General features: G+C 45.0%; 3 protein-coding genes across 3 annotated transcripts in view; all 3 read right to left on the bottom strand.

The window, feature by feature from the left end:
- LOC141070536 (uncharacterized) overlaps positions 1-89,150 on the bottom strand; it is a 148,495-nt gene extending 59,345 nt beyond the window's left edge. Inside the window, 10 exon segments of the mRNA XM_073559548.1 lie at positions 172-269; positions 352-475; positions 558-731; positions 59,765-59,852; positions 60,216-61,131; positions 75,455-75,545; positions 88,097-88,194; positions 88,278-88,401; positions 88,484-88,663; positions 88,793-89,150. Of these exon segments, the coding sequence (XP_073415649.1) occupies positions 172-269; positions 352-475; positions 558-731; positions 59,765-59,852; positions 60,216-61,131; positions 75,455-75,545; positions 88,097-88,194; positions 88,278-88,401; positions 88,484-88,663; positions 88,793-88,975 (2,076 nt within the window). The 5' untranslated portion in view covers positions 88,976-89,150.
- Positions 89,151-102,956: 13,806 nt separating this feature from the next.
- On the bottom strand, positions 102,957-266,865 carry LOC141070528 (uncharacterized). The gene is given in 23 exon segments (XM_073559538.1): positions 102,957-104,374; positions 134,445-134,458; positions 148,524-149,249; positions 155,630-155,720; positions 170,709-170,806; positions 170,890-171,013; positions 171,096-171,275; positions 171,401-171,607; positions 179,633-179,708; positions 192,129-192,792; positions 195,308-195,398; positions 204,485-204,582; positions 204,666-204,789; positions 204,872-205,045; positions 205,711-205,716; positions 241,334-241,575; positions 241,820-242,111; positions 243,052-244,553; positions 257,382-257,460; positions 265,805-265,902; positions 265,986-266,109; positions 266,192-266,368; positions 266,498-266,865. Coding segments are annotated over 23 exon segments (5,709 nt in total). The 5' UTR covers positions 266,681-266,865; the 3' UTR covers positions 102,957-104,035.
- Positions 104,897-127,393, bottom strand: LOC141074153 (uncharacterized). Its single transcript, XM_073561685.1, has 7 exons — positions 127,007-127,393; positions 126,700-126,879; positions 126,494-126,617; positions 126,313-126,410; positions 113,272-113,362; positions 107,880-107,961; positions 104,897-105,012 (listed from the first exon to the last, which is right to left on the bottom strand). Exons 1-7 carry the CDS (start codon positions 127,082-127,084, stop codon positions 105,009-105,011), a joined length of 657 nt encoding a protein of 218 aa, XP_073417786.1. The 5' UTR covers positions 127,085-127,393; the 3' UTR covers positions 104,897-105,008.
- Positions 266,866-288,358: the final 21,493 nt, after the last annotated feature.

Raw genomic sequence — 288,358 nt, 5'->3', positions numbered from 1 at the left:
GGGAACGGGCCTCACTCCACACTATGAAGCTCAAATCAGGAAAGTGCCGGTGTCTCTAATGCATTGTCTATTCAGTGTATTATACTAGTGGATAAAACAAGACTGAGCACAAGACCTTCACAGCTTCTACACAGCATAGGGGAGATCTCATGACACCTTCTCTCCATCTACCTGATGATCCTGAGGAACACTGGGATCTTCTTGTTTACAGTCCTGTGGAAGAAGAGGACGGGGACATCTCTCTGGTGTTGTCCTCTCACTGGATAGATCTGGAGGAAACACATACAGGACTGAATTCATTCCTTACATACAGATAATTATAGGCCGTGTGTATTTAGTCCTGTCTATTACCTGGTGATGTGAGGGGCTGGGGAACCTCCATCATGACGTCCTTGTACAGATCTTTGTGTCCTTCTAAATACTCCCACTCCTCCATGGAGAAATAGACGGTGACATCCTGACACCTTATAGGAACCTGACACATACAATGATACCGTCATCCCCCGATCCCTCCATAGCGTTACTGTATAATGTCCCAGCATTCCCAGCAGTGTCACCTCTCCAGTCAGCAGCTCAATCATCTTGTAGGTGAGTTCTAGGATCTTCTGGTCATTGATGTCCTCATGTATCAGGGGGGGAGGTGGAGGCCCTGTGATTGGGCTCAGGGGTCTTCCCCATCCCTCAGACACAGGGGCCTGACAGCGCTCCCTAGAGGTCTTCTTCACTACTGTGTAATCCTGGTTATGGAGAGACACATTAATAAACCTCACTACAGACATTTCCAGAGTCCTCACCTCTCCAGTTCTGTCTGTTATTCCCATAGATAAGAATGATGTAATGTGACGTCATCAGAATCTCTCACCTCTCCAGTAAGCCGGAAGAGGATCTCTAGGGTGAGGTGTAATATCCTCTCCGCCATCTTGTCCCTGTCCCTATCCATCCTTGTAGGGTCGCTCAGGAGAATTCTCTTATATAGAAGATCTCCACTGAGAGGATCCGATATTGTAGGGACCTGAATGGGAGAAGATGACGATGTAACATCATAAAGATCCCATGTAAGAAATCTCCGGAGCTGTTACCGGCTTCACATGATCACTACATCCAGTCCTGGCCCCGTCCTGCCCCCGGTGTAACACACAGTCTCATTATAGTCACACACAGAGATTTATCACAGGCCCAGCACTGAGGAGGTTAATATCCCCTGCCCCCGCCCAGTAATGGGGAATCTCCAGCACCTACCTCCACCTGCAGAGCCGCACACCACATATATGGCTGTTCTGTGCGCACAGGACCTGTGGTGAGGTCACAGGAGGGGAGGAGTCAGGGGTCACATGATCAGGGGCCTCAGTGTATGCAGGACTCTGCTGTGCTGGTTGTCATGGTGCTGGATGAGGGGAAGTTTATGTGTGGGGTCAGGAGGGGTTTACAGTGTGGATGTAGCAAAGCGGTGTGTACGATGTGTTTGTAGCAGAGCGGTGTGTGTAAGATGACCCCACACATCTAGTTAAGTTCCTTAGGGGTCTAGTTTCCAAAATGGGGTCACTTGTGGGGGGTTTATACTGTTTAGGCACATCAGGGACTCTGCAAATGCAACATGACGCCCGCAGACCATTCCATCAAAGTCTGCATTAGAAGAAACATCACTTCTTCCCTTCTGAGCTCTGCCATGCGCCCAAACAGCAGTTTTCTCCCACATATGGGGTACCAGCATACTCAGGACAAATTGGACAACTTTTGGGGTCCAATTTCTCCTGTTACCATTGGGAAAATAAAAATTTTGGGGAAAAAAGATAATTTTTGCGGAAAAAATATGATTTTTTATTTTCACGGCTCTACGTTATAAACTTCTGTGAAGCACTTGGGGGTTCAAAGTGCTCACCACACATCTAGATAAGTTCCTTGGGGGGTCTAGTTTCCAAAATGGTGTCACTTGTGGGGGCTTCCACTGTTTAGGCACATCAGGGGCTCTCCAAACGCGACATGGCGTCCGATCTCAATTCCAGCCAATTCAGCATTGAAAAAGTCAAACGGCACTCCATCCCTTCTGAGCTTTAGAATGGTGTCACTTTTGGGGATTTTCTGTCATACTGACCCCTCAAACTCACTTCAAATGTGAGGTGGTCCCTAAAAAAATGATTTTGTTAATTTGGTTCGAAAAATGAGAAATCGCTTGTCAATGTCATGGTCCAGTCCGGAGTTTATCTTCTGCTGTCTTCACTTCGGACTGGTCATGCGGGGGTTAATCTCCTCAGCCTCGTTCTGGAGCTAGCTGGGCTATTTCAATCCCTCACAGCCTGCTGACCAGTGTTAGTGATAGCTCAAGCTTGCAGTTTAGAGCCGCTGACCCTTGTACCCTGGTGATCCTCCTGCCTTGGACTGATATTCACGTGTATGACCCGGACTGATTTCTGACCCCGTCTCTTGGTATTCCTTTCTGCTGTTACGTTCCCTCTCTGGCATCTGACTCCCTGGCTTGTACCCCGACCACGTATTTCGTCTCACGTTTTGGACCCTGTGCTCATGTTCTGGCTGTCACGCGGCGGCTGCCGCGCACTCCTCGCATTGCCTCCTCCCGACCGCAGCTTACCCGCTCGCCGGTGGCCTCCTCGCCTCGGCGCCGGCTGCCTCGGGCTTCTCCGCGGTCCCTCCCGGCTCCTCTCCTCCGTCCGGCGATCGCGTCCGTCCGGTCTTCTGGACCGCGCCGGGTGCGCGCTCCCGCCCCTCCTCCTCAGCGGGCGCGCGCACACACTATGCCCGGGCACACGCGCGCCTCCTCCTCCTCCTCCTGAGGACGCGCGCCTTCCTCTCCTGCACTAGGAGGTCACGACCCGGAAGGCCTACTGCTTCCCCTATATCAGGCCACCTCTTCCTGCTGGCGGTGCCTGATTATCACTGCGCTTCGTTAGTGATTCTGGCCCGCTCTCTTTGTACGCCCCTGCGTCCTGTTCGTCCGTTGCTCATCCGCCTCTTCCATTGTCCTCTCTCCTAGGCTCGGGAGGTTCGTGGTCGTGTCCCGTCCAGCTCTGTTCCCGCCAGTGTCCTTCTGTTCGTGCCTGCTGTTCCCGTCTGTCCTGTGTCTCCAAGCCGTGCCCGTCTGTCCTGTGTCTCCAAGCCGTGCCCGTCTGTCCTGTGTCTCCAAGCCGTGCCCGTCTGTCCTGTGTCTCCAAGCCGTGCCCGTCTGTCCTGTGTCTCCAAGCCGTGCCCGTCTGTCCTGTGTCTCCAAGCTGTGCCGCCTGTCTTGTGTCTCCAAGCCGGGCCCGCCAGTCCTGTGTCTCCAACTCGGGCCTACCTGTCTGTCTGTCGATACATCCCCTGGGTACCAGCTGCCGTGGTAATAGTTACCCGCGGGCTTGCCCCAAACACTCCCTGTATAGGGGTGGTCCACCTGGTCAGCTCGCCCCCGGGAGGTTCGTTGCCACGGTCTAGCGGGTCCACCCCAGGAGTACCTCACAGAATAATCAGGCCATGGATCCCACTGGTACCCCGACCCCGACCCAAAAGGAACTTTTGTTCCTTCGTGAGAATCAGGCGAGGATCATGTCGTTCCTCAAATCAATGGAGTCCCGACTTTCTTCTTTGCAAACCTCCGATCCTGGGATTGCCTCCCAAATCTCCGGCTTGCAGCAAGAACTTGCCCAGCAGCGCGACACCCAGGCCCACATTTTGAACTATATAGCCTCAGTAGATAACCGCTTACTAGCTCTACAGACGGCGGCCGCTGTCCTTGCGCCTGTGGCAGTTCCTCATTCCTCCCCCCGGTTGGCCAAGCCCCCACGCTATAGCGGAGATCCCAAACTCTGTCGGGGGTTCATTAACCAGTGCCAGTTGCATTTCGAGTTGGCACCCCTACAGTATCCTTCCGACCGGGCCAAGGTGGCCTTTATGATATCCCACTTAGAGGGTGAGGCACTGGCTTGGGTAAATCCCTTGTGGGAGCGTGATGACCCGATAGTCTCCCAGCTCGCGACCTTCTTGGAGACATTTCGTAAGGTCTTTGATGAGCCCGGCCGTCTGGTCTCCGCCACCGAGTCCTTATTTTGCCTTCGCCAGGGTACTCTCTCTGTGGGACAGTACGCCATCCAGTTCCGTACGTTGTCCTCTGAGCTTGGATGGAACAATGAGGCTCTAGTGGGGGCTTTTTGGCGTGGCTTGTCGGCCCGAATCAAAGACGAGTTGGCAGGCAGGGATACACCTACGTCTTTGGAGGATCTCATCTCGCTGGCAACGCGAATTGATCTGCGTTTCTGGGAGCGTTCCAGCGAGGTCGCCAGGGAGAGAAGGCCCACTCGTTTTTCTCCTCCGACACGCAGTCCTCCCCGCTCGCGGCCTTCCACCTCGGCGTCAGCCCCTGAACCCATGCAAGTGGACCGACTCAGGCCCGCGGAGCTACGCCGCCAGGAGAGACTCACTCATGGTGTCATGTCGGACGCTGTTCACACCACAGCATCCGGCAGGCAGAGGTAGTTCCACCTCCAGCCACTATAGCCTCAGTGGCGCCGGCCTGATCTTCAGGCTCTCGGGGGTTAATCCTACTGGAGACCAGGTTGGATGGTTAGTCACGCCCACGGTCTTTAAATAGTCATGCTGGCCTATGGGCGTCGCCGATTATAGCTTGTGTTTCATACCAAGTGGTTCCGGTCTGGAGTGGAGGTGTTCAAGAGAGAGAGATTCATATCTGGTGTCGTATGATCCGTCGTTATCCTTTCTCCTTCCCATATTTGTGTTTAGTTGTGCCCTGTTCACATTACTGTTTATTCCTGTGTGTGTGCGGCGCAGTGCAGTTTAAGTTCTCCCTGTCTGTCATTATTTGTGGGGGAGCTTTGGTGGTGACTTCTCACTGGGTGGAGGGTGAAGGGTTAAGTGCAGGGCTGAGCAGGAGATAAGGAAAGGTCGGAGGCTCAGGCATTTGCACCTTCAGCAAAAACCCTGGGTTGAGGGTCAGACAGGGTTTCCCCTAGTAAAGGGACACCACAGGGGCCCCGGGTATTTCAGCCTTAGTTGAACTAAGCCCCCGTGACATTATAATCGGCCGAACGGAATTATGATATCGGCAACAGGGAGTTGTTGGCCATCAAACTGGCTTTTGAGGAATGGCGACACTTCTTGGAGGGGGCGGCTCACCAGGTCACAGTTATCACCGACCATAAGAATCTGCTCTACCTGGAGTCGGCCAAGCGTCTGTCTCCTAGGCAGGCTCGCTGGGCATTGTTTTTTACTCGTTTCAATTTTCTTGTGACGTACAGTCCCGGGGCTAAAAACACCAAGGCGGATGCTTTGTCTAGGTGTTTTCTGGGGGGAGAACCTCGGGAAGAGCCGGTACCCATCCTCCAGAAAGGGGTAGTGGTCTCGGCTCTCACGACTGAGGTAGAGGCGGAGATTGCCGAGGCCCAAGAGGAGGTACCACCAGGACTTCCCGCCAACAAATCATTTGTACCCCTGCATCTTCGGCCTAAGGTGTTGAAGGAACACCACGATTCGGTACTGGCTGGTCACCCAGGGGTGAAGGGCACCTTAGAGCTGGTATCGCGTCGTTTCTGGTGGCCCAAAATCCGGCAGGACGTGGTCTCGTACGTGGCAGCTTGCATCACGTGCGCTAGGGCTAAGTCACCCCGAACCCGTCCTGCTGGCACGCTACAGCCTCTGGGGGTACCCAATAGGCCATGGACAGAAATCTCCATGGATTTTATCACTGACTTGCCAGCCTCGGCAGGGAACACGGTCATCCTGGTGGTGGTTGACCGTTTTTCAAAGATGGCGCATTTTGTGGCGTTGTCCTCTTTGCCCAATGCTAAGACGTTGGCTCAGGTATTTGTGAAGGAGGTGGTCAGACTCCACGGAGTACCATCTGACATAGTATCTGATAGGGGTACGCAATTTGTGGCGAGGTTTTGGAAAGCTTTTTGCTCAAGGTTGGGGATCAAGTTGTCACATTCATCGGCGTTTCATCCACAGTCTAATGGACAAACTGAGCGCATGAACCAAAATCTAGAACAGTATTTACGATGCTTTGTGTCCGACAACCAGGAGGAGTGGTCTACTTTCCTTCCTCTGGCCGAATTCGCATTAAATAATCACCGCCAAGAGTCATCAGGAGAGTCTCCATTCTTTTGTGTGTACGGTCAACATCCTCAGTTTTGTACCTTACGTCAGGGTGACTCCGGGGGTGTCCCGGAGGAGGATCAGCTAGGAGCCCAATTGTCATCAGTCTGGAGGCGGGTGAAACAGCGTTTGTTGAGCATGAGTGCCAGGTACAAACGGGTGGCTGACAGTAGACGCGTGCCAGGTCCGGACCTGTGTGTGGGTGAATGGGTGTGGTTAGCTACGAAGAACATAAAACTCAAAATCCCTTCTTTAAAACTGGGTCCAAGGTTTATTGGGCCTTTTAGGATTTCTGCCATTATTAACCCAGTGGCTTATCGGTTGGAACTTCCCGCAGTGTACAAGATACACAACGTGTTTCACAGGGCTTTATTGAAAAAGGTGGTAGGCTCTGTGGACACAACGCCGATGCCACCTCCAGTCATGGTGGATGGCGAGTTAGAGTTCGAGGTCGCCAAGGTAGTGGACTCTCGAGTAGTACGCCGTACTCTTCAGTATTTGGTGCACTGGCGGGGGTATGGTCCAGAGGAGAGGTCTTGGGTTCCAGCCTCAGACATACATGCGGATCGGCTGGTCAGTTCTTTTCACCGTCGTCATCCGGACAAGCCGGGTCCTATGAGTCTTGAGGGCCCTGGGGTCCCTCGTAGAAGACGGGGTACTGTCATGTCGGACGCTGTTCACACCACAGCATCCGGCAGGCAGAGGTAGTTCCACCTCCAGCCACTATAGCCTCAGTGGCGCCGGCCTGATCTTCAGGCTCTCGGGGGTTAATCCTGCTGGAGACCAGGTTGGATGGTTAGTCACGCCCACGGTCTTTAAATAGTCATGCTGGCCTATGGGCGTCGCCGATTATAGCTTGTGTTTCATACCAAGTGGTTCCGGTCTGGAGTGGAGGTGTTCAAGAGAGAGAGATTCATATCTGGTGTCGTATGATCCGTCGTTATCCTTTCTCCTTCCCATATTTGTGTTTAGTTGTGCCCTGTTCACATTACTGTTTATTCCTGTGTGTGTGCGGCGAAGTGCAGTTTAAGTTCTCCCTGTCTGTCATTATTTGTGTGGGAGCTTTGGTGGTGACTTCTCACTGGGTGGAGGGTGGAGGGTTAAGTGCAGGGCTGAGCAGGAGATAAGGAAAGGTCGGAGGCTCAGGCATTTGCACCTTCAGCAAAAACCCTGGGTTGAGGGTCAGACAGGGTTTCCCCTAGTAAAGGGACACCACAGGGGCCCCGGGTATTTCAGCCTTAGTTGAACTAAGCCCCCGTGACACATGGTCTTTGTCTCTATTGTGGCAGCGCCTCCCATCTCCTGCATTCCTGCCCTGTGAGGCCGGGAAACTCCTCCGCCGAGGACAGGTAAGAGAGGCCTCCCTAGGTGCCTTTGATACCTCTCTACCCTTGACCCTTCCTGTTTTGTTTATCCAGGGTTCCAAACATTTTTCGGAGATAGCCTATATTGACTCAGGGGCTGCTGGAAATTTTATCCAACTCGAGGCGGTGAAGAGATTGGGGATACCTGTCAGGTCCTTGGAGGTTCCCCGGCAGTTAGCCTCAGTCGACGGCGTTCCCTTGCGCGAGACTGTTACACTGGTCACTGAAGAGCTGGAATTACAGATCGGGGTCCTGCACCGTGAGAGGATAGCCTTCTTTGTGCTGCCGTCTCTATCCCACACCTTGCTCCTGGGTCTTCCGTGGTTGAGGATGCATGAACCTGTCCTGGATTGGCGGTCCGGAGACATTCTTCGCTGGGGCCGCTTCTGCCAGACTAGATGTCTTCGTCCAGTACAACCCCTCAAATGCTCGTCTCCTGTCTCGGGTCCTGCGGATTTGCCCTCGGCCTACTGGGCCTTTGCGGACGTCTTTGATAAGAAGGAGGCAGAGACTCTTCCACCGCACCGGCAATATGATTGCCCTATCGAGCTTGTTCCCGGCTCGACTCCACCCCGGGGGCGAATCTATCCGTTGAGTCCACTCGAGTCCCAGGCCATGACTGAATACGTACAGGAGAATTTGGCCCGAGGCTTTATCCGGAAGTCATCTTCTCCCGCTGGAGCTGGCTTCTTTTTTGTCAAGAAGAAGGACGGGTCTCTCCGCCCCTGTATTGACTATCGAGGACTTAACGAGATTACAATCAAGAACAGATATCCTCTACCTCTCATCCCCGAGTTGTTCGACCGGCTACGAGGGGCGCGAATCTTTTCTAAATTGGATCTCCGTGGAGCCTACAATCTCATCCGTATTCGCTCCGGAGATGAATGGAAGACCGCCTTCAACACCAGGGATGGACACTACGAGTATCTCGTCATGCCCTTCGGGTTGTGCAACGCTCCCGCAGTCTTTCAGGAATTTGTGAACGACATTTTCCGAGACCTTCTGTACTCCTGTGTGGTCGTGTATCTTGACGATATCCTTGCCTTCTCTCCCGATCTGTCCACCCACAGAAGAGATGTCCGCCGAGTACTGTTCCGATTGAGGGAGAATCGCCTGTACGCCAAATTGGAGAAATGCGCCTTTGAACAGTCTTCCCTTCCATTTCTAGGCTATATCATCTCCGACTCTGGCCTGCGTATGGATCCGGAGAAGGTGTCTGCCGTGCTTAACTGGCCACGTCCCCAAGGGGTGAAAGCCATTCAGCGATTTCTCGGCTTCGCAAATTACTATCGGCAGTTCATCCCTCATTTTTCCTCGTTGGCTGGCTCTATCTCGTCTTTGATCCATAAAGGAGCCAACCCGCACGTCTGGACCCCTGAAGCAGAGGAAGCCTTCCTGTCTCTGAAACAAGCATTTGCCACGGCTCCCGTACTCCATCGTCCTGAGGTCAACAAACCGTTCGTCCTCGAAGTGGATGCATCTGGAGCTGGAGCGGTTTTGTCTCAAAAGTCTCCCTCTGGTAGGCTCGTTACGTGCGGTTTCTTTTCCAAATCCTTCTCCACCCCAGAGCGGAATTATTCCATCGGAGACCGAGAACTGCTTGCCATCAAGTTAGCTCTAGAGGAGTGGAGATACTTATTGGAGGGCGCCGCACATCCCTTCACAATCTTCACAGACCATAAAAATCTAGCTTACCTTCGGTCTGCACAGAGACTCAACCCACGACAGGCCAGGTGGTCTCTGTTCTTCGGTCGATTCGATTTTGATCTGCATTTTCGTCCAGGTAACAAGAACCTCAAAGCTGACGCCTTCTCCAGGTCCTCTCTTTCCGCAGATGTCGAAGAGGAACCCGCGCATATCTTGGATCCATCCAGGCTCATCACGGTGGCACCGCTTTCTCTCCTCTCACCCCCACCTGGCAAGACTTTTGTGCCGGAGAAGGACAGAAGACGAATCCTACACTGGGGACATGCTTCCAAGCTGGCTGGCCATCTCGGGCTTAAAAAGACACTTCTCCTGGTGTCCCGCTGTCGAGGTAGCTATTTTGGGAGGGCTAAATTAACCCTTCACGGTTGATCCAGTGATTTCCAAATTATTCCAGTGTTGCTAGCAACTCAAATGACCACACGGAGACTGGGGTCTCTGTACGGGAGGATCGAGGCAGATCACTAAGCCCCTTTATTTTAGTCACATCTTTTATAATCTTTTGCTTAATTATGCAAGGTTCTCAAGTACCAATAGCATCATTTCACTTTATAAGCCAATAATATTGCAAGAAAACCGGAAACTACATATATGTCCGTATCCAAATAGAAAGTAGTATAATGGCATATTCAGAGCAATACACTCCCCCCCCCCGAGCCCCTTATCTTGCACCTGATGGAAACAGTCTGGTTTCATGACAGGCCATGCCAATTATAAAAATTTATCTTACAACAACAAAAACGGAGAAACGAAACCTTACATTGAATGGATAAAACGAAACTTCAACTCTGATTTTAGTATTAACCCTTAACATTCCCCCCTAGATAAAAAATTTTTTAACACATATGCAGCATCAGAGGTGCTATCCCAAGCTAACAGCTTGAGGGGTACTGGTCTTCACATGACTGATGCCGTGTTACCAGTCATGGCTGTCGCGGCGCACCCATCCCCCCTGTATACTGCAGTTCACGAATAACAATTTTTGATGACGGTGATGGGGAGCTTTTGTAGGTAGCCATGTGCTTGGCTTCAACATCTTCATCAAGTAGCCTTTTGAGATCGGTGCAGAGAAGAGCAGGGGCAACGACACCTTTGGTATCATCATTAGCTGTCTTAGTGCAGAATTTCCTAATACATACAGAAATACACCAAAGAACAAGTTTTAGTATCACATATACAACAAGGATACAGGCAGCAATGTGTAACAAGCTTTGTAAGATCCCAGCTATTCAGCCCCCAATTCCCCTAAATCAATTGGCTGAATTGAAAAAGGAGAAGGTGTCTGAACAACCAACTGTCCTTATTACGATCATTGTCTTTATCGTATTAATCTCTGAGTCATTGAATATCTTCTAACTTTAACTTTTAACTTCTACCAATAATAATATGAAAAATGCGGAAAACCAAAACATTATATCCCCTTTATTTGATATTGGCTTGTTGGGTGATGGGGGGGACTTCATAGGGACCGTCATACAAGGGTTCTAGTCCGTGCTTCCTGACATGCTTCTTCACGACTACCAAATCACCAGGCTTCAGGTTATGACAAGTGCCGGTTTCTGCTGAATCTGGAAAAGAAGAGAAAACTAGAACATAGGTGTTAGTAAGATTTTTACTAAGCTGAATAACACATTGAACAGCACGGTCAGTTTCTTCTGATAACTGCTAAGGCTGGAAATTTGCAACTGGGGGCCTAGTACCAAACAATATCTCATATGGGGACAGGCCATGTTTTGCAATAGGGGTAGTACGAATGTGGTATAGTACAATGGGTAGGAGCTCCGGCCATGGAGCCGTAGTCTCCTGCATCATTTTGGTCAATTGTCCCTTCAGTGTGCCACTCAACCTCTCAACTTTCCCACTGGATTGTGGGTGGTACGGAGTATGGAGGGCTACAGTGGATGCAAGCATTGTCAGAACTTCTTGGTACACATGAGAAGAAAAGGCCGGGCCTTGATCACTTTCAACAACTTCTGGAACCCCATATCTGCATATAACTTCCATCACCAGTTTCTTCGTTGTGGTCTTTGCAGTCATGTTGGTAACAGGGAATGCTTCCGGCCAACTGGAGAACCGGGGCCCAGTAGAATTTTTGCACCAGTGCGAGGGCCTGATTCTTTCCTCGATGTGTAGGTCCATGTGCCCATATGGCAATAGCAGGGTACATCCGCTTAGGGAGACACACAAGTTGGTCCTTTTTCCAGAGACCATTATCCATACGTGCCCCATCAGTCTTCCATTGCTTCACCTCTTCCTTTGGAGACATTCTCTGCGTTGTCATTAAGGGGTCTTGCAGGGTCCGACAGAAAACTTCAGTCTGTTGTAGATCATCAGGTTCTTGTAGGGTCAATGCTTCTTATAACTGTTTACGCTGAGAGTGTGTGGTCACCATAGTTGGTATGGTTGGTTCAACGGGTAAGAGAGCGGCGGCTTTTGCTTGCATATCCGCAAATGTGTTGCCAACAGTCTGTGGACTGTTCCTAGGACCGTGCGCCTTAACTTTGATAATAGCCACCTGAGTAGGTAATTTGATCGAGTCCATGAGGGTTTTAACAGCTTCAGCATTTTTCACTGGGGTTCCGGCAGTAGTAATAAACCCTCGATTGGCCCATAGAGCCCCAAAATCGTGAGCAATACCAAATGCATACCGTGAGTCCGCGTATATATTAGCCCGTCTGTTCTTGGCCAAAGTACATGCAGTAGACAGAGCCTGGAGTTCTGCTTCTTGTGCTGACTGTGAGGGCGGGAGCGCAGCTGCGTGCACTACAGTGTCCTCTGTGGTAACAGCATATCCCGTGTGGAATCTACCGAACTCGTCAGCATATCTTGAACCGTCCGTGTATAACACCAGATCAGGATTTGGGAGTGGGTTCTCACTGACATTTGGTGGAGTAGCTGTTTCTTCAGTCAAAAGTTGGGAACAATCATATTGGAGGTAATCCTCATCACTGCCATCTTTCCTTATAGTTCATTATACCGTCTTTCAAGGCGTTGTAAAGGGGTTGCATTATGTGGGATGCATCCGGTATCCACTGACAACAATAAGTGCATAGTCCAAGAAAACGCTGGAGTTCAGTTTCATCTTTTGGGAAAGGAAGGGAGCTGACAGCTATTTTTCTTTCTTCTGCGAGGTGTCTGACACCCTGACGGAGACAGTGACCCAAGAATATCACTTGACCAAGGCAGAACTGAAGTCTCGAGGCCGAAACCCGACAGTTCAGTGCTGCCAGATACTTAAGGAGGCTAACAGTGGCAGAAATGGCAAAAGACACCTGCTCATATTTTTTTTGCAGACTGGTTGGGACTGTTTTGGGCCCCTTGTGACATAGCAGGGACGACAGTTAATATGGACAGTTAAGTTAATACAAATAGAAACTGGCAGTCTGGGTATAACGGAATGCTAAAGAAGGCATTGGTAAGATCAATAACTGTAAACCAAGCAGCATCCTGGGGTATTTGGGTCAAAAAAGTATGAGGATTAGGCACCAGGTTTGAGAAACACTTTTACTGGTTCTACAGGCATTTTCCCTATATCATTTGGCCCTTTTGACAGGAGTTTAGATAGTATCTCTGAGAGGTATGGGGTGAGTCATTGATCCTCAGGCAATATTGGGGGTGGATCTGGGCCTATCAGGGCCATCATAACTGTAGGAAGGGCATGCAAAATACAGATTTTCTCACTGTCTTCATCTACATAGGGATTATATAACAAAAAAAAACCATCTGACCATCATCTTGGAATTGTATTCAGGAGCGGAACTGTGATAATAAATCTACCCCTAGTAAATTTACAGGACATGTAGGAGAGATTACAAACTGAGCAGTAAGGAGAATTAGCAGGGAGGGGCTGAGGAGCAAGATTCCCACTAACTGAAGTCGAGGAAGGGGGGCAGAGTTTGCTGTGTGGGCTGAAGGGCACACTGTGTGATCGCAGCTGCGGTGGGGGCTAGAGGCTGCTGTTTGCTCTTGTTTTTTTTGTTTTTTTTCTCTCTCCTGAACACAGCAGGTTAAAGTCTGAAAACTTTTTTTTTTTTTTTCCCTCTGGGGCTGGTAAATGGAAGGGGTGGCTACTCATAACCACTAGCAATAACGGGGACTAAGGCTAGCGGTGGATGATAATAGGTGCCGTTAGCAGAGGTGGGGGCTGCAACTCTCGGTCTCCTTGTACAATTGTCATCTAGCAGGGAGACAACTTCTTTCAAATCATCACTTTTAACTATTTCCCTGACACATTAATATCAAACTTAGTTCCTTCTTTAATCAATAACATTCTTATACCACAGTCACTTTCTTGAACCATAAATCATCCCGTCCCTGTCATAAGACAATTTTTTCTTCTTCAACATAGCAGTAACAAACAATCAGACTTCACTTGCTGTTCAATTTCCACATAACCTTCATTATACAATTCATGTGCCAAGCCACGGAATACCTCAGCGCCTTCAAGTAACCCATCATCAGTCAACCTTTTAACTCCTTCATCCCATAGCATAGGCTGCAACCTCCCGCCCTTAGGAAATCCCAGAATCGAAAATATTTTTCCTGCATTCCTGACACATTTCTTTCCTCGTCTTTGAATCATAAGACTAACAGTATCTGATCCTTCACACAATTCCAAACTTTTCATTTTCTTCCACAAAAACATAATTCTCTCCTTTAGAGCTAAATACCCTGACAAATTGTGCACAGTACTGGAGCAGCCGTCTCCATTTGTTCCACAGGGTCAACCCCCTCTGGGAAGCCCAAAATTCGCGGTACTAAGTGAAAGGAGGAGGGCGTCTCAGACTATCCCTCCGGACACCTCTGGTTTTATATATATATATGTATATATATATCTATATATATACCTGAGTTACGTATCCTACCCAGTCTTCGATCACTCACCACGCCTGACTCTAACAGTGAATTCAGGATTTCAGGATATTTTGACTATAAAGAGAGCAACAATCACTGGTCAATCCGGGGTGTCCGTCCCTTATGAGGTACGGTTCGAGCACTGGGCCCCCAACGGGACTACACCTCTATATGATTCCACCCATGAATCACCCCACCAGGGGACAAACTTCAGATCCTCTTTGCAGCAACAAGCACAGGAAAACCACACCAACGGTCAGTCTGAACAGTATAACTGCCAACTTACCGTGGTCGTGGGGGGTGATCAGTCCCAATTTTCCAGCACCCGTGTCCGATCCGAGGGTCCTTTGTCTTGTTGTCCTCTGGGGGCAGAGGCATCCCTGTTCGGGGGCCCCACGTTGGGCACCACTGTCGAGGTAGCTATTTTGGGAGGGCTAAATTAACCCTTCACGGTTGATCCAGTGATTTCCAAATTATTCCAGTGTTGCTAGCAACTCAAATGACCACACGGAGACTGGGGTCTCTGTACGGGAGGATCGAGGCAGATCACTAAGCCCCTTTATTTTAGTCACATCTTTTATAATCTTTTGCTTAATTATGCAAGGTTCTCAAGTACCAATAGCATCATTTCACTTTATAAGCCAATAATATTGCAAGAAAACCGGAAACTACATATATGTCCGTATCCAAATAGAAAGTAGTATAATGGCATATTCAGAGCAATACACTCCCCCCCCCCCAAGCCCCTTATCTTGCACCTGATGGAAACAGTCTGGTTTCATGACAGGCCATGCCAATTATAAAAATTTATCTTACAACAACAAAAACGGAGAAAAGAAACCTTACATTGAATGGATAAAACGAAACTTCAACTCTGATTTTAGTATTAACCCTTCACACCGCTACTACTGGTGGCCGACTCTTCCCCAGGATGTCCGGGATTTCGTCGCCTCCTGCCTCTCCTGTGCCAAGATCAAGGTGCCTAGGCAGCTGCCTTCTGGTCTTCTACACCCGCTTCCAGTACCCTCGTCTCCTTGGCAACACATTGCCATGGACTTTATTACGGATCTGCCCCAGTCTGCCAACTGTACTGTCGTCCTAGTGGTGGTAGATAGGTTTTCTAAGATGGCACACTTCATCCCTCTTCCCGGCTTGCCATCGGCCCCAGCCTTGGCGAAGATTTTCGTTCAGCACATCTTCCGTCTTCATGGACTGCCCCAACATATTGTTTCAGACAGAGGAGTCCAATTCACCTCTCGCTTCTGGAGAGCCCTATGCAGATCGATGGATGTCACTCTCGACTTCTCCTCATCTTAGCACCCACAGTCCAACGGTCAGGCAGAACGGACGAATCAGAGTTTGGTGAACTACCTCCGGCATTTTTCTAATGTCCACGAGAACGACTGGTCTGAATTACTCCCGTGGGCTGAGTTCGCCTATAATAACCACGTCAGTGAGTCTTCTGGCAAGTCCCCTTCTTTGTCGTCTACGGGCAACATCCTGGTGTACCTCTACCGGTTCCTCCTGCCTCGGGTGTACCAGCGGCTGATCTTCTGACTGGTGAATTCTCCAGGATCTGGCAGGATACCAAGGCCACTCTCGAGTTGGTTCGTAACAGGGTTAAGAGACACGCAGACAAAAGGCGCCTGGATGCCCCGCCATATCACCCAGGTGATAAAGTTTGGCTAGCCTCCAAGTTTATTCGCCTCAAAATCCCTTCCCATAAACTGGGCCCCCGCTATATTGGACCTTTTGAGGTCTTGTCCCGTATTAATAATGTCTCCTACAAACTACGGCTTCCCGCCTCTCTCCGCATCCCTAATGCTTTTCATGTGTCTTTGCTAAAGCCAGTCATCTTCAATCGTTTCCTTTCCACGGCCCCTCACTCGCCTCCGCCTGTCTCCGCAGACGATGTATTTGAGGTTAAAGATATTCTGGCCATGAGGAGGCAAAAGGGGAGAACCTTTTTTTTGGTTGATTGGAAGGGCTTTGGCCCCGAGGAGAGGTCCTGGGAGCCCCAGGAGAACATCCAGGCTCCTCGAATCTTGGCTAAATTTTTTTCTGGGCTGCGGAGGGGGGCGCGTAAGGAGGGGGGTACTGTCACGCGGCGGCTGCCGCGCACTCCTCCCATTGCCTCCTCCCGACCGCAGCTTACCCGCTCGCCGGTGGCCTCCTCGCCTCGGCGCCGGCTGCCTCGGGCTTCTCCGCGGTCCCTCCCAGCTCCTCTCCTCCGTCCGGCGATCGCGTCCGTCCGGTCTTCTGGACCGCGCCGGGTGCGCGCTCCTGCCCCTCCTCCTCGGCGGGCGCGCGCACACACTATGCCCGGGCACACGCGCGCCTCCTCCTCCTCCTCCTGAGGACGCGCGCCTTCCTCTCCTGCACTAGGAGTTCACGACCCGGAAGGCCTACTGCTTCCCCTATATCAGGCCGCATCTTCCTGCTGGCGGTGCCTGATTATCACTGCGCTTCGTTAGTGATTCTGGCCCGCTCTCTTTGTACGCCCCTGCGTCCTGTTCGTCCGTTGCTCATCCGCCTCTTCCATTGTCCTCTCTCCTAGGCTCGGGAGGTCCGTGGTCGTGTCCCGTCCAGCTCTGTTCCCGCCAGTGTCCTTCGGTTCGTGCCTGCTGTTCCCGCCTGTCCTGTGTCTCCAAGCCGTGCCCGTCTGTCCTGTGTCTCCAAGCCGTGCCCGTCTGTCCTGTGTCTCCAAGCCGTGCCCGTCTGTCCTGTGTCTCCAAGCCGTGCCCGTCTGTCCTGTGTCTCCAAGCCGTGCCGCCTGTCTTGTGTCTCCAAGCCGGGCCCGCCAGTCCTGTGTTTCCAACTCGGGCCTACCTGTCTGTCTGTCGATACATCCCCTGGGTACCAGCTGACGTGGTAATAGTTACCCGCGGGCTTGCCCCAAACACTCCCTGTATAGGGGGTGGTCCACCTGGTCAGCTCACTCCCGGGAGGTTCGTTGCCACGGTCTAGCGGGTCCACCCCAGGAGTACCTCACACTGGCTTTCTGACTCTCGGCTTTGTTATTTTGACTACGTGTATTGCTGCTCCTTCTGGTACGTCTGCTCCTGTTAGTTTCTGACTCGGTTCGTCTGACTATTCTCTCTCGTTACCTGTGGCACCTGTGCTGTTGCTCAGGGTTGCTGCTCTTAGTGTATAACCTCTCTTCCCTCACCAGCTCCCCCTGGTGGAGGTTTCACTACATTATCACTAACCTCACATTTAAACGGGATTTTGCTTTTTTTTTTTTCTCTGGCCATGGATCTGCTGCATAACTTGGCAGATCAAGTGTCCAGTTTGACACAGATGGCGCAGGACTTTTCTGTGAATCATCAGTCCCTTGTCATGTCTCAGACCCACTTACAGAAAGAACTGACTGAGACTATTAAGACCATACAGGGAAACACCTCTCATATTGTTTGTCCACCAGGTGACTCTGTAGATGTTATTTTGCACTCTCCTGAACCCTCAGTTAAACTTCCTGACACATTTTCTGGCGAAAAAGATAAATTTCATATATTCAAGGAGAGTTGTAAATTATGGTTTTCTCTTAGACCCCGATCGTCTGGGGATGAGACTCAGCGGGTGGGGATTGTTATCTCCTTAGTTAGGGAGGGTCCCCAATCCTGGGCTTTTTCATTGCCCCCTACTGCCCCTGAACGGATGTCGGTAGATAGGTTCTTTGAGGCCCTAGGACTTATCTATGACGAACCGGACCGTGTTAGGGTGGCAGAGGACACTATTTTGGGTCTGGGGCAAGGGAAGCACTCAGCCGAATGGTACAGCTCCAAATTCCGTCGATGGTCCACTGAGGTGTCCTGGGACGACTCTGCACTGAGATGTCTGTTCAGTAAGGGACTGTCGGATTGCTTGAAGGACGCTCTGGCTCTCCATCCACCTCCCAGTTCATTGGAGGAGGCTATGACTCAGGCTATCCGTATGGATCGGAGACTGCGGGAGAGAGGTGTTACTCAGCGAGGGGTTCCGTTTTTCCCTGCTAACCCTGATGTTTTGCTTCCATCTGAACCTATGGAGGTGGGAGCCACCAACCCCCAGGAGAAAGAGAGGAGACGGCGACGTGATGGAAAATTGTGTTTTTACTGCGGAGATCCCGGACATTGGAAAAAAGACTGCCCCTCCTGTCCTCCGACTAACAAGCGGCTGAGTCTGGGTGATAATCGTGGAGGTCACCCAGACTCTCAGGTACCTTTTTATTCCTTTACAAGAGTACTGCTAAAGGTGGAACTTGGTGTTGAGAACGGCTTTTTCCATACTTCGGCTTTTGTAGACTGTGGGTCATCTCTGAACCTGATTGACTCTAAGCTGGTTGCTCGCTGTAGATTAGGGACAGTTAGGTTGGAGACTCCCTTAAAAATTGTGGCTATTGATTCTACACCTCTCACTAAGGATGGTCTCCATTTCAGTTCTAAAGAATTTACCCTCAGGGTGGGGGCCCTACACCAGGAGCGCATGTCATGCTTTGTTTTGGATAACCTCCCTGCTGGCCTGGTGTTAGGGTTTCCCTGGTTGCAACGGCATAACCCAGTTATTGACTGGGGGTCCCGGGATATTGTTAAATGGGGACCTGGGTGTTCTGAAAATTGTCTTGCTACTGTATCTATGTCATCCGTCAACCTGGAGGGTATTCCGGAGTACCTAAAGGGTTTTAAGGATGTGTTCTCCGAAAAAGAGGCTGAGGTTCTACCACCACACCGCCCATTCGATTGTGCCGTGGATCTTGTTCCCGGTGCCAAATTGCCCAAAGCCTGGCTGTACAATCTCTCCGGCCCTGAGCGGGCTGCTATGAAGGAGTATATCTCTGAGAGCCTCCGTAAAGGGCATATACGGCCATCTGTCTCTCCCGTGGCAGCGGGGTTCTTTTTTGTAAAAAAGAAGGATGGTGGTTTACGCCCATGCCTCGATTTTCGAGAACTGAATAAAATAACCATAAGAAACGCTTATCCTCTCCCACTGATACCTGATTTGTATAATCAATTGTCGGGGGCCAGGTGGTTCTCTAAGTTGGACCTCAGGGGAGCATACAATCTCATCCGTATGCGGGGGGGATGAATGGAAAACTGCGTTTCTCACCTCTGAGGGTCTGTTTGAAAATTTGGTTATGCCCTTCGGTTTGACTACCGCACCAGCGGTATTCCAGAATTTCATTAACCATGTTTTTTCTGATTTTATTGGACGTTTTGTAGTTGTTTATCTTGACGATATACTTATATATTCTTCTGATAGACAAAGTCATATGGGTCATCTTCATGCGGTTCTCCAGAGGCTCAGGGAGAACTCACTCTTTGCCAAATTGGAGAAGTGTTCATTTTTTACTCAAGAAGTGTCCTTTCTAGGGGTCATCCTGTCCGCTGAGGGGTTTCGTATGGACCCTAGGAAGGTACAGGCCATTGTGGATTGGGTGCAACCCAGAGATCTCAAGGGTCTTCAGCGATTTCTGGGTTTCGCAAATTATTACAGAAAATTCATCAAGGGGTTCTCTCAAGTGGTCAAACCCCTCACTGATCTCACCCAAAAGGGAGCGGATCTTAAAAACTGGTCAGCTCCAGCTGTTGCGGCGTTTTCTTTGTTAAAAGAACGTTTCATGACTGCTCCGGTACTGGTGCAACCTGACTTGTCTAAACCATTCATCGTAGAAGTGGATGCCTCTGAGGTGGGAGTGGGGGCTGTGTTGTCCCAGGGGCCCACCACATTAACTATCTTAAGACCCTGTGCCTTCTTTTCGAAAAAATTTTCCTCTGCTGAAAGGAATTATGATGTGGGTAACCGAGAGTTGTTGGCCATTAAATTGGCTTTTGAAGAATGGAGGCATTTTTTGGAGGGGGCTGTCCATCGTATCACTGTCATTACAGATCACAAGAATCTGTCTTACATCGAATCCGCCAAATGTCTGACTCCGAGACAGGCAAGGTGGTCACTTTTTTTTCCCGATTTCAGTTTTCCATCACTTTCAGACCAGGTTCCAAGAATGTGAAGGCTGATGCCTTGTCTCGCAGCCTAGATCCGGTATCGCCTCCGGAGCCTCCTTCCTCCATTCTTCAGCGCGGGGTGGTGGTGGCCTTGGTGTCCCAGAGATTGGAGCAGGAGATTCGTGAGGCCCAATCTCTAGCTCCCCCATCCATACCTGAAAATAAGCTCTTTGTGCCTGTCCAGTATCGGTTAAGGGTGCTTCGGAGTTCCACGACTCGGCTCTGAGTGGGCATCCAGGAATCTCGGCCACTCGTAAAGCCATCACTAGGCTGTTCTGGTGGCCCTCGTTGACTTCTGACGTCACTAGTTTTGTGTCCTCCTGTGAAACTTGTGCCCGCGCTAAAGCCTCCCACAACCGGCCGGCGAATTGGTGCCACTGCCAATTCCGGATAGACAGTGGACTCACCTGTCCATGGATTTTATCACCGATCTCCCACCCTTTAATGGCAAAACCGTGATCTGGGTAGTTGTGGATAGGTTCAGTAAACAAGCACATTTTGTACCCTTAACGGGCCTTCCTAATGCTGAGACTCTATCTAAGCTATTCATTGAGCATGTGATTCGGTTGCATGGTGTGCCTGTCAGTGTGGTGTCTGATAGAGGGGTGCAATTCGTGTCAAAATTCTGGAGAGCTTTTTGTAAAAGGCTAGGCATCAGTCTGACCTTTTCATCGGCCTACCATCCTGAGACCAATGGTCAGACTGAAAGGACCAATCAGTCTTTAGAGCAGATCCTGCGGTGTCTTGTCACATCCAGACAGGATGATTGGTGCTCTATGATACCTATGGCGGAATTCGCCTTCAATAATCGTGTCAATCAGTCTACTGGTACTTCTCCTTTCTTCTGCAACTATGGGTTTCACCCTCATTTTGGTGAATTCTCCAGGCTAGATTCGGAGTGTCCAGGGGCTGATTCAGCCTTTTTGCGGTTGGAGGAGGTTTGGAGGGAAGTTCAGAGAAACATTGGGGAGGCTCAGGGCAAATATAAGTTTTTTGCAGATAAACGACGCTCGGTGGGGCCGACTTATCAGGTGGGGGATAAGGTATGGTTATCCACCAAAAACATAAGGCTGAGAATTCCCTCTGCTAAGTTGGGTCCCAAGTTTATTGGTCCGTATGAGATTTTAGAGGTGATTAATCCTGTGGTCTTTCACCTGCGGTTGCCTCCGTCATTACGGATTCCTAATGTGTTCCATAAAGCGCTTCTGAAGCCATCGGTGCCTTCCTCTGATGAGTCTCCCTCGCACCCGCCACCTGTTATGGTAGATGGGCAGACCGAGTACGAGGTGGAACAGGTGGTGGATTCTCGTATGCTCCGTCGTTCACTTCAGTACTTGGTCCATTGGAAAGGATACGGTCCTGAGGATCGGTCATGGGTGCCGGCGCGTTCGGTCCATGCGGATCGGTTGGTCCGGGCCTTTCACGCTCATCATCCAGGGAAGCCTGGGGGTCCAGTGGCCCCCCATTGAGAGGGGGGTACTGTCATGGTCCAGTCCGGAGTTTATCTTCTGCTGTCTTCACTCCGGACTGGTCATGCGGGGGTTAATCTCCTCAGCCTCGTTCTGGAGCTAGCTGGGCTATTTCAATCCCTCACAGCCTGCTGACCAGTGTTAGTGATAGCTCAAGCTTGCAGTTTAGAGCCGCTGACCCTTGTACCCTGGTGATCCTCCTGCCTTGGACTGATATTCACGTGTATGACCCGGACTGATTTCTGACCCCGTCTCTTGGTATTCCTTTCTGCTGTTACGTTCCCTCTCTGGCATCTGACTCCCTGGCTTGTACCCCGACCACGTATTTCGTCTCACGTTTTGGACCCTGTGCACATGTTCTGGCTTTCTGACTCTCGGCTTTGGTATTTTGACTACGTGTATTGCTGCTCCTTCTGGTACGTCTGCTCCTGTTAGTTTCTGACTCGGTTCGTCTGACTATTCTCTCTCGTTACCTGTGGCACCTGTGCTGTTGCTCAGGGTTGCTGCTCTTAGTGTATAACCTCTCTTCCCTCACCAGCTCCCCCTGGTGGAGGTTTCACTACAGTCAACTTTTTACCCTTATATCTTCCTAACAAAAAAAAATGATGTTTCAAAAAATGTGCTGATGTAAAGTAAACATATGTGAAATGTTATTTATTAACTATTTTGTGCGATATGACTCTGATTTAAGGGCATAAAAATTAAAAGTTTAAAAATTGCGAAATTTTCAAAGTTTTCGCCAAATTTCTACTTTTTTAACAAAAAACCCAAGTCATATCAAATAAATTTTACCAATATCATAAAGTACAATATGTCACAAGAAAATATTCTCAGAATCACCCAGATCCGTTGAAGCGTTCTAGAGTTATTACCTCATAAAGAGACACTGGTCAGAATTGAAAAAATTGGCTTGGTCATGAAGGCAAAAACAGGCTCCGACGCAAAAGGGTTAAAAGAGTGGCATGTTGTGGGAGGGATAGAAAAGGGACTGGGTCCTGTTTATGGTTGGGTTGTTGTTCTGTATTGTATTGTTATAAAAATAATTTTAGTAATAAAGAAATATTTGATTTAAAAAAAAAGATCACTAAATCAACATTAATACAGGATGAGAACCACCATCAAGACATCAGTACATATATAGATCACCAGATCAATATACGAATGCAGCTCCAGGTCCGTTGTCAGTACAGCACCGGAATCATGATCAGTACAGGAATATAGCACCAATCTTAGTACAGAAATCAATTACAAAGTCAGGTCAGCCTCTGGCATATACAATTGTGTGGCATGAACTTGCAACTCCCATTACGTCCTCAATAACGATAAGGCAATGATGGAAGTTGTCACATGATCAGGGGCATCAGTTTATGTGTGGGGTCATAAAATATTTCATGAGTTTTATTTTTTCTGTGGAAGCATGGTTGAAAAGCAATGTCTGACTTTAATTTGTTAATTTTCATAGATTTTTTATTTATTATTACTTTTGTCAGATTCAAGTTATTTCTGTGACCATTGTGGGTTTTCCTGTCATTAAACGAGGGGTACCAACAATTTTGACCTCGTGTGTAGGTCTCAAAACTATACAAACCCTTGGTCTATTTTTGTTACATCGATGATATCTTTCAAACCCTTGGTCTGTTTCTGTTGCATTGATGACATCTTAATTATCTGGGCTGAACAAGAATAAGAACTTATAAAATTCCATGATAAGTTCAATACATTTCATTCCACCATAAATTTAACCTTGGACCACTCAAAAATGGAAATCTACATTCTGGATACCACCATAAAAATTAACAATGGTGAAATGCAGACATTGGTGTATCGCAAACCTATTGACCGTCCCTCACACCTCCAATGTGATAGCTTCCACGCAAATTACATTAAAAAGTCCATTGTCCACAGCTAGGCCCTTAGATATAATAGTATCTGATACAGACCGACGGACAAGAATGAACACTTAACTCATCTTAAAAAGACAATTTTACACCAAAGATACCACCCCACCTCTAATGATAATCAAATCATTAGAGCCACAAGGATCCCTAGAAGTCAATTACTTCAATTTAGAGAAAAAGGAAAACAATCGTGTACCTCTTGTGGTGACCTACAACCTACAGCTTGAGGTACTGAGAAAAAACTGATACAAAACTTCCCCACATCCTACACAACGATGACCAGCTAAAGACAATATTCAAAGACCCTCCCTTGTTATGCTACAGGCAACCAATAAATTTAAGAAACATCATGATCTGAATTTAAATGCCCTTGGATGCACCAAGAGTAACTCAATGTGAAGAGTTGCAAAACCTGCACTCATGTAGACACCAAAGCAGGATACAGATTCCCATCACACAGCAAGACTATAAGATTCCCGGGGCATTCACATGTTCTTCCAATGTACTGTACTGAATTCTGTGCACTATACTGTATGTGCTATTGAGGGTCTCGATGTGGGAGAAACAGGATCAAAACTGGGAGTAAGGATGAGGTCTCCAGATAAAAAAAAACAATTACCGGTGCCCAAACCATTCTGTGGTCCAACACACAACATAAACAATATGAAAGTTGTCATATTAAAATGCAACTTTAACCCCTTTACCCCAAGGGTAGTTTGCACATTAATGACCAGGCCAATTCATACAATTCTGACCACCTTCACTATTCTGCCACCGATGTATGTGGGCGAGATGTGTCTGAGGGGTGTGAACACGGATCTCTGCACTGAGCACTTACTTTGGGGTTTCATCTAAATCTCTGAGTGACAGGATTCAGATGAAACCCCTGTGGGATCCGTTCACTATCATGAGGCAGCAGAGTTACTCTTGACTCCGTTTGGCCTCTGTTCAGCGGTGTCCTTCTTTTCAGAAGTGCACAAAACTGAAGCAGCATTCCCATGCAGTATCAGCTGGACCCTTCATGCAGGGATAGGGGGAGGATGACATGACACTGGAAGGAAGGAAGCGACCACATGGGGGAAGATGGGGGGTGGAGAGTGAAGAGGGGCCAAAAGGTGATCCAAGGGACAGGTAGTGGTCTAAAAGGTAGGGAGGAAATGACATAGGTTAGAGGGGGGATTCAGGGGAAAAAACATAAATAGGACTGACCGAGGATGAGTGGCCCTCTTTGACCTCAGACCACTGGACAGCAAAGTAAAGGAAACATGTCTGCAGCCTCAGGGAGTATAAAATTGGGGATATCAGGCCTCATTATGAGGGAGGTGAGCACATTTACCTTATACACCATGTACTGCTGCAGTATCTGATCCTGTATATATATATAGGATCATTATATGCTGGGAAATCTATGGGCTCCGCACTGTGTGACTGTGGCCTGGCTGCAGACATGGTGTACAAATATGATAATATATATAGACAATGTTGTTATATTATGTACTGCATGGCTGGTATGCCATGGATTACTGCCCTATTATTCATAGTAGATATACACTCACTGGCCACTTTATTAGGTACACCTGTCCAACTGTGTGTTAAGACTTAATTTCTAATCAGCCAATCACATGGCGGCAACTCAGTGCATTTAGGCATGTAGACATGGTCAAGACAATCTCCTGCAGTTCAAACCGAGCATCAGCATGGGGAAGAAAGGTGATTTGAGTGCCTTTGAACGTGGCATGATTGTTGGTGCCAGAAGGGCTGGTCTGAGAATTTCAGAAACTGCTGATCTACTGGGATTTTCACGCACAACCATCTCTAGGGTTTACAGAGAACGGTCCAAAAAAGAAAAAAAATCCAGTGAGCGGCAGTTCTGTGGCCGGAAATGCCATGTTGATGCCAGAGGTCAGAGGAGAATGGGCAGACTGGTTCGAGCTGATAGAAAGGCAACAGTGACTCAAATTGCCACCCGTTACAACCAAGGTAGGCAGAAGAGCATCTCTGAACGCACAGTGCGTCGAACTTTGAGGCAGATGGGCTACAGCAGCAGAAGACCACACTGGGTACCACTCCTCTCAGCTAAGAACAGGAAACTGAGGCTACAATTTGCCCAAGCTCATCGAAATTGGACAGTAGAAGATTGGAAAAACGTTGCCTGGTCTGATGAGTCTCGATTTCTGCTGCGACATTCGGATGGTAGGGTCAGAATTTGGCGTAAACAACATGAAAGCATGGATCCATCCTGCCTTGTATCAACGGTTCAGGCTGGTGGTGGTGGTGTCATGGTGTGGGGAATTTTTTCTGGGCACTCTTTGGGCCCCTTGGTACCAATTGAGCATCGTTGCAACGCCACAGCCTACCTGAGTATTGTTGCTGACCATGTCCATCCCTTTATGACCACAATGTACCCAACATCTGATGGCTACTTTCAGCAGGATAATGCGCCATGTCATAAAGCTCGAATCATCTCAGATTGGTTTCTTGAACATGACAATGAGTTTACTGTACTCAAATGGCCTCCTCAGTCACCAGATCTCAATCCAATAGAGCATCTTTGGGATGTGGTGGAACGGGAGATTCGCATCAGGGATGTGCAGCCGACAAATCTGCGCCAACTGTGTGATGCCATCATGTCAATATGGTCCAAAATCTCTGAGGAATGCTTCCAGCACCTTGTTGAATCTCTGCCACGAAGAATTGAGGCAGTTCTGAAGGCAAAAGGGGGTCCAACCCCTTACTAGCATGGTGTACCTAATAAAGTGGCCAGTGAGTGTATATATACTGCTCTATGGTGTATATATAGATACTGCAATGTGGTGCATGGTCTATATACATACAGCTCTGGCAAAAATTAAGAGACCACTGCACAGTTTTATAAAAAACAGCTTCTCTACATGTCTGACAGTCATTTCATTCTAGTGTCAGTTGAATTCCAACCAGTGGACACCTCATTCTACTTAATGTGCTTCTGATTAGGTGATCATCTGAACCAAATCTTATTTAACGAAGGAAAGTATAAAAAAAAACCTGCTCTGGTGTTCACAATCCTCTTACAATACGACAAGCTGGATGGCAAAACATCTGCTAGTAATATCCCAAAAGTAATAGGAATGAAAATATAACTTTTAACCATGCCAAAGGAGTTGAAAAGAAAAGTCTTGAGAAAGGAAAAGAAGCGCTCAATTCTGGCTTTACTAGCAGAAGGATACATTGAGCGTCACGTTGCCTCCTTCCTTAAAATTTCTTAGACGGCAGTCCATTACAACAAGGTCAAGCAGCAGGCATTAGGAACAACAAAGCTACAGACCGGCAGAGGGCGAAAACGACTTAACTGACCGGGATGACGGTCATCTTATTCGAATGTCACTCAGCAACCGCAGGATGACATCAAGTGACCTACAAAAGGAATGGCAAATGCAGGTGGGGTGAAGTGCACGGCAAGGATAGTTCGTAACAGGCTCCTAGAGGCAGGGCTCAAGTCATGTAAAGCTAGAAAAAAACCTTTAATCAATGAGAAGCAAAGGAGAGCCAGGCTGAAGTTTGCCAAAGACCATAAGGATTGGACCATAGAAGACTGGAGTAAGGTAATCTTCCCTGATGAGTTTAATTTTCAGCTTTGCCCAACACCTGGTCGTCTAGTGGTTAGGAGACCTGGAGAGGCGTACAAGTCACAGTGTCTTGCACCCACTGTGAAATTTGGTGGAGGCTCGGTGATGATCTGGGGATGCTTGAGCAAAGCTGAAATTGGGCAGGTTAATATTTGCGAAGGACGTATGGATCAAGCCACATACAAGGTTATCCTGGAAAAACAATTGATTGCTTCTGCTCAGGCAATGTTCCCCAACTCTGAGGACTGTTTTTTCCAGCAGGACAATGTGCCATGCCACACAGCTTGGTCAATCACTGTGTGGATGAAGGACCACCACATCAAATACCTGTCATGGCCAGCCCAATTTTCAAACCTGAACCCCATTGAAAACCTCTGAAATGTAATCAAGAGGATGAACGATAGTCACAAGCCATCAAACAAATAAGAACTGCTTACATTTTTGTACCAAGAGTGGAATAAGGTCACCCAAAAGCAATGATAAAGACTGGTGGAAAGCATGCCAAGACGCATGAAAGCTGTGATTAAAATCATGGTTATTCCACAAAATACTGATTTCTAAACTCTTCCAGAGTAAAAACATTAGTATTGTTGTTTCTAAACGAATATGAACTTGTTTTCTTAGCGTTATTTGAGGTCTGAATTTTTTTTTTATTTTTAACATTTCTCAATTACTTAAAATAAATACAAAATTTAGTGCTTGGAAATTCGGTGACATGTTGTCAGTAGTTTATAGAATAAAAGTGCAATTTACATTTTACTCAAAAATATACCTATAAGGAAAAAAATCAGACAAACTGAAAATTTTGCAGTGGTCTCTTAATATATATATAATTTTTTTCTCAGTTGTCATAATCTGAAAGCTGTAACTTTTTTATTTTTCTGGCAAACAAAACTGAGAGCTTATTTTCTGCCCAACAATTTGATTTTTTGGTGGTACATAACTTTTTTTTATCACTTTTTCTTACAATTTTTCAGACAAAGAATGGACAAAAACGCAAAATTCAGTTATTGTTTTTAATATATCTTTTTGGGTGGTTTACTGTTCAGTAAAAGAGCAATTCATTCTTTGAGTCAGTACGATTCTAGAGATACCAGATTTACATTTTTTTATGCTTTGTTACTTTTACACACTAACAACAATATTTTTCTTGGTGAACCAACCCCGCAAAACTCACAGCTGGGGGCTGCAGCCCTCAGCTGTCAGCTTCAGCAAGGTTGGTCCTCAAGAATAGAGGGGTTCCCACGCTGTTTTTTTAATTATTTAAATAAATAATTTTTAAAAACGGCGTGGGGTCCCCCCATTTTTGACAACCAACCTGACTAAAGCTCACAGATGTGGGCTTTTATTCTCAGGCTGGTAAGGGGCCAAGAGCCCCATGTTTTTTGGCCCCCCCAGCCTAAAAAAGGCAGCCCCCAGCTGCCCAGAAAAAGCACATCTACTCGATGTGCCTATTCTAGAGCTTTGCCCGGTACTTCCCACTTACCCTGTAGTGGTGGCAAGTGGGGTAATAAGGAGTTAATGTCACCCTGCTATTGTAAGGTGGCATTAAGATCGGATTAGTAATGGAGAGGTGTCAATAAGACACCTATCCATTACTAATACTAGAGTTATTCAAGGGTTAAACAAACACACGCAATAAGAAACGCACCAAATTATAAAATAATAGTAGGTGCGTTCGCAGCCCGGGGTCCACCGTGCAGAGGTGGTACACTGCTGCTAAGTAATGGCGGAAGAATAGAGCGGCGTAAAAACAGTCACACGTGGGTTACGTCACCTAATGTGAACAGGTGCGAACTCTGTTAATGCACAGTCGCACAACCGCTGAACGTAAATGCCGGAGCCTGTTTAGCTCACAGAGCCCGGCCAAAAGAGCGAACAGTGTACGGCCACAGAACTCTACCCAAAGTACACGGGGTTAGAGTCCCTCTAGGCACACTGAACGCGCGGCGTCGCTGCCGTGAGCGCCGCTACAGACACTGGCTATAAAGTGGAGCACGTGCACTGAGGCGTGCCGATTCCCTGGTGAGGACTGTTGCCTGACTCAACCTCTGTCCTATCTACACCTAAGCCTGGGTGCTAGCAGGCTAGGCTGCACAACACATGTGTACCAAGCGTAGGGGTTTCTTAATGAGTCATTCACCAGAGACATTCATACGTGCGTACATCACTCACTCCACATAGTCTGTAAATACAGTCTATCCTAGCACATGGCCGCGAGCGTCCGGGACCTTCCTGGCTTCTCGGATGGGCCAATCCGAACACGAGCAGGACCTGAGCACGTGACCTTCGACCTCCAATGGGAGATCACTCCACAGGCATGCTCAGTGGCCTGACATGGGGACTTAGTCCCTGGGGAATCTCGCTGCTGAGCAGCATGTATTGCCATAGATGTGCCAGAGGTGGCAGCAGCAAGCATACCCACGGAGCTGGTCTGGGCAGAGCACCTGGACTGAAGAGTTTGCTGAGCAACCTCCTCTGTGGCTGGAGAGGAATGGGAGACTGCTGGAAGTAAGGCTCGGGATTCTCGCTGTGCAGCGACAGAAATCCGACGCCTAACATTGGCCTCCCCCTCTCTGAGCCTCACTCCACTCAAATTCCGCAATGAGAAGAGGGGCGTGGATGTTCTCCTCTGGGCCATGACCCTTCCAATCCACCAAGTAAAACTTTTTGCCCCGCATCATCTTGCATCCCACGATGGCATTGACCTCAAACTCGTCTGACGACAGGTCTGATGTCCCGGCAGATGGCTCAGAAAACCGGGACATGTGCATCGGCTTAAGGAGAGAAACATGAAATGTGGTGGAAGAGCCAGGCGGTAGACCACAGGGTTGATCTGCTCGAGGACCTTGAAAGGGCCAATATAGCGCGGTGCAAACTTAACGGATTCCACCCGCAGCCTGATGTTTCGAGCGGAGAGCCACACTAAGTCGCCAGGAGCGAAGGTCAGAGCCGGGCGCCGGCGAGTGTCAGCGGAGGACCTCGTTCTCTCCTTGGAGGCCCGGATAGCATCCTGTGTACGATCCCAAATGTCACGTCCCTCCACCGCCCAGTCTGCCACCCTAGAGTCGGTGGACGACACGGGCATGGGCACGGGGACGCGCAGATGCTGGCCGTAATTTAAGAGGAATGGGGTCTGACCGGTGGAGTCGGCCACAGCGTTGTTCAAGGCGAACTCCGCCCACGGCAGCAAGGGTGCCCAATCATCCTGCCTGGCCGAGACAAAATTTCGCAGATATGTCACCAGGGTCTGGTTGGCTCTCTCAACCAACCCATTCGTCTCGGGATGATAGGCCGAGGAGAGATTTAGCTCTATGCTGAGCAGAGAAAGAGCTCTCTCCAGAACCGAGAAGCAAACTGAGGACCCCGGTCGCTGACAATCTTATCCGGCATGCCGTGCAGGCGGAAAACATGTTTAATAAACAACGCTGCCAGGCCCCGTGCCGAAGGTAGCCGAGAGAGTGGTACCAGATGCACCATCTTGGAGAAAAGATCGGTGACCACCCAAATGACAGTGCTGCCACTGGACTTGGGCAGACCCACCACAAAGTCCATACCGACCATCTCCCAGGGCCTGTTAGCAACCGGCAAAGGGTAGAGTAACCCAGCGGGCCGCTGCCGAGAGGGCCGATTCTGGGCGCAAGAGACGCACGCCCGTATATAGCCCCTGACGTTATGGGCCATATGCGGCCACCAGTATGTCCTCGCCAGAAGCTCAGAGGTCCGTTTGGTCCCAAAATGTCCACCCAGCCTGGACGAGTGAGCCCAAGAGAGGACCTCCGGTCGCAGATGGGCAGGGACAAAAGTCTTGCCCGGAGGTACAGACTCGAGGACGACCGGAGCCACGGTCCTCAGGCTCTCAGACGGGACTATCAGCCGAGGCTCCTCCTCCTCCGATGACACCACGGAGCGGGAGAGAGCATTGGCCAAGATGTTCTTCTCCCCGGAGAGAAAATGCAGGGTGAAGTAGAAACGGGAGAAGAACAAGGACCATCTGGCCTGGTGAGAATTCAGCCGCTGGGCTGTTTGTAAATAGACCAAATTCTTATGGTCGGTGAACACCTGGAAAGGGTGGCGAGCCCCCACCAGGAGGTGTCTCCACTCTGAAAAGGCCAACTTCATTGTAAGCAACTCCCGGTCCCCGATGGAATAATTCCTCTCCGCCGGTGTGAAGGTCTTGGAGAAGAAGAAGCATGAGTGCTTCCGACCTTGCGAGTCCTTCTGGAACAGGACCGCTCCAGCACCGACGGAAGAGGCATCCACCTCCAGAATGAAGGGTTTATCCACATCGGGGCGATGTAGAATGGGAGCGCTAGTGAAATGGGATTTAATAGAGGAGAAGGCCTTGGAGACAGGTTCTGACCACAAATTGGGGTTTGCACCCTTCTTGGTGAGGGCTACCAAGGGCGCTACCAAAGTTGAGAAGTGGGGAATGAATTGGCGATAGTAATTTATGGACCCCATAAAGCGCTGCACCGCTTTGAGAGAATGGGGTTCTGCCAATCCATCACCGCCTGTAGTTTGGCAGGATCCATGGCCACACCCTGGGCTGAGATGATATAGCCCAAGAAAGGCAAGGACTCCTGCTCAAACACACACTTCTCCAACTTGGCATAGAGGGAGTTTGCCCGCAGGAGGTCGAAAACTTTGCAAACATCTCTCCGGTGGGAGTCAATATCTGGAGAGTAGATGAGAATAATATCCAGATAGACTACTACCGAGGTGGTAAGCATATCCCGGAAGATATCGTTCTCAAAGTCTTGGAAGACGGCTGGGGCATTACAGAGCCCGAAGGGCATCACCAGATATTCATAGTGCCCGTCTCTGGTGTTAAATGCCGTCTTCCATTCGTCCCCATCACAGATGCGAATCAGGTTGTAATCCCCCCGCAGATCAAGTTTGGTAAACACTCTCGCTCCCCGTAGCCTATCAAACAGCTCCGATATCAGGGGTAGAGGATACTTATTCTTAACGGTGATGGCGTTAAGACCCCTGTAATCCATGCAAGGACGTAGTTCCCCACTCTTCTTCTGGACGAAGAAGAATCCCACCCCTGCTGGTGACACTGACTTCCTAATGAATCCTCTTCCCAGATTCTCCCTGATGTATTGAGACATGGCCTCTGTCTCCGGGAGAGATAGGGGATAGACTCGACCCCGAGGAGGCTCAGCACCAGGCAAGAGGTCAATAGGACAGTCATAGGGGCGATGCGGTGGAAGTGTCTCCGCCGCCTTTTTGGAGAACACGTCCGCATACTGTCGATAGTGTTTGGGAAGCGAGGAAAGATCTGCGGAGACCTCGGCGGAGGCAACCTGGATGCATTCCCTCAGACATTTACCCTCACATGACTTACTCGAACCTAGAATTCTCCCCGAGGACCACTCTATATGTGGAGAAGGATACCGCAACCAGGGGACCCCTAGAAGGGCCTGGTTGATACCCTTGGGCATGACGAGGAGGGATATCGTCTCCTGATGAGATGGAGACACCGAGAGTAACAGTGGAGCAGTTTGGTGGGTAATCTGTGAGGGCAGAGCCACACCATTCACTACTCTGACGGTGACTGGTGTAGACATCATAACCAGGGGTATAGCGTGCCGTTGAGCGAAGGCAGATGACATAAAATTGCCCTCCGCTCCGGAATCCACGCAAACCTCCACCACCAGAGTGGAAGAACCAAACCTAAGTGTCCCCATAAAGGACAACTAGGAGGAAAACGCCATGGATTCTAGTGAGCCGCCTCCTACGGCCACTAGGGGCGAGCGTCTTCCCAGCCGCTGTGGGCACTCGTTGGCAAAGTGACCGGTCTGCCGGCAACCATGACAGATCACAGGGGCTCGAGCGGGCCGGGGCCTGGATCCCTCGCGGGAAGCCCCCTCACGCCCAGACGCCCGATTGGGAGATTCCAGAGGTTTAGCAAAACTGGGTGCCAACCTAAACCTCTGCCTACACTGGGTCCGCTCCAACCTTCGCTCGGCAAAGCGAAGGTCTATACGGGTGGAGACGGTGATAAGCTCCTCCAGTGTAGCAGGAATCTCCCTGGTGGCCAGAGCGTCCTTCACATGGCCAGCCAAACCTCTCCAGAATGCCAGAATGAGGACCTTATCTGGCCACTCTAACTCCGAGGCCAGCGTCTGGAGCTGGATGGCAAAATGGCTGACCATGGACAAACCCAGTGACAATGCCAGCAGCCGGAGCGCGGTGTCATGGGTGACACGCTCCCAGGAAGACATGCTTCAAAGTGTCCAGGAACCGAGAGGCACTCTGCACCACATGATCACCACGCTCCCACAGCGGTGTGGCCCACTCCAAAGCCCTGCCCGACAAGAGGGAAATAATAAATCCCACTTTGGCCCGCTCAGAGGGGAATTGTGCTGCCAGCAGCTCCAGCTGTATCGAGCACTGGCTCACGAAACCCCTACAAGAGGCACTATCACCCGAGAACTTCTCGGGCAGTGGAAGGCGGGACAAAGTCGGGGCTGGGATGGCAGTGGTCACACGGGAGACAGCCTCTGTGGCTGCCTGAACATCGACCGAAGTAACATCCGCAGCTGAGGCTGGACGCTCGAGAGCCGCCAACCTGACCTGCAGCTGCCAGATGTACTGCAGCAGTCGCTGTTCGTCCGCCATTACTAGCCAGACCCTGGAGCTAGGATAATGTTAGGGCTTGCGGAACGCACCAAATTATAAAATAATAGTAGGTGCGTTCGAGCCTGGGGTCCACCGTTCAGAGGTGGTACACTGCTGCTATGTAATGGCGGAAGAATAGAGCGGCGTAAAAACAGTCACACGTGGGTTACGTCACCTAATGTGAACAGGTGCAAACTCTGTTAATGCACAGAGTCGCACAACCGCTGAGCGTAAATGCCGGAGCCTGTTTAGCTCACAGAGCCCGGCCAAAAGAGTGCACAGTGTATGGCCACAGAACTCTACCCCAAGGACACAGGGTTAGAGTCCCTCTAGGCCCACTGAGCATGCGGCGTCGCTGCCGCGAGCGCCGCTATAGACGCTGGCTATGAAGTGGAGCACGTGCACTGAGGCGTGCCGAGTCCCTGGTGAGGACTGTTGCCTGACTCAACCTCTGTCCTACCTACACCTAAGCCTGGGCGCTAGCAGGCTAGGCTGCACAACACATGCGTACCAAGGGTAGGGGTTTCTTAATGGGTCATTCACCAGAGACATTCATACATGAATACATCACTCACTACACATAGTCTGTAAATACAGTCTATCCTAGCGCATGGCCAAGTGGCCATGCAAACCTTTTATAGCCGCGAGCGTCCGGGACCTTCCTGGCTTCTCGGATGGGCCAATCCAAACACGAGCAGGACCTGAGCACGTGTCCTTCCATCTCCAATGGGAGATCACTCCACGGGCATGCTCAGTGGCCTGACATGGGGACTTAGTCCCTGGAGAATCTCGCTGCTGAGCAGCATGTATTGCCATAGATGTGCCAGAGGTGGCAACAGCAAGCAAACCCACGGAGCTGGTCTGGGCAGAGCGCCTGGACTGACGAGTTTGCTGAGCAACCTCCTCTGCTGCTGGAGAGGAATGGGAGACCGCTGGAAGTAATGCTCGGGATTCTTGCTGTGCAGCGACAGAAATCTGACACCTAACAGAAAGTATTTTAATGAAAGAATACACCACACAAAATGTTTAAATCTTTATTATACTCCTAATTCCATATCAACGCCATTGCTCTCCTGTAAAAAATTATAAAATTAATTAAACTTATTAACCCCCCCTGAGATGGATTTACGCCGTGGGACTTGACTGAGCACTGGACAGGTATGGGATATTGTTGGTTTATTATTTTATAATTTTTTACAGGAGAACAATGGCATCGATATGGAATTAGGAGTATAATAAAGATTTAAACACTGTGTGTGGTGTATTCTTTCATTAAAATACTTTCTTGTGTGTGTGTTTATTTAACCCTTGAATAACTTCAGGATTAGTAATGGATAGGTGTCTTATTGACAACTCTCCATTACTAATCCGGACTTAAAGCCACCTTACAATAGAAAGGTGACATTAACCCCTTATTACCCCACTTGCCACTGCTACAGGGCAAGTGGGAAGAACCTGACAAAGCTCCAGAATAGGTGCATCTAATAGATGCGCCTTTTCTGGCTAGCTGCAGGCTGCTGTTTTTAGGCTGTGGGGGGCCAAGATCAATGGCCCCTTACCAGCCTGAGAATATCAACCCCCAGCTGTGAGCTTTAGTCTGGTTGGTTGTCAAAAATGGGGGGGAACCCACACCGTTTTTTTAAATTATTTATTTAAATAATTTAAAAAAACAGCATGGTGACCCCTCTATTCTTGAGAACCAACCCTGCTGAAGCTGACAGCTGAGAGCTGCAGCCCCCAGCTGTGAGTTTTCCCAGGTTGGTTTACAAACAGAGGGGGAGCCCACGTCGGGTTTTCATTCATTCATTCTCTCCTGCTCGCGCTGTTGCCGGCAGAGCAGGAGAGAAGAATGACAGCGGCGTTCAGCACCAGCCGCCGGGGAACAGCTGCTTACAGTAGCTCTTCTTTCCCGGTGTCCATCCGTGCACACGGAGGACAGTATACACATTTTGTGGACCGTGCACTCCCACAAACACTGACATGTCTCTGTGTTTTGCACACGGATACACGGTCCGTGAAAACACGCTGACATATGCATAGACCCATTCATTTGAATGGGTCTACATGTGTCAGTGTCTCCAGTACGTGTGGAAACTGTCACTACACGTACCGGAGCCACTGACATGTGGTAAATCACAAATGAGAACCACCTGTGATTAATTGTCGATGCCCATGTGACATGAATTAGCCAATAAATTATGAATTCAATGTTTCAAAAAGCCACATGGTGAAGACAAAGGAGCTATCTGAGGATATCAGAACCGCTATTATTAGCAAACACAAGATGGTATGAGGCCATCTCCAAAGACCTTGGTATCCAAGTTTCAAAAGTGAGCAATGTTATTAGGAAGTTTGCCAAGCTTGGAATGATCAAGAACCTCCCTGGATGTGGTGGAAAGAGAAAAAATGACAAGAGATGTCTTCGAAGGTTGGTGCGAATGGTGGAAAAAACACCACTTCAAACACCCAATGACCTGAAAACCAACCAAGAACAGTCTGGGGTTAGGGTTTCAACAAGTACCATATGTCGCACACTAAACCAAGCAGAGCTTTATGGGCGAAGGCCAAGGAAGAAACCATTGATAAAGAAAAGACATTAAAAGGAACAAATGATTTTTGACCAAGAGTACATTGACAAACCAAAAAGTACACATCCAAAAGAAAAAATGGACTGTTTTAAAATGGACATCAATGAGTCCTGACCTCTATCCCATTGAAAATCCTTGGGGTGAACTAAAATCTGCCTTTAGAATGCTACAAATATTCAGCTTGAACAAACTACAAAGGAAGAGTGGGAGAAAATACTATCTGAGAAGTGCAAGAAGCTTATACATGGCTACAAGAAACGTTTGGAGGCTGTCATTGATTCCAAAGGGAGTGCAACCAAGTATCAATCAGGGGTGCTTTTATTGCTGCACATGATGTTTATTCTGCTTCTTCTTTGAAATTGCAACATGTAAGTTGAAAAACAATGTTTTATTGTTGTATTACTTTGGACCACAAATTACATAATCATGAGGCTAAGCAGATAATGGTAAGCATGACTCATGTGAATGGGAAATGATTACTACAATATCAAGGCAAATTGCCACCTACCCCTTAATTATGTGTATCTTAAACGGACAATTGCAGGACAAACTGCACGAAGCAAGCTTCAGAAAAGACTGAAAGCTGTCAAAAAGTCCTACAAAAATACTCTTTATTTAATGCAAACAATTAAAATTAGCTCACTGTAGAAATGGGGGCAAAAATATTGTACCCAGCAAGTGGTTACACAGTTTAAGGCATATAGGCCAGACCCTCCACAACAGCATATGTTAACAAATAGCCAGAAGAGCTTGGCATAGGTAAATACTCAAAATAAAATAACATAAGGTGCCACTCCACATGCGGCACATGGGTGTTTCAATATGAGTATGCTAGTAGTAATAATAATTAGTAATTAAAGAGCCAGTGCCCATATACCATGATACGAGGATTACTTAGCATAAGATTGAACTCTCATAAACCTCCCATGCCCTACTCGCCGCCAATAATCAGTAACATATCAAATGAGATATAATTCAAATACATAGGGCGCCAATACTGATATAATACACAATTAGTTAAATAAATGCTACAGTAACCAAAGGACCTGCTCAATGCCGCAGCACACAATTACATGTGACACCGTGGAGTATCTGTAGTATCTAAAACATATGCTCACTGAGGCATCAAAGCGATTACAAGTATGGATGAAACGCCATACACCAAACCCAACATTACCTAAATATCAGAAGATATTGAAGAGTACCGGACCATCAGCCTTCCCCGGAGCGCGGGGCTCCTTCCTCAGGGGGCGTGAAGAGGGAGTAAATTCGTCGTGTCTAAATACCATCATGACCGGAAATGTCCATATACTGCCGCACCGCCCACTCTGGGTGAGAGCGCCACACCTCCTCCAGACCCTGGCACAGGAGACATGCAGGGCCCCACGTGACCAGATGTCAGACGGCAGGAGGAGGGATGCCAAACCCAGCAGGAAAGCTGCGCCTGCGCAATATAGCACTAGTCACGCACAGACTTAATAACTATGGGAAAAAGTAAGGGCAAAAATAAGGGCAGTTAATAGCCCACAGTCCGAGAAGGGTCAAGAGACTAGAGCACATTAATAGGGCCAAACAGACCATATAGTCAGCTCGAACAATTACACAGCAACATTTGTGATCAACCATTGATTATACCGCAAATGTGGAACCATATCCGTATATAGTAAAAACATACAGAGTGCAATATAATGTATTTAAACTCACATAATTGAGACCCTATATAAATGAATAATATATAATATATACAATCTTAATATGACAAATGAAAGTTTACGTATACAAAATCATACATAATACAATAGAAGTATCCACAGATATGCACTGTGCAAACAATGCTAAATGCAAAAAAGACTTTCTTTACAGTAGGCAGTACTTGATGTGGAAAATCTTGCTACAAGGCAGGAAATATTATGGACAGCTTGCGTAATCCAAAGCACTCTTCACTCGTGTTCCAAATCTTGGTATCAAACTTCGTCAATGCAAAACGTGACAATCTGCCAAACTAGAAACAAATTATGATTAAAATGTAATAAAAGAAATGTGTAATCACACCGATGTGCACAATACGTCAACAGATAGAGATCAGAGAAAGGGAACAAAAGACATGTTCTCATTGAGGCCGTCCGGATGAATCGTCCTAAGTGTCCAAATCCATCTAGTTTCGAGCTGGGCCAGGCGTCGGGACAACTCACCCCCCCTAATGTTGATGTTAAGGGTATCAATACCCCACACCCTAAGTAGCGAGCCATTACATTGGTGAAATTCTCTAAAATGACGCGGCAGGGTTTTAAGGGTGGAAGTGTCCGTGCATGTAGAGGCCGCCTGAATCCCCAACACATGCTCTCTGATACGGACTTTTAATTGTCTCGTGGTTAAACCCACATATACTAGGCCGCACAGACATGTGGTGTAATATATTACGTATCTCGAGATACATGGGATTCGCTGTCTAATTGGGTATGATTTAGACCCATCGGAATTAGTAAAGGCAGTACTTCGTTCAATGTTGGGACAGGCGACACATCTGCCGCACGGCACACAACCACCGCTGCCGGAAATCTCATCAAGAAAGGTAGTTGGAGATTGACAAACGTAATGGCTTTGGGTAAGTTGGTCACGCAGATTCCTGGCCCGCCTGAATGTGATGGATGGACTATCCGGAAGAAATTTTTGAATAACAGGATCGACCTTCAGTATAGGCCATGCCCTCTTAATAGCTGATCGCATTTTTCCATGCTGTAAGTGGTAAGACGTAATAAATCTTACCACATTACCAGTATTGGGTTTCCGGTTAAGATTTTTACACAGAAGATTATCCTGAGTAGAATACTCGGCCCATTGATATGCTTTTTTTATTGATCTCCTGTTATAACCTCGGGCCAAAAAACGTAGTTTCAGCTCTTCCGCCCGCGTCCTAAAGTCCTCATCCGAGGAACAAATATGTCGCAGGAGGAGGAACTGACCCACCGGAATTGCCCTAATCATATGGCGAAGATGGCATAAGGAGGCATGGAGTAGCGGATTAAGGGTCAAAGTCATCCCCACGTTCCCAGTAGATGACGAGCAGTTCATTAATAAGTGGGAGGAGGTGTGTAGTGTGTGTTCGTCTGTTTTCTTGCAACTTCTTGTGAATCTGAATACCACCAACATTGCTGAGTTGGATAAATCAATAGATATTGCCCAAGCAGAGATACGGAAGGACTGTCCTGCTGACAAGATACGGGTATTTGAGACCGAATTAGATAAAACAATTGACCTTTTGGTCAAGAAAGTTCAGGATAATCAGGTGACTAAGTATAAGAGAGATCTACGTGATTACCAGACCAAGAGGGTGTATCTCTGGAGAGCTAAAAATAACATCAATTTACAAAGAGCATCTTCCAGTGTTTCTGTTTCCTCCCTAAGTGGGCAGTCTGACATTTCCTCCGCTTCAGTTACTTCCCATGGAACTAATAGATTGCGAGATCATTCCTTTCATCCCTATAGAAGACATCGGTTTGATTCACCTGTAAACAACCGTAGAGATAATAAGGTGATCAACTTAAGCAATCACGTACTCACAGAGGTGGATTTGTCTCTGTTGGGGAGGAGTCTGTCCTTTTCTCCCACACCAGGGTTTGATACTTTTACGGCTGTTAAGGATTTGCATATTTTTGCCCGATCATTATTGTTCAAGAGGTATTTCTACAATGATGAATTTGTACATCTTTTCCCCACAGAAGAGGAACAAGAGGCAGTGAGAATTTTGGAGGAGCTGGCACTGGAGCATAACAACGAAGGAGGTAAGATCCCTCCGTCCATACGTCCGCGTTCGGTTAAGTTTCCCCCGTTTACCACGTGTCCCAGTATCGATTTGTTTGTCCGGGTGTTGACGGAGGAATTCTTGAAGATTCCGAGATTTGGAGGAGGTGACAATTTATCTAAAGAGGAGAGAAGTCGGCTAAGATTTCTCCAAGAATTACCTGACGTGGTGCTGAACCCGGCAGACAAGGGTGGCAATATCGTCATCTGGCCCAAGGTAATGTACGAGAGGGAGGGTTTCCGACAACTTGACAACTCTATTTGTTATAGGAAGCTTACTTATAATCCCCTCTCGGCCTTTAATTCTAAGTTGGAAACCATTCTGAAAAGGGCCTTAGATGGCGGTATTGTCACCAAGGAGCTGGCTTCGGCGCTAACTGTGAGGGAGCCTACTATACCTACATTGTACCTCCTGCCCAAAGTTCATAAGGACATCACGTCACCACCTGGCAGACCCATCATGTCTGGGAGGGGGAACTTTCTCGAACGCGTTAATAAATGGATTGATCATTATTTACAACCACTAGTGACCAGCCTTCCCTCCTACCTCAAAGATACCGGGGACCTGCTGCAGAAGGTCGACGGACTGTGTTTAGAGAATGATACTCTATTAGCTTTAGTTGATGTTGAGTCCCTCTACACAAGTATACGACATCATGATGGGATTAGAGCCGTACAGTTTTTTCTTGATACATCTTCCTTACCCATGGGGTTGAGGGACCTCATCCTGGAACTTTTGGAGTTCACTCTCACTCATAACTTTTTTGTTATTAAAGGTTCCTTCTACCTGCAGCTCCAGGGGACTGCGATGGGGGCGGACTTTGTGCCCGCCTATGCAAATCTATTTTTGGGGCTGTGGGAGAGGGATCTTTTCTTGTCTGACCAACAGGGGTCGATTGATCGCGTCCTGTTTTGGACGCGTTATATCGACGATATCTTCTTTGTCTGGCAGGACACCTCCGCCGACCTTATGCAGTTTGTCTCCTTTGAACAATAATGATCGTAATATATATCTCACCCTGATGTGGGATCAGGATAGGATAGACTTCTTGGATGTGACAATTAGAAGGAATGGGGCTGGCTTAGTCCAGACGGACATCTTTCACAAGACAGCTATGAATACGCTACTCCATGCCTCCTCATGCCATCCTCGCCATATGATTAGGGCAATTCCGGTGGGTCAGTTCCTCCGCCTGCGACGTATTTGTTCCACGGATGAGGACTTTAGGATGCGGGCGGAAGAGCTGAAACTACGTTTTTTGGCCCGAGGTTATAGCAGTGTGGGGTACAGCACGCAAGCATCCCATAAGCAAAGCATCACAGAAGATAAGCATCCAGCAAAACGGCAGTTATACATGGCATGAAATTAACATTCATCTTCTCTCTTCACACAGGTAATCAACTGAGCCACCCTGCATGTATTTACTCCATTCACTGCCAGCAAGCAGCCTGAATGATACAACTTCCCACCTCTGCTGCCTCTATTCTCTGCTGTAATATATCCAAATGGTAATCAACTGAGCCACCCTGCATGTATTTACTCCATTCACTGCCAGCAAGCAGCCTGAATGATACAACTTCCCACCTCTGCTGCCTCTATTCTCTGCTGTAATATATCCAAATGGTAATCAACTGAGCCACCCTGCATGTATTTACTCCATTCACTGCCAGCAAGCAGCCTGAATGATACAACTTCCCACCTCTGCTGCCTCTATTCTCTGCTGTAATATATCCAAATGGTAATCAACTGAGCCACCCTGCATGTATTTACTCCATTCACTGCCAGCAAGCAGCCTGAATGATACAACTTCCCACCTCTGCTGCCTCTATTCTCTGCTGTAATATATCCAAATGGTAATCAACTGAGCCACCCTGCATGTATTTACTCCATTCACTGCCAGCAAGCAGCCTGAATGATACAACTTCCCACCTCTGCTGCCTCTATTCTCTGCTGTAATATATCCAAATGGTAATCAACTGAGCCACCCTGCATGTATTTACTCCATTCACTGCCAGCAAGCAGCCTGAATGATACAACTTCCCACCTCTGCTGCCTCTATTCTCTGCTGTAATATATCCAAATGGTAATCAACTGAGCCACCCTGCATGTATTTACTCCATTCACTGCCAGCAAGCAGCCTGAATGATACAACTTCCCACCTCTGCTGCCTCTATTCTCTGCTGTAATATATCCAAATGGTAATCAACTGAGCCACCCTGCATGTATTTACTCCATTCACTGCCAGCAAGCAGCCTGAATGATACAACTTCCCACCTCTGCTGCCTCTATTCTCTGCTGTAATATATCCAAATGGTAATCAACTGAGCCACCCTGCATGTATTTACTCCATTCACTGCCAGCAAGCAGCCTGAATGATACAACTTCCCACCTCTGCTGCCTCTATTCTCTGCTGTAATATATCCAAATGGTAATCAACTGAGCCACCCTGCATGTATTTACTCCATTCACTGCCAGCAAGCAGCCTGAATGATACAACTTCCCACCTCTGCTGCCTCTATTCTCTGCTGTAATATATCCAAATGGTAATCAACTGAGCCACCCTGCATGTATTTACTCCATTCACTGCCAGCAAGCAGCCTGAATGATACAACTTCCCACCTCTGCTGCCTCTATTCTCTGCTGTAATATATCCAAATGGTAATCAACTGAGCCACCCTGCATGTATTTACTTCATTCACTGCCAGCAAGCAGCCTGAATGATACAACTTCCCACATCTGCTGCCTCTATTCTCTGCTGTAATATATCCAAATGGTACAACTCCATACTTCTGCTGCTTTACCATTTTGCTGCATATTTAAATGTGCTTGCTAAAGCTTTGGTATAATTCATTTGTTGCACTGTATGTAATACTTACTGCTTTAGATCTGTGACTGGGGCCTTTCTAGATCTTATCAGGTGGAAGGTGCTATAGCATTTTGCCACATCTTGGTCTAGTGCCTTTAATCATCTAACCATCCCCTGGTGTGCTGGCCCCAGCTGCCAAATTATACCCAACCATCTCCCACAATCCCTCTCTCCTGACCCTGTAGTGTGGCCTATATATGTAGTAGTTGCTAAGGGGAAGCACGCAGTGTGGGGTACAGCACGCAAGCATCCCATAAGCAAAGCATCACAGAAGATAAGCATCCAGCAAAACGGCAGTTATACATGGCAGTTAGTCAGGGCAGGAGTCAGGTAACCCACACTTTGCCTTCCCCTTTAACCATGTGCTTTATTTTTATCCTCCTGTCTTCCCTTGCCATCCACATTCACCAACCCATCCCCCCTCCATCACGACTCATACACATCAGCCCCTCTATACTTCCTTCTCCCATGTACAGCTCCCACACACTCCTCACCTTCCTGAGAAACCTCAGCCCATCTTACCCAAACACATCGCAGAAAAAAACTACTTACAATTCCAACAACTATTGGCTCTTTATCTTCCTTCTCCTACTGATTTCAGGGGACATCTCCCCCAACCCTGGTCCACCATCCCCCAACCTCAACCCCTACCCGACCTCATATCGAAACCACAATAATCTGATTAACATTACTTGCACTCCCTCATCTCAATCTTTTAATTGTGCCCTCTGGAATCCACGGTCTGCTTGTAACAAGCTTCCTTTCCTACACAACTACTTTCTGAACAACTCTCTTAATCTGTTGGCCCTCACTGAAACCTGGATTCAGGATTCTGACACTGTCTCTCCTGCTGCCATTTCCTACGGTGGCTTACAATTCTCTCACTCCCCGAGACCCACAAACAGACCTGGTGGTGGAGTTGGCATACTCCTGTCCCCACAATGCACTTTCCAGGTCATCCCCCCAGTCCCATCACTCTTATTCCCTTCTTTTGAGGTCCACACCATCAGGCTTTTCCGTCCCCTCTCCCTCAGGGTAGCGGTCATATACCGGCCCCCAGGCTCACCCACCCACTTCCTTGACCACTTTTCAGCCTGGCTGCCACACTTCATGTCCTCAGAACTACCAACCCTCATCCTGGGAGACTTCAACATCCCCATTAACAGCCCTACTTCCACATCTGCATCCCAGCTTCTATCACTAACCACCTCTCTAGGCCTCTCACAGCTTTCAACCTCTGAGACACATAAGGACAGTAACACCCTTGATCTGGTCTTCTGCCGGCTCTGTTCAATCTCCCACCTAAACAACTCACCGCTTCCACACTCTGACCACAACATTCTCTCCTTCATGCTCACAAATCCTCGCCCACCCCAGCTCATTCCTACCTACCACACAGTCAGAAATCTACAAGCTATTAACCCTCAGACACTTTCAGATTCCCTACACTCATCTCTGTCCCCAATCTCCTCTCTTTCCTGTCCTAATCTGGCTGTTCATCACTACAATGACACTCTTAGAAGCACCCTTGACCAAGTAGCTCCCCTCACCCTCAGAACCTCCAAACACAGAGTAAAACAGCCCTGGCTCACATCGCAAACTCAACTTCTCCAGCGATGCTCCAGGAGTGCTGAACGCCTATGGAGAAAAACCCGCACACCAGAAGACTTCATCCACTTCAAATTTATGTTAAAAACCTATAACGCTGCCCTTCACCTTGCCAAACAGACCTACTTCACCACCCTGATCTCCTCACTAGCCAACAACCCCAAGAAACTTTTTGACACTTTTCACTCCCTCCTCAGGCCAAAAGCACAAGCCCCTATCACAGACATTTGTGCTGATGACCTGGCCTCCCACTTTACAGAAAAAACAGATAATATCCGTCAAGAAATCTGCTCCCAACCACCAAGTGCTGTGACTCCCATCCCTTCCTACATCTCCCCTGGCTCACTCTCCACATTTGATCCCATCACAGAAGAAGAAGTCTCCAGACTCCTCTCTTCTTCTCGTCCGACTACATGCACTACCGACCCCATTCCCTCACATCTCCTCCAGTCTCTCTCTCAAGTCGTCACAACCCACCTAACTACAATCTTTAATCTCTCCCTCTCCTCGGGCATTTTCCCATCCTCCTTCAAACACGCCATCGTTACTCCATTACTAAAGAAACCTGCTCTCAACCCATCCTGCACAAACAACTACAGACCAGTCTCCAATCTCCCCTTCATCTCTAAACTTTTGGAACGCCTAGTTTACTCCCGCCTTACCCGTTACCTCTCCATTCACTCCCTTCTAGACCCTTCACAGTCCAGCTTCCGCCCCCTACATTCGACTGAAACTGCACTCATCAAAGTGACCAATGACCTTCTGACAGCAAAACGTAACGGTGACCACTCTCTGCTCATTCTTCTTGACCTATCTGCAGCTTTCGATACTGTTGACCACCATCTCCTACTCTCTAGGCTCCAGTCACTAGGCATTAAGGACACTGCACTCTCCTGGTTCTCTTCCTATCTCTCTGACCGCTCCTTCAGTGTTTTGTTCTCTGGCTCCACGTCATCTCCTCTTCCTCTTGCTGTCGGGGTACCTCAGGGCTCAGTCCTTGGCCCCCTTCTTTTCTCTCTCTACACGGCCCCAATTGGACAGACCATCAGCAGATTTGGCTTTCAGTACCATCTTTATGCTGATGACACACAACTATACACGTCTTCCCCCGACCTTACCCCCGCTGTACTACAGAACGCCAGTGACTGTCTGTCCGCAGTCTCCAATATCATGTCCGCTCTCTATCTGAAACTCAACCTCTCCAAAACTGAACTTCTTCTGCTCCCGCCGTCTACTAACCTCCCTAAATCTGACATTTCCCTCTCCGTGGGTGGTACCACAATAACACCCCGGCAGCAGGTGCGCTGTCTGGGTGTTATGTTTGACACCAATCTCTCCTTCACATCCCATATACAATCCCTTGCCCGCTCTTGCCGCTTACACCTAAAGAACATCTCTAGAATCCGCCCTTTTCTCACTATGGAAACAACAAAAACCCTCACTGTTGCATTGATCCACTCTCGCCTGGATTACTGCAACGCTCTATTAACTGGCCTCCCCGTCACTCGACTATCCCCTCTCCAGTCCATACTTAATGCAGCGGCCAGGATCGTCCATCTGGGTAATCGGTACTCGGACGCGTCCGCTCTTCGCCAGTCCTTACATTGGCTGACCATTCATTATAGGATCCAATTCAAAGTACTTGTTCTCACCCACAAAGCTCTCCACAGTGCGGCACCCCCTTACATCTCTTCTCTCATTTCTGTCTATCGGCTTAGCCGATCGCTGCGCTCTGCAAACGACTTTCGACTAACCTCTGCACTAATCCGTACCTCCCACTCCCGACTCCAAGACTTCTCCCGTGCTGCTCCTATCCTCTGGAATGCTCTACCCCAAGAAATCAGGACTATCCACAATTTGCATAGTTTTAGGCGCTCCCTCAAAACACACCTGTTCAGAGCGGCCTATCACATTCACTAATCAAAGTCATTCTCTGTGTAAGTGTGCGTGTGTAGCCCATTCACTATCTCCATCCATCCTTCACTCCCGCAAGATGGCTGGACCTTCATTGTAAATACACCATTGTAAATACACACCTGTACTCTGTATCTCCCCCACCTCATTGTAGATTGTAAGCTCTCACGAGCAGGGTCGTCTTATTTTGCTTTAATTATTGTATTGTTAGCGTTGTTACTTATGACTTGCGTTTTGAAACTGTTAAACTGTAAAGCGCTGCGGAATATGTTGGCGCTATATAAATAAAGATTATTATTATTATTATTATAGCAGGAGATCAATAAAAAAAAATATCATGGGGCCAAGTGTTACGGGAGTATTCTCCAGAGCAAGGAGGGACAACAGGCCTGGGAACGATCCAACAGATTTATTGACCAGAAAACAGGAACAACACGAAGGTAATTTGCAGAGTCCCAAAATAAGTCCACAGGAAACTGATTCGGGGGCACCTCCCGACAATCCTTGTGCCAGATCACAAAACCATAGTCCTTTAAGAGTCCCAGAAATCCACCACGATCACACAGAGGCCGAGGCTTCCTCAGACAGCCTCGTCCTTCTCTTTTAGCATCCAACTCACATCTGATCTTAAAACAAGAATGTATTGTTAGGGCTCCTGGGATCAGCCCATCTGAAGGGGGGTAGGGGTCACACCTACTATTCAATGGTTTGGTCCATCAGAAGATTCTAGAAATGTAAGGGCTCCACTGAGTCTACAGGGTGTGTATTGTAGGTTATCTTCTGCTTAGGAAAACAATAGCCAAAGTTCCACTAGTTGTTGACACAAGCCTAAATTAGATTATGGTCCAGGTACATCACAAGACATTGCAAAGTATTGGGGGAAGGAGACATGGTTAATTTACAGCAAATGAACCAGAGAAAAGTTAAATGACATATTATACAAAATACAGGACAGGGCAAAACTACAAATCATGACAATCCCTTCCCCTCCCAATTTGTGTACGTACTAGGGACCTCTACAGGTCACTGGTTAAGTACACACAGGCATGGCTGACAGGACTCAGGGCTCCTCTTGCCTGGACAGTCCATCTGCATTTTGGTGTTGGCTGCCTCTTCTATACTGTATGGTAAAGTTATAGGGCTGCAGTGCCAGGCTCCATCGTAGTAAGCGTCCATTGTCCCCAGAGACTCGGTTCAGCCAGGTGAGGGGATTGTGATCAGTAACCACAGTGAATTCTCGTCCATACAGATACGGCCTTAGTTTCCTAAGGGCCCACACTACAGCCAGACATTCTTTTTCAACAGTTGCATAGGCCACTTCTCGGTCCAGCAGTTTCCGGCTGAGGTAGGCAATGGGGTGCTCGTCCCCAGCTGCATTCACCTGGCTGAGTACAGCTCCCAGTCCATAAGCAGAGGCGTCCGTCTGCACAATGAATCTCCTCTTGTAGTCTTGAGCAGCCAGAACAGGGTCACAGACGAGAGCATCCTTCAGCTGGTTAAAAGCCTCATCACAGGCTGGAGTCCAGATCACCAGCCGGGGCATCGTTTTCTTGGTCAGGTCGGTAAGAGGCTTGGCCACAGTGCTGAAATGAGAAACAAATTTTCGGTAATAACTGGCAGTGCCCAAAAAAGCCATAACTTGTTTCTTAGTTTGGGGTACAGGCCAGTCTCTAATAGCCTGGATTTTGGCAGGTTCGGGACAGAGCTTCCCTCCTCCTACTCTATGCCCTAGGTACTGGACTTCACCCATCCCCAATTGGCATTTATCTGGTCGAATGGTTAGGCCTGCTGCAAGAAGCAGGTCAAGAATAACGGCTACTTGGTTCAGATGTTCCTCCCACGTCTGGCTGAAGATGGCGATATCATCCAAGTAGGCACAAGCAAAGTCACCACATCCCCGGAGGATCTGGTCCACCATTCTCTGGAAGGTGGCCGGGGCATTCTTCATTCCAAAGGGCATATTTAGGAATTCATACAGACCAAAGGGGGTTATAAAAGCGGACCGTTCTCTCCCCTCCTCCGTCAGAGGGATTTGCCAGTATCCCTTACTGAGATCAAAGATAGTGACATATCGGGATCCAGCCAGTCGGTCTAGAAGTTCGTCAATACGAGGCATTGGGTAAGGATCACTGATGGTATGGTCGTTTAGTCGTCGATAGTCCACATAAAATCGAGTACTCCCATCCTTCTTGGGTACTAACACCACAGGAGAGGCCCAAGGGCTATGGGAGGCCTGGATTACCCCAAGCTGTAACATCTCCTCCAGTTCGTGCTGCATGGTGTTTCGAACTGATTCAGGTACCCGGTAAGGAGCCTGTTGTATGGGACGGATGCCCTGAGTGTCCACATGATGTTGGGTGATGGTGGTTCGACCTGGTTGGGATGAGAAAGCAGCACGTCTCTGTTGAAGCACTCCCAGCATCTGGTTTTTCTGTAAGGAATCCAGGTGATCTCCCAGAGGAACCTGTTCCACAGTGGATGGGGCTCTCGCTGCTTCCACGAGATCAGGTAGGGAGTCCTCATCCTCTTGACCATCCTCTGAAGCTAGCCGACAGCTTGCTATCATTGGAAGGGTCCGGTCATGGTACTCCTTAATCATATTCACATGGACAGTCTTTTGTCTTAGCCCCTGATCATCTAAAGCAAGAAGGTAATTGGTGTCATTCAGTTTTCTGAGAACCCGGAAGGGACCCTCCCATGTTGTCTGCAGTTTATTCTGCCGATGGGGAACAATCATTAAGACCTGTTGTCCTTCTACAAACTCCCGGTAGCGTGCTTTACGGTCATACCATGTCTTCTGTCTGGTTTGAGCCATCCGCACATGACTCTGGGCAAAACTAGCAAGTTGGGCCAGGGTTTCTCGCAGCTTTAGGACATAAGGGACAACAGGGGCCCCTGTATCTTCAACTTGCCCCTCCCAGTATTCCTTGAGCAGGGTTAAGGGTCCTCGGACCTTTCTTCCATAGAGTAGTTCAAAGGGGGAGAACCCAGTGGACTCCTGGGGAACTTCCCGATAGGCAAACAAGAGATGGGGTAGGTACTTCTCCCAGTTAGAATCTCTGTCAGTGAAGGCCCTCAGCATATTCTTCAGAGTGCCATTGAATCGTTTACAAAGTCCATTTGTTTGGGGATGATACGGGGTCGTGCGGATCGCTCATACTCCACAGGTGCGCCACAGATACTGGACCAGCTCTGACATGAACTGGGAGCCTTGGTCCGACAAGATCTCACTGGGAAATCCTACTCTGGTGAAAATGGTAACCAGGGCCTCGGCCATCTTGGCTGCAGAAATACTTGACAAGGCCACCGCTTCTGGATATCGGGTGGCATAGTCCACAACAGTGAGAATGTACTGCTTTCCAGATTTACTTGGTTTAGCCAGAGGTCCAATGATATCAACAGCTACTCTTTGAAAGGGTTCTTCTATTATAGGGAGCGGTTGCAGGGGTGACTTTGGGTGATCTCCGGGTCGCCCTCTACGCTGACATATGTCGCAAGTTCGGCAGAAATGCGCCACTGCTTGGGAAATCCCAGGCCAATAGAAAGATTGAGTCAATCGCCTCTCGGTGCGGGTTTTGCCTTGATGGCCAGCAGTAGGAATATCATGAGCAAGGTGTAATAGGGGAATTCTGTATTTCTGAGGAACAATCAGCTGTTTGCTATAAGTCCAGGGCTTATCTAGGGAGTCAGCATTGGTAACCCGATACAGAAGTCCATTTTCTCTGATAATTCTTTCTCCATTCTCCCCTAGCTGCCCTATTTCAGCTCGAGCTCTAAAACTAGCTAGGGTGGGGTCAGTCTCCACTTCTTGTCTAAACTGAACTTTATCCCAGGTAACATTCATATTATCCCCACAAGAAGAATCACTCACCGGCTGTGACGGCGGTTCTGGTGGCCTCATTTCCATGGATGGGTTGTACACGTCCACGTTTGCTGCTCTCTTGGCTTGACTTCGGGTTACCGCACCGACAAAGTGGCAATGAAGATTCCCCACATCATTTCCTAGAAGAACGTCTGCAGGGAGGCCGCTCATCACACCGACCATGCATTGTTTGGCCCCAAAGCCATAATCCAGGGTCACACTCGCTCTTGGAATATATCTCTGGGTACCTCCAGCCAATTCAATGGCAATTCCTGGTCCCTTTTGAATTGCTTATGGTTGAATGACTCGGGGATCGGCTATGGTGAGAAAAGCCCCAGTGTCACGGAAGCCAACAACTTTTTGACCATCCAGCACGACCTCCTGTAGATGTTTGTGCTGAAGATCAGAAGAACAGGTGGCTGGGGCTCGCACCCCGTAGACTCCTGGTAGGGAAGCCAGGATATCAGAGTCACTTGGCAAGTCATCAGGCACTGAATCCATCTCTTCTCCAGGTGAGGGGGTCTGTAGATAATGAACAGGCAAAGGCGGTCTGGGATTCTTCCTCCATGTCGTAGTCCCAAAGGTGGAGCAGGAGTAATGCGAGGCACAGTCACACGAAGGTCACCATGAGTTGATGGTCTAGTGGGATGGTGAATATTGGAGGCAGAAGGACCAGGGGCCGCCAGCGTTGGGGGGCTGGTAGTGTTTTTCTCCCTGAGTAGTAATTTTTTCCACTGAGGCTTGATGGTGAGAGCCTCATCAGCTAGAGCTGCAGCTTCCTCCACTGTTGCTGGTCTCCTTTCACGCACCCATTCCCGTATCTCAGCGGGGCACTTAAAATAAAACTGCTCTTTTAGGGTGACCTGCAGGAACGTTTCCCAGGTTATGGCCTCCTCTGCCTCCAGCCAGCGATGACATATATGTTTGAGTTTGTGAGCATACATCTTGAAGGACACTTCCTCATCACAGGCTAAAGTACGGAACTGAGTCCTGTAAGTGTCTGGGGTCACAGCATAATGTTCTAGAATAGTCTGTTTAATCTCCGCATACTCACAGTTCAACCGAGGGTCCATAGCTCTATAGGCTGCGGCAGCTCCACCCTCTAAGAGCCCCACAAGATGTCGGACGCGCTCCCTTTCCGGGACTTCCATTAATCGACACTGATGCTCAAAGTCCTGGAAGAAGCCCTCAATGTCACCGGAAGCCTCATTAAACGGCTTGAAGTCTTTGTGGGACACTCTGGGGAGTTCCCTCATGGGGGATGCTGTGGGTACAGTCTGTCTGGAGCTTCTCGCTGCCTCCAAAGCGATCTCCCTCTCCAGCATTGCCTTCTGCCCCTCCAGCAATGCCCTCTCCTCCATCCTGCGCTGCCTCTCCTCGGCTCTGCGCATGACCTCCATCTTATATTCTATGGAGACCTCTTCTCCCAGCAAGGCCATCTCCTCCTCGTACCACACAACCCACTGACTTTTTTGGGTATTTACCTCCGGCTGCCGTCTTTCCTCTCTTTGCTGTGAGGATCCTTCCTCAGCATCATCTTGCAGGCGAACTGCTTCCAAAGTCTCAATCAGCTGCTCCTTGGAGAGTCCCTTGTAGCTGACTCCCAGTTCACGGGCCTTTGTTTGTAGGTTCACCGCAGTCCAGTTCTTGTACTCTGCGGTGCTGGTTCCCGATGTTGATGGGCCGTTCTCCTCCATTCCTTCTGCTCCGATCCCACCGCTGCCAACCAGTTTGTGACGGGAGTATTCTCCAGAGCAAGGAGGGACAACAGGCCTGGGAACGATCCAACAGATTTATTGACCAGAAAACAGGAACAACACGAAGGTAATTTGCAGAGTCCCAAAATAAGTCCACAGGAAACTGATTCGGGGGCACCTCCCGACAATTCTTGTGCCAGATCACAAAACCATAGTCCTTTAAGAGTCCCAGAAATCCACCACGATCACACAGAGGCCGAGGCTTCCTCAGACAGCCTCGTCCTTCTCTTTTAGCATCCAACTCACATCTGATCTTAAAACAAGAATGTATTGTCAGGGCTCCTGGGATCAGCCCATCTGAAGGGGGGTAGGGGTCACACCTACTATTCAATGGTTTGGTCCATCAGAAGATTCTAGAACTGTAAGGGCTCCACTGAGTCTACAGGGTGTGTATTGTAGGTTATCTTCTGCTTAGGAAAACAATAGCCAAAGTTCCACTAGTTGTTGACACAAGCCTAAATTAGATTATGGTCCAGGTACATCACAAGACATTGCAAAGTATTGGGGGAAGGAGACATGGTTAATTTACAGCAAATGAACCAGAGAAAAGTTAAATGACATATTATACAAAATACAGGACAGGGCAAAACTACAAATCATGACACCAAGTATTCTACTCGGGATAATCTTCTGTAAAAAAATCTTAACCGGAAACCCAATACTGGTAATGTGGTAAGATTTATTACGTCTTACCACTTACAGCATGGAAAAATGCGATCAGCTATTAAGAGGGCATGGCCTATACTGAAGGTCGATCCTGTTATTCAAAACTTTCTTCCGGATAGTCCATCCATCACATTCAGGCGGGCCAGGAATCTGCATGACCAATTTACCCAAAGCCATTATGTTTGTCAATCTCCAACTACCTTTCTTGATGAGATTTCCGGCAGGGATGGTTGTGTGCCGTGCGGCAGATGTGTCGCCTGCCCCAACATGGAACGAAGTATTACCTTTACTAATTCCGATGGGTCTAAATCATACCGAATTAGACAGCGAATCACATGTATCTCGAGATACGTAATATATTACACCACATGTCCGTGCGGCCTAATATATGTGGGTTTAACCACGAGACAATTAAAAGTCCGTATCAGAGAGCACGTGTTGGGGATTCAGGCGGCCTCTGCATGCATGGACACTTCCACCCTTAAAACCCTGCCGCATCATTTTAGAGAATTTCACCAATGTAATGGCTCGCTACTTAGGGTGCGGGGTATTGATATCCTTAACATCAACATTAGGGGGGGTGAGTTGTCCAGACGCCTGGCCCAGCTCGAAACTAGATGGATTTGGACACTTAGGACGATTCATCCGGTCGGCCTCAATGAGAACAGGTCTTTTGTTCCCTTTCTCTGATCTCTATCTGTTGACGTATTGTGCGCATCGGTGTGATTACACATTTCTTTTATTACATTTTAATCATAATTTGTTTTTAGTTTGGCAGATTGTCACTTTTTGCGCAGACGAAGTTTGATACCAAGATTTGGAACAGTGAAGAGTGCTTTGGAGTACGCAAGCTGTCCATAATATTTCCTGCCTTGTAGCAAGATTTTCCACATCAAGTACTGCCTACTGTAAAGAAAGTCTTTTTGCATTTAGCATTGTTTGCACAGTGCATATCTGTGGATACTTCTATTGTATTATGCATGATTTTTTATACGTAAACTTTCATTTGTCATATTAAGATTGTATATATTATATATTATTCATTTATATAGGGCCTCAATTATGAGTTTAAATACATTATATTGCACTCTGTATGTCTTTACTATATACGGATATGGTTCCACATTTGCGGTATAATCAATGGTTGATCACAAATGTGGCTGTGTAATTGTTCGAGCTGACTATATGGTCTGTTTGGCCCTATTAATATGTTTTATAGTCTTGAGTGCTCTAGTCTCTTGACCCTTCTCGGTCTGTGGGTTATTAACTGCCCTTATTTTTGTCCATAGTTATTATGTCTGCGTGACTAGTGCTATATTGCTCAGGCGCCGCTTTCCTCCTCCTGCTGGGTTTGGCGTCCTTCCTCCTGCCATCTGGTCACGTGGGGCCCTGCGTGTCTCTTGTGCCAGCGTCTGGAGGTGTGGCGCTCTCACCCAGAGCGGGCGGTGCGGCGGTATATGGACATTTCCGGTCATGATGGTATTTAGACACGGCAAAGTTACTCCCTCTTCACGCCCCCTGAGGAAGGAGCCCACCCGCTCCGAAACGCGTGTCGGGGAAGGCTGATGGTCCGGTCCTCTTCAATATCTTCTGATATTTAGGTAATGCTGAGTTTGGTGTATGGCGTTTCATCCATACTTGTAATCGCTTTGATGCCTCAGTGAGCATGTGTTTTAGATACTACAGATACTCCACGGTGTCTCATGTAATTGTGTGCTGCGGCATTGGTGCTTTGGTTACTGTAGTATTTAACTAATTGTGTATTATATCAGTATTGGCGCCCTATGTATTTGAATTATATCTCATTTGATATGTTACTGATTATTGGCGGCGAGTAGGGCATGGGAGGTTTATGAGTTCAATCTTATGCTAAGTAATCTTCGTATCATGGTATATGGGCACTGGCTCTTTAATTACTAATTATTATTACTGCTAGCATACTCATATTGAAACACCCATGTGCCGCATGTGGAGTGGCACCTTATGTTATTTTATTTTGAGTATTTACCTATGCCAAACTCTTGTGGCTATTTGTTAACATATGCTGTTGTGGAGGGTCTGGCCTATATGCCTTAAACTGTGTAACCTCTTGCTGTGTACAATATTTTTGCCCCCATTTCTACAGTGAGCTAATTTTAATTGTTTGCATTAAATAAAGAGTATTTTTATAGGACTTTTTGACTGCTTTCAGTCTTTTCATAATCATGAGGCTATACAGTAACTTTAGTACATTTATTTCTGAAGAAGTTGTACAGTCTATGAAAAAAATGAAGGAGTGCCAATAATGGTGACCAGGACTCCATATGATTCATACATAGGTGTATAATGTAGCGCCAGCGCCCGTTCCCGCTTCCCCACAGGTGTCCCACAAGAATCCCCGCATCCAATCCGCTTTCTGCTACCTGGCCTCCATCCCTGGGTCCAAGGGCTTTCCTCCTGCTGCTGCTTCCTGGCGCGCGGTCGGCAGGCCTCTGGGCATGGCTCTGAGAGCGCGCATTTTTTAAAATGTTGTCAGAACCAATGACTGAATAGTTGATACTATTTCTGGCACCTCTGCCCTAGAGGCGGTGCCTGAGCAACAAGTGTTTCCTGTTACTGTATCAGTTTCCCCATGCTGTCGTACCAGCGTTCTGTCTGTGTACCGCCAGTATTCTGCTAATCCAATTTGTCTCCTCAGAGTGCCTGCCATGCTTTTCTACATCACCTAGGACGCCAGAGCTTCCTGCACCAGTTCCTACCCGCTCCTGCTCGTTACCTGTTTCTGCCGCTTGCCATCTGCCGAGTTCACCGCTACCTGCAAAACCTGCCAGTATGCCTGTTCCGCTGGGTCAGCTTCCACATGTCCAGTACCTAACTGGAGGTAGCACCTGTGTCCCTCATGCATTCCAATCTGACCCTGTCCGAGGAGTCTTAGTACGGGTGTCTGGGTTCGCATAGTCATGCCCCCTTCGGAGCCCCCCGGTCAGTGGTCCCGTGGTTCCACAAAACTGCACTAAACAAATGTGCACTGCAACATCTGTGCCTCCGTTTACATTTGTTACAGAATGCTCAGGCCATGGAACCCGCTGAATCCCAAGCACTTCCAGCTGCAGAGTTATGTCAAGAGTTTACCGCCTGAGACACAAGCAGAAGATCTCGACCTATCTGCGCAACTTATCTACACGTGTGGACTCAGTGATATCCATGGCTTCTTCTGTTTCTGCCCAGGCTGTGACGACTTCTGCTGCAGGTTTCCAGGTTCCTAGTTATGCGGCAGGTAAAGGACCTCGTCTGGCGGCTCCCACCCGGATCGATGGCGATCCCGCCCAGTGTCATTAATCAGTGCACACTGCACTTTGAACTCCTAGGCCATATGTTTGCATCTGATCGGGCCAAGGTAGCCTTCATTATGTCGCACCTTCCTGGAGAGGGTCTCACCTGGCTGAATCCGTTATGGGGAAAAGGGGACCCTTTGGTTAATGACCTCCAATATTTCCTTGGGGCTTTCCGCAGGACCTTTGACGAGCCGGACCAATCCTCTTCAACAGCTTCCTCCCGTCTTCGCCTACGCCAGGAGGGTCTCACAGTGGCTCAGTATGCTGTTTCTTTCTGCATCCTTTCCTCTGAGTTATCCTGTAATGATGAGGCCTTGGTGGCCGCCTTCTGGGAGGGTCTGTCTGGGAGAATAAAAGACGAGCTGGCGGGTGGGGACATTCCCACAACTCTGAATGACCTGATATCCCTGGCGACCCGGATTGACCTTTGGTTTCAAGAGCGCACCAAGGAGTCCAAACGAGAGAGAAGACCTTAATGCCTGGCTCTCAGATTCCAGAAACCGATTACTTCTCAGAGTTCAGTCTCTCCTCCGGAAGCTATGCAAGTAGACCGAGTGAACTTGGCTAAACAGCGCCAGGAGGAGCGCCACGCAGAGGGGAGGTGTTTCTACTGCGGTAGTTCTGAACTTCTGATCCGCTCCTGTCCTGAGAGGTCAGGAAAATCCAGAGCCTATGGTAGGCAGGAGAGGCTTCCCTGGGTGAGGATCATCCCTCTCCTTTGCTGCAGACGACTGTGTCTTTGTCCTTCGGCACTGTCAGTTTTTCTGAGTCTGGCTACCTGGATTCCGGGCGCCGCGAGGAACTTCATCCAGCAAGCTGTAGTGGACCGTTATTAAATTCCAGTCCAGCTTCTTCCGAACCCGGTGCTGGTGACTTCCGTTTCTTTCCAGCCTGAGCCAGTGAAACTTCAGGTAGGTCTGACGCAATCAGAGAGAATTTGTTTTTATGTTTTGCCTGGTGTTACGGGCTGGCGGAACGCACCAAATAATAAAGATGGAATAATATATGAGGTGCGTTCGCAGCCCGGGGCCCACCGTGCAGAGATGACTAACTGCAGCTAAAAAAAGAGAAGGCACTCACCCAGTGCTAGCAGGGACGAACTCCGTTACTTCACTTAGTTCGCGCCAGCCGGCGAACAACCGCAACCTGTTAGCGTCACAGGTCACGGTAATGTGAACCACCGCTTGGAGCGGGTGCAATGTCCGCTCTGACAGACGCCACTAACCAGGAGTTCGTGAATGACATTTTTAGGGATCTCTGCTATTCATGTGTTGTTGTCTACCTGGATGACATTTTGATTTACTCCGCAGACTTAGCTACTCATCAGAGGAATGTCCGCCAGGTCTTGCAGAGTTTCAGGGAGAATAGACAGTATGCCAAGTTTGAGAAGTGTGTCTTCGAGCAACCCTCTCTGCCTTTTCTTGGCTATATTGTCTGGTCCAAAGGTCTAAAGATGGATCCAGAGAAGTTAGCTGCCATTCTCAAATGGGTTTAAGGTGATACAACGGTTCCTGGGGTTCGCTATTACCGTCAATTCATTCTTCATTCACTGAAGAAAGCTTTCTCTTCTGCGCCCATTCTCCATCGACCAATTACGGATAAACAATTCTTTCTTGAGGTGGATGCTTCCTCCACAGGCACTGGGGCGATTCTCTCTCAAAAGTCTTCCACCGGTCGTATGGTCTCTTGTGGTTTCTTCTCAAAGATCTTTTCCGATTCTGAAAGGAACTATTCCATTGGGGGTTAGAAATTGTTGACAATCAAGTTGGCTCTGCAAGAATGGTGACATCTCCTTGAGGGAGCACTCCACCAGGTCGTCATATTCACCGACCATAAGAACCTTGCCTACCAGTCTGCACAGAGGCTGAATCCACGCCAGGCCAGGTAGTCCCTGTTCTTTGCTAGATTCAACTTTGTTCTCCACTTCTGCTCTGCTAGCAAGAACATCAAGGCTGACGCACTCTCTAGGGTCTTCCTGCCCCCCGACCTGGAGGAGGAACCTCAACACATCATCGAACCGTCCAGGTTGGTGTGAGTTGCCTCTATCAATCTTTCTCAGGTTCCCCCCGGAAAGACTTTGGTTTCCAGTTCGAACAGGAGACGAGATATTCGGTGAGGTCATTCTTCGACGTTGGGTGGTCATGCTGGACATAGGAAAACGGTGCAACTTTTTTCCACTACTATTGGTGGTCTACCATGGGAAAAGACATCCGGGAGTATGTCTTGGCTTGTCCCTCCTGTGCTCAAAACAAGACCACAAATTGTCTTCCGTTGGGGCATCTTCTGCCACTTCCTGTTCCTTCTGTCCCCTGGCAGCACATTGCTATGGACTTGATTACAGATCTCCCAGTCTCCTCTGGCTGTTCTGTTATCTGGGTTGTGATGGATTGCTTTCGAAAATGGCTCACTTTGTTCCTCTGTCTGGTCTGCTACTGAATCTGCTCCTGAGCTTTCCGACTATTTCATTCAGCATATTTTCTGCCTTCGTGGGTTTCCTCTCCACATTGTGTCTGACAGAGGTGTCCAAGTTCACTTCAAAGTTTTGGAGGGCGATCTGTAAACTAATGAAAGTAGAGCTGGATTTTTCTTCTGCTTATCATCCTCAGTCCAACAGTCACATGGAGAGGACCAATCAGATCGTGTCCGGGTTCCTGCATCATTTCATCAACGTGCATCAAGACTTGGTCAAGTTACTACCGTGGGCAGAGTTCTCCTACAATAATCATGTGAGTCCTCTGCTAATTCTCCCTTCCAGATTGTGTTTGGACTCCAACCCGGAATCCCCCTTCCTATCACTGGGTTCTCTGGCATTCATGCAGCTGACACCTTTTTGGAGGAAATCTCTAAAGTGTGGAAAGATGCCAAGACTGCTGTAGAGAGAGCCTCACAGCGTATGAAGAAACATGCTGACAAGAGGCCTGGATGCTCCGATCTTTTGGCCTGCGGATAAAGTGTGACTCTCCTCCAAGGACATTCATCTGAAGGTGTCATCCTACAAACTGGGTCCTCGCTTCATTGGTCCTTTTGAGGTCTTGAAACAAATTACTGCAGTCTCGCATAAATTAAAATTGCCTGTTTCTTTGCATGTGCCTAATTCTTTTCATGTTTTCCCTTAAACCAGTAATCTTGAGCTCTTTCTTAGGACCCGGGCACCACTCCTGATCCCGTCAGCGAGGAGGATGTCTTTGAGGTAGAAAAGGGGAAAGACCTTTTTCTTAGTGGATTGCAAGGGCTTCGGCCCTGAGAGGTTTTGGGACCCAAAGAGAATATCCAGGCCTCTCTCCTACTGGATATTTTTCACAGGCTTTAAAAAGAGGGGGCGTATAGGGGGGTACTATAGCGACAGTGTTTGGTCCCACTTCCCTGCAGGTGTCCCGCCAGAATTCCCGCTCCCGATCCGCTTCTTGTTCTGTCCCTGGGTCTACGGGCTTCCCTCCTCCTGCTTCTTGGCAGGCCTCCGGGCATGGCTTTGAGAGCGCGCGCACGCCGGGTATCTTAAAGAGACAGCGCGCCTTTTTCATAATATGGTCAGAACCAATGACTTAATATTTGGAAGTATTTATGGCACCTCTGCCCTAGAGGAGGTGCCTGAGCAACAAGTGTTTTCTGTTGTCTCAGGTTCCACATGCTGTCGTGCCATTGTTCCACCTGTGTACCGCCAGTATCCTGTCAATATCCTGCTAATCCTGTTTGTCTCCTCAGAGTGCCTGCCACGCTTCTCTACATCACCTTGGATGACACCAGAGCTTCCTGCACCAGTTCCTACCCGCTCCTGCTTGTTACCTGTTTCTGCCGCTTGCCGTCTGCCGAGTTCACCGCTACCTGCAATACCTGCCCGTCCGTCTGTTCCGCTGGGTCAGCTTCCATGTGTCTGGGGTTTAACTGGAGGTAGAACCTGCATCCCTCGGGCATTCTAATCTCACCCTGTTCGAGGGGTCTTACTACGGGTGTCTGGGGCTCGCATAGTCACACCCCCTTCGGAACCCCCCGGTCCATGGTCCCACAAAATTGCAATAAACGAATGTACACTGCAACATCTATGCCTCCGTTTCCATTCGTTACATATTATATGAATACTAATTGCGTTTCACTAACAATCATTGGTAATTGTACTCATTTTCTAGTAATCATTTAATGCTCCAAATTGTTTTCCCTCTTTCTTATAGATGTGTGATTTTTGTATAACTTTTTTTCTTAAATGTTTTAAATAAAATAAAAAAAAGAAAGTTGCTACTTTCTTGTGTGTGTCCTTAGATGACCAACTAGAGTTGCTTTCACTGTAAAAAGTTTCCCACATTCTGAACATGAAAATGGCTTCTCCCCTGTGTGAATTCTCTGATGTGCAACAAGAGTTGATTTCTTTGTAAAACATCTTCCACATTCTGAACATGAAAATGGCTTCTCCCCTGTGTGAGTTCTCTGATGTTCAATGACATGTGATTTCTCATTAAAACATTTCCCACATTCTGAACATGAATATGGCTTCTCTTGTGTGTGAGTTCTCTGATGTCTAACAAGATGTGCTTTCACTGTGAAACATTTCCCACATTCCTTACATAAAAATAATTTCTCCCCTGTGTGAGTTCTCTTATGTCTAACAAGATGTGCTTGCTCTATAAAACATTTCCCACACTCTGAACATGAATATGGCTTCTCTCCAGTGTGAGTTCTCTGATGTATAACAAGATGTGATTTCCGTACAAAATATTTCCCACATTCTGAACATGAAAGTGACTTCTCCCCTGTGTGAATTCTCTGATGTGTAGCGAGATTAATTTTTCTATTAAAACATTTCCCACATTCTGAACATAAAAATGGCTTCTCTCCTGTGTGAATTCTCTGATGTGTAATGAGATTCATTTTCCTATTAAAACATTTCCCACATTCTGAGCATGAAAATGGTTTCTTCTCTTTAAGAGCTATTTCATGTTCATTAGTCCTCCTATGACTTTTGTTTTGCATATTGGTCATTGATGAAGCAGTAGACATGACCTGTTGAAAATGATCAGATGAAAGACTTTTTCTCAGAAGGGATTGAGGTGTATTGGGGATAATAGCATGTTCTTCATATGTAGCTGGTGAAAGACCATGATCATCTGTTGCGAAATCTGAAAGTATCAGATGTCCCACCGAGCTCCTGGAACAGTCATCTGTCAAGAATAAAAATTATTTTATTATTTTCCAATACTACTACTACTACAACAAAATCATATCAATATTATACATTTTTCTACATTTTTCATGCAAATTGTAATACAAATAATTTACTATTTAACCAAGAAAGTAGAACAGAATGCAATGACTATTGGATTAATAGTTTAAGCCTCCAGGTTCTGCCATTCCCATTTTTCACTTGTCTGTAGGATTCATGTTCTCCATAGGTTCATGTTTCTCTTCGCCTGTCACCAATCATTACCAGTTATATCAGGGGTGAGAATCTTTTTTATGCCAATTCCATTTAGATATTTATACCATCATTTGGGGACAGTGCAAGACTATCAACTTGAAAATTACCCTGCTTTATTTGGTTAAACATTTAATTAACTCACCCCTTATGTAATGGCTGGAGCTGCTTCTCTTTGGTGAGGCGAGTGATGTTAGGTGATATTAGTGATATTACTACTCGTAACTGCTTTTCCAGGTTTGCGTCGGTCAGACTTATAATGAATGAGTGTGGGGGGAGAGGGCACAGTACAGGGACTAAGGCTTCTTGCACAACCTCCCTTAGGCCACATGATCACAATTTTGTGAATTGCCCGTTTGCTCCCTGATTTTTTCATCGGACAGCACGTGGACTCATAGAATTTCATACATCCATTCACATATCCGTGAAGATCATAGATCTGAGAATGAGATTTGAGCAACCCAAAGCATATCTAGTTCTGATTCGTTTTGGAAGACATACTCAATTGGTCTGTGTGCTGTCCAAGAAAAAAATCCTGGCAGCACACCGACACTTCACATAGAAACAGGAATGTAGCCTTATTATGTACTAGCTATTGAACCCATCCTGGTATGTGCTGCCCCCCTCCCTTCCTGGTATGCATGGTACCCCTCGTCCCTATCCTGGTATGTATGGTACCCCTCATCCCTATCCTGCTATGCATGGCCCCCTCATCCCTACAATGGTATGCATGGCTCCCTCATCCCTATTATGGTATGTATGGTCCCCTCAACCCCCCCAATCCTGGTATGCATGGCACCCCATTCCTCATCCTGGTATGCATGGTCCCCTCAACTCCCAATCATGGTATGCATGGTATCCCATCATCCCTATCCTGGTATGTATGGTCTCCTCACCCCCCAGTCCTGGTATGCATGTCCCTCTCACCCCTCAATCCTGGCATGCATGGCCCCTTCACTCCCCAATCCTGGTATGCATGGTCCACTCACCCCCAAATCCTGGAATGCATGGTCCACTCACCTCCAAATCCTGGTATGCATGGTCCCCTCACCTCCCTATCCTGGTATGCATGGCCCTATCACCCCCTATCCTGGAATGCATGGTCCCCTAACCCCCCTATCCTGTATGCATGGTCCTCTCACACCCCCTATCCTGGTATGCATGGTCCCTCACCCCCAATCCTGATATGCATGGTCCCCTCACCCCCCAATCCTGATATGCATGGTCCCCTCACCCCCTATCCTGGTATGCATGCTACCTCTCATCCCCCTATCCGGATATGTATGGTCCCGTTGTGAATTCACTTTCTGGCCTGCCTCTGGCTGCTAGTGAAGGTAGTGGAGCTGGTTGTATTGACAGAGGAGTCGCGAGTTCTCTTTCCGGGCCCCCTCTAGTGGTTACAGGAGGTAATGGAGCTGATCTAATTGACAGAGGCCTGCCACCTGATAATGAGGACGACGATTGGACATCTGGAGTCTCTGACTGGATTTAAGACAGCCGACTCTCTATCCCTGCTGGTGATTTTTCCTGCCTCCTGAGGTCTTAGTTTCCAGTTCAGTCCCTGCATGCTCAAGCTAAGTGTTCTTTGCTATTGTTCACATTTGATTTGGTTTTGTCTATTCAGTTTTGTGTGGTCAGCCAGCCCCGTCTGGGGCTGTGCTGAATTTCCATCCTTATGTTACTGTTTGTGTCAGTTTGTTTTTTGTCCCTTATTATATTGGCCTCTTTTTGCTCTGCTTTCAGAATATGCCAGAGTGCTGATATAGTGGTAGAAGTCTAGTGACTTAAGAGTTTTTGCTATCAGAAGTGTTGGACATTTTTGCAGGGATTTTTTTGCGTGATTGCAGACAGTGTCTTTCCTTTCCTGTCCTTTCTAGTTAGTGTGGGCCTCATCGTTTGCTCAGCCTATTTTCCTACCTGTGTTTGTGTTTTCATCTTGTCTCACCAACAATATATGCTTGGGGGCTGTCTATTCCTTTGGGGTCTGCTCTGGGGCAGTTTAGATTTCCCCTTTTCTTGCTTTAGGCTTATTTAGTTCTCCGGCTCTGTCGAGGCGTCTAGAATCATCGTAGGCACGCTCCACGGCTACTGCTAGTTGTGTGGATAGGATCTGAGGTCTGCAATCCGCTTAGTTACCAACCTCTCTGGTTTTCCGTAGCTTAGCTTGGTCTTGTTTTCCTCCTCGGTGACCCAATCATAACAGTCCCCTCAGCACTATTAAACTACACACATACCAAAAAAAAACAAAAAAAATTATACTCCCCTTTCTTCCCTGTGCTCCAGCGCTGTCCCGTTCTGCCGGAGGCCGGGGGAGGAGTGTGGCGCCGGAGTATGCGCATGCCCATAACGCGCTGTCCGGCGCCATATTGCTGAAGACACACTGCAAATGTATCTTCAGTAAAATGTCGCCGGATAGCGCTATGAGCATGTGCGATTCTGATGCGCACCCCTGTCCCGGTCTCCGGCGAGAAGAGAAGCGCCGCAGCAACGCTCCTCCCGGTCAGGTAAGTATGTAAGTATGGCGCCGGAGATTGCGGTATGCATTCTGTGTCTACCCGTACCGCGATCTCCGGTGTAATTCTGTTATTTGTAAAATAATCTCCCTAAGGCCACCTTCTCACATTCATATGTCCATGTACTTCCAGAATAAGGTCTCTTTCAGACGTCAGTGTGTCTGGTACGTGTGGCGACAGTTTTCACACGTACCGGAGAAACTGACACACGTAGACCCATTCAAATAAATGGGTCTGTGCACATGTCAGTGTGTTTCCACAGACCAAAATATGCTAATATGCTAACATGTCCATTTTTTACCAGCAGCACGGGCCGCAAAACGTCCCACACAAGTGCACACAGATGACACACAGGGATGTCATCCGTGTGTCGGTGCCTGAGAAGCAGCGGTACAGTTAGCACTGTTCCCCGTCGCCTGGTTGCAGAAGACCGATCACAACATTCTCGCGTGCTCTACCAGCGATCAGCACAAGCAGGGGAGAATGATGAGAGTTAAGCCAGGGTCACACTTGCAAGTGCAATGCGAGAAACTTGCGCGAGTCTCTCGCATCAATACCCGGCACTTCCGCTGGCACTCAGGACCAGAGTGTGCACGGCATGTCTTTCTATGCAGCTGAACGATCCGGTCCGAACCGCCTGCAGCAGTGCCGGGTATTGATGTGAGAGACTTGCGTGAGTTTCTCGCATTGCACTCGCAAGTGTGACCCCGGCCTTATATTCAACTGATAACAGCGACAGCAGGCGGTGGATGATAGGACTATTACTCCTATTATCCTACACCTGCTGCGGCTAATAACAATGAGAGCAGGCGGCAGCGGATGGGAGTATTCATCAGCTCTTGCTTGCGCTATAAATAAATTTAAAAAATGGCATGTGTCCCCCGGTATTTTTGATAACCAGCCAGGTAACACTGACAGCTGGGGGCTGCAACACTCACCTGTCAGTGTTAACAAGGCTGATTATCAAGAAAAGAGGGGTCGCCACTCTGATTTTTTTCAATTATATAAATAAATCATTTAAATAAACAGCATTATGTCCCCCCCAATTTTGACAACCAGCCTTGATAAAGCAGACAGCTGGGGGCTGGTACTCTCAGGCTGGAAAGGGGCTATGGATAATAGCAGCCCGCAGCCACCCAGAAAAGGCACATCTATTAGATCTGCCAATTGGCGCTTTGCCTGGCTCTTCCCACTTGCCCTGTAGCGATGGCAAGTGGGGTTCATATTTGTGGGGTTGATGTCACCTTTGTATTGTCTGTGACATCAAGCCCACGGCATAGTAATGGAGAAGCATCTATAAGACAGACACCTATCCATTACGAATCCTATAGTTGTGTGGTAAATAAAGACACAGACAGAATAAAGACTTTTATTAAAAATAAAACAAAACAAACTTTTCCATTTTTATCTAAAAATAACAAACACAGTTATACTCACCTTACTCCCATTCCATTGAATCCCTAATCTCCTGTAATAAACCAAAAATTAAAAACAACAAAATCCCTCACCTGCCGGTCGTTCTGTCCCACGCCATAATCCATGTCTGGAGATTAATAGTTTTCAACCTGGACCGTGCCATCATTCTCCACAGTTCGCATTGATCGCCGGCAGAGCAGCGAAGAATGATGCGAAGTGGTCTTCAGCACCCCGAGCCGGGAAATAGCGCTAACTGTACCGCTGCTTTTCAGTCGCCTATACATGTGGTACTGATGTGGCACACAGGTGGCATACAGTTGCCAAACGTGTGCTGCAAGTATTGCACACACGGACACTGATATCTCCAGTATTGTTTTTTCCGGTACCGGAAATATCAGGATGTGTGAAACCGGCCTAAGGTTGTCTTTAGGGTGCCTTTAGCATTGAACTTTCCTCTATCAGAAACCCTCAGGGCTTAGTCATCGCTTTTATGTTTATACATTATCCATTGGTAAGGTGGGGTGTTTCCCCAGCACTGGTCACATTGTGTGTTCTGATTTCTCATGAACTAGCACAGAACAAGCTCAGCTCCTTCCTTCTCAACTTTCTGAGGCTGTTTACCATAACCTCACCCACACACTGCCTGATGGTCGACAAGCAAAAACTTGCAAACAATGGACAGCACACAGAATATATTTCTCACACCCATCTGTTGAATAAGTGCTGCAGTTGACTTGTACTTTAAAATTATACCATTAACTTTCCATGAAGAATGTCAAAAGAATAAAAAATTCAACAGAATTGTTAGATTTTGCTCATACAATCGCAAAATGACATAAAATGTTACCAAAAAGTTGTTTGCAACCAGAAATAGCAGAACTGAAAACTACAGCTTCTCACGCAAAATATAAGCCATGATACAGTGCCTTGCGAAAGAATTCGGCCCCCTGGAACTTTTCAACCTTTTCCCACATATCATGCTTCAAACATAAAGATACCAAATGTAAATTTTTGGTGAAGAATCAACAAGTGGAACACAATTGTGAAGTTGAACGAAATTTATTGGTTATTTTAAATTTTTGTGGAAATGCAAAAACTGAAAAGTGGGGCGTGCAATATTATTCGGCCCCTTTACTTTCATTGCAGCAAACTCACTCCAGAAGTTCAATGTGGATCTCTGAATAATCCAATGTTGTCCTAAATGACTAATGATGATAAATATAATCCACCTGTGTGTAATCAAGTCTCCGTATAAATGCACCTGCTCTGTGATAGTCTCAGGCTTCTGTTTGAAGCACAGAGAGCATGAAGACCAAGGAACACAACAGGCAGGTCCGTGACACTGTTGTGGAAAAGATTCAAGCCAGATTTGGATACAAAATGATTTCCCAAACTTTAAACATCCCAAGGAGCACTGTGCAAGCGATCATATTAATAATCTTTATTTTTTATTTTTATATTCCGCAGCGCTTTACAGTTTGCACACATTTTCATCACTGTCCCCGATGGGGCTCACAATCTATATTCCCTATAAGTATGTCTTTGGAGTGTGGGAGGAAACCGGAGTGCCCGGAGGAAACCCACGCAAACACGGGGAGAACATACAAACTCCTTGCAGATGTTGTCCTTGGTGGGATTCGCTAACCACTGAGCCACCGTGCTGCCCGTGATCATATTGAAAAGGAAGGAGTATCATACCACTGCAAGTCTACTAAGACCCGGCCGTCCCTCTAAACTTTCATCTCAAACAAGGAGAAGACTGATCGTAGATGCAGCCAAGAGGCCCATGATCACTCTGGATGAACTGCAGAGATCTACAGCTTAGGTGGGACAGTCTGTCCATAGGACAACAATCAGTCATACACTGCACAAATCTGGCCTTTATGGAAGAGTGGCAAGAAGAAAGTCATTTCTCAAAGATATCCATAAAAAGTGTAATTTAAAGTTTGCAACAAGCCACCTGGGAGACACACCAAACATGTGGAAGAAGGTGCTCTGGTCAGATGAATCCAAAAATCGAACTTTTTGTCAACAATGCCAAACAATATGTTTGGTGCAAATTCAACTCAGCTCATCACCCTGAACATAACATCCCCACTGTCAAACATGGTGGTGGCAGCATCATGGTTTGGGCCGGCTTTACTTCAGCAGGGACTGGGAAGTTGGTTAAAATTGATGGGAAGATGGATGGAGCCAAATACAGGACCATTCTTGAAGAAAACCTGTTGTGAGTCTGCAAAAGACCTGAGACTGGGATGGAGACTTGTCTTCCAACAAGACAACGATCCCAAACATAAAGCAAAATCTACAATGGAATGGTTCACAAATAAACGTATCCAGGTGTTAGAATGGACAAGTCAAAGTCCAGATCTGAATCCAATCGAGAATCTGTGGAAGAGCTGAAAACTGCTGTTCACAAACGATCTCCATCAAACTACACTTAATTAACGGCGCTGTGGGAAAAGTATAGAGCGCCCCCCAGAGTCGGATTTTCTCTGGGGTCTCGGCATGATTCAGGTCCCTTTGACTGACCCCGCTTTTGCGACCGCCGTTATTAACCGTATAAACGGCGACCGCAAAAAAAAGCAGCGATTTTGTATTTAATTTCTCTCTCCTCTGATGTGATCGCATGTCAGAGGATAGAGAAATAGGGTCCCCGATCCCCCCCGGGTACCTCCTGGTGGTCATCGGGCCCTCCTGCATCCTCTGGTGGGCGCTGCCATCTTTGTCCGGGAAGAAAATGGCGGGCGCATGCGTCATGCGCCCGCCGAATCTGCCGGCTGGCAGATTCCATTCATTAATTCAATGTACATTTTGATCACTGTGATAAACCCTATCACAGTGATCAAAATAAAAAAACAGTAAATAACCCCCCCCCCTTTATCACCCCCTTAGTTAGGGAAATATAATGATATATTTTCATTTTTCCATTAGTGTTAGGGTTGGAATTAGGGTTAGAGATAGAATTAGGGTTAGGGATAGTTAGAGTTAGGAATAGAATTAGAGTTAGGGATAGAATTTGGGTTAGGGTTGGAAATTGGGTTAAGGTTGGAATTTGGGTTAGGGTTTGGATTAGGGTTAGGGGTGTGTTGGGGTTAGGGTTGGAGCTAGAATTGAGGGGTTTCCACTATTTAAGCACATCAGGGGGTCTCCAAATGGGACATGGCGCCACCATTGATTCTAGCCAATTTTGCGTTCAAAAAGTCAAACAGTGCTCCCTCCCTTCCGAGTCCAGACGTGTGCCCAAACAGTGGTTTACCCCAACATATGGGGCATCAGCGTACTCAGGACAAATTGCACACCAACTTTGGAGGTCTAATTTCTCCTGTTACCCTTCGGAAAATAAAAAAAATGGGGGCTAAAAAAATCACTTTTGTGGAAAGAAAAGATTTTTTATTTTCACGCCTCTGCGTTTATTAACTTCTGTGAAGCACTTGGGGGTTCAAACTGCTCACCACACATCTAGATAAGCTCCTTCAGGGATCTAGTTTCCAACACTAGTTCACTTGTGGGGGGTTTCTACTGTTTAGGCACATCAGGGGCTCTGCAAACATGACATGACGCCCGCAGAACATTCCATCAAAGTCTGCATTCCAAAATAGCGCTCTTTCCCTTCCGAGTTCTCCTATGACTCCAAACCGTGGTACCCCCTACATATGAGGTATCAATGTACTCAGGACAAATTGCACAACAATGTTTGTGGTCCAATTTCTCCTGCTAGCCATGTGAAAATAAAAAATAGTGGGCTAAAAAAATCATTTTTGAGAAAAAAAATGATTTTGTATTTTCACTGCTCTGCGTTATAAACTTCTGTGAAGCACTTGGGGGTTCAAAGTGCTCACTACACATCTAGATAAGTTCCTTAAGGGGTCGAGTTTCCAAAATTGTGTCACTTGTGGGGGGTTTTCACTGTTTAGGCACATCAGGGGCTCTCCAAATGCGACATGGCGTCCAATCTCAATTACAGCCAATTCTACATTGAAAAAGTCAAACAGTGCTCCTTTCCTTCTGAGCTCTGCCGTGTGCCCAAACAGTGGTTTACCCCCACATATGGGGTATGTGCGTACTCAGGACAAAATGCACAACAACTTTGGGGGTCTAATTTCTCCTGTTATGTTTGTAAAAATAAAAATTTGGGGGCAAAAAAACATTTTTGTGGAAAGAAAAATGATTTATTTTTACAGCTCTACGTTATAAACTTTTGTGAAGCACTTGGAAGTTCAAAGTGCTCACCTCACATCTAGATAAGTTCCTTAAGGGGTCTAGTTTCCAAAATGGTGCCACTTGTTGGGGGTTTCCACTGTTTAGGCACATCAGGGGCTCTGCAAACGTAACATGGTGATCTCAATTCCAGCCAATTCTGTGTTGAAAAAGTCAAGCGGCATTTCTTCCCTTGCGAGCTCTGCCGTGCGCATAAAAAAAGTTGTTTGACCCCACATATGGGGTATCGGCATATTCAAGAGAAATTGCACAACAAATTTTGTGGTTTATTTTCACTTTTTACACTTGTGAAAATAAAAAAAATTGGTTCTGAAATAAAGGGACTCTCCAAATGCAACATGGCGTCCAATCTCAATTCCAGCCAATTTTGACTTTCGAGCCCTGCCATGCGCCTAAAGAGTGGTCTTCCTTCACACATGGGGTATCGGTGTACTCAGGAGAAATTGCACAACAAATATTGTGGTTCGTTTTCTCCTGATACCCTTGACAAAATAAAAAAAAATAGTGTCAGAAGTAAAATTTTTGTAAAAAGTTAAATGTTAATTTTTTCCTTCCATATTGCTTCAGTTCCTGTGAAGCACATAAAGGGTTAATAAACTTCTCGAATGTGGTTTTGAGCACCTTGAGGGGTGCAGTTTTTAGAATGGTGTCACTTTTGGTATTTTCTGTCATATTGACCTCTCAAAGTGACTTCAAATATGATGTGGTCCCTAAAAAAATGGTTTTGTAAATTTTGTTGTAAAAATGAGAAATCGCTGGTCAACTTTTAACCCTTATAAGTTCCTAATATAAAAAAAAAATTTTGGTTCCAAAATTGGGCTGATGTAAAGCAGACATGTGGGAAATGTTATTTATTAAGTATTTTTGTGACATATCTCTCTGATTTAAGGGCATAAAATTAAAAGCTTGAAAATTGCAAAATTTTAAAAATTTTCACCGTATTTCCGTTTTTTTCCATAAATAAACACAAGCCATATCGAAGAAATTTTACCACTATCATGAAGTACAATATGTTACGAAAAAACAATCTTAGACTCACTGGACCCATTAATGTGCTCCAGAGCTATAACCTCATAAAGTGACAGTGGTCAGAATTGTAAAAATTGGCCCGGTCATTAACATGCAAATTGGCTCCGTCACTAAGGGATTAAGGACCGAAAATGGGCACATCCTTAAAACCATATAACGCATGACCATAAAAATCTACACTTTCACATACCTGGGGCCTTTTAGGCCTGTGTGCAAATAAAATGGAATAACTCAAACAAAAATAATTTTCAAAGCTTATTTGAAAATTGCAAAGTAACGATGCATTCCCACTAGCGCTGGTGTCTGCCAGAAGGAGATCTGTAATGGATCTGACCTCCTGGTGACCCCAGCTAAGGCTAGCGGAATCCCGGCATTCCAGCAGCCTTAACTGGAGTTACCAAGAGATCAGATCCATTACGGATCACCTCCTGGCAGACCCCAGAGCCAGTGGGAACACAGCCTAAGATGTGAATAATTCAAAACATTACTATGTGCAAAAAAAAACCAAAAGAGTAACTGAACGGGCTTAAAACGCCCAATATACGCATTCGATATAACTCTTTATAATAATGTTTTTTTTGTCTAAAAGTTTTTTGTATAAAAGTTGCAGTAAACATGCTGCAGGAATATCTTTTTTCAAAGGTTCCTTTTCTACTTTACTAATGACCGCAACAACTTTCACACGTTATCTGTTTGGAAGAATGCTCCTTGCAGACATTTTGTCCACAAGTAGTACAGACACATTCGGATTTCCTGTCCTTCTTTGCTGGACAAATATAACATCGCTTTCTTTTTTTATCTCTTGGCTCTGGATGTTCCTGAAAACGTATACCACATCGGATCATATCTTCTGCTGTTTGCCTTTGTAAGCATTTTGTTCTGCTTCTCTCCATCATGTTAGGCATTAAAAGTTCATAGCAAAGTTCTGTCAAGTATAGACGTCTCTTGTCCTTTCTGTTGGCATGGAATTCTGGATGAGTTTCACTATAAACAATATAGGTATTGAGGGCTGACACATCTAGCATATTATAAAAAAGTACAGGCCAACGTTTTGCCTGCCTCTTGCATGTATACTCTCCAATCATTTCGTCCATCTTGTCCACTCCTCCTTTGGTTTTATTATAATGCAAGATGATTTCGGGTTTCTGTTTCCTGTTATTGGTGTCTATACTTCCATCACGGTGCATTGTACTCAGTAATATCACAGATTTTTCTTTCTTAGCTTTATAAGACACCATTGTCACTTGATTGCAGAAACCAAATACACTATCATAAAGTTGTCGATGTTGATTGTGCTTCATGATTGGAGGAATTTCTCTGCGGTTTTGCTTCATTGTACCAACAAGTGTAAGTTGTTTCTGAAGCAAAAAATTGCCCAGTTCAAGATTGGTGAAGTAGTTGTCCATTGTTATATTTTTTCCAGAATAGAAAATTGGTTTCGCAAGTGTTTTTACTACGTCAGAACATAGGTCTTTCTGGACTGGAGCGTCAACATCTTTGCCACAGTAAATCAGACCATTCATTCCATAATAGCTTGTAGAATCAGACATCCAGAAAATTTTAATACCATATTTAGCAGGTTTGCTGGGCATATACTGAATGAAATTGCAACGTCCCCTAAATGCAAGAAGTTGCTCATCCACTGTCACATTGTCACTAGAATGGTAATGCTTAGTACAGTTCTTGATAAAAAGATTCCAGATGTAGCTAATGGGGGCTAATTTATCTGTTTCCAACCTGACAGGATGAGTTCTCTTGTCATCAAAACCAATCAATCAAATTTATTATCGCCAAGTACATATTACATATATACAAGGAATTCTTTGTGGCAAAGAGGCAACATAATATATAACAACAGATACAACAAGTAACATCTAACAAGACAGATACAGTATATAGTCTACACATGACGATTTAATTGTTGAACAGAGAGTGGATAGAAGCTGTTCATATGGCGGTTGGTACTGCATTTGGGGACTCTGAAGCGACGTCCTGAAGGGAGTAGTTGGAATGAGGAGTGTCCCGGGTGAGAGGGATCGGATGAAATTTTCAATGCGTGGGATCGAATACTCTTATCATAAAGATCCTGGATTTTAGGAAGGGGGGAGCCTATAATTCTCTCTGCTGTTCTGAAAGTCCTTTGTAAGCGGAGTTTGTCATGCGCAGTGGCTCCCCCATACCAGACTATCAGAGAGGAACAAATCACAGATCTGATGACAGCATTAAAGAATAAGATCAGCAGATTCTTAGACAAACCATATCTTTTCAGCTGACGCAGGAAGAACATCCTCTGTTGTGCTTTTCTTATAACAGCATCCACGTTTTTCCCCCATTTAAGATCATGAGAGATGATAACACCAAGGAATTTGGTCTCTGTGACCCTAAGAACCACTTCGTCATGGATGTAGATTGGAAGTATCTCATGTTGATCTTTCCTAAAATCCACAACCATCTCAGCAGTTTTTTTAGTGTTGAGTACAAGATTATTGGCTTTACACCAGTCACATATTCTTTCCACCTCACTCCGATACAAGTCTTCAGCATTTCCCCTGATGAGACCAATCAGTGTCATATCATCGGCAAATTTCAAGATTTTTACTGAGTCTGCTGAAGAGATGCAATCATTCGTATAGAGAGAAAACAGTAACGGGGACAAAACACACCCCTGAGGTGCCCCGATGTTTGTGACCAAGGTGTCCGAAGTGAATGGTCCAACTTTTACACTCTGTATCCTGGCTGTCAGGAAGTTATAAATCCACAAGCATAAGTTGAGAGGGACTCCAAGAGCTACCATTTTCTTATGAAGTAAATTCGGATCAATGGTATTGAACGCTGAGCTAAAGTCCATGAAAAGAATCCAGACATATGAGTGCCGCTCATCTGTATGATCCAAAATGATCCAAAACGAAGGCTTCTCCGAATATCCTCAAATCTATTGACTGACATTGTAGCTTTGTAATGTGGATCTGAAAAAGGGTTCATAAAGAGTTCTCTGATAGGAACATCGTATGATTTTGTACTCCCTGCCAGAAGAGTAAGGCCAATATAAGCATACAGTTCCTCTTCTGTTATATTTTTCCATGTTTCTTTTCTTCCTGAAGCGATACGTTTTCCTTCTAAGTTAGTACACAAAACTACCTCATCTACAATATCATCTGAAAAAAATTTACAGAACATATCTCTTTTGGACAAGAATTGTGGAATTCCTACAGTTCCTTGAGCAACTCTTACAATATTATGTGATGGGGTTCGTCCAAGAACCTCAGCAGTACTGTTCCAAAAAACATTAGTTTTGGATGTTCTATTTGTATGTTCTGCTGGATCCATTACTTCTTCATCATCTGAAGAATCACTGGACGATGAAGTAGAGACATTAGCTGGTGGCATGTACTCTTCATCAGACAAAGAAAGTTCACTGTCTTCATCACTATCAAAAATGATTGCTTCGATTTCTTGGTCAATTAAACCCCTGGATGTAGACTGTGCCATTGTAACCTTAGAAGTCAGTAAACTAAAATGAAAAAAAAAAAAAGATTACAATCAGGGTTGTACACTCTTTGTTAGTGTGTGTGCTAAGAGTAAAGTGCAGACCCCTCCTCTCACCTTCAGCAGGTCACCACTTTCTTTTAGGTGCAGTAGAAGCTTTTGGATTTTTGGAACTCAGAAAGTTTCTTTTTCAAGAAACAAGAAAGCTGACTCAGTTTTTGTTTATTTTTTTAACAAGTTAAAATACAATTTTTGCTACAATATGTTGGATCCGTTTTTGGTCCCTCCGTCTGTTTTTGTTTTAAAATCTGTGTGTCATCCAGTTTTTTGTTTGTCAAAGCCTCTCATATCAACTTCTCAGTGAAGAATGGACAGCACCGAGATGACAACACGGATGACATCTGAGTGTTACCAGTGTTTCTCACAGACACATTCACTTGAACGGGAAAGTTTCCCCTACAAATGTAATGAAAAACAGAAGTCTCCAGTTTTTCGCTGACAGCCTCGGGCCGTGTTCACACTTTTGTTTGTGAGTTTTCTTTTTTCTGTTCCAAACAGGATTTATGTTCAAACCTGATGTGTTGTACAAGCAATGCAATCAGAAGCAGAGTTGTCCCATTTCTTGCGGAATCTGTCTGGGCTCCGATATTTTTTAAGAATGGAAAGTTCTGCATCATGAGATCGTTTTTACCGTTCCAACAACAACTGCGTCAGTTATATACTGGAATATTATTTTTGTAAAGAAGAATGCTACTGCAGCGGGTATCACATAAGTACGTAACCCAACTTTCCACACAGACTTTTCTTACCTCTGCTGCTAGCATTCACTCGATTTCTCCCGTGTATCCCCCCTACTCTGGAACGCTCTACCACAACATATCAGACTCTCGCCTACCATGGAAACCTTCACAAGGAACCTGGAGACCTACCTCTTCCGACAAGCCTACAACCTGCAGTAACCACCGATCCACCTAACCGCTGCACGACCAGCTCTATCCTCGCCTACTGTATCCTCAACCATCCCTATAATAATAATTAATAATAATAATGCTGCAGTTTTCAGGCTGAGAAATGTATCGTGTACATAGCAGTGCAGCCTATGGCTCACTAGTAATGTTTCTGCCTTCCATATTGGGGTCCTGAGTTCAAATTCCCAACACTGACAAGTGTCAAAAATAAATTTAGAGACATCCACTGAGCAGTGTCCGGGGTTAGACAAGACTATGAACACAGAAGAATCCCTCCTAAAGCAGAGAGACAACTATATAAAATAATGTTAAAAGTTTTTTTTTTGTTTGTTTTGTTTTAGCAAGAAATCCATATGTGTAAAAGTCAAATAAAAAACATCCATCCAGGGACTGAGTAGAACCTGTGACTTCTCTGCATTTAGTGGTCACTACTCACCTGTGCAGTTCTCTGTAGGAATCTCCTCTTTACACCGCTCATCACCCCTCACATATGTCTCTGTAGTATTAATAAGGGGCAGATCTTTACCCTGGAAGATTGTAAAAGTCACAGATGGAGAAGTTGTATAAATCAATTTGAAAAACAGAAATAGTAAATGAATATGGCAACCAAAAAATACACCATATTTGGCATTCATGGGCCCTAGGCAATTTAAATGGTCACGCCATGCTCCCTACTGGTAAGACAGACTAAGGGTATGTGCACAAGATGTCATTTTCACGTGGATTCTGTCTGGAAGTCATCCGAAAAACGGATTTGCAAACGGGTAAAATACATTGTGTGCATGTACCCTAAGGGTGCATATTCCCTTTATTAGGTAGTAAAGGCCACCCATACACATTAAAGTAATGTCTTCCTAACATGCTGATACCAAGGGATTTCGCTGACAGTTTAAAGTGTATCGAGGCCTGACTGATGATATCAGTGCAGATAATAATGTCTGATTGCAGACTGCAGATCCTTTTGTTCTCCAAGAGATAAACCATCAGCAGACAAATCTAGTAGCAGTTCTCTCATTGAAAACAAAAAAGAGCTCAGTTTGCCAGCTGACAACTATCTTAAGTGTATGAGGTCTTTAGTCAAACAGTTGTTCAGCTGATTTATTTGGCCTCATTCAGAGAGTCATCTTTATAGTCTTTGTGTTGTACATGTGTGCAATGAACAGCACACTTGTGAGCGGGTTGCGGGATGCAGGGACAGACGGGAGACAGATCAAAGGTTAACGTATTTACTTTAACAGGAATATACTCCACACACGTGGTTGAGCAGTTATGCAGGGTTATTAAAGTAATGTGGAAAACAACAGGAGAATAAAGTCAGCGAAGACTTGTTCCGGTGGAGTACTAGGGTGAGCGAGGGTCCGGTGGAGTCTTGACGCAACAGTTCATCTCCAATACCCTACACAGGGTTCTTAATCCGGGGATTGTGGTCGCGGTCAAAGTGCGAGCCACAGCACAGTTCAAGCCCACTGTGGCTCAGAAGATATGGACAGGCGAGTCAGGGCACAGTTCACGGTCACGTACCCGGTCTCTCTGAAGCGGTATGAGCGCGGCACAAGCAGGCCCAGAGTGTTCGGCACCCTGGTTTGCGAGAGCCAACGGTCACACTTCAAGTCTCTGTCTACAATCTCTGCGGTTGGCAGCGGGGAATCTCAGGTGTGGACCTGCGCTGCTACGGCCCTGCAGAGACGGAACATTCAATTCTCCCTCCTGCATGCTTTTTCCCACCAAGTCTGCACCGCTCTCCCTGAGCTAGCCACGCCCCCCGCTATTGAGTGCAAAGGTCGGTCCGGTTTCTTAAGCTTCCCCCGGACAACAGAGGAGACAGCCTCGACAGTTCTGGACCCGGCGCAAGAAAGGTACCCTGTTATGAGTTCATTTTCTCCTTCACCTCTGATGTCTGATGAAATCCCTCTGCTGGTGAAAGGAGGTAGTGAAATTGATCTGGATGGGAAGAACCTGTCATCTGAACAGGTGGAGTGTGATTGGACATCTGGAATTTCTGAGTGGATAAAAGGCAGCCGACGCCCTGCTGGGTTGCTGGTGATCCTTTCTGCTCTGAGCTCTGGCATCCAGTTTAGTTCCTGTCTACTAAAAGCTAAGTTTTTGCTCTGCTATTTTTCCATGAGATTTTGTCTGTTTACTTAGTGTTTGTGTTCAGCCTGCCCTGGTTGGGACGGGCTGAACTCCATTTTTGTCTCTGATCAGTTGATCTCTTTGCTCTGTCTTCAGAATATACCTGAGTGCTGATATAGAGATTTTGAAGTCTAGTGACTTCAGGGCCTTTTCTATCAGACGTGTTGGACATTATTTTTGGCAGGGTTTTTTGCGTGATTGCAGCCAGCATCTTTTCTGTCCTTTCCTATCTAGCTAGTTGGGCCCCATCATTTGCTCAGCCTGTCTTTCTGTCTGCGTTTGTGTTTTCATCTGTTTTTCAACGACAATACATGTTGGGGGCTGTCTATTGCTTTGGGGTCTGCTCTGGGGCAGTTTAGATTTCCCCTTTCTTTCTTTAGGCTTATGTAGCTCTCCGGCTGTGACGAGGGGTCTAGGGCACCATAGGAACCCCCCACGGCTACTGTTAGTTGTGGTGAATAGGATCAGGGGTCTGCAATCCGCTAGCTACCAACCTCTCCGGTTTTCTGGACTTAGCTTGTGTTTTTGTTTTTTCCTCCTCCGGTGACTCATTCATAACAGTACCCCCAGTCTGGTCCTTCTGCTTACACTCTGACCCTATAATGATCTTGTATAAATAAATTAAAGATTACTAAATTGGAGTAGTGGGTTTTCACAGATGGAATATAGAGGACAAAATTGCACTTTATGCTAACGATACTTTATTATTTTTGGCCGAAGCCTCCAAAACATTACCTGTAGCTATGGAGACAGTTGAGAAATTTGGGAAATATTCGGGTTTGGTGATTAAGTGGACTAAATCAGTATTGCTTCCACTGGATAACTAGAATATTAATGCACCACACTATACTGATTCGGGCTTACAAGTGGCCACTGAATTTAAATATCTAGGCATTAATGTAACATCTAAAATAGCCGACTATGAGAAATTTAACCTTAACCCAATATTGGCGAGATTCAAATGCAAACTGGACACATGGTCTAAACTACCACTGTCAGTTGTGGGTCGCAGCAACTTGGTTAAGATGATCTGGATGCCACAATTGCTATATGTATTACATAATGCTCCAATTTGGCTGCCCAAGAGGTATTTCTTTAAAATTACTGGGATGTTCAGAGACTTAATGTGATGGTCACGTGAGACTGGACACACCGCCTCCAGCAGGGTGAATTTAAATAATAAGGGGAAACACCAGGGAAAGCGATACAATGGAGGGCCCTGCGATAGGGAACGGGGATGTGGAGACCTCCTGCACTCCCCTGAGCCAGTCTCTACACTCCTAACAGTCCACCTGTCGCCGAGCTTGAACCTAAGAACCCTAGTTCGCCCTGCACCTAGCCCTCTCTAGTGAAATGGACGGTTCAGAAACTAATCCCACCACTGCACTGAAACACACATAAGGGAAGTTAGAAACAGGGATAACACCACTTAGCTTTGCTCTGTTGCTCTTGCTCCCAGCAACAGAGTCCACCACCAGAATGCAGCTTTCCTCCAGAATCGCTGCTACTTCACCAAGCTTTGTAAGAGCTGCAAGGAACTCTCTCTAGCTCCTTCCACACCAGGACTCTGACTGAGCTGCCAGGAACTCTCTCTAGCTCCTCCACCAAGGATGGTTGAAATGACGAATATCACCAACAATGATTGCAACCACCTGACACTCTTTTATAGGTAAGAGCCAGCAATCACACCTGCTTCATAATCACGTGCACTAAACTAAAGTAACCAGAGTGCAATGACCCTAACGGCTACTGGGGGCAAAACTAGAACTGAAACCACCACAGTGCAATGACCCTAATGGCCACCGGGGGCAAAACTATCTTTAAGCACACAGCTTAAGAAAAAAAAGGTTACTAGTGCATTTATCTGTCATAATCCAACCTGGATCATGACACTTAATCTGGGGTAGACAATCTCCAAGGATCAAACTGGAAACTCTGCAATGAGATAATACAATGGGTTGCCTTGCAGTCCCAAATCCGTGGATTATATGGCAGCTCAGCTCCAGCACATTAATGGGTGGGATGACTTCAACGCTTACTACTCCAGTTACATTTTAAAATCACTCAGACTCTATGAAGCATTCGAGGCACAAAAATTTAAGTTATGCTCTTGTAGAACCCCAACTACGCTGTATAAGGTATAAAAGGAATTTCACAATTTACATCATTGTGGGAAACGCCATGGCTCCCTAATCAATATAATTTTGGATGGGTTTAAAAATTGAGTATAAAATGAGTAGAAAGATTTACACATGTTTTAAAGGGAAATACACTCAAGGAGTTCTCACAAATACAGAATGAATATGGACTACCCAACACGGAATTTTATAAGTATCTTCAGTTAGGACATGCATGTCAGGCAGAGGGTCCTGTCCTAAACAACGGAGTGATCAAAGAGGATGTAATACAGAGAATAGCCAGCTCACATAACTCTGAAGGAATAATCTCATTACTTTATAGAAATCTGCTGGACCTGGTATTAGCAAAACACCCCATACGGTCAAAAGAAAAATGGGAGGGCATGATAGGCTCTATTGAAGAGGGGCTGTGGTCTGAAACACTGGAAAGCATTCCACAGTTGTCCATGAGTGAATCCCATAGATTTTTCTACTCACAGGTATTGCACCAGTCATATAGGACACCCAATTTCTCCACGATATAGGGTTTCCACCTGACCCCCTATGTGCTAGATGTAAAACATCCCGGGATAACATACTTCATATGCTGTGGACATGCTCCAATTTGGATACTTTTTGGAGGGATTTCTCCAAATGACATACTCACCTCTTGTCGCTGACCGCTGCTCCTCAGCATCGCCGACCCATTGCAGTGACTGTTCAGGCAGAGGGAGCGCACTAATCACGTCATCGCGCCCTCTGACCTGAACGTCACAGCCAGAGGACCAGGGACACTGAGAGCAGCGATGGAACGGGGACAGGTGAATATGGCATGGCTCAACCTCCCCCAGTGCTACTCACACTCCTGGAGTCTGCATATCAGGCTCTGCTACATCACAGTCCCAGCATCTCTCTTCCTGTCTTCTTCCTGTGCGGTCACATGGTACCGCTCATTAAAGTCATGAATATGCTCTCCACCCCTATGGGATTGGAGACGTGTCCATATTCGTGACTTTAATGAGCGGTACCATGTGACTGCACAGGAAGAAGACAGGAAGGGAGATGCTGGGACTGAGATTTAGCAGAGCCGGATATGCAGATGCTAGGAGGGTATAATGTCTCCTGCTCACCCGCTCCCCCTCCCCCGCTGGCTTTCTGGCGTATGACTTGTGTATAGGTCGAGAGGGTCTTTTTCAGCCCAAGAAAGGGGCTGAAAAACTCGGCTTATACACAAGTATATACGGTGTGTCCTTAATAACAATAAGGCAATGATGGGAGCTGTAGTTGCTCTGTCTCCGACATTAAATTCATAATCCCTGATTATCTGCTTGTTAATGTTTAGAGTGTTTTCTGGCTCCATCTAGTGACCAGAGTCATAACCGCAGTGTTATTGTGTGTTTTACTTTCACTTTCTATTTCCCTCCGTTTACAATGCATTCTGGTAAGGGTGCAATGCACCCTATTAGCCTTTTGCAAAGGATTATGGTTAGTTCAGCCCCCATTTTCCCTCCAGTCCACCATTTTCCTTCTGCCTGCTTTCAGAAAGCATCTCATTTTCTCCCCTTGTGATAGCATCGCTGGTATGTATTTAAGCTTCCCACATCTAATTCCGGTCTCATATTAGCCTGCTTAGTTAGTTCTCCCCTGGATAGCTATTAATGCAGATGATGTATTATGTATATATGAATCCCTGATGAACCCAGTATTGATTGTATGCATATATGTTTTTGTTTGTAGTTTCACCGCGCCAATATATCATCACGTTCAATAAAGCACAGATTCAACCTACAGTCTACTTATTGGACCCCGGTATAGCGGTTTAGCTGCCTGTATAAGCTGCAATGTCGTCTGCCTCATTCAGTGAGGACAGAACAGTGAAACAGCGGCTATCCAGCTAGTGGGAATTCAGAGAGAAGAGTTTTCCATCCTGCAGGGGCCAGTAAAACAGCGGCCATCCAGCTAGTGGGAATTCAGAGAAAAGACAGTCTTCCATCCTGCAGGAACTAGTGAAACTGCAGAAATCCATCTATCGAGATTTAAGTCACCAGCTACACAGAGACGTAATACAGCTACAGCAATCTCTGCACAGTCAAGCATTCCTCCAAGACACCATGTCCCACAAATCACACGGCACAAAATCTGTTACTTCTGTCTCCTCAAAGACTATATCCATCAGCAGCGTGGTCGAAATTGCATGCGCAAATGCTTACGCCGCCAAAATGCGAGCAAGTTATGCTGAAGAAGAGATGCAACTTAAATTAGAGAAAGCACACCTAGATGGCCAAGAGCGAAGGTTATGCTTAGAAAGAGAAGAGCAAGAGAGAAAGACACAGTTGGAGAAGGCACGCGTGGATGCCGCCTTAGAGAGCCTAGCAGTAAAAAGAGAAGCTGCCTCAGCACTAGCCGAAGCAGAATCACTAGAAGCCGCACACAACCCTGAGCTGCATAGCCGAAGCAGTACGTCAAGTCTGAAGTTGCCACTGCAAGTTTCGCCACAACGCACATCTCAGTATGTTAATGAACTTCCTGATCCAAACTATAACCAAGAACACGACACATCCAGTGAAGCAAGCGAGAGTCATCATGAGGCTCAGCTCCAGGAAAATGTGGAGCAAAACAAATCTCCTAATGACTACCTTGCCCCTCACCAGGTAACCAACGTGAATCACCTTGCTGACACACCGCACGTCAGACCGAAGAAATATGACACCGGCTGGCGCCACCCTGAGGATACTAACAGGTATGAACGCACCTCACATCACTATCAGGGTGACCCATTACCAGTATACTCTGCTGACAACCGGTTCACAACAGAATTTGCTAAGTTCTTCACATGACATGATCTGGTTTCCAAGGGACTCATGAAATTCACTGACCACGCTGAAGGTTACAAAGCCTGGAAAGCTTCCTTCCAAAATGTCACTAGAGACTTGGGGCTACAACACAGGGAAGAGATAGACCTCTTAGTCAAATACCTGGGAGAAGAGTCAGTCAGAGATGCAGTAAGGATCAGAGACATTAATATAAACCACCCTCAAATCGGCCTTAAAGAGATCTGGAAGAGGCTAGATGAGTGTTACGGGTCAGCAGAGGTAATAGAGAGAACCTTGTTCAAAAGAATCAGTGACTTTCCTAAAATATCTAACAAGGATCTCCAGAAACTTAGAGAACTAGGTGACCTGCTAAAGGAAGTCCTAGTTGCCAAATGTGAAGGTGACCTACAAGGACTTGCATTCCTTGACACAGCCAAAGGTGTTAACCCTATAGTCCAAAAGTTGCCCTACAATCTTCAGGAGAGGTGGCTCACACGTGGTTCCACGTACAAATACAAACACAGTGTTCCATTCCCTCCCTTCTCCGTTTTTGTAGATTTTATACACGAACAAGCAAAAATCAGAAATGATCCCAGCTTTGACTTTGGAATGTCATATGCCACAGAGTCACCAGCTACAAGTCCACGCAGAGCATCTGTGGCAGTGCACAAGACTTGCGTTTCTTCTCCAAGCTCCAGTTACTGGTCTGCTGGCCGCTCTCAATCAGAGACAAAGGTACAGGACCCTGACAAGCAGTGCCTGTTCCATCAGAAGCCTCATCCTCTCCTGAAATGCAGAGCCTTCAGGGGAAAATCTATGCCAGATTGCAGAAGCTTCCTGAAAGAGAACGGTATCTGCTACAAGTGCTGCTCATCCACAACTTACCTCGCCAAGGATTGTAAGGTCATTGTAAAATGCACAGAATGTGGCACCACAGATCATAACACTGCCCTACACCCTGGCCCAGCTCCATGGGGTGCGCAAAACATGCGAGCTGACAGTGAGCATGGCGGGGAGGAAAGGAGCACTGATGCAGCTACGCCAGAGATCACTTCACAATGTACTGAAGTCTGTAAAGGGACAATAGACAGTAGATCCGGTTCAAAAATATGCCTCGTCCGAGTGTACCCAAAGGGTCATAGAGACAAAACTGTTAGACTGTATGCTATCTTGGATGATCAAAGTAATCGATCCTTGGCTAGATCAACATTCTTTGACCTATTCAACATCAAAGGGCCAATCACCCCTTACTCATTAAAGACATGTGCAGGTACTATGACAACAGCTGGCAGGAAAGCCACTGACTACCAAATTGAGTCCTTAGACGGACAATTCTGCCTACCACTACCTACAATCATCAAGTGTAACCAGATCCCACACAATAGATATGAAATACCTACGCCAAATGTGACAATCCATCACGCTCACTTAAAATGCATAGCACACCTTATACTGAAACGCGACCATCAGGCACAGATAATACTACTGTTGGGAAGAGATATCCTACAGGTCCATAAAGTGAGATGTCATATCAATGGACTCCACAATGCTCCCTATGCCGAAAGGCTACACCTAGGATGGGTCATAATAGGAAATGTATGCTTGGGACACATGCATGCCCCATCTTCTGTGACAAGCATGTTAACAAATACATTGGAGAAAGGATGCCCATCTCTGTTTCAACCTTGCAACAACGAGTTCCATGTCAAGGAACTACCATATAGCATCCAACTACCCAATCATTTAATAGACTTTACTCATGACAGCAGTATCGTGTCAGGAGGCTATGAGGATCAGTTGGGGAGCACAGTCTTCCAGAGAACTAAGCAAGACAACCAAGTAGCAATGTCGGTAGAGGACAAGTTGTTCTTAGAGGTAATGGACAAGGGACTTGTAAAAGATGAGACCAACACCTGGGTTGCACCTCTTCCCTTCAGAACCCACAGAGCACATCTACCGAACAACAGAAATCAAGCATTAAAACGTTTCTCCTCTCTCAAATATAATCTGCAAAAGAAACCAGAGATGAAAGATCACTTTTTCTCCTTCATGTTAAAGATGTTTGAGAACTGCCATGCAGAACTAGCACCCACTCTCAAAGACTCTGAAGAATGCTGGTTCCTACCCATGTTTGGAGTATACCACCCTAAGAAACCGGGCCAGATTAGAGTGGTGTTTGACTCCAGTGCTAAGTTTGATGATGTCTCCCTGAATGATGTTCTACTAACAGGACCAGACCTCAATAACAAACTGCTGGGAGTACTTACGTGCTTCCATAAGGATTCCATTGCCTTCATCACTGACATCCAGCAAATGTTCCATTGTTTCCTTGTGAGAGAGAGAGACAGGAACTTCCTAAGATTCTTTTGGTACAGAGGCAAAGATCCTACTAAAGAGGTCACAGAGTATCGCATGAGAGTGCACATCTTTGGCAATAGTCATTCACCTGCAGTCGCCATTTATGGACTCAAAAGGGCAGCTCAAGAAGGAGAAACAGAAAACGGATCAGATGTCAGACAATTCTTACAAAAAGACTTTTATGTTGATGACTGTCTGAAAGCCATGCCTTCAAATGAGACTGCCATCAGTTTTCTCAGGAGAGCCCAAGAGATGCTTGCTTGCTCTAACCTCAGGCTTCACAAAATAGCCTCAAACAGCCAAGAACTCATGGAAGCATTCCCTTCAGAAGACTTGTGTAATAGTCTCAGAGACTTGGACCTGGGGTCAGACCCCACACCAATGCAACGCAGCCTCGGGCTTCTCTGGAATCTACAGTCAGACACTTTCACGTTTCAGGTCAGCCAGGAAGGAAAGCCTTTCACACGCAGAGGTGTCCTGTCTACCATCAACAGCCTGTACAATCCCTTGGGTTTTGCAGCTCCTGTTACTATTCAAGGCAAAGCCATACTAAGAGACTTAACTAAGGAAACATCTGACTGGGATGCACCTCTGCCACCTGATAAGAGAATCCAGTGGGAAGTATGGAAGAACTCTTTAGCAGCCCTCGCCAACCTGAATGTTCCAAGACCATACACCCCTGTGCCGTCTACAGAAATACAAAGCCAAAGATTGTATGTATTTGCAGATGCTTCTGTCAAAGCAATTGCTGCTGTTGCCTATCTCAAAACTGTAGACTCCAAATGTCAGAGCCACATTGGATTCGTTATGGGGAAGGCCAAACTTGCTCCCCAGCCAGAGGACACTATACCCAGGTTAGAGCTTTGTGCTGCAGTCTTAGCCGTCGAGTTGGCAGAGTTCATCGCATTCGAGATGGACATCGACCTGACACAGGCCAAGTTCTACTCAGACAGCAAAGTAGTCCTGGAATACATCTACAATGAAACTAGGCAATTCTACTTTTATGTCAACAACAGAGTGCTATGAATTAGGAGATCAGTTCATCCAAAAAGTGGCATTACATTCCCACCGACCAAAATCCTGCAGATCATGCAACTAGAGCAGTTGACGCAAGTCGACTAGGAAGCATAACATTGCTCTCAGGACTAAAACTATTGTACACTGAGGAACGTTTTCCGGACACCTTTGAACTAGTGAGAGAGGACTCAGATGCTGAAATCCGCCTTCAGGTGCCTACACTTCATACATTGACTCCAGCTACAATCCTCACCCAGAAAACAGGATTATCCAGTGCCCCTCCAGGAGGATTCGACATTAAGGACCTCCACAAGTGCCAATGGAGACAGGTACAAAGTCTTGCAAACACATTCTGGGACAATATTTGTCTACCCTGCAGCCACGGACGAAGTGGCAATCTACCAGGCCTAATCAGAGGATTGGTGACCTCGTCGTTGTGAAAGTCTGCCAAGTCCACCGAAACCACTTAGTCTAGTGACCGCAACAGGATGGCCAAAGGGAATGAACTTAAGACATTCTCCAGACCAGTAACTGAGCTGGTCCTATTGTTGTCTTCGGAGAAAAAGAATAGTGACATCCGTTTGATGCCAGACGGGGAGTGTTCTGTCTCTGACATTTAATTCATAATCCCTGATTATCTGCTTGTTAATGTTTATACTGTTTTCTGGCTCCATCTAGTGACCAGAGTCATAACCGCAGTGTTATTGTGTGTTTTACTTTCACTTTCTATTTCTCTCCATTTACAGTGCATTCGGGTAAGGTTGCAATGCACCCTGGTAGTCTTTTGCAAAGGATTATGGTTAGTTCAGCCCCCATTTTCCCTTCAGTCCACCATTTTCCTTCTGCCTGCATTCAGGAAGCATCTCATTTCTCTTCTCCCCTTGTGATAGCATCGCTGGTATGTATTTATGCTTCCCACATCTAATTCCTGTCTCATATTAGCCTGCTTAGTTAGTTCTCCCCTGGTTAGCTATTAGTGCAGATGATGTATATGTATATATGAATCCCTGATGAACCCAGTATTGATTGTATGCATATATGTTTTTGTTTGTAGTTTCACTGCGCCAATATAACATCACGTTCAATAAAGCACAGATTCAACCTACAGTCTCCTTATTGGACCACGGTATAGCGGTTTAGCTGACTGTATAAGCTGCAATGACGTCTGTCTCATTCAGTGAGGACAGAACAGTAGTTATCATCTAACATCAGGCTGTGAAGCACTGCTAGTAAGTTTTTTATTCATGAAATTTGTGTATGTGCACGTAATGTAGTGTGAGTGTATTAATACACAATTAGTATTAATACACTCATACACTTCTGCCTTCTCCAGTGTCAAAGAACATTTTTTTCTGCTTCTCAGTGACGTCACCGCAATTGCGAATAGCCGGCTCACTCTATACTCTATGTGTGAGCCTGAAGTATCTTTTACAATGAAAGCCTCTGGAGCTTTGTTTTAACGCTTCATAGGTTTCCATTGAAAAAGTCACTTCTGAGTCATGCAGTGCACAGTGTGATCCAGACAGTGTGCACAACAGTGGTGTCACTAAGAAGCAGCGAAGAACGGTACTGGACTCCAGAGAGATCAGCAGTAAGTGAGTGTATTAATATACTCACGCTACGTTACATGCATATACACACATACATTTCATGAATAAAATACATAGTGGGAGTGGTTCTATTTGGGGAATATCTAATGTTTTTTAAGCCTTTTAATCCTGAGCAGATCGTTGCTAGTCTTGGTCCTGATACCTCATCGATTTCTCAAAAGAAGTTTTAAAAGGGCACAGGTCAGGTGCATTTATACAGGCCGATAATCGACAACTAAATAAGAGTATTTAATTTTTAAAAAGCTTGAAACCATCAGATGCACAAGCAAAATGTCCAATGGCTGAAATGGTTTTCCACCTTGTTTATATATCATTGTTCTGTAGAAATTAGCGACCACCACACTGTCCTGCCTTATGGAAAACACCTACCACACCTTCCTCACTTATGGACTATGGTCTCCACACTATCCATGCCTCATGCTGCCCCCTTTTCAAAGTGTCCCCCTCACTCTGCCGCCTGACTATTCGTCCCTTGTAGGTACATTTACCATAAGATAAACAGCTGCCATGAAGAGATGAATTTGGTCGGCCGCAATACTTATGCAATCTCTTGTGTACAGACCTCCATCTACAGATATGAGATACCAGGATGTGGCAAGAAAATATTCCCACATTATTACCCCACCTTCACCGGCCTGAAGTGTTGATGTTGGATGTTTTTCCTTGATCACCACATTCTCAGTATAGCTTTGATACCATTGTAAGGAGAATCTCCACAAAGTTGGTAGATTTTGAAATACTGGTCCTGGCTAACGTAGCATCGATAACCAAGTTTAAACTTGCTCAGATCACTCACTCTTCCAATTTTAATTTGGATTCTGGGTGATAACTCATCACTTCATTTTATACTATACTCCAGGGGAACAGGTCTCACTCCACACTATGAAGCTCAAATCAGGAAAGTGCCGGTGTGTCTAATACATTGTCCGTTCAGTGTATTATACTGGTGGATAAAACCAGACTGAACACAAGACCTTCACAGCTTCTACACAGCATAGGGGAGATCTCATGACACCTTCTCTCCATCTACCTGATGATCCTGAGGAACATCGGGATCTTCTTGTTTACAGTCCTGTGGAAGAAGAGGACGGGGACATCTCTCTGGTGTTGTCCTCTCACTGGTTAGATCTGGAGGAAACACATACAGGGACTGAATTCATTCCTTACATACAGATAATAATAGGCCGTGTGTATTTAGTCCTGTCTATTACCTGGTGATGTGAGGGGCTGGGGAACCTCCATCATGACGTCCTTGTACAGATCTTTGTGTCCTTCTATATACTCCCACTCCTCCATGGAGAAATAGACGGTGACATCCTGACACCTTATAGGAACCTGACACATACAATGATACCGTCATCCCCCGATCCCTCCATAGCGTTACTGTATAATGTCCCAGCATTCCCAGCAGTGTCACCTCTCCAGTCAGCAGCTCAATCATCTTGTAGGTGAGTTCTAGGATCTTCTGGTCATTGATGTCCTCATGTATCAGGGGGTGAGGTGGAGGCCCCGTGATTGGGCTCAGGGGTCTTCCCCATCCCTCAGACACAGGGGCCTGACAGCGCCCCCTAGAGGTCTTCTTCACTACTGTGTAATCCTGGTTATGGAGAGACACATTAATAAACCTCACTACAGACATTTCCAGAGTCCTAACCTCTCCAGTTCTGTCCATCTGTTATTCCCATAGATAAGAATGATGTAATGTGACGTCATCAGAATCTCTCACCTCTCCAGTAAGCCGGAAGAGGATCTCTAGGGTGAGGTGTAATATCCTCTCCGCCATCTTGTCCCTGTCCCTCTCCATCCTTGTAGGGTCACTCAGGAGAATTCTCTTATATAGAAGATCTCCACTGAGAGGATCCGATATTGTAGGGACCTGAATGGGGAGAAGATGACGATGTAACATCATAAAGATCCCATGTAAGAAATCTCCGGAGCTGTTACCGGCTTCACACGATCACTACATCCAGTCATGGCCCCGTCCTGCCCCCGGTATAACACACAGTCCCATTATAGGCACACACAGAGATTTATCCCAGGCTCAGCACTGAGGGGGTTAATGCCCCCTGTGCCCAGTAATGGGGAATCTCCAGCACCTACCTCCACCTGCAGAGCCGCACACCACATATATGGCTGTTCTGTGCGCACAGGACCTGGGATGAGGTCACAGGAGGGGAGGAATCAGGGGTCACATGATCAGGGGCCTCAATTTTATGCAGGACTCTGCTGTGCTGGTTGTCATGGTGCTGGATGAGGGGGAAGTTTCTGTGTGGGGTCAGGAGGGGTTTACAGTGTGGATATAGCAGAGCCGTGTGTGTACGGAGCGGAGCCGTGTGTGTACGAGGTGTACGGAGCAGAGTCGTGTGTGTACGAGGTGTACGGAGCGGAGCCCAGTGTGTACAAGGTGTACGGAGCGGAGCCGTGTGTGTACGAGGTGTACAGAGCGGAGCCGTGTGTGTACGAGGTGTACGGAGCGGAGCCGTGTGTGTACGAGGTGTACGGAGCGGAGCCCAGTGTGTACGAGGTGTACGGCGCGGAGCCACGTGTGTACGAGGTGTACGGAGCGGAGCCGTGTGTGTACGAGGTGTACGGAGCGGAGCCGTGTGTGTACGAGGTGTACGGAGCGGTGCCGGGTGTGTACGAGGTGTACGGAGCGGTGCCATGTGTGTACGAGGTGTACGGAGCGGAGCCGTGTGTGTACGAGGTGTACGGAGCGGAGCCCTGTGTGTACGAGGTGTACGGAGCAGAGCCGTGTGTGTACGAGGTGTACAGAGCGGAGCCGTGTGTACGAGGTGTACGGAGCGGAGCCGTGTGTGTACGAGGTGTACGGAGCGGAGCTGTGTGTGTACGAGGTGTACGGAGCGGAGCCGTGTGTGTACGAGGTGTACAGAGCGGAGCCGTGTGTGTACGAGGTGTACGGAGCGGAGCCGTGTGTGTACGAGGTGTGCGAAGCCGTGTGTGTACGAGGTGTACGGAGCGGAGCCGTGTGTGTACGAGGTGTACGGAGCGGAGCCGTGTGTACGAGGTGTACGGAGCGGAGCCGTGTGTGTACGAGGTGTACGGAGCGGAGCCGTGTGTGTACGAGGTGTACGGAGCGGAGCCGTGTGTGTACGAGGTGTGCGGAGCCGTGTGTGTACGAGGTGTACGGAGCGGAGCCGTGTGTGTACGAGGTGTACGGAGCGGTGCCGGGTGTGTACGAGGTGTACGGAGCGGTGCCATGTGTGTACGAGGTGTGCGGAGCGGAGCCGTGTGTGTACGAGGTGTACGGAGCGGAGCCCTGTGTGTACGAGGTGTACGGAGCGGAGCCGTGTGTGTACGAGGTGTACGGAGCGGAGCTGTGTGTGTACGAGGTGTACGGAGCGGAGCCGTGTGTGTACGAGGTGTACGGAGCGGAGCCGTGTGTGTACGAGGTGTACGGAGCGGAGCCGTGTGTGTACGAGGTGTACGGAGCGGAGCCGTGTGTGTACGAGGTGTGCGGAGCCGTGTGTGTACGAGGTGTACGGAGCGGAGCCGTGTGTGTACGAGGTGTACGGAGCGGAGCCGTGTGTACGAGGTGTACGGAGCGGAGCCGTGTGTGTACGAGGTGTACGGAGCGGAGCCGTGTGTGTACGAGGTGTGCGGAGCCGTGTGTGTACGAGGTGTACGGAGCGGAGCCGTGTGTGTACGAGGTGTGCGGAGCTGTGTGTGTACGAGGTGTACGGAGCGGAGCCCTGTGTGTGTACGAGGTGTACGGAGCGGAGCCGTGTGTGTACGAGGTGTACGGAGCGGAGCCGTGTGTGTACGAGGTGTACGGAGCGGAGCCGTATGTGTATGAGGTGTACGGAGCGGAGCCATGTGTGTACGAGGTGTGCGGAGCCGTGTGTGTACGAGGTGTATGTATTAGAGCTGTGTGTGTGTGTATAATGTGTATATAGCAGGCTCATGTGTGTATGATTTGTTCGCTGCAGGACTGTATGTATATGATGTGCATGTAACAGCGCTGTGCATGTGTCATGATCCAGTCCAGATTTTGAGCCCTGTCTGCCCTTTCACAGTCTGATCATGGCAAGGGTTAACTCTCCCTGGCCTTGTTTTGGGTTCAGGTCTGCTAATTCTTCCTGCTGTTTCCTGCAGATGATGTCAGTTATATATTCTACCTACAGTGTGAGTATCTGACTCTGGTAGTACGCTGATTTGTCCTGCTGCGCTTTCTGACCTTGCCCGTGTCTGTTGCTCCCTCTCTGCCCGTCCCGTCTTAGTGTTTCCTGATTGCTTTTGGATTTCCCGGTGTTTGACTCTGACTTGACGTTGCCTCTGGTACTTCTGCCTTTTGTCTGGTATTGACCCTTTGGCTCTCCACTGACTCTGTGCTTGCTTTTTCCCTTTGTACTGCGTGACGGTCTAGGTTTTGACTCTGCTTGTTTAACTATTCTGCTGCCACCTGGTGGTAGCTTCGCTGCAGCACTGCGCGTCTGCTCTGTCTGACATGTTACCTTCCTTCCACTCTATTGCCATCTAGGGGAGGTGGTAGTTACCTGCATAGCTGCAGCGTGACGGTATGTAACAGATTAAAAGGAGGCACACTGTCCTTTTGAAAGAATTGCGTGCTTGAGGAAGGGACTCATGGTCCAGACTAATTAAAGTTGGAACCTCAGCACCACAAAGACAAAATGAAATGAGACTGTAGGTCTTGCTGAAGTGTAAACTAATTTTGATTGGGTAACGAGTCAAAAACAAATCTCGTCCAACGTTTCAACCTGGTACTGTCTTTGTCAAGGACATTTGTTGCGGGTACAGGAAATGTGGCAAGCAGAGTGTAAGCCGTGTATGTAGCAGAGCTGTGAGTGTATGATGTGATTGTAGCAGAGCTGTGTGTCTCCATGACTTATATCCCATAGTTATACATGGTGTATTTTAAGATTTATCTTATGTGATAGTGATTATTTTACATACAATATATTGCACATCTTTAAGGCTCCTGCAGACGAGCTTATAATTGCACGTGTTCTATCAGATTTTAAGGCCATGTTTACACGTTCAGTACCTGGTCAGTATTTTAACTCAGTATACGAGGGGCGATCCAAAAGTAATGATAATCAATAATAAACACAATGAATATAGTCAAAAAAAATTTTTATTTTTCTACATAGTCTCCTAACAAGTCTATACATTTAGTCCATCTCTTTTCTAAGCTTAGAATTCCCTTCTAAAAAAATTCTTGATCTTGACCCTCAAAAAACTCCCCAATGTCGCTATTGTCGTCAAATTTCTTGCCCCGGAGGTGTTCCTTGAGCCGAGGAAAGAGAAAGAAGTCACTGGGGGCTAGATCTGGCGAATAGGGGGGGTGTTCCACCAGTTCAAAGCCCGCTTCTTGAATGGTAGCCATGGCAACTGCAGCTTTGTGAGCCGGTGTGTTATCTTGGTGAAACAGCACTCCAGCCCGCAGTTTGCCGCGCCTTTTCTCCTTGATAGCCTCCCGCAATCTTCTTATTTGTTCTGCGTAGTAGGAGCCCGTATTAGTGGCTCCCTTCTCCAAATAGTCCACCATAATAATTCCTTCGACGTCCCAAAAAACGGACGCCATAACCTTCCCTGCTGAGCTTGACACTTTGAATTTCTTCGGCGTCGGTTCGTCGGCTCGTTTCCATGTCATCGATTGTTGTTTAGTTTCGGGATCAAAGTGGTGGATCCAGGTCTCATGCATGGTCAAAAAACGTGACAAAAAATTCTCCTTGTCTGCTTGGAACTTTTCGAGATTTGCTATTGAAATGTTAACTCGTTTCTTCTTTTGCTCGTCGGTTAACATTTTTGGCACCCAACGCGCGGAGTCCTTTCTCATATGCAATTCTTTTGCAAGGATTCTTTGAATACTGCCATATGAGATCCCTGTGACCTCAGCTACATGCCTGATAGTCACTCTTCGATCTGCCAACACAACTTCTTCAACTTTTTTCACGTTTTCTTCATTGAGGGATGTGGATGGGCGTCCTTCGAGATGTTCATCTTCTGTCGATGTTTTTCCCAGCTTAAATTCCTTGGCCCAGCGTGCAACTGTGGAATATGGAGGAGAAGAGTCCCCCAATGTTTCCACCAAGTCGCTATGTATGTCTTTGGTAGACATTTTTTTCAAGCAGAGGTATTTGATGACAGCTCTGAGCTCGTTTTTTTCCATTTTGATGTTCACTCCTTGGCAGTTCATATTCAAATGAATGTAGCTCCCGGGAATCGTGGCCTATTTAAGTGATTTTTTTTTCCTGGACTAGTGGAATAGAAATAACCGATTATCATTACTTTTGGATCGCCCCTCGTAGAGACACAGAGTCAATGGGTGCTCTCGTCCGCTGGCCCGGCTGTCTTTAGAAAGACTGCATGGATCAGGGCTCATACCACTGAACACCCGCTCTCTCTCCCCATGGCAGAACACTACTCAGACACCACAGGGTGAGGGTAAAAGTGTGGCAATAATTTATTGAACCACCGACACACAATAGCCTACAGAACAGTCCCAGCAAATACACAAGATGGTGTGAAATACAGAGTTTCACCCTTCCGCTGACCCACTGATATTTCAGCTGTTTCCAGGGCTGAGTACCCCCACCAGTGGCTCCCCGCTTTTGGAGGGCCCCCACAGTGAGGAGGTAACGACAATCTTAGGAAGATGACAGTCCATTCATGTATGAGGCCAGGTGACTTGACTGTCCAAACCTGGATTCTCTAAATATCTTTGAGGGTCCAGTGATGGTGAATAAAGCAGCTCTGTATTTCTTCAGTTGGAGCCATGATGCCATGACTATTGTAATGTAGGCTCTCTCTGAACACAGGCAGATCCTCCTTTTTATAGGTCACAACTTCTCATTCAGTCATTCCACTACAGGCTTCGGGGAAGGTGGAAGGAGGCCATCCCTCACTGCTGGACTGTTCAAACAACATGCATAGATTATCTTCATACTGCAGAGCACCAATGGGTCATCATATTAACAAACATTTAAACATTGTGTCTTTGTTTCCCAAAGATAGTAGAACAATACTAAGACTGCAATACAAGGACAGATTCCATTGCTAACCAGCAGCCAATCAACATCTGGTAGCCATTGTGCATTAATTCATTGAAAAAAAGGATCAACTGTCATTCTCACATGAACTCTAGCTCATGTCCCTGTGCCTACTGAAATAATATGTCTGGATGATTCAGATTAAATACAGTGTCACCACACTCAGTATTTGTAAGCCAAAACAATGAGTGGGTGAATAATGCAGAAGTGGTGACGTGTTTCTATTATACCTTTTCTCTGATTGTTCCACTATTGATACTGAAATACTGATGTAAAATACTGACCAAATACTGAACGAGTGAACACAGACTCATGTTATTCAATAGGGATGTGCAGGGTGACATAACTAGTCTAATGAGTTCTGGTGCAAAGTTTGGACCTGGGCCTTCCCCCCCACATGTTGATCAGTTGTATGGACCCCTGTAGCGTTTTAATTGATATGTCAAAAGAAAAAAGGGTTTGGTACCGTGTTATGTAGTTGAAAAAAGAATGCTTTCAGCGGGAAACACAAAATAATAATCTTTTAGTCATGATACCTTTTAATGGCTAACAAAAATAAAATAAATTATGTTACAAAGCAAGTTTTCAAGACTTCTTAAAGGTCTCGAAACTATACAAACCCTTGGTCTATTTTTGTTACATCGATGACATCTTCCAAACCCTTGGTCTGTTTCTGTTGCATTGATGACATCTTAATAATTTGGGCTGAACAAGAATAAGAACTTATAAAATTCCATGACAAATTCAATACATTTTATTCCACCATAAATTTAACCTTGGACCACTCAAAAATGGAAATCTACTTTCTGGATACCACCATAAAAAATAACAATGGTGAAATGCAGACATTGGTGTATCGGAAGCCAATTGACTGTCCCTCATGTGACAGCTTCCACCCAAAACACATTAAAAAGTCCATCGTCCACAGCCAGGCCCCTAGATATAATCGTATCTTATCCAGACCGACGGACAAGATTGAACACTTAACTGATCTTAAATAGATTTTTTTAAACCAAAGATACCACCCCACCTCCATTGATGATCAGATCATTAGAGCCACAAGGATCCCTAGAAGTCAATTACTTGAATATAGAGAAAAAGGAAAACAATCGTGTACCTCTTGTGGTCACCTACAACCTACAGCTTGAGGTACTGAGAAAAAACTGATACAAAATTTCCCCACATCCTACACAACGATGACCAGCTAAAGACAACATTCAAAGACCCTCCCTTGTTATGCTACAGGCAACCTCCAAATTTAAGAAACATCATGATCTGAATTTAAATGCCCTTGGATGCACCAAGAGTAACTCAATGTGAAGAGTTGCAAAACCTGCACTCATGTAGACACCAAAGCAGGATACAGATTCCCAACACACAGCAAGACTATAAGATTCCCGGGGCATTCACATGATCTTCCAATGTGCTTCCTGAATTCTGTGCACTATATGTGCTATTGAGGGTCTCAATGTGGGAGAAACAGGATAAAAACAGAGTAAGGATGAGGTCTACAGATAAAAAAACATTTACCATTGCCCAAACATTTCTGTGGTCCAGGGCACAACATAAACAATATGAAAGTTGTCATATTAAAATGCAACTTTAACCCCTTTACCCCAAGGGTGGTTTGCACATTAATGACCAGGCCAATTTTTACAATTCTGACCACTTTCACTATTCTGCAACCGATGTACATGGGTGAAATGTGTCTGAGGGATGTGAACATGGATCTCTGTATAAGCAATAGCAGATGGCGTTACTCGCCAACTTATGCCCCGATTCCTGATGAGCTGCACGTGATTAGTCTGGAAGGATGATGCATGAAGTTAGAGGTAACAAGAGAATTCTTTCTCCAGTCCTGAAGCATGTGTTGTCCATGTCCAAGATGGCACTGACCACAAGAAGGACGTTAAATAAAGATAGGAGTTGCAGAAAGAAAGGTATTATGGGTAAAGCACAGTAATAATACATGGCAGCAAAGTGCAAATACAATAGATGATAGAATTAAACCATATACATTAGATAATGTCCTGTAATGGCTGAAAGTCTTGGCAAAAGAATAGTTAACAGCAAAGTCACTTTATGAGGTAACAACTCTGGAATGCTTCAATGGATCCTAGTGATTCTGAGAATGTTTTTTTTTGTGCCATATTGTACTTCATGTTAGTGGTAACATTTCTTTGATGTGACTTGCGTTTATTTGTGAAAAAAATGGAAATTTGGCAAAAATTTTCAAAATTTTGCAATTTTTCAACTTTGAATTTTCATGCCCTTAAATCACAGAGATATGTCACACAAAATACTTAATAAGTAACATTTCCCACATGTCTACTTTACATCAGTACAAATTTGGAATCAAAATTTTTTTTGTTAGAAAGTTATAAGGGTTAAAAGTTGACCAGCGATTTCTCATTTTTACAACACCATTTTTTTAGGGACCACATCACATTTGAAGTCACTTTGAGGAGTCTATATGACAGAAAATACCCAAAAGTGACACCATTCTAAAAACTGCACCCATCAAGGTGCTCAAAACCAGTTTATTAATCCTTTACGTGCTTCACAGGAACTGAAGCAATGTGGAAAGAAAAAATTAACATTTAACTTTTTTTGCAAAAAATTTACTTCAGAATCAATTTTTTTATTTTCACAAGTGTTAAAAGAGATGAGCCGCAAAATGTGTTGTGCAATTTCTCCTGAATACGCCGATACCCCATATGTGGGGTCAAACAACTTTTTTATGCGCATGGCAGAGCTCGCAAGGGAAGAAACGCTGCTTGACTTTTTCAACGCAGAATTGGCTGAAATTGAGATCACCATGTTGCGTTTGGAGAGCCCCTGATGTGCCTAAACAGTGGAAATCCCCAACAAGTGGCACCATTTCGGAAACTAGACACCTTAAGGAACTTATCTAGATGTGTGGTGAGCACTTTGAACCTCCAAGTGCTTCACAGAAGTTTATAACATAGAGCCGTGAAAATAAAAATCATGTTTTTCCACGAAAATGATCGTTTTGCCCCAAAATGTTTATTTTTACAAGGGTAACAGGAGAAATTAGACCCCCACACAGTGATCAAAATGTACATTGAATGAATGGAATCTGCCGGGCGGCAGATTCGGCGGGCGCACTGCACATGCGCCCACCATTTTCTTCCCGGACCAAGATGGCAGCACCCACCGGAGGAGGCAGGAGGGCCTGAGGACCACCGGGAGGGATCGGGGACCCTATTTCTCTCTCCTCTGATGTGCGATCACATCAGAGGAGAGAGAAACTGAATGCAAAATTGCGGTTTTTTTGGGGGGGGTCACGTTATACGGCGATCGCAAAAGCGGGGTCGGTAAAAACCATCCCGAATCATGTTCTCTGGCAGCCGAGACCCTGGAGAAAATCCGACTCAGGGGCGCTATACACTTTTTCCACAGCGCCGTTAATTAACAGCGCTGTGGTTTAAGTACCCTTAACTACCGCCATTAAAAGACGTATTGGCGGTCATTAAGGGGTTAAAGAAAAGGAGCAAAACTTAGGATTTCATTTAACCCAAAAGGTTGAATAGAATTTATTTTGGAGATACATCTCGCTTCTAGTTGGGCCAAATTTTTTTGCCAGTTTCCGCCCCTCTGGGCTATATAGACCTTGTCAATACCCATCACTTTAAGAAGTTTCACGTTGCAATCGTGATTTAGCCTAAAGTGTCTTGGTATTAGTTTTAAGGTAGAAACATCAACAATGTCCCTGGAGTTTACAATATCCCTGTAATGTTCTCTTACGCGTATCTTCAATGGTCTGGACGTAAGGCCTACATATATCTTTTTGCAAGGACATACCAATACTATTACATGTAATGTGTTGCATGATGGTAAATGTTTGATTCCCATCACTAGATTGAAATGTAGAAGCCCGGCACATGTTGGGGCAAACTATACAGTCATTACAGGGAAAAAAAAAACATTTTGGACATTTTCATCCAAAAGCTCTATCTATAGTTGGTCCTGCGTAATAACTGTGAACAAGTAGATCTCTCAAGTTACGTGACCTTTTATATATAATTGAAGGCTGGTCATTCAAATACTTGGATAATGTTTGGTCCATTTTCAGCATTGGCCGGTATTTTTCAAGCACTTGTTCAATGTCAGACCACTTTTCACTGTACGTTGAAATAAATCTCACCTTATAATCCGTAAGAGGTTTCACTTTTAGTTGTAATATGTCTTTCCTTTTTGCCCTAGTTGCTTTTTTCAAGCCTTTTTTATACTGCATTTGGAGTAACCTCTGTTCTCAAATCTTGTAGAAAGGGCTTTGGCCTGATCATTAAAAAATTGATCATTAGAGCATATCCTTTTAATTCTTAAAAATTGACCAGTCGGTATGCCGCTTATCAATGGTTGAGGATGTGAGGATGATGCATGTAACAATGCATTAACAGCTGTATCTTTGCGAAATACATTGGTTTCATTGGTCATTAGCTCCTTTAGTGATCAATACATCCAAGAAATCGAGGCTGCTCTGGCTATACTTGCATATAAGTCTGACGTTTATCCTATTTTTATTTAGGATCTCAAGGAAAGCTAGAAGGTCCTCTTCTGTACCCTGCCAAATCATAAAAATATAATCAATGAAGCGTACCCAGAACAGGACCTTCTCTATGAATGCAATTGGTTGGGTGAAAAAAATGGTCCTCTCCCACAAACCTAAAAATTATTTGCATATGAGGGGGCAATAGCTGCCCCCATAGCTGTTCCTTGATTTTGCAAATATATTGTTTCTTTAAACATAAAAAAATTATGTGTTAGAACAGATTCAAGAAGAGTAGCCAAAAAAATTGATGAATTCCAAACTGTGATCTGTCATAGTTAAAAATGTCTTGGCTGCATGAATTCCATCATTGTGCTGAATAGAGGTATATAGTGACTCAACGTCCAAAGTGACGAACCACGTCACTCTCCATTGGTATACCCTCAATTTTGGATAAAAAAATCTGTGTCTTTTATGTGAGATGGTAGTGTGTAGACCAAAGGTTTTAAGTAAAAGTCAAGGTACTTACACACTGTTTCACATAAACTTCCGTTGCCTGAGGCTATAGGTCGTCCTGGTGGATTGGTCATATTTTTGTGAATCTTGGGGATGAAGTATATACAGGCCATCTTCGGGTATGGTGGTACTAGGTTGTCTCTAAGCTGTTTGGTGATGATTCCATTCATAAATACTTCTTCAAGAATTACCTGTGTTACCCAGAAAATTAGAAGTAGGGTTAAATGTGAGTCCTCTGTAACAAACAGGGTCCCTCAACTGTCTTAGTGCCTCCCTCTCATATTGCTTTGTTGGCCACACCACCACATTTCCCCCTTTATCTGCCGGCTTGATTATAAACTCCCTTAGATCTTTCAATTCCTTTAGTGACTTCCTTTGGCAAGGTGTAAGGTCATTCTTCACTTTCTATGAAATCGGATAGAAGTTCAATGGAGGAAGTTTTTTGGGGGGAAGTGGTATAAATTTACTGATACTCACTGGTGACTCTTGTTCATTGCTTAGATCCTCCAAAGCAGAAATAGCTTCCAATTCTCTCTCAGTCCATTCTTCTCCAAGACTCGGTTTTTCATGAATTTTTTTTTTCAGGAACCAGTTTTTGTGCTAATAAATTTAAATCTTTCTTGACTGAAGAAAAGTCAAATGAAAGAGTTGGTGAGAAATTGAGACCTAGACTTAATACCGCTATCTGTGACTCAGTTAATGTAATGTCAGATAAATTGACAACCTGTAATTTGGATGTAGATGGATTGTCCATCCATTTTTCCTTCCTTCTGTAGTTATTTCCTCTTCTTTTATTAGTGTTACGACTTAAGGTGTAGAAACGTCTACCAATCCCCATATCATTATCATCATCTCTACATGATAGAAATGAGAAAGAGGAAGTTCTCGTTACATCATGGTTACTTGTTGTGGCTGATTGCCATTTGTAAACTGTACCACTCTTGAAATCTTGAAGATCTCTGGAATTTTTTTGTTTTAGTGTCCTTAACCTCTTTTTCCCAAATCTGGAATTGATTGTCTATATCTTTGTTCAAAGCTTCCATTTCAATAGATGTGAGGATTTCCGTCAATTTTGTTCTGGTGTTTTCAATTTCTAAATCAGATTTATCCAGATTCTTTTTGTTGTTACCAATCAAAAGTTTCATAAGAGATTTAGAACATAGATTACATGCCTCTTCCCATTTGGTCTTAAAAAAAGTGTCTTCAGCTACAAAGGAAGGCATAATTCTGACCCGTAGGCCTCTAGGGATCAAACTCTTAGCCAAATACCTTTCTAATGATGCCTTTTTCCACCATGTTCTTGTCCTTTTCTTTAATAAATATTTTATAGAATTTTTTAAATCCATTTTTTGCCCATTCTCCGTTGAACCATTTTGTCGTGTATCACCAATAAAGAGAGTATCTATACAGGATAGCCAGTTCAAATCACTGGCTTTTATGTCCATACTGGCCATAATCTAACTGTAAACAAAGTACAGAAAAATTAAAATTAAACACTTTTTAGTTCTAGATTCAATGGCACTTACAATATCAAACCAATACCTACAAAACAATGGAAGCGTATGGCAAAATATATAGAAAAAACATACACAATTTTTATTGAACATATACAGTACATTACATATTAAAAAATGGGGTTACAGGTACAAAAATGGGCTGAAAATACAGAATATTATACAAACACTAAATATTGGTATGGTGTAAACCACATTTAATGTAAAAAGCCAACTTATATGATATTACCAAAATGGTAATATGTTCAATAAAAATTGTATATGTTTTTTCTATATATTTTGGCATACGCTTCCGTTGTTTTGTAGGTATTGGTGTCTATTCTGGTAGTATCCATCTTTTGAGGGGTGCGCAGAATCGTGGTCGACCACAATTGTGCGCTAAAAAGATGCCTAAAATGATGGGAAACCACTGGAACAGAGACCAGACAGAGTCCAAAGTGACTCTACCTGCCTCATTTTAGTGAGTGGTTCTGTTGGGGGTTTTCTGAACCGTGGTTTAAGGATTTACCCTAGAGGCCACGACATGAGCACTCAGTGGAGAGCAGAGGAGAAATATGAACTGAGTCTTATTCCAGTTTTTGAGAGGTAGGGTAAACAAATTTACAGCAGCACAACAATAATTCTTATTTTTATGGAGTTTTTTGTGCGGTGAAAGTTACAAGTCGGATTTATTCTTTGATGAAAAAAACTATACATCTGGTATCGCTGTAAAGTTTTGCTTTGCATATATACAGCTTGTCATGATCCAGTCCAAGGTTTGTTTTCTGCTATCCTCTCCCTGGACTGGTCATGCGGGGGTTAATCCCCTCTGCCTCGTTTTGGATCTGTTTTTGCTAGTTCAGTTTGCTGCGGCCTGCAGGTGACGTCAGTGATAGTTCATGCTTCCAGGTTAGAGCAACTGGCCCATATACCCTAGTGATCCTTTCTGACTCTGACCTCCCGTATTAGTGTCTGTCCTGTTCCCTATCTCTGACTTTGTGTACGTTTGGTGGTTTCCCTACAGTGTATAACTCTGCTTGAACTCTGAACCCCACTTCATGTTTTTCTGTCTCTGATACCACGTTACCGACCGGCTTATGACTCACTGGCTTGTAGCCTGACTTCCCTTTCCGTCTCACGTCTTGGATACCGCGTTCCCGTCTGGCTCTGACTTCTGGCTTGTCCCTGAATACATGCATTGCTGTGACCTCTGGTACTTTGTCTTCCTGTTTGTTGTTGACCCGGCCTGTCTGACTACTCTGCCGCCTCCTAGTGGTAGCCTGCACGTGTGCACTGTGGTGCTACACAGTGAGTGCAACCCTTTTTCCCTTACCAGTGCGCCCTCACTGACTCTCATCCCCTGTTAGGATCACTAGGGTATACGGGTCAGCTGCTCTAGCCTGGAAGCATGAACTATCTCTGACATCGCCTGCAGGCCGCAGCTAACTGAAATAGCAAAACAGATCCAAAACGAGGCAGAGAGGATTAACCCCCGCATGACCAGTCCAGGGAGAGGAAAACAAACCTCGGACTGGATCATGACAGTACCCCCCTCTCAATGAGGGGGCCACAGGACCCCCAGGTTTCCCTGGATAACGAGCATGAAAGGTCCAGACCAACTGATCCACATGGACCGAACGCGCCGACACCGATGACTGGTCCTCAGGACCGTAACCCTTCCAATGGACCAGATATTGGAGTGACCATATATATGGTTTATTTATTGCTATATAGTGAATTTGACTTTTTTGGCAAACAAAGCTGTATGAGGGCTTATTTTCTGCATAGCAATTAGATTTTTTGGTACCATTTTGGGGTATATAACATTATCACTTTTTCTTACAATTTTTCAGACGGAGAATGGACAAAAACAAAAAATTCAGCTATTGGTTTTATTTTTTTGTGATTTAACATGTAGTAAAAGTGATAAGGACAATTATTTTAATTCTTTGGGTCAGTACGATTATAGCTATTCCAGATTTATATACTGTACATTTTTTATGATTTGATACTTTTACACACTAAAAACAATATTTTACATTAATTTGTTTTTGTGTTGCATATTCTGAGAGTTGAGAAATATTACGTCTTGAGTTTTTGCAGGACAATTGGCGCTATTTTTTTTTTTTTTTTACATATGACATTTTTTGTCAATACGACAAAAAAATACATTTAAGTGCTTTTTATTACACTTTTTTACGTTGTTCGCCGTACGGTATAAATAAGGAGACCATTTTATTGTCCGGGTCATTCCGGATTTGGTGATACCAATTATGTGAATGTTTTTTAGTTGTAACACAAAGGCTGCATTTTTAGTGGCAAAATGGGTTTTCGTGATTTGTGTGCGTGTTTGTGTGTGTTTTTTCTTTCTACTTCTTTACATATTATATGTGTTTTAACCACCTTTTAAACACTTAGCTGCCGCTGTCCTGATTGACAGTGGCATTTGATGGGTTAATGAGAGGTCAGATATAGATGTTCATATACAGTTGTCACCCATGTGAGATATTCACCCACTGGAGGCGCTATTTACTTTCTTCTCACCGCTATATGGCTGCCATTTTAATATGTGTCAGCGGTTGTTAAATTGTTAACGGACGGGCTAGCTGTTAGTTGGCAATTATTCTGATCTATGGCAGCATCGCTCCAATGCTGATGTCACATCAAACAGAAGAGAGCAGCATTAGACAACTTGTGTATGTATATACAGCTTTTGCAAAAATTGAGAGACCACTTTCTTTGTCTGCTTTTTCTCTTTATAGGTATATTTTTGAATAAAATGTTTAGTCTATAAACTTCTGACAACATGTCTCCGAATTTCCAAGCAATAAATTTTTTTTTTTTTTTTCTGAAAAAGAAAAATGCTCAAAATTAGAAAAAAAATAAAAAACAAAACAGTGCTTTCAGACCTCAAATAATGTAAAGAAAACAAGTACATAATCATTTAGAAACAACAATACTAATGTTTTAACTCAGGAAGTGTTCTGAAAACAATATTTTGTGGAATAACCATGATTTTTAATCACAGCTTTCATGCGTCTTGGCATGCTTTCCACCAGTCTTTCACATTGCTTCTGGGGCAAAAATTTAAGCAGTTCTTCTTTGTTTGATGGCTTGTAACTATCCATCATCCTCTTGATTACATTCCAGAGGTTTTACATGGGGTTCAGGTCTGGAGAATGGGCTGCCCATGACAGGGTTTAGATGTGCCGGTCTCTTAATTTTTGCCAGAGCTGTATAGGATTCTTACATGGGTGTATAATATGAATACTAATTGCTTTTCAATAACAATCATTGGTAATTATATACATTTTTTAACAATCATATAATGCTCTTAATGGCTTCCCTTCCATCGTGTAGATGTGTGATTTTACAATAACTTGTATTTTTTCTTAAACGTCATCAATAGAAAATCACTACTTCCCTATGTGTGTCCTTAGATGACCAACAAGAGATGCTTTCACTGCAAAACTTTTCCCACATTCTGAACAAGAAAATGGCTTCTCTCCTGTGTGAATTCTCTGATGCAAAACAAGATGTGATTTCTTTGTAAAACATTTCCCACATTCTGAACATGAAAATGGCTTCTCCCCTGTGTGTATTCTCTGATGTTCAATGAGATGTGATTTCTCATTAAAACATTTCCCACATTCTGAGCATGAATATCGCTTCTCCCTAGTGTGAGTTCTCTGATGTCTAACAAGATGTGCTTTCTCTATAAAACATTTCCCACATTCTAAACATGAATATGGCTTCTGCCCAGTGTGAATTCTCTGATGTATAACAAGTTGTGATTTCCATATAAAACATTTCCCACATTCTGAACATGAAAGTGACTTCTCCCCTGTGTGAATTCTCTGATGTGTAGTGAGATTCATTTTCCTATTAAAACATTTCCCACATTCCTTACATAAAAATACATTCTCCACTGTGTGAGTTCTCTGATGTCTAACAAGATGTGTTTTCTCTATAAAACATTTCCCACATTCTAAACATGAATATGGCTTCTCCCCTGTGTGAATTCTCTGATGTATAACGAGCTGTGATTTCCACATAAAACATTTCCCACATTCTGAACATAAAAGTGACTTTTCCTTCGTGTGAATTCTCTGATGTGTAACAAGATTCATTTTCCTATTAAAACATTTCCCACATTCTGAGCATGAAAAGGGTTTTTCCTCTTTTAGAGCTATTTCATGTTCATTAGTGCTTTTATGACTTTTGTTTTGCATATCAGTCATTGATGAAGCAGAAGAAAGGACTTGTTGAAAATGAATGGATGAAAGACTTTTCCTGAGAAGGGATTGAGGTGTATCTGGGATAATGATACTATGATCATCTGTTGCAAAATCTGAAAGTAGCAGATGTCCCACTGAGCTCATGGTACAGTCATCTGTCAAGAATAAAAATGATTGTTATTTTCCAATAATACTACACTAAAATCATATCAATATTATATATTTTATAAAACAAAAAATTAATACAAATTTTAATATAAAAATTTTTTACTAATGCATAAGAGAGTGACTATTGGATTTTGACATTAGGTCTCCAGGTTGTGTTGTTTCAGTTTTTCACTTCTCTGTTCAATTCATCTTCTCCAAAAGTTCATGTTTCACTTTGTCTGTCATCAATCATTAACAGTTATATAAGCGGTGCAGAACGCTTTTTCTGCCAAGGCCACTTAGATATTTATACCATCATTTGGGGACCATGCAAAGCTATCAACTTGAAAATTACGCTGCTTTATTTGGTTAAACATTTAATTAACTCGCCCCTTATGTGATGGCTGGAGCTGCTTCTCTTTGGTGAGGCGAGTGATGTTAGGTGGTATTAGTGATATTGCTACTCGCAACTGCTTTTCCAGGTTTACATCGGTCTGGAGCACAGACTTATAACGAATTAATGTGGGGGGAGAGGACGCAAGACAGGGACTAAGGCTATTTACACAACCTCCCTTAGAAAATTCACAAGGAAGTGAGAATGTGTCCTATTTGCTACCACATTTTTTTTTTAATCGGATGTCACATGGACTCATAGAATTTCATAGATCCATTCAGACAGAGAGACAGACACGGCGAGAGAGACAGACACACACACAGATTTAAGGCATTTTTATTACGGTGCTTACTGCAAAGTCAAAAATTTACATACACTAAGATTAATATGCCTTTTAAGAATTCTGGACTGCCCATATGATGATGTCATGTGTTTGGAAGCTTCAGTTTTTTTTGCCAACATTTGAGTTAATTAGAAACACACCTGTGGATGTATTTTAATGCACACCTGAAACACATTGCTTCTTTGTGTAACATCATGGGAAAGTCTACAAAAAATCATCCAAAATATCAGTAAGAGAATTGTGGACTTGCACAACTCTGGCTCATCCTTGAGTATGATTTCAAGATACCTGAAGATACCTTGTTCATCTGTACGAACAATTATACACAAGTACAAACAAGATGGGAATGTCCAACCATCATACCGCTCAGGAAGGAGACAGGTTCTGTATTCCAGAGATGAACGTGCTTTGTTTCGACATGTGCATATCAATCCAAGGACAAAAGCACAAGACCTTGTGAAGATGATGGCGGAAGCTGGTAAGATTGTGTCACTATCCACAGTGAAACGAGTACTGTATCACATGGGCTGAAAGACCACTCTACCAGGAAGAGATTTCTCCAAAAGGAACAAAAAAAAGCGAGAATGTTTGCAAAAGCACATAGGAACAAAGACCCTAATTTTTGCAGACATGTCCTGTAGTCTGATTAAGGTAAAACTGAACTTTTGGGCATAATGACCATCGTTACATTTGAAGGAAAAAGGGAGAAGTTTGGAAGCCTAAGAACACCATCCCAACTGGCAAACATGGGGGTGGTAGCATCATGTTCTGGTGCTGTTTTGCTGCAGGAGGGACTGGTGCACTTCACAAAATAGATGGCATCATGAGAAAAGAAGATGTGGCAATACTGAAGCAACAACTGAAGACATCAGCAGGGAAGTTAAAGCTTGGGTGGAAATGGGTCTTCCAAATGGACAATGACCCAAAGTATACTACCAAAATGGTAACAAAGCGGCTTAATGATAACAAAGTCAATGTTTTGGAGTGGCCATCACAAAGCCCTGATCTCAATCCTAGGGAAAATATATGGGCAAAGCTGAAAAGGCAGGTGCGAGCAACGCAACCTACAAACCTGGATCAGTTACACAGGTTTTGTCAGGAGGAATGGGCCAAAATTCCAACCAACTATTGAGAAGCTTGTGCAAGGATATCCCAAATATTTGACCAAAGTCATTCAGTTTAAAGGCAATGTTAGCAAATACTAATGAAATGAATGTAAACTTTTGGCTTTGCAGTAAGTAATAAAAATGCCAGATTAATGGTGTCACGCACCGGAAACAAGTTAATGCTTCAAGGACTTATCATATCATGATGTTTTAATTTTGTTTGCACGACTTTTATACTTCCGTAGTTAATAAAGTTGAACTTATCTGTTTTTAGCATAGGATTTTTCTCTCTATAAGAAACAATCATGGCTGTTTTTTCATCGCTTTTATGTTCATACATTATCCCTTGGGAAGGGGGGGATGTTTCCCCATCACTGGTCACATGGTGTGTTTTGATTTCTCATGAACTAGCACAGAACAAGCTCAGCTCCTCCCTTCTCAAATTTCTATGGCCATTGACCATAACCTCACCCACACACTGCCAGACAAATGCCTGATGATCCATGAGGAAACACTTGCATACAATGGGCTGCAAACAGAAATTCATTCCAAAAGTGATCTATTGCACAAGTGATGCAATTGACAAACTTTAAAATTATACCATTATTAACTCTCCATGAGGAACGTAAAAAAATATATATATATACACAACAGAATTGCCAGATTTTGCTCATACAGTTTCAAGGTGAAATAAAAAGTTACCTAAAAGTTGTTTACACCCAGAAATGGCAGCACTGAAAATTACAGCTTATCCTGCTGAAGTAACATAGCAACATAGTACTTAAGATTGAAAGGAGACTTTAAGTCCATCAAGTTCAACCCATAGTCTAACATGATGATCCAGAAGAAGGCAAAAAAAAAAACCCCATGTGGCAAACACTAAACTCCACACTGGGGAAAAAAATTCCTTCCCGACTCCACATATTGCATTTAAATTTCAAGAAAGGCATCCAGTCTCTTCTTAAATTTTAGTAGGGAATCACTCATTACAACATCATATGGCAGAGAGTTCCATAGTCTCACTGCTCTTACAGTAAAGAATCCGCATCTGTGAGTATGCTTAAACCTTCTTTCCTCCAGACGTAGAGGATGCCCCCTTGTATCCGTCTCAGGTCTAAGAGTAAAAAGATCATTAGAAAGGTCTTTGTATTGTCCCCGCATATATTTATACATTATAATAAGATCACCCCTAAGCCTTCGTTTTTCCAAACTAACCCCAAGTGTAATAACCTATCTTGGTATTGCAGACCCCCCAGTGCTCTAATAACCTTGGTCGCTCTTCTCTGCACCCGCTCCAGTTCAGCTATGTCTTTCTTATACACCGGAGACCAGAACTGTACACAGTATTCTAAGTGTGGTCGCACTAGTGACTTATATAGAGGTAAAATCTATGCCTCTTTTAATGCATCCCATTATTTTATTTGCCTTTGCAGCAGCTGCCTGACACTGGCCACTAAATGTGAGTTTGTCGTCCACCCACACACCCAGGTCTTTTTCAGTGACAGTTTTGCCCAGTGTTTTACAATTAAGGACATAATTATACATCTTGCTTGTTCTGCCCAAGTGCATGACATTATATTTATCCCCATTAAAGCTCATTTGCCATTTATCAGCCCAAGCTTCTAGTTTACATAAATCCTCCTGTAATATAAAATTGTCCTCCTCTGTATTGATTACCCTGCAGAGTTTTGTGTCATCTGAAAATATTGAAATTCTACTCTTTATGCCCCCTACAAGGTCATTAATAAATATGTTAAAAAGAAGCGGGCCCAATACTGACCCCTGTGGTACTCCACTGCTAACCGTGACCCAGTCCGAGTGTGCTCCATTAATAACCACCCTTTGTTTCCTATCCCTGAGCCAGCTCTTAACCCACTTAAACATATTTTCCCCTATCCCCATTGTTCTCATTTTATGTATCAACCTTTTGTGTCGCACCGTATCAAAAGCTTTTGAAAAGTCCACATACACCATGTCCACTGTTCCCTTGGTCCAGTCTGGAACTTACCTCTTCATAAAAGCTTATCATATTAGTCTGACAGGACCGGTCCTTCGTAAACCCATGTTGATATTGGGTCATGAGGTTATTCTTCTTCAGATACTCCAATATAGCATCTCTTAGAAAACTGTCGAGGATTTTACCCACAGAAGGGGTTAAGCTTACTGGACTATAATTTCCAAGTTCAGTTTTTGTTCCCTTTTTGAATATTGGAACCACATTTGCTATACACCAGTCCTGTGGTACAGACCCTGTTATTATGGAATCTTTAAAGATGAAAAATAATGGTCTGCCAATGACTGTACTTAATTCCTGCAGTACTCGGGGGTGTATCCTATCCGGGCCCGGGGATTTGTCAACTTTAATGATTTTTAGACGTCGATGTACTTCCTGCTGGGTTAAGCAGGTGACATTTAATGGACAATTTTTATTTTCACTGATCATGTTGTCTGTCATTGGATTTTCTTGTGTAAATACTGTTGAAAAAAGTCATTTAGCATATTGGCTTTTTCCTCATCCACCATTTCACCCAGACTATTTTTAAGGGGTCCAACACTATCATTTTTTAGTTTCTATTACCCAAGTGACCCCCAACCCTTATATTTGATATGCAGTCTGGCCTGTTGGTTAATAATAGGTCGAGCAGTGCCCCCCCTCTTGTTGGGTCCTGAACCAGTTGTGAAAGGTAATTGTCTCTCATAGTTGTCAAAAACCTATTACCTTTGCTGGAACTGCAGGTTTCGGTTCCCCAATGTATTTCAGGGTAGTTGAAGTCCCCCTTAATAATGACTTCTCCTTGAGTCGCAGCTTCATCTATTTGCTTTATGAGGATATTCTCCGTTGCTTCCACTCTTTTTGGAGACTTATAACAAACCCCTATCAATAATTTATTTTTTCCCCCTCCCCTTATCTCCACCCACAGGGACTCTACATTTTCATTAGATTCATATATATTATCACGCAGGATGGGTTTTAAGGATGAGTTTACATATGAACACACACCTCCCCCTCGCTTATTTGTACGGTCATTTCTGAACAGACTATAGCCCTGTAAAATAACCGCCCAGTCATGGCTCTCGTCCAGCCATGTCTCAGATATCCCCACCATGTCATAATTATGTTCCAACAAAATTAATTCTAATTCCTCCATTTTGTTGGTGAGGCTTCTCGCATTAGTATATATGCACTTTATGTATCTCTCTGTACCTCTATTCCTCCCTAAAATCTTAACTGTTCTAACCCCACGCCACCCCCAATTTCTTTATTTGTGCCCAGGTCACTATCTTATCCTATAAAATGAATACCCTCCCCCCAGTCCCTAGTTTAAACACTCCTCCAGCCTTCTAGCCATTTTCTCCCCCAGCACAGCTGCACCCTCCCCATTGAGGTGCAGCCGGTCCCTAGCGTAGAACCTGTAGCCAACTGAGAAGTCGGCCCAGTTCTCCAGGAACCCAAACCCCTCCTTCCTACACCAATTCCTGAGCCACTTATTAACCTCCCTAATCTCCCGTTGCCTCTCTGGCATGGCACGTGGTACAGGAAGTATTTCCGAAAATACCACCTTGGAGGTCCTTGCTTTAAGCTTGCAGCCTAATTCCCTGAAATCATCTTTAGGGACCTTCCACCTACCTCTTACTATTTCTTTTGTCCATTCTGCCTCTAAAAGTTGTAATACAATGTGATATGTACCAGAAATGGCACCACTGAAAACTACAGCTTGTTACACAAATTATAAGCCATCATACATCTCCGCTGATGGAAAATTGTACAAAAGTAGCAAAACACAAATAAAAATATATAAATTTAGCATTGAAGTAAAAGTGCCAACCCATGGAATAAGGCTATGTGCACACGTTGCGGTTTTTGCTGCGGTTTTGACCGCAGCAGAACTGCAGCAGTTCTGCAGACAGTGTACAGTAGCATGTAAATCTAGGTGATTTACATTCTGCTGTGCACATGCTGCGGATTTTTAACTGCGGAAAAGCTGCGGTTTTGAATCCGCAGAAAGAATTGACATGTCAGTTCTTTTCTGCCGATTCTGCTGCGGTTTACCATCTACTCCATTGTAGAGGTGATAAACCGCAGGGAAAACCGCAGGCCAATAGGCAGGTAAACCGCAGGTCATTTTACCTGCGGTTCCGCAGACCAATCCGCAGCGTGTGCACTTAGCCTAAAGGCAATGCCTTATACAGTGGGGCAAAAAAGTATTTAGTCAGTCAGCAATAGCGCAAGTTCCACCACTTAAAAAGATGAGAGGCGTCTGTAATTTACATCATAGGTAGACCTCAACTATGGGAGACAAACTGAGAAAAAAAAATCCAGAAAATCACATTGTCTGTTTTTTTTTCATTTTATTTGCATATTATGGTGGAAAATAAGTATTTGGTCAGAAACAAAATTTCATCTCAATACTTTGTGATATATCCTTTGTTGGCAATGACAGAGGTCAAACGTTTTCTGTAAGTCTTCACAAGGTTGCCACACACTGCTGTTGGTATGTTGGCCCATTCCTCCATGCAGATCTCCTCTAGAGCAGTGATGTTTTTGGCTTTTCGCTTGGCAACACGGACTTTCAACTCCCTCCAAAGGTTTTCTATAGGGTTGAGATCTGGAGACTGGCTAGGCCACTCCAGGACCTTGAAATGCTTCTTACGAAGCCACTCCTTCGTTGCCCTGGCGGTGTGCTTTGGATCATTGTCATGTTGAAAGACCCAGCCACGTTTCATCTTCAATGCCCTTGCTGATGGAAGGAGGTTTGCACTCAAAATCTCACGATACATGGCCCCATTCATTCTTTCATGTACCCGGATCAGTCGTCCTGGCCCCTTTGCAGAGAAACAGCCCCAAAGCATGATGTTTCCACCACCATGCTTTACAGTAGGTATGGTGTTTGATGGGTGCAACTCAGTATTCTTTTTCCTCCAAACACGACAAGTTGTGTTTCTACCAAACAGTTCCAGTTTGGTTTCATCAGACCATAGGACATTCTCCCAAAACTCCTCTGGATCATCCAAATGCTCTCTAGCAAACTTCAGACGGGCCCGGACATGTACAGGCTTAAGCAGTGGGACACGTCTGGCACTGCAGGATCTGAGTCCATGGTGGCGTAGTGTGTTACTTATGGTAGGCCTTGTTACATTGGTCCCAGCTCTCTGCAGTTCATTCACTAGGTCCCCCCGCGTGGTTCTGGGATTTTTGCTCACCGTTCTTGTGATCATTCTGACCCCACGGGGTGGGATTTTGCGTGGAGCACCAGATCGAGGGAGATTATCAGTGGTCTTGTATGTCTTCCATTTTCTAATTATTGCTCCCACAGTTGATTTCTTCACTCCAAGCTGGTTGGCTATTGCAGATTCAGTCTTCCCAGCCTGGTGCAGGGCTACAATTTTGTTTCTGGTGTCCTTTGACAGGTCTTTGGTCTTCACCATAGTGGAGTTTGGAGTCAGACTGTTTGAGGGTGTGCACAGGTGTCTTTTTATACTGATAACAAGTTTAAGCAGGTGCCATTACTACAGGTAATGAGTGGAGGAAAGAGGAGACTCTTAAAGAAGAAGTTACAGGTCTGTGAGAGCCAGAAATCTTGATTGCTTGTTTCTGACCAAATACTTATTTTCCACCATAATATGCAAATAAAATGAAAAAAAAACAGACAATGTGATTTTCTGGATTTTTTTTTCTCAGTTTGTCTCCCATAGTTGAGGTCTACCTATGATGTAAATTACAGACGCCTCTCATCTTTTTAAGTGGTGGAACTTGCACTATTGCTGACTGACTAAATACTTTTTTGCCCCACTGTATGTGCAGACCGTTAATAGCAGAAAATTGTAAGTGTCAAAAACAAACAGATTTGCTGTTTTTTTTTCCTATTTCTCCCCACAAAAAGTTAAAAATAGTTGATTAGTAAGTTATAAACATAAAACAGGATTCATGTTCAAAATGAGAACTGCAGTTGTAGAAATCGTCTAAACTACAGCAGTATGACTGCATATCCCAAAGAGACTATCACCAGCAGGAAATACAAGCAGGGGGAAGTTATATAAAGACGCATCCAAAAAGTGATAGGACAGACAAGTCAGAAAATAAAAACACCTGTTACCCTAAAAAGACTACAACAAGAATAAAAGAAACTAAAACACCCAGAGAACAGGTATGTCTGCTGTGACTCGGTGAACAGAGAAGTCGAACACAAGAACACTAGCTCAGGGGTTCGAACCCAGAAGCATGACAACAGGACTCTGAATACAGAAGACTCCTTTCTAAAGAAAGACAATTATATTAACTAGTGCAAAAAGGCTTTTTTCTGTTTCAGCTATAAATCCTTAGGTTTAAAATCCACATTAAAAAAACTTCATAACTAACCCTGAAAAATTCTACACATAATTAGACCATCCAGCGACTTCTCTGCATTTAGTGATCACTACTCACCTGTGTGGTTATCTGTAGGAATCTCCTCTTTACACCGCTCATCACCCCTCATATATGTCTCTGTAGTATTAATATGGGGCAGATCTTCACCCTGAAACAAAGATTGTAAAAGTCACAGATGGAGAAGTTGTGTAAATTGAATTAAATAAAGAAACAAATAGTAAATGAAGATGGCAACTAAAAATGACACCATAGTTGGCGATCCTAGTGCCTTTGGCAATTTAAATGGTCATGCACCCAACTGGTCAGTCAGAATAAGGGTATGTGCACACACTGTATTTTTAAGGGGAATTCTGTCTGGAACCCATCTGCAAAACGGGTCTGCAGACGGCTAAAAGACATCGTAAGCACATAGCCTAAGGGTGCACATACCCTTTATTAGTTAGTAAAGTCCCCTATACACATTAAAGTAATGTCAACCTAACCTGTTGATACCAAGGGGTTTCGTCAACAGTTTAATGTGCACTCTGACTGATTACGTCAGTGGAGACGATGTCTGATTACAGACTACAGATCCTGTTAATATATCTGGCCTCATTCAGACAGTTGTATTTTTAGTCTTTGTATTATTCAGTTGGGCGGTGAACAGCATACTGACCCTATGATCTTGTAACAATACATTAAAGATTACTAAATCAACATTAATACAGGATGAGAACCAACATCAGGGCATGAATTCATCACCAGAACCACCAGCAGAATATAAATACAGCACCAGGAAAGTAATCAGTACATGAGTACAGTGTCAGAACAACAATCAGTACATGTATAGGTCACCAGATCCATCATCAGTGCATGTATAGATTACCAGAGTGAGGCTAGTTTCACACTAGCATTTATTCTACGCAGCGCACGGCGCCGCAAGCCCCGCTCCCTGCCGGTTCCCTGCCCGCCCCATCCGGTCATCGCCGCCTACTATCGCACATGGACGCTTGTGATCTGCGCACCCTATCTTTAGCATAGGGTGCACAGATCGTGCGCTAGTAGGATTTTGGCGTGCGCTGCGCACTTTTGAAGGTGCGCACGTGCGCGCCGAAAGCAGCATGTTGCATTTCGGCGCGCACGGCGCACCTTCAAAAGTGCGCAGAGCACGCCAAAATCCTACTAGCGCACGGCCAACGCACGATCTGTGCACCCTATGCTAAAGATAGGGTGCGCAGATCGCAAGCGTCCATGTGCGATAGTAGGCGGCGATGACCGGATGGGGCTGGCAGGGAGCCGGCAGGGGGCGGGGCTTGCGGCGCCGTGCGCTGCGTCAAATAAACGCTAGTGTGAAACTAGCCTAATATATTAATGCATCTCCACTTCCATTGTCAGAACATAAATACAGCACCGGAATCATGATCAGTACAGGAATATAGCACCAATCTTAGTACAGCAATCAAGTTCAATGTCAGCTTAGCCTCCAGCATATACAATTGTGTAGCATGAACTTGCAACTCCCATTATGTCCTTAACAATGATAAGGCGATGAAGGGAGATGTAATTACCATCCAACATCAGACTATGAAGCCCTCCTGCTAAGTTTCTCATTCATGAAATGTGTGTATATGTGAATGTAATGTAGTGTGAGTGTATTAATATACTCACATACTGCTGCTTTCTCCGGTGTCTAATGACGTTATTCTCTGCTTCTCATTGACCAAAATTACGATTACTATATATTTTACGTGTTAGCCTAAAGCATCTTTTCCAGTGAAAGCCTATGGAGTTTTGTTTTGATGCTCCAAAGGTTTCCGCTGAAAAAGGTCACTTCCGGGTCATGCAGAGCACAGGGTGACTCGGACAGTCTGCAGAGCAGTGACATCACTGGGAATCAGAGAAGAACGGCAGGTGGTGAGTATATTAATACCCTGCAATTATTGCACTTAATAGCCCTCTGTGTCTGTACTGTACATATACTGGCTGGCAAACAGTTCATGAAGCATTATGTGCATATCCTATTTAATATACTATGGCTCTATTGTACAGTATAAGCACATTTTACCAGTCACCTTTCGTGTCTCCCCCATTTCCTCATAGATTGTAAGCTTGCGAGCAGGGCCCTCATTCCTTTTGATATCTGAATTATGCTTATTTTGCACGGTCTTTTTTGTCTGTATAAGTCTCTCCTAAAATTGTAAAGTGCTGCGGAATATGTTAATAATAATAGTAATAATAATTTTATTTCTATGGCGCTAACATTTTCTGCAGCAATTACATTTTAGAGAGGACTTGTACAGACAATAAAAGACATTACAGTATAACAATAATAACATAAATCCACAGATACCAATAGGAATGAGACCCTGCTCGCAAGCTTACAATCTATGAGGAAATAGGGGAGACATGAAAGGTGGGTGGTAACAATTGCATTCAATGTTCTGACCAGCCATAGTGTAAGAAATCAGGTGTTCACGTAATGCTTTATGAACCGGTTATCAGCCAGAATATGTAAAAGTACAGACACAGAGCGCTATTATATGCATACAGTGTATGAGAACATGATACGAGGAACCTGGTTATGAAGAATATTTTGAATGTGCCACACAGGGATAGTTAAATACATGTGTTGAGGCGATAGGCCAGTCTGAAGAAATGCATTTTTAGGGCATGCTTAAAACTGTGGGTATTGGGGATTAATCAAATTATCCTGGGTAGTGCATTCCAAAGAAGTCAAGTGAAAAGTCTTGGAGACTGGAGTGGGAAGTTCTGATTATTGAGGTTGTTAATCTGAGGTCATTTGCACAATGTGTGGCACAGGTAGGGTGGTAAACTGAGAAAAGGGAGGAGATGTAGGGTGGTGCTGAACCGTGGAGCGCTTTGTGGGTGAGTGTGATAAGTTTATATTGAATTCTGGAGTGGATGGGTAATCAGTGCAAGGACTGGCACAAGGTAGAGGCATCGGATTAACGGTTGGTGAGGAATATGATCCGGGATGCAGCATTCAAGACAGATTGGAGAGGGGAGATTTTGGTAAGAGGGAGACCAATTAGTAGAGAGTTACAGTGCCTACAAGTAGTATTCAACCCCCTGCAGATTTAGCAGGTTTGATAAGATGCAAATAAGTTAGAGCCTTCAAACTTCACACAAGAGCAGGATTTATTAACAGATGCATAAATCTTACAAACCAAAAAGTTATGTTGCTCAGTTAAATTTTAATAAATTTTAAACATAAAAGTGTGGGTCAATTATTATTCAACCTCTAGGTTTAATATTTTGTGGAATAACCCTTGTTTGCAATTACAGCTAATAATCGTCTTTTATAAGACCTGATCAGGCCGGCACAGGTCTCTGGAGTTATCTTGGCCCACTCCTCCATGCAGATCTTCTCCAAGTTATCTAGGTTCTTTGGGTGTCTCATGTGGACTTTAATCTTGAGCTCCTTCCACAAGTTTTCAATTGGGTTAAGGTCAGGAGACTGACTAGGCCATTCCAACACCTTGATTTTTTCCCTCTTGAACCAGGCCTTGGTTTTCTTGGCTGTGTGCTTTGGGTCGTTGTCTTGTTGGAAGATGAAATGACGACCCATCTTAAGATCCTTGATGGAGGAGCGGAGGTTCTTGGCCAAAATCTCCAGGTAGGCCGTGCTATCCATCTTCCCATGGATGCGGACCAGATGGCCAGGCCCCTTGGCTGAGAAACAGCCCCACAGCATGATGCTGCCACCACCATGCTTGACTGTAGGGATGGTATTCTTGGGGTCGTATGCAGTGCCATCCAGTCTCCAAACGTCACGTGTGTGGTTGGCACCAAAGATATCGATCTTGGTCTCATCAGACCAGAGAACCTTGAACCAGTCTGTCTCAGAGTCCTCCAAGTGATCATGAGCAAACTGTAGACGAGCCTTGACATGACGCTTTGAAAGTAAAGGTACCTTACGGGCTCGTCTGGAACGGAGACCATTGCGGTGGAGTACGTTACTTATGGTATTGACTGAAACCAATGTCCCCACTGCCATGAGATCTTCCCGGAGCTCCTTCCTTGTTGTCCTTGGGTTAGCCTTGACTCTTCGGACAAGCCTGGCCTCGGCACGGGAGGAAACTTTCAAAGGCTGTCCAGGCCGTGGAAGGCTAACAGTAGTTCCATAAGCCTTCCACTTCCGGATGATGCTCCCAACAGTGGAGACAGGTAGGCCCAACTCCTTGGAAAGCGTTTTGTACCCCTTGCCAGCCTTGTGACCCTCCACAATCTTGTCTCTGATGGCCTTGGAATGCTCCTTTGTCTTTCCCATGTTGACCAAGTATGAGTGCTGTTCACAAATTTGGCGAGGGTCTTAAATAGTCAGAAAAGGCTGGAAAAAGAGATAATTAATCCAAACATATGAAGCTCATTGTTCTTTGTGCCTGAAATACTTCTTAATACTTTAGGGGAACCAAACAGAATTCTGGTGGTTTGAGGGGTTGAATAATAAATGACCCTCTGAATAAACTTTTCACAATTTAAAAAAAAATTAAACAAAGAAATAACATTCTTTTTTGCTGCAGTGCATTTCACACTTCCAGGCTGATCTACAGTCCAAATGTCACAATGCCAAGTTAATTCCGAATGTGTAAACCTGCTAAATCTGCAGGGGGTTGAATACTACTTGTAGGCACTGTACAATAATACAGACGAGAATGAATAAGAACAACAGTGAGAGTTTTTGCAGTCAAAATTAAGGAAAGGTCGAATTCTAGAAATGTTTTTGACGTACAGACAACAAGATCGAGCCGGTGATTGGATGTCGGGGGAGAATGAAAGCTCTGAATCAAGTATGACCCTAAGACAGGGGAAGTGTTGCTGGGGAGTAATGGTAGAACCACACACGGAAATGGCAATGTCGGGCATAGGTAGGTTAGTAGAGGGAGGAAACATGAGGAGTTCAGTTTTTGTCAGGTTCAGTTTCGGATAGAGGGAGTACGTTTAGACAATCGCTGGTGTTTTCTAAAAAGGCAGGCGTGATATCAGGAGAAGTGTATAACTGGGTGTCATCAGCATAGAGGTAGTACTGGAAAACAAATCTACTTCTTGTTTGACCAATAGGGGCAGTGTACAAAGAGAAGAGGAGGGGGCCTAGAACCGATCCTTGAGGAACCCCAACAGTAAGGGAAAGATGAGAGGAGGAGGAACCAGCAAAAGATACAGCGAAGGAGCGGTCAGAGAGATAGGAGGAGAACCAGGAGAGAAAAATGTCCTTGAGGCCAATGGAGCAGAGCATAGTGAGGAGGAGCTGATGATCCAGTGTTGAATGCTGCAGAGAGATCCAGGAGAATTAGCATGGAGTAGTGACCATTAGTTGTAGCTGTTAGTAGATCATTAGAGACTTTAATGAGGGCAATTTCAGTGTAAAGAGCGGAAACCGGATTGATGATGCTTGACAGTGGGGATGGTGTTCTTTGGGTCATAGGCAGTATTTCTTTTCCTCCAAACACGGCTGGTTAAGTTATGCCAAATAGCTCAATTTTTGTGCAATCTGACCACAGCACCTTCTCCCAATCACTCACAGATCACTTCAGATGGGCCTGCACATGTGCCTTTTTGGGCAGGGGGACCTTGCGGGGGCTGCAGGATTTTAAATCTTTACCGCGTAATGCGTTACCAATGGTTTTCTTGGTGACTGTGGTCCCAGGTGCCTTGAGATCAATAACAAGTTCCCCCTGTCTAGTTTTAGGCTGATCTCTCACCTTCCTCATGATCAAGGAAACCCCACAGGGTGAGATTTTGCATGGTACCCCAGATCGATGTCGACTGACAGTCATTTTGTATTTCTTGAATTTTCTTACTTGTGCACTAACAGTTGTCTCCTTGTCACCCAGCATCTTACGTATGGTTTTGTAGCATTGTGCAGGTGTACGATCTTGTTCCTGATAAAGCTCTTTGGTCTTGCCCATGTTGTAGAGCAGTGCTTCCCAAACTCCAGTCTTCACGGACCCCAACAGGTCATGTTTACAGGATTTCCATAGTGTTACACATGTGAGAGAATTCCTGATGCCTTGATGATACTTCCATCACCTGTGAAATACTAAGGAAATCCTGAAAACATGACCTGTTGGGGTCCGCGAGGACTGGAGTTTGGGAACCACTTTTGTAGAGGATAGAGTCTGACTGATTAATTGAGTCTGTCGACAGGAGTCTTTTATAGGTGACTATGTAAGGCAGCTGTCTATAATGCAGGTAGCGAGTTGATTAGGAGCGTCACTGTCACGCCGCTCCGACATACTCACCCGGCCTCCGCTCCCACGCCGTCTCAGCATACTCACCCTGCTTCCTCCTGTGCTCTCCGCAACCTCTCGGTTCCGTCCTCGGTGTTTCCTGCAGTAGCATCGCAGCCCTGTCATCCGTGTTCCCTGCAGTATCCTCCGTCCTACTCCAGTGTTCCTGTTCCTTCCTGCTCCTGCTCTGTTCCAGCGTTCATGTTCCGTCCTACTCCAGTCCTGTTCCTGTGTTCCCATGCCGTCCTGCTCCAGTGTTCCTGTTCCCTCCTGCCTCTGCTCTGTTCCTGTGTTCCTGTTCCATCCTACTCCAGTCCTGCCTTAGGTGTTCCTGCGCCATCCAGCTGTCCACACTCCTACAGTCCTACTCCAGTCCTATCTCCTGTGTTCCGCTCCAACCATCTCTCCACATTCTAGCCTTACAGTCTACACTTCAGTCCCGCACTCCTACTCAAGTCCATCCTGAGTCTCCCCTCTCAGTACCGGCTACCGTGGTACTTGAACCCCTGGGCCTGCTCCTAACGGTCCCTGTTTTGGGGTCGGTTCCACCTGGCAGCTCGCCCGGGTCCCCACGGTGCCACGGTCCAGAGTGTCCACTCCTGGAGATTCCGGCTCCTGACCATCCACGCTAACAGTACGATCAGGCCATGGACTCCGCCGGTACTACTGCTGCTACCCAGAAGGAGTTGCTCTTCCTGCGGGAGAATCAGGGACGCATTATGTCGGTTATGAAGTCTATGGACACCTGTTTGTCGGCCCTGCAGATGGCCGATCCTGGAAATGCCACTCAACTGGCCAGTCCCCAACTGGGAGCTGGGTCAGCAACAAGAAACTCAAGCCCACATTTTGTCTTACATGGCCTCCTTTGACAGTCGCTTGTCGGCCCTCCAGGCTGCCGCCGCATCTACAGCTCTCCCGATGCCCCGCCTCGCCAAACCGCCTCGCTTCACCGGGGATCCCAAGCTCTGTAGGGGGTTCTTGAATCAGTGTTGCCTCCACTTTGAATGGTTGCCACAGCAATATCCCTTTGACCGGGCCAAGGTGGCCTTCATCATGTCCCATCTGGAGGGGGAGGCCCTGTCTTGGTTGAATCCCCTCTGGGAACGTGACGACCCTGTAGTCTTGAGTCTCCCGGTTTTCCTGGATACTTTTCGCAGCGTCTTCGATGAGCCGGGTCGGTTAGCCTCTCTCATTGAGTCACTCTTTAACTTACATCAGGGTTCTCTCAAGGTCGCACTATCTCCTCCGAGCTCGGCTGGAATAACGCGGCTTTGGTAGGGGCATTCTGGTGCGGTCTTTCAGGCAGAATAAAAGATGAACTCGCAGGTCGAGATACCTCGTCCACCTTAGAGGACCTTTTCTCGCTGGCTACCCGCATTGACCTACGCTTCCAAGAGCGCGCTCAGGAGTCAGCGAGAGACAGGAGGTCCACCAGGTCAGTTCCCCTTTTCACCCGTTCTGCTAGCACCCATTTTGCCGGGTCCTCTCCTCCCTCCTCGGTCGAATTCATGCAGACAGATCGCCTCAAGTTGGCCGAGTTGCATCAGAGAGAGAGAGGCGGGCACAAGGTCTGTGCCTCTATTGCGCTGATTCTTTACACTATATCCGCACCTGTCCTAAGAGACAGGGAAACTACTTCACCTAGGTCAGGTAAGAGAGGCCTCCCTAGGTAATGATGATCCCTCTCAACCTCTTACGATTTCTGTGCTTTTGGTTTCAGGGGAGAGACGTGGGTCCAAGGTGGCCTACGTGGATTCGGGCTCGGCAGGTAACTTCATTCGGCCTGAAGAGGTCGACAAATACCAAATTCCCGTGGTTACTCTATCTAACCCTATCCAGATTGCCGCAGTGGATGGCAAACCGCTACAGGTGATCGTCACCTTGGTCACTGAAGAAGTGGAGTTGCAAGTCGGATCCTTACATCGAGAGAAGATAGTCTTTTACGTTTTGCCTAAGCTTTCCCACACCATTCTACTCGGTCTTCCATGGTTAAGGACTCATCAGCCTGTTCTTGACTGGTCTTCCGGGGAGATTCTCCGCTGGGGGCACCCGTGTCAAGCTCGCTCTCTGACTCCTGTCCGCCTGGCGGTAGCTCCTCAGTCACCTCCAGACCTTCCGGGTCTTCCTCCAGCCTACAGTTCCTACGCCAATGTCTTTGATAAGAAGGAAGCGGAGGTCCTTCCTCCACACCGGCCGTTTGACTGCCCAATTGAACTTGTTCCCGGTTCAACCCCCCCCCCCCCCCCAAGGGGCAGAATCTACCCTCTGTCTCCTGCAGAGACCACCGCCATGTCCGAGTACGTCCGAGAGAACCTCGCCAAAGGCTTTATATGGAAATCCTCTTCGCCCGCGGGAGCTGGGTTTTTCTTCGTCAAAAAGAAGGATGGAACTCTACGGCCGTGCATTGACTATAGGGGCTTGAATGAAATTACCATCAAGAACAGGTACCCTCTTCCACTCATTCCGGAGCTGTTTGACCGTCTCAGAGGGGCTTGGGTCTTCTCCATGCTGGACCTCAGAGGAGCCTACAATCTGGACTGTATCCGAGCAGGTGACGAGTGGAAGACCGCTTTCAACACTTGAGACGGCCAAAACGAGTACCTGGTCATGCCCTTTGGTCTCTGCAATGCGGTGTTTCAAGAGTTTGTCTACGAGATCTTCCGGGATCTCTTGTACTCCTGTGTGGTCGTGTACTTGGATGACATCCTCGTCTTCTCGCCGGACCTCTCCTCCCACAGAAAGAGTGTCCGCTTGGTGTTACAGCGTCTTCGGGAGAATCGACTGTATGTGAAGATAGAGAAATGTCTTTTTGAACAGACCTATCTGCCATTTCTGGGATACATTATCTCTGACGCTGGACTAAGGATGGACCCCGAGAAGTTGTCTGCCATTCTCAAATGGCCTCATTCCGTTGGAGTAAGGGCGATACAACGATTTCTCGGATTCGCCAATTATTACCGGCAATTTATCTCCCATTTTTCCGCAATAACAAGACCTATTTCTTGCTTGACCCGTAAGGGGACTACTCCCAAGGATTGGACTCCTGAAGCGGAAGAGGCCTTTCTGACCCTAAAATGGGCTTTCTCCACGGCCCCGGTCCTGCATCACCCTGAGAGCAATCGACCTTTTGTACTCGAGGTGGACGCTTCCTCGACAGGTGCCGGAGCAGTATTGTCCCAAAGATTCGCCTACGGTTGCCTGCACCCTTGTGGCTTCTTCTCGAAGGCCTTTTCTTCATCCGAGTGTAACTACTCGATCGGCGACCGGGGACTCCTGGCCATCAAGTTGGCCTTGGAGGAATGGCGTCACCTCCTGGAGGGAGCTGTCCATCCCTTTGTCATCTTCTCAGATCACAAGAATCTGGCCTATCTCCAGTCTGTCCAGAGACTCAACCCTCGTCAGGCCAGATGGTCCTTATTTTTCGCCCGATTTGACTTTCCGTCCTGGCAACAAGAATACCAAAGCCGACGCCCTGTCCAGGGTCTTCCAGCCACACGAAACCACGGAGGAACCTTTGCATATCATTGATCTCACTAGGATCATCACAGTGGCTCCAGTGAACTGGCTTGCTCCTCCTCCATGCAAGACGCTTGTGCCTGAGAACTTCAAGCGAAAAGTCCTCCTATGGGGGCACTCCTCCAAACTGGCCGGCCATGCCGGAACTAAGAAGACCCTTGACCTTATCATGCGTCACTATTGGTGGCCCACGCTTCACCAAGATGTACTCGATTTTGTGGCTTCTTGTCCATAATGTGCAAAAAACAAAGTGCCACGAAGACCTCCGTCCGGCCTGTTGCTTCCGTTGCCCGTCCCTGCGGTTCCTTGGGAAAACATCGCCATGGATTTAATCACCGACCTACCCTGCTCTTCGGGCTGCACAGTCATTTTGGGGGTGGTGGATCGTTTTTCCAAGATGGCCCACTTCGTCCCTCTGCCCGGTCTTCCCTCGGCGCCGGAGCTGGCCAAAGTTTCATTCACCAAATCTTCAGACTCCATGGACTACCTCAACGCATTGTGTCTGACCAAGGGGTTCAGTTTATCTCCAAGTTCTGGTGATCACTTTGCAAGCTCATGAGTTTCCCTCGACTTCTCCTCGGCCTACCATCCACAGACAAGTAGAGCGTACCAACCAGACGTTAACTGGGTACCTACGTCATTTCTCCAACGCCCACCAGAATGATTGGGTTGACTTACTCCCCTGGGCAGAGTTCCCTTATAACAACCATGCTGGCGAGTCCTCGGCCAAGTCTCTGTTCTTCATTGTTTTTGGCAGACATCCTGGTGTTCCCCTTCTGGTAACCCCTGCCTCCGAGGTACCCACGGCCAACGCCTTGTCCTTTGAATTTTCCAAGATTTGGGCCGAGACCAACACGTCACTCAAGAGGTCCGCTGATCAGATGAAGAATTATGCCGACAAAAAGAGATTGGATCCTCCACCGTATCATGTCGGGGACAAAGTCTGGCTCTCCTCCAAATTCATCAGGTTGAAACTACCCTCCTACAAGTTGGGACCACGCTACATCGGTCCGTTTGAAATTCTTGGACGTATCAACGAGGTTGCCTACAAATTGAGGTTGTCTGCTTCGCTCCGGGTCCCGAACACCTTCCACGTCTCTCTCCTGAAGCCTGTGGTGCTGAATCGCTTCCATTCCTTGCCTGATCCGGGTCCTCAGCCAGTGGGTGCCGATGATGTCTTTGAGGTGCAGGACATTCTCGCTATGAAGAGGGTCAGAGGTAGGACATTCTTTCTTGTTGATTGGAAGGGCTTTGGTCCTGAGAGATCCTGGGAACCTCGGGAGAATATCAATGCTCCCCGTATCCTCAAGAGATTTCTTGCTAATCTCTGGGGAGGGCGGCTTAGGGGAGGGGGTACTGTCACGCCGCTCCGACATACTCACCCGGCCTCTGCTCCCACGCCGTCTCGGCATACTCACCCGGCCTCAGTTCTCACGTAGCAGCCCCTCGCCGCCCGACGGCCACGGCGGTCATCTCTGACAGGCTCCCTTTGGCTTCTTGTGCTCCGTCTGTGCCCTGACCCGGAAGCACCTTCGGACCAATGGCAGACCAGACAGGGCCAAATCAGGCCGCTTACCCCTGAGGGAGGCGCCTGATCGTTGTGTTACCTTGTACACTGGGCCCTGCTTCCTCCCGTGCTCTCTGCAACCTCTCGGTTCCATCCTCGGTGTTTCCTGCAGTAGCCTCGCAGCCCTGTCATCCGTGTTCCCTGCAGTATCCTCCGTCCTGCTCCAGTGTTCCTGTTCCTTCCTGCTCCTGCTCTGTTCCAGCGTTCCTGTTCCGTCCTACTCCAGTCCTGTTCCTGTGTTTCCGTGCTGTCCTGCTCCAGTGTTCCTGTTCCCTCCTGCCTCTGCTCTGTTCCTGTTCCATCCCACTCCAGTCCTGCCTTCGGTGTTCCTGTGCCATCCAGCTGTCCACACTCCTACAGTCCTACTCTGGTCCTATCTCCTGTGTTCCGCTCCAACCATCTCTCCACATTCCAGCATTACAGTCTACACTTCAGTCCCGCACTCCTACTCCAGTCCATCCTGAGCCGCCCCTCTCGGTACCAGCTACCATGGTACTTGAACCCCTGGGCCTGCTCCTAACGGTCCCTGTATAGGGGTCGGTTCCACCTGGCAGCTCGTCCGGGGACCCTCCGAGCCACGGTCCAGAGGGTCCACTCCTGGAGATTCCGGCTCCTGACCATCCACGCTAACAGTCTAACTGGTCTGTAGGAGCCAGAACGCTTAATGGTTGGTTGGGGATCAAATACTTATTTCTCACTTCAAAATGGAAATAAATTTATACAATGTGACTTTCTGGATTTTATTTTTGATATTCTATCTCGCAATGTTAAAATTAACCTACCCTTAAAATCATAGACTGCTCAGGTCTTTGTCAGTGGGCAAACTTACAAAATCAGAAAGGGATCAAATAATTATTTCCTTCACTGTAATGTTTTTTAAGCCTTTTAATCCTGAGCAAATTGGTGCTGGTCAGGGTCCTGAGACCCCACCGATTTCCTGTTGAAAACGTATAAAGGCAGGGACAGTGACACCAGCATTGATTGGGTGCCGACTTCACGTGTCACAACACTGCATGAGAGCCCCGGAGAGAGCGAGTGCTGACACTGCAGGAACGGTGACATCATGTGACGGGAGTATAGTCTTTATTATGTAATGGAGGTGAAGCGAGGGGTATGAGAAGTTGTCCAAGTAGTGGACAACTTCTTTAAACATCATTGTTCCGAAGAAATTTGCAACCACCACACTGCCCTCCCTTATGGATTACACCTACCACACCTGCCTCATGCTTCCCCATCTTTAAAGTGCCCCCCTTACTATTTTACCCTTGTGGGTTCTTCTACTATAAGGAAAACAGCTGCCATGAAGTGATGAATTTGGTTATGCAATCTCTAGTGCCCAAACCTCCACATACAGATATCAGGATGTGCCAAGAAAATATTCCCACATTATTAATCCATCTCCACTAACCTTAAATGTTGCTGTTGAATGTTTATATATAATCACAAAATTCTAAGCCTTGATTCCATTGCAAGAAGAATAACCACAAGGTTGGTAGCTTTTTAAATACTGGTCCTGGCTAATGTAGCATCAATGCCCATGTTTGAAGTTGCTCAGATTACTCACTCTTCCAGTTTTAATAGAAATTCATCACTTCATTTTATACTCTACTCCAGGGTCACGGGTCTCTCTCCACACAATGACACTCAAATCAGGAAAGTGCCAGTGTCTCTAATACATTGTCCGTTCGGTGTATTATACTGGTGGATAAAACAAGACTGAGCACAAGACCTTCACAGCTTCTACACAGCATAGGGGAGATCTCATGACACCTTCTCTCCATCTACCTGATGATCCTGAGGAACATCGGGATCTTCTTGTTTACAGTCCTGTGGAAGAAGAGGACGGGGACATCTCTCTGGTGTTGTCCTCACACTGGATAGAACTGGAGGAAACACATACAGGGACTGAATTCATTCCTTACATACAGATAATTATAGGCCGTGTGTATTTAGTCCTGTCTATTACCTGGTGATGTGAGGGGCTGGGGAACCTCCACCATGACATCCTTGTACAGATCTTTGTGTCCTTCTAAATACTCCCACTCCTCCATGGAGAAATAGACGGTGACATCCTGACACCTTATAGGAACCTGACACATACAATGATACCGTCATCCCCCGATCCCTCCATAGCGTTACTGTATAATGTCCCAGCATTCCCAGCAGTGTCACCTCTCCAGTCAGCAGCTCAGTCATCTTGTAGGTGAGTTCTAGGATCTTCTGGTCATTGATGTCCTCATGTATCAGGGGGTGAGGTGGAGGCCCCGTGATTGGGCTCAGGGGTCTTCCCCATCCCTCAGACTCAGGGTCCTGACAGCGCTCACTAGAGGTCTTCTTCACTACTGTGTAATCCTGGTTATGGAGACACATTAATAAACCTCACTACAGACATTTCCAGAGTCCTCACCTCTCCAGTTCTGTCCATCTGTTATTCCCATAGATAAGAATGATGTAATGTGACGTCATCAGAATCTCTCACCTCTCCAGTAAGCCGGAAGAGGATCTCTAGGGTGAGGTGTAATATCCTCTCCGCCATCTTGTCCCTGTCCCTATCCATCCTTGTAGGGGTCGCTCAGGAGAATTCTCTTACATAGAAGATCTCCACTGAGAGGATCCGATATTGTAGGGACCTGAATGGGGAGAAGATGACGATGTAACATCATAAAGATCCCATGTAAGAAATCTCCGGAGCTGTTACCGGCTTCACATGATCACTACATCCAGTCATGGCCCCGTCCTGCCCCCGGTATAACACACAGTCCCATTATAGTCACATACAGGCTCAGCACTGAGGGGGTTAATGTCCCCTGCGCCCAGTAATGGGGAATCTCCAGCACCTACCTCCACCTGCAGAGCCGCACACCACATATATGGCTGCTCTGTGCGCACAGGACCTGTGGTGAGGTCACAGGAGGGGAGGAGTCAGGGGTCACATGATCAGGGGCCTCAGTGTATGCAAGATGCTGCTGTGCTGGTTGTCATGGAGCTGAATGAGGGGAAGTTTATGTGTGGGGTCAGGAGGGGTTTACAGTGTGTGTACGAGGTGTAAGGAGAGGAGCCCTGTGTGTACGAGGTGTACGGAGCGGAGCCGTGTGTGTACGAGGTGTAAGGAGAGGAGCCGCGTGTGTACGAGGTGTAAGGAGAGGAGCCGTGTGTGTACGAGGTGTAAGGAGAGGAGCCGTGTGTGTACGAGGTGTAAGGAGCGGAGCCGTGTGTGTACGAGGTGTACGGAGCAGAGCCGTGTGTATGAGGTGTACGGAGCGGAGCCGTGTGTGTACGAGGTGTACGGAGCGGAGCCGTGTGTGTACGAGGTGTACGGAGCGGAGCCGTGTGTGTACGAGGTGTATGGAGCAGAGCCGTGTGTGTACGAGGTGTAAGAAGAGGAGCCGTGTGTGTACGAGGTGTAAGGAGCGGAGCCGTGTGTGTACGAGGTGTAAGGAGCGGAGCCGTGTGTGTACGAGGTGTAAGGAGAGGAGCCGTGTGTGTACGAGGTGTAAGGAGAGGAGCCGTGTGTGTACGAGATGTGAGGAGCGGAGCCGTGTGTGTACGAGGTGTAAGGAGAGGAGCCGTGTGGGTACGAGGTGTAAGGAGCGGAGCCGTGTGTGTACGAGGTGTAAGGAGAGGAGCCGTGTGTGTACGAGGTGTACGGAGCGGAGCCGTGTGTGTACGAGGTGTAAGGAGAGGAGCCGCGTGTGTACGAGGTGTAAGGAGAGGAGCCGTGTGTGTACGAGGTGTAAGGAGAGGAGCCGTGTGTGTACGAGGTGTAAGGAGCGGAGCCGTGTGTGTACGAGGTGTACGGAGCAGAGCCGTGTGTATGAGGTGTACGGAGCGGAGCCGTGTGTGTACGAGGTGTACGGAGCAGAGCCGTGTGTGTACGAGGTGTACGGAGCGGAGCCGTGTGTGTACGAGGTGTACGGAGCAGAGCCGTGTGTGTACGAGATGTGAGGAGCGGAGCCGTGTGTGTACGAGGTGTAAGGAGAGGAGCCGTGTGTGTACGAGGTGTAAGGAGCGGAGCCGTGTGTGTACGAGGTGTAAGGAGAGGAGCCGTGTGTGTACGAGGTGTAAGGAGAGGAGCCGTGTGTGTACGAGGTGTAAGGAGAGGAGCCGTGTGTGTACGAGGTGTAAGGAGCGGAGCCGTGTGTGTACGAGGTGTAAGGAGAGGAGCCGTGTGTGTACGAGGTGTAAGGAGAGGAGCCGTGTGTGTACGAGGTGTAAGGAGCGGAGCCGTGTGTGTACGAGGTGTAAGGAGAGGAGCCGTGTGTGTACGAGGTGTAAGGAGAGGAGCCGTGTGTGTACGAGGTGTAAGGAGAGGAGCCGTGTGTGTACGAGGTGTACGGAGCAGAGCCGTGTGTATGAGGTGTACGGAGCGGAGCCGTGTGTGTATGAGGTGTACGGAGCGGAGCCGTGTGTGTACGAGGTGTAAGGAGCGGAGCCGTGTGTGTACGAGGTGTAAGGAGAGGAGCCGTGTGTGTACGAGGTGTAAGGAGAGGAGCCGTGTGTGTACGAGGTGTAAGGAGCGGAGCCGTGTGTGTACGAGGTGTACGGAGCAGAGCCGTGTGTATGAGGTGTACGGAGCGGAGCCGTGTGTGTATGAGGTGTACGGAGCGGAGCCGTGTGTGTACGAGGTGTACGGAGCGGAGCCGTGTGTGTACGAGGTGTACGGAGCGGAGCCGTGTGTGTACGAGGTGTACGGAGCAGAGCCGTGTGTGTACGAGATGTGAGGAGCAGACCCGCGTATGTATGACACGTACAGAGCGGAGCTGCATGTGTACAATGAGGAGCTGTGTGTGTATAATGTGTATATACAGGGCCGTGTCTGTATGAAGCAGAGATGTGTGTTTATGGGGTGTATGTTACAGAGCCGTATGTCTCTACACATATCATGTTATACACGGTGTAATATAAGCTTTATATTATCTGGTGGTTATTTCCGTACAATATATTGCACATCTTTAGGGCTTATGCAGCGTATAAATTGGAAGTGTTTCATGAGGTTTTAATCAAACAAATAAGGCAGCACTCTGCAGCACCATAGCATGCAAACATGAAATCTGAAAACTGAATTGCGTTACTGCACTAGAAATATAAAAAATTGAGAATGCTTAGTGCATAAATTGGCCAATTCATGTGTACCTGGCGGCCATGTTAAGGCGATTCTCGTTGCCACGACCTAATGCCAATCCTCTCTTAGCATCTCCTGATTAAGAAGTCCTAGTGACTTTGGAATGCGTTGAGAATAAACCATCATCTTTTATCTCCAATACACCTGGACATTCATTTTTACAGCAGCGGGGATGATATCCACAAAATTCCCAAATTGAATATCCTGAATCGGTCACTAGCGGCAGCTGGTATAATCTGATGAGTTTTTTATGCTAGAATTTTGTAAACATCAGGTGAGTGCAATTTTATTGTACATCTTGAAATCTCCATCGGATAAGACCCAATTGCGCTTTTCTTTCCTGCAGTGTCTTTGGCTAGTACTTCCTTACCAGTGCAAATTTTTCAATTCTGAAGTTTCACTTTGTAGTAACTCTGGAATGCATCAACATATCTGTCAGGACCCCGTGAGGGGGACGAGTAGGCGGTATCACGGGCACAGCAACCAACTTACCCTGGTCCGTGCACGTCCTGTGTCAAGCAGGGAACAACGGAGTAGCAGTGCACAGTGAAGCCTGAGCAGCTCAACCGCTGACTAACAGAACCTGCTGCACATGACCACAGGAGGCGGGGCCAACCACGGACACCCTTCTAGTAGGTGTAAGGAGCGCCAGAGGACGGGTTAGGAAGGGGACCAAAGCGAGGAATGCCGATAAGCACAAATACCACTTTGCCACAGACCTTTCTATCAAGACCTCTGCCACGACCAGGTGATTGTCTTGTTCCACTCTTAGCGCACACTCTTCCTCAGCTTTACACTCTTCAAGACCCCTAGCAAAGATGGGCATTTGCAGCTCCGCCTTGTTACCGCTCGGGCATGGCCGCTGTAAGTCTTCGACCACCAACTTCTCCTCTTGCAGAAGACCTCTTAATGCTTCTCTGAGCACTTCCACATCTTCCCTTAAGGCCTTATTCACACTTTGCCATGTTGATGGGTGACCTCCGAGCTCAGAAACTTCCTTCTCCAGCTCATCTAGTCTATACTCAGCCGCTCATCTCAAGGCCTTTTTTTGCTCGACATGCTCTTTTATTATCCCTTTAAGCATCTCAAAAGAATCACTGTTCTTTTTCCTGGACTCCAAAGCCGTGTTTTCCTCAGATTTCTGACTTTCAAATGCTTTAATTTGGCGTGTAAATCTGTTAACTTTTGCTTCTCACGAGACAACTCTTTAGCAAGGTCCTGAAACTCCTGTGCTTCCATCCCTCTGAGCTGAACCTTGACTGCCGAGAGCTCAGATCCAACCTGATCCAACTGCGTGGAGTTGGTGGCTTCCATACTCGCCACCTTTAAACTCTCATTCGCCAGCTGTTGACAAACCTCATTGCGCTCTTTCTTCAAGCTTTACACGTGCACTTCTACCTGCCGGAAACTGTCGATTCGCTCTTTCCACGTGCACATTTCCTTTGTCAGCTTGTTGATTTGATCCTCTAGTTGACACAGGTCGAATTAGACAGCTTCTCCAGCAGGCTCTCTATTTGGTCATGGAGTTGTTCTCGAACTGCTAATTTAGCTGTTGGAACCCGACCACCACCCTGGGTCAGTTTTATGTTTCCCAGGTCCTCGACTACCTCAGCGCTCGGTTTTGTCAGTTATAAAGTGACCTCTTTATCAAGGACATTAACCTTGGCAACTGTCCCTATCTCGTCTTTATCAATCTTCTCAAAGGGTGCAATTTTTTCAGCCCCTTTTTGCCCTTTACTTTTCCGGAGACAGGAATAAGACTTGCCATTTGTACCCGAGTCACTTAACTCGTTTCCGCCTGCGTCTCCGTCTGAATGGGAGTTACCACCACCCGATCGGTCATCCTGTAACCAGCAGTCCCCACTTCTAACGGAGTTTGACCCCATTTCTGGAGCTTCCTCATCTTCAACGATCACACTTTTGGTCACCTCTGCCAAGTCCCAGAGTTGGTCAGACCCACACTTCCGTCTGGTCATACTAAGTTGGGCCCATCCACCATTTGCCTTGGTCATGCCAAACTTAGGACTGTCAACTCTAGGGGGCTCATTCTCCATATTCTTACCTCCGATACACATTATCTCTACATACCCTTTTACCTTTTATCCACCAGTCCCACAGGGCTTCCAAGTCCCGCCCTATTACCATAGTATACAGTAGGTCCAGGACTACCATCACTTCGTGGTACGTGGAACCCTCAGTCGCGTCAGTGTAGAGGTAGGCTGTCACAGGTCCTTTATTGTCCCCACCGGAGCCATTCACACTCGACCCCATTCCAGGCATCACAGAACGTTCAGGAGGGGTCCTCAGCAGACACTCCACTCCCCGGGTCTATCAGTCCCATCACATTTTCCCCATCTAGCCAGAAGAGACACTGTTGTGACGCCTTATTGGCCGAGCAATCCACAGCATAGCATGGACCTGCATAGCATGAACTACGTTGTTCCCGGCTACAGTCCAGAGGCGCATTTGCCGCTGCCGCCTTTTTTGCCACCACCCCTATTTGGGTTATCGCCCCCTTTTGGGACTCCACCCCCTTTTGGGCAACTACTCCCTTTTGGGATACTGCCCCTTTTGTGACCCCGACCTTTTTGTGACAACGATCCCTGTTTGGGTTACTGCAACCTTTTAGGCCACCACCCCTTTTAGGGAAACCACCCCATCTCTGGGGTACACCCTGTGGACTCCCCCACAGCACTCTCAGGCCCCATTTCACACAGTACTCATGTCTCTCTGGGCCTGTACTGGCCCTTTAAGCGTTTTTACGACCTGGTCCACAATGTCCTTACGACACCCCACCAGCTCCTGCTGGTGCTGCCACAGCTCCTGCTGAAGCCACTGGCTTTCTTGGCACCTCCGACTGCCGATCACAAGCCCCTGCTGCTGCAGAACCTCTTGCTGCAACTGCAGCTCCTGTCCGCAAGGCTCTGCACTGCTATGTCAGGCTCCGTACGGCTCCGCAAGGCTCTGCACGGTCCTTGAGATGGCACTGTGGACATCCAGACACCACAGGAAACTTTGTAACCCCTCCGAGTTACAGCCAAATGCTTGTAATCACAGCCAAATGCTTGTAATCTTCGTGGCCCCGCCAAGCCACAGCAAACTTCGTAACCCTGCCGAGTTACCGCCAGAAGCTTGTAATCTTTGTGGCCCCGCCGAGCCACAGCAAGCTGACTTGAAAAAATTTTTGTGGACCTGCTGATCCACAGCAAACTCCACATGTGCTTCTTGGACCGTTGCCCACATTTTCCACCATATGTAAGACAGCGCTTACTGCGTGTGTTGGGGGGCACTCGCTTGGCAGCAGGATGAAGGGACACGGTAACGGTTTTCTCAAATAAACAAGCCCATGAGGTTTACTATGCAATCATAAACCGTACCACGAACAGTCCATTACATACATCACCGGAACATAACATTAAGTTTGCAGTCTCTAAACACGCTGGACCATACTCCGTCCAGTTCCCGTAGGTGATCGCACAGTTCATTAACTAACCCTTATCAGTGCACACAGTTCCCCCATTCTCTGGGTTACCTTCCAGGAGCTCCTGCTTTCCATGCTGACTCCTTGTCAGTCCTAGGTTTCCGTGGAAGCTGCCTAACTGGGATCATCATCCTGGAGAGTGCCTTGCTCACCAGGCCACCCGACAGTCCAGATCCCCAGCAGGTCGGTAGCTTCCTCAACGCAGTAGCCGTCACAGACTCTGCAGGTCCATGGCCTCACCCCATGCTTCCAGGACTCCGATCCACACAGACACAGGACCTTCCAACACAGACACCTTCAGGACCTTACACACTGACCATTCAGGTCCATACACTCGAGGCATGTGATCAGACCTGTCACATTATATAGCTGAAACCACCCCCATAGGTGGGTGGTGTATGTGTGGTTAGTCCCGCCAGCTCTCCGACTAACCCTATAAGCCCCCCTATTATGCTAAGTAAAACTCATGGAACTACAAGTCCCAGCACAAGGACCTCTGTGACACATACCGGCCATTTACAATCATGCCGGTCACTGTCTCACCACCACAATCACAGATAAGCCTGTGACTGCCACGCCGACCCATGGCCCCAACACGCCACCGTGCGCACTCTGAGGAACACACTCAGCACCCCCTAGCTGCAACAGGGGTCACTGCCTCACAATATATATATACCATATTTTTCTATAAGACGCACTGGACCACAAGACACAGCCCAAATTTTGGGGTGAAAAATAGCAGAAAAAAGATATCTATAAGATCGGGGTCCATCGTATTGTCTGAATTTAAGGTATCTTACCAGAAGGCCGGCGATGGTACAGCGGGGTCATTGGAGGCATGGTCCCTTCCTCAGGAAGCCGGCAGCAGAAGAAGTGAGGGGTGCGATGCTGTGAGTCCGGTGTCGGCAGTGAGGCAGAGCACTGGAACAGGGTCCCTTCCTTAGGATGCCGGCGACAGATATGTGTCCACGCCACGGCCCGGTGTCCATGCCATGGCCCGGTGTATCACCGGTTTCCCCGCGGCCATCTTCCTGAAGCCTTGGGCCCGGAGACTTCAGGAAAATGGCAGCCAGAGGCCGCACTTGCGCAGATTGAGATCTTGTCGGTCATTTTCCAGAAGCCGAGTGCCGCCGAGATCTCAATCTGCGCACGCGTGGCCTCCGGCGGCGATTTTCCTAAAGCCTCTGGTGGCCCATGGCTTGAGCTTAAGGAAGATGGCCCCAGGGAAAACGGTGATGCATTTGGCTCTGCTTGGCATGGACACCGGTCCGCAGCATGGACACATTTCTGCCGCCAGCATCCTGAGGAATGGACCCTGCTCAGGTGCACTCTGCACTGCCACACCTCTGCTACCGCTACACCACTGCCGCAACCCCCGGTAAGCCTGCATTCTCACTATAAGACGCACCCCCCATTTTCCGCCCAAATTTTTTGGGAAAGAAGTGCGTCTTATAGTATGAAAAATAAGTTATGTGTATTACGTCCCTATATATATATAACACCAAGAAGTGTACTTCCACTGCTGATAACAGAGAGCATACGATCAATGGTTTTATTAATTGTAGCAGCACATACTGTATGTAGTTTATGTTATGATATGTGAGAAATGTGGACTGCAGTACGTCGGTTGCACCATTAGAACACTGCGAAAACGCATATCAGAACATGTGTATGATGCACATCATAAAACTACTCGCAGCTTATCGGGTACCTCCCAACATTTGCTTAATCACCACAATGGTGATGTTAGCAACCTTAGGGTTAACGCTATTTAAAATGTACCTCCACCCAAAAGAGGAGGTGACAGATCACACAATCTAAAATATAAAGAGGCATCAACGATTCTTAAACTGAATACAAGCATACCAAATGGCATGAACATCAGAACAGATTTAATATATATGCATTACATATTTGACAAAAAAACTTACATTTTCTTTAACGAAAAATGATTTGTCTACATAATTTCCTCTAGTTTTTTACTATATAAAACAACACTCTATGTCAGGGAACCATGCCATACTATGACTATACTACGCAAAGTTCGAAACCCCAAGAGGATGGGTGAGTGTTACGGCTCAGCAGAGGTAATAGAAAGAGCCTTGTTCAAAAGACTCGATGACTTTCCTAAAATATCTAACAAATGTCTCCAGAAACTTAGAGAACTAAGCCACCTGCTAATGGAAGTCCATGTTGCCAAATACGAAGATGACCTACAGGGACTTGCATTCCGTGATAGAGCCAGAGGTGTTAACCCTATAGTCCAAAAGTTGCCCTACAATCTGCAGGAGAGGTGGCTCACACATGTTTCCACGTACAAATACAAATACAGTGTTCTATTCCTTCCCTTCTCCGTTTTTGTAGACTTTATACACCAACAAGCAAGAATTAGAAACGATCCCAGCTTTGACTTTGCAGTGTCACAGAGTCATATGCCACACTGTCACCTGCTGCAAATCCATGCAGAACTTCTGTGGCAGTACACAAGACTTATGTTTCTTCTCCAGGTTCTAATTACAGGTCTGCTGGCTGCTCCCAATCAGAGACAAAGGTACAGGACCCTGACAAGCAGTGCCCGCTCCATCAGATGCCTCATCCTCTTCTGAAATGCAGAGCCTTCAGAGGAAAATCTATGTCAGATCGCAGAAGCTTCCTGAAAGAAAACGGTATATGCTACAAGTGCTGCTCGATCACAACTCATCTCGCCAAGGATGGCAAGGTCAGTGTAAAATGCACAGAATGCAGCACCACAGCTCATATCACTGCTCTACACCCTGGCTCATCTCTATGGAGTACACAAAACACGCCAACTGACAGTGAGCATGGAGGGTAGGAAAGGAACACTACTTCAGCTACTCCAGAGATCACTTCACAATGTACTGAAGTCTGCAAAGGGACAATAGACAGTACTGTATGTCCTGTTCAAAAATATGCCTCATCAGAGTGTACCCAAAAGGCCATAGAGACAAAGCTGTAAGACTGTATGCTATCTTGGATGATCAAAGTGATCGATCTTTGGCTAGATCAACATTCTTTGACCTATTCAACATCAAAGGGTCAAGCACTCCCTACTCATTAAAGACGTGTGCAGGTACTGTGACAATAGCAGGCAGGAAAGCTACTGACTATCAAATCGAGTCCTTAGACGTACCACTCTGCCTACCACTACCTACGATCATCGAGTGTAACCAGATCCCAGACAACAGATCTGAAATCCCTACGCCAGATGTACCAATCCATCATGCTCACTTAAAACGCATAGCACACCTTATACCGGAACTCGGCCATCAGGCCCAGATAATCCTGCTGTTGGGGAGAGATATCTTACAGGTTCATAAAGTGAGATGTCATATCAATGGACTCCACAATGCTCGCTATGCCCAAAAGCTAGACATAGGATGGGTCATAATATTATTATTATTTATTTATATAGCACCATTAATTCCATGGTGCTGTACATGAAGTGGTTACATACAAATTTATAGATATTGTTTACAGTAAACAAATTTACAATGACAGACTGGTATAGAGGGGAGAGGACCCTGTCCTTGCGGACTTACATTCTACGGGATAATGGGGAAGAGACAGAAGGATGGGGGTGCAGCAGCTCTGGTGGTGAGGAGGCAGCCCAGGTGATGGTGAGGTGGCAGAATGGTTATTGCAGGCTGTAAGTTTTCCTGAAGAGATGGGATTTCAGGTTCCGTCTGAAGGATCTGAGGGTGGTGGATAATCGGACCTGCTGAGGCATGGAATTCCAGAGGATTTGGGATATTCGGGAGAAATCTTGGAGGCGGTTGTATGAGGAACGAATAAGTGTGGAGGAGAGTAGGAGGTCTTGGGAGGATCGAATATTACGTGAGGGAAGATATTGGGAGATTAGTTCAGAGATATAGGAGGGGACAGGTTGTGGATGGCTTTGTAGGTCAGTGTTATTAGTTTGAACTGGATTCGCTGGGGAATTTGAAGCCAGTGGAAGGATTTGCAGAGGGGGGAAACAGGGAAGTAGTGAGGAGATAGGTGGATTATTCGGGCAGCAAAGTTGAGGACAGATTGGAGTGGTGCAAGAGAGTTAGCAGGGAGGCCACAGAGGAGAGTGTTGCAGTAGTCAAGGCGGGAGATGATGAGGATGTGTACAAGAGTTTTAGCAGATTGAGGGCTGAGGAAGGGATGGAAAATAGGAAACGTATGCTTGAGACGCATGCATGACTCATCTTCTGTGACAAGCATGCTGACAACTACGCCCATGAGAAAAGACGCCCATCTCTGTTTCAACCTTGTAACAATGAGTTCCATGTCAAAGAACTACCACACAGCATCCAACTGCCCAATCATTTAATAGACTTTAATCATGACAGCAGTATAGTGTCGGGAAGCTATGAGGATAAGTTAGGGTGCACAGTCTTCCAGAAACCTGGCAATGTCAGTAGAGGACAAGTTGTTTTTAGAGATAATGGACAAAGAACTTGTTAAAGATGAGACCACCAGCTGGGTCGCTCCTCTTCCCTTCAGAACCCAAAGACCACATCTACCAAACAACAGAAATCAGGCATTAAAATGTTTCTCCTCTCTCAAACATAATCTGCAAAAGAAACCAGAGATGAAAGATGACTTTTTCTCCTTCATTTCAAAGATTTTTGAAAACTGTCATGCAGAGCTAGCTCCCGCTCTCAAAGACTCTGAAGAATGCTGGTTACTACCCATGTTTGGAGCATACCACCCTAAGAAACCAGGCCAGATTAGAGTGGTGTTTGATTCCAGTTCTAAGTTTGATTATGTCTCCCTGAATGATGTTCTACTGACAGGACCAGACCTCAATAACAAGCAGCTGGGAGTACTTTTGCACTTCCGTAAGGATTCCATTGCCTTCATCGCTGACATCCAGCAAATGTTCCATTGTTTTCTTGTGAGAGAGAAAGACAGGAACTTCCTGAGATTCTTCTGGTACAGAGATAATGATCCTACTAAAGACGTCACAGAGTATCACATGAGAGTGCACATCTTTGGCAACAGTCCTTCACCTGCAGTTGTCATTTATGGACTAAAAAGGTCGGCTCAAGAAGGAGAAACAGAATATTGATCAGATGTCAGACAATACATAGAAAAAGACTTTTATGTTGATGACGGTCTGAAAGCCATGCCTTCAAATGAGACTGCCATCAGTCTTCTCAGGAGAGCCCAGGAGAAGCTTGCCTGCTCGAACCTCAGGCTTCACAAAATAGCCTCAAACAGCCAAGAACTCATGGAAGCATTCCCTTCTCAGGACTTATGTAACGGTCTCAGAGACCTAGACTTGGGGTCAGACCCCGCACCAATGCAATGCAGCCTCGGGCTTCTCTGGAATCTACAGTCAGACACTTTCACTTTTCAGGTGAGCCAGGAAGAAAGGCCTTTCAAGAGTAGAGGTGTCCTGTCTACCATCAACAGTCTGTACGATCCTTTGGGTTTCGAAGCTCATGTTACTATACAAGGCAAGGCCCTACTAAGAGATTTAACTAGGGAAACATCTGACTGGGATGCACCTCTGCCACCTGATAAGAGGATCTAGTGGGAAGAATGGAAAAACTCGTTAGCAGCCCTCTCCAACCTAAACGTGCAAAGACAATACACCCCTGTGCTGTCTACAGAAAAACAAAGCCAAAGACTGTACGTATTTGCAGATGCTTCTGTCAAAGCAATTGCCGCTGTTGCCTATATCAAAACTGTAGACTCCAAATGTCAGAGCCACATCGGGTTCATTATGGGGAAGGCCAAACTCGCACCACAACCAGAGCACACTATACCCAAGTTAGAGCTTTGCGCCGCAGTCTTAGCAGTTGAGTTAGCGGATTTCATAGCATCCGAGATGGATATTGACCTTACACAGGCCAGGTTCTGACAGCAAAGTAGTTCTGGGACATATCCACAACGAAACCAGGCGATTCTACATTTATGTCAATAACAGAGTGCTACGAATTAGGAGATCAGTTCATCCAAAACATTGGCATTACATACCCACAGACCAGAATCCCGCAGCTCACGTAACTAGAGCAGTTGACGCAAGTCAACTAGGAAGCACAACATGGCCAAAACTATTGTATACTGAGGAACGTTTCCCAGACACCATTGAACTAGTAGGAGAGGACTCAGATGCTGAAATCCACCCTCAGGTGTCTACACTTCATACTATGACCTCTGCTATCCAGCTTGGATCTCACAGGTTCAACAAATTTTCAAGTTGAAAGTCACTTATTTGAGCCATTACCTGCCTGACTCATATAGCTTGTCGTTCAGGACCAGCAGAGCTTGTGACACAGAAAAATGTAAAGGACCAGGGAGGCTTACCCATGAAAGCCTAATCACTTTTATGGCAGAAGCTGCAGCTATAATAAATGCAAGACCCTTGATTCCAGTACCTAACGACCCCGTGGAACCCTTGATATTGACTCCAGCTACTCTCTGTCATGGTCTGAACAGGGTTCTTGCCCTGCACTCACAGGGTTAAGTGTTCGTGGTCTCTTTCTGGATCTGGGAGGGGTATTTATACTCGCTCTTTACCAGAGTTCTCTGTCAGCTACACTGTTGTTCTGGTGTGTCTGACCACTGGTGTGTGTGTATTCTGCATTGTTTGTTTGCTTCCCGTGTATGACCCGGTCTGTTCCCTCACTCTGTACTCCGTCTCTCGTTTTGGTACTAATGTCTTTTCTGGTTCTGACCTCCTGGCTTGGCTATTGTTACTCCGTTACAGTTTGTCCCTATTGTACCGTCTATTGCCCGTTCTGGTTTTCTGATCTATTGCTATGTCCTGACTATCCATTCTGTCTAACCCTTTGGTACTGTATGGCTATCTTGTGCTTTGACCCCAGCTTCATCTGGTTTCTGTCTCTGTCTATGCCCCTTGGTAACATTGTCCTGTAGTTACAGTCATATGTTAAAGTTTGGGCACCCCTATTAATGTTAACCTTTTTTCTTTATAACAATTTTGTTTTTTGCAACAGCTATTTCAGTTTCATATATCTAATAACTGATGGACTATTTCTGGATTCAAATGAGGTTTATTGTACTAACAGAAAATGTGCAATCTGCATTTAAACAAAATTTGACCGGTGCAAAAGTATGGGCACCTCAACATAAAAGTGACATTAATATTTTGTAGATCCTCCTTTTGCAAAAATAACAGCCTCTAGTCGCTTCCTGTAGCTACTAATGAGTTCCTGGATCCTGGATGAAGGTATTTGTGACCATTCCTGTTTACAAAACAATTCCAGTTCAGTTAAGTTTGATGGTCGCCGAGCATGGACAGCCCGCTTCAAATCATCCCACAGATGTTCAATGATATTCAGGTCTGGGGACTGGGATGGCCATTCCAGAACATTGTAATTGTTCCTCTGCATGAATGCCTGAGTAGATTTGGAGCGGTGTTTTGGATCATTGTCTTGCTGAAATATCCATCCCCTGCATAACTTCAACTTCGTCACTGATTCTTGCACATTATTGCCAAGAATCTGCTGATACTGAGTTGAATCCATGCGACCCTCAACTTTAACAAGATTCCCGGTGCCGGCATTGGCCACACATCCCCAAAGCATGATGGGACCTCCACCAAATTTTACTGTGGGTAGCAAGTGTTTTTCTTGGAATGCTGTGTTTTTTAGCCTCCATGCATAACGCCTTTTTGTATGACCAAACAACTCAATCTTTGTTTCATCAGTCCACAGGACCTTCTTCCAAAAGGTAACTGGATTGTCCAAATGTGCTTTTGCATACCTCAGGCGACTCGTGCTTGCAGAAACGGCTTCTTTCGCATCACTCTCCCATACAGCTTCTCCTTGTGCAAAGTGCGCTGTATTGTTGACCGATGCACAGTGACACCATCTGCAGCAAGATGATGCTGCAGGTCTTTGGAGGTGGTCCGTGGATTGTCCTTGACTGTTCTCACCATTTTTCTTCTCTGCCTTTCTGATATTTTTCTTGGCCTGCCACTTCTGGGCTTAACAAGAACTGTACCTGTGTTCTCCCATTTCCTTACTATGTGCCTCACAGTGGAAACTGACAGGTTAAATCTCTGAGACAACTTTTTGTATCCTTCCCCTGAAAAGCTATGTTGAATAATCTTTGTTTTCAGATCATTTGAGAGTTGTTTTGAGGAGCACATGATGCCACTCTTTATAGGAGAATCAAATAGGAGAACTACTTGCAAGTGGCCACCTTAAATACCTTTACTCATGATTTGATACACCTGGCTATGAAGTTCAAAGCTCAATGAGGTTACAAAACCAAATTGGTGCTTCAGGAAGTCAGTAAAAAGTAGTTAGGAGTGTTCAAATCAAGAAAATGATAAGGGTGCCCATACTTTTGCACCGGTCAAATTTTGTTTAAATGCAGATTGCACATTTTCTGTTAGTACAATAAACCTCATTTGAATCCAGAAATATAACTGAGTCCATCAGTTATTAGATATATGAAACTGAAATATCTGTTGCATAATCCAAAATTGTTATAAAGAAAAAAGGTTAACATTATTAGGGGTGCCCAAACTTTAACATATGACTGTACCTTTCTAGGAGTTTCCCTGCAGCTCCTAGCTCTGTGGAGCTTAGGCCACGCCCCCAGCAGTCACGTGCTTCAGGTCCTGATACTCTGAAGTACGCATCGTCACCGCTGCTGCCCTGCTCCACAGGTATCTTTGAGCACTGTTTTTGTACTCAGGATACACGCACTGGCTCAGTGAGCAAGTGCAGTGTGGGGTTCCTGACATTATAGCTGACCCTTTAATTTTTTTTTTCCTCTGAAGGAAAAAAAAAAAAAAGTGTGATATCCTCATGGATCCCACACAAGCTTTGGCTGATCAGGTCAAGCACCTGACCCAAATGTTTCACAAACTTAATGTGGAAAGCGCACGATGGCCCATACCCAGCAACAGTTGGTGTATACTGTGCAGGGGCTCCTAGTGCTGGGAAAAGAGATGTATCACTGGCATCCCCCGAATCTCCGGTCAAATTGCCAGACCTTTTCTCAGGGGATAAAAGTGAGTTCAGGTCGTTCAGAGAAGGATGCAAGCTTTTTTTTTCTCTGAGGCCCTGCTCCTCCGGGGATGAGTTCCAGAGGGTGGGGGTCGTCATTTCCCTACTTCGGGGGGCTCCACAGGCATGGGCTTTCTCTCTCTCTTCCTCTGCTTCTGAACGTATGTCGGTGAATTTGTTCTTTGAGGCTCTGGGGCACATTTATGATGAGCCTGATAGAGTGCGTCTGGCAGAGGATATGGTGATGATTGTGACACGGGAGGCACTCTGCTGAATGGTTCTGCTCTGAGTTCAGATGCTGGGCAGCGGAGGTCTCCTGGGATGATGCTCCCCTTCGGGGTTTGTTCTGTAGAGGCCTGTCCGAACGTTTGAAAGATGCCCTAGCCCTTCATCCTCCACCGGATTCTTTGGAGGACGCTATGATCCAGGCTGTCCGCATGGACCGTAGGCTGCAGGCAAGAGAGGTCATGCTGCAGGAGACCCCTTTATTCTCCAATCTGAGAGACCCTGCATCTAGTCCTGAGCCCATGGAGGTTGGTGCCACGTCATTGAAGGAAAAAGAGAGGAGACACCGTAGAAACAACCAATTGTGCTTTTACTGTGGATCCGCTGGACATTGGAGAAGGAACTGTCCTTCTTGCCCTTCTTCAGTGAAGCTGTCAGGACAATGACTGAGTCTGGGTAACAATCGAGGAGGTTGCCCTACAGAGAGGGATTTTGGAGGCCCAGGCTCGGTCTCCAGGGGGTTAATCCCCAAGTAAATTGTTTGTACTGGAACGTTTCCGTCTCGGACTTATGCAGGAATTTCACGATTCTATGTTGAGTGCTCATCCTGAGATTGCAGCTACCCGGGGGCCAAATGCAAGGGGTTTCTGGTGGCCCTCTATGGTAACAGATATTAAAACGTTTGTGACTACATGTGGGGTGTGTGCTCGTTCTGAAAGTTCTCAGGTCCGGCCGGCCGGGGAGTTGGTGCCTTTGCCAATTCCGGATAGACCATGGACACATTTGTCCATGGATTTTATCACAAATCTTCCTCCTTCCAGGGGCAACTCGGTGATATGGGTGGTGGTGGATAGGTTTTCAAAACAAGCCCACTTTGTACCTCTCCCCGCGTTGCCATCTGCCGAAACCCTGGCCCGCTTATTTATGCAGCATATAATTCGGTTGCATGGAGTGCCTATGAATGTGGTGTCAGACAGAGGGGTACAGTTTGTAGCCAGGTTCTGGAGGGCTTTTTGCAAAAAGCTGGGGATTTCGTAGTCCTTCTCCTCTGCCTACCACCCAGAGTCTAATGGACAGACGGAGCGCACGAACCAATCGTTGGAGCAGATTCTGAGATGCTTGGCCTCTTCCAGGCAGGAGGACTGGTGTGAGGTATTGCCCATGGCAGAGTTTGCATTCAGCGGTCGTGTGAGTCAATCTACTGGGAAGTCTCCCTTTCAGATCAACTATGGGTTTAACCCACATTTTGGAGAGTTATCCCGCATGGATTCAGGTTGTCCTGGAGCTGAGGGTGCGACACAACGTCTTAGAATTCTTTGGAGGGAGGTTCAGAGGAATATTTCCAAGGCCCAGGAAAACTATAAGCGGTTTGCTGACAGGAGGAGGGGGCCAGGTCCAGCATTTGCAGTAGGGGAGGTGTGGCTATCCATCCGCAATATCAAGCTTAAGATACCATCCATAAAGCTGGGCCCCAAGTTTATTGGCCCATACAAAGTTGTTGAGGTTGTTAACCCAGTAGCCTACCAACTGCAGCTGCCCACCTCCTTTAAAATTTCTGATGTCTTCCACAGGTCCCTGTTAAAGCCTGTGGGGACGGTGAGAGAGGATCCCTTATCAAATGCTCCAACAGTGCTGGTAGAGGGGCAGCTGGAGTATGAAGTAGGACACATTGTTGACTCCTGGTGGGTGCGCCTGAGACTCCAGTATCTGATACACCAGAAAGGGTACTCTCTGGAGGATCGGTCATGGGTTCCGGCCAGTTCGGTGCATGCCGATCGTCTGGTGCGGGTTTTCCACGAAAGATACCCAGACAAGCCTGGGGGTCCAGTGGCCCCCCCGTTAAGAGGGGGGTACTGTCATGGTTTGAACAGGGTTCTTGCCCTGCACTCACAGGGTAAGTGTTCGTGGCCTCTTTCTGGATCTGGGAGGGGTATTTATACTCGCTCTTTACCAGGGTTCTCTGTCAGCTATACTGTTGTTCTGGTGTGTCTGACCCCTGGTGTGTGTGTATTCTGCGTTGTTTGTTTGCTTCCCGTGTATGACCCGATCTGTTCCCTCACTCTGTACTCCGTCTCTCGTTTTGGTACTATTGTCTTTTCTGGTTCTGACCTCCTGGCTTGGCTATTGTTACTCCGTTACAGTTTGTCCCTATTGTACCGTCTATTGCCCGTTCTGGTTTTCTGATCTATTGCTACGTCCTGACTATCCATTCTGTCTAACCCTTTGGTACTGTATTGCTATCTTGTGCTTTGATCCCGGCTTCATCTGGTTTCTGTCTCTGTCTATGCCCCTTGGTAACATTGTCCTGTAGTTACCTTTCTAGGAGTTTCCCTGCAGCTCCTAGGTCTGTGGAGCTTAGGCCACGCCCCCAGCAGTCACGTGCTTCAGGTCCTGATACTCTGAAGCACGCATCATCACCGCTGCTGCCCTGTTCCACAGGTATCTTTGAGCACTGTTTTTGTACTCAGGACACACGCACTGGCTCAGTGAGCAAGTGCAGTGCGGGGTTCCTGACACTCTCCTTACCAAGAAAACGGGACTGTCCAGTGCCTCTCCAGGAGGATTCGATGGTAAGGACGTCTACAAGCGCCAATGGAGACAGGTACAAAGTCTTGCAAATACTTTCTGCAAAACAATATTTGTCTACCCTGCAGTCACAGATGAAGTGGCAATCTACTAGGCCTAATCTGAGGATAGGTGTTAGGCGTTGGGTTCCTGCAGCGGCTCAACAGGAATCCAGAGCTTCATATTCTGCGGTCTCTCATTGTCTGTCCACCGCAGAGGAGTTTGCTCAGCAGTCCCGGCGTTCCAGACACTCTGCCGAGACCTGCTCTGTGGGTCTGGCTGTTGCTGCCACCTTTGGGTCAGCAATAGCAATGAAGGCTGCTCAGCAGCAAATCGCTCCAGAGGCTAAGTCCCTCTGTCGCTCCACTGAGCATGCTCACGAGATGATCTCCCATTGGAGATCGGGAGTCACATGTCCAGGTCCTTCTCCAGATCTGATGGGTCCATCTTAGGAATCTGGAAGCTTCCGGAAGGTCCTGGCTATAAAAGGTTTGCATGGCTGCTTGGCCATGTGCTAGTATAGTCTCTAGTTGCTACTGTGTGAATGATGATGGATGCATGAACCTGCGAATGACTAATTAAGATCCCCTTCCTCTGATATTACGAGTGTGTATAGGGATTTAGCTTTAGAGTCTGCGCCAGCCAGTGGCAAGCTACTAGCCACATTTGCATCCTCCACAGTGCTAGCGTCTGACAGTGCGCCTGCTATCGGGCATTGTTGATTAGCGGCAGTGTCTATCGCCGCGCTGCAGTCTACAGCTCCTCTTGGCGTCCGCAGTTGCAACGCCGCACGCACGGTAGGTCTAGACGGACTCTGACCATCTGCCTAGGGCCCAGCTCCTGTGACTATATACCGTGCGTGCACTTCTATGAGACCTGTGAGTCCAACAGGCTCCACCTTTATGTTATTGCCTTAGGAGTCTCTGTGAAGCTAACAAGAGTACGCCCAGTGCACACCGGGTGACGTCTAACCCGCGTGCAATATACCGCCACATAGCGTGTCTGCCATTATCTAGCAGCGGTTTAACACCTACTGCACGGTGGACCCCGAGCGGCGAACGCACTTTATTATTTATTTATTTAGTGCCTTCTGCCGTTCCTAACAATAGGTGACCTCGTCCTTGTGAAAGACTGTCAAATTCACCGGAACCAGTGGCCACATGGTCTAATTACAGTTTAACCGCGCCAATATACTATCACGTTCAATAAAAGCACAGACTCAACCACAGTCTCCTTATTAGACCCCAGTATAGCGGTTTATCGGTCTGTATAGCTACATGAGGAAAGTCAAACAGCTGCACTCTCAATTCGTGTTGCTTGTGAATATTTAATAAGTAGAAATCTGACACCATACAAATTGATTTTTGATGCATAGGGCACAGAATCAAGAAGCGTAAGTGACGTTTTGACTTTTTGAAGAGTGACATCATCACAATTGCGCTGCAATACGCGCTCCTGGACACCACCTCCAACAGTGCACAACATTGCATATCTAAAGCACCTAGAGTGCACATCAGTTTTCTTTTGAGCCATACTGAATCTACAGTAGCGTTTGAAAAAGACTCTTCAAAGAGTCAAAATGTCACTTTCGCTTCTTGCCTTCTGCATCAAAAATCAATTTGTATGGTGTCACCTTTCTACTTATTAAATATTCACTAGCAACACGAATTGAGAGTGCAGCTGTTTGACTTTTCTTTTGTATTCCGGTTCAGGTTGCACCTCGTTATCCTCTTAAGCTGAGTGCGCCTCCTTATTCTTTCTGTATAGCTACATGAGCCTGCCTCATTTAGTGATGACAGAACAGCGTCAGTTTGTGCACTTCCCTGTGACACTGCACTTTTATTATATGGATATTTTTTAACGGTTTTTTTTTCTTAATAAAATTGCTGTTTTTAACTAAATTTTCCCCCGGACCTGTTGCTGGATATATCTTCCTTTTGAATTGTCTTCATCCTGATGCCAGCACAGGCTACATTTTCATGCACTGCTGATGGAACTGCATTCATCTAACTGGTGAGCTGGATAAAACCTTTTTCTATCTTTTGTCTGTCAGTATGATGAAGAAACTACATTTTGACATGTTTTTTATTATACTTTTCTCACCACACAGAATAAACAATGAGACAGTTTTATAGTTCTGGTCATTTCGAATCTGGTGATACCAATTATGTGAAGGTTTTTTGTTGTAACACAAAGGCTGCATTTTTAGTGGCAAAATGGGTTTTCGAAATTTGTGTGCACGTTTCTGTGTGTGTGTTTTATGTTTTACATCTTTACATATTATATGTGTTTAATCAATTTTTAAACACTTAGAAGCTGTGGTCATGATTGACAGCAGCATTTAACAGGTTAATCGGATGTCAGATGCAGATGTCATATACATCTGTCACCTGTGTGGGATTTTCATTAAATGGAAGCATTACTTATTTCTCAACGCCATTTTAATAGGACAAATAAGGACCCTAAATGGCCACTGTTTTAATTTGTATCACTGGTCGTTAAGTTGTTATCAGAGGAGCTAGCTGCTGGATGGCAACTGTTCTGATCTATAGCAGCATCTCTCCAATGCCGATGTCACATCAAACAGAAGAGATCGGTATCAAAGATCTCATTTATGGAAATGCTAAATATTTTATACATCTATTGTCACAAAGTGACTGTGGGATAATAGATGTGCACCTATATTGACCCTCAGGCTAGGGATCCCTGGCTATCCCTTTCTCAAGATTACCCCTGAAGGTGAAGATGCCTGGGCCTCGTTCCTTCCTATGCTCCTAAGTACGACTAGTCTGTGCAGTGTATGGGAAAATTTAAGACAAGACAGGGCAGAAGCGGAAAGACAATCACACAACAGTCTCAGAGGAATATATATTGTATAGCACGAGTAGCAACAAACTAATATAAAGACAACTCAGGGAAAGGGTGAACCAAACACCACTCATAACAACTTTAGAAATAACCACTAATAACCAGTATGTGTCCAACTCTCCAGACCAGGATAGAGAACTATTGCTGGCATTATCTGAATAGTGGAGCCAGCTTAAATAGGAAAAGATCAGATAAGAATGGTTGTCTCACAGTATGTGACCACAGGCAATCAACAAGCTCAGTCCAGAGAAGATTTAACACATTCTAACCTGCCTAGGAGCTGCAGCTCTAGAAGTCGATGCCTGACTCACTCTGTGCCGATCATAACTATTTATGGAGTCACAAAAAGGAGTGTCTAAATCTATGGAACCCACAGACCCTGACACCACCATGACAGTTGGATATGTTTGAGAAAGCCTCCTTGTGACATCTATATACAGTATATGATTCATACATAGCTGTATTATTGTATATGAATACAAATTGTTTTCAATAACAATCATTGGTAATTGTATACATTTTCTAATAATCTTAGAATGCTCCAAATAGTTATTGCTTTTTCTTGTAGATGTGTGAATTAAAATTTGCATTTGTTTCTTACATGTTTTCAATTAAATGATAAAAAAGAAAAATTGTTACTTTCCTGTGTGCATTCTTTGATGACTAACAAGACTTGCTTTCACTGTAAAGCGTTTCTCACATTCTGAACATGAAAATGGCTTCTCCCCTGTGTGACTTCTCTGATGTACAAGAAGAGTTGATTTCTTTGTAAAACATTTCCCACATTCAGAACATGAAAATGGCTTCTCCCCTGTGTGAATTCTGTGATGTTCAATAAGATGTGATTTGTCAGTAAAACATTTCCCACATTCTGAGCATGAATATGGCTTCTCCTGTGTGTGAATACTCTGATGTCTGACAAGATTTGATTTCCCTATAAAACATTTCCCACATTCTGAACATAAAAATTCCTTTTCCCCTGTATGAATTCTCTGATGTGTAAGGAGATTCAATTTCCTGTTAAAACATTTCCCACATTCTGAACATGAAAATGGCTTCTCCCCTGTGTGAATTCTCTGATGTCTAATGAGATTCAATTTCCTATTAAAACATTTCCCACATTCTGAACATGAAAATGGATTCTCTCCTGTGTGAATTTTCTGATGTCTTACGAGATTCAGTTTCCTATTAAAACATTTCCCACATTGTGAGCATAAAAATAGTTTCTCCTCTCTAAGAGCTAGTTCATGTTCATTGGTTCTTCTATGACTTTTGTTTTGCATATTGGTCATTGATGAAGCAGAAGAAATGATCTGTTGAAAATGGTCAGATGAAAGACTTTTTCTGAGAAGGGCTTGAGGTGTATCTGGGATTATGGCATGTTTTTCATATGTATCTGGTGTAACACTATGATCATCTGTTGCAAAATCTGAAAGTACCTCTGAGCTCCTGGTACACTCATCTGTCAAGAATAAAAATGACTTAATTATTTTCCAATAATGCTACAATGAAATCATATCAATATTATATAGTTTATACATTTTTTAATCAGCTCTTTTTTTATTAATAAGAGAAAATATATATCAATATTACAAGCCAGTCAATTAACAATAACATGTTTATAATTACATGATAGGCCAGATAGTATTGTTATCCATTAAATGTAAGCACTATACTGTTAAATAAACATCTTTATCTCTCATTTATTAATCATTATAAAAATATAAACCAATATCTCTTTCCCCAGGTAACCAGAACAACCTACGTACATAATTACCACAATATACCACATATATACAGAATTGACTGAAATTCAAGAGTCAGCCCAGGACTTTATAACATAAAGCAACCACATTGACCATTACGCGGGAATACTGTAACATTCTAACCTCAAATCATTAACTGCCATAACCCATCAATGCACCATACGGTAGGCCTGGAACATTCAGCCATGGTCCCCCTAATTTTTTAAAATTTCTTTGTTGCTTTTCTCTTTCTATATAGCCCCTTTTACAAAAATTTGTTATCACTTATTCTGTTTATTAATTTGTTGATTGACAAAGGCTGAGCATCCAACCAATGTGATGCAATGAGTTTGCAAGCTTGGTATAGTATTCATCATAATCCAATAGTTAACGAGGATCGAAAATCCTTAGAATCTCCCAAATGCCTCAACACACATATCTTAGGGTCTGCCTGAAATTGCACCCTGAAATATCTGTATCTTTGTACCTGGGACAAGGTATTTATCCAGTACAAGCCGAAACACTTGCATTCCCAAAATATGTCCATTAAATGTGCATCCTCTGTCCCACATCCAGGGGATTTCGCATTCGAGTGAATTGGATTGTGACGTTAGGCCACTAGGTTGCGCGGTTTCAATTTTTCACTTCTCCCTTGAATTCATCTTCTCCAATGGTCCATGATTAACTTTGTCTGTCACCAATCATTACCAGTTACATCAGGGGTGAGGAACCTTTTTTCTGCCATGGCCATTTGGATATTTATGCCCTCATACGGGTGCCAGGCAAAACTATCAACTTGAAAATTACCCTGAAATATTTGGTCAAACATTTAATTAACTTACCTCTATGTTATGCCTGGAGCTTCTTGTCTTTTGGGAGGCAGGTGATGTTAGGTGGTATTAGTGATATTGATACTGTTTTCCAGGTCTTTTTTCGTCTTGAACACAGACTTATAATGAACATGTATAGGGGAGAGAGCACAGGACAGGGACTAAGGCTATTTGCACACATTCAGGATTTGAAGCAGAAAATTCTACTGCAAATCTTGATGTGATGCCAGGAAAAATGCTACATAAAATATGCATTTTTGCCATGTCTATTTACATGGTTTTTGCTCCATATTTTTCTCCAATCATTGGAATGGGAGCAGCAAAAATTGACATTATCCAGACCTGAATCTGCTGCAAAATGGGCAACATGTGCATTATAATTTAGAAATCTCATTCCCTTTGCTTTACTGTAAAATACTGCATATTTTCCTCAACAGTTCTGAGTGGAAAAATTGCACATAGCCTTTAAATCAATTTGGGGGAGTGGAGGAGGAGCAGCTCCATAAGAAGCATTTCAAGGTCCTGGAGTGGCCTAACCTGTCCCCAAACCTAAAGCCAATAGAATATCTTTAGAGGGAGCGGAAACTCAGTGTTACCCAGCGACAGACCCGAAACCTGAAAGATCTGGAGAAGATCTATACGGAGGAGTGGGCCAAAATCCCTGCTGCAGTGTGTGCAAACTTGGTAAAAAATTTCAGGAAATGTCTGACCTCTGAAGTGTACCTACGATAAAAATTACAGACCTCTTCCGACAATTCGGAAGACTTTATGGAACCATCTCTCTGACTTCTTCCATTTGAATGAGGGCTCAGTTTCCTCCCCTTCGGTTCTTTGGGAGGCCCATAAGCCTGTCATGAGGGGCTATTGTATTAAAGAGGGCTCTAGATTAAAAAAATGCTAAAGCAGAATCAGATAAAATAACTTCTCAGTTATCAAGTGAGGAGTGGAAGCTGGTAGTCTCGCCTTCAGTGAGGACCTTAAATAAGGTTGTGACACTTAGAAATAAATTGAAAGATCTGACAACACGGAGGGTTGAAAAACTCCTTCTTTATACTAAACAAAAGTACTACAAGAAAGGAAATAAAGCTCATACACTTTTGGCCAGATTGTTGAAGGACAGAGCCTTGAACTCCCATCCCCAGGCTCCGAGAGGTAATGATGGCACAATACATTACGACCCCACTGAAATCTCGGACATGTTCTATAATTTTTTATAACAAATTATATAACTTACAAGACGCTATCCCTTTAGACAAGGCCAATAGAATAGTGATTCTGCGCCAATTTTTGTCAAGCTTGAACCTTCCAATTCTCCCCCCTGAGGCCTTGTTGTTTCTTAACCAGAGTGTGATGCGGGAGGAGGTCCTGTAACCAGAGTGTGATGCGGGAGGAGGTCTTGTAACAAGAGTGTGATGTGGGAGGAGGTCGTGGACATTTTGAGGGACCTCCCCTTGGGTAAATCTCCGGCCCCAGATGGGCTGACTTATTTGTACTATAAAACTTTTGCAGAGGAGCTCTCTACACATATGGTCAATCTCTTTAATTCCTTTCTTGGGGGCTCCCCCATGCCAGACACACTGACGCATTCCTATCTGATCCTTATCCCATAATCGAGGAGGGATGCCCTGGATCGCTCAAACTATTGCCCGATAGCGTTGTTAATTTCCGATTTCAAAATATTCACTCGCTTACTAGCTAATAGATTGAACTGTTGGCTTCCCCAGCTTATAAACAAGGACCAGGTGGGTTTCGTCCCTATCCAACAGGGGGGAGACAATACTGGACGGGCAATAGACCTGATTGATGTTGCTAAGAAAAATAAACTACAGTCTCTTATACTAAGTTTAGATGCAGAAAAGGCTTTTGACCGCCTTAATTGGTCCTTTTTATTCGAAACTCTGAAGGCTTTGGGTTTTTAGGGCCTCTTTCTATTGGCTATTGGAGTATTATATAGCTCAATTAGGCTCCCTTTCTGCACTTCTCCCCCATTTAAGATATCAAATGGTACCCGTCAAGGCTGCCCCCTATCGTCCCTATTATATGTTGTATGCATAGAACCACTGGCAGCGATGATTAGGCAAAATCCAAGCATATCAGGTATAGCGGTGCGCATTGAAAAAAACCTTTAGTGTTTAACTAATTACTAGTATTCCCAATACCAACAAGTTTACTGGAAAAAAAAACTCGGAGACTTCTTAAAGTTGGTGCCTTCTTGGCTGAAAAATATATATTGCCATTAATCACAGTTTTAAGGTTATTGTCCAAATTGAGCATGGGGAGATATTTCTTGACAATAGATATAATTTTAGTATATTGAGGGCTATACAGTATTGTGTGGTAAAAAGAACTGAACCCTTAGAGACCTTGTAGTATTGTAAAGACTATTTCCTAACCTTTTTTCCTGTAAAATCCATTTTATCTTCGGTTTTGTATGTTTTATTGTCAGTCTGTAAAAGTGGCGTAGTATTCTGACAAACTTGATCCTAGCAGTGCCCTATGAGTCAGAGATGCGTCCAGGCGTCTTCCCACTGCTTTTTCCATACCTTTCCATCAATTTCAGCAATTTCCCTGTCCCCCCAAACATCCTGAAAAATGTCCAACTGACTTCCATTATGCTTGTTACCTGACTCGAGCATTACGAAAAGCTTGTTACAAGTAAAAAGCATCCAAGTATTTTAGAGCTCGCTCATCTCTACAGGGCACATTTGCACACTATTTTTGTGTATAAAGATGTAACCCCCAGACAGAGTGCACTTCAGAATGTGAACATAGACTTAGGCCTCAACATAATTTTTTTTTGTTTATGTGTTAAAAAAACAACTTCTATTACAATATGTTTGATCCATATTTGTTCCCTCCATCCGTTTTACATTCTGTGTGTCATCCAGTTTTTTTTGTTTGTCAAAGTCTCTAATGTCAGCTGCTCAGTGAAGAACGGACAGCACCGAGATGACAACACGGATGACATCTGAGTGCAAACATTTTTTTTTCACAGACAAATTCACTTGAAAGAGAAAGTAAAATGAAACAGACGTCTCCATTTTTCCAGTGACAGCCTCAGACTGTTCCCACTTTTGCTTGTGAATTTTCGTTTTTCTGTTCCAATAAGCAAACAGGATTCATGTTCAAAATTGATCTGTTGAGTGATCCCATTTATTATGGGGTCCATCTGGCTTCCCATATGCGTCCTTTTTAAGACAGGAAATCACAGTTCTGCATGAGTATTTTTCCTATTCTCACAACAATTGCGCCATTTATATATTTTGGAATATTATGCTTGAAAAAGAAAAATGCTACTGAGGTTTTCAGACTGAGAATTTTTTTTCCCTTTATTCTGCCTTCTGTGGCAACGTTTTGATCATACGAGATCTTTTTTAAAAATCCACAAACCTGTGAAGCGCTGTCTCTACCCTGTTTGTGATGTCTGAACATATTCCAAGAGGGACTCCTTGGATCTAACGTGCGCTTCTATTGTGGGTAAAGTTAACCCTGTGATACTATGAGGTGCTGTGGACTTACCGTATATACTCGAATATAAGCTGAGATTTTAAGCCCATTTTTTGGGGCTGAAAGTCCCCCTCTCGGCTTATATTCGAGTCATATACGCCAGGGGGTCAGAGGGGGAGGGGGAGCGGGGGTGTCAGGTCATTCTTACCCCTTCTGGCGTTTTCTCTGCAGCCCCCTTGCTTGTCCCACGGTCTCCCTTCCTTCCTTCAGCGGTCACCGCTGAATACCGGTACCGCTCATTAAACTCATGAATATGCGCATATTCATGAGTTTAATGAGCGGTACCACGTGACCGCTGAAGGCAGGAAGGAAGACAGTGGGAGAACGGAGCTGCAGAGACCGCATCAGGACGGGTTAAGTATAGGCTATATTCACCTGTCCCCGAGCCATCGCTGCTTGCTGCTGTCTGATGTGTCCTCTGTCAGTGACATTCAGACAGCAGAGGGCGCGGTGACGTGGTTAGTGAGCACCGTGCCCTCTGCTGCCTGAACGTCACTGACAGATGATGTGGCAGATAGCGGTGAGCAGCAGCGATGGACGCAGGACAGGTGAATGTCTCAGGTGCCGGGTCCTGAGCCAGCAGCGACACCGGCACCTGACACCCTGCGACGGAGAGGTGAGTATGTCATTTTTTAATTTTTATTTGCAGCAGCGGCAGCATATGGGGCCATAATCGATGGAGCATCTTATGGGGGCAGCATATGGGGGCATAATCTATGGAGCATCTTATGGGGGCAGCATATGGGGGCATGATATATGGAGCATCTTATGTGGGCATAATATATGGGGGTAGCATATGGGGGCATGATATATGGAGCATCTTATGGGGGCATAATCTATGGAGCAGCATATGGGGGCATAATATATGGAGCAGCATATGGGGGCATAATGTATGGAGCATCTTATGGGGCATAATAAATGGGGCAGCATATGGGGGCATAATCCATGGAGCAGCATATGTGGGCATAATCTATGGAGCATCTTATGGGGGCATAATCTATGGAGCATTTTATGGGGCCATAACCTTTATGGAGCAGCATATGGGTCATATTTTTCTAGGGAGCATCTTATGGGACCATTACTAACCTTTGTGCAGAGGTTTATTTTCTATGGAGCATCTTATGGGGCCCATCATGAACTGTATGGAGCATTATATGGGGCTCCTGATTCAATATGGCTATTCAAAAACATTTATCCTACTGATGTCTCAATTAATGTTACTTTTATTGGTATCTATTTTTATTTTTGAAATTTACCAGTAGCTGCTGCATTTTCCACCCTAGGCTTATACTCGAGTCAATAAGTTTTCCTATTTTTTTGTGGCAAAATTAGGGGGGTCGGCTTATACTCGGGTCGGCTTATACTCGAGTATATACAGTATTTTTCTTTTTGCTTAAGAAATGTATTTTGTCCATAAAAATTCAGCCTGTGGCTCACTAGTAATGTTTCCGCCTTCCATATCAGAGGACCTGAGTTTTAATCCCCAACACTGACAAGTGTCAAAAGTAAATTTAGTTACATCCTCTGAGCACAGTGTCTGGGGTTAAACAAGACTGTGAATACAGAAGACTCCATTCTAAAGCATAGTCAAACTAAATAAAATAGTGTCTAAAGGTTTTTTTTTCAGAGATAAATCCTTAGGTGTAAAAATACGCACAAAAAACTCCGTGTCACAGCTTCTAAAACAATTACCCATAATTATACCATCCAGTAACTAAGTAGAACCTGTGACTTCCCTGCATTTAGTGGCCATTACTCACCCGTGCAGTTATCTGTAGGAATCTCCTGTTTACACCGATCATCGCCCCTCATATATGTCTCTATAGTATTAATATAGGGCAGATCTTTAACCTGGAAAAAAAGATTGTAAGAGTTTAAGACAGATGGAGAAGTTGTATAAATTGATTTAAACAAACAAAACAGAAATAGTAAATTAACATGGCGACCAAAAATGAAACCGTATTAGGCTTTCATGGAGCCCTAGGCAATTTAAATGGTCACGCGACCTACTGTAAGTCAGACTAAGGGCTCATACTCATTTGCAAGAAAAATGGACGAGTGCAATCCGAGAAAAAAAATGGGTTACATCTCATCTGTAATTTTTTTCTCAGTTGAAATCGGACTGAGAAAAAAATCACAGCATACTGTATGAAGTATGCCCAACACCGTGCAGCCCTCCAAAGAAATGCCACCCCACACCATTACTGACTCACTGCCAAACCGATCATGCTGAAGGATGTTGCAGGCAGCAGATCGCTCTCCACAGCGTCTCCAGACTCTGTCACGTCTGTCACATGTGCTCAGTGTTAACCTGCTTTCATCTGTGAAGTGCACAGGGCGCCAGTGGTGAATTTGCCAATCCTGGTGTTCTGTGGCAAATGCCAAGCATCCTGCATGAAGTTGGGCTGTGAGTACAGTTCCCATCTATGGACGTCTGGCCCTCAGACCATCCTCATGGAGTTGGTTTCTAACCGTTTGTGTAGACACATGCACATTTGTGGCCTGCTGGAGGTCATTTTGAAGGGCTCTGGCAGTGCTCCTCCTGTTCCTCCTTGCACAAAGGCGGAGGTAGCAGTCCTGCTGCTGGGTTGTTGTTCTCCTATGGCCCCCTCCGTATCTCCTGGTGTACTGGCCTGTCTCATGGTAGCGCCTCCAGCCTCTGGACACTACGCTGACAGACACAGCAAACATTCTTGACACAGCTCGCATTGATGTGCCATCCTGGATGAGCTGCACTACCTGAGCCACTTGTGTGGGTTGTAGAGTCTGTCTCATGCTATCACGAGTGTGAAAGCACAACCAACATTCAAAAGTGACCAAAACATCAGCCAGAAAGCATTGGTACTGAGATGTGGTCTGTGGTCCCCACCTGCAGAACCACTCCTTTATTGAGGGTGTCTTGATAATTGCCAATAATTTCCATCTGTTGTCTATTCCATTTGCACAACAGCATGTGAAATTGATTGTCAACTGATTGACAACTGAAGCAACACTGATGTTGCTTCCTAAGTAGACAGTTTGATTTCACAGAAGGTTGATTTACTTAGAGTTATATTCTGTTGTATAAGTGTTCCCTTTATTTTTTTGAGCAGTGTATATGTCAGCAGTTGTTTCCTAATTATGCTGAAAGTGCCCCGGATGTGCAGCTGGGAATGAGTAAGTATTAGTTTTTTTGTTTCCTATATGTTGAAGATGTTTTTAAAAAAGCCTTGTTTTAGTGTAGGTTTTGATTTAACACAGAAAACTTTAAAGTGCTATTACTTTTAACTGTACTAGAAAAAGTTTTTTCTTTAAACTTCCAAAAACATCCTTGTATCATGTGTTGGGTCGTATTTAGTAGTCTGTTTGCTTAACTGCCCATTATGCCCTTTCCTTTTTTAATACCTTGCTGTGTGACTGTTCAATGCAAGCTATTGGTACCATTGTTACCATCCACCTTTAGTGCCTGCCCTATTTTATCATTCAGTCTTAGCTTGCTGGCAGGACACTCTGTCCTCCTGTTTTTTTTTCTAAAAAGATTTTAGTATTGTCATTCTGTGATGTATTTTATTGTCTAAGTGTTCTCTATAATGTCATTTGGTGCGTAATTTGTATGCTCATTTTTTTTGTTGTTTGTGTTTTTGGTATTAGTATTTTGAATATGTCCCTACCTCATTTTCTTTTCTTTTAGTGAATGATGTGCAACGCAGATGGAGAAGCTGTCATGATCAGTACAGGAGGGAGCAGCAGCAATGCCAGAAAAGTGGTGCAGGAGGTGGTAAAAAAGGCCATATATATACACATGAGCTGGCTGAATTTTTTGGCACCAGTCATGGATTTAAGACCATAAGAACATTGTGTTTTGTCAAACTTTATTTTGGTTAAACCAGTTTAGCCAAACAAAACATTTTGTAATATGTGTCTGCTTTATAGAACGGAATCTAACTTAGCGGAAGGTGACCCAGCCTCTGAGGCTGAGCCTGGCCAGTCCCAAACCGAAGCACACATAACAGCAGAGGAGGATGCTCCTGGCCCATATGCGCAAGAGGAGCCTATTCCTGCAGCACAAGGTGAAGTTCCGAACGATCAGGAGAAGCAGCAGCCCAACCCTCACCCTTGATATCTCCCCCATGTGACAGCAATTCTGCGGCGAGTAAGAAGGAGAGAGCAGCAAAGTGTAGCTATCCGACGTCAGGTTGACAGTCTCGTTACGGACTACATTTCCCGCACAATATCTAACGATGGTGAGGAAGCATTTTGCTGAAGTTTGGCGCAGCACCTACGGCAAATTCTTCCACAATTATGGCTGCCCACTAAAGCTACCATATTGCACCTTATTAATGCTGTCATCCCGTCAAATACCCCACAACACATCTGTCACGTGGAGCCGTCCTGTGTGACGCGACCAGCAGGCCGGTAACTAGAACAACAGGACGCGGCACGTGATATTGTCCTGTGTGACACGGCTCGCAGGCCAGTGCTAAAACGACAAGACAAGGGGTAGGGAAACAGTTACAATGGTGGGCCCTGCGATAGGGAAAGGGGACGTGGAGACCTCCTGCACTCCCCTAAGTCAGTGTCTCTAACGCTCCTAGCATTCCCTATGCCGGTTCCGCACCAGGCGCCGATCACGAACCTGTCGCCCTAGCACACCCTACACCTATCCCTTGCTAGGGAGCTGGGTGGCGCAGGCACTGGCCCCACCGCTGCACTAATACACACTAAGGAAAAACACAAACAGGGAACACCCTTAGCTTTACTCTGGTGCACTTGCTCCTGGCAACAGAGTCCACCGCCAGCATGCAGCTCTCCTCAGAATCGCTGCCACCAAGCTCTGTCAGGAGCTAAGGAAATTGCCTATGACTCCTTTCACACCAGGCTCTGTCAGAGCTGCCCTCCAGCTCCTTCCTCCACCACGGATGGTTGAAATGAACACTATCACCAACCCTGATTGCAACACCTGTGACTCTTTTATAGCAGAGCCAGCAATCACACCTGCATTCTAATCATGTGCACTTAACTAAGAAACCAGAGTGCAGTGACGCTCACCACCACCAGGGGGAAACTTAGAACAGACGACACCACAGTGCAATAAACCTAATGGCCACCGGGGGAAAAAACCCACCTAAGCACTGCTTAGGAAAAAAAAAGGTTACCTTGTGCTTTATATCTGTCATGATCCAGCATGGATCATGACAACATCTTTGCCAATATAGAAAGAAGTCAAACAAACTATTACACAAATATCAGTCAGCACTGTTTTCACACCAGCTCCATTATCACTAGCCTCCGTACATCCTCCTTCATCCACTGAGCAACATACTCAGACAGTCCACAGTGAAACCATTGGTCAACATATTGACAGAAGTTAGCTCACAAACCTTGACCATCCACAATCCTCTGAACATCATCGAGGCCATGACCAGCAACCATCCATGCATTCACATACTAACCCACAAATGCACCTGGACCGCCCGCTAGCGCAGTGGGGCATACTCGGTACCGGTAGGCTTCTTAAAGGGACAGTGTCACAGCGGCGGTGACCCGGTCCGTGGCCCTAAAATGGGTGTATTTACAGGGGATGAAATAAAGAGTTTTTGTATTAAGTGTTCGTGATGCCACCTGTGGTATCTGATCAATAGTGACCAGGGCTGCAGTGATGGTGATGCAGCAGAGTTGGTAGAGCTCCCCACAGGTAGAGCTATGTCCTAGGGCAGATGAAGGATGTTGAGGGATAGATGATGATGTAGTGTGGATCAAAGGATGTAGCAGTGCTGAGAAGGGGACGCAGGAAGAATTCAAGGGACACATCAGAGTGCAGTTTCCTTTACCTTTTATGGAGCTTTGTAGGTACAGTCCAGGGTTCAAGTTGCAATTGGTACAGAAGTTGGTCGGCCTGGAAGCAATTTGGGAATCTCTCTATACAGATGGGTTGTGAGGTCTCCTTTCTAGCGCTATTCTGAAGTACTTGTGGTTGTGAACTCAAGTTCCTATTTCTGTCCGTTACTTAGAACTCCACTCGCATGACAGGCAGCTGTAGCCTCGTTCTCTGGCTCAGACATTGCTGCTGTGTCTTCAAGCCTCAGTTTGGAACAGAGGGTCTGCAGCCTCTATTCCTCCAGTTTTTGCTGTGGGACCCTTTGCATCCACACAGCCTTGGATTCCGGCGCCCGGTTTCTGGCGCTTAAGCTTGGAGATGAGCTCTGCTATAGCTCCAATCTCCAGCTTCTCTCTCCCACTTCCTCTCTCTTCCCTGTCCACACTTCAACTCCTAACTTCCTTCCTCCTCCTGACCAGAGAGTAGCTCCACAGAAGTCGGGTTTAGAGCTACCTCTGCTGGCCTGGAGTAGGTACTACCATGGGCCCCAAACAAGCTTTTCACATGTTTATGGCCATGGTGAAGGTTGGCATCAAGGAGCACAACAGTAAGGGCCTTTTGGCCATCGCAGACCAAGAGCATCCTGGCATTCTGAAACTGCTCCTGGTTGGGCATATGGACCACCGGAAGCGTATAGCCACAGTCAGGAAGCCATCAACCCACCTCATATCCACACCCCGGCACACAATATCCCTTTGCCTCCAATCACACAACAACCCTCCCAAACCAAAACAACCCACACACCACCCTCCCCCTCCACATCCCAACGTTTTTTTATAAGTTTCTGACATTTAGGATATTAATGTTAGACCAAGACAAATACATTTCTGTTGTGCTGAAAAAAAGGCTGTTTTGTTATTTATTACGTATTCCCAAAAGTAAACGCTTACTTTTGTTAGCAACAGAACATGTGAGTTTCGCTTTAATAAATCATAATGTGTGCATTCCTTACATTCATCTAACAACAAAATAAAACATATCAAGATAAATTAGATTATTAAAATAACAATTAACACCAAGAATGTTTTACCCATCAGATGGTACAATTTTCTTGCCAGGGTATGGATCCCTCAGGCGTCAGAAAGCAATCCGCAAGAAGTTCACGAACCCTGAGGCCTGCAAGATCCCTGCGTCTGGGCAAAGCCTGTGCAATTGGACCAGGATTGTTAGCCAATCCTCCCTCAGCATCCACTGACACAGGCGAATCGTGGATACGCGTAAAATTGTGTAATATTACACAGACCTTAATGAAACAGATAACATTTTGTTCTCTAAACTGGAGGCCACTAAGCAGAACCCTCACTTTGGCAGTCAAAATGCCAAAGGCATATTCTACCAGACGCCTTGCCCGAGTAAGCCTGTAATTAAAGATTCAACGACGTCGGTCAAGACTACGCTGAGGATAAGGCCTCATGATGTATTATGTCAACTGAAATACTTCATCCGCTACAATCACGAAAGGCACTGGCTGGCCAGCTGAATCTGGAAGATTCCGTGGGGTTGGCACACCCAGTTGTTTGTCCTGAAGCCTCCGAACCATTAAGGAAGAGTTGAAGATCTTGGAATCTCCAGTTCTTCCATAGGCCCCAATATCTACAATTATAAAATTGTAGTTGCTGTCAACTAAGGCCAAGAGCAATACTGAAAAAAAAAAGTTTATAATTGCAGTATTGGGACCCTGAGTTCGGCGACGTCTTGACATGGATGTGTTTACCATCTAAAGCCCCCAGACAATTTGGGAAATTACATGTCTGGTAGATCCCATTTGCAATGCACTCCCAGTGTTCCGGGGTTGGCTCCGGCATAACTTTTTCCTTCAGACACTCCCAGATTTGGCCACAGGTATGCTTAACTACATTTGATATGGTAGTAAGTCCAAGGAGAAATTCCAAATGGAGGGAAGCATATGACTGTCCCGTGGCAAAAAACCTACAAAGAAATAGAAATTTTTTAGTAAGGTTACTTACAGATTGGTTGAAAGTAATGGCAATCATTTAGATGTAGGTGTTGTTAATATTTTAAAGGTTATAGAGCTTAATATTCCATGCAAATATAGGCTTAGTGAAAAATAACATCAAAAACATTTTAAATCGTTCATAATAGGCAAAATTACAATTTACTAAACATACCTCAGGGTAAGCAGAAGCCGTTCTTCAGCAGAAATACATTTGCGGAAACGTGAGGTCTGAAACGTTATGCCTGGACGAAGCTCCGCAAGTAATATGTCATAGGTCTCCAGTGACATTTAGGAGTAGGCCATAAATTTGTCAGGATGGCTTCTTAGATGTTCATAGAGCCTTGCGAAATGGCCTCTGGCAATGCACAGGGTGAGTAGTGGATGTACCCAAAGTCTTTGCTGCCTACTCGGAGCAAAAACAGGTGAATAGCCAACCCCATACTCCCGGGATAACACCCAGTTAAATAAAAGCTCCTCAGTAATATTCAAACTGAGATTCCTAGCAGCCATACTTCCTTTTGGGGGAAAAAAAAATCCTGAAGAAAATATGGATGTTCTCAGTATCACATATGTTGCTAAAGGGGTTTATATAGGGATTGCACAGTGCAATTCCTTACAAATCAAGGATAATTTTGCATCTGTAATTCCTGAGAAAAATGCATCACATACGGATTGCATACACATGACATACCAATGTTAGAAGGATGTTGTGATTAAAAAAAACACATGGCACTCGCAAGCGAATCGCATGGCACTCGCTTAGCACATGTCTGTTTTTTCGGTCCAGATTACGGACCTTTTTTTCTCACATATGAGAATGAGCCCTAAGGGTGTGTGCACACAACATCTTTTTCAGGTGGATTCTGCTTGGAACCCATCTTAAAAACAGGTTTTCAAATGGCTAAAAGACATTGTGTGCATATACCCTAAGGTAGCACAAACTCTTTATTAGGTAGTAAAGGCCCCCATACACATTAGAGTAATTTTGACCTAACCTGCTGATACCAGGGGGTTTGGCAGGCAGTTTGATGTGTATGGGTCGCTCTGAGTGATGACATCAGTGGAGATAATGATGTCTGATTGCAGACTGCAGATCCTTTTGTTCTCCAATAGATGAACTGCTGGCAGACATACAGTTGTGGCCAAAAGTATTGACACCCTTGCAATTTTGTCAGATAATACTCAGTTTCTTCCTGAAAATGATTGCAATCACAAATTCTTTGGTATTATTATCTTCATTTAATTTGTCTTAAATGAAAAAAAAACAAAAGAGAATGAAGCAAAAAGCAAAACATTGATCATTTCACACAAAACTCCAAAAATGGGCCATACAAAAGTATTGGCACCCTCAGCCTAATACTTGGTTGCACAACCTTTAGCCAAAATAACTGCGAGCAACCACTTCCGGTAACCATCAATGAGTTTCTTACAATGCTCTGCTGGAATTTTAGACCATTCTTCTTTGGCAAACAGCTCCAGGTCCCTGATATTAGAAAGGTGCCTTATCCAAACTGCCATTTTTAGATCTCTCCACAGGTGTTCTATGGGATTCAGGTCTGGACTCATTGCTGGCCACCTTAGAAGTCTCCAGTGCTTTCTCTCAAACAATTTTCTAGTGCTTTTTGAAGTGTGTTTTGGGTCATTGTCCTGCTGGAAGACCCATGACCTCTGAGGGAGACCCAGCTTTCTCAAACTGGGCCCTACATTATGCTGCAAAATTTGTTGGTAGTCTTCAGACTTCATAATGCCATGCACACGGTCAAGCAGTCCAGTGCCAGAGGCAGCAAAGCAACCCCAAAACATCAGGGAACCTCCGCCATGTTTGACTGTAGGGACCGTGTTTTTTTCTTTGAATGCCTCTTCTTTTCTCCTGTAAACTCTATGTTGATGCCTTTGCCCAAAAAGCTCTACTTTTGTCTCATCTGACCAGAGAACATTCTTCCAAAACGTTTTAGGCTTTTTCAGGTAAGTTTTGGCAAACTCCAGCCTGGCTTTTTTATGTCTCAGGGTAAGAAGTGGGGTCTTCCTGGGTCTCCTACCATACAGTCCTTTTTCATTCAGACGCCGACGGATAGTACGGGTTGACACTGTTGTACCCTCAAACTGCAGGGCAGCTTGAACTTGTTTGGATGTTAGTCGAGGTTCTTTATCCAACATCCGCACTATCTTGCGTTGAAATCTCTTGTCAATTTTTCTTTTCTGTCCACATCTAGGGAGGTTAGCCACAGTGCCATGGGCTTTAAACTTCTTGATGACCCTGCGCACGGTAGACACAGGAACATTCAGGTCTTTGGAGATGGACTTATAGCCTTGAGATTGCTCATGCTTCCTCACAATTTGGTTTCTCAAGTCCTCAGACAGTTCTTTGGTCTTCTTTCTTTTCTCCATGCTCAATGTGGTACATACAAGGACACAGAACAGAGGTTGAGTCAACTTTAATCCATGTCAACTGGCTGCAAGTGTGATTTAGTTATTGCCAACACCTGTTAGGTGCCACAGGTAAGTTACAGGTGCTGTTAATTACACAAATTAGAGAAGCATCGCATGATTTTTCGAACAGTGCCAATACTTTTGTCCACCCTCTTTTTTATGTTTGGTGTGGAATTATATCCAATTTGGCTGTAGGACAATTCTTTTTGTGTTTTTTCATTTAAGACAAATTAAATGAAGATAATAATACCAAAGAATTTGTGTTTGCAATAATTTTCAGGAAGAAACTGAGTATTATCTGACAAAATTGCAGGGGTGTCAATACTTTTGACCACAACTGTATCTAGCAGCAATTCTCTCATTGAAAACAAAAGAGAGCTCGACAGATGAAGGGACATAGGGCAAAAGTCAGGCAAGATTGCTGCCAGCTGACAGATACAGTACCGTAAAGGCCCCGTCACACTAAACGATGTCCCAGCGATCCCACCAATGGTCCAACATGATGGACGCTGGTTTCTAATGTAAACGTCGGGTATCCAGGAGCCGCACGACTCCTGGATACCCGCTGTATACCCTTGGAAACAGGCGTACACGCTGGTTTCCAAGGTAAACATCGGGTATCTAGGAGCCGGTTTCCAAGGGACCAGCAATCGCCGGTTTTCCAAGGTAAACAGTGGGTATCCAGGAGCCGCGGCTCCTGGATACCCGATGTTTACATTAGCAACCAGCCTCCAGCATCGCTGATCGCTGGTCTCTTGCTGCCACACGCAGCGAAGCGTGCTGGGCAGTGGGAGACCAGCGATTGAAAAACGGCCCAGGCCGCTCGAGCACGAGATCGCTTAGTGTGACGGGGCCTTTAGTGTATAAGGTCTTTAGTCAAACACTGTTCAGTTGAAATATCTGGCCTCATTCAGGCAGTTGTATTTTTAGTCTTTGTATTGTTTATGTGTGCAATAATGTGTGCATTAATCAAAATTAATACAGGATGAGAACCAACATCATGACATGCATTTATCACCAGAAGCGCCAGCGGGATATAAATACAGCACCAGAAAAGTCATCAGTACATGAACACAGCATCAGATCCATTATCAGTACATGTATAGATCAGCAGATCAATATATGAATGCATATACAGATCTATTGTAGCACTATTATCATCATCAGTACAGGAATATAGCACCAATCTTAGTACATCAATCAAATTCAATGACAGGTCAGCCTCCAGCATATACAATTGTGTAGCATGAACTTGCAACTCCCATTATGTGAAATTATCTCCCAATCACCTCATACCATGCACTGTCCTCCCTCCCCCACTACATCTAGCTCACTCTCTGATTTTGAACCAGTCACAGAAGAAGAAGTAAGCAGGCTCCTTGCATCTTCTCGCCCAACCACTTGCACCAGTGACCAATTTCCATCACATCTCCTCCAGTCCCTTTCCCCTGCTGTCACCACTCACCTAAGTAAAATATTTAACCTCTCTCTCTCTTCTGGTATCTTTCCCTCCTCATTTAAGCATGCCATCATACATCCACTACTTAAAAAACCATCTCTCGACCAAAACTGTGCCGCTAACTATAGACCTGTCTCTAATCTTCCCTTCATCTCTAAACTCCTGGAACGCCTGGTCTACTCCCGTCTGATCCGCTATCTCTCTGATAAAAATGGGAAAAGGGAAATGGATTTGTGCTCACCAAAAATAGTCCTGTAAGCCGGTCGTGCCTATGGATCAAATGGCTGACCACCATGTGTAGCAAATGTAAGAAGAGAAGGAAGATCCGGCACTGAAGACTTGATAAAATCCACTGGAATCTTTATTCACATATTTTCATAATAAAAACAGAAAGGGGAAGAAGACCCCCACGTCTTACGCGTTTCGAACCCCACAACAGGTTCTTCTTCAGAGGCATAAAACAAAATAAATTGCAAACTAGTTATAAACATTCTCAACCAACCGAGAGACTCCACACACGTGTATAATCAAGGAGGCAGGCAATTAAGCCCTCAGATTACCGGTGAAGTCACTCCCTTGCTTGAAAAGACACCTAAACACCAATAGACAAAACACATAAAATGTACAAAAAGATGGATTTTTGGTTCTTACCGTAAAATCTCTTTCTTGGAGCCTTCATTGGGGGACACAGATTACCATGGGTGTATGCTGCTGCTGCTAGGAGGCTGACACTATGCAAAACAAGAAAATTAGCTCCTCCCTGGCAGTATACACCCACCGACTGGCACCAAGCACCTCAGTTTGTGCTTAGTGTGTAGGAGGCGGACCGGGATCTCCCCAGATCCGCAGTTATCTTTTTTCCCTTAGGTTTTTCTACTTGAACGTATCTGTTTCCGCCTCATAGTGTCAGCCTCCTAGCAGCAGCAGCATACACCCATGGTAATCTGTGTCCCCCAATAAGGCGATAAAGAAATATGTATGCACTACGTACGTATAAATATGCAAATGCATAACAAATTATAAATATCATATTAATCTTATTCATAATACATAGAAATCCACAATCCTCAAAAGCGAAAGAGAGGAAAAAAAAACAAAAACCTCAGTGCTCAGTAAAAACACATGAGGTCATTCCTATAATTTAAACCTTGCGGGTAACGTCCATCAAGCACAAGTATCCAGAACGCTTCCCGACAATGTAGTAAATGTTCCCAGTCACCCCCTCTGAGGGGTTTCGCTACCCGTTCTATTCCCTTTACTTTGAGACTACATAAATTGCCCCCATGTATTTCTAGAAAATGTTTAGATAAGCCAGACACATTCTTGCGACTGGACATGGACTCTGGATTAGAGGCTGTAATGTGCTCACTTAATCTCCTCTTCAAGCTGCGTGTGGTACAACTAATATAATAAATACCGCACAATGTGCACTCTGCCATGTACACTAAATGAGTGGTATTGCAGTTCATATAGGTTTTAATTTTATAGGATTGCCGTGTGCTGTAATTAACAAATCTATCTGTGATATCCATATAACGGCACAAGCCGCACAATTTCTCGCCACACTTGTAATTACCCAAATAATTTAACCACGTGGGTTTAGTACGATCAGACAAATACAACGAAGGGGACAAAAATTGACTCAAATTTTTAGCCCTCTTTGGAACACACCTATATCCTCCAGCTAATATTTGCGATAAAACCGGATCTGGGTGCAGCAGGGGAAGATGTTTATGTAGAATTTTAATGACACCCTTGTAGTCTGAACTAAAAGCGGTTGAGAAAGTAGGGATATTTTTGTTTTGATTTATATGTGATGTATTACTTTGCAATAAACTATTCACAGAAATTACACACCACAAGTTAATAAAAACAATTAAAAACAAGAACACAAAGCCCAAAAGTTTTTATTAACTTGTGGTGTGTAATTTCTGTGATCAACTGAATAAAGAATTTCACAATTTGTACATATTGGTGATCCCTGGTGCATAGTATGTCTCTTTCTCTCGTTTTTACAAATATATTTTGACATACTCCAGGCTTGTATCCCATATGGATTTGATGGTGCCCTCCACCCCCTCTTTTCCCAAGACTATACACGTGCTGCGCCAATTCTTTGGAATGCACTTCCCAGGTCAAAACTTCCCCAATCCCTACAATTTTAAGCGTGCCCTGAAAACGCATTTATTCAGACTGGCCTATCGCCTCAACACATTAACCTCATTTATCCCTGTGTTGCACAGTCAAAAGTTTTACCATAACCTGGTTCCCCGCATTATGTTCCCACATGCTTTATGCATCCATTAGCCCTCTGTGTCTGTACTGTTACACACTTAACATTATGGCTGATCCAAACAATCAGGGCAATTGTTACCACCCACCTCTCATGTCTACCTTTTTTCCTTATCGATTGTAAGCTTGCGAGCAGGGCCCTCATTCCTCTTGGTATCTGTTATGATCTATGTGATTATTGTTATGCTGTATTGTCTGTACAAGTCCCCTCTGAAATGTAAAGTGTTGCGGAATATGTCGGCGCAATAAAATTTATTATTATTTATTATTATTATTATTATTATAATTATTAACAATGATAAGGTGATGACAGGAGTTGTAGCCACCATCCAACATCAGGCTGGGGAACACCCAGTAACCATACTACTTATTAGATAAAGGCATTAGCACTATTAAATATTTAAAGAGTAATTTAAAGAATCACTCCCACTAAGTTTTTTATTCATCAAATGTCTGTGTATGTGCATGTAATGTAGTGTGAATGTATTAAAATACTCACCTACTGCTACTTTCTCCAGTATCCAACAACGTTGTTCTCTGTTTCTCAGTGACGTCAACACAATGGCAACTAGCCTGGCTCACAATATACTCTATGTGTAAGCCTGAAGTCTCTTTTACAATGAAAGCTTATAAAGCTTTTTTCTGACGCTCCATAGGATTCCAATTAAAAAATCACTTCCGGTTCATGCCGAATACAGTGTGGCTAAGACAGTCTGCAGATTGGTGATGTCACTGGGAAGCAAAAAGGAAACGCACTGGATACTGGAGAGACCAGCAGTAGGAGAGAATATTAATACACTCGCATTATATTACATGCACATATATTTAATGGATAAGTGGGAGTACCTCTTTAACTTTTGAGGATAGCTAATATGATTTTTAAGCCTTTTAATCCTGAGAAGATTTGGTGTCTGTCTGGGTCTTGATCCCCCTTTGGTTTCTCAAAAGAAGTTTTAAAAGTGCCCAGGTCAGGAGACTATGACTCAGTACTGGATCTGCTGTGTCTACGCTCAAGAGAGACGAACCTCTAAGAATGGTTTTGAGCAATTGGTTGGGTTCTTAGAACTAGGTCCCCCAATGATCTGCTCTCAATTAAAGGGTCTAAAACATATATACAGTGAAGGAAATAATTATTGATCCCATGCTGATTTTGTAAGTTTGCCCACTAACAAAGACATGAACAGTCTATAATTTTAAGGGTAGGTTAATTTTAACATTGAGAGATAGAATATCAAAAATAATATCCAGAAAATCACAATTTTGAAACAAATTTTTTGGTCGGAAGTGTTAAAGGGTTCATAGTTGATCAGCAATTCCTCAATTTTCCAACTAAATTTACAAAAACATTTTTAAGGGACTACATCACATTTGATGTGACTTTGAGGGGTCTATATGACAGAAAATACCCAAAAGTGACATCACCTCCCAAAGTCCTCAAACCCACATTCAAGAAATGCATTAACCCTTCAGGTACTTCACAGGAACTAATGGTATGTCATTAGTGTTGAGCGCAAGTGCTCGCTACTCAAGTCTGCATCGGGGTGCTTGAGGGTTCTCAATCCCGATGAAAACTCGAGTAGCGAGCCCTTGCGCTCAAATCTAGTCATCATATCGTCATCAATTTTTTTCTTTTTACTTATGAAAAAACACTAAACCCAGCGCTAACCCTAACCCTAGTCCAACCCTAACCCTAGTCCAATTCTAACCCTAGCCCGATCCTAACCCTAGCCCAACTCTAACTCTAGTCCTACCTCAAACCTAGCCAAACCTTAACCTCTGACTAGTGGGATGACATATTACTTACTGGGTTTTGTTCACTGTGATGGGGTCTACAACATTGATCAAAATGAATCAATATGAAAAATCCCTGCTGTTGCTGGGTTCTGGATGGCAGATCTCGGCGGACGCAGTGCGCAAGCTGATTTTTTCAGGAAAAAATGTATGTCATGTCGGATGAGAAATGTTTTTAATAGCCGGCACACTTTGTTTTTTATCACATGATAGGCCCTGATTGTCTCCTCCAGGGTTGCAGCTACTACAGGTAGAGAGATTTTCAATCATGGGAGCACTATAACCTTATTTCAGATCAATGTTTTAAAATGGCAATGAGAGAATAAGGCTCCTTAGCGGCCGCTCTTTTAATGCGTATTGGCAGTCGTTAAGGGGTTAAAACAGGCTCCAAATCACCAGATGCACAAGCAAAACGTTAGTTGGGTGAAATGGTTTTTCAGCTTCCTTAAATAACATACTCCCAAGAAATTTGCAACTGCCATACTGTCCTCCCTTATGGATTACACCTAACATACTTTTTTAACTTATGAACTATGATCTCCACACTTTCCCTACCTCATACTGCTCCATCTTCAAACTGTACCCCTCACACTGCCCCCTGACTATTCGACCTTTGTGGGGTCTTCTACTATAAGGTAACCAGCTGCCATGAAAATATGAATTTGGTTGGCCACAATATTTATGTAATCCCTGGTGACTAAACCTCCATCTACAGATATCAGAGGTAACAAACAGTGCCAAGAAAATATTCCCGCATTATTAATCCACCACCACCAGCCTTAAATGCTGATGTTGGATGTTTTTCTATGATCACAACATTCTCAGTATAGCCTTGATACCATTGCAAGGAGAATCCCGACAAGGTTGTTAGTTTTTATAATACTGGGCTCGGCTAATGTAGCATCGATGCCCATGTTTGAAGTCACTCAGATCACTCACTCTTCCAATTTTAATGTGGATTCTGGCTGATAACTTGATAACAAGATCTTCACAGCCTTTTACAACCTTTCACACATCATAGGGGAGATCTCATGACAACTTCTCTCCATCTACCTGATGATCCTGAGGAACACTGAGATCTTCTTGTTTACAGTCCTGTGGAAGAAGAGGACGGGGACATCTCTCTGGTGTTGTCCTCTCACTGGTTAGATCTGGAGGAAACACATGAAGGGACTGAATTCATTCTTTACATACAGATAATTATAGGCCATGTGTATGTAGTCCTGTCTATTACCTGGTGATGTGAGGGGCTGGGGAACCTCCATCATGACGTCCTTGTACAGATCTTTGCGTCCTTCTAAACACTCCCACTCCTCCATGGAGAAATAGATGGTGACATCCTGACACCTTATAGGAACCTGACACATACAATGATACCGTCATCCCCCGATCCCTCCATAGCGTTACTGTATAATGTCCCAGCATTCCCAGCAGTGTCACCTCTCCAGTCAGCAGCTCAATCATCTTGTAGGTGAGTTCTAGGATCTTCTGGTCATTGATGTCCTCATGTATCAGGGGGTGAGGTGGAGGCCCCGTGATTGGGCTCAGGGGTCTTCCCCATCCCTCAGACACAGGGTCCTGACAGCACTCACTAGAGGTCTTCTTCACTACTGTGTAATCCTGGTTATGGAGAGACACATTAATAAACCTCACTACAGACATTTCCAGAGTCCTCACCTCTCCAGTTCTGTCCGTTATTCCCATAGAGAAGAATGATGTAATGTGACGTCATCAGAATCTCTCACCTCTCCTGTAAGCCGGAAGAGGATCTCTAGGGTGAGGTGTAATATCCTCTCCGCCATCTTGTCCCTGTCGCTACCCATCCTTGTAGGGTCACTCAGGAAAATTCTCTTATATAGAAAATCTCCACTGAGAGGATCCGATATTGTAGGGACCTGAATGGGGAGAAGATGACGATGTAACATCATAAAGATCCCGTGTAAGAAATCTCCGGAGCTGTTACCGGCTCCACATGATCACTACATCCAGTCATGGCCCCGTCCTGCCCCCGGTATAACACACAGTCCCATTATAGTCACACACAGAGATTTATCCCAGGCTCAGCACTGAGGGGGTTAATGTCCCCAGTAATGGGGAATCTCCAGCACCTACCTCCACCTGCAGAGCCGCACACCACATATATGGCTGTTCTGTGCGCACAGGACCTGGGATGAGGTCACAGGAGGGGAGGAGTCAGGGGTCACATGATCAGGAGCCTCAGTGTATGCAGGACTCTGCTGTGCTGGTTGTCGTGGTGCTGGATGAGGGGAAGTTTATGTGTGGGGTCAGTAGTGATGAGCGGGCACTAAAATGCTCGGGTACTTGTTACTAGGTCGAGCAAATCGTAATACTCGAGTGCTTGACACAAGTATAATGAAAGTCAATGGAAAAGTTGAGCATTTTTCCGTGGACACATCCTGTTTAGTTTATGAAGGAGGGACTCTGAAAGTCACAAAGTTTTTTTTTTCAGAGCCATCAGGCGGCCCTTAATAGTTGTAGAGGGCCAGCAGGTGGCCCTCACTATTGTCAGAAGGCAAACTGGCTGCCCTCATTCTAGTTTTTAGAGGGCCCGCAGCCAGCCCTGACTAAGCATTTTTGGAGGGTCAGCAGTCGATTATGCTTTGCATAGCCGTATATTGCTGCTGCAATATAATTTATCCATCTGAGGTGAGCAAATTTTCTTTTTTGTATTAATACTTTGAAGCTTGGAGGACCAGCAGGAAGCCCTCACAATTTATAGAGGGCAAGCAGCTGTCTTGTGGACAGATGAGACCAAGAGCTTTTTGGTAAAGCACATCATTCTACTGTTTACTGTAAATGGAATGAAGCCTACAAATAAAAGAACACAGTAGTTACAGTCAAATATGGTGGCAGTTCAAAGATATTTTGGCGTTATTTTGCTGCCTCTGGCACTGGGTGCCTTGACTGTGTGCAAGGCATCATGAAATGTGAAGATACCCAAAGGATTTTGGGTCGCAGTGTAGTGTCCAGTATCAGAAGGCTGGGCTTGCATCCTAAATGATGGGTCTTCCAGCAGGACAATGATCCCAAACATACTTCAAGAAGCACCCAGAAATTTATGGAAACAAAGCATAGGAGATTTCAGAAGTGGTAATTCCAGCTCCAGCAGCGTAAAGTCTCCCACGGCTACCTCTTGCATACAGATGCTACAGAGAAACTGCAAATGGATACATTAAGTCAGCTAATTTTGCCTGCTTTGATGAATTTTTGAGTATAGATCACCATAAAAGCATGAATCTGTCAATGAGTGCATGGAAAAAAGCAAACAAGTTATGGAATGTGGAAGAGATGTATTTGACCTGAACACTCATTTCCAGCAGATGTTACTTAGCACTTATCCCTACACTAAACGCAGCTAACAGCGGTATTATTAGGGAATAGAATAGATGTTAACTTGATATTTTTTAGGTTGCAGCAGCAACAATTATAATTAGGGATGAGCGAGTAGTGAAATACTCGGACTCGCTGTACTCGTTACGAGTACCTCCTAATACTCAGGTACACGTAATGAGTAGCGAGTCCAATGTAAATCTATGGGAAATGCGAGTAATGGGCAGAGAATGTGTGTGGGTGGAGACTATGTGTGTGCGGAGAATGTGTGCGGGGGTCTGTGGGGCTGTGCGTGTGTGTGCGGGCCTGTGCTGGGCTGTGCCGACCTCTACCGGGGCTGTGCCGGCCTCTGCCGGTGCTGTGCGGGGGCCTGTGCCAGGATGTGCCGGCCTGTGCGGGGCTTGTGCCGGCTGTGCGGGCTGTGTCGTCATCGTCCGATAGGACTACTTGTCCGCTACAGTGACAGCATTAGCAGATGATGGGAAAGTAGTATTCCCATCATCCGGCTAATGTGATGAATGTAAAAAAAAAAGACATACAGATCATACAACATATAACATACAGTACATACACACAACATACAACAGAACATAGAGTACATACTCACTGCTCACACCTAATTCCCCGAAGCCTTCGTCTCCTGCAAATATTAAAATAAACCAACCTATACTCACATTTATGCCTTAATCCATTAATAACGAGGGTCCCACGTCGATCTCCCGTGGAGAGCTGCCACATCAGCTGATGCGACCGCTCTCCAGGGGCTCCAGTGACGGAGATAACCCTCCGCGCTGCATCACCGCCACACAGCACAAAAGGCCCCGGAAGCAGAAGACAGAGGAGGAGGCACACGTCGCGTGTCTCCTCACAGTTCCAGATGAAGCACGCTAATTGTGATCCCGGACCCGAGGGCTCACCCGAGGGCTCATGGTTAGGCTGAGTTCACACGTGGCGTTTTTTTCGCGTTTCCGCGGCGGTTTTAACCGCGTGATTTTGCCACGAAAACGCGAAAAATAAGCATCCCATGCATTCCTATGGGATTCCACAATGCTGTGCTAATGCTACGGTTTTGACCGCGGCGGAATCTTCGCGGTAAAAACTGCAGCATGCTCATTAATTTGCGGAATCGCGGCGATCCCGCACCCATAGGAATGCATTGTTCCGCTTACTTCCCGCATGTGGCTGTGCACACCATGCGGAAAGTAAGCAGAACATTTGCGGATGGTACCCACGGTCCGGAGGAGAGGAGACTGTCCTCCAGGCTCTGGGTACCATATCCCTGTAAAAAATAGAATTAAAATAAAAAATATTGTTATTCTTACCTTCCGGCATCCCGCGCAGTATTCCCGCCTCTCTCCACGCTCCCGTTCCTAGTCATCCTTTGCGAAAATGCCCGCGATGGCGTCCGTTCTCGCGGGATCGCGAAGTCTCGCGGTCATTCGCGCGACGTCATCTCGAATTACCGCGAGACATCGTGATCCCGCGAGAACGGACGTCATCACGGGCATTTTCGCAAAGGATTACTGGGAACGGATGCGTGGGACGCCGGAAGGTGAGAATAACACTATTTTTTTATTTTTTTTTACATTCTATCTTTCACTACTGATGCTGCATAGGCGGCCTCAGTAGTAAAAAGTTGGTCACATTCATCAAACACTATGTTTGATGAGTGTGACCAACCTGTCAATCAGTTCTCCAAGCGATGCGATAGATCGCTTGGAGAACGCTAGCATTTTGCAAGCTAATTACGCTTGCAAAATGCTAGTTTTTCCGCGGGAAAATCGCGGGAATTTAAAATGCGATTTTCCCCCGGAATGGAATTCCGGAATTCTCGCGGTAATTTCCGCGAGAGTTCCGGTACGTGTGCACTTAGCCTTACTGGAGGGATGTAAGCCAAGTCCAGAGGAGATCATGCCTTGTGGCAGTCCCGGGCCGTTGGCGGTGAGTGTCAGGAGGAAGACCCACGTGGGCTGGCGCCATCTTAGTCCGGGGACACAGAGTGCAGGCTGAACTGAGCCACTCTGTAACACTCCCTGATCTGAGGATGATAAAACAAGCCAATGACTGTGAGGTGGAAGGAGAAGGGGACTGAAGGCATCAGGCTGAAGGAGGTGAGGGAGACTGCGAGGGTGAAGCTGACCTACATAAAGTGCCTCTTTTTCTTTTTTCTACCTTTTCCTACGAGACATTTGCTTGAGAGCAGCAGCACTACCAGAATCTCACTGCAGGGGGCATCGCTTATCATACTTAATATATCCTACATATAAGTCCTCTGATTTTGAACACAATCACCACCAACTCTAATTGCTTGAGCTTATTCTGAATTTGATCACTTTAACCCAGGAAATGATGTAACTGTTTTGTGAACAGCGACATTGCTGGTGTCATGATCTCAGTGCGGGTTTGACTCGCACACATGGGGTTAATGTTTGGAACCAGTGCTGATGACTGGCATTTCTGGGGTTAAAGGTTGTGATCCTGGTGCAGGTTTACCTGCACACCTGGGGCTATGATTGTGGCCTCTCCCTGGTTCTGGGGGAGGCTTCTTATAACCTCAGGACGCTCCCATCCCTGTCAGTTATACTTTCGCCCTTGGCATTGTGTGGTGACCCCTGAGTGTGTTAGTGCTGTGTTCTGGTTACTTGATTCTCTGTGTATGACTCGGTCTGTTCCCTGGATATCGCTTTGGATTCTGCCTGGTACCTTATATGTCTGTTTGGTTTTGATCTCTGCTTGGCCCTGACTATCCGCTCTGTCTCCTCCCTGGTACTGTACTGATATCTTGTGTATGACCTTTGGCTTTGTCTGACCTCCCATCTGTTTATCTCTCCTGTACCTCGCTGGTCTGTACTGTGCATAACCTCTGCTTTGCTTGGACTCTGAGTTCTCTTCCTTCTCTGTGTGCAGGACGCTAAGCCCCGCCCCCTTGCAGTCACATGACCATAGGTCCTATGCTGGCTTCCTAAACTTCAGCATCCACAGGTCCTGTGCATCGGTACTTTCTGGCTGTACCTGACCCCGGTACCCCTACATTGCGGGTGAGTCACTGCTCAGCGGAGGCTGCACGCCGGCGCTGACACTCAGGACACGCGCACTGGCTCAGTGAGCAAGTACAGTGCGGTGTTCCTGACAGCTGGCCTCTTTGCCTACTAATACTGGCACCCAGAATATTATGGATAAATTTGTGGGTAAAAATACTAAAAGTAACAACCATCTATACGAGATTGGTATGAGGAACTATCTATGATCTTTCGTATGGAAGAGCTGGCAGCTGAATGCTTTAACACACAAGATAAATTCAATGTGACTTGGTGTGAATGGATTGTATTCCGTAATTCCCCTAACTTCCAGAGGTTGTTCATTTGAAGCCACACAGGTTAAAGGGTGGTGTGGGATTTCCCCTTGCCCCGATCCCATCCCCACCCCCCCATCCACTCTCTCTTTTCGTCCCCCCTTTCTCTTCCCCCTTCCCTTATTCCTCCAATTTTCTCTTTTCTCCTTCTTTCGTCAATTCTAACTTTTCTTATACCAACCTTTTTTCTTCTTTTTCCTTCCTTTCTTATATATTGTTTCTATACTATCAAATATAGGTAAGATAGGTATTTCTGGACCCGCTCGTCTAGATTACACGAGAAGTTCAATACTTATTCTATTCTATAAGCTTACTAATAGCAAATATACTAGATATGCTTATCCATTTATGTGGTTCACAAAAACAAAAACAAATATATGGATACTAGTATTAATATTAATAGAAACACAGAAGGGTCATGTCAATATGAAAAAGAGGATCTTGAAGTGGTACGATGTAATGTAATGCTTCTTCTTTATACTTTTACTTGTTGTATATCATATTTCTTTAAATGTGAACATTTAATGTTTGGCTTGTCTATACCCTTAAAGGTACTTATAGTGCTAACGGTACTTATTGTATATGATTATTGTACCTTCTGTAATTTAAAATGCAAAACTCAATAAATAAGAGATTTAACAAAAAAAAAATACTAAAAGTGGCAGAGGTTCCACACTCAATCAGACTGGCGCCTCTCCAACAACAACAGCCACTGATACTAATGCCGAGGACTCACAATCCATAGCAAAAACCATCTTAGACTGATTAATGCCCAAAATGGATAATAGACTTGCAGCTTTTCAGTCTTCGTTGGACATGATTGTCTCACAAGTGAATGCTCGGGGATCACTTCTTGAAGAGGCTGAGCAGAGAATCTCAGACTTGGAGGATGTTACTAAGGATCTCAAGGAAAAGTTAGATAATAAGGAGAAAGATATCTCTGGTTTAATGGATAAGGTGGATGACCTTGAAAATAGGTCTTGGCGCAATAATTTAAGAATGGTGGGCCTTCTGGAGTCAATTCCTCCATCTGATTTGATAAAAATAACTTCGGAATGGCTACCGAAAATGTTAAACATACAACCAGCATCAGGAATAATAGCCATTGAACAAGCCCACAGACTGGGACCTCCCAGAGGAGGGAAAAAAGATAGACCAAGACCAGTCATCTTTAAACTCCTGGACTTCCAGGACAAAGTGCGCATACTGTCGGCATATTGAAGGAAACAACCCTTATCCTACAACAATAATAAAATTCTCCTCTTCCAGGACTATTTGGCTGCCTTGGCTGCCAAGAGCAAAGCTTTCAACCCTGCTTCCAAAATATAAGTGGACAAAACTAACCCCTTTGGGTTGCAATATCCTACGGTCCTGCGCTTTGGCTTGTCTGGAAATAATTGGGTCTTTGATGATCCGATGAAGGCCCTAGAGTTTCTCCAGGGAGAGTTTCAAAAGATGCGGTCGGAACATGGAGATATTTGAACTAATGGAGCCAATTCAGTTTAACCCAAATATGGGGATGTCGCTTGTTTATTACTCTTTTTTGTTTCTTTTTCTGGGCATGTTATCCTGCTTTTGAGCAATGCAGTTATAAATGAAAAGTTGAATTTGTTTGGGGTATTGAGGGGGTGGGTCTCTGCGTGCACATACATAATGCTCTAGGTTCAAGGGCTTCTGTGCCTACTCACTGGGATGGGCAGGAAACTCTTTCACATTTGATGAATTTTAGGCTTCTGTTTCATTGCACGGGAGTGGGTTAGATGGCTGACCAAATAAATTGATGATTTGCTCTCTTCACTGGTGTTCATGGAACGTTAATGGGTTAAATTCACCAATTAAGCGGAAAAAAAAATTGAATTATTTACATAGAGTGAATTTCCATCTTATCTTTTTGCTGGAGACGCACAGGATAAAAGGCAATCATCCCTCTTTTCTAAGTAAGAAGTATACATTGTGGGCTGAGGCATCATACTCAAAGAGACAGCTAGGAGTGGCCGTACTGATAAACAAAAATATTAATTATGTTATTCTAGATGTGATGGAAGATCCAATGGGGAGATTTCTCGTTGTCAGAGCTATTATAGAGGGCATGACATTTAGCTCTAGATTACCTCAGATAATCATAGGTGGTGACTTTAAAGAGACCCATGATGCTTCTCTAGATAGAGCTAACGCTCAGGCATCGCAACAATCACAGGGGGCTGTATACAATCTCTGTCAGACCATTTAGGACTAATAGACTTATGGAGACTACAACACCCGATAGAGAGAGACTTTTCGCATTACTCCCATGTGCATGATTCACATGCTAGGATTGACTATTGGTTATTACACTTGTCACTGCTGCCATCAGTAATGCAGACAGATATTTTAAATATTCATATCTCAGACCATGCTCCATTAACTTTTAGATCCAGTTTATCAAATCCAATAATTCGAGAGAGAAGGTGGCGGTTTCTCTCATATCTCTATCAGTCAGATGATTTTAAAAAGTACCTTCAGGTCTCTTGGGATGTTTATGAGTGACAACCAAAATCATTGCGGGGAAGCACATCTATTTTGGGCAGCCTCTAAGGCTGTATTGAGAGGACAGATTATTTCCTACGTCAGTCGAAAAAAGAAAAGACATAGAACGTGCGTTGGAATTACAAAAGAAGCTAACCCTAGCATATAAAGAATTCAAATCCAATAACACACTATCTACTAAACAAAAATTTCTAGAGGCCAAAGCGGATGCAGACGCTCTAGCACATGAAACAACCATGTACAATTTAGATTAGGCCTGTCTCACACTTCCGTTTTTGACCATCAGTCAAAATCCGCCGTGTTTGCAAAAAACGGATCCGCCATTTTTTTTGGCGGATCCGTTTTTTTCCCCATTGATTTGCATTACCGGCGGATCTTGACGGATGGCCATCCATTGGATCCGTTTTTTGCGGATCCGTCAATTTTTTTGCGTCCGCCGAGATGCCTGGACGGACCATGTAACGTTTTTTGTGCTGCAGGATCCGCATCTTTATAGTGCGCATGCCCGGAGGAATGAAGTCAGGCGGAAATTTAACCCTGAAATCATTTCTGGCGGACAGAAAAAAATTCTCTCTATCTCTCTCCTCTTTTCCCGGTCAGCGGTTCCTTTAAAATTCTTCATTCGGCGGATCCGCCAAAAAAACCGTCCGGTGCCATCCGTTCACCTCAGTTAACAACGGATCCGCTTTCCGCCATTTTGGCGGATTTTAACTGACACAAAAACACTGATGTGTGAACCAGGCCTTACCAGAAACATAAATACATTAAATGGGGCAAGAAACTGGGGAGGGTACTTGCATCCCTCACTAGGCCATATAGAACGGCTATGAAAATACACAAAATAAAACAACATAATGGTCCAATCCTAACAAAAAATGAGGAAATAGTGAATGAGTTTATGTCATTCTTTAGTGCATTGTATAAAGCAGAACCAAAGGGAGGAGATACACATATAAATTTTCTATAAACAATACAGCGCCTACACTTACTGAGGATCACAGAAAGGCCCTTAATTTACCCATTACTTCCACAGAGATTCTTCAGGTCATTAACACACTAACGTTGTCCATGAATCCTGGCCCGGTTGGGTTTGGCAACGAACACTATAAAATTCTGGGAAATGCTATAGCCCCCCACCTTTGTGAAGTTTACAATAACATAGTCAGGAGCGGATGTCTCCCAGATCGGTTCAATGAAACCGTCATCACTGTTATTCCCAAACCAGGCAAAGACCATATGCAAGTTGAGGGGTACAGACCAATTTCATTACTTAATTCTGATTTTAAATTATTTACAAAAATCTTGGCTGATAGAATCCAAAAAATAATCCCAGACATGACTACATCTCAGCAGAGAGGATTTATACACAGTAAATCCATCACATAATATCAGAACAGCAATATGGGCCATATCTTACAGTAGGGTACTGAGGTGCATGGGGACAGTTGTGGTCAGTCTGGATGCAGACAAGGCCTTTGATAGGGTGGCCTGGGATTATTTGTTCGAGGTATTGACATTTAGAAATTTCGGCTCAGGGTTTTGTGACGCTGATAGAGCAATTTATAGAGACCCGGCGTCCAGGATGTCCATAACGTTTTATCAATACCCTTTGAGATTCAGCGTGTTACACATCAGGGATGCTCACTTTCTCCCCTGCTGTTCAACCTGGTGCTCAACCCACTCCTAAGAACCCTCTTGGATATGACGGTGTTTGAAGGCTTACAGGTTGGGACCACACCAGTTAAAATTTTCAGCTTTTGCTGATGACATTCTATTGTTTATCGTCAACCCCGTCCAAGCAGTTCCAGCCATTATGGAGGTCCAGAGGGACTTTGGTAACTGTTCAGGCTTCAAAGTTAACTATAACAAATCTGAGGCCTTGGCACTCTTCAGATCGTGGAGGTTGCCTGACTCTTCATTTCCGTTTCACTGGAGCCAGGAATCTATTACAACTCCCTGCAGACCCATCGCTTCTATATAGGACCAATTACAGACCACTAAAATCATCACTGACCAATCTTTTAAATTCCTGGAAACATGTCACACTATTTTTCTTGGGTCGATGCCATCTTATCAAAATGGTAGCGTTTCCCAAACTAATGTATATTATTCAGACCCTTCCTCTATTAATATCCCAGGCAGAACTCAAACTACTAAATACAGTTTTTCGGAAATTTATATGAGGTGAAACAGGTATAGGGTTGTCAAAATTGCAAACATTGAGGACTGAGGGCAGGATTAACTTCCCAGATATAAACAGATATAATTTGGCAGCGAATCTTAGATACGTTATAGATTGGATACGGGGGTTTTCTCATTTCGCTAACGTAAGCCTGGAACAACAACTCTGCCCACATATCTCATTGACTGCTATGCTGCACCTAGGCACTGAGGAACTTCCTGTCGAAGTCCAGCAACACTCAACACTGTGGCAAACAATATTGACATGGAGACGGTGTAGAAAAGTTTGTAAGCTACCTTTCAAATTATCCCCATTTCAACCTTTTTTAAAAGGTACTCCACCTTGGTATTATAAAACCCTTGCAGACCAAGGTTGTACTCTAGTAATTGATCTGCTAGACATTGGTTTCTCCATACTTTCTTTTGATGCAGCATCCTAACACTTCCCATTATTTGTTAATAACCCCTTTCTCTTCCTCCAGTTGCGTAGTCTAGTCCAAAAATGTGTGCCGAGTGGGGTTGCAGGGGCTAAGGGGAACAAATTGAATGGTTTTCTTAGAAATGCGAGACTACAAGTAACTTCTACCAGTAGCATTTATTCTATCTTACGCAAAACTTGGTCGTTGGAGGGGAGGAATGTGGGACCAACGAGGTGGTCAAAGGATATTTTGGGTCTAGAGGTCAGTGAAATTTTGGATGCCATGGTAACACAAAGGAAATTTATATCATACAGTAGTTACACTGATATGGCACTATTGATTTTGCATAGAGCCTACATTACCCCATATGTCCAATCTAGAATGTCTCCCTCAATTTCCTATTCATGCTATAAATGCAAAACACGAAATACCAATTTATTCCATCACGTGGAGTTGCTAAAAAATACAGGGATTATAGGGAACCATACACACGAAACTACAGATGTGTGGGATCTCCTTCACACTTACACCACAGTGGGCTATTTTTAACATTCTAGATGACAATCAGAAAACATCACCTAAATATATTAAAGGGGTTGTCCACTACTTTAAATTAACCCCCCAATGTATCCCCCCGGGGCCCCTAATGAATTTTGTAAATACCTCATAATACCTATACTGCCTGTGAGCTGGCCGCTCACAGACAGCACGTGACCCTCGACTGCAGCCGGCTCTTCCGCTGACGTCCTGACAAAGGCTGGCAGCAGCCGGGGGTCCCTCTTCCTCCTTCCGTGCTGGCTGCCAGGCTGTGGGCGGGGTTATCCCCCCGTGTCACACCCGACATCCACCGCGCGCCCATTCATTGAGAAAGCGCGCAGTGGATGCTGGGTGTGACATGGGGGTAACCCCGCCCACAACCCAGCAGCCACCGCGGGGAACCAGCGCTGGGTCACGCCTCACTTGTGACATCAGTGCTGGGTCACGTGCTGCTTGTGAGCGGCCACAGATAGCGCCGTTCACAGGCAGTATAGGCAACATAAGGTATTTACAAAATTCATTAGAGGCCCCGGGGGATACATTGAGGGGTTCATTTAAAGTATTTTATTCACCAGCAAGCTAGACATATACTAGAAATTTAAAACTAATTTACTTTATTCAGAATTAAATTAAAAAGGACTTAGTCCATTCATAAAATATGCACATGTACAAAAACACAAACACTTACAAAAAAAACGCTAATTCAGATGCGGTAAGCCCAAACTTTAAAGACTTTCCGGTTTACTCTCAGTGTCGTAGTCCAAATTATGCACAGGCACTCCTTCAGAGTATCCACTTAGTATTAATTGTTTGGTAAAAGCACTCTCTTATAGTGCTGAAAATTGTCTATAACAGATCCATTGCTTTTGAATCGATGTACTAATACTGTGTCACATCCATCATTATCACTCACAATGATCTTAGACAAAGTTTTGCAATAACAGCCTATACAATACAAAATGGCATGGCATGCAGTCTGAAATTCTTTAACTTAGGTGTGAACCTATACATTGCTCTTATATCATGTAGTTCACCACTTCCGCAGACTTTTTAAATATATCAAATGTCATGGAGAGATCTCACCCAGATATTTTTCAGTAATGGGTTCCTCCATATGACGCTCCCTTCTCCCTACGCGTTTCACCGTCCAGATCATCAGGGGAGTCACTCGCTGTAAACCGGATAAGTATAGGCTATGGCAGGTTTCTTGACTACGGGTATCGATACAAATATATGGATTACAGAGGCCAAAGAGGTCTTCTCTGATAAAGTGTTTACACAAAAAAGATATACTCCGACATATAGTGCGGCTTTCAAAGAACTGGATAAAATCTATAGGGATCAGATAGCCTCATGGTGGGAGGTTCAGAGTCTAGATAATTATATACGATCGGGCATTGTACCTCGCCATCTGAGGATTACCCTCACCCCAGGTTTTAGATATAGGAGTGCATCCTTACTCACCAAGTGGGAAAAAGAGGCAACGGAGAGCTCGATCAGATTCATGAGACTCCTCTTAGAGGAAGAAAAAAGTAATCTTAATAAACTTACAGAATCTCTGAGAGAGCAGATTGAGATCACAAAAAAATACTCGAGTGAGTCTGATTTCTCGGTAAAAGAGGTCAATCTGCAAAACAGCCTAGAAAAATTTCAGTACCATCTGAAAGAGAAGAAACATAAGTTGTATAATAGAGATCTCCAAGAATTTAGAGATAACAAAGCCTACTCAGTACAAGTAGTCAGAAATAATAGACCAATAGAAACTGACATATCCTCATCAGAGGCAGAATTTTCTGACACTGAGAGTAGATCAAGGCATTTCAGAGGTAGAGGAAGAGGAGGACAAAGGGGTAATTTTAATAGAGGCTCCCACAAGAGGTCACCGAAGAGAGATTTTTTAGACCTAAGTTATCCACTAAGGAACCGCTTAAATCCACACAGCGGACCAGAGGGCCAGAGGTAATTAACTTGTCCCAACGCCCCCTTACTGAAACTGAGATATGTGTGCTTAGTAAAGGCCTTTCGTTTGTACCAACATCAGACATAGATATTTTTGAAACCGTGAAAGATCTACACTTGTTTGCCTGTAAACTAAAGTGGAAAAAGCATTTCTCTAAACAAGATCAGAGGTTTTCCCAAGAGTTGGGTATTTCTGAAGATTTATTACAGGATGTACGGTTTCTGTTTCATCTGGGGGATGCCAACCCAAATCTCAAAGGTGAGGGCCCATTTACAGATCTGAAGAAAAAAAGTACGGTTATGCCCCCTCCCACAGGTGATGTTAATTCAATTGATATCTTTGTTAATCTTGTTACAAATGATTTGATAAAATCAGGAGATCGTTTGAATTCAAGGTCCTATAATTTGGGGAAAGAGGAGATGGAAAGCCTCAAGAGACTTGAGAATGACAGTAGTGTCACCATTAAAAGCTCCGATAAAGGAGGGAACACTGTTGTCATGGATACATCTAGCTATAAGAACATGTGCCTTTCTATATTAGAGGACAGGTTGAGTTATGAGGTCTTACCATCAAACCCCATAGTGAGTCTATCTGATTCTCTTAGGATGCTAGTTAATGAAGGTTTTGACTCTGAAGTCATTGACAAAAAAGAAAAAGACTTCTTGATTCCCTTGCATCCTACTATGGCGACATTTTATTGTCTCCCAAAAATCCACAAAGGTCTAACCCCTTTAAAGGGTCGACCTATAGTGGCAGGTATTAACAGTGTGACTCAGAATCTAGGAATGTATATAGACCAGATATTAAGACCTTTTGTGACGAACTTGAGTTCATATATCAGAGATACAGGTGATCTTCTATGCAGACTAGATGGTATATGCCTAGAGGAAGACATGATTTTCAGGAGCATAGATGTGGAGGCTTTGTACTCCTCGATACCCCATGAAAAAGGCCTGATGGCCGTGGAATATTATCTAAAGTCTCGGGGACGCTTCTTTATGAAACATAACGATTTCGTTCTAAAGGCTTTGAAATTCTGCCTTACGAATAATGTCTTTCTCTTTGGGAAGAAGTACTTCCACCAGCTCAGGGGCACTGCAATGGGTTGCCCCTGTGCGCCCACTTATGCAAATTTGTTCCTGGGCTGGTGGGAGGAAAAAATTGTGTTCAATGACATTAATTCTCGACACGATAGCGTAGCCCTATGGCTACGCTATATTGATGATATTTTCGTGATTTGGAAGAATACAGAATCTGAGTTTGTTTCCTTTGTTAATGACCTTAATTGTAATAATTTAGGCCTGAGATTCACGTATGAGGTACATAGATCAGAAATGAGATTTTTAGATGTGTTTGTCAAAAAGGGAACTGATGGAACTTTAGAAACTAGCAATTATAGGAAACCAACAGCCACTAACTCACTTCTGAGATGGGAGAGTAGTCATCCTCTTCCACAAAAAAGAGGGATACCAAAGGGACAATATTTAAGGTTACGCCGTAACTGCTCAAACCCTCAGAAATTCAAAGAACAAGCTGATGATATGAGGGGGAGATTTCAGGAGAGAGGATATCCAGATCATGTTTTGAAGGCCGCCTATGAGGAATCCTTAAAGAGAGATCGAAAAGAACTACTAAGGAAGGTAGAAAGAAAAGAAGAGAAAGAGGTCACACGCTTTATTACTAAGTTCTCGAATGGGTCGGAAAAATTTAAAGAAATTTTAGAACGACACTGGCCAGTTCTTAAAATGGATACAGATATCGAGAAAACGTTAGGCCCTAAACCGCAAGTGACATATAAAAAGAATAAATCTTTAAAAGATAGACTTATGCATAGTCACTTTAGAGAGACTCCAGCACGTACCTGGTTAGAAAGGGAGGTAAAAGGGTGCTATAGGTGCGGTAACTGTATAGCATATCAGTCAGTGAAACAAGGGAAAACCTTTAGAAGTACGAACAACGAGAAAACATACACCATTAGACAATTTATTAATTGTCGTACAACTGGGGTGATTTATAAGGCAACCTGTATATGTGGGATGGAATATGTAGGGAAAACAAGAAGAGAGTTTAGGAGGAGAATACGCGAACATATTGGTGATGTGGTGAATCGAAGAGATACAGCTATAGCGAACCACATCAATAGGACACATCAAGGTGATTATAGCAAAATCCAATTTATGGGGATTGAGAAAGTCCCCTACCCCCATAGAGGAGGAGATTGGGATAGAGTGATCCTCCAGAAGGAATGTAAATGGATTTTTTGGTTGAAGACACTCCAACCAACAGGCCTGAACAACCAACTATCTTTTGCGGCTTTTTTATAGTCTATCCTCCCACTTATAAGAGGTTTTTTTCTTCTTTGATTGAGTATTGGGCCCAGAGGACACGCTCCATTGTGCCCCACGTAAAACCAGATCCCTGTATAGGGGTTAAAGGGTAGTGGGGTTACTCAGGAGGGTGACCAAAGGGGTTATACTCTCTCTATAGGATGTATGTTATCTCTCGATCCTTAAAGTGCGGAGTAAAGCTTTCAAAATAAAGTATAGTGAGGTAAAGAGAAGACAAGAAGCTTCTTCCTGAAGGTAGATGTATCAAATCCAAGTCAAGTACTGTACATTGCCCTAGGTGATCGATCGGGATTGTTGAAAAGAGAAATTCAAGGAGTATATAACAGAGTAGAGTACCTCGGATTTATCATATAAAGATCTCAAAATTGGATGGTGAACATGTGAAGTATGCCCAAAATGACTGTTATCTGTTAACACTAATATTTTACACAAGGGTAAGATTTATGCCCACATGTATTTTTGGGGAGTGTAAAGTGGGCACTTCTGTTACAACTAGTACTTATAAGTTAAAGTATATACATTCCATTTATCATTAAATGGCGGGGGACATCTGCCATACAATGTTAAAATATATAAATCATACAACTATGTGTGTACATAGATCGATACTGACCGTTTGGAAAATATCATAGCTTTCATATGATGCAATATCGATGGGCAAAGGCGAAATATGTTTTTTTTTTTGTTTTTTTTTGTTTAAATGACCCTTTCTATCATGTATGTCGTTCAATTGACGGACGCGAAGAAAGCGTCAGAAGAAGCGCGTGTTTAAGAGTATATAGATATACAAGTGCTCCCGTGTGATAACCCAGCGATGGAAGGGACTGTGTGCACTTGGAGGCTGGAGCCTGTAAAGAAGCGGCTGTGTATGGAGTGCGCAAGTGTGGTGTATCCCTGTGTAGTAACTCAGTGATGGGAGAGAATATGCGCTTTGATATAGTAAAGAGGGTTGGACTTGATATGGAAGAACGCGCAGGCGCGGTATGTCCACTGAAAAAAAAGGGTGACGTCAGCGCGTTACTAGGCAACCTGATAAACTAAATGAAGGATAAAGAGTGCGCACGATTATGTGCCTTGTGAGAAGGTCGATTTTTTGCAATCATATATTATTAATAGGACTGAGTACACCTGTGATAAGGGTTAATTGTAAACGAGTCAGTAAGTGGTATTAGAAGTGTATGAGCGATGTGCCTGTCACCATAGTAACACAAGAACAGGAAGTGGTCATTGGCATACATCCGCCCATTTCTATGAGGCGGGAACATACAAAGGAGCGCATGTTATAGAAAGCAAGTAAGTGAACAGCCCAGTGATGGCATTTTTTTCATGTAGGCATTGAGCTTTACCCAGAGACTCCCCTGATGATCTGGACGGTGAAACGCGTAGGGAGAAGGGAGCGTCATATGGAGGAACCCATTACTGAAAAATATCTGGGTGAGATCTCTCCATGACATTTGATATATTTAAAAAGTCTGCGGAAGTGGTGAACTACATGATATAAGAGCAATGTATAGGTTCACACCTAAGTTAAAGAATTTCAGACTGCATGCCATGCCATTTTGTATTGTATAGGCTGTTATTGCAAAAATTTGTCTAAGATCATTGTGAGTGATAATGATGGATGTGACACAGTATTAGTACATCGATTCAAAAGCAATGGATCTGTTATAGACAATTTTCAGCACTATAAGAGAGTGCTTTTACCAAACAATTAATACTAAGTGGATACTCTGAAGGAGTGCCTGTGCATAATTTGGACTATGACACTGAGAGTAAACCGGAAAGTCTTTAAAGTTTGGGCTTACCGCATCTGAATTAGCGTTTTTTTTGTAAGTGTTTGTGTTTTTGTACATGTGCATATTTTATGAATGGACTAAGTCCTTTTTAATTTAATTCTGAATAAAGTAAATTAGTTTTAAATTTCTAGTATATGTCTAGCTTGCTGGTGAATATATTATTTCTAGCTAGTAGATCACTCGCTGTAAACCGTTCATTTAAAGTAGCGAACAACCCCTTTAAAGCTACTTTGATGATTTTGGCCTCGGCTACTAGAAAAAGCATATTTCATCATTGGTTAAGCTCAAGCGTACCACCACAATCTCTACACAAAAGTCATGTTCTTTTTTTAAAATGGATTGGATTTATGCGCTGACTAACAAGGGGAAATTCTTGACCACTTGGTCTCTATTGTCCCATCACTTCCATCAGAAGTCAAAAATAAACTAAGATCGCAATTTGAAAACACTCAATAGTATCTTGAACAACGAATAAGTGGACGTACGCCAATTCCTTAATACAAGTTAGTAGAGAGCTGCACGCAGAGAAGGGTGGGGTAGGAGTGGGGGGGTGGGAGTGATACTTGGCATTATGAGATATCTCGTTTTACTATTGTTATTGCAATTTGAAATGTCATAAAAATCAAGTGTCATGTATGATTTTTGTTATGAAAACATTAATAAAAAGATTTGGCAAAAAAAAAATAAAAATTGTTTTGCCACATGTCAAGGCTGAGAAGGACACAGCTGAGAAGGAGCACAGTTTTTGCTAGCATAGTTTGAGGGCGCCATTTGGGGAGCCCCTAAGGTGCTAAAACAGCAGAAAAAATAAAAGAAACACTACAATAATAGAAAATATGTGTCCGCTTACTGTGGTTTAGGAACAGTGGGGCTCAGGAGGGTGGCTTTTGGATTTGGGAGCACAGATTCCACTTGATTTTACTTGAGGGGGTGGGAGCCGTCCCTTGTTCTACCAGTAACATGGGAACGCCCTATATTTCCAGGTACAGAAGATAGATCAGAGTGGGGACTAGTTTTGTGCATGATAAATGAAGGTTTTGTGACCCGTAGAAGCGCAATTGCGCAAAACGGTCGTCATCCTCACACTCCTTAATCCACAGTCCTGCCGAAGATGATTTTAATGTGACCAATTAAAATGTTGGATTTTACTCTGGTGGGTGCCACCCTGTATTCCTTTTGCATGACTGTGTATGCTATTTTTCTGGGGTGAGCACCTGGAGATGAGAGAATGTTTGCCTACAGCAGAGTTTGATAAATATTGTGTATATTGCTGCAGGTGGCTCAGCGGGGGTGCTCATCACTTCATGCTTGTATGGACTAATTAAGGTTTTTGTTGGTGATATTTTGGCGTATAAAGCATTTTTTTGATCGTATAAGGCTGGGATCACATTCCTGTGTTATATAATAATAATCTTTATTTATATAGCGCCAAAATATTCTGCAGCGCTTTAGTTTAACAGTTTCAAAACACAAGTCATAAGTAACAACGTTAATACAATAATGAAAGCAAAATTAGACAACCCTGCTCATGAGCGCTTACAATCTAGAATAAGGTGGGGGAGATACAAAGTACAGGTGTGTATTTACAATGATGGTCCAGCCATCTTGAGGGAGTGAGGGATGGATGGAGATAGTGACACTTACACATAGAATGACTTTGATTAGTGAACATGATAGGCCGCTCTGAACAAATATGTTTTGAGGGAGCACCTAAAACTGTGCAAATTGTGGATAGTCCTAATTTCTTGGGAGGAGGTATGGGAGCTGCAGGACATAATCCACTTGTAAATCCTGCTGGGCTGGGTCCAAATAAGACAGGTTGGGTGCATGTTTCCACTGGTGAAAAAGCAGTGAGTATCCAAGAAAAGAAAAAAAAGTTCGGCACACCAGCCATTAAAAAATTAGAAAAACTTTATTCAGCTTTCAAGCCATGTTTAAAATGCACCGAACATGGCTTGAAAGCCGAATAAAGTTTTTCTAATTTTTTAATGGCTGGTGTGCCGAACTTTTTTTCTTTTCTAATTTCTTGGGATAGAGCATTCCAGAGGATTGGCGCAGCACAGGAGAAGTCTTGGAGTTGGGAGGTACGGATTAGTGCAGAGGTTAGTTGAAAGTCATTTGCAGAGCGCAGCGGTTGGTTAGGCTGATAGACAGAAATGAGGGAGGAGATGTAGGGGTGTGCAGCACTGTGGAGAGCTTTGTGGGTGAGAACAAGTGCTTTGAATTGGATCTTATAATGAATGGGCAGTCAATGTAAGGACTGGCGAAGAGCAAACGCGTCCAAGTTATACGTTAAGTACTTAAAACAGGATTTCCTTGTAAATAGTCAAAAAACTGAAATATAGACCAAACCGTAGACGAGACTACTATCACGAGGCACTTGGCGATGCTATAGACTCCCTTTGGAGTCTGTTGCGGTGGTATCCATCTTTTTAGGCGTTCACTGAACTCTGGTCGGCCATACTTGTGCGCTTAAAAGATGCCTAAAGTGTCGAAATAGAGACCAGACAGAGTCCAAAGTGACTACAGCTGCCTCATAAGTCGTTCTATCAGGGTTTTGCTTGACCGGCTATTTTAAGTATTTACACTGAAACCACAACTTTAACTCTCAGCAGACAACACGAGATAAAAGTGAACCAAGCCTTATTCAGATTTTTGAGAGCTAGGATGATCAAGTAAGCAGCAATACAACTAGCTCTTTATTTATATTCCAAATTCGCTTTTCATGAAGTGTAACTTATAAGACAGGTTTATATTTCGAGACACTGCGATATCAGATTTATGTATTTTTTAATTTTTGCTCTTTTATAAAAAATAAATGTTTTTGTTGCCATGTAACTTTTATTTTTTGACAAACAAAGCTGTAAGAGGGCTTATTTTCTGCGTGATAAATTGAAAATTTGTTTTTGGAGCACATAACTTTTTTTTGTCTGATTTTTCAGAGGAGAATGGACAAAAAACATACATTCATAAATTGTTTTTATATATATTCTTTTGTGTGGTTTACCATGTAATAAAAGTGATAAGAACAATTCTTTCTTCATGTCAGTATGACTACAGTGATACCAGATTTATATAATTTTTTATGCTGTCACTTACACACTAAAAACAATATTTTACATTAATTTGCTTCTGCATCGAATATTCTCAGAGCAGTAAAGCTTTTATTTCTTTACCAAACGAGCCATATTACGTCTTGTTTTTTGCGGGACAATTTGGCGCTTTCATATTCTTTTTTTTTTTACATACGGTATGACTTTATGATCACTTTTTATTGCATTTTTTTGCGTCAGCATGATGAGAAAAACTACATTTTTTACTTGTTTTTTTCTTCTTTTTTTTTACAGCGTGTCACCGTCTGGAAAAATATCGAGACAGTTTTATAGTTCGGGTCATTCCGGATCTGGCGATATTTTTTATGTGAAGGCCTTTTTATTGTATACAAATGCGGCATTCTTAGAGGCAAAATTGTTTTTGTGATTTGTGTGTGTCATTCCGTGTTTTATTTTTTTACTTCATTACCTATTATGCATTTTAACAACTTAGATGCCGATATCGTGATTGACAGTGGTATTTAAGGGGTTAAACGAATGTCAGATACAGATGTCATTAAGATGTTATATACAGCTGTCACCACGTGGGATTTATGCCCACTTGGGAATGCTATTTACTTATTTTTCACCTCCATTTTAATGCCTTTCCTGGGTTGTTAAGTTGTTAAGAGATGGGCTAGCTGTTAGATGGCAACTGTTCTGATCTACAGCAGCATCGCTGCACTGTTACTTCGAACAGAAGAGAGTGACATCAAACAACTTATTTAAGGGAATGTTAAACATTATATATGATTTATACATAGGTGTATTGTATGAAAACTAATTGCTTCTCAATAATACATTTTCTAATAATAAGTTAGTGTTTGAAAATGTCTTCCTTCTTTTTTGTAGATGTGATATTTTTATAACTTCCATTTTTTTCTTACGTTTTCGATAAAAAAGAAAATTACTAGTTCCCTGTGTGTATTCTTTGATGCTTAACAAGACTTGCTTTCACAGTAAAACGTTTCCAACATTCTGAACATGAATATGGTTTCTCTCCTGTGTGACTTCTCTGATGTACAACAAGAGTTGATTTCCTTGTATAACATTTCCCACATTCTGAACATGAAAATGGCTTCTCCCCTGTGTGAGTTTTAAGATGTTCAATGAGATGTGATTTGTCATTAAAACATTTCCCACATTCTGAACATGAAAATGGCTTTTCCTCTGTGTGCCTACTCTGATGTCTATCAAGATGTGATTTCCAAATAAAACATTTCCCACACTCTGAACATGAAAATGGCTTCTCCCCTTTGTGAATTCTCTGATGTGTAATGAGATGTAATTTCCTATTGAAACATTTCCCACATTCTGGGCATGAAAATAATTTATCTTTTTTAAGAACTAGTTCATGTTCATTAGTCCTGTGATTTTTGTTTTGCATATCGGTCATTGATGAAGCAGAAGAAAGGACCTGTTGAAAATGATCAGATGAAAGATTTTTTCTGAGAAGGTCTTGAGGTGTATCTGGGATTATGGCATCTTCTCCATATGTATCTGGTGTAATGTCATGATCATCTGCTGCAAGATCTGAAAGTATCAGATGTCCCTCTGAGCTCCTGGTACAGTCATCTGTCAAGAATAAAACAATTGTATTATTTTCTAATAACACAACATTGAAATTATATCAATATTATATATTTTATCAATTTTTTCATGCAAATTTTAATACAAATAAATTAACAATTAAGTAAGAACGTAGAGTATAAAGCAGGGGCTATTAGATTATGGCTAGTGATGAGCGAGTATACTCGTTACTTGGGTTTCCCCAAGCATAGTTGGGTGGTCTCCGAATATTAAGGCGTGATCGGAGATTTAGTTTTCTTCGTCTCAGCTGCATGATTTGTGACTGCTAGACAGCCTGAATACATGTGGGGGTTGCCTGTTTGTTAGGCAATCCCCTTATGAATTCAGGCTGTCTAGCAGCCGCAAATCATGCAGCTGAGACGAAGAAAACTAAATCTATGTGTACGCCAAAATACTCGTAGACCACCCGAGCATGAGCGGGGAAACCCAAGTAACAAGTATACTCGCTCATCACTAATTATGACGTTAGGACTCCAGGTTGTGTTGTTTCAATTTCACTTCTCTGTTGGATTCATCTTCTCTATAGGTTCATGTTTAACTTTGTCTGTCACCAATCATTACCAGCTATATCAGGGGTGGGGAACCTTTTTTCTGCCAAGTCCACTTTGATATTTATACCATCATTCGAGGACCATACAAAACTATCAACTTGAAAATTGCTTTTCCAGGTTTGTGTCGGTCTGGAGCCCAGACTTAGGCCTTCTTCATAAATCTGTTTTTTTATGTCCGTATGTGGTCCGGTTTTTATAAAATGCAAATATGGACACACGCACACCCATTGTATTCACTGATGAAGCGCACAGGTCAGGTTTTTAACACAGACAGTGAGTCCATGTGAAAAACCCGCAGACATTTCCTTTTATTTCACACAGCACGGACAAAATGCGTACACAGGTACACACTGATGACATACAGATGACATCCGTAAGTCATCAGTGTGACACATACCGGAGCCTGGCGCAGTACAATCCTGCCTTAGTCAAACGAAACGCGCGTCGGGGCAGACACGCAATCTCTGGTGACCCCTACATGCTTGTGCCCAGGTACTGTTGTACCTACTATACATCTTCATGATATGTATGCTATAACTTGTTGCACAATGATTATTTATGAATACCTCAGCCTGTTACTTAGATACAATATGTTCTAATTATACCATGTCATGACTATTTGAATAAAGCTAACCTTATTATTGTTCTCATGCATGGTACTATAAAATATATGTATACTTTATGATATATGCAGCCATTCCTATATTGTGCGCCCCCAGTCTTTCACAGCCTGTTACTATGTGTGTAATTAAGTCCTTATTCCTTGCCCTGTAATAAACTCATTTATTGTTCATTTATTTGGACTATCAAGTCTTTTTTTTGCCCTGTTGTGCCCAGGGCAGGTGGTAGAGCGAGATGTATTGGACCGGTTCAGCACACCCTTCCAAGCCCGATGCAGACTTGTGTTGCCCAGGGAGATCCCTGAGACACCGATGAATAGGTCGGACTGGTTGTAAGGTATCAGGGGGTTGAGGGTTATTGCTTATATAGTCTCAAAATGAAATAAAAAGTTACCAACAAGTTGTTTGCGCCCAGAAATGGCAGCACTGAAAACTACAGCTTATCCCACTCATGTAACAATTACAGAATTGCTGTTTCTTTTGCACATTCTGCCTCCGAAAAATGTAATACAACATGATCAAAATGTGATATGTACCAGAAAATGGCACCACTGAAAACTACAGGTTCTCATACAAAGTATAAGCCGTCATACATCTCCGCTGATGGAAAATTATAAATTGTCTCTCAGACTCTCTAAATAAGATGACATAAAAACAAATGATTTTTTTAATCACAGTTTTCATTGTACAAAAGTAGCAAAACACAAATAAAAATTTATAAATTTAGTATTGCCACAATAGTTCAGACCCACAAAATAAAGGTTACCCCCTATATGAGCAGCAAATGAATAGCGGAAAAATGAAAATGTCAAAAACCAACAAAATTGCGGTTTTTTTCTATTTCTCCGTCTAAAAAGTTAAAAAAGTTGGTTAATAAGTTATATTTACCACAAAATCCAGAAAAATAGAAATAACATGGCTCTTGAAAAACAATAAAAAAAAAAAAATATTTGTCCAACAGACCAAAAATGGGCATGCCCTTAGGGGGTTGATGGACAAAGCAAAGGCACGTTTGAACACTAATTTTGGGTTTAAAGATGTTACCCCCAGACAGAGTGCACTTCAGATTCTGAATATAGACACAGGCCTCAATCAGACAACAGTAGTTTTTTTTTGTTGATATATTAAAATACAATTTTTATTTCAATATGTTGGATCTATTTTTGGACTGTGTGGGGTTTTTTTTTTATAATCTCTGTGGCATCCAGTTTTTTTGCATGTCAAAGCCTCTAAAAATCACCTGCTCAGTGAAGAATGGACAGCATAATTATACCACCCACTGACTGAGTAGAGTCAGTGACTTCTCTGCATTTAGTGGTCCCTACTCACCTGTGCGGATATCTGTAGGAATCTCCTCTTTACACCGCTCATCACCCCTCACATATGTCTCTGTAGTATTAATATGGGGCAGATCTTCACCCTGAAAGAAAGATTGTAAAAGTCACTGACAGATGGTGAAGCTGCATAAATTGATTTAAAAAAACAAACAAAAAAAAAACTATAAATGTGTGGATGTTAGTAACTATGTGCCTCATGAATCTATTGCTATTTATGGTTAGTATCTAGTAGCACCCCTTTTGATAGTATCACAGTTTGTAAACGCTGTAGCCAGACAAATGTCTTTAAATTCCTGTTTGAGGAATTTTCATCCATTCTTCCTTGGAGAATTCTTCTAGTTCTGTTAGATTCTTGGGTCGTGTGGCATGCACTGCTATTTTTAGGTCTAGCCACAGATTTTCAATGATGTTCAGATCAGGGGACTGTGAGGGCCATTGTAAAACCTTCAGCTTACACCTTTTGAGATAGTCTATTGTGGTTTTATACATCTGTTTAGGATTATTATATATTTGTAGAAGCCATCCTCTTTTCAACATAGCTTTTTTACATATGGTGTTATGTTTGCATCAAGAATTTGATGAACTTTCATTGAAACCATTCTTCTTCCTACCCATAAAATGTTCCCCGCACACACTGGCTGCAACACAACCTCAAAGCATGATTGATCTACCACCATGCTTAATGATTGGTGAGATATTGTTTTCCTAAAATTCTGTGCTCTTCACATACCTTTAATCATTGTGGCCAAAGTGTTATATTTTAACCTCATCAGTCCACAGGACTTGTTTACAAGATACATCAGGCTTGTTAGGAGGTTCTTTTGCATACTTCTGATGCTGAATTTTATGGTGAGGATGCAAGAGAGGTTTTCTTCTGATGACTCTTCCATGAAGTTCAATATTTGTGCAGGTGTCTCTGAACTGTAAAACGATATACCAGTCTGCTAAATTTTTCTGAAGGGCTTTAGCAGTGAGTGGAGGTTCTGATTTGCCTCTCTAGCAATCCTACGAGCAGATGTCTCTGAAATTTTGCACTCCATTGTTCCTATTAACTGTCATTTCTTAATTACATTTTGAACCGAGGAAATGTTAATGTTAAAATACTTTTCTATCTTTTTATAGCTTTCTCCTGCTTTGTAGGCCTCCATCATTTTTATTTTCAGAGTGCTAGGTAGCTGCTTAGAAGAACCCATGGCTCCAATGTTTTGGCACAAGGTTAGAGGAGGCTGGATTCTTGTAAAGTTGGGAAATTTGCATCACCTGGCCTAACAATGATAGTGAACAAGCGATAACTGTAACAGGCTAATTGATGTCTTGAAACCTTGGTCAAAGGTATCTGCGCACATAAATCTCCAGGGGTGCACAAATTTTTGTACTGGCCCATTTTCTTTTCTGTAATTTCTAAAATGTAAAAAATGACAATATTTTTTTTCCTAAAATACAAAGGAAATGTGTCATCTTTAACTCTAAGCCTTTCAGGGATCATTTAATCTGCAATTTGCTTAACAGCTCTCAATAACAGTAACTTTACCAAGAGGTGCCCAAACTTTTACATGGCACTGTATAAAGCTCCGAAAAATTTAGGTACTCTCTAATGTGCATTTATACTAGTCGATAATCGGCAGTCAAATAATAGTATATTTAAAACAGGCTGTCAGTCAGCAGATACACAAGCAAAACATTTGTTGGGTCAAATGTTTTTTAAGCTTGCTCAAATAACATTGTTCTGAAGAAATTTGCAACCGCCACACTGCCCTCCCTTGTGGTTTACACCTACCACACCTTCCTCACTTATGAATTATGATCTCCACGCTATCCATGCCTCATGCTGTCCCATCTCCAAATTGCCCCCCTCTCAATACCCCATGACAATTTGACCATTGTGTGTTTTACTACGATAAGGTAACCAGTTGCCATGAATAGATTAATTTGGTTGGCCACAATACTTACACTGCGTGCAGAATTATTAGGCAAGTTATATTTGAGAGGATTCTTTTTATTATTGAACAACAACTATGTTCTCAATCAACCCAAAAGACTCATAAATATCAAAGCTTAATATTTTTGGAAGTTAAAATGTTTTTTTTTAGATTTGGCTATCTTAGGAGGATATCTGTTTTTTTTCAGGTAACTATTACTGTGCAGAATTATTAGGCAACTTAATAAAAACCAAATATATACCCATCTCACTTGTTTATTTTCACTAGGTAAACCAATATAACAACACAAAATTTAGAAATAAACATTTCTGACATTCAAAAACAAAAACAAAAAAAATCAGTGACCAATATAGCCACCTTTCTTTACAATGACACTCAAAAGCCTTCCATCCATAGATTCTGTCAGTTGCTTGATCTGTTTACGATCAACATTGTGTGCCGCAGCCACCACAGCCTCCCTGACACTGTTCCGAGAGGTGTACTGTTTTCCCTCCCTGTAGATCTCACATTTTATGAGGGACCACAGGTTCTCTATGGGGTTCAGATCAGGTGAACAAGGGGGCCATGTCATTATATTTTCTTCTTTTAGACCTTTACTGGGCAGCCATGCTGTGGAGTATTTGGATGCATGTGATGTAGCATTGTCCTGCATGAAAATCATGTTTTTCTTGAACGATACCGACTTCTTCCTGTACCACTGCTTGAAGAAGGTGTCTTATAGAAACTGGCAGTAGGTCTGGGAGTTGGGCTTCACTCCTTCTTCAACCCGAAAAGGTCCCACACGTTCATCTTTGATGATACCAGCCCATACCAGTACCCCACCTCCACCTTGCTGGCGTCTGAGTCGGAGTGGAGCTCTCTGCCCTTTACTGATCCAGCCTCGGGCCCATCCATCTGGCCCATCACAAGTCACTCTCATTTCATCAGTCCATAAAACCTTAGAAAAATCAGTCTTAAGATATTTCTTGGCCCAGTCTTGACGCTTTATCATGTTTCTTGTTCAAAGGTGGTCATTTTTCAGCCTTCCTTACCTTGGCCATGTCCCTAAGTATGGCACACCTTGTGCTTTTTGATACTCCTGTAACGTTGCAGCTCTTAAATATGGCAAAACTGGTGGTGGCAAATGGCATCTTGGCTGATTGACGCTTGATTTTCCTCAATTCATGGGCAGTTATTTTGCGCCTTTTTTTATCAACACGCTTCTTGCGACCCTGTTGGCTATTTGCTATGAAACGCTTGATTGTTTGGTGATCACGCTTCAATAGTTTGGAAATTTTCTGACTGCTGCATCCCTCTGCAAGACATCTCACAATTTTTTACTTTTCACAGTCCGTCAAATCGCTCTTCTGACCCATTTTGCCAAAGGAAAGGAAGTTGCCTAATAATTAAGCACACCTTATATAGGGTGTTGATGTCATTAGACCACACCCCTCCTCATTACAGAGATGGAAATCACCTGATTTACATAATTAGCAGTTGGCTTTCAAGCCTATACAGATTGCAGTAGGACAACATGTATAAAAAGGATGTTGTGATCAAAATACTCATTTTCCTAATAATTCTGCACACAGTGTATGTAATCCCTGGTGACCAAATGTGCATCTACAGATATCAGAAGTACCAGGATGTGCCAAGAAAACATTCCCACGATATTAATCCACTTCCACCAGCCTTAATCTGTTACCACATTTGACCTATCTAAACCATTAATAGTCTGTCTGCTATTTCATCTTTCTTCTCTGCTAGATTTCTAAAACTTAATATGGACAAAACAGAATTCATCATCTTTCCCCCATCTCATGTGCCCCTCCCCCAACTGACCTATCCATTAAAGTAAACGGCTGCCCACTCTCTCCAGTCCCACAAGCTCGCTGCCTCGGGGTTATCCTTGACACTGATCTCTCTTTCAAACCACATATTCAAGCCCTTTCCACTTCCTGCCGACTTCAACTCAAAAATATTTCACGGATCCGTACATTCCTCAACCAAGAATCTGCAAAAACCCTAGTCCATGCGCTCATCATCTCCCGCCTTGACTACTGCAGCCTCCTGCTCTGTGGCCTTCCTTCTAACACTCTCGCACCCCTCCAATCTATTCTAAACTCTGCTGCCCGACTAATCCACCTGTCCCCCCGCTATTCCCCAGTCTCTACCCTCTGTCAATCCCAGCATTGGCTCCCCATTACCCAAAGACTCCAGTTCAAAACCCTAACCATGACATACAAAGCCATCCACAACCTGAGTCCTCCATAAATCTGTGACCTCGTCTCCCAGTACTTACCTACAAGCAACCTCCGATCCTCACAAGATCTCCTTCTGTACTCCCCTCTTATCTCCTCTTCCCATGATCACATACAAGATTTCTCCCACGCATCCCCCCTACTGGTGGTCATGGGGGATTCCCTGTTGAGAGGAACAGAGGCCGCTATCTGCAGACCGGATATAACTTCAAGAGAAATGTGCTGTCTTCCAGGTGCAAAAATTAAAGATGTGTCTGACAGGATATCAGGACTCTTCAGACCTACAGATGACTACCCATTCCTGCTACTACATGTGGGGACAAATGACACCGCAAGAAACGACCTGGAAACCATCTGCAGAGACTTTGAAGACTTAGGCAAGAAAGTGAAAGAACTGGGAGCGCAGGTGGTCTTCTCTTCCATCCTCCCAGTGGATGGCCATGGAACAAGGAGGTGGAATAAGATTCTGCAGGTGAACAACTGGCTACGTCGATGGTGCCGTCAGCAACGATTTGGAATTCTGGATCACGGAGTGAACTACTTATACGATGGACTACTTGCTAGAGATGGGGTGCACCTTACGAAGACTGGAAAGCATGTATTTGGAAGTCGCCTTGCTACACTTGTAAGGAGAGCTTTAAACTAGAACAACATGGGAAGGGAAGCAAAAGACCAGAAAAAGCCATACACCTGACAAATGCTATTGAGAACTCTGCTAATAGAAGTGGAAAGGAAGAACAAAGACGAAAAAATCTAATTAATAACAATATTGGAGAAAGAGAAACCAATCACAAACTAAAATGTTTCTATACTAATGCACAAAGCATGGGCAACAAACAAGGAGAATTGGAACTACTAACACAGGAAAAGAAATATGATGTCATTGGAATCACTGAAACTTGGTGGGATGATACACATGATTGGAATACAAGACTAGAAGGATACAACTTATTTGCAAGAAACAGACTTGATAAACGAGGAGGGGGTGTTGCATTGTATGTTAGAAACGCATATATCTGCACAGAGATTGAAGCTTCAGAGACTGGGAGTTCTGTGGAAACTGTTTGGGTAAGAATACAAGGACAGAACAATGGAAAGGACACCATTGTAGGCATTTACTACAGGCCGCCTGTGCAAGCTGAAGATATGGATGAACTCTTTATGCATCAAATGGCCAAGTTCTCCAAAAAATATGACATAGTTGTCATGGGAGATTTCAACTATCCAGACATTTGTTGGGAATCTCTCTCAGGCAAAACTAACAGGTCAAGGAAATTCTTATCCTCTCTTGCTGACAACTTTATCTTCCAAAAGGTAGGGGAGAAAACAAGGGGAACTGCTACCTTGGATCTAATCCTTATAAACAGGGAGGAAATGGTTGAGGAGGTAAAAGTGGCTGGAACCCTAGGAGGTAGCGACCATGCTATTTTAGAATTTTGGATAACTAGAGGCGGAAGACCTGTGAAGACTCAGACGTCAAGGTTAGATTTCAGAAAGGCAGATTTTAAGGGATTCAGAAAGATAATTGGAGGGATCCAATGGCTGGATATCCTTAAAGACAAAAATGTCCAGGAAGGATGGGAAATCTTGAAAAATGAAATTCTCAAAGCACAGTTGTTAATAATTCCGAAAAGAGGGAAGAATAGGAAGCATTTAAGGAAACCAGGATGGGTGAACACAGAACTTAAGCACATGCTAAAAAGGAAGAAAAAAATGTTTATAAAATGGAAAGAGGGAGGCATATCTAAAGAAGAATATAATGCTGTCTGCAGAATCTGCAGGGCACAAATCAGATTAGCTAAAGCTGAAAATGAATTGAGGCTTGCAAGAGATGTCAAAAGCAATAATAAAGGATTTTGGGGATATGTCAAAAGTAAAAGAAAAGTCAAAGATGCTATAGGATTTTTACAGGATGAAAATGATGAAATGGTAAGACAGGATGTTGAGAAGGCTGAACTTTTAAATTCCTATTTTGCATCTGTTTTCTCTCAGAAAGGAAATGTAACACCAACTGTTATTCACTGTCCTATTAAGGGAATAGAAGAATCCAGGATATCTATAAACAGAAAGATAGTGAGGAAACACTTAGCTAACCTAAATGAATTCAAGTCTCCAGGTCCAGATTAATTACACCCCAGAGTACTGAAGGAGATAGCAGAAGAAATTTCTGAACCACTCTCCATAATCTTTGAAAATTCTTGGAGAACAGGAGAAGTGCCAGAAGACTGGAGAAGAGCAAATGTTGTTCCTATCTTCAAAAAGGGGAAGAAGGTGGACCCAGGCAACTATAGGCCGGTGAGTCTGACTTCTATACCAGGAAAGATCTTTGAACAAATTATTAAACAACATGTAAGTCAATACCTGGATAAGAATGAAGTGATCAAACAGAGTCAGCATGGGTTTGTAACTAATAAGTCATGTCAGACTAACTTAATTTCCTTCTATGACGGTATCACTGATTGGGTGGATCAAGGAAATGCTGTAGATATAGTATATCTTGACTTCAGCAAAGCATTTGACAAAGTCTCTCATACAATCCTTATTGAAAAAATGACTAAGTATGGAATGGACAAGGCAACTGTTAGGTGGATTCATAGCTGGCTTAGTGATCGGACCCAAAGAGTGGTCGTAAATGGCTGCACATCCAGTTGGAAGAATGTCTCAAGTGGGGTACCACAGGGCTCTGTCCTGGGCCCTGTATTGTTCAACATCTTTATCAACGATTTAGATGAAGGAATTGAGGGTAAACTGATTAAATTTGCTGATGACACAAAGCTAGGAGGGATAGCTAATACTAGAGAAGAGAGAGAGGATTCAAAAAGATTTAAATAAACTGGAGAAGTGGGCAGTAACTAACAGAATGGTTTTTAACAGGGAGAAATGCAAAGTACTACATCTGGGCAATAAAAATGAAAAAAGCATATATAGAATGGGAGGAATAGGGCTAAGTGACAGCACATGTGAAAAAGACTTGGGTATACTAATAGATCACAGACTGAATATGAGTCAACAGTGTGATGCAGCAGCAAAAAAGGCAAATGCAGTTCTAGGATGTATTAACAGAAGCATACAGTCTAGATCACGTGAAGTCATTATTTCCCTCTACTCCTCTTTGGTCAGACCTCATCTGGAATATTGTGTCCAGTTTTGGGCACCACATTTTAAAAAAGACATCAACAAACTGGAGCAAGTTCAGAAAAGAGCGACCAGAATGGTGACCGGTCTGCAAACCCTGTCTTATGAGGAAAGGTTGCAGGATTTGGGAATGTTTAGTTTGCAAAAGAGAAGACTGAGAGGAGACTTAATTGCTGTCTACAAATATCTAAAGGGCTGTCACATTGTAGAAGGATCAACTTTATTCTCATTTGCACAAGGAAAGACTAGAAGCAATGGGATGAAACTGAATGGGAGGAGACACAGATTAGATATTAGAAAAAACTTTTTGACAGTTAGAGTGATCAATGAGTGGAACAGGCTGCCACGAGAAGTGGTGAGTTCTCCTTCAATGGAAGTCTTCAAACAGAGGCTGGACAGACATCTGACTGGGATGATTTAGCGAATCCTGCTTTGAGCAGGGGGTTGGACCAGATGGCCCAGGAGGTCCCTTCCAACTCTACGATTCTATGATTCTATGATTCTACTCTGGAACCCTCTACCAGAACATATCAGACTCTTGTCTACCATGGAAACCTTCAAAAAGAACCCTAAGACCTACCTCTTCTGACAAGCCTACAACCTACAGTAACCATCGATCCCCCAAACCGCTGCACGACCAGCTCTATCCTCGCCTACTGTATCCTCACCCATCCCTTGTAGATTGTGAGCCCTCGCGGACAGGATCCTCTCTCAACCTCTACCAGTCATGACTTGCATTGTTTGAGATTACTGTACTTATATTTATTATGTATACCCCTCCTCACATGTAAAGCGCCATGGAATAAATGGCGCTATAATAATAATAATAATAATAATATAGGCATACAGGCTATATAATGCTGAAAAAAGTCTTCCCTGTATGCCTCATATCAGATGCCTTGATGTTGAGAAATCCTCTTTTATCACTTTATATAAAATACGTCTTCCTGGCTGCGGGGAGGATAGTGCCTTTAACATAACTCTGCCCGTAGCCTAGAACTTATTTTACATGAAGGTGGAGTTACCAGAGACATATTTAACTAACAGAACAGGAAAAATAAAATTTGTCTTCTCGCAAACACATTTTTTGCTTCTCTCACAGCTCTGCTGTATTGCAACAATATTGCAGCCCTGTCTGCCTGTGAGATTGAAGCTGAAAGGAACCTGCTGATGTGTCAGGTATAATCACACACAGCTCTGCAATGAGATCTGGAGAGCAGGGAGCGGCCATTACATATTACACTGGTAACACTGCTAAGCATCACACATCACACTGGTAAGTCCTCCTTAAATTTAAAACAAGCTCTGGAGGCAGAGTTATCTTCCAGGCAGCATCCTCCCCACAGCCTGGAAGAGATCATTTATATAAAGTGATAAAAGATGATTTCTCAACAACAAGGCATCTGATATGAGGTGTACAGGGATGCCCATATTAATAGCTTAGCTAGGTCAAATGTGGTGACAGATTTCCTTTAGATGTTGGATGTGTTTCTAGGATCACAGTATTCTCAGTATAGACTAGATGCCATTGCAAGGAGAATCTCACAAGGTTGGAAGCTTTTAAAATACTCGTTCTGGCTAATGTAGAATCAGTGCCCATGTTTGAAGTCGCTCAGATCACTCACTCTTCCATTTTTAATGTGGATTCTGGTTGATAACTCATAACTTCATATTACACTACAGGGTCATAAGTCTCACTCCACACAATACAGTTCAAATCTGGAAAGTGCCGGTGTCTCTAATACATTGTCCGTTCAATGTATTATTCTGGTGGATAAAACCAGACTGACCACAAGACCTTCACAGCTTCTACACAGCATAGGGGAGATTTCATGACACCTTCTCTCCATCTACCTGATGATCCTGAGGAACATCGGGATCTTCTTGTTTACAGTCCTGTGGAAGAAGAGGACGGGGACATCTCTCTGGTGTTGTCCTCTCACTGGATAGAACTGGAGGAAACACATACAGGGACTGAATTCATTCCTTACATACAGATAATTATAGGCCGTGTGTATTTAGTCCTGTCTATTACCTGGTGATGTGAGGGGCTGGGGAACCTCCATCATTACGTCCTTGTACAGATCTTTGTGTCCTTCTAAATACTCCCACTCCTCCATGGAGAAATAGACGGTGACATCCTGACACCTTATAGGAACCTGACACATACAATGATACCGTCATCCCCCGATCCCTCCATAGCGTTACTGTACAATGTCCCAGCATTCCCAGCAGTGTCACCTCTCCAGTCAGCAGCTCAATCATCTTGTAGGCGAGTTCTAGGATCTTCTGGTCATTGATGTCCTCATGTATCAGGGGGTGAGGTGGAGGCCCCGTGATTGGGCTCAGGGGTCTTCCCCATCCCTCAGACACAGGGGCCTGACAGCGCTCCCTAGAGGTCTTCTTCACTACTGTGTAATCCTGGTTATGGAGAGACACATTAATAAATCTCACTACAGACATTCCCAGAGTCCTCACCTCTCCAGTTCTGTCCATCTGTTATTCCCATAGATAAGAATGATGTAATGTGACATCATCAGAGTCTCTCACCTCTCCAGTAAGCCGGAAGAGGATCTCTAGGGTGAGGTGTAATATCCTCTCCGCCATCTTGTCCCTGTCCCTCTCCATCCTTGTAGGGTCGCTCAGGAGAATTCTCTTATATAGAAGATCTCCACTGAGAGGATCCGATATTGTAGGGACCTGAATGGGGAGAAGATGACGATGTAACATCATAAAGATCCCATGTAAGAAATCTCTGGAGCTGTTACCGGCTTCACATGATCACTACATCCAGTCATGGCCCCGTCCTGCCCCCGGTATAACACACAGTCCCATTATAGTCACACACAGAGATTTATCCCAGGCTCAGCACTGAGGGGGTTAATGTCCCCTGCCCCCAGTAATGGGGAATCTCCAGCACCTACCTCCACCTGCAGAGCCGCACACCACATGTATGGCTGTTCTGTGTGCACAGGACCTGGGATGAGGTCACAGGAGGGGAGGAGTCAGGAGTCACATGATCAGGGGCCTCAGTGTGCAGGACTCTGCTGTGCTGGGTGTCATGGTGCTGGATGACACACCTTACTCTAAAAGGTGAATAAACATAAAGTATATTCAAAAAGATAATTTTATTAAATTCAAAGGATAAAAACCACATAAAAACAGTGAAAAGAACATGAGGGGTTGAAAACGTCCTGTACAGGGAAGTTACATAAATATGTATAGGGAGTGGGTATTATCAAGAAATAGCATTAAATCTCCACAATATGGCCATGTGGCCGAAGTAAAAAATGTTATAAAGTCCATACAACCAGGGGTGCAACTACCGTGGTCGCAGCTGCGACGGGGCCCACCCAGTCCAGCAAAGAAGCAGCCGGCTTCATGTGAGACCTGGGCTTCGATCACGACTTGTGCCCCCTCTTCCAGCATGGACTCGGTTATTCCTCCCCCCGAGCTCTGCACTCCACACCCTAGTGTCTCAGGTGATGGAGGATGAGACCTACTGCCATCACTCAAAGCCGACACCTGTCAGTGACCAGTCACATGGAGCGCTGTGACTACAGAGTGCAGAGACAGGACCTTGCGTGATGTCGGAGCATGTGACCACAGCTATGCGGCATGCAGAAAAGTTCCACACTGTGCACAGCTCCACTATGCTCTACACGCACGGCCCTTCACTGTACTCTACACATATAGCACTAGTGCAGAGCCGTGTGCCTCCTAAATAGCAGAGCCTTGTGTGTGGACTGCACAGGGCATAACTGTGTGATTAGAGGGCACAGCGCAGAGCCATGTATATACAGTAAGTACACACCCAGTGTTTTGAGTATACGGTCCAGACTCTGCTATTTAGGAGGCACACGGCTCTGCACTATACTCAACACACACGGCTCTGCACTGTGCAGTCTGTACACACGGCCCTGCACCATGTCCTCTACACCCACTCACGGCCCTGCACCATGATCTCTACACCCACTCACGGCCCTGCACCATGATCTCTACACCCACTCACGGCCCTGCACCATGTCCTCTACACCCACTCACGGCCCTGCACCTTGTTCTCTACACCCACTCACGGCCCTGCACCGTGCCCTGTACACCCACTCATGGCCCTGCACCATGCCCTGTACATCCACTCACGGTCCTGCACCGTGCCCTTTACACCCACTCATGGCCCTGCACCATGCCCTGTACACCCACTCACGGTCCTGCACCGTGCCCTTTACATCCACTCATGGTCCTGCACCGTGCCCTGTACACCCACTCATGGCCCTGCACCATGTCCTCTACACCCACTCACGGCCCTGAACCATGTCCTCTAAACCCACTTACGGTCCTGCACCGTGCCCTTTACACCCACTCATGGCCCTGCACCATGTCCTCTACACCCACTCATAGCCCTACTCCGTGCCCTATATACAGGGGCGTAACTACCGAGGTTTTCAGGGGTCGCCTGTGCAGAAGTTTCAAAAGCCCGCCACCACGCGTGCAGACATCTGAGCCTCACTCTGTCTGACGCTGGAGAGTATCAGCATCAGAGAACAGCGTTTGCCTCACCAATGCCCGGCCAGCATCTGCTCCAAGTCCTCAGCACCTCCGACGCTGGCTGGACAGTGGACCCACCTCAACCTCCCCTTAACAGGTGAGTACCAGGAGGAAAGCTTTTTAATGTATATACAGCATTTGCAGTTTGACCTGTATAACGTATATAGACTGCTATATGTCCAATATATAGGTGATGCTGCTGTATATAATCACTGTATCACCTATAATGTATGTACAGCAGTCTATATACATTATATAGTTGACACTGCGACTGTGGTATGTATGTTATATTACTGTGTGTAATAGTGTAATATACTGAGACTGCTGTGCATAGCCCATATAGGCCAGCCGCAGTATATATGCATATATATTGTGGTGCAGTGACCACTGTGTCCACTAGGGGGCGCTGTATGGATGTCCCAGGAGAGTGGATGAATGGCAAGATACTGAATGACCGTTATGTATCTCAAGGTGGGTGGCCTTGAGATGGAGATTTATGTGTGTTAATCAGCAGTGATACTGCTGAGATGCTGGTTCAATGTGTCAGGGACTAGTTACCTACAAACCCAGTCAGGGGGTGTGTTTAATAACGCTATTGTAAAGTGCATATGTGTGTGTGAAGGACCTGTGATGAGGTCAGAGTCATGGGACCCGGTGGGCGTGGCTATGAACCATATAATGTGGCCAGGGTAGGTCACAGGTGGTGAATGCTGGGACCTGGTTGGTCTAGTGTGGAAGGTCCCGCTGAGATGGGGCTTCCTGCCTGACAGCACGTGTGGACGCTGTGTTTAATGACTGCAAGTGCCTGAGAGTTCCCTGGAGGCAATGAATGTCTGCAGTATGGAGAAGCAGCCATGAGAGAACCCTGACGGGGTGAGATATAACTGGGAGGCTGAAAAGCCTGCGTCTAGAACATTGCTAACAGAGTGAAGCTCTGTCATGGACGCTATGCCGTTTATATATTGCTGGTCATGGTTTATGATTTTCAATAAACCGCATGGACTATACTGGTTTCTGGAAAATCTGTGCCGGATCTGATTTTGTGGCTGCTGAGCGAGTGATCCCCTACTTAAATGACAGCGCTACCTCACAATATATATATACAGTATATACTGTATATATACACACACACTGCGGCTGGCCTATTTGGGCTATGCACAGCGGTCACAGTATATTACACACAGTGGTATAACCTATATAACGTACATACCGCAGTCACAGTGTCACCTATATAATGTATGTGTGAGTGAGTGTGTATGTATGTGTGTCTATGTATGTGTTTGTGTGTGTCTGTAAGTAAGTGAGCTGCTTGATCCCGGACTTCCTCTTCATGTTCAGTTTGTCCGAAGGCAGAGACAGTGACACCTGCGCTGATTGGCACCGGGCATCACATGTCACAACACCACATAACAGCCTCGGGGGTCATCACAGCCACTGTGGAAACGGCGCCGGCACAAGGAGGGGAGTATAGACTTTATTATATTATTGGGGCTGAACATTTAGGGGTTTTAATCCTTGGTGCTGCTCAGTTATGATATATATATATATATATATATTATATATATATATACTGTATATACAGTATATATATATATATATATATTGGGCTGTGAGCACAACCCCCATCTGTGGACATCGGGCACTCAGACCATACTCATGAAGTCGGTTTCTAACCATTTGTGCAGACACTTGCACATTTGTGGCCTGCTGGAGGTCATTTTGCAGGGCTCTGGTAGTGCTCCTCCTGTTCCTTCTTGCACAAAGGCGGAGGTAGCGGTCCTGCTGCTGGGTTGTTGCCCTTCTACAGCCCCCTCCACATCTCCTTGTGTACTGGCCTGTCTCCTGGTAGCGTCTCCAGCCTCTGGACACTACGCTGACAAAGCAAACCTTCATGCCACAGCTCGCACTGATGTGACATCCTGGATGAGCTGCACTACCTGAGCCACTTGTGTGGGTTGTAGAGTCTGTGTCATGCTACCATGAGTGTGAAAGCACAGCCAACATTCCAAATTGACCAAAACATCAGCCAGAAAGCATTGGTACAGAGATATGGTCTGTGGTCCCCACCTGCAGAACTACTCCTTTATTGAGTGTGTCTTGATAATTGCCAATACTTTCCATCTGTTGTCTATTCCATTTGTACAACAGCATGTGAAATTGATTGTCAATCAGTGTTGCTTCCTAAGTGGACAGTTTGATTTCACAGAAGTTTGATTTACTTGGAGTTATATTCTGTTGTTTTAGTGTTCCCTTTATTTTTTTGAGCAGTGTGGTATAATAGGGACCGACACATCGTCCACTACACCCAATTTAGCAGATGGACCCCTGAACAGAAATGTTCACAATTCCAAAAATTAGTGGCAGACATCAACAATGTGGCATCAGTTTCATCACAGTATAAATAGTATAATAGGGACTGACAGGTCTTCCACTACAGCCAACTGGGCAAATGGATAGTTGGACACCCAACTAGGAGTTCTCACATTTCAAACAATTAGTGGCAGACACCACCAAAGTGGCATCAATTTCACAAGGGTAAAAAATAGTATAATAGGGAGCGACATCTCTTCCACTACAGCCAACCCAGCAGATGTACACCCAACCAAAAATTAGTTGGAGACACCAACAAAGTGTTATGTTTCAAGAGAGTAGAAATAGTATAATAGGGACCGACGCATCTTCCACTACAGCTAACCCAGCAAATGGACACCAAACCAAGAGTGTACACATTTCCAAAAATTAGTGTCAGACACCAATAAAGTGGCATCAATTTCACCACTTACCCCATTTAGACCTCGAACACCGAGCCTAATCCCCCTTCCACCACAACATCGCTTTTTCCCAGTCATGTTGCTCACATAGTGTGCTATTAGCAACTAAAAATTTGATTTTTTACTCTGCACCACCTCTGCACAACTGAATTTCAGTGGCACTAAATGAGAAGGTGAAATATAGCGTGCTGAATCGAGTTAGTCACAGAAAAAAAAATTTCTGTGTGGATGAGGCCTGTACGACAAAGAAGATGTTCTTCATAGATGCTCCAAACAATTTAAAAGTTATATATCCCCTACTGTATGATGTTAGTAACAGAATAATTTTTTTGGTCCTGTTGATAAGGCCTGTATAATATTGAGCGGATGCTCCAAACAATTTAAAAGTGACATGTCCCCTACTGTATGACGCTAGTAATAGAAGAATTTTTTTGGACCTGTTGATAAGGCCTGTATAAGATTGACTAGATGCTCTAAACAATTTCAAAGTGACATGTCCCCTACTGTATGACGTTAGTAACAGAAGAATTTTTCTGGGCCTGTTGATAAGGCCTGTATAAAAATGAGTGGATGCTCCAAACAATTTCAAAGTGGCATGTCCCCTACTGTATGACGTTAGTAACAGAAGAATTTTTTGGGCCGGAATGGGAACGTACAACAGGATCAATAACAGGGCAGCTATGGGAAGTGCAAGATCCAGGATCCAGCCTACAACTATTACTCATCTACCCAACACCAATTACCAGAGAGCGTTTGATGCTCGTCAGAACATAGGTATAACAGATGTGTGTCTCAAGCTAGGTATAAAAGATGCCCGTGAGAAATTGGATGCCAAAGATACACATACACACGTGGTCAAAATTGTTGGGTACCCCTCGTTTAATGACAGAAAAACCCACAATGGTCAACCTTGCTTCCACAGAATTTAAAAAAATAAAACTCATGAAATAGGCCTGGACAGAAATGATGGTACCCCTGAAAATAATGTGATAAAAGCATCATGTTAAATAAAGTTGTGTCTGGTAATAAGCATCACAGGTGTCTACATTCTTGGAATCAGTGAGTGGACCTGTATAGATGGCTATAGATACTCACTGTGCTGTTTGTTGACATGGTGTGTATCACGCTCAACATGGACATGTCATGGTTTGGACAGGTCTAAGGCCCTGCCCTCTCAGGGTTAATTGTTGTGGCCTCCTTTTGGATCCTGGACTAGGATTCTCTTTCAGTTATACTCCTGCCCTCGGCTGAGTTAAGTTGACCCTGGTGTTTGTGTGTTTGTGCCTTGAGCCTGCAGTGCGTGTATGTTCCCTGGTTCTGATCCAGACTGTCCCTCACTTTGCTATTGCCTGTTGATTCTGTACCTCGTTGTTTGGCTCTTTTGGTAATTGACTTCGGCTTGTCTCCTGACGTTTTTGTCTCACTCCTTTTGTCCTGTGCTGTCCTCCTGTTGCTGACCTTGTTTAGTCTGACCCCTCTCCCGGCATTGCCGGTTCTTACTTTCTGCCTTGTGCTCCCCAGTTCGCACAAGTACTGCTTCTAGCCTTTAGAACCTTCCTGCTCTGGTCACGTGACCTGCCAGGTAATTGTCTGTGTCTCTGCACACCGTTGCTTTTGCCTGCTACTTTCTCTGTCCCTTCCCCTCTGGAGAGTGTGCTCAGTAATCACAGTCTTCTTCTGTACTGTCCTCTCTCTAGTGTGTATGCATCACACTGTCTGTCTCCTGACAGGACCATAGGAAGCGAAGGAAAGAGTTGTCTCAGGGGATTAGAAAGATAATTATAGACAAACATGTTAAAGGTAAAAGTTATAAGACCATCTCCAAGCAGCTTGATGTTCCTGTGACTACAGGTGCACATATTATTCAGAAAATTAAGCTCCATTGGACTGTAGCCAAACTCCCTAGACGTGGCCGCAGGAGGAAAATTGCTAACAAATCAAAGAGATGGATAATACAAATGGTAACAAAAGAGCCCAGAAAAACTTCTAAACAGATTAAAGGTGAACTTCAAGATCAAGGAACATCAGTGTCAGATTGCGCCATCAGTCGTTGTGTGAGCCAAAGTGGACTTCTAAAAAAATGGAAGGAAAGTAAAAGCGCAATAGGGTCTTATCTTTGTATTAAGAGATACCTCTAATCAGATTTTACTCACCAGATAGAGCCCAAACACAGGCTCATAGAAATATTAGCTACTGCAGATTCACCAGTCTCCTCGTGACCAGCCAAAAAAATGGGATAAAAAGATGGATTAACTCCGCGCTGCTTGAAAGATAGAAGTCCAAATGGATATTCAGATGAAAAAGTGGCTTTAGTCAATGTGTTTCGGAGTACTATGACTCCTTCACCAGGAACCCACAAAAGTATATACTTTTGTGGTTTCCTGATGGAGTCATAGTACTCCAAAAAGCGTAGCGTAAAGCCACTTTTTCATCTGAATATCCATTTGGACTTCTATCTTTCAAGCAGTATGGAGTTAGGCTAGTTTCACATTAGCGTGTGGAGGCACAGCGGACGCTCGCCATGAAGCTCCGCCCCCTGCCGTGCCTCCTCTGTTTGGACTTCATGGGAGATGACCAAGGAGGACACCATTGTTGAAAAAAAAAAAAACATAAAAAAGCCAGTCTGAAATTTGCCAAACTACATGTGGACAAGTCACAAAGCTTCTGGGAGAATGTCCTATGGACAGATGAGACAAAATGGTGTGGGGGTGGGGTTAGAACAGTTAAGATTTTAGAGAATAGAGGTACAGAGAGATACATAAAGTGCATGTATACTAATGCCTGAAGCCGCACCAACAAAATGGAGGAATTAGAATTATTTTTGTTGGAACATAATTATGACATGGTGGGGATATCTGAGACATGGCTGGACGAGAGCCACGACTGGGCTGTTAATATATAGGGCAATAGTCTGTTCAGAAATGACCGTACAAATAAGTGAGGGGGAGGCGTGTGTTTATATGTAAAATCATCCTTAATGCCCATCCTGCGTGATAATATATACAGTATGAATCTAATGAAAATGTAGAGTCCCTGTGGGTGAAGATAAGGGGAGGGGGGAAAAATAATAAATTACTGATAGGGGTTTGTTATAAGTCTCCAAAAATAATGGAAGCAACAACAGAGAACATCCTCATAAAGCAAATAGATGAAGCAGCGACTCAAGGAGAAGTCATTATTATGGGGGACTTCAACTACCCTGAAATACATTGGGGAACCGAAACCTGCAGTTCCAGCAAAGGTAATGGGTTTTTGACAACTATGAGAGAAAATTACCTTTCACAACTGGTTCAGGACCCAACAAGAGGGGGGGCACTGCTAGACCTAATATTAACCAACAGGCCAGACCGCATATCAAATGTAAGGGTTGAGGGCCACTTGGGTAATAGTGATCACAAAATAATACGTTTTCATGTATCCTTAAGTAAGATGTGTAGTAGAGGGGTTACAAGGACACTAAACTTCAGGAAACCAAATTTCCAACGGATGAGAGATGATCTTGGTGCAATAAACTGGGACACGATATCCTGAGACATAAAAATACACAAAGAAAATGGGAGACGTTTATTAGCATCCCGAATAGGACCTGTGCACAAGATATACCGTATGGGAATAAACATGCGAGAAATAGGAGAAAACGACTATGGCTAAATAGAGCTGTAAGGGGCGCAATAAGAGATAAAAATAAAGCATTTAGAGAATTAAAGTAAGTAGGTAGTGATGAGGCATTAAATAAATTAAATAAATGCTGTAAAATGCAAATCAAGGCAGCAAAGATTGAGACAGAGAGACTCATTGCCAGAGAAAGTAAAAATAATCCCAAAATATTCTTTAACCCCTTTACTCCCAAGGATTGTTTGCATGTTAATGACTAGGCCAATTTTTACAATTCTGACCACTGCCCCTTTATGAGCTAATAACTCTGGAACACTTCCATGGATCCCGGTGATTCTGATCTTGTTTTCTCGTTACATATTGTACTTCATGATAGTGGTAAAAAAAATTTTGATATGACTTGTGTTTATTTGTGAAAAAAATGGAAATTTGGCGAAAATTTCTTAATTTTCCAACTTTGAATTTTCATGCCCTTTAATCAGAGAAATATGTCACACAAAATAGTCAATAAATAACATTTCACACGTTTACTTTACATCAGCACAATTTTGGAACCAACTTTTTTTTATGTTAGGAAGTTATAAGGGTTAAAATTTGACCAGTGATTTCTCATTTTTACAACACCTAGTTGTAAGTCACTTTGAGGGGTTTATATGATAGAAAATACCCAAAAGTGATGACACATTCTAAAAACTCCACCCCTGAAGGTGCTCAAAACCACATTCAAGAAGTTTATTAACCCTTCAGATGCTTCACAGGAATTTTTGGAATGTTTAAAAAAAATGAACATTTAACTTTTTTTCACAAAAAAAAATTATTTCAGATACAATTCGTTTTATTTTACCAAGGGTAACAGGAGAAATTGGACCCCAAAAGTTGTTGTACAATTTGTCCTGAGTACGCGGATACCCCATACAGTGCCTACAAGTAGTATTCAACCCCCTGCAGATTTAGCAGGTTTGATAAGATGCAAATAAGTTAGAGCCTTCAAACTTCACACAAGAGCAGGATTTATTAACAGATGCATAAATCTTACAAACCAAAAAGTTATGTTGCTCAGTTAAATTTTAATAAATTTTAAACATACAAGTGTGGGTCAATTATTATTCAACCCCTAGGTTTAATATTTTGTGGAATAACCCTTGTTTGCAATTACAGCTAATAATCGTCTTTTATAAGACCTGATCAGGCCGGCACAGGTCTCTGGAGTTATCTTGGCCCACTCCTCCATGCAGATCTTCTCCAAGTTATCTAGGTTCTTTGGGTGTCTCATGTGGACTTTAATCTTGAGCTCCTTCCACAAGTTTTCAATTGGGTTAAGGTTAGGAGACTGACTAGGCCACTCCAACACCTTGATTTTTTGGCTCTTGAACCAGGCCTTGGTTTTCTTGGCTGTGTGCTTTGGGTCATTGTCTTGTTGGAAGATGAAATGACGACCCATCTTAAGATCTTTGATGGAGGAGCGGAGGTTCTTGGCCAAAATCTCCAGGTAGGCCGTGCTATCCATCTTCCCATGGATGCGGACCAGATGGCCAGGCCCCTTGGCTGAGAAACAGCCCCACAGCATGATGCTGCCACCACCATGCTTGACTGTAAGGATGGTATTCTTGGGGTCGTATGCAGTGCCATCCAGTCTCCAAACGTCACGTGTGTGGTTGGCACCAAAGATCTCGATCTTGGTCTCATCAGACCAGAGAACCTTGAACCAGTCTGTCTCAGAGTCCTCCAAGTGATCATGAGCAAACTGTAGACGAGCCTTGACATGACGCTTTGAAAGTAAAGGTACCTTACGGGCTCGTCTGGAACGGAGACCATTGCGGTGGAGTACATTACTTATGGTATTGACTGAAACCAATGTCCCCACTGCCATGAGATCTTCCCGGACCCCCTTCCTTGTTGTCCTTGGGTTAGCCTTGACTCTTCGGACAAGCCTGGCCTCGGCACGGGAGGAAACTTTCAAAGGCTGTCCAGGCCGTGGAAGGCTAACAGTAGTTCCATAAGCCTTCCACTTCCGGATGATGCTCCCAACAGTGGAGACAGGTAGGCCCAACTCCTTGGAAAGGGTTTTGTACCCCTTGCCAGCCTTGTGACCCTCCACGATCTTGTCTCTGATGGCCTTGGAATGCTCCTTTGTCTTTCCCATGTTGACCATGTATGAGTGCTGTTCACAAGTTTGGGGAGGGTCTTAAATAGTCAGAAAAGGCTGGAAAAAGAGATAATTAATCCAAACATGTGAAGCTCATTGTTCTTTGTGCCTGAAATACTTCTTAATACTTTAGGGGAACCAAACAGAATTCTGGTGGTTTGAGGGGTTGAATAATAAATGACCCTCTGAATAAACTTTTCACAATTTAAAAAAAAATTAAACAAAGAAATAACATTCTTTTTTGCTGCAGTGCATTTCACACTTCCAGGCTGATCTACAGTCCAAATGTCACAATGCCAAGTTAATTCCGAATGTGTAAACCTGCTAAATCTGCAGGGGGTTGAATACTACTTGTAGGCACTGTATATGCAGGTAAACCACTGTTTTGGATGGAATTGAGACACCATGTCGCATTTGGAGAATGTCATGTCGGACGCTGTTCACACCACAACGTCCGGCAGGCAGAGGTAGTTCCACCTCCAGCCACTATAGCCTCAGTGGCGCCGGCCTGATCTTCAGGCTCTCGGGGGTTAATCCTGCTGGAGACCAGGTTGGATGGTTAGTCAAGCCCACGGTCTTTAAATAGTCATGCTGGCCTATGGGCGTCGCCGATTATAGCTTGTGTTTCATAACAAGTGGTTCCGGTCTGGATTGGAGGTGTTGCAGAGAGAGAGATTCGTATCTGGTGTCGTATGATCCGTTGTTATCCTTTCTCCTTCCCATATTTGTGTTTAGTTGTGCCCTGTTCACATTACTGTATATTCCTGTGTGTGTGCGGCGCAGTGCAGTTTAAGTTCTCCCTGTCTGTCTTTATTTGTGTGGGGGCTTTGGTGGTGTGTCTCCTCACTGGGTGGAGGGTGGAGGGTTAAGTGCAGGGCTGAGCAGGAGACAAGGAACGGTTGGAGGCTCAGGCATTTGCACCATCAGCAAAAACCCTGGGTTGAGGGTCAGACAGGGTTTCCCCTAGTTATAGGGACATCACAGGGCCCCCGGGTATTACAGCCTTAGTGGGACTAAGCCCCACGTGACATTATAATCGGCCCACATTTTTTCAGGGGTCCATGGATCCATTAGATTCCATAACCCGCCAGTTGGCGGCGCTGTCCTTACAGGTCTCCGAGTTGAAAGGGGCAGTTCAGCAGCAGGGCCTGGTAGTAACGAAGGTGCAAACGGCATCTGCAGGTATCGGTGCAGAGCCGAAGTTTCCGCTGCCAGAACGTTTTTCAGGGGATCGCAGCAAATTTGTCGTATTTCGGGAGGCCTGCAAGTTATACTTCCGCATGCGGCCAATCTCCTCAGGTAATGAGGCCCAGCGGGTAGGGCTGGTGTTGTCATTACTGAGTGGTGACCCCCAAGCATGGGCATTTTCCTTACCAGCTGACTCTGCTACATTTCTTTCTGTTGATAATGTTTTTTCTGCCCTCGGACTCATTTACGATGATCCTGACCGACTGGCTCTAGCGGAATCTAAAATCCGCGCCCTCCGCCAGGGGGAGCGCTTGGCAGAGGACTATTGTTCGGAATTTCGCCGCTGGGACGTAGACACACAGTGGAATGACCCAGCGCTGCTGAGCCAGTTTATGCATGGGGTGTCAGGGAGGGTTAAACAAGCCCTCCTGATGTATGAGTCTCCGGCATCGTTGGAGTCTGCCATGAGTTTGGTGATACGTATTGATCGCCGTTTTCGTCAGGGGGCACAGGAGACGCTACCTCTGGGGGAAAGCAGAGGTGCAAGTGTGGTTGAAGTAGATGAGTCCCCTGAACCTATGCAGATTGCTGGCGTGGCACAGGTTAAGCGTCGCGCTCCGGGATTCCGGAAGCCCGGAGCATGTTTCTACTGTGGTAAAAGAGGTCATTATATTAACGTTTGCCCGGCACTACCTAAGAGGGTCACATCGGCGGAAAACTGTTAAGCTCAGAGGGTATGGAGGAGACCCAACTGAGCATATGCATATCCTCCATGATGGTATCTCAATGTATGCTCCCTGCCAAGGTTATTATCGCGGGCAGAGAGCTACCAATATCAGTGTTTGTGGATAGCGGTTCCGCCACCAATCTTATAGATGAGGAGTTTGCACACACCGCCGGGTTTAAGATTGAAAAACTTCCTCACCCCATACAGGTGGTGACCATTAATGCTGTTCCACTCCCTCAAGGGGAGATTACGGAGTTTGTGGCAGAGGTGAAACTCCACATTGGGGTCCTACATTCTGAGTCGGTTACATGTAGGGTCCTCCGTAATCTCCCAGCACAAATGGTCCTGGGTTTTCCATGGTTGTCCAGACACAACCCGGTAATTGATTGGAAAACTCAGGACATAGTACAATGGAGTGGTTTTTGCCAAGACAATTGCTTGGCCACATGTGTGTCCGCCGTGACGCCCAGCCTGCCGGAGGCTTTGCAGGATTTTGCAGATGTTTTCTCTGAGAAGGGTTGCTCAGATCTGCCTCCACATAGAGCCTATGACTGTGCGATCAGGTTAAAACCCGGGGCCAAATTACCTAAGGCCAGGATGTTTAATATTTCTGGTCCTGAGAGACAAGCTCTGAAAGACTACATCGTGGAGAGTCTGAGCAAAGGACAAATCCGGCCTTCGTCCTCGCCTGTAGCCGCGGGGTTTTTCTCCATTAAGAAGAAAGATGGGGGGTTACGCCCGTGTCTGGATTTCCGAGAGTGAAACCAGATTACTATCCGTGATCCTTACCCTATGCCGTTAATCCCGGATTTGTTCAACCAGGTAGCGGGGGCGAAATGGTTTTCCAAGCTGGACCTCAGGGGGGCGTATAACCTCATAAGGGTCCGTCAGGGGGATGAGTGGAAGACGGCGTTTAACACTCCTGAGGGTCATTTTGAGAGTCTGGTTATGCCGTTTGGGTTGACCACCGCGCCTGCCGTTTTCCAACATTTTATTAATGATGTATTTGCTCATGTCCTGGGGAGATTTGTGATTGTATACCTGGATGATATCCTCATTTATTCTAGCGACCGGGACACTCATTTGGAGCATGTCAGACAGGTGTTACAGTTGCTCCGGGAGAACCAGCTCTATGCTAAGCTGGAAAAATGTTTATTTTTTGTCCAGGAGTTGCCCTTTTTGGGATATATTGTGTCCGCAGCCGGGTTTAAAATGGACACCGCTAAGGTGCAAGCGGTGCTGCAGTGGGAGAGGCCGGAGAGTCTAAAAGCACTCCAGTGGTTCCTTGGGTTTGCAAATTATTATAGGAAGTTTATAAAACACTTTTCGACTATCGCCAAACCGCTCACGGACATGACAAAAAAGGGTGCCGATCTGGCGAACTGGCCTGAGGTGGCTATACGTGCCTTTGAGCGTCTGAAGAATAGTTTTGCTTCAGCCCCCATTCTGGTGCAACCAGACGTGTCTAAACCTTTTGTGGTGGAGGTTGATGCGTCGGAGGTGGGAGTGGGGGCAGTACTGTCTCAAGGCTCGTCCTTGAGCGAGATGCATCCATGCGCCTACTTCTCCAAGAAGCTGTCGCCGGCCGAACGGAATTATGATATCGGCAACAGGGAGTTGTTGGCCATCAAACTGGCTTTTGAGGAATGGCGACACTTCTTGGAGGGGGCGGCTCACCAGGTCACAGTCATCACCGACCATAAGAATCTGCTCTATCTGGAGTCGGCCAAGCGTCTGTCTCCTAGGCAGGCTCGCTGGGCATTGTTTTTTACTCGTTTCAATTTTCTGGTGACTTACCGTCCCGGGGCTAAAAACACCAAGGCGGATGCTTTGTCTAGGTGTTTTCCGGGGGGAGAACCTCGTGAAGAGCCGGTACCCATCCTCCAGAAAGGGGTAGTGGTCTCGGCTCTCACGACGGAGGTAGAGGCGGAGATTGCCGAGGCCCAAGAGGAGGTACCACCAGGACTTCCCGCCAACAAATCATTTGTACCCCTGCATCTTCGGCTTAAGGTGTTGAAGGAACACCACGACTCGGTACTGGCTGGTCATCCAGGGGTGAGGGGCACCTTAGAGCTGGTATCTCGTCGTTTCTGGTGGCCCAAAATCCGGCAGGACGTGGTCTCATACGTGGCAGCTTGCATCACGTGTGCTAGGGCTAAGTCACCCCGTACCCGTCCTGCTGGCACGCTACAGCCTCTGGGGGTACCCAATAGGCCATGGACAGAAATCTCCATGGATTTCATCACTGACTTGCCAGCCTCGGCGGGGAACACGGTCATCCTGGTGGTGGTTGACCGTTTTTCAAAGATGGCGCATTTTGTGGCGTTGTCTTCTTTGCCCAATGCTAAGACGTTGGCTCAGGTATTTGTGAAGGAGGTGGTCAGACTCCACGGAGTACCGTTGGACATAGTATCTGATAGGGGTACGCAATTTGTGGCGAGGTTTTGGAAAGCTTTTTGCTCACGTTTGGGGATCAAGTTGTCACATTCATCGGCGTTTCATCCACAGTCTAATGGACAAACTGAGCGCATGAACCAAAATCTAGAACAATATTTACGATGCTTTGTGTCCGACAACCAGGAGGAGTGGTCTACTTTCCTTCCTCTGGCCGAATTCACGTTAAATAATCACCGCCAAGAGTCATCGGGAGAGTCTCCATTCTTTTGTGTGTACGGTCAACATCCTCAGTTTTGTACCTTACGTCAGGGTGACTCGGGGGGTGTCCCGGAGGAGGATCAGCTAGGAGCCCAATTGTCATCAGTCTGGAGGCGGGTGAAACAGCGTTTGTTGAGCATGAGTGCCAGGTACAAACGGGTGGCTGACAGTAGACGTGTGCCAGGTCCGGACCTGTGTGTGGGTGAATGGGTGTGGTTAGCTACGAAGAACATAAGACTCCAAATTCCATCTTTAAAACTGGGTCCAAGGTTTATTGGGCCTTTTAGGATTTCTGCCATCATTAACCCAGTGGCGTATCGGTTGGAACTTCCTGCGGTGTACAAGATACACAACGTGTTTCACAGAGCTTTATTGAAAAAGGTGGTAGGCTCTGTGGACGTGACGCCGATGCCACCTCCAGTCATGGTGGATGGCGATTTAGAATTTGAGGTCGCCAAGGTAGTGGACTCTAGAGTAGTACGCCTTACTCTTCAGTATTTGGTGCACTGGCGGGGGTATGGTCCGGAGGAGAGGTCTTGGGTTCCAGCCTCAGACATACATGCGGATCGGCTGGTCAGTTCTTTTCACCGTCGTCATCCGGACAAGCCGGGTCCTATGAGTCTTGAGGGTCCGGAGGTCCCTCGTAGAAGACGGGGTAATGTCATGTCGGACGCTGTTCACACCACAGCGTCCGGCAGGCAGAGGTAGTTCCACCTCCAGCCACTATAGCCTCAGTGGCGCCGGCCTGATCTTCAGGCTCTCGGGGGTTAATCCTGCTGGAGACCAGGTTGGATGGTTAGTCACGCCCACGGTCTTTAAATAGTCATGCTGGCCTATGGGCTTCGCCGATTATAGCTTGTGTTTCATACCAAGTGGTTCCGGTCTGGAGTGGAGGTGTTGCAGAGAGAGAGATTCGTATCTGGTGTCGTATGATCCATTGTTATCCTTTCTCCTTCCCATATTTGTGTTTAGTTGTGCCCTGTTCACATTACTGTATATTCCTGTGTGTGTGCGGCGCAGTGCAGTTTAAGTCCTCCCTGTCTGTCTTTATTTGTGTGGGGGCTTTGGTGGTGTGTCTCCTCACTGGGTGGAGGGTGGAGGGTTAAGTGCAGGGCTGAGCAGGAGACAAGGAACGGTTGGAGGCTCAGGCATTTGCACCATCAGCAAAAACCCTGGGTTGAGGGTCAGACAGGGTTTCCCCTAGTTATAGGGACATCACAGGGCCCCCGGGTATTACAGCCTTAGTGGGACTAAGCCCCACGTGACAGAGAATCCCTGATGTGCCTAAACAGTGGAAACTCCCCACAAGTGACACCAATTTGAAAAGCAGACCCCTAAGGAACTTATCTAGATGTGTGGTGAGCACGTTGAACCCCCAAGTGCTTTACAGAAGTTTATGATGTAGAGCGGTAAAAATAAAAAATCTTATTTTTGTTCACAAATACTTTTCTATTGTGTTAATGGCTATAGCGGATGTTAGAAACCTCTTTGTGGCAGTAGATATCGGTGCATATGGACGGACGAACGATTCCAGAGTCTTCAAAGAGTCCAACATGGGAAAGTGTTTGTACAGCAACTGCTTAACCATACCCTCAGCACGACCTCTACCGGGCACGGAAGGCCCAAGTTTGCCCTTTGTTTTAGTTGGGGATGAGGCGTTCCAACTAGGAAGAAATCTCATCAAGCTGTACTCAAGCCGCAGTCTAAACTACCACAGACACATTTTTAATTATCGGTTGAGCCGGGCAAGACGTTATGTGGAATGCACTTTCGGTATTTTGACAACAAAATGGCAGATTTTACTATCTTGTATGCAACTGCAACCAGAAAATGTGGGCCGTGTAGTTAAGGCTTGCATCTGCCTGCACAATTTTGTGTCCATACATGAACCCCTGCTAGTTGACCCCGATGACTGTGAGTCGAACCTGATGAGCATTAAGTCGACTACTGTTCGTTTGCCAGTTGAGATTACGCAAATACAGGATCAAAAGTTGTTGTACAATTTGTCCTGAGTACGCAGATACCCCATATATGCAGGTAAACCACTGTTTTGGATGGAATTGAGACACCATGTCGCATTTGGAGAACCCCTGATGTGCAGTGAAAACTCCCCATAAGTGACACCAATTTGGAAAGCAGACGCCTTAGGAACTTATCTAGATGTGTGGTGAGCACTTAGAACCCCCAAGTGCTTCACAGAAGTTTATGATGTAGAGCGGTAAAAATGAAAAATCTTATTTTTGTTCACAAAAATGATCTCTTCGCCCCCAATTTTTTTATTTTCTCAAAGGTAACAGGAGAAATTGGACCCCAAAAGGTGTTGTGCAATTTATCCTGAGTATGCTGATACTCCATATATGGGGGTAAACCACTGTTTGGGTGCATGGCAGAGCTCGGAAGGGATGGAGCACCGTTTGACTTTTTCAACGCAGAATTGGCTGGAATTGAGAACAGACGCATGTCTCGTTTGGAGAGCCCCTGATGTGCCTAAACAGTGGAACCCCCCCAATTCTAACTCCTACCCTAACCCCAACCCTAACTATAACCCTAACCACAAACCTAACTAACACAACCCTAACCCTAAGGCTAGGTTCACCTTGCAATTAGTTCCATCCATTTAACGGATCCATTAAATGGAGGTGCAGAAATGAGTCAACTTTAGTGTAAATGTGCCATTGCGTTAACGCATGTGACTGTCATTTTGATGTCCATTCCTGAACCATCCGTTTGTGTGCATTCAGACACTGTCAATAAAGTTGTTCAATTTTTATTTTTTTGGGGGGGTTGTCAGCGTTGTGCGTGGGTGGACACACATTCTCCATTTTGGAAGCATTGAGTGAACTTCTGCTGCAAGCAAGATGTTTGTGTCCCGGCTTGTAAGATTTCGCTTGATGTAGTTGTGATGTCGTCAGAGAATGCGTGTCTCCCAATATTGGATTCATGAAGTGAATTTTTTCCGGAAAACATATGGTGCCTTTCACACCCTCTATGTTCGACTTCGTGATCATCGCTTTAAATTTCATCTTTATCTTCGAATGTCTATTGAAACATTTGATATTCTGCTGTCGCATGTGAAGGATGAGATACGTCATCAACGCAGCACTTCCCGGGAAACAGACAAAATGTTTGCTGGCGTAAAATCTGTACCATATGTCCATTTTAGTCATAACATTGTTTTTTGTTCATAGATACCTGGCTATGGGAGAAACTTTTGCCTCACTGCACTTCAAATTTAGGCTGGGAAAATCGACCATTTGCCAACTTGTTCGGGAAACCTGTGATGCCATTTGGAACAACTTACCAACACCGACAACAGAAATGTGCCTATCGATTGCAGAAAACTTTGAGGATGTGGCAATTTTTCACAATTGCATTGGTGCCATGGACGGGAAGCACACCCGGATTCAAAAACCCGTGCATAGTGGATCCCTGTACTACAACTACAAAAAATACTTTTCTATTGTGTTAATGGCTATAGCGGATGCTAGAAACCGCTTTGTGGCAGTAGATATCGGTGCATATGGATAGACGAACGATTCCAGAGTCTTCAAAGAGTCCAACATGGGAAAGTGTTTGTACAGCAACCGCTTCACCATACCCTCAGCACGACCTCTACCGGGCACGGAAGGCCCAAGTTTGCCCTTTGTTTTAGTTGGGGATGAGGCATTCCAACTAGGAAGAAATCTCATCAAGCTGTACTAAAGCCGCAGTCTAAACTACACCAGACACATTTTTAATTATCGGTTGAGCCGGGCAAGACGTTATGTGGAATGCACTTTCGGTATTTTGACAACAAAATGGCAGATTTTACTATCTTGTATGCAACTGCAACCAGAAAATGTGGACCGTGTAGTTAAGGCTTGCATCTGCCTGCACAATTTTATGTCCATACATGAACCCCTGCTAGTTGACCCCGATGACTGTGAGTCGAACCTGATGAGCATTAAGTTGACTACTGTTCGTTCGCCAGTTGAGACTACGCAAATACAGGATCAATTTGCAAATTATTTTCTTTTCTATAGGTTAATGGCTATGTACAGTGGTGGCCAAAAGTATTGACACCCCTGCAATTCTGTCAGATAATACTCAGTTTCTTCCTGAAAATGATTGCAAACACAAATTCTTTGGTATTATTATCTTCATTTAATTTGTCTTAAATTAAAAATCACAAAAGAGAATGAAGCAAAAAGCAAAACATTGATCATTTCACACAAAACTCCAAAAATGGGCCAGACAAAAGTATTGGCACCCTCAGCCTAATACTTGGTTGCACAACCTTTAGCCAAAATAACTGCGACCAACCACTTCCGGTAACCATCAATGAGTTTCTTACAAGGCTCTGCTGGAATTTTAGACCATTCTTCTTTGGCAAACTGCTCCAGGTCCCTGATAGTTGAAGGGTGCCTTCTCCAAACTGCCATTTTGAGATCTCTCCACAGGTGTTCTATGGGATTCAGGTCTGGACTCATTGCTGGCCACCTTAGAAGTCTCCAGTGCTTTCTCTCAAACCATTTTCTAGTGCTTTTTGAAGTGTGTTTTGGGTCATTGTCCTGCTGGGAGACCCGTGACCTCTGAGGGAGACCCAGCTTTCTCACACTGGGCCCTACATTATGCTGCAACATTTGTTGGTAGGCTTCAGACTTCATAATGCCATGCACACGGTCAAGCAGTCCAGTGCCAGAGGCAGCAAAGCAGCCCCAAAACATAAGGGAACCTCCGCCATGTTTGACTGTAGGGACCGTGTTCTTTTCTTTGAATGCCTCTTTTTTTCTCCTGTAAACTCTATGTTGATGCCTTTGCCCAAAAAGCTCTACTTTTGTCTCATCTGACCAGAGAACATTCTTCCAAAATGTTTTAGGCTTTTTCAGGTAAGTTTTGGCAAACTCCAGCCTGGCTTTTTTATGTCTCGGGGTAAGAAGTGGGGTGTTCCTGGGTCTCCTACCATACAGTCCCTTTTCATTCAGACGCCGACGGATAGTACGGGTTGACACTGTTGTACCCTCGGACTGCAGGTCAGCTTGAACTTGTTTGGATGTTAGTCGAGGTTCTTCATCCAACATCCGCACAATCTTGCGTTGAAATCTCTTGTCAATTTTTCTTTTCCGTCCACATCTAGGGAGGTTAGCCACAGTGCCATGGGCTTTAAACTTCTTGATGACACTGCGCACGGTAGACACAGGAACATTCAGGTCTTTGGAGATGGACTTGTAGCCTTGAGATTGCTCATGCTTCCTCACAATTTGGTTTTTCAAGTCCTCAGAAAGTTCTTTGGTCTTCTTTCTTTTCTCCATGCTCAATGTGGTACACACAAGGACACAGGACAGAGGTTGAGTCAACTTTAATCCATGTCAACTGGCTGCAAGTGTGATTTAGTTATTGCCAACACCTGTTAGGTGCCACAGGTGCTGTTAATTACACAAATTAGAGAAGCATCACATGATTTTTCGAACAGTGCCAATACTTTTGTCCACCCTCTTTTTTATGTTTGGCGTGGAATTATATCCAATTTGGCTTTAGGACAATTCTTTTTGTGTTTTTTCATTTAAGACAAATAAAATGAAGATAATAATACCAAAGAATTTGTGTTTGCAATCATTTTCAGGAAGAAACTGAGTATTATCTGACAGATTTGCAGGGGTGTCAATACTTTTGGCCACAACTGTAATTTGCAATTGTGTTTTATAGTTTTTAAAAGAATCTAATTAAATTTTGAAATCTTATTCTTCATAATAAAACAGTTTTATAACAAGTCAGGAATACAATGTTCTCCCACTCAAAATGTTGGTAGTCATTTTAAACATATGCGATCCCATTGGGATTTACATAAATATTCAAACTGAAGTCTTGTGTAAAGTCAACCAAAACTTTCCAAGGCTATATTGCTGAACTATGGCAATTTTTACTATTTTTTACAGATTGTGCTATTGCGCGGGCGTATTATCTGTCCATCTGAAAGCTGGACTGCTACATTGCCGGTGCATTTCCATACCAGGTTCACCCTGACCTCTGACTTGTGTTGTCGCTTGTTACGACTGCATCTCCATGTTACAAAGCCTTGCAACTGTTTTGGTTTGAGAGGAAGTGGGTTCCTGAGGAGCCAAAAACTCCTCTACTAGATCGTTAAATCTTTGACGAAACAGTAAATTTCTGTGCGGCGGTATGTTTTAAACTAAAGGGACATAAGATAAAAACAGGAGCTTCCAATCATTGGCTGCGTACACTGATTCTCGTGATTGCAAGTCCTTAATTTCCCACCTTATGTCTCTGTGTTCACTGCAACACAGATCCTCTAACCATTGGAGTCCATCAACAATTATGGCATCGACTTCATGTTTGGCAGATGATCGCTTGCGTCCGTGGTGAGCTTGCAAACGGGCACTGACAACAGGAAACTCAGTACTACTGTCCACTGATCGTGGCCCGCTTAGGACAGACACATCTTCAGTGCCCTTCTGTTGGCTTGTTTCCTGGCGAGATGGCTCCAGTGCCTCTGGCTCTTGAGGCGCAGCTGTACTTTTCTACCGAAAAAAACATACAAGGGATTTTCAGAAACACTTGGTGCTCTCACACATTTTTTCAAACACAAACAATAACAACACTGTTTACTTACGATCGCTGGGACAAAGTTTTCTGCAGGAACATCAATTGCTCATAGTGAACATAAGGGGTTCCTCATTTCCCTGACGATCCACTTGGGGTGTTTTGGCTGTTCCGGTAGTCACGGACAAATCTATCCCTTATTGATCTCCAACGGGTATGGACTGCATCGGCTACAACAACATTTACAATATGAAAACAAAAATTAATTTTCTTTAACAATATTTAATGAACTAACATCTATTTCAGACTAGCAATAATTACCTTTTTTTTGAGAGGAGGTGGACTTTTCAAGATAACGAGGATCCAACTCGCAAAATATTTTCTCCCATAATCTCCATTTTTTAATTATATCATTATGCGAGCTGTCTGATCCCATATCGAAGGATTTGCATGCACCAATGCTACTAGAGTCTTATTCTCTATGTCCAAGGGTTCTTCATCAACATCAATGTGTCTTCTTTTTTTGATGGCTGCTTGGACTACTGTATGTAAACAAAAATTTAAAAAAGGGGATTATTGAATGTTCAGATTGCGTTAAATCACATCCCCTACATCACAATATGTTCCAGACCCCTTTTTTTCCAACCATTTTTTACATTTTTAAAACTTTCTGATTTTTAAAAATATTTTGTAATGTTATACTACTATGTTTGTTGGGGGGGTTCCATGTTAATTTGGGTTTTTTTTGTTAATGTAATTAAATGAATGTACTTTGTTATGATACCAAAAAGTTTTTAAAAAGTTTATATTTTGTTGTGTTTTATGTATTTTTGAAACATTTCTGGCTTGTTTCTATACTGATTTTGAGAGAAAAAAATAGAAAGAAAACATGTGTCAAAATATATTCTTTGTGTTCTTTGTGTGATAATTACCACAGTAACAGGAGGTGATACAACACGGCAAGGCTGGTTTTTTTTGGTGGAACCTTCAAATTAAAAAAAAATTGAAGTTACGATTCATGTAGCAATTTATTTATAACAAAGACAAAAATTTTTGGGAAGGTAACTTTTTTGGCTGTTTTTTGGATTGTTTTTTGGGGGGTGGACTGGTTGCCTTCGGCTCTGAAGATTCCTATAATTTTCAATCAAAACATGAACACACATGATTCCCCTCAATACACTTGAGTGCCACACAACATTTTTTAAGGTATGGGTTTTTATAAATGGCATGACTTTACCGAGATTCAGAGGAGGAAGTGGCAGAGACGCTGCTGCGGGTAGATCCCTCAGTATCCGACATCTGTGTACATACAACACCATACATTTAGTACACATACATCGGCTGGCCACTACACACTCAAAAGATGTAAATAGATGAACTTACATTGCCTCAGCTTGGTTACATGGTGCACTCAGTGTAGCTGGCGTTTGCAGACTGCAGAGTGTCTGCTCCAAAATGGCAGAAATCATATTTCCTGTCACATGACCACATGGAAAACCCTCATTAACGCAAATCAACGCATGGTTTAATTAGGACATTTTGCTTGACTTGCGTCTGCCTGCGTTTGCAATAGACTTCTATGGCAAAAAGAACGCTTCCGTTACCTGTGCGTTTGCTGTACCGGACCTGAAAACGCTGCAGTCAGCGTTGGAAGGTGTGTCACAAAATAATGGAATATTGCAAGCGCATGCCAATTTTGACATGCGAAACATTAATGGAAGTCTATGGGCGCTTTAAAATGTCCGTTACAATGCGTTAGGGCTACTTAACGAGTCCGTTAAACGGACTGCCATAGCACAATGTGAACTCAACCTTATTCCAATCCTAACTTTAGCCCCAACCCTAATACTAATGGAAAAATGGAAATAAATACTTTTTTTAATTTTATTATTTTCCCCTAATTAAGGGGTGATAACGGGGGGTTTGATTTACTATTTATAGCGGGTTTTTATGTTTGGCAGCTGTCATACGCTAGAAGACGCATTTTATTGTAAAAATAGTTTTTGCATCACCACATACTGAGAGGTATAATTTTTCCATATTTTGGCCCACCGAGTCATGTAAGATCTTGTTTTTCGCGGGACAAATTGATGTTTTTATTGGTATCATTTTTGGGCACGTGACATTTTTTGATCGCTTTTTATTCCGCTTTTTGGGAGGCAGAATGAACAAAAACCAGCGTTTCATGAATTTCTTTTGGGGGGGGCGTTTACACCGTTCCGCGTGCGGTAAAATTGATAAGGCGGTTTTATTCTTTGGGTCAGTACGATGACAGTGATACCTCATTTATATCATTTTTTTTATGTTTTGGCACTTTTATACAATAAAAACTTTTTAATAGAAAAAAATAATTATTTTTGCATCGCTTTATTCAGAGAGCTATAACTTTTTTATTTTTCCAGTCATTGAGCTATATGGCAGCTTGTTTATTTCGGGACAAGATAAGGTTTTCAGCGGTGCCATGTTTATTTATATCCATCTTTTTGATTGCGTATTATTTCACTTTTTGTTTGGCGATATGATGATAAAGCTTTTTTTGCCTTTTTTGTTTAATGGTGTTCACTAAAGGGGTTAACTAGTGGAACAGTTTTATAAGTCAGGTCTTTATGGACGCGGTGATAGTAAATATGTGTACATTTATAATTTAGATTTTTTTATTCAAATATTGATTTAATGGTAGAATATTGATTTTTTATTATTTTACAATTAAAAAATATTTTTTATTTAATTTTATCTATTACACTGTGTCTCACTATGGGACAGTCATTTTGTGCAGGCTGACCGCTTATATGGCATGCACATCTGCATGCAGCCCCCTCCAATCAATGTCACCATTCTTCAAATGCTAGTTTAATTGACAAAAGCTCACTATTACCCACGTCATAATTTCGCTTTGCCGAAGAAAATGTTTTAGAAAAGAAGATGCATGGACGCCATTTACCAAGGGATGGACCCTGACACAGCACAGCCCCAACTCCTAACTCCGTCACATCAACCTCCACAATAAAGGGCTGGGAAACATTGGGTTGACCAAGTATAGGAGCTGTGGCAAAAACCGCTTTTAAGGTAGGAAAAAGCCCGCAGGGCATCGTCCGACTATTTGGAAAAGTCTGACCCCTTCCTTGCCATGTCAGTAAGGGGTTTCACAATTGCTGAATAATTCTGGATGAATTTCCAGTAAAAATTAGTAAAACCCAAAAAAAGTCTGGCCTTCAAGTTCAAGTTCACAGGACGATCCCAATCAAGGACAGCACGGATCTTCTCCACATCCATCTGAAAACCTTAAGATGACAACAGATACCCCAAAAACAGCACCTCATGGACGGCGACAACACATTTTTCTTGTTTGGCATATAATTTGTTATCTCTTAATATTTGCAGCATCTGTTTAACATGCCCCTGATGTGTCTTCAAATCGGGAGAGTAAACCAAAATATCATCTAGATCAGGGGTGGGCAATTAATTTGCCCAAGGGGCCACTTGAGAAACTGGCACTGCTGTGGAGGGCGGAACCAATTGGCTGAACTTAAAAGGGGCGGTCCAAAACCAAAGGTGTATTTCTTATTAAATGTATATCTATTCAGTGTAATAATCTAATCTCGTTTTCTAAAATACTTCAATGAAAAATTCCCTAACGTATCCTCTACATTCTGACTTCCTGTCTTTTTTTTTTTAAAGTCCCATGACATTTTGTTTGAGATTCACCAGTGCATGCTGAAATACTCAAATTAAGGGGTAATAGCTGTTGTCACTGCTGCAGCCTCTGCACCCTCTCTGAAATTAGGTGCCATCAGTGATGTCTGTTTAGGAGGCTCAGTTAGTCCTGCTCACCTGATAATGCGTCGTACGTGAATTCTGATGCATACTCAGTATGAGTTTTCTGTGCTATACTCCTTTGAATGCCCAGTGACAGTGCGCTCCCTTGCTGGCTTTAAAGATAAGAGATGACCCGGAAGGGACCAGTCCAGTCTCTGAAACAGATGACGCTTCTTTTCTTGGTGGGGAAAGCAGCTGTGGCAGTGACTGCAGCCTCTGCCCCCTATTGATGTCCTGTGTGGGTACCCAAAAATGCACTGGGATTCTTCTACATTGGAAGTAAAGAAAAAAACACAAGCAGACTGGAAGTTAGAGTAGAAAGGGAACTTTAGAAAATTTTTAACTGAAATATATTATAAAAGTGATTAGATTATTGAATTAAATTTAGTATGAAAGTCACTTTTGGTTTCGGTTCACCCTTTAATTCTGCATAATATTAATTTTGTCACTTTATAAAAAGCAGTTGCTTATGTGATGAAGATTTTTTATCCAGAAAAAGACGATTTTTCATCTGTATTTTCATCCGTATGGCATTCATTTTTAGACATCAGGAGTGAATAAATGTTAAAAGATGGAATAAAGTGTCCTGTGTTAGTAATGGTAACGTGTTCGTAAAAATTGGATGCTATACGGATGATTCATGTGGGATCCAATTATTTTATTTTTGCACACCCATAGACTTCAACAGGCGGAACATTGGAAAAAAGTTATTCTCCCACCTCTATTCCACATCACATATGGGGCAGGAGCTGACAGGAGGGGGTGAGAAATCCTTATTGCAGTCTATGGAGTGGATGCGATAAGCCGCAGATCACAAGGGGAGCACTATGGGGGACTTAACCCTTACCTCTCCTGCACAGAACATACAACAGTACAAGCTGGGAGTAAAGAGGGAGGTGTTGTGAGTTCATTTTTCCCTTCATCATTAAGGTCTGATGAACTCCCTCCTCTGGTGAAGGAAGGTAGTGAGACTGATTACCAAACACCTGGGCAGCTAGATGATAACTGGGTGGCTAGAATTGAGGACTGGATATAAGGCTGCCGACGCCCTTCTTCCTGGCTGGTGATTTTCCTGCTGGATTCTTGGAGACCAGTCTGATTCCTGCATCTCAAAGCTGTTTTTCTGCTCTGCTTTGTACTATTCAGTTTTGTTTTGCCTTGTTTTTTGGGAGTTCTGCCATCCCCGGCCGGAGGTGAGCTGAATTCCATTTTTGTCTCTGATCTGTTGATCTTTTGCTCTGTCTTCAGAATATACCTGAGTGCTGATATAGTCTTTTGAAGCCTAGCGACTTCAGGGCCTGTTTTTCCTATCAGTCGGTTGGCTCATTTTGATAGGGTTTTTGCGGATGGCAGACAGCAGCTTTCCTATCCTGTCCTATGTAGTTAGCTTGGGCCCCATCATTTGCTCACCCTATCTTTCTATCTGTGTTAGTGTTTTCATCTTGCTTCACCGTCATTATATGTTGGGGGCTGCCTATTGCTTTGGGGTCTGCTCTGGGGCAGTTTAGTTTTTCCCCTTTCTGTCTTTAGGCTATGTAGCTCTCCGGCTGTGATCGAGGGGTCAAGGGCACCGTAGGAACCCCCCACGGCTACCGCTAGTTGTTGTGGATAGGTTCAGGGGTCTGCAATCCGATAGCTGCCAACCTCTCTGGTTTTTCTGGACTTAGCTGGTATTTTGTTTTTCCCTCCTTCGGTGACTCATCATAACAGGGAGGGTTAACTCTCACAAACAGAGGTGAGAAGGTAGCAGAGTACATGGTGGGGGCAGAAGAGCAGTTTGGGGAGCACATGGAATATCCCATCTGAAGACTGCATGTAGTGGAGGTGAGGTGGGGGCACTTCACTGCTGGACCCCATATTCAGTAGGAATACTCAACCCAAGTGTTTTATCTTCTATCAGCTGCCAGGAAGAGCCAGGGAGATTTAGCGGCTAATTAGCTGCTCTCCCTGAACATAATCTGCAGTCCCACAACTTTCATTTCACAGTGTGAAAGGAGGCAACGCAGGTGCTCTGACCTACTCAGCACAGCAGACACACGATGCTGCCTCCCAGGTGATATCTGGGCTCCACTTAGAAGCTACTTGCCCATTATCTGCAGCAGATGAGTGTTGTAGTCCCTGATCCTCCTCCTGTCCTGACACTCTGCCTCAGTGCCTCCTGCACAGCTCTCTCTGCAAGCCAGGAACTGAGCAGCCCCGCATCTAAAGAGAAGACAAGGGTGGGGCTACAATCGCTTCTGAGAAAGATCAGAATCAAGTCAGTCCCTCTCCGGCCCTCTGACTGTGTTAGCGAGCCGCACGGAAACACTTGGGGCCGGATGTGGCCTGAGGGCCGTAGTTTGCCCAGGCCTGATCTAGATAGACCACCACAAACCTACCCACCAAATGATGGAAAATAGCATTGATGAAATGCTGAAATACTGCAGATGCATTGGTCAGACCAAAAGGCATGACCAGACTTTCGAAATGACCCTCAAGGGTATTGAACGCCGTCTTCCATTCATCCCCCTCTTTGATTCTAACTAGGTTGTAGGCCCCCTTAACCCCTTCCAGACCTTTGACGCCACATAGGCATCATGAAAAGTCATGCCAATACGACCCATGACACCTATGTGGCGTCATGAATTGATTGCCCCCCTGCGGGTCAAGTGACGGGGTGACTGAAAGGTCACCTGACCCGCACACAGAGGACACTTAAGAGTTAACCCCAGGGGGCATGGCTTATCCCCCACATGCCTACGATCGTTCTGATTGGCTGTTAAAAGTGAAACAGCCAATCAGAGAGATTTGTAATATTTCACCAATGAAATTTGGTGAAATATTACAATCCAGCCATGGACGATGCTGCAATAGCATCGGACATGGCTGGACACCGAGACCCGACCCCCCCACACCGATTGGCGGGGGCAATCGCCCCCCGCCACCAACGGACGACGGCGATCGGTAGCCGCCGTCATCATCTGCTCCCTCTCCCCTTCCCTTCGCTCCCTCCCACCTTCCACTCCCCCCTCACCCCCCCCGTTACCTCCGATGTCCTGCCGTGGCTCCCGGGGTCCCACCGTCCTCGATCATAAGCGCCATCTTGGAAAATTTTTCATTTTGATCACTATAAACTCTCACAGTGATCAAAATGAAAAAAAAGTAAATATACCCCCCGTTTATCACCCCCATAGATAGGCACACATAATAAAACAAAAAAAAATATTTTTATTTTTCCATTAGGGTTGGAATTAGGGTTAGAGATAGGGTTAGAAATAGGATTAGGGTTAGAAATAGGGTTAGGGATAGCATTAGGTTTAGAAATAGGGTTAGGGTTAGAAATAGGGTTAGGGTTGGAATTAGGGTTAGGGTTGGGGTTAGGGGTGGGTTGGGATTAGGGCTAGGCTTGTGGTTAGGGTTAGAGTTGGGATTAGGGTTAGGGGTGTGATGGGGTTGGGATTAGGGCTAGGCTTGTGGTTAGGGTTGGGATTAGGGTTAGGGGTGTGTTGGGGTTAGGGGTGTGGTTAGGGTTATGATTAGGGTTGGGTTTTGGTTAGGGGTGTGTTGGTGTTAGAGTTGGAGTTAGAATTGAGTAGTTTCAACTGTTTAGGCACATCACGGGGTCTCGGAACGCGACATGGCGCTCCCTCCATTCCAAACCCCAACCTGTGCCCAAACAGTGGTTTACCCCCACATATGGGGTATCAGCGTACTCAGGAAAAATTTCACAACAACTTTGGGGGTCTAATTTCTCCTGTTACCCTTGGGAAAATTAAAAATTGGGGGCTAAAAAAATGATTTTTGTGGAAAAAAAAATGATTTTTTATTTTCACGGCTCTGCGTTATAAACTTCTGTGAAGCACTTGGGGGTTCAAAGTGCCCACCACACATCTAGATAAGTTCCTTGGGTGGTCTAGTTTCCAAAATGGGGTCACTTGTGGGGAAGCTCCAAAGTTTAGGCACACAGGGACTCTCCAAACGCGACGTGGCAACCGCTAAATATTCCAGCATATTTTCCATTCAAAAAGTCAAATGGCGCTCCTTCCCTTCTGAGCCCTGCCGTGTGCCCAAGCAGTGGTTTATAACCACATATGAGGTATTGGTGTACTCAGGAGAAATTGCCCAACAAATTTTAGGATCCATGTGAAAATGAAAATATTGATGCTAAAAGAAAATTTTTGTTGGAAAAATTAAAATGTCCATTTTTTCCTTCCACATTGCTTTAGTTCCTGTCAAGCACCTGAAGGGTTAATAATCTTCTTGAATGTAGTTTTGAGTAGCTTAAGGGGTGCAGTTTTTAGAATGGTGTCACTTTTGGGTATTTTCTGCCATATAGACCCCTCAAAGTGACTTCAAATGTGAGGTGGTCCCTAAAAAAAGGTTTTGTAAATTTTGTTGTAAAAATGAGAAATCGCTGGTCAACTTTTAACCCTTATAACTTCCTAACAAAAAAAATTTTGTTTCCAAAATTGTGCTGATGTAAAGTAGACATGTGGGAAATGTTATTTATTAACTATTTTTGGTCACATAACTCTCTGGTTTAACAGAATAAAAATTCAAAATGTGAAAATTGCGAAATTTTCAAAATTTTCGCCAAAATTCCGTTTTTTTCACAAATAAACACAAAAATTATCAACCTAAATTTACCACTAACATGAAGCCCAATATGTCACGAAAAAGAAATCTCAGAATCGCTAGGATGCGTTGAAGCGTTCCAGAGTTATTACTTCATAAAGGGACACTGGTTAGAATTGCAAAAAATGGCTAGGTCATTAGGGTCAAAATAGGCTGGGTCATGAAGGGGTTAAATCCAACTTGGAGAAGACATTAGCTCTCACAACCTGGCTGAACAGATCAGGATTCAGAGGAATGGGGTATGGGGCTTGGATGGTAATTTGGTTTAATTTCTGGATATCTAAAAAAGGACATAGACTGCCTTCTTTTTTCTTCACGAAGAAGAAACTTGTAGCCACAGGAGAAGATGAGGGTCTGATGTGTCCCTTCTCCAGACTTTCCACAATTAAATCCTTCATGGCTTGTCGCTCAGGACCAGAAAGATTATACAGTCTTGACTTTGGTAGTTATCCGGGGGTCAGATTAATAGGAAAGTCATATTCACGATGAGGGGGCAAATCCTGACACCCCCTCTCAGAGAAAACGTCCTCAAACACTGACAAAAATGCAGGTAAAGTTTCTGTAGAGACTGTAGAAAGGGAAACATTCAAACAGTTCTCATGGCAGTAATCACCCCACTCAATGATCTCCCTGGCTTGCCAATCCACCAACGGATTATGTTTCACCAACCAAGGAAGACCCAATACAATTAGGATGGGAAGACCAGCCAGGACATAGCAAGGAATTATTTCAGAATGAAGTGACACCACCCTCAGTCTTATATTCTGCACAATCTGAGTGAGAGCTTTCTGTGCAAAGTGGCATTGAGTCAATGGCAAGATGGGAATGGGCTTAGCTAAAGCACAGCAAATCAGCCAGTGAGTTCTTGTAAACTCAGCATCCACCATGCTGACTCCAGTTCCACTGTCACCAAACAGAAATCTCCTTGGTTTTGCTCTCTCCAGCACCACCTCTCCTGCCAGGACAAACTGGGAACTGCAGGTTGATGATAGATACACCCCTTGCTTATTCCACTCTAGACTGCCAAGAGTTAAATGAGTCTCCTTTTGTTTAGGCATCAAAGGACAGGCCCCAATAAAATGTCTCTTTTTTCCCCACACAAAACACTTTTTATTGCAAACATCCCAAGAAATGTACGATGCAGAGGCACCCCTTAACTGTATGGGTTCCTCCACCCTGTCCCATACGGGTTCACCTCTTGACTGCTCCCCTGACAAAGGGGTAATACCCCAAAAAAGAAGCTCTGGAGAAGGTGGTCTTACTCACCTATCCCGAAGGCATCTGTCAATATGTATAGCCAACGACATATCCGCCTCCAAGGACTCAGGGGTTTCATATACCGCCAAGGCATCTTTTAACCTTTCAGTTAGACCCTAAAGAAATTGGCTTCTGAGAGCCGTGTCATTCCACTTAGTATCAGTTGCCCACCTCCAGAATTCGGAGCTATACATCTCTACTGACCAATTCCCCTGCTGTAGGTGACGCAACCTGGACTCAGCCAAGGCGACTCGGTCAGGGTCACCAAAGATAAGGGCTAGGGCCCCCAAAAAATCCCTCCACAGACTGGAGACAAATCGAATCCTGCGGCTAAGAGAAAGCCCAGGAGTGCGGATCTCCCTGTAGTAGAGAGATCACAATACCCACTCATTGCTCTTCATTTCTGGATGAAGTTTAAAATAAAGTTTGCAAGCTTTGTTAAACACAAAAAGACTTGTCTCATCCTCTGGAAAACCAGGTTGAACCGACCTAACTGCAAAGACCCAAACATCAGCAACATGCAGCCGCTTTCGTGGCTGCTGAACCTTATATCGGAGGTCACTCACCTCCAGAGACAGACAGCGTAGCTGCTCTGTCAGCCCTGCGACCGGATCCATACCGAGGGAGAAAAGGAAAAAAAAAAACACACCTGTAAAAACACACACAAAAAAAGTGTCAGGTTTTTTTCCCTTAAATATGCACGGCCGGTGATAATGTCACGCACAGTGTAGGAAAGACTAAGAGCAACATAAAGGGATGTGGGGAAGGGAGCCCGGGAATCGAGACCCCTAGGCAGATATAAAGTCAGCCGGTCTGCCCTGAACGTCCCTATATGTTCTGCACCTATTGCCGAGAAGGAACCTAATCCCTGAGAGTAAGGTAACACCAAAGAGGAAGGTATCTATTATAGCTCCAAGCCTCAACGGGGGAACAGGAAATATCACTGCCAACTCAGAGCAGCAGGCTGGGAGTCTATAAACACCCAGGTCTAGGTGTGTCAATTATAGCTGGAGAAAAGTTGCCACAAGGTCAAAGAGTCAAAGTGTTAAGAAAGTGTCTGCAAAGCCAAACATAAAGACCTTCTGCAGCTAGATGCAATGCGACTGTCTGCAGCTTCTGACAAACCCGTGACACCAACCATTTCAAATCTCTATACACACTTTTAATTGTTCTTAATCAATTTTTTCAGTTTGTGTTAAAATTTTAATAATGGGTGTGTACACTTTTTCCTTACAAGTTTTCTCATGCTCAAGTTTGTGTAAGGTTTGTGCATCACCCCTTTGTAATATTTGCTATGCCCACTTTTTCTAAATTATCACATATTTTGTAACATCCACACCAGGCTATATTCTTGAGAATTGCAAATATGCCAGTTAAGGGCCTATACATTATGCACTCCTGCAGTGCAGTGCCCCCATATATTGTAGCGCCCCCATACATTGTGCCCAGTTTCTGATTCTGGAGACGAACAGCCCGAAAATTGTTAATTTGTCTCTCCCGACTACAAAAATGTCACAAATGTGGCGGCTTACTGTGGATTAGGCACAGTGGGGCTCAGAAGGAGGTATTTAGATTTGTGAAGCAGATTTCACTATTTCATTTGAGGGTGTGGGAGCAGTCACTTATTCTACCAGTAAATATGGGAACCCCCTATATTTCCGGTGACAGATGGCGGATCTGAGTGGGAGCTGGCTTTGTGTGGGATAAGTTAGTCTTTTTATTGTTAATATTTTGTAGTACATAACATTTTTTGGCTGGGATCACATTCTTGTGTTCTATGCTGAGAACTAACAATGGGATTCTGGGTAAATCCCACAAAAATGTAATTCAGACCAAACTCCCAACAGAACCACTAAATATAATGAGGTAGTTGGAGTCACTTTGGATTCAGTTTGGTGTCTATTCCGGTGGTATCCATCTTTTTAGACACAGAACTGTGGCCGACTATGCTAAAAAGATGCCTAAAATGAAGGGATACCGCTTCAACAATAACCAGACGAAGTCCAAAATGACTCCATCTGCCTCATTATAATGTGTGGGTCCATTGGGGTTATTCTGACCTGCAGTTTTGGGGATTTAAACGAAGACCACGACGTAAGCGCCCAGAGGAGAGCAGAGGATAAATGTGAACAGAGCCATATTCCAATTTTTGAAAGGTAGGATAAACAAATTGTAGGGATTGTACGCACTAGGGTGACCGCAAAAAATCGATGTCGGAATTTTGTCCGTCTGGACCCCACAAAACGATTCCCCTTTCCAGATATTGAGATAGCCAAAATTTGAGCTCGATCAAACGACGTTAACCCGTGCCGCTCGTCGCTCAAAGTTTGAAAAAATCCAAATTGAGGTATTTTAAGATTTAGGTATTTTGCATAGTCTGTTAGACTATAAAGAATGTGACAACAACATTGCAGAAATAGCCCTGACCAAATTTTCGAACCATTTGTGGTATTTGAATGCAGAGTTGGTGGGATTATCGTTTTTTGATCCCACCATTACAATGAAAAGTTGTTAATGGCTAATAAATTGCTCAGTAGCACAGATGAACCATCGGAGCACGCTAGGGTTGTAAATCCAAAAGTTAGGAAAGAAAAATTAAAAGAGGTAGGAAGTAACCGACTTTAACGACCTTCTGACAAAAGATGAAGAACAAAAGCAATATGTCCTGCAAGTTGTAAGCAAATGCCGAGCATTATATTCTGACGTTTCAAAAACTACTTTAACAAAAGCTCTAGAATAGATTAGATAACTATGTAAAATTATCAACTCATGTAGGTTAGCGTGCTCTGATGGTTCATCTGTGCTACTGAGCAATTTATTAGCCATTAACAACTTTTCATTGTCTGTAATGGTGGGATCAAAAAACGATAATCCCACCAACTCTGCATTCAAATACCACAAATGGTTCGAAAATTTGGTCAGGGCTATTTCTGCAATGTTGTTGTCACATTCTTTATAGTCTAACAAACTATGCAAAATACCTAAATCTTAAAATACCTCAATTTGGATTTTTTCAAACTTTGAGCGATGAGCGGCACGGGTTAACGTCGTTTGATCGAGCTCAAATTTTGGCTCTCTCAATATCTGGAAAGGGGAATCGTTTTGTGGGGTCCAGACGAACAAGATTCTGACATTTTTTCCCCCCCATATGAGATCCGGTCACCCTAGTACGCACAATTGTGATAGGAGGAAGACAGAAGGCATGTTCCTTATAAAGTCCATATGGGTTTATTTGCTTCTTAAACCCGGAAACACCAACAAAAAGGAAAACAGCCTTTAGAGCAGGCAAAACAAAGCATCAGTGTCCATAGCACAGTCCTCTAGCTCCTCCGAGAGCTATGTGGGAGTTCCTGCTCTCCCAAGACACCAGCAGCCACTAACTCACATGGACAGGTCACATGACCCTGACCTCACACAGGTCCTAGCAGGATTCTGCTCCCTCAGGCCTGTGGGCACACAGGCTGGGGTAATGTCCAGCATTCAGGCTCATTCTGGAGCCACACAGGAAGACTTCTTCCTCTCTGTACACAGACAATGGAGGTCTCCACACCTCCAGGCATAGGCCCTATGCCAAACAACAGCCTCCATTACATAAGCTGTAGCCACACCCACAGGTGAGGTATATGGGTAACCAGACCCACTAATCTCGCATAGTTACCCACAACCCGGACCCATGAGCACTGAACGACATCTTACTGCTCACATGCACTAAATCAAAACACTCCGGGTTGCATCGCAGGAAGCAGCCATCTCTGCGACACATACTTCCCATCGATTACACGGCCATTAGCCTCCTCACATACCCCCCTGTCTAAAGCCGTGGGGCTTGGCACCTTCCATTACCCAACCTGAGACCCTTCTCGGTCACCTTTGATAGTACACCCATCTGTCAAAATTGGGCCGTCACTGAACCTTCTTGGAACAATTTGTCATCTGACTCCGTCACCTCCTCTGGTAGGGTTGCCACTTTGTCGGACCATTCTCTCCCTGACTGCCTCCACTACTTTGTGCGGCCTCGAGACTCCTTTACAGTCAAGCCTACTGTCTGGTCTCACACTGAACCTTTGTCACTACATCCGCTACAGGGTCTCCTGCCTATGCTACTCAGCACGAAGTTAACCGAGGAGTCACTACTTCTAACCCTTCCATTCTTTAGGGAACCCCTTCGTTTCTCCAGACCTCGGGTTGAAAGTGGTCGCCATCTTCTTTCCATTTCCTGCAGCTATTTATTAATCTGCAGTCTGTCAAGTCTTAGTTGCTCTATCTCCTTTAAGTATGCCACCCAATATTCAAGGAACATTCGGATATTCCAAAGGCTTTCCATTGATCCGACAATGACGAATGGAATCATCCCATCTTCACCAGCTACTTGAGCTTCGTCATCAGCCGGAATCCTCACTCTCACCACACCAGATTTATTCACGATTTCCTGCATCACTTTTCCAAGTTTCCCAATGACTTTCCTTGCTAGACTTCAGGGCACTTGAACGATGTCTTCCACAAACTCCAGCCAACTTTGAGCTTTCCTTGCATGCTCCAGACGTCGAGCGGCTTCCTTATTCCTCAACAGGATCATCTGTTTCATGTGGAGGCAGTGTAGGTGCATGTCACTCAGGATAGCCACCCACTTCACTGAGTTCCCTAGTCGACAGTATGACCAACTGCTGAGTGTCTGGCACCCGGCACACACTACACGCTTCTACTGCCTTTCTAAAGGCCTCATGCACAGACTCACTGGCACAAGTTTCCCGCACGTCCTTGGGTACCTCTACCACGCACTTGAAGAGCGAAGTCTCATCCTTTTCATGGACTGACAGCAACTACTTTGCCTTGGAAGTCTCCATCAAGTCATCTGCCACCACTGGGCGATTATCTTGTTCAGCCTTTAGCGCAATCTCTCCCTGTGCATCAACCTCTTCAAGACACCTCACCAAGATGGGCATTTGCAGCTCAGCCCCTTTACCACTCTGGAACTGCTGCTGTAAATCTGTGACCACCATCTCCTTCTCCTGTAGAAGTCCTGTTAATGCTTCTTTGAGCACCTCCATATCTTCCAATATGGCCTGGTTCACTGTTGACATGTTGACAGGTGACCTCTGAGCTCCGAAACTTCCTTCTCCAGCTCATCCACTTGGTGTTCAACCACTTGCCTCAGGACCTTTTCTCGCTCGAGATGGTCTCTGTCTCTTTAAGCATCTCTATTTCATGACCTGTTCACTTTTGGTTAGCATATGTCACACCATAACTTCTTTAATTATGTTTTCAGATGGGGCAGCTTGCGCACCCACTCTGGTGCTTCAGAGTTCTACCTGTACCTTCATCAGCAAGTTCAGCTTTCTCTTGGATCTTCCTTCTATTACCTTCAACAGCCTCTAGGGTCTCTGCTGGGCTCTCTGAAGAGTCAGTGCTCTCGCTCCCAGACTCCATTACTCCAGCCTCAGGTTCCCTGTAGTTCTCTCCATCTACTGTCCTGGTGTCACACACCTCAGTACAGTTTCTGTCCCCTTCCAGAGTTTTGGCGCAGTTGTCATCTTCCGCCACCTCAGGTGAATAAACCTCCAATCTGCTCTCCTTGACCGTTGTGGGTTTTCCCTCCACCTGCGCTCTCTGCTGATGGATCTCCATCGTCACAATGTGTCAGTTTTATTTCCAACACATCAGCACTAAACGACATCTTAGTGCTCATGTGCACTAAAGCAAAACACTCCAGGTTGCATTGCAGGAAGCAGCCATCTCTGTGACACATACCTCCCAACGATTATACGCCATTAGCCTCCTTACAAAATATACAGCAGTACAACAAAAATTCTTATTTTTATACCTTTTTTTGATGATTTTATTCTTCAGCAGTGTGATTACAGAGATACCAGATTCATATAGTTGAAAGTTTTGCTTTTTTGTTAATTAAAAAAATTGTATTGCCGTATTCTGAGAGATGTAAAATTTTTATCTTTTGGCAAACAAAGTTGTATGAGGGGTTATTTTTGCACAACAATTTGATTTCTTTGGTACCATTTTGGGGTACATAACATTTTTTCTAACACTTTTTCTCATTTTTCAGCTGGAGAATGGACAAAACACAAAAATTCTGTTATTGTTTTTATATATCTTTTTGCGTGAAGTATAAGTGATAAGAACAATTCATTCTTCAGATCAGTACGATTACAGCGATACCAGATTTATATAATTTTTTTTTGTCAATGAGCCATATTATGGCTTGTTTTTTGCGGGACAATTTGGCATTTTCATATTTTTGATTACTTTTCATTAAATTTATTTTCTGTCAGATGCATTTTATATTAAATTTGTTTATGATGCTCACTGTATGGAATAAATAGCAAGACAGTTTTGTAGTTCGGGTCATTCCAGATACAAATTATGTGAAGTTTTTTAGATGGAACAGAAAAGCTTCATTTTTAGTGGCAAAATGGGTTTTAGTGATGTGTCTCCATTTTTTCCTTTTTACTTCTTTACATTTTATAACCACTTAGATGCCGCTGTCGTGATTGACAGCGGCATTTAACAGGTTAATCAGATGTCAGATAAAAAAAGAAAATGGCTACTTCCCTGTGTGTGTCCTTTGATGACTAACAAGACTTGCTTTCACTGTAAAACATTTCCCACATTCTGAACATGAATATGGTTTTTCCCCTGTGTGAATTCTTTGATGTACAACAAGATGTGATTTATCTATAAAACATTTCCCACATTCTGAACATAAAAATTCCTTCTCCCCTGTGTGAATTCTCTGATGTATAACAAGTTGTGATTTACGTAGAAAACATTTCCCACATTCTGAACATGAAAATGGCTTCTCTCCAGTGTGAATTGTTTGATGTACAACAAGATTTGATTTCCAAATAAAACATTTCCCACATTCTGAACATGAAAATGGCTTTTCCCCTGTGTGAATTCTCTGATGTTCAAGGAGATGTGATTTTTCAGAAAAACATTTCCCACAGTCTGAACATGAATGTGGCTTCTCCCGTGTATGAGTTCTTTGATGTCTAACAAGATGTGATTTCCCTATAAAACATTTTCCACATTCTGAACACAAAAATCCCTTCTCCCCAGTGTGAATTCTCTGATGTGAAACAAGATTTGCTTTTTCTATAAAACATTTCCCACATTCTGAACACAAATATGGCTTCTCCCCTGTGTGAATTTTATGATGTCTGACAAGATGTGATTTCCGTATAAAACATTTCCCACATTCTGAACATGAAAATGGCTTCTCCCCTGTGTGAATTCTTTGATGTGCAACAAGATGTGATTTACCTATAAAACATTTCCCACATTCTGAACATAAAAATTCTTTCTCCCCTGTGTGAATTCTCTTATGTATAACAAGTTGTGTTTTACCTAGAAAACATTTCCCACATTCTGAACATGAAAATGACCTCTCCCCTGTGTGAATTGTTTGATGTACAACAAGATTTGATTTCCAAATAAAACATTTCCCACATTCTGAACATGAAAATGGCTTTTCCCCTGTGTGAATTCTCTGATGTTCAAGGAGATGTGATTTCTCACAAAAACATTTCCCACATTCTGAACATGAATGTGGCTTCTCCCGTGTATGAGTTCTTTGATGTCTAACAAGCTGTGATTTCCCTATAAAACATTTCCCACATTCTGAACACGAAAATCTCTTCTCCCCAGTGTGAATTCTCTGATGTATAACAAGATTTGCGTTTTCTACAAAACATTTCCCACATTCTGAACACAAATATGGCTTCTCCCCTGTGTGAATTTTATGATGTCTGACAAGATGTGATTTCCGTATAAAACATTTCCCACATTCTGAACAAGAAAATAGTTTCTCCTCTTTAAGAGCTAGTTCATGTTCATTAGTCCTATTACTTTGGTTTTGCATGTAGGTCGTTGATGAAGCAGAGGAAAGGCCCTGTTGAAAATGATCGGTTGAAAGACTTTTTCTGAGAAGGGATTGAGGTTTATGCTCTTCATATGTATCTGGGGTAAGACCATGATCATCTGTTGTGAAATCTGACAGTATCAGATGTCCCTCTGAGCTCCTGGTACAGTCATCTGTCAAGAATAAAAATTATTTTATTATTTTCCAATACTACTACTACATTAAAATCATATCAATATTACATATTTTTATTGCAAATTGTAATACAAATAAATCAATGAAGAAAAAATCACAAAACACTGACTACTGTATTAGATTATGATGCTACGCCTTCATGTTGTGCTATTTCAATTTTTCACTTCTCTGTTGGATCCATCTTCCCCATAGGTTCACACTTCAGTTTGCCTGTCACCAATTATTACCACTTATATCAGGGGTGAGGAACCATTTGTATATTTATGCCATCTTTCAGGGGACATGCAAAATTAACAACTTAAAAATTACCCTGCTATACTTGGTCAAACATTTAAAGAGGTTGTCCACTATTTTTGTATTGATGACCTGGCACCCCAGCCGTTCAGCTGCTATCGGTGTCGGAAGCCGGAAGTACTTACCTGGCGAGATAGCAGTCGACTTGTAGTGACAGCCGCATGGTACTGTACATCCACCTCCTATTGATTCGAATAGGAGGCGGATGTGCAGAACCCTGCGGCAGCCACTACAAGTAGACAACCAGCTAAGCAATTATGTACATCTGTCTTGCGGTCGCCACCGACCCCAATACTAGTTGATCATTCGGGGTGCTAGACGTTGGATGCCGTTGATTAGACATTGATGACCTATTCTAAGGATGGATGATCAATGTAAAAGTAGTAAACAACCTCTTTAACTTAACCTTAATGTTATGGCTGGACCTTCTTGTCTTTGTTAGGGCTGATTTTAGGTGGCATTACTGATGTTGCTACTCGTAACTGCTTTTCCAGGCTTGCGTCGTTCTGGGGCACAGACTTATAATGTGTGTGGAGGGAGAGGACACACAACAGGGACTAAGGCTATTTGCACACATTCAGGATTTGCAGCACAAAATTGTACTGCAAATCCTGATGTGTTGGCAGGAAAAACGATGCGTAAAATACGGATTGTTGACGTGTTTTTTACATGGTTTTTGTTCCATATTTTTCTCCACTAATTAGAATGGGTGAAATAATCAGCAAAAATTGACATTATGCAGATTATAATCTGCTGCAAATCTGCAAGAAACAAATAGGCAATATGTGCATGAGAATTCAGAAATTTCATTCACTTTGCTTGTACTGTAAATGGCTGCATATTTTATTTAACAGATCCAAGCGGAAAAACGCACAAAGCCTTCAATTGAATTGGGGGTGAGAAACACGGTGATTAATTTATATTTACCGGGCGGCGGAAGTTATAGTTAAGGGAGTTTCCACTACTAGGAAAATCCTTTCTTGATAAAAATGTTTGGCCCCCTTAAAATTGTAAAGCTTACACTCACCTCTCATGCCGACGCCATTCCCGCGGTGTCGGCACTCACTCTCCCAGGGCTCCTGTGTAGTTGCCATGACATGTGAGCCAGCGCACAATCAGCACTGACATCACTGTCCCCGCCTTTGGAAAAATTGAACATGAAGAGAACGTCCGGGCTGCAGCTGATCTCGGACTTCCTCTTCATGTCGAATTCAACAGGAGGCGGGGACAGTGATGCCATACGCCACTCCAAAATCCCATGGAATCTGAAAGGTGTCTATTGCATGAGGACCTTCTCTTGGGTTTAGTGAGCAGATTTTTTCCACTTTTCTGTTCTGTTTGCAAATAGTTCTATGTCTGGAAGACCACACAGGTCTACTACCTGCTGTAAAACCATTAGATTCAAGGCCCATTCCCCTTGCTTTAGTTGGCTGCAACTTAGGAAGTCTGCCCTGTCGTTCTCCTTTCCCTTTATGTCGAATGCAGTCAGGGAAAGAAAATACTGCTCCACTATCTGAAAAAGGTACCTCATTGCCTTCATCAGGGAGTGGGATCTTGATCCCTCTTGAAGATTAATATATGCCACTGTTGTCTGTTGTGAACGTGCAAACGTGATTGCCCTGAAAAGAGGTGGTAAGGAACTCCTTTAACACTTTCTCTACTGCCAATAGTTCCTGCATGTTGGAAGAACGTCTCTCGTATTCTGGCCAAGGACCTTGTACTGCACAAACTCAAATGCACCGCCCACCAATCTTGTTTGCTTCTGCGAGTGTGATATCGCTGATTTAAGACATCTATGGGACCCTTGACAACAAATTTTCTATGTTTAACCACCAAACATAGACACTGAAGAAAGATTTACTTTCCTTTCTAAAACACGCTCCTAACCATTTTTGGGCTAACAATATCTCCCGTTTTAGCTGTCTGGTGTGCAGCTGGACCCATGACACTGCCAGTAAACATGAAGTCTGAGTCCCCAACAATGACATTGCTTGCCTTATTGTCATAAATTGTCCACCCTGAATTGTCAACTACTGCTGACACCAGGAACATCACTTTGATCTTCTCTTTGGGAATAAAGCAAGTCTGGCACAGAAAGTTCAAAATAAGATCTACAAAAGGACTAGATTTTAATAAGTCTTTAGTTTTGATTTTGTTATATTCAGTAGCCAGCCCACCTCCTCTAAGATGTTTCGGACTCCTTCCAGTTGTGCATTGCAATGTTCCACCAGTCTTCCCACAATCAGGAAATCATCCAGATAAGGAACAACCAGAGTGTTCTGAACCCAAAGATGTGCTGTCATCTCAGCTACAGTCATATGTAAAAGTTTGGGCACCCCTATTAATGTTAACCTTTTTTCTTTATAACAATTTTGGTTTTTGCAACAGCTATTTCAGTTTCATATATCTAATAACTGATGGACTCAGTTATATTTCTGGATTCAAATGAGGTTTATTGTAATAACAGAAAATGTGCAATCTGCATTTAAACAAAATTTGACCGGTGCAAAAGTATGGGCACCTCAACATAAAAGTGACATTAATATTTCGTAGATCCTCCTTTTGCAAAAATAACAGCCTCTAGTCGCTTCCTGTAGCTATTAATGAGTTCTGGATCCTGGATGAAGGTATTTGTGACCATTCCTGTTTACAAAACAATTCCAGTTAAGTTTGATGGTCGCCGAGCATGGACAGCCCACTTCAAATCATCCCACAGATGTTCAATGATATTCAAGTCTGGGGACTGGGATGGCCATTCCAGAACATTGTAATTGTTCCTCTGCAGCGGTGCTTTGGATCATTGTCTTGCTGAAATATCCGTCCCCTGCGTAACTTCAACTTCGTCACTGATTCTTGCACATTATTGTCAAGAATCTGCTGATACTGAGTTGAATCCATGCGACCCTCAACTTTAACAAGATTCCCGGTGCCGGCATTGGCCACACAGCCCCAAAGCATGATGGAACCTCCACCAAATTTTACTGTGGGTAGCAAGTGTTTTTCTTGGAATGCTGTGTTTTTAGCCTCCATGCATAACGCCTTTTTGTATGACCAAACAACTCAATCTTTGTTTCATCAGTCCACAGGACCTTCTTCCAAAATGTAACTGGCTTGTCCAAATGTGCTTTTGCATACCTCAGGCAACTCTGTTTGTGGCGTGCTTGCAGAAACGGCTTCTTTCGCATCACTCTCCCATACAGCTTCTCCTTGTGCAAAGTGCGCTGTATTGTTGACCGATGCACAGTGACACCATCTGCAGCAAGATGATGCTGCAGGTCTTTGGAGGTGGTCTGTGGATTGTCCTTGACTGTTCTCACCATTCTTCTTCTCTGCCTTTCTGATATTTTTCTTGGCCTGCCACTTCTGGGCTTAACAAGAACTGTACCTGTGTTCTTCCATTTCCTTACTATGTTCCTCACAGTGGAAACTGACAGGTTAAATCTCTGAGACAACTTTTTGTATCCTTCCCCTGAAAAGCTATGTTGAAAAATCTTTGTTTTCAGATCATTTGAGAGTTGTTTTGAGGAGCCCATGATGCCACTCTTCATAGGAGAATCAAATAGGAGAACTACTTGCAAGTGGCCACCTTAAATACCTTTTCTCATGATTTGATACACCTGGCTATGAAGTTCAAAGCTCAATGAGGTTACAAAACCAATTTAGTGCTTCAGGAAGTCAGTAAAAAGTAGTTAGGAGTGTTCAAATCAAGAAAATGATAAGGGTGCCCATACTTTTGCACCGGTCAAATTTTGTTTAAATGCAGATTGCACATTTTCTGTTAGTACAATAAACCTCATTTGAATCCAGAAATATAACTGAGTCCATCAGCTATTAGATATATGAAACTGAAATAGCTGTTGCAAAAACCAAAATTGTTATAAAGAAAAAAGGTTAACATTAATAGGGGTGCCCAAACTTTTACATATGACTGTATAAGCTTGCTGAAAACCCTTGGAGCCATTGATAGACCTAAGGGCGAGGCTTTGAACGGAAAGTGCTTTAGTTCCCCCTGTATAAATAAAGTGACCCTTAAAATTTTTTGATGATCTGCATGTTTTGGGACATGGTAGTGCCCAGCTTTAAAGTCCATGCAGCAATATCAAAACAGAAGTTTTATAGCCATCTTTATCGATTCCATCTTGAAAGGTCGGTAAATTAGGAATCTGTTTAAATTCCTTAAGTTGATGATGTTCCTGAATGTACCATCTGGTTTTCAAATCAAGAGAAAGGAGGAATAAAATAACATTCTGTAGGGGAGAGAGCCCCGGTAAAAGGGCCTGCCATGTGTCCGGGCTGGAACTAAGGGGGCTGTCACCCAGGTTTCCAGGAGATACGTTCCCAGGGGAAAGAATAGCAGGCCAGGACCGACAGTCAATCAGACAACGTGGGGGCGGGGCGACTACCAAAGGAGTGGAGGGGACCAGCCAGAGACTGGAGGGAGGAGCTTAGGTGGCATCCCAGAACGAGAGTGAGTCAGCGTTTCCAAGACCAGAGAGACGGAGGCTCACCTGACCGGGAGGGAGACCCGTAGCCTATACAGTGAGACCCACGGCCGCCACTGCCTCATTCCATACCGCGGCTGCGGACTGCACAGTGAGACCCACGGCCGCCCCTGCACCGCTCCACACCGCGGCGGCGGCCACTGTTGCCCCGCTCCACACTGCGGCTGCGGCCTGTACGGCGAGACGCGTGGCCAACACTGCCCCGCTCCACACCGCGGCCTGTACCCGAGGCAGCCAGTGTCCCACTCCACACCACGGCTGCGGTCTGTACAGCGAAACCCGGCAAGACCCGTGGCCACCACTGCCATGGTCCATACCGTGGCTGAGGCCTGTGCGGCGAGACCCGCGGTCGTCACTGTCACACTCCATACCGCGGCTGCGGTCTGCACGCCCAGACCCGCGGCTGCCTCTGCCTCACCGCCTGACGGGGCAACCCCGGCAGAGGGGAACCAGCCTGGGGCCTGTAACATTCCCCCAGCACCAGGGCTTGGGAACGCCCGAAGCCTGCGACAACTCTTCTTTGGCTGGACTCGGCGGCTGAGACGCCGATCAGACATCTCCCGGACTACAACTCTGCAGGACATGAGAGATCGATAAGTGACATTTCATTTGCGTTTATAGTTAATCCAAGGACCCCTGGCCGGCCATAGCACGGTCATATAGTTACCACCCCCCACCGTACTGTTTTGCATTTTGTTACTTGTGTATTTGTATCTGGATTCTTGCATGGAAAAACCAGTTAGCTTTCCTCTTTACATATATAAAAGTCTAGTTTACCCCTTGCTCGATCTCCGGCTCGTCACTGCATCCTGCTTACCTGCGAGTATCACACTTCCTTCTGCTACCAGTACTTCTCAAAGAACTTGTTTCTGGAGTACACCCAAAACCTCTGATTCTATCGCTAGCTGTTGCTCGAAAGACTTCCTGGGGGGTGTCATCATGAAGGTCTGCCGGGAAAGCTCTAATTTATAGTTTCAGGCCTGCTGCTACTATTCCTAGTACCCAGTCACTGTAGGAGATCTTTTTCCAGGCCTGGATGAAGAGGGAATGCTTTCCCCCTTCTTGAATAATGGCGTCATTGAGAAGATGTTTTTCCCCTGTAGAGGGACCTCCGCACATGAAGCCTGAAATTTTTCCTATTTTTATCTTTCCATCTTATCTGATTTTTGGGAGGTTTTCCTCTACCTTATTTTTCTTCCGAAAGGACCCATTCTTGAATTCGGTCATGGAAAACCTGAGAAACCTTTTTTTCTTATCTCCAGCCTTTTCTAGTATGTCGTCCAAGGTCTGAACGAAGAGGAATTGTCCATCACAAGGAATAGAACACAACTTGTTTTCTGACTGAAAATTTCCTGTCCATTCTTCAGCCACAGTGCTTGCCAAGCTTCATTAGAAAGACCAGCTGATCTTGCCAGTAGTCATATTGAATCTACTGAGGCATCTACCAGAAAAGCTGCAGCACTGGTATTAAAGAAGTTGTCCTCTACTTGGATAACTCCTTCTCATACCCCATGCATAGCCCTGATAAGCTTTATTATTTTATACTCACCTCTCATGCCGGCGCCATTCCGACGTTGTCGGCATTCGCTCTCCCCGAGGCTCTGGTTCGGTGTTGTGACACGTGACCCCAGCACCCATAAGCCCTGGCATCACTGTCCCTACCTTTATATGAAATGAACATGAAAAGGAAATCAGATCAGCTGCAGCCTGGACTTTCTCTTTATGTTCAATTTGACAAAAGGTGCTCCGATTGGGTGCTGGGATCACGTGTCACAACACTGAACTGGAGCCCTTGGGAGAACGATTGCTGACACCGTGGGAACGGCAACGGCAAGGGAGGTGAGAATAAGCTTTTATTTTATAGGGGCAAAGTGTGGGGTATGAGAAGGGGTTTTTCTAGTAGTGGACAACCCCTTTAATGGCGAGCTAGCCAAAATTTTTTCTCTTGGGGTCTTATTTTTTAACTGGTTTTCCAGTTGTTGAAACAAGATCACCATTGAATGAGCAGTGCAGGTCTATACAATCTCTGATTTTAAAGCACCTCCCGAGGCCTCCCAGGTGTGTCACAAATACCTCTCTGCCTTGTTATCTAGAGGGTTTCTCAGGACATCCGAGTCCTCAAAGGGCTGGGTAGATTTTTTTTTAAGACTTTGCCACTACAACAATTAACTTTGGGACCTTGTCCCATAATGCTGCATCTTTTTCCTCAAATGGGTATCTTCTTTTTAAAGATGATCTCCTCTGGCCTCTTCCATTCCTTCTGAAATTTACTTCTTTACCTCAAACATAATGTCCTCTAGAGACATAGTGTTTTTTTCCTCCTTAAGGCCAATGGTGGTTCTAACAGCCTTAATCAACTTGTCTGTGTCTTCCATAGGCAATCATGGTCTACTCTCCTGTACCACTATCAGAAGTTGAAGAAGAGTCGGATTCATATTCAACTTCTGACCGAAGGGAATTATCTGAATCAGAAGATAAATCTATAGCACTTTTCTTCCCTTTCTTCATGAGAGATTTTAGGAAACTGTCAACCTCTGCTCTGATGACAGTTTTTAGATGCATTGCGAAGTCAGAAGTTTCTTCACAAATAGGTTTTTGAATACATGCTGCACAGAGCTTTTTCTGTCAGTCACCTGATAGCGGGGTTCTGCACAGCGCACATTCTTTATTTCTCCTTTTTGAGCTGGCTTTTTTAGTTTTTACATAGTGAAAAGACAAAAGGGGCCTAATTAACAAAGTGAACTTTCATAGAGATCACTCACCACCCGCTGTTACTTCAAAGGTACTGGATTCGGAGGCTGGATTAGGACACATGATTGATCCTCTCTGGAGGCTGTGGAATCCTGACCCACTGTGCTTCTCTGGCTGGTTCTGCTGTCGCTTCTGCCACTTGAGTGACTGCCACCACTGTGTCCACGTTGCTGTAGCTGCTACTGATCCTCCATTGCAACTAGGACGGAGAGCTGGAGCATATGCCAGTGTCCCATCCCCTGATGATGCCGCAAATGCGGTTAAACATGTTGGGGGGACTAGTGCATTAATATTTTTCCTATTCTGTGTAAGATGGCTGCCGGACAAGTCCTAGAGGGTAGATATGTGTCACTGCTGCTATTAGCTGCGGTAATGTGAACTCAGAGGTATGCTCCAGCACACAAAGTGCTGAGAGGATTGTTTGGGCCACTCCAGGGCCAGGTTTTACGAGCGGTCATAAGAGATGGGTGGGAATGACCGCTCACATATCCCCACCCCAGGGGTGTGTTTTGCTGAATAAAATGGAGGCCAATTGCTTCATTCAGTCTGTGGCTGGAGGTGTGGAGACCTCCATTGTGTGTGTTGTAAAAGACACTGACCTGTGCGGGCGGGCTCGCTGTACTACAAGGACTGTGTACTTTTTTTTCCTGTTTGTTACTCTGTGCCGGTAAAGGCTAGTCATTTGTTTATTTCTAAACAGAGAAGTTTATGCCATTTGAATAAACTTGCTGGAACATTTCAGTGAAACCGCTTCCTGTGCCTACCTCAACAGCAGCCGAGTGAGTACAGATCCCTACATCTGCCAGATATGAGTTGACACCCCGGGGTGTCATCCACCAAAATATAAAATCAAGCATTGACAGAAATAATAAAGCTGAGGCAGATTATGGACTAATTTTTATATCTTAAAGTATTTTATATTTAATTAGGAATAAAAATTAAATTTTAGAGCTTGTTGGCAAGGTTTTTTTTGGGGGTGGGGTTCTCCCCTTTTAGTAAGTATTGATGTATCGCTCCAAAGGCTCTATTTTGTCCTCACATTTGGATTTTGGATTTTAACACGTTAAAATACAAATTATTAGATCTATTTTTGGTACCTGCAACCTTTTTTACAATCTGTGTGTCATCCAGTTTTTTTGTTTGACAAAGCCTCTCATATCAACTTCTCAGTGAAGAATGGACAGCTCTCAGATGACAACACGGATGACATCTGAGAGTTACCAGTTTTCTCATCTCACAGACACATTCACTTACTCTTAGACCTGTGACGGGGACAAGGGGGCATCCTCTACGTCTCGAAGAAAGAAGGTTTAGGCATACTCACAGACGCGGATTCTTTACTGTAAGAGCAGTGAGACTATGGAACTCTCTGCCATATGATGTTGTAATGAGTGAGTCCCTACTAAAATTTAAGAGGGGACTGGATGTCTTTCTTGAAAAATATAATGTTACAGGGTATATACACTAGTCTCCTTGATAGGGTGTTGATCCAGGGAGCTAGTCTGATTGCCGTATGTGGAGTCGGGAAGGAATTTTTTTCCCCAATGTGAAGCTTACTGTTTGCCACAAGGGTTTTTTTGCCTTCCTCTGGATCAACATGTTAGGGCCTGTAGGTTAGGATATGGGTTGAACTAGATGGACTTAAAGTCTTCTCAACCATAATAACTATTTTATTATGTTACTATGTTACTTGAGTGTGAAAGTTTACTCTACAAATCAAATGAAAAACAGATGACTCCACTTTTGGCTGACAGCCTCAGGCCATGTTCACACTTTAGTTTGGGAGTATTTCTGCTCCATTTTAGGAATAAACAAACAAGATTCATGTCCAAAACGGATCTGTTGTACAACCAATGCAAACATAAGCAGAGTAGCCCCATTAATTATGGAGTTCTGATACGAGTCCTTTTTAAGAAAAGAAAACAGTTCTGCATGTTGAACATTTTTACCGTTCTAAGAACAATTCCTAAGATCTGTCTATCTATCAATTCTAAGAACAGTCACTGATTGGGTGGATCAGGGAAACGCTGTAGATATAGTATATCTTGACTTCAGCAAAGCATTTGACAAAGTATCTAACACAATCCTTATTGAAAAAATGGCTAAGTATGGAATGGACAAGGCATCTGTTAGGTGGATTCATAACTGGCTTAGTGATCGAACCCAAAGAGTGGTCGTAAATGGCTGCACATCCAGTTGGAAGAATGTCTCAAGTGGGGTACCACAGGGCTCTGTCCTGGGCCCTGTATTGTTCAACATCTTTATCAACGATTTAGATGAAGGAATTGAGGGTAAACTGATTAAATTTGCTGATGACACAAAGCTAGGAGGGATAGCTAATACTAGAGAAGAGAGAGAGAGGATTCAAAAAGATATAAATAAACTGGAGCAGTGGGCAGCAACTAAAAGAATGGTTTTTAACAGGGAAAAATGCAAAGTACTACATCTGGGCAATAAAAATGAAAAAAGCATATACAGAATGGGAGGAATAGGGCTAAGCAACAGCACATGTGAAAAAGGCTTGGGTATACTAATAGATCACAGACTGAATATGAGTCAACAGTGTGATGCAGCAGCAAAAAATGAAAATGCAATTCTAGGATGTATTAACAGAAGCATATAGTCTAGATCACATGAAGTCATTATTGCCCTCTACTCCTCTTTGGTCAGACCTCATCTGGAATACTGTGTCCAGTTTTGGGCACCATATTTTAAAAAAGACATCAACAAACTGGAGCAAGTTCAGAAAAGAGCAACCAGAATGGTGACCGATCTGCAAACCCTGTCTTATGAGGAAAGGTTGCAGGATTTGGGAATGTTTAGCTTGCAGAAGAGAAGACTGAGAGGAGACTTAATAGCTGTCTACAAATATCTCAAGGGCTGTCACATTGTAAAAGGATCATCTTTATTCTCATTTGCACAAGGAAAGACTAAAAGCAATGGGATGAAACTGAATGGGAGGAGACATAGATTAGATATTAGAAAAAACTTTTTGACAGTTAGAGTGATCAATGATTGGAACAGGCTGCCACGAGAGGTGGTGAATTCTCCTTCAACAGAAGTCTTCAAGCAGAGGCTGGACAGACATCTGTCTGGGATGATTTAGCGAATCCTGCTTTTGAGCAGGGGGTTGGACCAGATAACCCAGGAGGTCCCTTCCAACTCTACGATTCTATGATTCAATTGTGCATATACTGGAATATTATGCCCATCAAGAAGAATGTTACTGAGGTTTTCACACTGAGGAATGTATTTTGTCCCTAAAAGTGCAGCCTGTGGCTCACTAGTAATGTTTCTGCCTTCCATATCAGGGGTCCCAAGTTTGAATCCCCAACACTGACAAGTTTAGAAAGTAAATTTGGAGACACACTGAGCAGTGCCTCATGTTAGACAGGTGTTATGATTGACTAGCAACTCACTTGAGGAAAAATATAACACTAAAAACTGCAACTGACCGTGCCACTTCCTGTACAGACTAAAATCCTGACCCCGCAGTCCCTAGTGGTAAATGCGGGAGCAGAGATAGCCCAAACCACATACAAAATGATGGCGATTTGGACCAATGCTGCCTTAAAGGCCGTCGGGTACGTCACGTTACTCCTAAAGAACTAGAGGGCAGAGCAGAGTGCAAATTACCTACAGAAGGGAAAGTGTGCTGAAATAAAAAAAGATCCCAGGGGGAGTAAAACAAACACAAACTTCAAAATAAAAAATTCAATACGTACTGTAAGAAAATAAACTGCCTACTTATTAGCAAGAAACAGAAGATAGATACATGATAAAGAACATAAACAGCAAAGATATAAACCCTAACCATGTTTTTACTGACAGCTTTAAACTACAGCAGTATGACTGGAAATCCAAATGAGACTATCACCAGCAGGAAATACCAGCAGGGGGAAAAAATATAAAGCTGCACCCAAAAGGCGATAGAGCAGACAAATTAGAAAATGAAAACAACTGTTACCTTTAGGCTGAGTTCACACGTGGCATTTTTTTCGCGTTTCCGCGGCTGTATTAACCGCGCGATTTTGCCACGAAAACTCGAAAAATAAGCATCCCATGCATTTCTATGGGATTCCGCAATGCTGTGCTAATGCTGCGGTTTTTACCGCGGCGGAATCGCTTTGCGGTAAAAACCGCAGCATGCTCATTATTTTGCGGAATCGCGGCGATCCCGCACCCATAGGAATGCATTGTTCCGCTTACTTCCTGCATGTGGCTGTGCACAACATGCGGAAAGTAAGCAGAACAATTGCGGATGGTACCCACGGTCCGGAGGAGAGGAGACTGTCCTCCGGGCTTTGGGTACCATATCCCTGTAAAAAATAGAATTTAAAAATAAAAAATATTGTTATTCTTACCTTCCGACGTCCCGCGCAGTCTTTCCGCTTCTCTTCACGCTCCCGTTCCCAGTAGTCCTTTGCGAAAATGCCCGCGATGGCGTCCGTTCTCGCGGGATCGCGAAGTCTCGCGGTCATTCGCGCGACGTCATCGCGAATTACCGCGAGACGTCGCGATCCCGCGAGAACTGACGTCATCGCGGGCATTTTCGCAAAGGATTACTGGGAACGGATGCGCGGGACGTCGGAGGGTAAGAATAACACTATTTTTTATTTTTTTTTACATTTTATCTTTTGCTATTGATGCCGCATAGGCGGCCTCAGTAGTAAAAAGTTGGTCACACTCGTCAAACACTATGTTTGACGAGTGTGACCAATCTGTCAATCAGTTCTCCCAGCGATGCTACAGATCGCTTGGAGAACGCTAGCATTTTGCAAGCTAATTACGCTTGCAAAATGCTAGTTTTTCCGCGGGAAAATCGCGGGAATTTAAAATGCGATTTTCCCGCTGACTGGAATTCCGGAATTCTCGCGGTAATTTCCGCGAGAGTTCCGGTACGTGTGCACTTAGCCTAAAAAGTCTGCAGCAAGGATAACAGAAACTAAACACACAAAGAAAAGGTGTGTCTGCTGTGGGTCAGTGAACAAAGAAGCACAACACATAAGACATTGGCTCAGTGGTTCGAACCAAGACACATGACAACTGGAGACTAAATACAGAAGACTCCCTTCTAAAGCAGAGAGACAAATATATAAAATAGTTTGAAAAGGTTTTCTTTTGTTTTATTTAGCAATAAATATCAGGTGTAAAATTCACATAAAAAACTCTGTATAACAGACCCTAAAAAATGATACGCAAAGTTATACTATCCAGTTATTGAGAAGAATCTGTGACTTCTCTGCATTTAGTGGTTACCTGTTGGAATCTCCTCTTTACACTGCTCATCACCCCTCACATATGTCTCTGTAGTATTAATATGGGTAAGATCTTCACCCTGAAATAAATGTTGTAAAAGTCACAGAGAGATGGAGTAGTTGTGTAACATTTAAAACAAAAACAAAAAAAAACACAGAAATAGTAAATGAACATGGTGATCAAAAATGGCACTGTATTTGGTGTTCATGGTGCCCTAAGCAATTAAATGGTCACTTCCCCTACTGGCAAGTCAGAATAAGGGTATGTGCTGTAAGGATTGTACTCAGGTGCGTAGGAGAAAACAAGAGGCACATTCTCTTCAATGTCCATGTGGGTTTATTTGCTTCATAAACCATCAAGTCAGCAACAAAAAGGTAAACAGTCTTTACATCAGGCAGACACAGCATCAATGTCCATAGCAGAGCTCTGCTCTCCCAGGCCTGTGGATACCAGAATGGTGACCGGTCTGCAAACCCTGTCTTATGAGGAAAGGTTGCAGGATTTGGGAATGTTTAGTTTGCAAAAGAGAAGACTGAGATGAGACTTAATAGCTGTCTACAAATATCTAAAGGGCTGTCACATTGTAGAAGGATCAACTTTATTCTCATTTGCACAAGGAAAGACTAGAAGCAATGGGATGAAACTGAATGGGAGGAGACACAGATTAGATATTAGAAAAAACTTTTTGACAGTTAGAGTGATCAATGAGTGGAACAGGCTGCCACGAGAAGTGGTGAGTTCTCCTTCAATGGAAGTCTTCAAACAGAGGCTGGACAGACATCTGACTGGGATGATTTAGCGAATCCTGCTTTGAGCAGGGGGTTGGACCAGATGGCCCAGGAGGTCCCTTCCAACTCTACGATTCTATGATTCTATGATTCTATACACAGGTTGTGCAATGTCCAGCACTCAGACTCTATCTGAAGCCACAGACACAGGAAGGCTTCTCCTTCTCAAGACACAGACCCCTCTGTAGTGTCCAGCCTGGACACATGGAAGTCTGCCCACACTGGCAGACTCCCAAACACTCACTCCCATGTGCTAAACACACCTCGATAACATAGCTTGTAACCACACCCGCAGGTGCGGTATGGATCACATGGGCTGGTCACATGGTCATGACCTCACTGCAGTTCCTGAACCTGACAACCACACACATGGAAAAAGGGGTACAGTGAGCACCTCACCCAGAGGTGAGGTAATATCGGTAGCTAGACCCTCCCATCTCTCATAGCTACCCGCAACCCGGACCCAAGTGCACTAAACGACATATTAGTGCTCATGTGCACTAAAGAAAAAATACTCTGGGTTGCATCGCAGGGAGCATCCATCCCTGTGACATATACCTCCTATTAACCACGCGACCACCAGTCACACCACATATCCCCCCCCCCTGTTTAAACCTGTGGGGTTGAACACTTGTCATAAACCGAGGGCCTCGAGACATGGCACCCATATCAGCCTTGCCCTACCCGTCGAGAGGGCCTTCCCAATTGGTTTTGAGCGTCAGCTCCTGAGACATAGTTCGTCACTGTCACTACATCCCTGTCTGAGAAAAATGTACTATCAGACTTTGTTGCCTCATGTTTCAGTGTCAGAAATCTATTAGGCCTTCCCCACCCCGCATCAGTCAGTATGTAGGCATAATTCCCTTGCACCCATACGTCCTGTCTGGTCTGACTCTGTCATTTTGTCTGCTACAGGGTCTCCCGCTTAGGTCACTCAGCCCTGAGCTAACTGAGGCATCACTGCTTCTACCTCTTCCATCAGGCTACCTTCTCTTATCTCTCTGCTGGCCATTTCTCCCAAGGTCTTTATTGCCCGGAGAGCAGTCCTTCCATCTGTCCCTATGTCCTCTATTAGCTCCAACTTGAGGACTTCCAGTCTTAAGCGAACCTCTTCGCCTCTCTATATCGCGAGTTGAAGGTGGCGGCCATCTTCTTCCCATTTCCTGCAGCTGTAGATCTGTTCCCTCTCAAGTCTTAGCTGCTCTACCTCTTTCAGGTACGCCACGCGATACTCCAGGAGCATCCGGATATTCCCAAGGCTCTCCATGGATCCAACAAGGAATGGAACCATCCCATCTTCACCCACGACCTGGGCTTCATCATCAGCCAGAATCCTCACTCTCATCACACCGGACCTATTCACCATCTCCTGCATCACTTTCCCTAGTCTTCCGATGACCCCCCTCACCAGCCCTCTGGGCACTTGAATGATCTCTTCTACAATGCCTCACTGACTTTTAACTTTCCTCGCACGTTCTAGTCATCAAGTGGCTTCCTTATTCCTCAAGAGGATCCTCTGTTTCGTGTGGAGGCATTCTAGGTGCATATCCCTCAGGATAGCCACCCATTTCACTGTGACTTCCCTAGTGGACAGTATGACCAACTGTCGAGTCTCTCGTGAACAGTACACACTACACACTTCTATGGCCTTTCTAAAGGCCTCATGCATAGCCTTACTGGCACAAGCTTCTCAAATGTCTTCGGTACCTCTATTATGCATTTGAAACCCGAAGTCTCACCTTCTTGAACATACTGTTGGACCTCCTCGTCCTGAGCGTCAGTGCAGATTTCCAAGACATCGACGTCCCTTGTATGGCCATCTGCGTGGCACTTCCCCTGCGGAATTTCTTCCTCCGTGGAGGCCCCTTCTTTGGTCAGCCTCTCCAGCTCACTCTCCTTCATTGCGATCAGATCGGGAGAGCACAACAGTTCGATTTCCCAGTCATCCGTGGATTTCTGGAGCTGGGAATTGGTCTCGTCTATCTTGACCTCTCGGAGAACTTTATCTCGCTCCTCTGCCAAGCAGCGAAGCTCATCCTCTCTCCAGAAAAGCTCCTGCTGATGCTTCTCTTGGGCACCTCCGTATCTTTCAATAGGGCCTTGTTCATAGTTTGACACGCTGACAGGTGACCTCTGAGCTCAGAAACTTCCTTCTTCAGCTCATCCACTCTGTGCTCAATCGCTTGTCTCAGGACCCTTTCTCACTCGACTTGCTCTTTCACTGTGTCTTGAAGCAGCTCTATTTTGTGATCCTGTTCTCTTTTAGCCGGCAGATGTCACACCATCACTTCTTTAATTAGATTTTCAGATGGGCTCTCTTGCCCACCCTCACTCTGCCTCTTCAGAGTTCCGCCTGTTCCTGCATCCGCAGCTTCAACTGTCTCTTGACTCTCGGTAACTTCAGAGAACTCCAGCTCTTCAGCATCAGGTACTCTGGAGCCTTCATCATATTGAGCCATTTCACCCTTTCCGGGCATTGCAGATGTGGGTCTACTACAGGTCTGTTTTAATTCCAGCCCTACCTCTGTGCTAGGATTTGTCAGAGATAAAGTGACCTCCTTATCAAAGGACAGTAACCTAATCTGTAGAGGGACATGGGGAGTCCACGGCGTGCACCTAAAAAAGGGGTGGAGTCCCAAAAGTGGGTGGTGACCCAAACAGGGATGGTGGCCCACAAGGGGGCAGAGTCCCAAAAGGGGATGACTCTTCATCTCTCTTCTCAGAGGGTGCAGCCTGTCCCACCTTTCCGCGGCCCCCGCATCCCCGGCGACAAGAGGAAGATCTGTCATTTTTACTCGGCTCCACCTCACTGAACTCTCTTTCCCTTGCGCTCGAGTCACAGTCGGAATTGGAGTCACCCCCACTCACCCTGTCATCCTGGAACAACAAGTCCCCACTTAAACAGGTGTCAGACACCTTTCCTGGAGCTACCCTGTTTCCCCATGGTCACATGTTTGGTTACCCCAACTAAGTCCCCAAGTTGGTCAGACCCACACTTTCTTCCGGTCACCCGGAACTCTAGACTATCGACCTTAGGTGTCGCTATCTTTTTATACACACCACCCGGAAGCACTTCATCCGCCTGCTGTGGTGGGGCTCCCTTAGGATCATTCCGGATTAAAAACCTTTTGAAATCCCGGCCTACTACCACAGGGAATGCCAAGTATGGGACTACAGGGACATCATGGCTGGAAATAATAGTGGGCATCTCAATGATTACCCTGGACACCGGATAATCCCCAACGACCCCATGAACGCAGTGGACTTCCATCTTCCTTCCTGGAATCAAATAGACAGGGAGTGTGGCGCTCACCAGGCTCCCCGAGTCCAGAAGTCCAGTCATGCACTCTCCATTGACTTCTACAGAACAGCTCTGGGACGTCTTGTCAGATGGAAAGTCAGTACAACATCCTGGACATGCGCTGTTTGAACACTGAACCCGGCAACAGTCCATCGGCGCATTCGCCGCCGCCCCTTTTTGGGCCACCACCCATATTTGGATCGTCGCCCCCTTTTGGGACTCCACACCCTTATGAGTCACCGCCCCTTTTGGGACTCTGCCCCATTGTGGGCCACCATCCCTGTTTGGGTCACCACCCCTTTTGGGACTCCACCCCTTATTTAGGTGCACGCCGTGGACTCCCCATGTCCCTCTACAGGACCCTCACCGCCTGTGCACGGCAGTCTAACTGCCCCACCAGTTCCTCACAGTGAGGGTCCTAAAGGTGCTTCTGCAGCTCCTGCTGCTGTAGAACCTCTTGCTGCAATCTGCTGCCTCAACTGCAGCTCATGCTGCCGAACCTCTTGCTGCAAGGCTCCACACCCACTCTGCAAACCTACAGATGGCTTTGCGGACCTCCAGATATTTTCAGTCTTCGTGACACCGCCGAGCCACAGCAAACTTGAAAGAGGAAAAAATAAATAAATTCCGTGGACCTGCTGTACAATGTCCGTAACACCTTCAGCTTTATAGAAAAAAAAACAGAATCTCACACTGACTCCGGTCAGCATAACACGGACTCCTGTCTGTTACACACTCAGCTATACAGCGTCTCCGGATACCTTTTATCCTCAGAGGCACGCTATAGCCACTTCTCACTGACCCCGGTCAGTTTCACTCACAGTTGTCAGACCGTCCACTCCTCCTGCAACATGTGCTTCTTGGACCGTTGCCCGCATTCTAGCACCAATTATAAGGATTGTACTCACTCAGGTGCGTAGGAGAAAACAAGAGGCACATTCTCTTCAATGTCCATGTGGGTTTATTTGCTTCATAAACCATCAAATCAGCAACAAAAAGGTAAACAGTCTTTACATCAGGCAGACACAGCATCAATGTCCATAGCAGAGCTCTGCTCTCCCAGGCCTGTGGGTACACAGCTTGTGCAATGTCCAGCACTCAGGCTCTATCTGGAGCCACAGACACAGGAAGGCTTCTTCCTTTCAAGACACAGACCCCTCTGTAGTGTCCAGTCTGGGCATATGGAAGTCTGTCCACACTGGCAGTCTCCCAAACACTCGCTCCCATGTGCTAAACACACCTCGATAACATAGCTTGTAACCACACCCGCAGGTGCGGTATGGATCACATGGGCTGGTCACATGGTCATGACCTCACTGCAGTTCCTGAACCTCACAACCACACACACAGGGAAAAAGGGGTACAGTGAGCACCTCACCCAGAGGTGATGTTATATGGGTAGCCAGACCCTCCCATCTCTCATAGCTACCCGCAACCCAGACCCAAATGCACTAAATTACGTATTAGTGCTCATGTGCACTAAAGACAAAGTACTCCGGGTTGCATTGCAGGGAGCATCCATCCCTGTGACATATACCTCCCATTAACCACGCGACCACCAGTCACACCACAGTGTATATGATGTCTTTTTCAGGTGGATTCTGCCTGGAACCCATTAAAAAACATGGGTTTGCAAATGGCTAAAAGACATTGTGTATATGTACACTAGGGGTGCACATAACCTTTATCAGGTAATAAAGGCCCCCATACACATTACAGTAATGTCGGCCTAACCTGCTGATACACATTAAATTGCCAGACAAACCCATGGGTATCGGTACCTCTGACTGATGACAGGAGAGATAATGATGTCCGATTGCAGACTGTAGATCCTTTTGTACTCCAATAGATGAACTGCCAACAGACATAATGAACCAGCATGGCTAACACAGCATCTTGCAGTGGCATGCTATTCCATCCGGTTTGCGTTTAGTTAGACCAACATTTATTTTTCAACAGGACAATGACCCCAAACACAACTCCAGGCTGTGTAAGGGCTATTTGACCAAGAAGGAGAGTGATGGGGTTCTACGCCAGATGACCTGGCCTCCACAGTCACCAGACCTGAACCCAATTGAGATGGTTTGGGGTGAGCTGGACCACAGAGTGAAGGCAAAAGGGCCAACAAGTGCCAAGAATCTCTGGGAACTCCTTCAAGACTGTTGGAAGATCATTTCCAGTGACTACCTCTTGAAGCTCATCAAGAGAATGCCAAGAGTGTGCAAAGCAGTAATCAAAGCAAAAGGTGGCTACTTTGAAGAACCTAGAATATAAGACATATTTTCAGTTGTTTCACACTTTTTTGTTAATTATATAATTTCACATGTGTTAATTCATAGTTTTGATGCCTTCAGAGTGAATCTACAATTTTCTAGTCATGAAAATAAACAAAACTCTTTGAATAATAATAATAACAATAATAATAATAATAATCTTTATTTATATAGCGCCAACAAATTCCGCAGCGCTTTACAGTTTAACACTTGCCCGGGGGCACAGACTCTAGCGAGACTGGGGCCATGGTTCTCAGAAGAGACAATTAGCCCAGGCTCCTCCTCTGATGACACTACATAGCGGGACAGAGCGTCAGCACGAACGTTCTTCTCCCCGGAAAGAAAGTGGAGGGTGAAGTGGAACTGGGAGAAGAACAAGGACCATCTAGCCTGGCGAGAGTTTAGCCACTGGGCAGTTTGCAAATAAACCAAATTTTTGTGGTCGGTGTACACTTGGAAGGGATAGCGAGCCCCCTCCAGGAGGTGTCTCCACTCCGAAAAGGCCAACTTCATGGCTAGCAACTCCCTGTCCCCGATTGAATAGTTCCTCTCCGCCAGTGAGAAGGTCTTAGAAAAGAAGAAGCAGGGTTGCTTCCGACCTTGAGCATCCTTTTGGAATAGGACTGCTCCAGCACTGACGGATGATGCATCCACCTCCATAATAAATGGTTTATCTACATCGGGGTGATGTAAAATGTGAGCGCTAGCGTTGTGTGACTTGATAGAGAGGAAGGCCTTGGAGTCCTCCTCCGACCACAATTTGGGATTTGCTCCTTCTTGGTGAGGGCAACCAAGGGAGCTACCAAAGTAGAGAAGTGGGGAATGAATTGGCGATAATGGTTAATGAACCCCATAAAGCGCTGCACTGCTTTGAGGGAATGGGGCTCCTGCCAATCCATCACCACCTGTAGCTTGGCAGGATCCATGGCCAATCCCTGGATGGAGATGATATAGCCCAGGAAAGGCAAGGACTCCTGTTCAAAAACACACTTCTCCAAATTGGCATAGAGGGAGTTTGCCTGTAGGAGGTCGAAGACATTGCAAACATCTCTCTGGTGGGAGTCTATATCTGAAGAGTGTCATCCAGATAGGCTACGATAGAGGTGGTGAGCATATCCCGGAAGATATCGTTCATAAAGTGTTGGAAGACAGCAGGGGCATTACTAGGTATTCATAGTGCCCGTCCCTGGTGATAAATGCCGTCTTCCATTCTTCCCCCTCACGGATGAGAATCAGGTTGTAAGAACCCCGCAGATCAAGTTTAGTAAAAACCCTCGCTTTCCGCAACCTATCGAAGAGCTCAGATATCAGCGGCAGGGGGTACTTATTCTTAATGGTTATGGCGTTAAGACCCCTGTAATCTATGCAGGAATGTAGTTCTCCATTCCCAGCCCCCGCGGGTGACACTGACTTCCTGATGAATCCTCTTGCCAGATTGTCCTGGATGTACGTTGTCATCGCCTCCGTCTCCGGGAGAGATAGTGGATAGACTCGACCCTTGGGAGGCTCTGCACCAGGCAAGAGGTAAATAGTACAGTCATAGGGGCGGTGAGGCAGAAGCCTTCTTGGAGAACACGTCCGCATAGGGCCAATAGTGCTTGGAGAGGAATGATCTGTGGGTACCTCTGTAGTAGCAAACTGAACGCACTCCCTCCGATATCTGCCCTCACAAGATTCACTCCAACCCAAAATTCTCCCTGTGGACCACGCTATATGAGGAGAGTGGTAACGTAACCAGCATATCCCTAACAGGACCTCGTCAATTCCCTCGGGAATGACCAGCAAAGAGATTATCTCCTGATTGGGCGGCGACATAGAGAGGGTAAATGGGATGGTTTGATGTGTTATCTGTGAGGACAGTGTCGACCCATTTACCACTCATATGGTCACAGGTGGATTCCGGCTGATAACTCATCACTTCATTTTATACTACACTCCAGGGGCATGGGTCTCACTCCACACAATGCAGATAAAATCAGGAGAATAAAACATTGAACTCAACACCTTCACAGCCATCTACATATCATAGAAAACATTTCATGACACCTTCTCTCCATCTACCTGATGATCCTGAGGAACATTGGGATCTTCTTGTTTACAGTCCTGTTGAAGAAGAGGACGGGGACATCTCTCTGGTGTTGTCCTCTCACTGGATAGAACTGGAGGAAACACATACAGGGACTGAATTCATTCTTTACATACAGATAATTATAGGCCGTGTGTATTTAGTCCTGTCTATTACCTGGTGATGTGAGGGGCTGGGGAACCTCCATCATGACGTCCTTGTACAGCTCTTTGTGTCCTTCTAAATACTCCCACTCCTCCATGGAGAAATAGACGGTGACATCCTGACACCTTATAGGAACCTGACACATACAATGATACCGTCATCCCCCGATCCCTCCATAGCGTTACTGTATAATGTCCCAGCATTCCCAGCAGTGTCACCTCTCCAGTCAGCAGCTCAATCATCTTGTAGGTGAGTTCTAGGATCTTCTGGTCATTGATGTCCTCATGTATCAGGGGGTGAGGTGGAGGCCCCGTGATTGGGCTCAGGGGTCTTCCCCATCCCTCAGACACAGGGGCCTGACAGCGCTCCCTAGAGGTCTTCACTACTGTGTAATCCTGGTTATGGAGAGACACATTAATAAACCTCACTACAGACATTTCCAGAGTCCTCACCTCTCCAGTTCTGTCCATCTGTTATTCCCATAGATAAGAATGATGTAATGTGACGTCATCAGAATTTCTCACCTCTCCAGTAAGCCGGAAGAGGATCTCTAGGGTGAGGTGTAATATCCTCTCCGCCATCTTGTCCCTGTCCCTCTCCATCCTTGTAGGGTTACTCAGGAGAATTCTCTTATATAGAAGATCTCCACTGAGAGGATCCGATATTGTAGGGACCTGAATGGGGAGAAGATGACGATGTAACATCATAAAGATCCCATGTAAGAAATCTCCGGAGCTGTTACCGGCTCCACATGATCACTACATCCAGTCATGGCCCCGTCTTGCCCCCGGTATAACACACAGTCCCATTATTGTCACACACAGAGGTTTATCCCAGGCTCAGCACTGAGGGGGTTAATGTCCCCTGCCCCCAGTAATGGGGAATCTCCAGCACCTACCTCCACCTGCAGAGCCGCACACCACATATATGGCTGTTCTGTGCGCACAGGACCTGGGATGAGGTCACAGGAGGGGAGGAGTCAGAGGTCACATGATCAGGAGCCTCAGTGTATGCAGGACTCTGCTGTGCTGGTTGTCATGGTGCTGGATGAGGGGAAGTTTCTGTGTGGGGTCCAGAGGGGTTTACAGTGTGGATGTAGCAGAGCAGTGTGTGTACGAGGTGTATGGAGCAGAGCCGTGTGTGTACGAGGTGTACGGAGCAGAGCCGCGTGTGTACGAGGTGTACGGAGCGGAGCCGCGTGTGTACGAGGTGTACGGAGCGGAGCCGTGTGTGTACGAGGTGTACGGAGCGGAGCCGTGTGTGTACGAGGTGTACGGAGCGGAGCCGTGTGTGTACGAGGTGTACGGAGCGGAGCCATGTGAGTACGAGGTGTACGGAGCGGAGCCGTGTGTGTACAAGGTGTACGGAGAGGAGCCATGTGAGTACGAGGTGTACGGAGCGGGGCCGTGTGAGTACGAGGTGTACGGAGCGGAGCCATGTGAGTACGAGGTGTACGGAGCGGAGCCGTGTGTACGAGGTGTACGGAGCAGAGCCGCGTGTGTACGAGGTGTACGGAGCGGAGCCGCGTGTGTACGAGGTGTACGGAGCGGAGCAGTGTGTGTACGAGGTGTACGGAGCGGAGCCATGTGTGTACGAGGTGTACGGAGCGGGGCCGTGTGTGTATGAGGTGTACGGAGCGGAGCCGTGTGTGTATGAGGTGTACGGAGCAGAGCCGTGTGTGTACGAGGTGTACGGAGCAGAGCCGTGTGTGTACGAGGTTTACGGAGCGGAGCCGTGTGTGTACGAGGTGTACGGAGTGGAGCCGTGTGTACGAGGTGTACGGAGCGGAGCCGTGTGTGTACGAGGTGTACGGAGCGGAGCCGCGTGTGTACGAGGTGTACGGAGAGGAGCCGCATGTGTACGAGGTGTACGGAGCGGAGCCGTGTGTGTACGAGGTGTACGGAGTGGAGCCGTGTGTACGAGGTGTACGGAGCGGAGCCGTGTGTGTACGAGGTGTACGGAGCGGAGCAGCGTGTGTATGAGGTGTACGGAGCGGAGCCGCATGTGTACGAGGTGTACGGAGCGGAGCCGTGTGTACGAGGTGTACGGAGTGGAGCCGTGTGTGTACGAGGTGTACGGAGCGGAGCCGTGTGTGTACGAGGTGTACGGAGTGGAGCCGTGTGTACGAGGTGTACGGAGCGGAGCCGTGTGTGTACGAGGTGTACGGAGCGGAGCCGCGTGTGTACGAGGTGTACTGAGAGGAGCCGCATGTGTACGAGGTGTACGGAGCGGAGCCGTGTGTGTACGAGGTGTACAGAGTGGAGCCGCGTGTGTACGAGGTGTACGGAGCGGAGCCGTGTGTGTACGAGGTGTACGGAGCGGAGCAGCATGTGTACGAGGTGTACGGAGCGGAGCCGCATGTGTACGAGGTGTACGGAGCGGAGCCGTGTGTACGAGGTGTACGGAGCGGAGCCGTGTGTGTACGAGGTGTACGGAGTGGAGCCGCGTGTGTACGAGGTGTACGGAGCGGAGCCGTGTGTGTACGAGGTGTACGGAGCGGAACCGCATGTGTACGAGGTGTACGGAGCGGAGCCGCATGTGTACGAGGTGTACGGAGCGGAGCCGTGTGTACGAGGTGTACGGAGCGGAGCCGTGTGTGTACGAGGTGTACGGAGCGGAGCCGTGTGTGTACGAGGTGTACGGAGTGGAGCCGTGTGTACGAGGTGTACGGAGCGGAGCCGTGTGTGTACGAGGTGTACGGAGCGGAGCCGCGTGTGTACGAGGTGTACGGAGCGGAGCCGCATGTGTACGAGGTGTACGGAGCGGAGCCGTGCCTGTGCTAGGTGTACAGAGCGGAGCCTCGTGTGTACAAAGTGTACGGAGCAGAGTCATGTGTACGAGGTGTACGGAGCCAAGCCGTGTGTGTATGATGTGAACAGAGCGGAACAGTGTGTGCCACAAGCATTAAAGAAAAAAAGCCACCTCACTGATCCCATTATAGTCACACACAGAGGTTTATCCCAGGCTCAGCACTGAGGGGGTTAATGTCCCCTGCCCCCAGTAATGGGGAATCTCCAGCACCTACCTCCACCTGCAGAGCCGCACACCACATATATGGCTGTTCTGTGCGCACAGGACCTGGGATGAGGTCACAGGAGGGGAGGAGTCAGAGGTCACATGATCAGGAGCCTCAGTGTATGCAGGACTCTGCTGTGCTGGTTGTCATGGTGCTGGATGAGGGGAAGTTTCTGTGTGGGGTCCAGAGGGGTTTACAGTGTGGATGTAGCAGAGCAGTGTGTGTACGAGGTGTATGGAGCAGAGCCGTGTGTGTACGAGGTGTACGGAGCAGAGCCGCGTGTGTACGAGGTGTACGGAGCGGAGCCGTGTGTGTACGAGGTGTACGGAGCGGAGCCGTGTGTGTACGAGGTGTACGGAGCAGAGCCGTGTGTGTACGAGGTGTACGGAGCGGAGCCATGTGAGTACGAGGTGTACGGAGCGGAGCCGTGTGTGTACAAGGTGTACGGAGAGGAGCCATGTGAGTACGAGGTGTACGGAGCGGGGCCGTGTGAGTACGAGGTGTACGGAGCGGAGCCATGTGAGTACGAGGTGTACGGAGCGGAGCCGTGTGTACGAGGTGTACGGAGCAGAGCCGCGTGTGTACGAGGTGTACGGAGCGGAGCCGCGTGTGTACGAGGTGTACGGAGCGGAGCAGTGTGTGTACGAGGTGTACGGAGCGGAGCCATGTGTGTACGAGGTGTACGGAGCGGGGCCGTGTGTGTATGAGGTGTACGGAGCGGAGCCGTGTGTGTATGAGGTGTACGGAGCAGAGCCGTGTGTGTACGAGGTGTACGGAGCAGAGCCGTGTGTGTACGAGGTTTACGGAGCGGAGCCGTGTGTGTACGAGGTGTACGGAGTGGAGCCGTGTGTACGAGGTGTACGGAGCGGAGCCGTGTGTGTACGAGGTGTACGGAGCGGAGCCGCGTGTGTACGAGGTGTACGGAGAGGAGCCGCATGTGTACGAGGTGTACGGAGCGGAGCCGTGTGTGTACGAGGTGTACGGAGTGGAGCCGTGTGTACGAGGTGTACGGAGCGGAGCCGTGTGTGTACGAGGTGTACGGAGCGGAGCAGCGTGTGTATGAGGTGTACGGAGCGGAGCCGCATGTGTACGAGGTGTACGGAGCGGAGCCGTGTGTACGAGGTGTACGGAGTGGAGCCGTGTGTGTACGAGGTGTACGGAGCGGAGCCGTGTGTGTACGAGGTGTACGGAGTGGAGCCGTGTGTACGAGGTGTACGGAGCGGAGCCGTGTGTGTACGAGGTGTACGGAGCGGAGCCGCGTGTGTACGAGGTGTACTGAGAGGAGCCGCATGTGTACGAGGTGTACGGAGCGGAGCCGTGTGTGTACGAGGTGTACAGAGTGGAGCCGCGTGTGTACGAGGTGTACGGAGCGGAGCCGTGTGTGTACGAGGTGTACGGAGCGGAGCAGCATGTGTACGAGGTGTACGGAGCGGAGCCGCATGTGTACGAGGTGTACGGAGCGGAGCCGTGTGTACGAGGTGTACGGAGCGGAGCCGTGTGTGTACGAGGTGTACGGAGTGGAGCCGCGTGTGTACGAGGTGTACGGAGCGGAGCCGTGTGTGTACGAGGTGTACGGAGCGGAACCGCATGTGTACGAGGTGTACGGAGCGGAGCCGCATGTGTACGAGGTGTACGGAGCGGAGCCGTGTGTACGAGGTGTACGGAGCGGAGCCGTGTGTGTACGAGGTGTACGGAGCGGAGCCGTGTGTGTACGAGGTGTACGGAGTGGAGCCGTGTGTACGAGGTGTACGGAGCGGAGCCGTGTGTGTACGAGGTGTACGGAGCGGAGCCGCGTGTGTACGAGGTGTACGGAGCGGAGCCGCATGTGTACGAGGTGTACGGAGCGGAGCCGTGCCTGTGCTAGGTGTACAGAGCGGAGTCGCGCGTGTGCGAGGTGTACAGAGCGGAGCCTCGTGTGTACAAAGTGTACGGAGCAGAGTCATGTGTACGAGGTGTACGGAGCCAAGCCGTGTGTGTATGATGTGAACAGAGCGGAACAGTGTGTGCCACAAGCATTAAAGAAAAAAAGCCACCTCACTGATCTTCAGAAGGTGCACGGAACTCCGTCTTGATGAGACGCAACCAACGAAAAATTGCAAAAATGTTCCAGCTCTTCTTGTAAAATAGTCAATTTATTCCAAAATAATTAAAAGACGAATAGCTCCTCAGACACCATGGTATCGCATGTGAGGACAAGCGACGCGTTTCGATCGCTGCCACGATCTTTATCAAAGTTAACACACCATTAACCCTTCAAACATTGAAAAGTACTCTGCGCCAACCAAATTTCAAAATCACATCACGTGATCAATGGGCCTAGTACAAATAATGTTAAAACCAATAATCTTATACAAAATCAAGAAAAAAGGTACAAACATTACATCATAAAGCTCTCCACAGTGCTGCACACCCCTACATCTCCTCCCTCATTTCTGTCTATCAGCCTAGCCGATCCCTGCGCTCTGCAAACGACTTTCGACTAACCTCTGCACTAATCCGTACCTCCCACTCCCAACTCCAAGAATTCTCCCGTGCTGCTCCTATCCTCTGGAATGCTCTACCCCAAGAAATTAGGACTAACCACAATTTGCATAGTTTTAGGCGCTCCCTCAAAACACATTTGTTCAGAGCGGCCTATCACGTTCACTAATCAAAGTCATTCTATGTGTAAGTGTGCGTGTGTAGCCCATTCACTGTCTCCAGCCATCCCTCACTCCCTCAAGATGGCTGGACCATCATTGTAAATATATAATTGTAAATACACAGATTGTAGATTGTAAGCTCTCACGAGCAGGGTCGCCTTATTTCATCTTATTTCGTCTTATTTTGCTTTAATTATTGTATTGCTAACGTTGTTACTTATGACTTGTGTTTTGAAACTGCTAAACTGTAAAGCGCTGCGGAATATGTTGGCGCTATATAAATAAAGATTATGATTATTATTATTATCATAATAAACATCACTGCACCTAGAATAAATTATACATTGATATAAATTAATAATGAAACATGATCTTATTTAAACCACCCGAGAACCTGGTCCCGAGGTTAAAAATCCAATAAGCCTCCCGAGTAAGTGAAACCTTCCTGATATCGACACTACGTTCGGTTTTCTTAATTCTTTCCAAGCCGGTTACTCTCAAGGAGGTAATGTTGCGTGAATGATGGTCTAATGTTTGGCTGCTAAAGATATGTTGCGATTACCACTAGTGATATCATGTAAATGTTCTGCTATGCGTGTTTTTAGCTTTCTCGACGTAGCTCCAACATGTGCTTTATTGCACAGACTACAATCAATTTTATACACGACAAAACGTGGGTTACAATTAATAAAGTCAAAAGAAAAATTTGTTCACGGAAAGTTCCGAGCACCTTCTGAAGATCGGTGAGCTGGCTTTTTTCTTTTATCCTTGTGATTCAACATTTGATTGCCCGGCACCCGATTTTTTGGTCCTAAATTTGGACATTTTTTTAAGCACTTACAGTGAGGATATCATCCATTATCCAACATTATTTAATCTGCATTGTTGAAACATGACAGATTCATCTAGCGACAGAATTAGGAAGGCTGCCAAAGTTTTTTCTGACTCACCTGTTGAGACTAATGACTTTCGCCTCAAAAAGACCTTTTTGAATCAGGGCTACCATCCAAGAACAATTGAAAATTACAAGAGCCACCAGAATGTCAAGGAATCACCTGCTACATTACAAAGCTAAAGAAGAAAATAACCAGTGCCTCTAGTAGTCACCTACAACCCAAATCTGGAAGTGCTAAGGGGAGCTGCACAGAAATTACAACCTTTACTACAAAAAGATGCCCGATCACAATCCATATTTCCAGACCCCCCACTGCTGTGTTTTAGGCAGGCCCCAAATCTAAAGCCCCCGTCACATGGCAAAATAGAGCAGTGGTGTGTTTTTAGTCTTCTTTGGACCTGAGGCATCTTCTTTTTGTTATGTAAATCTGTGATTAATAAAATTGAATGATGAAATACACACTCCTTTGCTTTTCATTTTATTTATGATGGCATGGTAGTAGCTCTTTTGGAAGGTGTTTTTGGACTAACATGCATATGCATTACAAATACTGGGGTACAAAACTCACCAAATCCTCAATGTGTGCATGAGTGTCGCAGGTCCAGGTCCGGCGCCTCTCATCTTCTTGCAATGCCGCCCTCCTGCTTACTTCCTCGCTCCCGGCCTCACACTTCTGCGCAGGCGTATTTCTCTGACCTGTTGAGGGCAGAGTAAAGTACTGCAGTGCGCAGGCGCTGGGAAAGATCAGAGAGGCCCAGCGCCTGCACACTGCAGTACTTTGTTGAGAGCAGATAAGTACGCCTGCACAGAAATCCAATCCCGGGATCGATGAAGCATGCAGGAGGACGGCGTCGCAAGAAGATCGGAAGCGCCGGACCCGGACCTGCGACACCCATACGACCAGACTGCCCCCCGGGTGAGTATAATAAAACTTATTTTTCCTACCTTGCAGGTCGGATCAGGGGCTTATCTGCAGCATTATAGAATGCGGTAGATAAGCCATGAAAGGCAACAGCTGCATCTTATAGCAGCCAAAACAGGTGACAGGTTCCCTTAATTAAAACTTTATCTTATCTGATAGTGATTATTCTCCATAAAATATATTGCACACCTTTACGGCCCATGCGGAGTATACATCAGACGTGTGCGATTAGATTTAAAGGCCACATTCACACATTCAGTATTTGGTCAGTATTTTACCTCAGTATTTGTAAGCCCAAACCAGGAGTGGAACCATCAGAGGAAAAGTGTAATAGAAACACAAGGGAAAGCAGGGAAAGATTAACCCCTTTCCTACATTAGACGTACTATTCCGTCCATGAGCCCTGGGACCTAAGTCCCAAGGATGGAATAGTACGTCTAGCGCGATCAGCTGCGCTCACGCAGCTGATCTCGGCCGGGTGTCAGCTGATTATCACAGCTGACACCCGGCACTATATGTCAGGGGCCAGGACGACTGATTCGTGTACCTGAAAGACTGAATGGGGCTATGTATCGTGAGATTTTGAGTGCAAACCTCATTTTATCAGCAAGGGCAATGAAGATGAAATGTGGATGGGTCTTTCAGCATGATAATGATCCCAAGCACATCACCAAGCTCCTTCCTCCCTTTCTATTGTTATAATAGAAACACGTCACCACTTCTGCATTTTCTACCCACTCCTGGTTTTGGCTTATAAATACTGAGGTAAAAAATGTGTGCAGGTGACCTAAAACATTACAAAAATTCCAAATGTACTTACAGTAGCGACAAACAGTTTTGTATTTTTTTTAAAGTGTGATTACTTCTTCCTGGTTGTTGTGAGGCCATTTTCCTCCTGGTGATAAATGGAAAGTGCGTGAAGTTGTCATCATACAAGACCTTACTTTTAACCAAAATGCTTTAGAATATAGCTTTAGTCATTTCATGAAAGAAAACTGATGGACAAAAGTTTTTCATCTACTCTTTATTGATCACAACATAGAGAGTAATTCATTGCTTACAATGCCATAACTTAGTATTTTGCAGCATAACCTCGTGCTTTAATTACTTCACCAACCAACGGGGCATTGTTGCTACTAGGGTATTCAAGACATCCTGAGGGATGTTGCTCCATTTACAAATCTGCAAACAATTCATCTTTTTTGCTATGTGTACGGGCCCCAACTCGTCTCCCTATCTCACCCCAAGGTGCTCTATAGGGTGTAAATCAGGTGATTGACTTGGTCATTGCAACAGGCAAGCAATTTTCTTTGCTAACCAATTTTTTTACCAAATTGGATTTGTGCTTAGGATCATTGTCTTGCTGAAATTTCCAGCCCCTGCCTATTTTAGTTGTACCATGTGGCAGCATTACATTCTTCAGCATATCCTTGTATACAGCTCTGGCAAAAATTATGAGACCACCACATCAAAACCCTGTCATGGGCAGCCCAGTCTCCAGACCTGAACACCACTGAAAACCTCTGGAATGTAATCAAGGAGATGATGGATAGTCACAAGCCATCAAGCAAAGAAGAAATGCTTAAATTTTTGTGCCAGAAGCAATGTGAAAGACTGGTGGCAAGCATGCCAAGACGCATGAAAGCTGTGATTAAAAAATCATGGCTATTCCACAAAATATTGATTTCTAAACTTTTTCTGAGTTAAAACATTAGTATTGTTGTTTCTAAGTGATTATGGACTTGTTTTCTTTGCATTATTTGAGCACTGGGGTTTTTTTTTTTTATAATTTTGACCATTTCTCGTTTTCGGAAAAAAATACAAAATTTATTGCGTGGAAATTCGGAGACGTTGTCAGAAGTTTATAGAATAAAAGAACAATTTACACTTTACTCAAAAATATACCTATGAAGAGAAAAATCAGGCAAATGGAACATTTTGCAGTGGTCTCTTAATTTTTGCCAGAGCTGTATAGTAGCGTTCATTCATATTTCCATCAATTCTATGCAGAGGGCCAAAGGCAGATGCAGAAAAGCAGCCACAAACCATGACATTGCCACCACCATGTTTCACATCATTACGTTTTGCAGTTGGGCAGTATATACAGTCCTTGCCATCACTACCAACCATATTGAACTTGGATTTATCCATCCAGAACACCATAGAGACCAATCTGTCTCTTTCCATTGCCTGCGTTCTTTGGCAAACTCAAGTTGGACCTTCCAGTTCTTTGCAAAGATGAAAGGCTTCTTGGCTGGAAGTTGTGCATTCAACCCTACTGCTCTTAGCCATCGCACCACAGTTTCGCAACTCACTTTGACCCCATATTCTTCGTATGTTTCGTGCAAAATTTGTACAGCACTTTTATGGACTTCAGATACTACTGACTTTTTCTTAATAATAACTTTGGAGGAAGTTTTCCGGGGTCGTCCACTTCTAGGTTTGTCAGCTGTTCCATAACCTTCTTTTTCTTTTTTTTTTATACGTGACACCTAACTCTGACAGCAGTTGAATTCCATAGCTACCTCTTTTTGGCTTTTGCCTCACTTCAATTCCTTCGCTTCCAGACATATGGTGATTAATTTGGCTTTGTCTTTGCCATGCTTTAACTGAAAAACACACAAAGAAAAAAAATTAAAAAAGAAGCAAAATTTGACTACCTATGACAAAATATGTACAACATTTGGCCCAGTAAATGTTTAAAACACTAAGGGATAAAATAATGTCAAACACAATTTTCATTCTTATAGCTGGCAACCATTTGCCTCCGGTTTACTAAAATTACCAGGAAAACGGCATCACAGCAACCAGACGGAAGTAACCACACTTTAACCCCTTTGTGACAGACAATTTGGTACTTAATGACAAGCCAATTTCTACAATTCTGACCACTGTCACTTTACGAGGTTATAGCTCTGGAATGCCTCAACGGATCCCACTGATTCTGAGATTGTTTTTTTCATGACATATTGTACTTCATGTTAGTGGTAAAATTTCTTCGATATAACTTGCATTTATTTATGAAAAAAATGGAAATTTGGCGAAAATTTTGCAATTTTCAAACTTAATTTTTGTACCCTTAAATCAGAGAGTGGTGTCACACAAAAAAGTTAATAAATAACATTTCTTACATATGTACTTTACATCAGCACAATTTTGGAAATATCATTTTTTTGTTAGGATGTTATAAGGGTTAAAAGTTGACCAGCAATTTCTCATTTTTCCAACAAAATTTACAAAAGCATTTATTTAGGGACCACCTCACATTTGAAGTGAGTTTGGGGGCTTAATATAACAGAAAATACCCAAAAAGTGACACCATTCTAAAAACTGCACCCCTCAAGGTGCACAAAGCCCCATTCAAGAAGTTTATTAACACAAAATGTGTTTTGCAATTCTCCTGAGTACGCCGATACCCTATATGTGGGGAAAAGCCACTGTTTGGGTGCATGGCAGGGCTCAGAAGGGAGGGAGCACCATTTGACTTTTTGAATGCAAAATTGACTGGAATCAATGGTGGCGCCATGTCATGTTTGGAGATCCCTTGATGTACCTAAATAGTGGAATCACCCCAATTCTATCTCCATCCCTAACTCCAATACACCCTTAACCCTAATCCCAACCCTAACCATAACCCTAACCACAAACCTAACCCTAACACACCCCTAACCCTAATCCCAACTTTAACCATAATCCCAACCATAACCACAACCCTAACCTTAGCCCCACTGTTGTGAACACCTTTGACCTGGCTTCTGAGTGTGGGCTCCCTCTGGTGGTTGCTGCTGGTAATGGAGCTGGTCTGGCTGACAGAAGTCAATCACCTGAGGATGATGATTGGAGGTCAGGTGTTACAGACTGGAGAGATTTAAGTGAGCAACCTTCCCTCAGTTGTTGCCAGTGATTTGGTTTGCTTCCTGAGCATTTTGGAAGTCTGCTTGCCTCCTGCTCCGTCCTGCATCTTTCAGATAAGTTATTTGTCTGCTTGAATCTTTTTGCATTTTGATTCATTTTTGCTGTTCTCTGATTTTTGTTCAGCTGGTGTGAGTTCAGCCGGGTTCCCTGTTGGGACCTGTGCTGGACTCTGTTACATATGCTACATCTTGTGTCAGTCTTTTCTGTATCTCTAATACCCTGTTATATCAGTATCTTTGTTTAGCATCCAGTTCACACCAGAGTTCTGATTTATTGGGGGAGAGGTCGTGTGGCCTCAGACGTGTTGAATTTTTCTTAGGGTTTTTTGCATGATTACAGACAGTATCCTTTTCTGTCCTGTTCTATCTAGACAGTTTGGGCCCCATCATTTGCTTATTCTATTTTCTCCCTGTGTTTTGTGCCTCATCTTGTCTCACCGGCAATATATGTTCAGGGTCTATCTATTCCTTTGGGGTTCTACTCCAGGGCAGTTTAGCTTTCCTATTTCTCTCTTTAGGCTTAGTTAATTCTTTGGCTGTGCCAAGGCATCTAGGGCAACGTAGGTACATCCCATGGCTAATTCTAGTTGTGTCGTCAGTTTAGGGGTCTGCAATCCGCTAAGCTACCAACCTCTCTGGTTATCTGGTTACCTAGCCTATTCACCTGCTATCCTCCTCGGTTACCTAATCACAACAGAATCACCGGCCTGACTGCAGATTCTAGGGCACTCTAAAGAAGGCAAGAATATTAAAAAAAAAGGTGTGTTAGAATTGTTTTTATATATTTTTTCCTATTTTCTCGGGGGGGGGCCGTAGGAGGATTTTTTCATTAATGGATGCTAAGCAATTGTCTGATCGTATTGAGCAGCTCGCTGCTGAAGTTCGGAGAATTTCTGCCTATGTCTCTCAGTAGAGATGAGAAACTTTGCCTTTTTTCGGGTCGAGTCGGGTTTCATGAAACCCGACTTTCTCAAAAGTTGGGTCGAACGAAATCGGCCGATTATCGTGAAAAGTCGAAGGCCGACTGAAACACGAAATCCAATGCAAGTCAATGGGGAAGAAAAGTCGGCAGTGAGTGGAGGACAGGAAACACACCTACAGTGCTCATTTTAATGCCAAAAGCATCAATTCTTATTACTTAAGCTTGTCAACCTTAATTTACTTTATGATAATAGTTAGGCATTGAAAACTGGGGGTTATTTTGCTAAAGTTGTGGGGGGGGATAGGGCTGGCTCCAGATTTTCGTGGGCCCTGGGCCAAAGAGTGTCAATGGGCTCCTTTAACACATGCCACAATTCATGATCCTCTGATACGGCAGAGAAATAGCGGTATAGTACAATGAAAAATACTTCACTTCTTACATCTCATGACTGATATCCATTTTAAATTCTCCAATAGCTCCAAAAACGGACAGTATCTTACTCCATACAGTATTATGGCCACCGCATAGTGCGCTATACAGAGTAATGAGGCCCATATATTTCTCCATACAGAATCATTGGTCCCATATAATGTTTGAAACAGTATATGATGAGCTCCACATAATGCTACAGTATATGTTGGTCCCCATGGATGAAGCTCCACTGTGTTATGGGCCCAAATAATGCTCCATATATAATGGGCCCCATTGCTAATGCTCCAGTGCATAATGGGCCCTGTAAATGCTGCTCCAGTGTCTGATGTCCACCTTTTGAATGCTCCAGTGTAAGGTGGGACTCATATATCATTCTCCAGAGAATAGTGCTCCCCAAAAATAGCTGTCCCAACATTGAAAACAATTAAATAAGTCTCCTCACAAGGGAATCCCTGTACTAGTCTGGACTCCTCGTCGTCCCCATCTTCCATCTCACTGCACTTGGACTGTTTAGGCAGAGGGCGTACAGACGTGATGTCATCGCGCTCTCTGACCAGAATGTCACTGTCAGGAAACGCTGAAGACGTCACGGCGGTGGAGCAGGGAGAGGTAAGTATTTCAACTTTGCAAGTGCAGTGATCCTGAGCAAGCAGGGGGGGCCCACTCATTGGCGACGGCACTGGCACAGGGCCCCTCATAGTACACCGGTGTGTCTGATGGCAGCTGTGCACCCCCACCATCAGAGACACTTGATTCTACTATGAGGGACCTTGTGCCAGTGCCATTGCCAAACAGTGTGCCCACTCACCTGTCCAGGGCAACGGCACTCGCATGGGTGCGTGCACCAGGTGGTGACCCCGCCTTGTGGGGGGAGGCATCCCAGTTAGGGAGGTGGAAAAATTGGCATATGTTGATGTTGGACATTCAGCAGCTGAAAATGGAGTAATTGGAGAAGTCCGCGGAAGAGGAGGACAAAAGCAAGCCATTTTTCTGGCAACCTACGTGACAGCAAGGGAGAGTGGGACAAAATCATTTGAAAAACCCATGCATGGTTCATTTTAATGAAGGTTAGATCATCAACATTTTGGGTCGACAGACGGGTCCTTTTTTCTGTCAGGATTGATCCAGCAGCACTGAAGACTCGTTCAGATAACACACTAGCAGCAGGGCAAGCGAGCCCTGTAAGGCATATTGTGCCAATTCAGGCCAGGTGTCAAGTTTACTGGCCCAATAGTCAAAGGGGAATGACCGGTGAGGGAGAACATCGATATGGGAGGAGAAGTAGTTTGTTACCATAGTTGACAACTGCTGTCGTGTGAGCTGTACTTGAAAAATCAGTCCACAGCATGGTCATGAAACCCCTGTGTTCAACGCCACTTCGGCTGTGTGCACCACTAACACCTCTTTGATGTTGCCACCTACGGCTTGTTGGAAAAACATCACCACCGCTGTGTGCTGGGAATGCCTCAAACAAACGGTTTACCAGAGTTGCTTGTTTGTTAGCCAATATTAGCTCTAGGTTCTCCTGTGGCAAGATGTTTTGGAATTTGCCGTTATAGCGTGGATCCAGGATGCTGGCCAACCAGTAGTCGTCATCGTTCATCATTTTGGCAATGCGGGGGTCCCTTTTTAGGATCTGCAAGGCATAATCAGACATGTGGGCCAATGTTCCAGGTGTCAATGATGCACTGCGAGTGCTGGGTGGAGGAGCACTTTCTGGCAAATCCACATCCCTCCAGTCACGCACAAACTCTGTACCTGACCTTGCCACGCCAACATTTTTTCTTGCCCCGTGAGAAGCATCCTCCTCCCCAAAATAATCATCCCCATCATCCTCCTCTTCCTCTTCTTCCTCCACCTCATCCACGAGACTTCCCTGACCAGAAAATGGCTGACTGTCATCAAGGCTTCCCTCCTCCTCTTCCTCCTCGGCTGCAGACGCCTGCTCCTTAATGTGTGTCAAAGATTGCATGAGCAGACGCATAAGTGGGATGCTCATGCTTATGATGGCGTCGTCTGTGCTTACCAGCCGTGTGCATTCCTCAAAACACTGAAGGACTTTACAGAGGTCTTTCTGCTTCGACCACTGCACACCAGACAACTCCATGTCTGCCTGCAAACTGCCTGCCCGTGCATCCTCCCACAAATGAATTACAGCCTGCCTCTGTTCGCACAGCCTCTGAACCATGTGCAGGGTGAAGTTCTACCTTGTTGCAACGTCGATAATTAGGCGGTGCTTGGGAAGGTGGAGCAACCGCTGCAGCTTTTGCATACGACTGGAGTGTACGAGTGACCGGCGGATGTGCGAGCACAGTCTTCGCACCTTATGGAGTAGGGGTGTTAACCTCGGATAATTAAGTGTATTGAGGAAGCACTGCACCACCAGGTTGAAGGTGTGAGCCAGGCAAGGTATGTGTCTGAGTTTTGAAAGGGCTATGGCTGCCACAAAATTCCGGCCGTTATCACTAACTACCTTGCCTGCCTCAAGATGTAGACTACCCAGCCATGACTCAGTTTGTCGCTGCAAGTAGTCGGCCAGTACCTCCGCAGTGTGTCTGTTGTCGCCCAAGCACATCATCTTCAACACAGCCTGCTGACGCTTACCACTAGCTGTTTGATAGTGGGACACCTCGTGTGCAACACTGGCAGCTGCGGATGGAGTGCTCATGCGACTGCGCTCTGTGGACGAGCTTTCGCTTCTGGAGGAGGAGGAGGGTCGAACGCCTACAGCCAACTGTTTCCTATACCGTGGGCTAGGCAGCACTGTCCCACCACCGCTGTCCCCTGTGGACCCTGCATCCACCGCATTAACCCAGTGCGCAGTGATGGACACGTAACGGCCCTGGCCATGCCTACTGGACCATGCATCTGTTGTGACATGCACCTTTCCACTGACTGATTGCTTAAGTGCATGGACAATGCGGTTTTTCACATGCACGTGGAGGGCTGGGATGGCTTTTCGCAAAAAGAAGTGCCAACTGGGTAGGTCATAGCGTGGTACTGCGTAGGCCATGAGCTCGCAGAAAGCTTTGCTTTCAACCAACCGGTAGGGCATCATCTCTAACCATATTAGTTTGGCAATGTGGGCGTTCAAAGCCAGTGTACGCGGATGAGAGGATGAGTACTTTCTTGTCCTACTCAGAGTCTCTGGTAGGGTGAGCTGGACTTGAGAGTTGCATATGGTGGAACTAGCAGTGGACATGGTGGACTGAGAGAGGGTTGATGATGGTGATGGTGTTGATGGTGTTGCTGATGGCCTAGATTCAGTCTTTCGTAGCAATAACATGGTGATTCCATGACTGCTTTGCCCTTACGACGACACCTCGACATTTGCTGCTGGTGGTGTGCTAACCGGTGGGCTTACAGTGGGGGAAGCGATGTAGCATTGCTGACTACCTTCATTCGGAGCAGGTGCACATGTGGTACGTGAGGTTTGGTAGTCCGTCCACGCTTGCAAGTGCATGGTGGTTAAATGTCTAAGCATGCAACTGGTATTCAAATTTCTCAGATTGTTCCCTCGGCTAAAGGTCTCTGCGCACTTATTACAGATAACTTTTGCCTGATCATTAGGATTTTGTTCAAAAAAGTGCCACACTGCACTCTTCCTACTATGGAAGACATTTTGAGACCTTGCACGCTGTGCTAATTTGACCGTCTGGCCAAGCTGTCCTGCAACTGTTTTGTTTTTTGTAACACGTTTTTGAACTGCTTCGGTCCTGCCAGATAACAGCTGTTGCGATGTCGTTGCCTGCTGCGGATCCTCCTCCTCCTCTTCTGAGCTATTGGCAGTGTCACCCTCTTCCCCCAAAGGATTCCCATCTGGGTCAACAACTGGGTCATCCATCACCTCCTCTTCAATTTCATGTGTACCTTCCTCTGTGTCACCGTGTAAGGTGGTATAGTATGCGGGAAGGGGCACCTGAGTTTCATCAGGGTCTGATTCTGCCTCAGTATACTGCAAGGACAATGTAGTGCTCTGAGTGAATATACCAGCAGAAAAATCTAGCAGTGGCTGTGCATCAGTGCACTCCATGTCAGATTCATCTTGGACTGGGGAATTCACGATTTGACTTGCTAACCCAGGCATGGTATATGAAAAGACCTCCATGGAGTAATCTGTAGTGTGGCCTGCCACATCCTTCACTTTTGGTAGGGGTGAAGGACACAAGGAAAGGTTTTGTTCCTGACCAGGAGCCTCCAATGACGACTCAGTGCTTTTATTTTTTGAAACTTCAGAAGAGGAGGCGAGAGAGCTGGAGGCTGTGTCAGCAATGTAGCCAAAACTTGTTCCTGAAGCTCCGGCTTTAAAAGTGGTTTACCTACTCCCAGAAAAGAGAGCCTTCGAGGTCTTGTGGAGGCAGACGATGATGCAGACTCAACACCTCCTGCCTTAGGTGCTATTGTGCTTTTGCCACTACCAACAGATGCAACACCACCATCACCATCATCGGGACCAGCTGGCAACCCCTGCCCACTTCCATGGCATCTTCCACCATACTTGCTCATTTTTGTGAAAATGTACCCAAAATACCACCAGCTATATGGTACTGTAAAACAAGGTAGAAGGTGTATCTACTATTGGTGAGAATTTGAATCTCACTAGAGATTTGAGGACGCAGAACTATTGTCTCTGGCCCAGTAGAGATTACACCTCAATGTAACAGGCTGAAATTGGATGGTGTATGACAAGGTGGAGGGTGTCTATAGGATTGGTGAGATTTTGGATCTCACTAGAGATTTGAGGACGCTGACAATGATGCTCTCAGTCCAAGTATGGACGCAGGCAGCGTAATAAGCAGGACTGCTGCATAGTGCACACAAAAAGGGTGGAAAAATGAACCCTTGGTAACTGTGCAGAAAAGAGGAAGAAAAGTATTTTTGCTTTTAAAAAAGCAGTTTGCACAGCAGTGTGCAAACAGCAATGCAGCTATCAGGGAGCCTTATAAGGCAGCCTAATAACCAACAGAGCTGATGCACAAAAATAGAGCCTCCCCTGTCACTGCACACAAAGTGTTGTGTTGTAAGTGGAAATCACTAACAGCAGAAGCAGTTTTTTGGTTCTTCTTCCCTGCCTAACGCTCTCCCTACAGAATCATCATCAGCAGCAGCAGCTCTCCCTATGCTAAGATCGGCATAAGTAAGATGGCGGTCGGCGTTCACGCCTTTTTATAGCCCCTGTGATGCCACACAAAGCCAGCCAATCACTTGCATGCCTTTCTCAAAGATGGTGGTGACCGATGCCTATGTTATCGCGTTGCCCACAGTGTGCATCCTCCATCATTGGCTCAAAAAGGGTGCTGGAAGCATCTTTTGAAACGCGACTTTGGCACTCTGGTCGCCGACCTCATGCTATGGTTGGGTTACGTTTCATGAAACCCGACTTCAGCGAAAGTCGGCGACTTTTGAATATTACCAACCCGTTTCGCTCAACTCTATCTCTTAGTTGTCTGCTGTGGAGCCTAAATTCCCTATTCCTGATTTATTTTCTGGGGATAGGTCTAAATTTTTGAACTTTAAGAATAATTGTAAACTGTTTTTTGCCTTGAAACCTAATTCCTCGGGGAACTCGGTGCAGCAGGTTAAAATTGTCATCTCCCTGTTGAACGGCGACCCTCAGGACTGGGCTTTTTCCCTGACACTTGGGGATCCTATTCTGGCTAATGTGGATGCGTTTTTTCAGGCTCTGGGGTTGTTGTATGATGAACCTAATGTTATTGATCAAGCTGAGAAAACCTTATTGGCATTGAACCAGGGTCAGGAATTGGCAGAGTTGTATTGTATTGGGCAGTCCTTACTAAATGGAACCTTAAAAGATGTTATGGTGGTATTTCCTGTCCCCTCTGGTCTCAACGACTCTGTCATTAGCCATTCAAATTGACAGACGTTTACGTGAACGTAAGACTATGCGAGAGGCGGTGTTGCCTTTCGAACAAACTTCTGAGCCTATGCAGTGTGACAGGGTTTTTTCTAGAGCTCAACGACAAGAATTTTAAAGGCGCAATAAGTTGTGAGAGCACAAACTCTCGTACTTAGGGGATGATGCAGAGCTGCTGGGTTCTTCGTAGCAGAAGCTGGGGTCGGTTTTACACTCTGCAATCTCCTTGATGAAGTCACAGAAATAGGAAAATGGGGGAAAAGAGACTTGATATTGTCTATGGAAATATGACCCTCGAATGGTCTACCTTACTTGTATGTTGTAGGGTAACTTGGCTCTTCCAGGAATGTTCAAGATTCACAATGTCTTTCATAAATCTTTGTTGAAAAGGTTTGTGGAGCCAGTAGTTCCCATGGCTGCACCCCCTGATCCTGTATTGGTTAATGGTAATCTGGAGTATAAAGTAGAGGGGGTATTGGATTCTCGTCTGGCTAGACGGAGACTCCAGTACTTGGTCAAGTGGAAAGGTTATGGTCAGGAGGATAATTCTTGGGTGTTTGCTTCTGACATTCATGCCGAGAGATTGGTTCGCACCCTTCACCAGGCCCATCCTGATCGGCCTGGTAGCTTGGGTGAGGGTTTGGTGACCCCCCTCCTCAAGGGGGGTACTGTTGTGAACACCTTTGACCTGGCTTCTGAGTGTGTGCTCCCTCTGGTGGTTGCTGCTGGTAATGGAGCTGGTCTGGCTGACAGAAGTCAATCACCTGAGGATGATAATTGGAGGTCAGGTGTTACAGACTGGAGAGATTTAAGTGAGCAACCTTCCCTCAGTTGTTGCCAGTGATTTGGTTTGCTTCCTGAGCATTTTGGAAGTCTGCTTGCGGCCTGCTCCATCCTGCATCTTTCAGATAAGTTATTTGTCTGCTTGAATCTTTTTGCATTTTGATTCATTTTTGCTGTTCTCTAATTTTTACTCGGCTGGTGTGAGTTCAGCCGGGTTCCCTGTTGGGACCTGTGCTGGATTCTGTTTCATATGCTACAGCTTGTGTCAGTCTTTTCTGTATGTCTAATCCCCTGTTATATCAGCATCTTTGTTTAGCATCCAGTTCACACCAGAGTTCTGATTTAGGGGGGGAGAGGTCATGTGGCCTCAGTATTTTTGCATATCAGACGTGTTGGATTTTTCTTAGGGTTTTTTGCGTGATTGCAGACAGTATCCTTTTCTGTCCTGTTCTATCTAGACAGTTTTGGCCCCATCATTTGCTTACTCTATTTTCTGCCTGTGTTTTGTGCCTCATCTTGTCTCACCGGCAATATATGTTCGGGGTCTATCTATTCCTTTTGGGTTCTTCTCCAGGGCAGTTTAGCTTTCCTATTTCTCTCTTTAGGCTTAGTTAATTCTTTGGCTGTGCTGAGGCGTCTAGGGCATCGTAGGTACATCCCACGGCTAATTCTAGTTGTTTCGTCAGCTTAGGGGTCTGCAATCCGCTAAGCTACCAACCTCTCTGGTTATCTGGTTACCTAGCCTATTCATCTGCTATCCTCTTCGGTTACCTAATCACCCCACCCTAACTTTAGCCCAATCCTAACCCCAACTTTAGCCCAATCTTAACCTAATATTAGCCAACTCACTTTAGCTCAACTCACTTTAGCCCAACTCTAACCTTAATGGAAAAATTTAAATAAATATTTTTAAAATAAATATTTTTCACCTAAGGGGGTGATAAATGGGGGTTTGAATTACTATTTATTTTTATTCTGATCACTGAGATAGGATCTATCACAGTGGTCAAAATGAACCAATAGGAAAAAATTTCCTATTGCTGCCAGGTGCCGGCCGGCAGATCTTGGCAGGCGCACTGCGCATGCGCCAGCCATTTTCTCCCAGAAGAAGATGCCAGCAGCCTGGGGGACTTCACAGGGGGTTGCAGCGACACCAGAGGTACCAGGGTGGATTGGGGGACCCTATTTTTCTGTTCTCTGATGTTCGATCACATCAGAAAAGAGAGAAATTAAATGGAAAATCTGTCTGTTTTTTTTTCTGTCGCCGTTATACCGTTAATAACGACAATCGCAACACTGGGGTCGGTAAAAACCGATCCGAAACATGTTCTCTGGGGTTTCAGCTACCCCCCCCCCCCCCGGTAGCCTAGACGCCGGAGAAATTCAGACTCTGGGGGGCACTATTTACTTAATTCTCAGCGCCATTAAAAAGCGACGCTGAGGCATAAGTACCCTTAACTACCACCAATAAAAGGCATATCGGCAGTCGTTAAGGGGTTAAGAAAATGCAAAACTTTTGGTAGTCACTGTACAATAACTGCAGGGGTCACTGGAGTACACTTGCGTACAAGTGGTACAATTGTGCATGTGGTAATAATTTTGGAATGTGTTGGCATATTTCCAGTGATTCTGAGACCGTCTTTTTCGTGGCACAATGTACTTCATGTTATGGCTCGCTCACAATTGTGATTAAATTGGGCAAATGCAATCCCATTAAAAATTGGATTGCATTCGGACCAATGCATTTCTTTCTATGATTGTGTTCTCAACTTCGTTTTTTTTTCAGCTCCAATCGTATCGAAAAAAAGCAGAATGCTGCAATTGCATGCAAATTTTGTATCGCACACACACCCATATAATTCTATGGGTGCGTGAGAAACATCGCACTGCATTCGAATATCACCCGAGTGCAGTGCGATTCCGGCAAACGCTGGCAACAGAGGAGATGGTGAAATTACTTTTTCAGCCTCCTTCGGACCTGTGCTCCGATTCTCTGATCCAAGAGGATAGGAGCACAGAACACTGACGCTCAGCTAACGCTCGCAGCATACCGCATAATGATACACTAATGTGATTCTGGCCTAAGTGGTAAATTTAGGTTGATATAATTTGCATTTGCTGATAAAAATATCAAAAATTTGACAAAAACGTGAACATTTCACAATTTTCTAACTTTCCATTTTTGTGCCCTTAAAGCAAATAGTTATACCACAAAAAATTGTTAATAAATAACATTTCCCACATATCTACTTTACATCAGCATCATTTTTTAAGCATCATTTTTTCCTTAGGAAGTTGTAAGGGTCAAAAATGTATCAAAAATGTTTCATGTTTCCAATACAGGAAAGATGTATATCTTTGTACCGTGTTAGCCAGTAGATAGAAAAATATTCAGGATTGAGAGTCCTCAGTAGTTGATACCTTTTAATGGCTAACTGAAAAGATGGTAATACATTGCAAGCTTTCGAGACTACTCAGGTCTCTTCATCAGGCTATACTAATACAAAATCTGAAGTCACATATTTATGCACAATACAGCCTAGAAAAAATGCAATAGATGAGACAAGTGACATGAAGCAGAACTATCAATATGGGAGAGGGAGAAACATAAATATAAACATTGGACCAGTTCATAGATAAGGAGTCTGGATGTTTTATGGTCCTCTGATTGGGGTCTAGTTCTGTGTTGTGATGCCCCCACACGGTTTTAAAAGGAAATTCCTTAATTGATGTAAAAAGACATCAATCCATGCGACACATTCATTCCAGCACTGAGAGTGTCAAAGTTCGTCATAAATTTGTACTCCCAAACTCGTCTCTCTCTCTGAGAATTGAAGTTACCTTTCAATACCAGTAATTTCATATCCACGCTGCTGTGATCAGGGATACAGAAATGTTTTGCCACAGGTAGATCCATTCTTTTTTCTCTTATTGTGTGACGATGAGCATTCATCCTTGTTCTAAGCTTTTGCCCTGTCTCCCCC

The sequence above is a fragment of the Dendrobates tinctorius genome, unplaced genomic scaffold (assembly GCF_039654945.1).
Source record: "Dendrobates tinctorius isolate UK_male_01 unplaced genomic scaffold, ASM3965494v1 ptg000014l, whole genome shotgun sequence".
Taxonomy (NCBI): Eukaryota; Metazoa; Chordata; class Amphibia; order Anura; family Dendrobatidae; genus Dendrobates; species Dendrobates tinctorius.
The sequence above is the reverse complement of the archived record's forward strand: the minus strand, read 5'-3'. Positions and strand labels throughout refer to the sequence as shown.

Excerpts from the sequence above, each read along its gene's own strand:
- LOC141074153 (XM_073561685.1), bottom strand. The coding sequence starts at position 127,084 with ATGGATAGGGACAGGGACAAGATGGCGGAGAGGATATTACACCTCACC. Across the intron at positions 126,880-127,006 it reads TCTTCCGGCTTACTGGAGAG|GATTACACAGTAGTGAAGAA; the intron begins GTGAGAGATTCT and ends CTCCATAACCAG. Across the intron at positions 126,411-126,493 it reads CCAGCCCCTCACATCACCAG|TTCTATCCAGTGTGAGGACA; the intron begins GTAATAGACAGG and ends TGTTTCCTCCAG.